Source organism: Eucyclogobius newberryi, unplaced genomic scaffold, assembly GCF_026437365.1.
Source record: "Eucyclogobius newberryi isolate DKJ021-1_F unplaced genomic scaffold, fEucNew1.0.hap1 SCAF_13, whole genome shotgun sequence".
Taxonomy (NCBI): Eukaryota; Metazoa; Chordata; class Actinopteri; order Gobiiformes; family Gobiidae; genus Eucyclogobius; species Eucyclogobius newberryi.
Window position 1 is genome coordinate 11,718,831 of NW_027315757.1, and position 288,358 is coordinate 12,007,188.

At 40.6% G+C, this 288,358-nt stretch overlaps 8 protein-coding genes, 1 long non-coding RNA gene and 1 pseudogene across 14 annotated transcripts; 7 read left to right on the forward strand and 3 right to left on the reverse strand.

The window, feature by feature from the left end:
* Window positions 1-5,035: 5,035 nt before the first annotated feature.
* emp2 (epithelial membrane protein 2) lies at window positions 5,036-7,722 on the forward strand. The gene is made up of 4 exons (XM_072442607.1): window positions 5,036-5,132; window positions 5,218-5,326; window positions 6,336-6,476; window positions 6,574-7,722. The coding sequence occupies exons 1-4, from the start codon at window positions 5,055-5,057 to the stop codon at window positions 6,741-6,743; spliced, it is 498 nt and encodes a 165-aa protein (XP_072298708.1). The 5' UTR covers window positions 5,036-5,054; the 3' UTR covers window positions 6,744-7,722.
* A 1,885-nt stretch (window positions 7,723-9,607) lies between these two features.
* nubp1 (nucleotide binding protein 1 (MinD homolog, E. coli)) lies at window positions 9,608-17,213 on the forward strand. Its single transcript, XM_072442111.1, has 10 exons — window positions 9,608-9,695; window positions 10,686-10,790; window positions 10,869-11,002; window positions 11,085-11,153; window positions 11,760-11,792; window positions 11,875-11,965; window positions 12,038-12,192; window positions 15,175-15,285; window positions 16,834-17,020; window positions 17,116-17,213. The coding sequence occupies exons 1-10, from the start codon at window positions 9,665-9,667 to the stop codon at window positions 17,163-17,165; spliced, it is 966 nt and encodes a 321-aa protein (XP_072298212.1). The 5' UTR covers window positions 9,608-9,664; the 3' UTR covers window positions 17,166-17,213.
* A 7,432-nt stretch (window positions 17,214-24,645) lies between these two features.
* Window positions 24,646-34,444, forward strand: ciita (class II, major histocompatibility complex, transactivator). Its single transcript, XM_072442288.1, has 16 exons — window positions 24,646-24,658; window positions 24,923-25,093; window positions 26,177-26,224; window positions 26,304-26,396; window positions 26,816-26,869; window positions 27,324-27,541; window positions 28,670-29,847; window positions 31,030-31,539; window positions 31,606-31,785; window positions 31,860-31,925; window positions 32,692-32,772; window positions 32,856-32,939; window positions 33,016-33,099; window positions 33,398-33,481; window positions 34,141-34,224; window positions 34,309-34,444. Exons 1-16 carry the CDS (start codon window positions 24,646-24,648, stop codon window positions 34,385-34,387), a joined length of 3,027 nt encoding a protein of 1,008 aa, XP_072298389.1. The 3' UTR covers window positions 34,388-34,444.
* A 431-nt stretch (window positions 34,445-34,875) lies between these two features.
* On the reverse strand, window positions 34,876-37,136 carry dexi (Dexi homolog (mouse)). The gene is made up of 3 exons (XM_072442608.1): window positions 36,976-37,136; window positions 36,268-36,749; window positions 34,876-36,180 (listed from the first exon to the last, which is right to left on the reverse strand). The coding sequence occupies exon 2, from the start codon at window positions 36,647-36,649 to the stop codon at window positions 36,380-36,382; it is 270 nt and encodes an 89-aa protein (XP_072298709.1). The 5' UTR covers window positions 36,650-36,749; window positions 36,976-37,136; the 3' UTR covers window positions 34,876-36,180; window positions 36,268-36,379.
* Window positions 37,137-37,270: 134 nt separating this feature from the next.
* Window positions 37,271-54,339, forward strand: clec16a (C-type lectin domain containing 16A). 2 transcript variants are annotated; one of them, XM_072442609.1, is made up of 23 exons: window positions 37,271-37,516; window positions 38,847-38,975; window positions 39,489-39,622; window positions 39,710-39,858; window positions 39,974-40,079; window positions 41,821-41,944; window positions 42,253-42,427; window positions 42,520-42,570; window positions 42,656-42,772; window positions 45,739-46,027; window positions 47,333-47,438; window positions 47,506-47,606; window positions 48,307-48,426; window positions 48,512-48,621; window positions 48,758-48,802; window positions 48,906-48,956; window positions 49,024-49,152; window positions 49,219-49,339; window positions 49,533-49,684; window positions 49,794-49,998; window positions 50,061-50,231; window positions 50,797-50,934; window positions 51,819-54,339. In XM_072442609.1, exons 1-23 carry the CDS (start codon window positions 37,446-37,448, stop codon window positions 52,217-52,219), a joined length of 3,195 nt encoding a protein of 1,064 aa, XP_072298710.1. In that variant the 5' UTR covers window positions 37,271-37,445; the 3' UTR covers window positions 52,220-54,339. The 2 variants fall into 2 exon arrangements, with proteins under 2 accessions (XP_072298710.1, XP_072298711.1); XM_072442610.1 differs by having other exon boundaries at window positions 45,739-45,964.
* Window positions 54,340-55,927: 1,588 nt separating this feature from the next.
* Window positions 55,928-57,650, reverse strand: socs1a (suppressor of cytokine signaling 1a). The gene is made up of 2 exons (XM_072442611.1): window positions 57,559-57,650; window positions 55,928-57,201 (listed from the first exon to the last, which is right to left on the reverse strand). Exon 2 carries the CDS (start codon window positions 57,154-57,156, stop codon window positions 56,446-56,448), a length of 711 nt encoding a protein of 236 aa, XP_072298712.1. The 5' UTR covers window positions 57,157-57,201; window positions 57,559-57,650; the 3' UTR covers window positions 55,928-56,445.
* A 37,456-nt stretch (window positions 57,651-95,106) lies between these two features.
* On the forward strand, window positions 95,107-96,824 carry LOC140357597 (rac GTPase-activating protein 1 pseudogene; annotated as a pseudogene).
* Window positions 96,825-99,882: 3,058 nt separating this feature from the next.
* LOC140357598 (uncharacterized) lies at window positions 99,883-101,857 on the reverse strand. The gene is made up of 2 exons (XR_011926646.1): window positions 101,756-101,857; window positions 99,883-99,960 (listed from the first exon to the last, which is right to left on the reverse strand). It is a non-coding gene; the product is annotated as an uncharacterized lncRNA (long non-coding RNA).
* Window positions 101,858-108,938: 7,081 nt separating this feature from the next.
* On the forward strand, window positions 108,939-234,980 carry prkcbb (protein kinase C, beta b). 2 transcript variants are annotated; one of them, XM_072442613.1, is made up of 17 exons: window positions 108,939-109,161; window positions 112,206-112,237; window positions 154,857-154,939; window positions 172,224-172,335; window positions 173,212-173,340; window positions 183,784-183,940; window positions 186,249-186,383; window positions 188,591-188,687; window positions 193,033-193,176; window positions 200,603-200,776; window positions 202,046-202,137; window positions 204,197-204,259; window positions 205,081-205,219; window positions 205,290-205,370; window positions 206,559-206,666; window positions 213,967-214,107; window positions 234,496-234,980. In XM_072442613.1, the coding sequence occupies exons 1-17, from the start codon at window positions 108,983-108,985 to the stop codon at window positions 234,649-234,651; spliced, it is 2,022 nt and encodes a 673-aa protein (XP_072298714.1). In that variant the 5' UTR covers window positions 108,939-108,982; the 3' UTR covers window positions 234,652-234,980. The 2 variants fall into 2 exon arrangements, with proteins under 2 accessions (XP_072298714.1, XP_072298713.1); XM_072442612.1 differs by lacking the exon at window positions 234,496-234,980 and adding an exon at window positions 219,631-224,344 and having other exon boundaries at window positions 108,940-109,161.
* Window positions 234,981-251,860: 16,880 nt separating this feature from the next.
* On the forward strand, window positions 251,861-286,374 carry cacng3b (calcium channel, voltage-dependent, gamma subunit 3b). 4 transcript variants are annotated; one of them, XR_011926685.1, is made up of 5 exons: window positions 251,861-252,520; window positions 274,507-274,590; window positions 277,533-277,673; window positions 280,374-283,811; window positions 283,914-286,374. XR_011926685.1 is itself a non-coding variant. In XM_072442614.1 (4 exons), the coding sequence occupies exons 1-4, from the start codon at window positions 252,304-252,306 to the stop codon at window positions 280,880-280,882; spliced, it is 951 nt and encodes a 316-aa protein (XP_072298715.1). In that variant the 5' UTR covers window positions 251,861-252,303; the 3' UTR covers window positions 280,883-286,374. The 4 variants fall into 4 exon arrangements, 1 of the variants encoding a protein (XP_072298715.1); XR_011926683.1 differs by having other exon boundaries at window positions 280,374-283,807; XR_011926684.1 differs by having other exon boundaries at window positions 280,374-283,797.
* The last annotated feature ends 1,984 nt before the right edge of the window (window positions 286,375-288,358 follow it).

Consider the following 288,358-nt stretch of genomic DNA (forward strand, 5'->3'; position numbering starts at 1 on the left):
GGGTTTAAGTTTGAACCACTGCAAGAAGCTTAAAATGAACTTTTTCCACATTTCTAAGACTTTAAAATCGGGTGCAGGGCCTTTAACATCACGTGTGAATCTGCTGCATTGATTCCAATCATGACTCGTGTTGAACATAACTTTGGGAAGATCAATTATTTCTGTAGGAATGATCTTGAATTACGATGCAGACACTTTTTCCGTCACCAGTTTATTTTTAAAGCAGCTTGTATTACAACAATTACACAACATGGTTTTGTGGTTAAGAAAAAATCCCTATGTGTAGGATTTTCCCACTGACCACAACATCTGCTAAAGTTCTAGCACTAGTACCACCATAGTAGATCTCAACTCTGCTCACACATGGGAACAGAAGACAGTGTGTATATGACAAAAAAAATACATAGTAAATATGTGCATTTTTTAAGATGACAAGACTTGTATTTTTTAGATTCTACAAACCCCAGTCCACTCCATACTGTAAATATGTGTCAGAAATGAGGATTAAACAGTATATTTGTGCAAACTCATAGACCCTTTAAACATTGGTAAATAAAAGTATTGAACATTTCAGAAGTGAAGGTAAAAGGGAAGAGGAACATAATGTAGAAACCGAGATTAACCACAGAATATATAAAAATATACAAAGTCAAGATGGTTTTGCCAATGAAAAGAGCTCAGACACATGTGAGTGATGTCAGAGCCTGTTTAATGACATTTACTATTGTATTTTACTTGATTTAAAGAAGACAAGTAACATTCTTGATGAAAGAATTCTGATTTTTATGTTTTATTGGACAAATACTTACAGAAATGTTGATAATATGAACAGTTTTTCATTTCATCTACAGATACGTCACAAACTTTACCACAAAGTATTGTTCTGTGTCTTGACTGTTCAAAACTGCAGAACTGATAAGACTGATATATTTTGTGTGAAGCTCAAATACAATTTTGAGGCAAGAATTTTCTTTTTTTTATCTACCCTGGAATTTCAAAATTGTTGCTTATTCTTTGTTAAACAAGACTTAAAATCATAGTATTTAGATCTGATGTCAGTTCATTGTTAAAAATGGTTTATGGACTACTTCATTTTGCCTCCATTGCAGAATTCTGAACCTTCTGATAACATTTTAAAGGGTCTGATGTGCGGGTTTTGTTCAAATATCAATGTTTGCACAGAAATATCACAGAGAATGTTTTTTCTACGCTCCCTTAGTCTCTTTGTTTGTCGTCACACGCTGCGATAAAATGAAAAAACACCAGGCAAACACATCTTGCTGGGAAAATGCTGTATATTTCGTATTGGATCATCTAACTTAGCTTAACAGTAAATCTTGTTGTAAATTGCCCACTGTCTGTCTGTGTATATGACTCCAGTCTTTTGTTTGTGTGTCTTCCTCGCTCCTCGAGCTGCCCTCTCGCTTTACCCTGGCTCTGGCCCTGCTCCCTGCTCCTCCTCGGGGTTTGGCAGACGCAATGAGAACCAGCTGTGTGTCTATTTATTTACATGTCTCCCAGATTATGTGCTGCTGAACACGGCTGCAGATTCAGCCAAATTAAAGGTGCACTGTGTATCTTTTCGGCTGTTGGGGTTATTGTAATAGAGCTGCTGCTACTTTGAGTGTAATGTTCCATAGTTTGGCATTTAAATGATCTATAGCCTTTATTTAAAGCTTACTCTTTATTCTGGGTAAATGTTCATGTGTAATTGCGGTCTGAAAAAAGCTGTTATGAAATCAAATAGTTCTAAAGACGTGCATGCGCCTGAAAATATTAAGGATTTAGCTGGTTTTCATTGTCGCTAGTTAATATTTATTATGAATGTGATATAATACAAAAGGTAGTAAAGACTTGTTTTTGTTAAGAAAATTTTTTCATCACACCTTTTCCGAAGGATTTTTTATACTTAGACTTGAATCACATTTTTTGTCTATTGCAATATTGGCATTATTTTAAGGGAAACATAGTTTTTTAGTATTTAAAATGAAACTGTATACCTAATTATGTTTACATTTTCATTGTAAACTGCAATATTTATCAAAAAGTTTGTAAAAAGTTTGTAATAATCTGTGTGATGACTTCCTGTTCAAAACTGCAGAACTGATAAGCCTTTTCATAGTGACCTTTCACCATAACAAGCAGCGGTTTGTTATTTATGTTTTTATTGTTGAAAAATGTTTTTTTTTGGTGAGATTTATGAAAACCTACATGTATGACCCAGAGTTTTATGAATAATTGCAAATTAGTACAGTGGGTGGGGACAGGGGGTAGGTGAAAATGGGAATTTTCTGAGCAATCAAGCCTCAGTTACAGGACAATACCGGATTACTAAAACATACATGAATCAATCAAAAACAAAACATTTGAGTAAGTTAATGACGAGGGAAGTTAAAGCTCAGCTCCTAAAAGTTAAGCTTACATAATGTCCCTTTAAAGATACATAATTCACATCAAGATATTGTTTACTTTCCCGTTTAACTTTAACATGCTACAGCAACAGTTAAAACAATCGCACCATTCTTGTTCTGGCCCCATTCATATCCAAACCATACCTCGTAAAACTTCCGTCTACCTTTCCTTCCACTGTAGATGTGATTACTGTTTATATCCTCCCAGATTCAAAGTATAGCTACAGCTGTCTTTGATGCCCCTAGCCCCCCAAACCCACATGTTCTCGCACACTAACTGTAGTCTGCTTCCTGTCTGCACACTTGCAAGTTTTTACTGGGACTGCATGTTGGCCTCTCTCTTTCGCTCCCTCTTTCCCTCGCTCATTCTTTGTTTATGCGTTTCAGTCCACAGCGCGCTCGTTTGCCGCTCTGAAATGCTCTGCCGAAGCCATATTTGTACTGAACTTAATCCAAAGCAATAAATTGTGCGCGTGTTATTCCCGTTGGCGTTTTTCTCACAGAGATTGTACATTCATGTTGTGGCATCTACTGTGTTTTGGTGTGGGCCACTTGTAAATCATGGTGTAGCTTCATTTAATACTGGCTGGGGCATAAGTCAGGGGCGTTCCAGACTTTTTTTGGGGGGGGGTGCCATGCAAGATGTCGTTTGGGGCCCCTCTACAAAGAAGTGCTTTCTAATTTCCAATGGCACACAAACATTTCGCAATTAAACGTGATTGCACTATGATGCTAATGTCTTATTTATGGCTGTCACGATACACATTTTTGAAGTATGACATATTTCTACTGAAACTATGACAATTAACGCTAATTTAAAAGCCTATTTTAGCAGAAACCCATTTGAAACATTTTATATTGAAAAAGCCTTGCACAAAAACACTTATAGATGATTAGTATCCATAAAGAGTCATCGATTTCTGATTATTCTACCTCTGCAAATGTTACAAAGTTTAAAAGAAAGTACCCCACAAGTAAAATGTACAGATGGTAATTATTGAGCCCCTAAAATATTGTGTATATTTACTGAGCAATGAGTGGTAATTAACTTGACTATTTAGCTTTAAAAGACCTTAGCACATTTCTCATAAATAAAACATTGGGCCCCCTAGTGGTCTGTGTCTATATCTACTAAGAGAAAACCCCACAGACTTATATACTGGGATATCAGGCCAATATTTGGACAATTTAGCATATCGCTGTCAGCTTAATCCCCCGCAGAGGCAGATATTTTACAGCTTTCTAAAGTATACACAACTATGGATGAGTTTCTAGTCATTTAAAGTCAGATAATTCGGGAAATATAATAAATATCGGTCCAAAAATATCGGTTTCTCTGGATTCCTAACAATCAGTGTCAGCATCGGCCATGACCCACCCAAGGGAGGCTGCATAATGCCAACAATGTCATCTATGATACATTTGATTTAGGAAATAAACAAAAAAACATCAGAACATGTGTTTATTGAAGTCATGCAGCGCTAAAGTTAAACAAACCTCCTACACACAGTCATTATGCGTATAGACATAACATACAATACTGTCATTTGCAGGGACAAATACTTCTGTAACTGTGATTTGCCGATTGGTGACAGATGTCGCTGCCTCTGAACTCCAGTGAAGTAAACACTGTTCCAGTGTAAACGATGCAGGAGAAGGCCTGATGAGAGCGCTGTTTACTTTTTATTGTCCCTTTTCAATAGATGACAGATAGTGTTCAGGATATTGCTAAAATAATCTCGGCAGCAATATCAGTAGTTTATTATGATATTCAACACATTCAAAAAGAGCTGTGCAGTTCATCGTGATTATAATTGTGATTTCAGTGAGTGTCACAAAATCTTACAAGTACGTGTCTTTACAAGTTAAAGTGTTGTTAAAAATGTAAATAAAGGGCTTTTGCTTTTAAGACTTTGACCTGTCTGGCTAAATATTAAGTGCATGCAACAAGACAAAATCTGATTTTAATTGGCAATGCAGATTAATATCATCAGACGTGTTCAGACTATTGTATTGTCACAATATTCAAATTTCGAGACTGAGGAATAGACTAGATTCTCAAAACCAATTTTGATATCACACTAATAATTAAAAGTGTTCTTTCTTTGTTCAAGGTTTTACACAATAGACCGACATTCTGAACTAAAAATACAAAACACTTTCTTTATTAAACATTGCGGTTTTATTCTAGTTTTCACTACATTAAAAAATCATTCTACAACTGTTCATGAAGGTCACATTTCATCCTTTTTTTAGAATCAATACTAGCTTTAGTCTCAATTAGAATTGTTTTTGCTTTTTTATAATACTGTTCCGAATCTGGAAAATAAATACATGAAAGCATTATATCCTTATTTCTTACACAAACGTGCCCAACACATACAATCTTTAAGGTTTTTATGAATTGAATAATCTAAAATCTAACTTTATATCTGAAATTAAAAGTTTGTTACATGCATTATATTTAAAATACTACAATTAACCGATTACTTCATTAGTGAACAGCTATTCCAACAATGTATTACAAACTACTCATCCCTTTGGTTGTTGCAGATAAAACTCTTAATATTCTGTGTATTTTGTGTCTCCACAGGTTAATCTCTGACCTCAGAACACCCCCAGAGTCTAAAGTATCGTGCCGCCATGCTGATCGTCTTATTCCTCATCGTCCTCTTCCACATGGCTGCGGCTGCTCTGCTCTTCGCCGCCACCATCTATAACGTAAGTCAGAACCAAAGCAGCTTCTACTTCAGCGTTATTATTATCATGAATGAGTTCCATTCTGAGTTACCTGGATGTTTTGTAGGCGTGGTGGGTGGTGACTCCTGCTGGACGTGACGTGATCTACACTGACCTGTGGTATTCCTGCAACAGCACGTGCATCCCAGTGGAGAACAGCCATGCCACCAGTGCAGGTGAGACACTGCAGCAACTAGACTGTTAGACCATCTGAAAAAGAGAGGAAACGTGATCAATATTCAAAATTAAAATGTGATCGTTGAATCAGACGTGTCACCGTATTGGCAATGTTGTGATTTCACAGTGGTTGTAATCACAAACCCATTCAAAATCAGGTTACTATCAGATTTTTGGACTTTTAAGAATATTGAAATGATTTGTTTCTTTCTGATCATGATCCTTCTGATTACTCACATCTGATTTTGCAGTTTTCCTGGCATTGAACGCATCTTGAAGGTCCAGAAATAATCCGGTGTGCATTTAAACATAGCCGCTGTGACCTAAAGTTTTCATATATTTTCTTGCAAGCATTGTTTTATGGCAACGGTAACAATAAAGCAGCGATAATAAAGGTTTATTGTATCCAATGATGAACAAATATTACAATGATAAAAGCCCAAAAGGCGTAAAAGAGTTTTTAAAGGAGACATATGCCAAATGACAGTTGCTCATCATTAGTTTATCCAAAGTTGTGTTTTGATTCAGTTTTGCTTGCGTAATCCTGTATTGTACTACAACTGAGGCTCGAGTGCTCAGACAATTCCTGTTTTCACCTACCCCCTATCCCCGCCCACATCCTGTACTTAGTTGTGATTGTTTGAGAACTTCAGACTCCGAATGACACATGTAGAGTTCTAAAATATCACCTTGCCACTTTTTAAAAATAAAAACACATAAATGACACTCTGCTGCTCGTGAAATGTCACTTTGAACAGTTCGGCAGTTTTGAACAGGAAGTTAATTAACCTGTTTCTTTTACTCACACATTTTAGATATTACCATAGTTTTACCATAAACCAAATGTAAAATTATAATCTACTTATGTTATAGTTCAATAATTTTAGTACCAGGGAAAAGTATGATATGTCTCCTTTAATTCTACATCCCCAGCTGTAGCAGTCAAATATCATAAAAACGTGCATATTTTTGGGAATAATGATGTAGTTTCCTCCTTCTCCCTTTCAGCTTACCTGCAGACGGTCCAAGCCACCATGATTTTAGCCACCATCCTGTGCTGCGTCAGCTTCTTCGTCTTCATTCTCCAGCTCTTCCGGCTCAAACAGGGCGAGAGATTCGTTTTCACCGCCATCATCCAGCTCCTGGCCTGTAAGCGGCGCCGACACTAACATTTCACCTACATGCACCACCCACCGCTCACACGTCACCAATCCTAAACGCTTTGTTCTCTTACTCTCCCCTCTAGCTTTGTGCGTCATGATCGCAGCGTCGGTCTACACAGCCGAGAAGGACAGTTTCCACGTTCAGAGTCTGCAGAGCGGTTCCTTTGGCGCGTCGTTCATCCTGGCCTGGGTGGCCTTCCCCATGACCTTCATCAGCGGGCTCATGTATCTAGTGCTGAGGAAACGCAAATAGAACAGAGGGACAGACACATATAGAAATACTCACAAATCCTTGATGTTAGCTTTTGAATTGTCGGTCGTGATTTTGCTGGTGCATCGTTGTCGCCGACTGTGCCAAAGACAAACAAACTAAGCCGTGTATGACTGACTGAATATTGGGGTATGAAGTTGTGAAGTTATGTTTGGCTAGAAATAATGTCTTGTAATTGGATTGTATACGTTTTGACTCTAGTAAATGTTGTTTCTTTTGACCACACTATATTCAGTCGCAATGGGACGCAATCGATTACAAACTCGCAGTCATTACCGATATTTTCTTGCTACACTACATCCATAAATATCCAACACTTTTAGCGTTTAATATGGCTGCGTTCACACTCGCCTTGGTTTGTGTCCAGTTTTGTGACTTTTGTCTGCCTCTGCAAATATGAACGCGCCCGAATACAACAGCTATGGTTTTTAGCAGAACTGTTCCAACTCCAGCAGAAAATGTATTTCTTATGAGCCTCTTTCATATGCACTGTAATACTTCCAAACATACAAGAATAACAATATTATAATAACTAAAAGTGTCCCAAATTGAATGAATTATTTCTTAACATGGCTGGTCGCTTCGCTTTTTACTCTCATACTTTTTTATTTTTTGTTACTTATTCCAGGCAAACTGCACTGATCCTAAAATCCATATAACATTGATTGTGTTTTTTATCTAGTCTATACAATAACAAACTTAACATTTATTATTACAAACGTGGATTCTCATTACCTCTCGCTATATTCTCAAAATAGCAAAACATTTGAAGAATTTTGACCATTTTAAACCAAATTTTGTGAAGTCATTTTGTAAATATTTGCTGTGTATGTATAGTTTAGGTGAATGTAGTTCTCCTTAGCCATAGACGTGTAGTGTTGATATAGTGTAGGCTTTATTTGTAGAGTTTCTTTTTTTATTTACTTTTTTGGGTTGTTTGTGTTGCTTTTTTTTTTTTTTTTTTGTGAATGACACCAAAGACACATTGTGACTTTTGGAATAACAACATCGAAACATGTGATTTCAAGTTAACTTGGAAGGAACATTGTTTTATAATACCAAATCTATTTATTTGACCACTGTATTTTCATATCATGTGACTCATGGTGCAAGAAAACAAGTATTTTGGAACGTCTCACTTGAATTAGTTTGATAACATCACCAAGGCAATATTTCCAAACTAAATACCTTGTTGTAGCAGAAATGTAGTGGGTTATTGCATTGTTGATGATTGTTTTGTGTAAAAAATAAATAAAGTGAATTTGAAAACATTTGCATATTATTTTAGCCAAACACACAAACACTGATTCTAAAATCCATGAAATGAAATGAAACCTACAATAACTAAATACCTTACCATTCATATAAATGTGGATTCTAATTTCGCAATATTTTCTCCATAGCAAAACATTTGGACAAGTCACTTTAAAATAATTTAGTAAATATTTGCAGTAGGCTGTACTGCATGTGGCCAATGGTTTCGGTGAATAGTTCTTCTTGGTGATACATGTATTATTGTGACAGCATTCCACATAATCTAATTTATTTGGTATTTTGTAATAAATTAAGCACATAAATAACATCGTTGTTGGAGAAGAACTGACCGCAGTAATGTAAAAGTGTGTATATTGCTGTGAGAAGACAAATTACATATGAAGTTACACACTCTCATGGTACATGTCCAGTCATATTTAAATATTTGCACTTTCTATTTGAACAGTATTGCAGGACACCTCTATTGACTGATTAGACATTATTGCCAATGAGTCAAAATATTTAATTCTTTCATTTTTTATGTTGAATTGCCTCTGGGCTACAGTCAAAATAAAAGTAAAAATATCAAATTATGATAGCGAAATGAAAACGGGTGTTCGTCTAGTCCAGGGGTGGGCAAACTACGGCCCACGGGCCGGATCCAGCCCGCAGGGCCTTTCAATCCGGCCCGCCAAAAATTCCCCTTTTTTGCCCTCAGGCATCTGTCTGCACGTGTATCCTTAATACCTATGACGTGAAATCAATTAAATAATAGATTAAATAGCCTATATTTGACAGAGAAGTTATATTTTATTTGATATTTCATTTTTGGGATTTTTTTTTTCCACACCAATGATCGGCCCGCCACTACTTGCCTGGATTCGAATGCGGCCCTCAGAGGAAAATAATTGCCCACCCCTGGTCTAGTCAGACATTTGCAACCAATGGGGGGAAAGAAAAGTGAACTCAACACTGACCTCTGGTGGTCAAAAAAGTATGTGCATTAAATATAACAAATTATATCAAATGCATTCTTTTGTAGACTGTGTTCTTTTTAAGGACTATGTTTATTAAGTACTAAAATAATAATAACTACTGCTAATATTACTACTACTACAACTACTACTACATGTAACATGTTTTCCCACTTTATGATGTTTTTTCAGTTCCAGGTACATTTGATGCCCGTTCACAAAGAGTAGGAACTAGGGACTGGGACCACACATTGGGAACTTTAGTAGCTCCTGCTCATGTTAATTTACAAATGTATCTTTATTGGGGATGTTTCATTCATTTTCTGATACTGTTTTGATGCAAAAGAGAAGTAATTTGAAGATAAAATAAAATGTTTCTCAAGTAGTAACTGAAATTCTGTATAAGTGAATAATTGTGTTTTTATTGTTAACTTCATTGTTTGTTTATTGTATTTTGTGCATCACTGTTGTTAATGCAGGTTAACAGAACGTTAATGTTATAGTCAGACTGAATAGGGACTACTTTACATTAATGTTGCCTTTAATTACTTCACTTTAGTGTTTTAGTGATATTTATCAGATCCATGGGTTATTATAATACTGTAGATCCATGGTTTGGTGGACAGATGCGGAACCTTCGAGGGGGAAGACATTATTGACGGACTAACAGCGAATATGGCAGACGTACCAGATAACGCACCTGAACGTGAGTTTAGCATTTTAATAACTTATTTGTATTGTATATTGAAGGCTCGTTGTGTCCTGTTGGTGCATTAGTTGTTGTTTCAGTTCGTGCTGATTGACCAGCTGAGATTAAATCATCTTAAGCGTTTAATTGATTCATTCTGCATCTCTTGTTTTGTTGATTTGGTGGTGACAGTTATTTTGCAAACCGCTGTATAATGGAATGTAATTATTATTAAAGCATTGTCTTATGATTCCGCTTACCTGTTTTGTTCAATTTCTAGTACAAAAAATATGCTGTGTCATGCTGAGCAAACAAAAATATCTTAACTAAAACATTTCTTCAGTGAAAACTCTTTATCAACTTTTACTTTTATTTATTGTAGCCTTTTAAAATGTCACCACAATGTTAGAATGCTAAATGAAGTGGAACAAAACACTCAATGATAACTGACACCTGATCTAAAAGCAAATTATGTTACAGCTAATTGTATTTGGGTTTCATAAAAAGTATAATTTGTGCTAAAGTATCTAATAAATATCTGTAGATTAATTGAAAAACTATTGTGGACTAAAATCTTCAGTGATTTTTGTCCATTAAGATCTAAAAATCAGAAGATGTGAAAATCAAAATGTGAAGTGTCAATAGTAAACACCTTCTAAAGCAAGAAATAAAGTAAACTATAAACCGAAATATCTCTAAACCAGGCTCTGATATGACACACATTTTTTCCTTTGCCAATCTAGACATATTTCATAGTTTGTGGTAATCTGAGTTTAATCCCAGTTCCTCCACATTATGTTTCACTTCACTTTTGCCTCCATTTTAGAATTTAGAATGTATTTGTTTACAAACTATCAACATATCTGATTAAGCTATATCCTACAATTAGTTTACTTGCACCATTTTCCACTCAATAATACTCACAACAATTGTAGTTCTGCATATCTGTGCTTGAAAATATTGTATATTTCATTGTGAATAGTAATATTAATTTTCCTCTATGTTCAGACTGCCCAGGCACTCAGAGTGAACAGGCGGGGAAAACATCATCATGTGCAGGTTGTCCCAACCAGCAGCTCTGTGCGTCTGGAGCCACAAAAGCCCCCGATCCAGGTAGGACCGTCATCATTCATCATCCATTATATTCATTCAGTTTTAAAATGTTCATCTTGTTGTTCTTGTTGTTTGCAGCCATAGCGGAGATCGGGGAAAAGCTGTCCACGGTGAAGCACAAGATCTTGGTGCTGTCGGGTAAAGGGGGAGTGGGGAAGAGCACCTTCAGCGCACACTTGGCCCATGCTCTGGCCAGCGATGCCACAAAGGAGGTGGGCTCTCACTTTTAACTATAAAGTGCTGATACAAACTTTAATACGCATGGATGTTGTTTATATCAATGTTATTTTTCAGGTTGCCTTATTGGATATAGACATATGTGGTCCATCACTTCCTCGGATCATGGGTTTAGAGGGAGAACAGGTAATGTGTACCTCATTTTTAATTTTTCAAAAATATATAATAATAAATGACAAGGATTCTTGGTATCATTAATATAATTGAATTTACTTTGATAAGAATGGCCTTCTACTCGCATTGTTTTACTTTTAACACATTTAGAATGTATTTTACTTATTGATAATTTGATTAATGTTAGTAGCTGTAGTATTTAGTATTGTAATTATGGATCTAACGATATCCAAATCTCATGGTACAATATTTCTTGCGATTTTCTGGGGAGGCTGAATTATTTATATGCTACTATTGCCTCTTAAAATGCCATATTTAGAAGAGTTACCATCTAAAAGTGCTTAATAGTAGTTATGGTCTATGTTGTTCCCTCATTTTTTAGCTGTTGGCAAAAAAAAACATGCATTTGAAACATGCAAGAAATTAGCTTGTAATTATTGTGGAACTTTTGACAATACAATATCATGATCTTTTGGTTATTGTTACATCCCTTATAGTATTACAGGCTGTTGTTCATTAATTCAAATAAAGTAAATATCCACAACCCAAGCTTGAGTAAAACTGGTTTGAGTTGACTTTTTTTCACTATACAACTGTGTTTTTGTCTTTTGTACCCAGGTTCACCAAAGCGGTTCAGGCTGGTCACCTGTTGTAAGTCAATCCTTTCCAGACACGTATTTAACAGTTAATTTTGATTTAAGCCTATTATTAACACTGTTGTTGTTTTTTTCAGTACGTAGAAGACAACCTTGCAGTTATGTCCATTGGCTTCCTCCTGGCCAGCCCTGACGATGCTGTGATCTGGAGAGGCCCCAAGAAGAACGGTAGATTGTCTAACTATATCATGTCACTCGAACCATAACTTAGCGTAGCTCTGACTCTTTGTCTTCACACAGGGATGATCAAGCAGTTTCTGAGGGACGTGGATTGGGGCGAGCTGGATTACCTCATTGTGGACACACCCCCTGGCACTTCTGACGAGCACCTGTCAATCGTGCAGTACCTGAGCGCCTCGAGTGTAGATGGAGCAGTAGTCATTACCACACCACAGGTAACACATGCAAATGCAAACAGAAAGGACTCTTAAATAGAATGACCTTTTAGTTGTAGGATTTTTATCTACCACAATGTGAGAGAGAGGGTTGTGCTAGTGTTCAATCAATGAAATGTGAGTAAAGATGAATCACTTGCGGAAACACCCTTAGATGAGTCGCCAGGGAGAGTCACCTGTTGTCACAGGACGATGACACAGGGCCCAGAGGAGAAATGATGTCATTAAGACCTCCTCCAGGGGTCCACAAGCGAGGCCCCTGCAGCCACAGCCGGCCACCGCTCACTGGGGACCCTGAAAACTAAAAACAACTCACAATGCAACTAGTCAACAGATATTAAACTATTGTTTCACAGATTACAAAAAATAATTTTAAAAAATTGCTCCGTCACAAAAAAAGAGGACCACAGAATCTGAACCAGGACTGGACCACAGAATCTGAACCAGGACTGGACCACAGAATCTGAACCAGGACTGGACCACATCTGAACCAGGACTGGACCGCAGAATCTGAACCAGGACTGGACCACAGAATCTGAACCAGGACTGGACCAGGACTGGACCACATCTGAACCAGGACTGGACCACATCTGAACCAGGACTGGACCGCAGAATCTGAACCAGGACTGGACCAGGACTGGACCACATCTGAACCAGGACTGGACCGCAGAATCTGAACCAGGACTGGACCAGGACTGGACCACATCTGAACCAGGACTGGACCACATCTGAACCAGGACTGGACCGCAGAATCTGAACCAGGACTGGACCAGGACTGGACCACATCTGAACCAGGACTGGACTACATCTGAACCAGGACTGGACCGCAGAATCTGAACCAGGACTGGACCACAGAATCTGAACCAGGACTGGACCAGGACTGGACCACATCTGAACCAGGACTGGACCACATCTGAACCAGGACTGGACCGCAGAATCTGAACCAGGACTGGACCAGGACTGGACCACATCTGAACCAGGACTGGACCGCAGAATCTGAACCAGGACTGGACCGCAGAATCTGAACCAGGACTGGACCACAGAATCTGAACCAGGACTGGACCACATCTGAACCAGGACTGGACCACATCTGAACCAGGACTGGACCGCAGAATCTGAACCAGGACTGGACCACAGAATCTGAACCAGGACTGGACCACATCTGAACCAGGACTGGACCGCAGAATCTGAACCAGAACTGGACCACATCTGAACCAGGACTGGACCACATCTGAACCAGGACTGGACCACTGAATCTGAACCAAGACTGGACCACTGAATCTGAACCAAGACTGGACCACTGAATCTGAACCAAGACTGGACCACTGAATCTGAACCAGGACTGGACCACTGAATCTGAACCAGGACTGGACCACAGAATCTGAACCAAGACTGGACCACAGAATCTGAACCAGGACTGGACCACAGAATCTGAACCAGGACTGGACCACAGAATCTGAACCAGGACCAGACCACATCTGAACCAGGACTGGACCACAGAATCTGAACCAGGACCAGACCACATCTGAACCAGGACTGGACCACTCTGGTCTGTCCTGTGTTTTTCAGTATGTAGATGTCCCTTACATACTGTGGTGCGTTAAGATGCTTTATGTGTGGTAAGGTGGTGGTGGTTGTTGAGGAGAGTTAGATCAAGTTGTTGGTGATTGAAAGAGTCAAAGTTGATAAATACTAATAAAACTTCACTGAGCTCCTCCAACTGTTCCATAGACGAGGGCCGTAGTAGTGGAAAGACGCCTCGTCATTCCGACAGGGGCCGCGAGGGTTTGTAAAGCAGTTCTGAAAGATTAGAACCATAAAAGAATCTTAAAATACGGTTGTTACTTTACAAAAATGTCAAACTCCAGTCTGGTACCAATGAAACGACTTGATACAGATCCAGATTGATACTGCATGATAACAAACACAATAGTACATACAACACAACAGTACTTTCTTTAATACTATCTTATATACTGCTAGTACTTATCGTCTATACTAGTTCTGATATAGCGCAAGACCATTCTAATCTTTTCAGGAAAAATCCTATTTTGTCCTTGTTTATCAGAATCAGAAAAAGGTTTATTGCCTTTGTCATTGAACAAAGAAACTTGTTTCTGTGTTAAGGTGCAACATAAAAAGATGAATAATAATAAGAATAATTGCAAAGTCTATAAAATCATATGAGGCATGCATAAATTAAGAATTTACTAATACATTAACATTAAAATAAACATGACTTCTTTAAATGTGACTTCTTTCAGGATTGGTACTGAGGATTTAGCAATAATACTAGTAATAATCCATCTGTACTAGTCGATACTAAAAACTAGTACAACCCTAATGAATGATTTTGAGACTAAAACATGGAGTCTAATTCTGTCAATTTCTTTCTTTGCTTAATTATTAGTAAAAGGCAGAAGACTGAAATTATCTTTATCAGTGTTTGAGTTTATCAGAGCAAATCATCTCAAGAATAAATAGTTCAAATTGTAAAACATTGTATGAATGATTTAGCCATATTTATCACTATTTCTCTTTCTAATGTGTTAAAGTTAAACATGTATGTATATATATTCTTTTAGATTAGGATATACTTCAAACTTTTCCTGCAACAACACACAATTGGAGAGAAGCGAACGCTATAATGACCTTTTGCATAACAATAGCACCCTTCAGCGGTAAATATTCAGTTAGTAAAATTTCCCTAAAATCACACTTACATTTGAACCCATTTTACTCAAACAAAATCAGAGACATACCAGCTGCCCTGCCCACCACAATGTTTTTAATTATGATTTCCTCATTCTTAAATGGCAAGAGATTTCACATTTCCCAATGTCGCTACTTCCTTTTTCTTCAAACGTTTATGTAAAGACGGCTAAAGCCACATAGAATAAACAAAACCTTCCTACACTTGAACATTTGCGTTTAGCTTTTAATTCAAGCTCTTTTATACATGATGCTCTTTCTTTTTTGTAGGAGGTGTCACTTCAGGACGTGCGAAAAGAGATCAAGTTCTGTCAGAAGGTCAAGCTGCCCATTATCGGAGTGGTGGAGAATATGAGCGGCTTCGTCTGCCCCAAATGCAAGGTTAACCATGCAAACCACGCCAACACAGTCACTTCTGTTCAGTCACGAGCGTTCGGAAGTATGTAGCGAAATGGAAATACTAGCAGACAGGAAGGAGCTGATCGAAGCATTCAAACTTAACAAAGAGGCTTGGGTAGAAAAAGCTTCAGTTGTAGTCATCTGGACTCAGTTTGAAAAAATAGACGTTTCGACTCTCATCCAAGAGTCATTGTCAATAACAGAATTTAGGTCGAGAACTCCGATATTAATACTGTTCTGTGGTAAGACCCGCCCATTGGGAGGAGCCTTCCTGAAGTAGAAGGAGTTGTTTGTTTCAACAGAAACTTCCCCCTTGTATCTACCGAGCTAGCCTATTCAGAATTTTAATGGCCTATTAGAATCCTCTTTGTCTTTGTGAGACCCTGGCACAACCACCCTGAGTACCTGATTAGCATCTAAATGTCCTGGTCCTCTACCTTTCCAGGGGTTCAGAATCCCATTATAAATAACAGGAAGATTAAACCTTAGCCCTCCATTTCTGTTTAAAGAAGGTCTTTCTTTTTTAACAAAAATAGCTTCCTTGACTCCTCTTTCAAACCATCTTTTCTCCCTGCTTAAAACCTTCACCTCACCGTCTTCAAACCTTCACCTCACCGTCTTCAAACGACTGTTATTTATAATGGGTTACTGAACCCCTGGAAAGGTAGAGGACCAGGACCAGGACATTTAGATGCTAATCAGGTACTCAGGGTGGTTGAGCCAGGGTCTCACAAAGACAAAGAGGATTCTAATAGCCCATTAAGATTGTGAATAGGCTAGCTCGGTAGATACAAGGGGGAAGTTTCTGTTGAAACAAACAACTCTTTCTACTTCAGGAAGGCTCCGCCCAATGGGCGGGTCTTACCACAGAACAGTATTAATATCGGAGTTCTCGATCTAAATTCTTTTATTGACAATGACTCTTGGATGAGAGTCGAAACGTCTATTTTTTCAAACTGAGTCCAGATGACTACAACTGAAGCTTTTTCTACTATGGAACACGCCTGGACGAATGAGGGATTACACCGACAAAGAGGCTTGTGGTTTATTTTATTATTGGAGTTTCTTTTATTTTTGTTTTATAGTCCTCTTGAGTAATAACTCTAGGGTTATGTTGTATGCATTTTGGGGTAATTTCTCTTGCACATAAGTGGAAATAAAAACAATTACGCAAGGAAAAGAAGACGTAAAGAAGAGGCTACAGAAGAACACAGATGGGCAACATTAAAAAAACAAATAAACATTCAACATGGTGGTATAATCCTTTTTTTTTTTGGAGGAAGCATGGCCCAAACCTTCAGAAATAAGGAAATGTACTGCACTAGAACTCACTTAGCCTTTCATATTGGTTTACCCCACAGCTAGTAGTTCCAAAAGCGGCCCCAGACTGACTTTCACTGTAAACAAAACTATAGAGAGCTGAGAAAGTCTGACGTCTAAACAGGCTGGAAACAGAAACGTTTGAAGTGTTCTCAGTCCATCCCGGTTCTCTTCTTTATTCTCTGTATTTTGTTAAACTTGTGCTCTCAGAACACCTCCCAGATCTTCCCGCCCACGAGCGGAGGAGCCGAGAAACTGTGCGCCGACCTGAGCTTGCCTCTGCTGGGCAAAGTGCCGCTGGACCCCCGGATCGCCCGCTGCTGTGACGAGGGGCGCTCCTTCCTCAGCGATATCCCAGAATCCCCGGCTGCCCAAGCGTACCAGCGGATTGTGCAAAGTGAGTGATAAAGAAGTGGCTAGTGGAAGTTGTCCAATGAAACCGTTCTGTTTTAGTGTTTACTTGTGTTTTCATGTTTGTGTTGTTGTTTGCAGGTATTCAAGATTATTGCGCCAACAGGGAGACTGAGCACAGTACCACATGACCGCAGTAATCCTCCACAAAAGACCATCGAATACATGCACTGGACGCAGACCAAATGTATATAATACTATGAAATGAAGAGAGTGTAAGAGTTGGACGAAGTTTGGTTGATCAAAAGTTTATCATATAATTTTACATGTGTGCAACAATGTCTCAATTTGAATAAAGAAATATCCATTGTATCATAGTTTGTAACACCATGATGGACCATTAAATGTATATTCTTACTATTGTCTTTTTTTCCACACTTTAAAACCATGTAACCTGCCTTTCATACATGAATCTTGTGCAGACTTACAATCTCACAGATAAGAAAGAATAGTTCCATTTTACAACGGCACGTGGAACCAATACGACAGAGAACTTTCTAGGGTCAACCAAGTTTTAGCAGCCACAATGTGAAGGTTTGAAGGTTACAGCAGAGAGCAGAAAGGGTTAGCTGAGCCAAGTGTAAATGGCAAAAAGTCAAAGCTCCAAATTCATCATAAAATATATACAGGGGAAAGGGTCTGTGTACAACCAATTATCATTTAGAACAAGAGAATGTTATTTCTCAGAAATAATTGGAAATGGTAATAACTGGTATTCTGTTTGCAACATCAAGCAGACTGACAAACCCTCCAAACTAAAGGTCCAGAACATTAAGAACACCATCAATCCCACGGTGAAAATACCATTTCATCAGCTAAACACATGGAGCTCTACTAGACTTTTAAAGTCCGTACTGAGTAGTTAATTCCTCTTAATATAATAGTCAGCATGTCACTTACATCTGGAATATTCCCAACGGCTTTAGCCACGACTACAGTGAATTATATAGTATGTTTTTTCTTTTGTTGTAAAGCACTTTGAATTGCATTTTTGTACAAATTGTGCTCTACAAATAAAATGTGATTGATTGATGTTGCACTGTCTCGTGGAAAATCAAATGCATGTTTTTTTTAAAATGCTGTGACTTGCAAAAGTATTCGTACTTCTGGAACTTTTCCACATTTTGTCACGTCACAACCACAAACTGAAATAAAAATGTATTTTGGTGAAAGAGAGGCACAAAGCGGCTCATAACTGGAGTCGATGGGAGATGAAAACCTTCTTAAAGTCTTGAGAATCTCTTGATTCATGTGAAGAACTCAATTCAGAGTGAGACACAAGAAAATGATGTATAATTTCCATGATTTTATTCATTTTTTGAAGTGAAAAGTGCTGTCTGAGTGCAACCTATTGTTGTCAGAAGTTGACTGATGATTGCTGAAAGATTGAATTTTGATCCTAATGATTAAACAGAGTCCTCCTGTGTTTACTCTAATCTCAGTATAGATGCAGCTGTTCTGTGAAGGCCACAGAAGTTTGTTAAGAGAATGATGAGATGCAAACAACATCATGAAGTCCCAGGAACACACCAGACAGGTCAGGAATAAAGCTGTGGAGAAGTTTAAAGCAGGGCCAGGTAATGAAAAGATTTCCCAAGCTTTGAACATCTCACGGAGCACATGGAACAACTACAAACTAAGACATTGTCGTCCACCAAAACTAACAGGCCGAACAGGGAGAGCACTGATCAGAGATGAGCCAAGAGGCTCATGGGAACTCTGGAGGAGCTGCAGAGATCCACAGCTCAGGTGGACAGAGAATCTGTCCACAGCACAACTATTAGTCCTGCACTACACACATCTGGCCTTTATGGCCGAGCGGGAAGAAGAAGCCTTAGTTCAGGTACGTCCAAACTGCGGCCCGGGGGCCAAATGCGGCCCTCAGACCAATATTTGTTGGCCCACCAGCTTCCTGCTAAGTTGTTCCAAACAACAAAAAGTAGCACATTTTGCTGTAAAATCGGACAAATTCAAGCATTGTGATGTTATGCAAACCTAATATTAATCTTCCAGGTCTTATTAAAGGCGCAAAGGACGGTTTTTCGGCGATTTGAGAACGCAGGCGGAAGTGCGCATGCGCACTCCCCCGTGCGGACTGATACAACACACACGTGCGTTTGTTTATTAGCGCAACGGAGCGCATCGCATCTCTCGTCTCCCGTAGATTTCACTGCAGCTGAGCGGTAGGTGCGTTTTATGATTGATACGTGGCAGGACTAATGATTTATCCACGCCACGAGGAAATATGCTGAAAAAAATCGTACATTCCACCTTTAAAGGTGGAGGCATCGGAACAATGTCAAAAGCCAAATTCGAATGATTCACTTCCTTCAAATTCGACATTGCTGCGTTGTTTGTGGCCCTCTGCTCCGTGTAAGACTCAAAATGTGGCCCTCGGTAAAACAAGTTTGGACACCCCTGCCTTAGTTGAAAAACAGCCATAAGAAGTCAAGTTTGCAGTTTCCCAGAAGCCCTGTGGGGGACACAGCAAACATGTGGAAGAAGATGCTCTGGTCTGATCATAAAAGCATAAAAGCATAAAAGCACTGCACTGTGTGGTGGAAAACTAACATGGCACATGACTCTGGACACATCATCTCCACAGTCACATGGAGGTGCAGCTTCAGGCTGTGGAGCTGCTTTTCTTCAGCTGGAACAGAGAAGCTGCTCAGAGCTGAAGATGGAGCCAAATACAGGGCGATCTGGGAAGAACCTGGAGGTGTGTGTAAGACTTGAGACTGGGACAGAGCTTCACCTTCAGAAGGACAACAACCTAAACATAACGCCAGAGCTACAATGGAATGGTTTAAACGGAAACATGTTCATGTGTTAGAATGGCCCCGTCACAGTCCAGACCTAAATCCAATCAAGAACCTGTGGCAAGATCTGAAAACTGCTGTTCACAAACTCAAATCTGACTGAGCTTGAGCTGTGAATGGGCAAGATGTCATCCACTTTTTGAAACGGCTTTTTTCCTGTCGCCAGAAGGAAGTTCCAAAGGTATCCATTTATTGTATCCATGGCAGGAGTTTTGAGGCCCAGATGTACAGTTCTAAAATCTTGAGGAATGATGGTGTCTACAATGCTTTGTTCATTCTGTGTAATATTCTTATGCAGTGGGACACTCCCAGAGCACATGATAATGGTGTGCGTCCTGGTAACCACAGTTTCTACAACATAAAAGAACAAGAAAAAAGGCAACAACAGAAGACATCCAAGGCTCATGTCGTCCAACTTAAATATTTTTTGTAACAGTTTTTGGCAGGTGCATCTGGTTTTGAAATGTGAAGATCCATGGAAACAATAGATCACCAACAACAGACCAAAGGGAGATGATTTACTACATGAAAAGCACAATAATCCTTCACATTACTTGTACCAACATGTCTGTATTTGTTACCGTTTGGTGAATTTGGCTGAAAGGAGTGCTATGCTTTCAGTTTCATCATGACGGAATGAAATTTGACTCCTGTATTTATCGTTTGGCGTGCTCTTCTTTGTCTGTTTCCACACAGCGCTATTGTTAGATTAGGCATTTATAAAAAGCTTTGTACGGTGCAACTTTGTTTATTACGTTATTATTACAAGACTGGCTTCTGAAGTGAGCTAACATATTATTTGCATCTAATCCTTCAAAAGATCTTCCAGTCTGGACTAGTGACTTTTATTGTGCTCAGTAACAAATGGACCCAAACTACACAAGTTAAGATAACGAAACAGGAATTACATTTTTTTCCCCTCAATTGCGCCACGAATTGACAATGAGAACCAATATATTATTTTGAAAACGACTCTAGAAAGAACTATTGTCTTGAATCAGCAGCTTTCATTCTAATTACAGCTTAACAGAAGTATCTCTGCTTATGTTAAGATGTGTTTTAACCGTTGTAAAGCACTTTGAGTTACTTTTGTTTGAACTGTACTGTACAAACACACTTTGATTGATTGATCGTGACCTGGCTGGAGATGAACTATTACATTATTATTAGAAGTGCAGATGATTGGTGCATATCTCATGATTACATGCCGAGCTGGTAAACCAGTCGAGCCGGTACTTCCCACTGCTGCACTAAAACTCCCTGGTTAATGTTGTGAAGCGTGACATTATAAACAAGACACACCAGCATTTTTATTTGAGTGAATACAAAATGTAAATAAAAAAGCGATGTATTGAAACAGGGATTGAACAAGTGATCAAACTCCCATATCCAAATGTGATTAATCTACTGACTAAACTGTTTATGCATAGAGTGTTATTTATATTTAAAGGTGTACTATGTAACTTCCTGAGCTTATATCGCCATAGAGACAATGCAGTGACAGGCCAGATCTCACGGAAAGAATGTAACTGAATAAATGTAAGATATACTTTAGTTTCTTCGTTTATGTATCAGGGAAAATGCACATTAAGACATTGATCGACACATAAGAGGAAATATTCTAAATTCCACTTGCAAAAATGTGACCACTAATATAACTGCCAGCAATGGTTTTATACATAATTACAATTACTTTGAGCTAGTTCACCAAAGTCTTCATCCACTATATTTGGTGCTTCTGCAAATGTCAAGGTTTAGAGTGTGACTTTCAGTGATAAAATGAGTGATGAGCCTGATCTGGTTCTTATTTCCTTCACAATAGCTCCATGAACGTCACATTTGGCTTGGCACGGCTGGAAAGTGAAAGTAAAAGCGCAGGTACTTTAGGGCGCGTTGGCGAGCGCCACAAACGGAGCGGCGGCTCTAAATGTTCTGGACGTTCCCCGCGCCCGGTTCACGCGGAGGGACGAGCTAAAGGATGAGGGGATAAAGGTCTTATGGACTTGGACTCAGCAGCATCTCTCAACGCGCACCACAGCAGGTAATTGTACGTGCGCCTTTCTTCATCCACTACCACCAAGGACATGGCTTCATTTGCATTATAATAATCATTGTGTATCAACGAGTCACTTACTTTTCAATTGCTATGATCTAGACAAATGGAAAGTAAATAGTTACTTTTAGTTTACTCTCTACTTTTACAGCAGTACTTGTAACTGAGTCTGTTGATGTCTTTATAAAACATTTTGAGCAGTTAAAACCAGGGCTTTCTTTTTTTTTGATACAACATTTTGCTTAGTTTAGCAGCCATTGCCACTTTAAATCTATTTCTATATTTTTTTGTATTTCTGTTCTGTTTCTGTTTTTCTGAATTGAATTATGCAAACGTTTAATATCCATAAATGACTTCTTGTTATACTTATTTCACCATAAATGGACAAAAGCAAAGTGGTACATTTTTGTAATTCTTATTTTTTCAATATTTCTTTACGTATTAATTTATTTATACAGAAAAATGCAGGAGGTGGATCCAGGTCTGGTCACCTGTCCACTCCTGTCCTGTCTGCCAGGTGAGCCTCTGCATTTACACAACAATACTTTTCTATGCTGTAAACTAAATAAATAAATCCCACAATTATCTCATGCAATGTTTGGTCATTTGTAGATGATTTGCTACAATACATGGAAAATCTGGATAGTATAGTAGGTAAGTAAGCCAAAGAATCGATCATTTTAGATGCAAATGTTCAGTTCAGTGTGGCTCAGCTCAGATGTGTTTTATTGTTAATATTTTCCAGATCCAGATTTAGATCCAGATGGTCTTTTTGGCTTACTTGAGACTGAAGTCGAGAGCCGCTGTAAGCACCATTTTGTATTCATGGTAGATTAGCTAAACAGATGACTTGTCCCATTATAATAATTGGGTTAGGGTCTGTATTGTCTAATTTAGATTGAATAACTTGTTAGGCCTATATATCTTATTTTGTTATTATCAATGGAGAAAGAAGACAATCTTTAACTCATCTCAATGTTTAAACTGTGATCCTGAGACACACATTACCACATAAATAAATCTGCTTAGTCAAAATGAACATAGTGGCTCAGTCGGATCACAGGTGCTAAAACAACAATGGTTCATAGCAGATATTTTAATGAAAGCTAAACTGAATAACTAGTGACAGTTTCCTTCCTCTTTTAGGGCCCTCGGGTGAAGGTTCCTCTCCTGCTGAGTGCACACACGAGGGATCCCCCGAGAGCACCAGCACACAACCTCACAGAAGAAAAAGACCCAACAGTAACTGTCCATCTGCTCATTTATAAAGCAGAATGAGCATCGAACTACCGCAGTCAATTAGAAGTGGTGGAAAGTAACTAAAGTTAAAGTACATTTCAAATTATCTGTACTTTCCACTCGACTATATTCTTAAACTGGACTGAAAAGTAGAAAGTATGTTTCATATGGTTTGGGGGAGTTATTTTTATTCATTATTTTTAACATGATCAATCTGTGTGAAGGTTTTGAGTTCAAGCCCCAAAATACATGCAAAACATTCATAAGGGGTACTTAAGTAGATTTTGTATGTGTTACTTTTATTTTAATCATTTTTGCTCATCTATCTGCACTTTTACTTAAATAACAAGAACAGAGTACTCCCTCATGTCTATTAGAGCGTTTTCCCACTAACCCAAAGGTCTGCGGTTCACTCCCCAGTTCCCACTCTTGCGTACAAATGAATGATATTGTTATTATAATGAATAATTCACACAGCTTTCTTGATCATTTCTCTCCTACTCTAGAGCATGATGACGGTGAACACACAACATCACAACCCAAAAGGAAACGAACACTAATAGGTAAGTAAGACACGGTGAAAGTGTACGTTAAACTGCACTTCAGAAGAATCCAGGTGGTGGTCTTGACATTTTTTGGTGAGCAGCAGTTGAAATGGCCAGAATAGAACAACTTCTGTGAATGAAACAGGAACTTTTATTTAAAGGGAAATGCAACTGTTATAAATAAAAAAGAGAATTAGGAAGTTGAACCAGGAATGTCAGAGAGATCATTTAGCGCTGTTACCATAGTATTTAGAAATTCAAATGAAATATTGTGTCTTTTGAATGAGCAAAAGTCCTCAAATTGTCACCCATAAACAGGACGCTGAAAATCGTTAATTCATGTGTTTCAGCGTCCTGTCATAGCCAGGCATTTTGAGGATTTTCCCATTCCAAAGAGATTAAATGGTTTATTATTATATATTGTTTTAAATTGTTAATTGCAATTATAACTGTGCTAATTCCTCATCATTCTGAAACCCATAAATATGTGATGCACTGCTCACTTTGAAAAGAAATCACTAAAAAAAACAGAAAATCCACACATATATTGCAACTTGCTCTTAATGTGTCTTGCTCTTTTAAAGCAGAACTTAGCAACTTAGCGACAGAGCTCCCCCTGCAGCTCCCTTGTCAAAATACATTGCCAAAGAACAGACCCAATTCATCATACACGATCACATAGAAGTATAAGCACATACAAAAACATTGAACGTTGCCAAATATTAGAAAAGAAGAGTTAGGGTTTCTCAGGAGAGTTGTCTTCGGGTTGCACGGCTGGTTTTCTGCCCGGAAACAGCAGTGGGCAACGACGAACACTTCAAACGCCCCAAAAATACATATTTAACCATCACAGGGACTTAAAAAGACATTCAATAAGATGGAAATGTTACTTAATTATCCTTTAAGTAAGTTTATTGACATTATAACATATAAGTAAATGTTTTTGCCAGTTTATATGGGCAGCCCCTGTAAATACCTTGATATTAACCATAAAACACATCAAAACATCAACATTTTGAACACTTTTAGAGACAATAGGGCATTTTATTTGTATTTTTCTGGTCCAAGGGCTTTATTATTTGTCAGGACTTTTATAGAGTGAAATGGGGAGAGGCATTCAGCAAACGCCCGAGGACCTCTATAACGTTATGTTGATGTCTCTCTTGACAACTTGTCACAATATGTTCTCGCTACAGCAGCTTTGATTTAAAATACAAGCGGTTGTTTAGCAGCACGTGACCCAGCAGAGGCCCGTTGTGCGCCGTCTCCTCAAATCTCTCTGGTCCACGTTCCCCGTCCCAGTGCCATCAGCCACAAGAGCCTCAGAGCGCTGCTGCAGACGATCAAGCTCCCGCTCGTCCTCAGGCTGCCTCACACGGCCACTGCCCCGGCGTTCATACTGGGTAAGAGAGGAACAGGTTTGGCCACATTCACCAGCAACGTCCCGGTCACTTTATTCAATGACATCACTTTTTATTTTATTTCTCTGCTTGAGCCGTCAACAACGACAATGACAATTATTACAAAATGCGTTTCTCGACCGCTGTTGTTCATTGTATCATATATTACAAGCGTTCCTATTTGAAATTAAACAGTATGGTAAGCAGGGGTGATCAAAGTGAGGACCGCGGACCAAACCAAGCCTTCAATATTTAAAAGAATTGTGATGTTAGATGTACGTGTTTGCACATTATCTACTAAAATTGCATTATTGTGAAAACTATCATTCGCTCCAGTGATAAAAGGTTTTCAAGCCTTGTATTAGTGAAAATGTATCATTAGGTATTTATATACAAAGCTAGAATATATACGTTACTGTCCATAAAGTTTTCAGTTCAGTCGAGCAGTATAAGTAGTTCAAGGTTTCTTTCCAGGCAAAGCAATAACATCCACATGGAGAAAATGAAAAGTACATATTTCACCTTTAACTCAAAGTGCACATGACATAAAACATAGTAAACATGATTATATAATTTATTAGATTTTACATAGCTATTTTTTACAATTTTTTTCAGTTTGACAAATTTGTTTTTTAATGTTAGAGTACTTCATGGCTGAACATGAGAAACAGATGTGACATAAGTAGAGGCAATTCTACAACTGTTACCTAGCAACCATTATGTTAACAAGGGCCAAAATCTATATAAATTACACAATAGTTTGATTTGACAAAAACACCTGATAACAACTTTATTTTTTTCAAATTAATGTTTAAACTGTCAGTTGTATTGACATTTTCCCTGCATTTTGGGCAGAATTTGGCTTTTATTTTTCATTTTCTTCCACAAACTCCAACTTGACTGATGTAAAACTATGATAAATATTCACCACAGGGACTTCCCAACCAAGCAAAGTCATCATTCAAAAAATATAAGCAGCTGTCACCTGTTTGCTGTGGATGACTCACAGTATTTGTCCGTGGCTCCTCTGTCGTCTCCATCATCCACGCTGTTATTCACAACGACATGTTATTTCTTGTTTGATAGTTCCTGTTTCCCCTGAGTCCAGATGCAGCGCGCCTCCTCTGTCACCAGGTGGGTCCTGCTTTATAAACTCTCTTCACCTGCTGCGCTGTAACGTACAACTGACGCTTCATGTCATTGTACTTTGCAGTAAATGCGGCACCGGCACCGGTCCTGCCGAGTTCTTCCCCATCGGGATCATTGTCGGACATGTCTCCAGTCTGTACGTCTCCTCGGGCCCACGGTAAGGACAGTAGAACCCATTTGATTGATTCTTTTCAGTGGTGGAAGACATAGTAAGTTTAGAAGTACAGATACAGGAGCAAACCAAGTAAAAGTACTTAAAAATGAGTAACAAGTAAAACACAATTAAAGTGTCAAATTGGCTATTCCTGTTTATAATTAATGAATCATTTCTTGGTTATTTTTATCCATATAGCATATTTTTGTTTTCTCAAAGCTTAATTTAGGCTAGATGTCTCCGGAAATGTGCTGAAAAATAAACTGCTCTGCCATTTCAGCAGGTCTAAAACTATTGACAAAATTAAAGTCCAAATACAGTACTTTTAATTATGTACTTTGTTACTTTCATGGAAGTTACATATATATATTTTTTTCACACACGTAATCACATTTAAAATGACCAAATGTGCTTTTATTCAGAGAAGTGTCCAGTCAGTGAGTCGCATGCCGTCCCGCTCACACCGGCGATGCCACGTAAGTCACTGAGCCCGTTCTTGACTTTCTCCTTGTGTTCATACTGTATTAGAGCCGTCAAAAGTATCAAAAATCAGATACTAATTCCTATTAAAAGTTGTATTGAAACTAGATACTCATTTGAGCAAGCATCGATAAAAAACCTTGCTTTATTAGAACTAAATATAGTGATGTATTGAATGAGTATCGAGCCTATTCTTTGGTATCGAAACTAGTTTGTTATAAAGAATATATAAGATGTATTAAAAAATGTGGAATTCTCACGCAGAGATAAGTAAATTTGTCATCGTCAAGATTACAGAACCTTTGTATTTATTCCACCTCCATTAAAAAGGCAAAGTCCATCCCCTTTTAAATATTCTGAGCCACATATGTTTGGCAATTGTATATATTTATGGAACCAGTCTATTGCAAATGTACAGTGTCTCAGCACCAGCATGTGCTCCTATTCCAGAGACGGTAACGACCTACATCCGGGAAAGCAAAGCCCACGTGAGACGAGCCTGTGATGATTTGGGAGACGGTCTGACCCTCAGCGCAAACTACGTGGACTCAAAAGTGATCCAGCGCGACGCCGTCCAGTCGGGAAAGAACAGCAACAAAAGCCTTGACAGGGAGCTCAATGTCATGGGAGAGACGGACAGGAGGAAGTGCATGGTCCAACTAAACCAGGTAACAGATGCTGACAGAGACAACAGAGTAACAGTACACTTTTCTTTAAAGGGCACATGGCATGACATTGACTTTTAGAAGCTTTAAACTGCGGTGTAGGTGTTTTCCCGCTGTGTTTAGAGGGATTCATGCACGTGTGAGTTGTCTTTATTCTCGTGTAGTCAAAAATCACTGTTTTTTCTTTCCCTTTACACGTGCTCCCTGATCTGTACTTACTCACGTTCTCAGATGGTTTATTTTGTACTTTCGTTAAACAGTAATAAGTGTAAGTTTAAGCAGCGGCACGTTTCCACTTCTCGCTGCTGTGAGCATTTTGTTTTGGATCAATTTTGTGGTTTAAAACGTCCAAGATATAAAATAAAGATCAACAGGGTCATACATTACAGACTTTAAAGGAGAGCTATTGTGCTATTTTTGTATGTACTTATTATTGAACTATAACATAAGTACAACATAATTTTATGTTTTGTCCATTGTAAACTGTAATATTGATCTAAATCGGCTTGGAAATAGAAACAGGACCATTGACTTCCTGTTGAAAACTGCAAAATTGATAAGCACCGCCTCTTCACAACAAGTTATTGACATGTTTTTATTTTTGAAAAGTATCTACGTGACATTTTTGAGCAACACCCTGAGTCTTAATTTTTCAAACAATCCAAACTAAGTACAGGGATGTGGGCGGGGATAGGGGGTAGGTGAAAACAGGATTCTTTTGAGCACTCAGTTGCAGGAACAATACAGGATCAAACATGTAGGAATCAATCAAAACACAACTCTGAGTAAACTAATGATGAACAAGAGTAAAAGATAATAATTAAAATTGATTTGGCGTGATATGACCCCTTTAAGTTTTAGATGAGCTAAACAACGTGGCTTAATTCATGAGGTTTTCTTCATTGTCTCTGTTTAGTTTCTTTCCTTTTGATTCGAAACATGGAGCAATGCCAAAAATAACAACTGCTAAGATTAAGATTGACAGGCTGGGTCAGAAACTACATATAATACATAAATAAGCACATTTGAATAACAAATGTGGTTATACATATGAAGCCAGATCATTATACATTACATTGATACATTTGAAACAGTAAATACTTTGCTGCTGTTTGTTTTTTCTTCCCTCAGATATTCGAGCGTCGCTGTGGATGCCGTTCCAAGAGCTACAACCTGCTCGTGGGCAAGGCCGGGATGGGAAAAACCGCCTGCGTCAAGAAACTCTGCCACGATTGGTCGGCGGATTGCCTCCCTCAGTTCGACTTCGTGTTCCTACTGGACGCCCCATTGCTCGCCGCAACCGAACCCAAATACGGCCTCGAAACGCTACTGCTCCAACTCTCCTCGTCGGCGCCGCCTTGCTCCAACCCGGACGCCGTTTTCGCCCAAATCCTCGCCGCCCCGAAACGCACTCTCATCATATTCGACGGTTTCGAAGACTTGAGAGAGTTCGAACTGCTCGTGCAACATTTAGAAAAGGATGTGGCCAAAGATAGAAGTGCTAAGACTTTCACGATTCGACAACTGTATTCTGCTATTCTGCAACGGGTCGTGCTTCGTGGCTGCTCCCTCCTCCTCGCGTCCAGACCGAGAGGCAGTGCGAGCCAGCTGCTACGGAAAGTGGACAATATTTTGGAAACTTCTGGATTCTCACCCTCGGATGTAGAGATGTACATCAAGCAATACTTTCCCGATCCGGAAGTCCAACAATCAGCCGTCAAGCGCTTGCAAAACTGTAGCTATCTCGGTCTTTTGTGCTGGAATCCTGGGATATGTCGGCTTGTGTGCACGCTGTTGGGACGGCGACCGATTGCGGAGGATTTACCAAGAACTTTGACAGCGATTTGCCATCAGGTGCTGAAAATGAACGGTCTGAAAGATGAGCAAACGTCGATATCGAAGGGATCGGGAGAGGGCGGCGATGTACGCAACGCAACTCGAACGAGGGGAAACGCTCCGAGAAGAAAGGGTAAAAAGCAGAGCGGTCGAGAGGAGGATGGACCGGTGTCTGAGCTGAGTTGCCTGGCCTGGAAACAAGTCCAAATGAATTCCTCAATAATCACAAAGGAATTTTCCATATCGTGCAAAACCAGGGCAGCTGGACTCGAGATTGGGCTCCTGAACGCTACTCGAGCGGGAAAGAGATGGAGTTTATTGGACACTGAGAAAGAGAAAGGCAATTCAGACGACGGGGAGCTAACGATAAAAGATGGAACCAGAGAGACTGAAGTTTGTGGGCGTGAGATTTTGTGTTGGGCCAATCCTTTTCTTCAGAGCTTCCTTGCTGCTGTTCATTTGTCACTGTCGAGGTAAGAATGTAGTTTGCATGTCATTTCACTTGTGGGTTTCTCTTTGTTACTTAACGTGAGAGCGTTAGATTTCCTTCTCACTGCAGTTGTGTTTTGTTTTCAGGGCTCAACTGACTTAAGCTATGTTGCATTTCTTGTTAATGAGCTGCATCACAGCCACAAATATTTCCAGAAGTATCATTGAAACTACTTCTCAGACACCATCGTTCTGTGATATCATTGTCTCTTTTGCTGAAACAGCACATACATTACAGCTGCAATTTACTCTACTATTACTATTTCCCAAAGTTAGAAAACAACTGTAAAATCTCAAATAGAGATGTCCTTTTTTATTTTATTTTTAATAAGATGTTTTACATTTGACAAACGTTCACGAATATTGACACCATAATCTAATCATAGCATTAACATTTCCAGTTGTTATGAGTTAGGGTTAGGGTTAGGTTGTAATGTTCTCAGTAAACTCATTTCTAAATGTACAATATTTTTAAAATACTTCTGACATAAAAACATCCTTGACAGAACTCCTAGCTCCCACAGGTACATACTGTCATTGTGTCCTTGGGCAGGACACTTCAGCTGCCTCGTCCAGTGTCTGCATACACCGATGTGTGAAAGTGGTTCCACGATGGAAAGCACTTAAAGTGTCTTAAAGGCAGAAAAGCGCTGTATAATTGACCTTTACAATGAGTCATAGAGGGTACTACAGCAGACCGGGGCCTTATGACTGTTTATTTATCATAATTGTAATGCTGTACTCTTTGTTTGTATTGTTTATTGTCTTAGGCACATGTGTCCTGCAAATAAATTTGACCAATGTCCGTACGTACACATGAGAAATATTGTTCCGTTCATCATCTATTGAACAATCAGTCGATTTAGTAATTATCATGACAGGCCTGGATATGGCCAGGTTTTTGTTTTTTAATCAAACCCTAGTGAAAAGTTACTGTGCCTCTGATTGGGCAAACAGATTGACTTGAAATGACTTATATTTTACTTCTAAAATTGTCTGGATGATACTTTTTTTGTTCTTACGATTATAACCTGACTAATCACCATTATCAATGAACAGAATCATCTTGACATCCTTTGCTTAATATACTAACCTTAAATGCCAACACTGTGATCAAGAGAAGGAAGTGGTTTCGTGACACGTCTTCTTGCTTACTGTCCCAGCAGCTCTGCATGTGTGAAGACCCTCTCGTTCCAGACCTGCTCCAAGGGGCAACGACGACACCAGAGAGAGGCCTTTGAACTGACCCAGCGCTTTGCCGTGGGACTACTTTTTCATAACCAAGACGATCTTCTCCGGCTCCAGCCTCACAACAACAGCAAGACAGTGGTTACCAAACAGAAGTCACTCCTTGCCCACCTCAAACACCTCCAGTTTGATCACCTCCGGCCTTCCCAAATCCTGGACGTGTGTCACTTTGTTTACGAGGGATCTTTCACACATGCTGCTGAAGACAACAGCTCTTCCCGTTTGGCCGGACATGTCGCCAAGAATCTTCCACAGAAGCTGACGTTCAACGGAGTACCGCTCAGTCCAGCAGATGTACATGTCATCAGAAACGTCTTGCAACACGGCGGCCGTAGAGAGAGGAGATTCTCTTTGGACGTCCGAGATTGTGGGATTCAAGTGTCCGGGCTGAGATCTTTGGTGGGACTCGACTCCGTAGGAACGTACAGGTACTGGGTTTTGACGTTCAGAACTGTGTCGCTGTAGAACTTTGACTTAACTGTTTACTCATCTAGAGCTTGCATTGGTGACGTCGTTATATTGTGGGAGGAACTTGGAAAACAAAAAGAAGATGGTGTCCTGGGCGACGTTGTGTCCAAGTTCAAGATCGACCCATTCAAAGCCACACAAGTTAGTCATATTGAACATCTGGCTAAGCTGGTGGACATCCACACAAACAGGAGACTTCCAGAATGGTAATATAACTCAGGCAGATGTAAATACTTGAGGAAACATGCTATATATTTATTGTTCTGTATTTCTCCTACAGCCAGTTGAATTCCATCTTTGCTGAAGGAGTTCTTGCAGTTAAAGACCTGCACAGGCTGGAGCTGGAGTAAGCGCTTTAATCTCAGTCCAACATTTAACAGACAATTGTTCTACTGTCGACATTTAAATTCAGATGATGCTGAGATCATATGAACCTTTTCAAAAGAACAAATCCTAAACATTTAGCTTCAGTTTGGTTCAGTTTGTTAGTTTGTTTGTCTTTCAAAATACAGTAAAATGGCAGATTTGGGTTGAAATGCCTGGTTAAAAAAGGCAACAACGTAACTTTAAATTTAAATTGAACTACATAACAATTTTGAATCACAATGGTCACAAAGAATCATTTATATTACTGTTATTAGTTAATACTTTTTACAAAATTTTTTTATAAAATGGGGAAAAAAGACTAAAAAGACAATCACAGAAGAAGCGTATGTCTGTCCCATTTGTCACAATCTCAATTCAATTTGTCCATTTTCAAGTGTATTGATTTTTTTTCTTTTCTAATTTGGTCATTCAAAGTCTTCTTAACTAAATGCTGTGACCAGGTTTAGACCACAACAAGTATTTTGATGCACACATAAAATAAATTACACATGTTCAAAAAGGAGTAGGAAGACTTAATAATATTTTATGTATAAAACCATAGATAACTTATGTTCTGAAATGTTCTTGTATTAGTTTATTGGTTAATATTTAAGTGTCCAATAAGATAGTAATTCTCCTGGAACCATACATTTAAAACATAAAGCCCAAAAATATAATCACAACAACAGTAAAATCACAGTCAGATCTTTTGTCCTGCTGCTTCCAACTTTTGGACCTTGTTTCAGGCTCGGGCCGAACAAGGGCCCACTTGCTCTTCCCATGCTGTGGAAGTTGTTGCCAGGTCTACACAACTTACAACACTTGGAGTAAATATAATCCCTCATCCTGAAAAATGTCTATAAGAAGTGTGTAGACGTGCCATTTTTCTCAATTCCTCTTCCCTTTTTAGCCTGGAGAACAACAAAATTGACGATGACGGAGCTCAGCATTTGGCAAAGGCTTTGGTCTCGCTGTCCTCCTTAGAAACTATTAAGTGAGTCTGATATTTACACTTTTATTATGACAGATCATGTTTTCATCGTGTTTAACATTTTTAATTTTGTTCACAGTCTGTCACAGAACACTATTGGCGACACCGGAGCAAAGTCACTATCGGCCGCTTTAAGAAATCTTCCTAAACTTGTTCGGTTAAGGTACAAAAACATTGTACTATAGTAGAATTTGTGGTTTATTTTCAACATATATTTATGTAACTATGGGGCTAAATGAGCACAGATGGAAAGTCGGATTATATTAAATACACGTTCAAGATAATATTGCACTCCAGTCATTTAATACTGTGATGATTGTAAGAGATGCATTTGGCGCAGATCGTCAGTCAAGTTTCCATTAGTTAGCCCCAAGGCAAAGGAGTACATGAATATTGCCATGGTATCTTGAAAGGCACAAAATAAATCCAATTATTATTCATTTCTGCATCTGTCTTTTAAGCCTCCACAGCAATGCCATTTATGATGAAGGTGCCAACTGTTTCGCAGCAGTTCTTCCTCATATGTCCGCCCTCACGGAATTGGAGTAAGAATAGTTTTGCATACTTTTCACACATGGAAGATGGTGGAGGGTCTTGTCAACTGCTTGTTTCCATGGAGATGTAGAAGGTTCCACAGTATAGCTTTAAACGTAACCTAGAGAGACGAGCCTGCTTACAGTAAGAATGTATGTTTTTCTATTTTAGTTTTTATTGTTTTTATATAATACAAAATTAAGACAAAATTAAAACAAACAGAACTAGACACAAAAGGGAAAAAGAAAAATGGCAGTCCAGTGAGAGTCAGTCTGGCACAATCCTCTTCTTATCCGTCCAGTTTGTCCCAATATCTGTCAAATTCATATCCTTTTTTGCTGCAGATTGAACTACTTTCTCCAGGTATCCATCTATTATTTCTATTGTTGGAGTTTTTCATCAGTGATACATTGCTTTAAAGTCAAATGAATGTCAGATTGAAGAGATTTTGCATCGGCTTATGAAAGAATGCATGTAGAACACTTTCAGCTGAATAAATGCAACATGGATACATTTGATACGTTTAATGCCAGTGAACTGTGGAACACTTCAGGAAGGAAATGAGCAGCAGGCAGCCCATCAAAAAAAGTATATTTTCCATTTGAAGCACTTTATTGTGTCATATGGACGTCAAAACAACTGTAATAACATTTTGTAACATGTTGAACAGCATAACTTACAACTGGCTGACAGATGTGGGAGCACAGAGTTTGGGGAGCAGCCTGAAGCACTGTCAGCATATGAAGACTTTGAGGTGAAAAAGGAGTCTGGATATGTTGCCATAGTTACTGTATTCTGTTATAATGAAATACTCATGTTATGCATTGTGTCCCTGTAGGATGTGGGGTAAGCAAATTCCTTATGGTGCGTTTGAAAGACTAAAGCAGCAGGACCATCGCATTATGGATACTTTTTAGTGTGGAGCTGTGAATGTGCATTTTCACTTAAAAATGTATTTTTTTTTTTGTAATTTTTTTTTAAAGGACCATTAAAGAAAAACGTATTACAAAGCTCAAGATATGTTTATTCTACTACAATATTTTGTCTGTGAAAATATAGTCATCTAAGCTGGAATAAGATAATAAAATGTTCACTCCTTAGGCTGGTCCAAATTAATTGTATGTTTGCTGTAATCTGACCAACATTTTTCAAGTGGGTAGGTAATTTATTTTCTTTCTTTTTTTTACTTTAAAGGCATACAAAAATCCAAATGAATTGTATGTTTGCTGTAACATAATTATGTATTGTGTGACTGGTCGTCTTTAACCTGACTTTGTAGTATCCATTACACGAATGCCCTCTTGTGGACATTAAGTGAAATAACAGTGCTCTGATGCAATTATTCTTTATTCATTTAGTTTCAAAATGTCTGAGTCCAACTAAAACACTCATGTCAAGCTGGCAATAAAATGACCTTAGTTTATTGAATACATTTTGGGAACAAATGGTGGTATAATCCAAAACGCTACAATGACTGTATTTTGGAACAGAAACAGATGAACTGCTGAGTGAAGCTTGTTCTAATCAGCGTGATGTGAGCAGCTTTTGGTAGATGTCTGTTCTAGGGATAATAGTGAAGTTGATTTAATACTGCCATTGTCCTAGTTTCATAGGCTAGGATATTTTTTGTGTAATGTCAGATATGGACCCTGTCTACATTTCCCAATACTTTATGCCGGTTTAAATTATGGCTTATTTTCTCAAACTCACTGCACAATGAGCAATGGCACAGAGCGGAGGATGAGAGCTCCGCTGAGGAGATGCTTACTACAGTTCTGTGTTAAGGCTGGTTTATACGTCAGTGTCAAGCAGCGTTCAGCTGATACTGGTGTAGCTGGCGTCCTGACGCAGACCTGAAGCAAAGCATTCCAGCTTCTGTGTTGCACATTAGTGTTCTGATGCATTTCATTTTCATTTATGATAAAGCTATTTTCAATCTGCAGATCTTTAAGTCATTGCAAATTAACCACTCATAACGCTTTAGCTGTCTGAAGCGTTGCAGAGCGTCCGTCTTGATTTTTGAGTATAAACCAGCCTTAACCAACTCAATAAAATAATGCATGACCAGAGAAACTTGCAGGGTATTCACAAACCTCTGCAGTGGACTGCTTTTTCTGTCCAGTCAAGTGCATATTAAGATGAAAACATGAAACATAATTTTAGGAAACCCTACAGCTGCAAATGAATAAAATGGACAGTTGTAAGCAACAGGCATTTTACAATATCACAGTCATGCTGTTAACACAGGTGAATCAAAGAAAAATTTGGCACAACAAAGTGTTAGATTACCGGTGCTTGTATAGGCCAAAGAGCTCTGCAGATGCCGGTATGTTTCGTGTTCCCTGTTTCTCATGAATTTTGTGACGAAATGTTTTCCCATCTCAAATATTCCTTGTAAGAAGCAAAGCCTTTAAAATTTGCATTCAAGATATAAATAAAATAATTTCTTCCTAAAACTAAAGCACTCTGTTATTTTTAATCAACACTGGTGTCTAAACAATTGGCCACAATGTCAACCATGTTTAGACAGTCTTTATGTGCTGCTGAGCAGGAACACAAGGCCTGAGAATTTGACAGATCATTTCTTGTAGAAGACGCTACAAGATAGAAGAAACATGCTTATTCATGATTGCATGTTCTTCCTCAAGGACAGCTACTACAAGTGGCTGCAGCTCTTCCACTCTGGTTACCTTTTGTGAGCTGGGACAACCTTTAAAAAAAGACAAAATATATCAATGAAGGTGCCCTTCATTTTACAACGGCATGTCATCTTTGTGATAGTAACGTTACCACTCACCCCTTCACCCTGGCTGAGATGCGTATGGTCGTCCCCATTGACCCAGCAGCGTTTTTGTCCCATGTTCTATCAGAGTCAGTTACATGGGGCTTTGTAGTTTGTTGCTTCCACGTTATTCAAGGTAGCCCTCAAACACATCCAGCTCAGTGTCCGTGTCATAAGGCATAGAGGCCGGGTCAGAAATGACTCCAAGGTCCACCAGCGCCTGGTCCATGTCCTCGGGCAAAAACACTATCCCTACATTCAGGACAATGTACTCCATCAAGAAGGCATAATACAGGATCAGCACGTTCACAAAGAACAGGCCCAGATAAAACATATATGGGAACTCGTCCAAGTGCGATTCCACCGAATCTAGCTGTGCATAAATTGAGTGTGTCATAGAAATGTAGACGTCTGGGTCCAGTGTTTACATGGGCCGAAGTGGAGGCTATAGCCGAGCCTGAGGTGACCCTACTGAGTCCATGTCGGCCTGGGGTGACCTGCAACAGGCAAATATCACCATCAGTGCATTTAACCACACAAGTCAAGTCTGCAGGGCTAATATGAACTATAACAAACCATCAAAATATCATCTTAGACAACAGGGCATATTTGTCAGGCTAGGAAAATTCACAGCATGCCAGTTAGCTTCAATGCTAAAAACAGTAGCCTGTGTGAGCAGAAACGCAACAGTTAAAAGTTAAATATTTACTCGCAATCTCGTACCCAAAATTAAAACGCATCACGACCACAATACTCCATCAAGCACAGCACCACTAATCAGTTTATTAACATGACACAGAAACCGTCCGTGTCAAAACATCGCTGACAAAAACACGAAATCTGACACTTCGCCGTCTGCAGTGTCTTTCTGTTTACGGATTGGACCAGCCATGAGTCAATCAAAACGATACGTGCGTCGCGTGTCAATAACGTCACAACTGTTACAGGAAGTGTTTTTGTAGTTCTGCGGCGCGTCGTTTGTGGGCCTTTACAAAGGGGGAAAACACCAAATCCCATTCGCCCAAGCACACGAGCAGTTTCGCAGTGACCCAGGCGCTGCTATCGCCGCCTCTCACCTTCTGTTTGCTAAATGCTATGTGTGGACAAGAATAAGTGTGTGGAATGGATTAAAAACGAAATCTAGATTAGTAAAATAGCCCGCCTGGAGCAGCGTATCCTTCCTGACGGCCACCATGTTCGGTCGGTCGCGGAGCTGGGTTGGACAGGGAAGGGCAAAGAACGTTCACTCCTTGGATCAGTTAAAGTGAGTAGCTACGGGAGAAGCTAACGACTGCAACCGAGTATGATTTACTAAACTACGAACCAACGTCGTGCAAAATAAGTGCAACGTTGAGGTTCGAGCAGCTTTGTGGTAGTTGTGTTTGACTCTTGTATTAACTGTGTGATTATTCTTGTTCGCTAACGTGAAATGTCCTCCCACCGACACACACCTCCTCCTCTCCAGCTGATGTGGTTATTAAGTGTGCATAAAACAACCAGAAAGAAACTATTAATTCATCGGTGTAGTTATCAATTAAAGGTAATCAAAGGAAGTTGTAGTTGTTATGGTGTTGCGTAATGCTGACCTTACACTGCATAATTAAAACGCACGATTATATTAGAGGATTTAAGAAAAATCTCACCTATTTTTCCTTAGTTTGACCATTTTTAAGAAGTTTATAATGTTACTTCCTGGTTGGACATGGGCAGTAGATATGACTAACCATAGATATTTAATGAATGACTTGAACTGTTTTAGACTTGGTCTCTGGTCTGGACTATGTTTAAATCTGGTTTGTTTTGGTCCCTGGTGATGTCAGCTGCTTATTTCCATGGAGATTAATAAGTTAAATGCCATGTTGTGGAACACTCCAGGTAAAGCCATAACATAACCATTAGAAAAGTTACATAGTGCACCTTTTAAAATGCAGAATAATATTGATGTGTTGATGGGCAAAAAATCCAGAGATGCATAAGCCAAAACCAGATTTTAAAAAGAAAACGAAGAACTGTGGAATAACCCAAACCCAAAACTTAAAATTGTAAAGTTGCCGTAGCTAAATCTGGTGCAGATCATCTTTTCTCTTGAGGACTAAAGACTAAACTAAACTGCTATTACTATTAGTAAATTAAGTGTCTGAATACTTTAGCTTTGTACTGAAAAAGTTTAAACACGCTAAGTTGAGAATTTAGCATCTTAAAACTTCCACTGGCTTAATATTAGGCTAACTAACTACTATGAGGGGACATTTTGAGGATTTTCCACTTTCAAAATGTTGTTTTTAAATTGTTAAATACTATGGCAACAGTCCTGTTTTGATGTTTAATGTTCAAATCATTCTGAAACCCATGGATAGAGCAAGTTATATAAATGTAGTCAATAGGGAAAACTGGCTCTCGTCCCCCATTTTGGAGTGTAACTTATCACTTTATTGAATGTCAAAGCTGCCAATTCCAAGATTCTAGAATGCAAAACATGTTTAAAATGAAACCTACCACCATTTTAGCTTGTTTTCAAATGATTTAAAATGGGAGCCAAGACTTTGAAATGTCCATGTCCATGTGCTAATGACGTATTTTCTTCTGATTTGTAGATATTTGTATCATGTCCTGACCAAAAACACCACAGTGACGGACCACAACAGAAACCTCCTGGTGGAGACGATCCGCTCGATCACTGAGAATCTCATCTGGGGAGACCAGAATGACAGCTCTGTGTTTGAGTAAGTAGTCCCAGCCTGTGTGTGGCACCACTCCACACTGCCCAAGGACACAAGAAATGACCATTAAACCAGTCCTCAACGTCTGAGATACAGCGTGGTCTTGTGAATGTTAGTTACATATTTAAAGGAGGATTTCATGTTTATTTTGCTGAAGGTTGATTAAATGGGTGTTCAATATCTTTGTCATCTTAAGGAATTATATCAAAAATATTGTTTAAAGACATTCAAATTAGCATTATTAGCATAACGCCTATAATAGGAATAACACAAGAAGGTTCTAAAAGAATAAAGTACAGAATCCCCCAGTGTAATCTAGTGATATAAAGGGATATTTTTCTGCAGTTATGTGCTAAATTGTACAGTTTGTTCACACTCTGTGCAATACTCCAGATAAATTACAACTATTTGTTTGCTTCAGTACCATCGGATTATCCTAATAGTCCAGAAAACAATCCCTAAAACATTTTCTTGTATTGTGTAGTCTGACCAGCCTTGTTTCCCGTCCGTTCACAGCTTCTTCCTGGAGAAGAACATGTTGGCGTTCTTCCTCAACATCCTTCGACAAAAGTCTGGCCGTTACGTGTGCGTGCAGCTCCTTCAGACTCTCAACATTCTGTTTGAGAACATCAGCCATGAGACGTCCTTATGTGAGTGTGAACAAAGACACTGTTTTATATGTAAAATAATAACAGTGTTTTGTCAGATTTAAGTAATCTATCCTCGGTTTTCCTTAGATTACCTCTTGTCAAACAATCACGTGAACTCCATTATCGTCCACAAGTTTGACTTTTCTGATGAGGAGATTATGGCCTACTATATTTCCTTTCTCAAGACATTGTCACTCAAACTAAACAACCATACTGTACACTTCTTCTACAATGAGGTAAGGCTGCAGAGAAATGGGAAAACAAAAGTACTCTAACTCTTTAGGTTTGAGAGTATTGTAGAATAGTTTGTAGTTTGTATTCACTTTTCGCACCTTCGTGTCCTCCACACAGCACACAAATGACTTTGCCCTGTACACTGAGGCCATTAAGTTTTTCAACCACCCTGAAAGTATGGTGCGCATCGCGGTCCGGACCATCACGCTCAATGTTTACAAAGGTGAGTGATCCAACACATGCACCAGGGGGCAACGTGAGCCTGAGAGCTGCAGCTTTCTGTACATTTCTCCTTTTTCTGCTGCTGCCTCTTCGGAGCTGGCTGTGACCTCCAGTCTGTTCAACTGCTGACACTCTTTACTGTTTCATCTTGTTGGTCCTTTATGTGGACTGCATATGTAGATTTGCTGACCATACTCGCTGTTGCACTACTTTACTTCTAATATCTTTTAATGTTGAAAGCCATGGCCATAAGCACAACTGGTGGTGAATAATACGTTATTATTCTATTATTTAAGGAGAAAGGTTCATTTAGCTACAGAGAATTCCACTGAATATACTCTGTTTTATGGCTTGAACGTTTCTTTACGGTTGTGTAGGAGTTCTCCCTTGATGATAAATGAAAATGCGTAGCTGGTGCATTTGGCTTTCTTGTACAGCTGCATGTCCTGTGTGTTACATCGACTCACAGTCTCTCTCAGGGACTGCTCTGTGCATGCAGCATTCGCCCTGCACTGTTGACTGGCATCTTGAACTGTGGCTCCAAACAGTTTTCTCCCTCTGACAGAATCAGTCATTCTGTTGTTCTACAAACCCATGTCATGACACTGGGATGAAATGTCATCCACATTTACGATTGCCAAACAACTGAAATAAAGACATGTTATTGTTTTTTATGCTAGCTACATATGTGTTTATTTTTGTTGTACGTCCCGTCCCCATTTATTACCGAATTTACTTTTCCTTCAGTTTTCCTGATGTATTTTGGAATTGGGGTTGTAAAGATGAACCTGTAAACTTGATGAATTGCTTTTCTTAAGAATTTTAATGCATAAAATGTGAGCATTAGAACATGCAACCTAAAATCTGTGATATCTTTAATTTCCTGTCTGCACATTTATTCAGTGGGGCTTTCTAATGGCTCCTTCAGATATTTACTGCAAATAATGACTTATAGCGGGGGATGTTCTATTCTTGTTTGTGGTCCAGTGTGTCATTGTTTGTAGATTGCGATGCCTGTGTGATCTCTAAAGTTCACATGCCCACTCAGTTCACATTAACCCTGTGTCTGTTTCCCTCACTCCTCTCCCTGTCTCCTCTGCGCCCCCACCCGCCTAAACGCAGTCTCATGTAAGTTGGTCGATCCATTCATTCAGTCTTCTTCTGGGGCCTGGGAATACCAAGCACGACCGGCCTTTTTCTCCTCCAACAGTTCTTTTTTTTTTATATAAACGTACAGAAAATGTCACGCATCTAAAGATTTGCATGCTCCAGCACCGCTCTTATCTCCCGTCTTTGTTTCCCGTACACAATGGTTTCTATTTGTTCTAAGCTTGTTCCCGCATGTACATTTTAAGCACTCATATTGTCAGCCAAATACACTGATTGGATTTTACTTTGAATTCTACTTTCCTCTTATGACAGACGATTCTTTCAAAACATGTTGTGTGCTAATCGCAGTGTAATACACTTTTATGAGTTCTCAGTCCTAAATGTTTTTTCTCTTGGCTGTCCATTCATTCACTGTTTTCTGTTTGTTCTATTGAGCTATTACGTCATGTTTTGATTAAAGAATTGCTTTTGTATCACTTAATATTTTTGCATGTGAAAACGTTTTGTCTCTCTTTACAATATGTTAGTGTCATTTAATACATTTGTTGAAGTCTGCGTAAAAAGGATCAGGACTCGTTTAGGTCGTATTGTACATAAGCTTTATTAGTTGACTTTTCTGTTTCCCTTTGCAGTGGACAACCAGCACATGCTGCACTACATACGAGATAAGACCGCGGTCCCTTACTTCAGCAACCTGGTCTGGTTCATCGGGAGCCATGTGATCGAACTGGACAAATGTGTGCAGACCGACGAAGAGTGAGTCTTTTTCCCTTTTCACCACTAGAGAGCAACGTTTTCGCTCCCATCTATATACTAACTATTTCAATAATAACTAGTTTAAGTATTGATTAATAACCTGATTTTTGCTTCTTTTGACAACTCTAGCAAGGACCACGCCACAACGTAATGTAGATTTCAAGTATTTTAGACAGATAAGCTGGAGATATGAAGTGCAGGATACTGAGAGCAAAACGCCAAAGCAGAACGTAGCAGTCGGAACGCTGGCGGCGAGGAGTGAAAGGAATGCATTTGAATTCCCAAAACGTTCAGTTTTCTGTCCGCAGGCATAAAAACAGGGGAAAGCTGAGCGACCTGGTGGCGGAGCACTTGGACCACCTGCACTACCTGAACGACATCCTCATCATCAACTGCGAGTTCCTCAACGACGTGCTCACGGACCACCTGCTCAACCGCCTCTTCCTCCCGCTCTACGTCTACTCGCTGATCAACCCGGAAATCGTAAGGCTCCGTCCCGGCGCATGTTTCGTAACGTCAGTGTTTGCTACGCGATTACGGCTGATTTTTCTTCATTTTGTTTTATCTTCTTGTAGTCTGAAGAGCGAAAGATCAACCCTCAAGTCTCTCTCTACCTGCTGTCCCAAGTGAGCACAATTCTTCTCCATGAACTTCTTAAATTCTGACCCATATTGGCTAAAACGTAATGTAATCTGTTACTTGTGGCCTCAGGTCTTCTTGATCATCCACTACCAGCCTCTAGTCAACTCCTTAGCTGATGTTATTCTTAATGGGGACTTGTCTGTTTTCACCCAACGAACAGACCTCCAAAGTGCACATGCGTTTATGGTAAGAAACTCAAAACCCTCTGTTAAAGGAGACGTGGTGTGCTTTTTTCAGCCGCTTGGTATTGAACTGTGACATAAGATTATCATTTTACATTTTGTTCATTCTAAACCGTCATATTCACCTAAAATAACTTTTTTATGACAGTTGATGAGTTTATATGACTACGTATTTCACTAAAACGTCGAGGGTAATTCCCCAACTGTTGTCTAGCAACCATACTGTAAACGAGGACCCAATACACTACACCATATTTCAGATTAGACAAAGAATAATACCATACAACACCTTATTTTGATGAAAAGTTAAATATATCAGTTAAATGTAAATTGTCTGTATTTTCAATGGCATGTCGCATATTGGTGACATCACAGATGGATTTCTGTCATTTTAATTTGTCATTTTAAGTTATCATTTTTTTTATTTACAAACTTTAATTTAACAGAAGTAATAATATGATAAATCTGTATTTACCACAGGTTCTATCCCCCCAAACAAAGTCATAATTATAAAAGCAAGAGAACCTTCCTATAGACTTTAAGAATGGAGGCAGGTTCATTGACTTCCTGTTCAGAACTACAGAACTACTACTACTACCACTACCACTACTACGACTACTAAACCCCGCCTCTTCGTCGTGTCATTTCACTGTAACAAGCAGCAGATTGTCTTTTACGTCTATATATTTTTGTAAATTGTCTACGCAACATTTTAGAGCTTTACATGTGTCCCATGTCATTTTTCAAATAATCGCAAGTACAAAGGCAGGGATAGGGGATAGGCGAAAACAGTAGGAATCACTCTAAACATGATGAAGAACAAGGTATTATGTAATTAAAGTTGATTTAACAGAATATGTCCCCTTTTAAATGGCACTCTTTTATTGTCTCATGGAGTATAATATAGATTTGAATATAGATTAAGAATAATGTATGTTTGTATGTTTCCCACACACACAATCACACATAAAACAAAATGCAGTGACTCTCGATTCTCAATGTGCCATGGCCCCTTGTGATTTCCCCAAACCTGCCCCTTCTGCCTCCCCACTCTACTTATTTGAGATTTCAGTTGTCTTCCTTTGATTCCTCCAGTCTGTGCACTGCTTTGATGGTTGCCACCTCGTTTGTGTGCTGACCACGCAGACCCACGTGGTGATGTTTCTCAGAACCTTCCTGTGTGAGCTGTGTGTCTGCTCGTGCGAGACTTGTGGCTTTTGTAAGAAGAGGCCCACCTTTTCACTGAACATGACAAGGGGGCAGAGTGCACTCACAATATTGTTCAACCACAACATGAGGACATGAAGTAGGAACAGCTTTCCACCATCACGCCATTTTTACATCAACCGTGGACATGATTTGTGATCAAGCTTTAACTTATTATCCAGGGGTTTCAGAATGATGAGAAATTGGTCATGTTACAACTGAAAGCAAAATATATTTTTTAAATGGGAAAACATCCTTAAAATGTTACATATACAGGAAGCTGATATCCATGAATAGGATATATTTACTCTTCCTATATGATATAAGACTAGAGAAATCTTATGTCATATATTCGTAAAACTTGTCTATTTTTTCTGACCATGCTGTATTACTCAAATGTGTCCCCCTCAGTGTTTGTGTGATTTGTATGTGACTTATGAGGGGTACGGTCCTGTTTCACTTCAGGTGGTTGATGGCACTTCCTGTGTGTGTTTGATGTGGCAGGAAATGAGGTCACATGACAGTACCCTGACAGAGCAGGTTCACTTAACCCAGATCTTTTCCTGGAAGCACTCTTTCTCTTTCTCCTTTGTGCTGCACGTTTGGGCAGCAGTGCACCGTTCAGGCACTGTACCTCCTGTAAATTTGCATATGGGAAACCCACCTCTCTTTCAGCAGCCTGCTCGGCCCTTTCAGGTGCTCATGCTTGTTGGCACGCAGATGTGCTCTGTTGACCTCCATTGATTTCTCAGCATTGGCTCAGAGTGTGCGCGGTTTACCAGAATAGCGCACACTTGTACTACTCTGCGGTTTATGTCGTCTTACTTCTCCTCAGGCGTTACACTTCATGTGCACCTGTGTGTCAATACACGTGTTACCTCAGCCTTTCTGTAGCAACCAAGCACTCGTGGCTTAAGGCTACACTTTCAGTTACTGGCTGTGAACTGTAGAATGTTGTTGTGGTTGTCTGCTGCCGTCAGGACTGATGAATGTTGTATATCCTGTATAAAAGGAACTCATAATTCATGCTTTTGTGTCTTCACATTTAGATGTTTGTAACAGTTTGTTTTCCTGTCTAAACAAGAACTCTCGTCTGCAGCTGGTCCAGAACTCTGCAGCGAGGATCTTGACTCGCACAAATAGAAGGGCCCACATTTTCACCCATTCTCAAAGCGCTGGTCTCGATGCAGTTTAAAATTCTAGTTCTGACTTGCATGGTCAGGTCCCTCCGTACATCAGAGATCTGTTCATACCGTACACTCGCCCTCGCTCACTGAGGTCTTTTGATCAGAAACTGCTGTTGGTTCCTCGCACTCGTTTTGGGACCAGAGGAGACAGATCCTTCCAGGCTGTTGCCCCCAGACTCTGGAATGATCTTCCGCTCTCCCTACGGTCACTGGACTCTGTTGTTGCTTTTAAGGGTCACCTCAACACCTTTTTATTTAGTCAAGCCTTTTAAATGCGTTTGCTTTAGGGACTGATTTGACTGTATATTGTTGTATATGTATTGCTCACTGTAAGTTTTCTGTGTTTTTATTGTTTTATTCTATGTTTTTGTGAAGCACTTTGTGACTTCTGTCTGTGAAAGGTGCTATATAAATAAAATTTACTTACTTAAAAATGAGATGTGAGAGCAGTGCTGGTCCAGTCAAACACACTGTAAAGTCGTCTGTCATGCAGTGCTTTATGATGAATTGTTAGTGGAACAGTAACTCTTCATGTAATAAATGACTCGTAACCCAGATTGTTGTTTTTCTCTTCCAGGCCAGTGCCGGTGCAATGCGTCGTTTCTCCAAGCCCCCCGAGTCACTGGAGCGGTCCCTGGAAATGTCTCGCCACCGCGGCCGCAAAAAGACCCAGAAGAGGCCCAACTACAAGAACCTGGGCGAAGACGAGGAGGAGGAGCGGGCGGGGCTAGGAGGCGGTGAGGCGGACGAGGGCTGGGACGACGGCAGAGGGGAGAGAGAGGGGGTCCGGGAGAAGGCCAAAGGTACAGAGGGAGTGGCAGGTGGGAGCTCTAAGGGCAGCAGAGCCAGTGGGGAGACAGCCGAAGGTGAGTGTGTGTTTCACAGGCCAGTGTACGTACGGCCTCTGTGTGTTCTTCTCATTGATCCAACCTCACCATCCATAAAACACCCTCGTGTCGTAAGCTCTACGTAACCACTCTTAAGGCAAGACACTGTCGTAAGCTCTACGTAACCACTCTTAAGGCAAGACACTCATTCATTTTTAATCCCTCAATTTAATTAACCAAGACATTTAAACTAGGCTTTATAATCTTTAGAATGTCCCAAGTATGTGCAATTTTAGTCATTTTTACACCTTGACTACAATACTTTGCTTACAGATGAGAATGTAAACTTAAATATCTGTAAATGTAAGCTTTTTCCTATTCACCTGCAGTGTCTTGCCTTAATTATACTTTTGTAAATGAATTGACATATGCCAGCCTCAGTTGGACTAAATGTTGCTAAAAGTCACATCTGCAGTAACCAAAAGTCACCAAGCGCCTTCAGAGTGCCCTTGTTTTGCCCAGTTTCCATGACATCCATACGTTTGGTCTTTGGAGGCCTGGGGGTGTCGACACCATCTCACTGTGGCCCTCACCTCTGCGTCTGCCTCTCACTCTGGCTCTGTGTGTGTGTTTTACAATCACTGGTATGAAAGCATTCCTTCTGTGGTCATTATGTCTCAGAATAAAAGCATTTGAATCGACTCTAGAGGTGGGCCATGTGTCAAAAACAGATAATCTCATGAAGATTGTGTTTGGCCCTGGAGTCTTAATGACACGTTTTACACATGTAAAACATGTGTAAAACGTGTCATTAACAGCATTTCTGTTGAATTGACGAGACTAAAACAGGACTAAACCATGGACTAAAACAAGGACAAAATCCAGGTTAAACCAGGTATTCACCAAGGACAAAAACTGGATTAAGACGAGACTAAACCAGGAACCTAAACCAGGAACCTAAACCTGGAACTAAACCAGGAACTAAAGCAGGATTAATAACGACTAATCAATACTAAAACAGGACTAAAACAGGATTAAAAAGGACTAATGCAATACTAAAACAGGACTAAACCAGAACTAAAGCAAGACTAAACCAGGGACTAAAATAGGGCTGATATCTTAACACATAATATCACCTGAATAAGATTATCGGGATCCTGCAAAAAAGTATCTCAGGATGAGTTTTTGTTCATGTCGCCCGCCTCTTTCCAGAGCGTGTCCTGAAGGAATCTTTTCATAGCACATCCTCATTGGTGACACTCATTGGTGTGTGGGCTTCCAGCAGGGGGTGGATGGGTTCTCCAGTTCTGTCCTAAAACTAAAACGTAGCTTTGACGCGCGCAGAGATTGAGATGGTGGTCATGGATAAATCGAAAGCGGCGGATCTCACTGAACAGAACACTACCGACGAGGAGAAGACTGCAGCAGCGACGTGCATGTACACACACAGGTAAGACACGGTGGAACTGCGTAAAGAAACGACTGGAAGGTTTGACGGCTCCTTTGTGTCTGTGAAGGCCATTTTTAGACATGGTTTACACTGCCCTGGACTGCACCAGCGACGACTATCAGGCCCTGTTTGTCCTCTGCCTGCTCTACGCCATCTCCCACAGCAAAGGTCAGCCTCAAACTCACTGACCACCTGCTTTTTGATGCTTTACGTCTGTTTATTATTATTATTTTGATACGAGGGAAAGTACTGATTTTCGATACCGATTTTGATACTGCAATAATAATTTAAATGCTTTCAGGTCATGATCTGATAGTACTTTCTTATACTACTTACTCGGATATTTAAAAATTTGGGTAATTAAGGGCACTTTTAACACAATAATATAAATTATATTAAATACTATAAAAATAACACAAAATCAAGGCTTGACTTAATAAAAATCTTCAATAAAATCTGTCTTTTTTGATACAGAAAGGCTACCGTATTTTCCGGACTAGAAGTCGCACCTTTTTTCATAGTTTTGCGACTTATACTTATATTTATACTTATATACTTATACTTAGCGACTTATATGTGATATTATTTGTTATTTTCACACTTGTAACTGCATTTTAATACTCCAATGTGACTTATATGTTTTTTTCTTCTCTATTATGCTTTTTTTTTTCCTTTTAATAGTCCGGAAAATACGGTAATTATCCTGCTACAGTGTTTGTTTTTGAGTATCAATTCAGTATTCAACACAAGTTTTAATCCGATTAGCGTCCGCTTTTCGATACTTCTGACAAAACTAACTCAAATGCAGCCAAACAAAGCCGACCGCACGAGGAACGGCCCTTTTGTAACCCGCCTGTTGTTTGTGAAGGCATAAACCGAGGCGTTCTGGAGCGGCTGCAGCTGCCCTTCCCCGAGCAGCAGAGGAGCTCCTACAGTGTGGTGCTGGTGGAGCGGCTCATCCGGATCATGAGCCAGTGTTCACAGCCAGGTCCACCTCCACCGCCACATGTGCATTTTCCAACACTCATAGGTTTGAACGATCTAACCGAGCGCGTGCTGTGTCCTGTTTGCAGACGGCAGAGTGCGCCTTGCTACTCTGGAACTTAGCTGCCTTTTATTAAAGCAGTCCGTGCTCTCTGGCAACGACTGCATAATAAAAGACGTTCATCTCGCGTGCCTTGAGGTATCACTCACAATACTTTTCATCTGTCTCTATTTTAACATGCACTAGTTCTGTCCGTGGTGTTTTTGACAAATAACAAGTCTAAACTCACTCATTTACGTCCGTGTGAAGTGAATTAAACCGTTATCATTTGCAGGGCGCTCGTGAAGAAAGTCTCCACCTGCTGCGCACGTTTTACAAGGTGAGATTCTGTTTTTGCTGAAGTCTTTTTTTGAAATCTCTAGTTTGTGAAAGATAAATCTATATCCTTTATATAACGTATTGAATGATTTGTCCCATCTCAGGGGGAAGAGATATTTCTGGACATGTTTGAGGACGAGTACAGGAGCATGACGGTTAGTTGGCCTCAGTGTTCTATTCGCCTATATTTCTGTGACTAATAAAGTTGAACGCGTGCTGCAGAGTAAACCCCTCAACGTGGAGTATCTGATGATGGATGCCTCGATCCTGCTGCCCCCGACGGGCACACCTCTGACGGGCATCGACTTTGTGAAGAGACTGCCCTGCGGGGACGTGGAGAAGACCAGACGAGTACGTCCCGCCACATTAACACGCAGACGTGGCGCGTGAAGGCTAAACCGTGTCCTCTCTGCACAGGCCATCCGCGTCTTCTTCATGCTGCGCTCGCTGTCACGCTATCTCCAAGGAGAACCAGAGACGCAGTTACCTCTGACCAGACCCGAGGATCTTATCAAGACCGATGATGTCTTAGATCTCAGTAAGACAGACGCTGACTCAACAAATTCTAACGCACACTCATAACGTAACACGACGCATATCCTCCTGATTTACTTGGAAAGGGCGCTTTAGCACCTCCAGGAATTATTTGAGATGGCGTTTCATTGGAAAAATATTCGATTTCACAATAAAGATGTTTGAAAGGGAAACCTCTGTGCGACTGCGTGTTCCAGATAACAGTGACCTCATCGCCTGCATGGTGGTCAGTAAAGATGGGCTCCAGGCGCAGAGGTTCCTGGCTGTGGACGTCTATCAGATGAGTCTTGTAGAACCAGACACCAAACGCCTTGGATGGGGCGTGGTCAAATTTGCTGGGCTTCTGCAAGTAAGAGGAAAAATATAGTACTTGTATTTGTTTGTCACAAAGCTGCCTCAAATATCTGTACAGCAATTATTTAAGAATACACATGTTTCTTTGTTATTTGAATGACCAGGACATGCAAGTATCGGGCGTCGAGGACGACAGCAGAGCCTTAAACATAGTGATCCACAAGCCCAGCTCGAACCCACATGCCAAGCCCTTGCCCATTCTGCAGGCCAACTTCATATTTGCTGACCACATCCGCTGCATCATAGCCAAACAGAGACTGGCCAAAGGTCGTATCCAGGCTCGACGCATGAAGATGCAGAGGATCGCAGGTGAGTGTTCCACGAGCGGCTGTTCTGTCAGTGTGGCAGAGTCTGACTCACACCGTGTGCAGCTCTTCTAGACCTCCCAGTGCAGCCCAGTGCTACTGAAGTGTTGGGCTTTGGGCAGAACGTGAACGCATCACCAGGAGGTTTACCTTTTCGCTTCTACGAGCAGTCCAGACGAGCCTCCAACGACCCCACCGCAAACAGACCTGTGTTTGCCTCTGTGGATAAAGTACCAGGTACTACACAGATCAACAGTTTATTAAGTTCAATCGTTTCAGGGCTGTGGGATAACGTTCTCCTGGACCTAATTCTGATCCAATTTTTTCTAAATGTCAATAAGCAGCTTTAGTCTTTTAGTCAAGAGGTCTGTCAGTAAAAGAGTTCCCACTTCAGAGGAACAAGTTTGACTATTTGTGTTTAATAGCCCTGATTTAAAAGTATTTCTGGTTTATGTTTATATGTCATTTCCATAGGAAACAATTCAATCCAAAATCTATCTACTTCTAAAGTCTATCAATTTGAGGGGGGGATGATGCAGCCTTTAATAGTTCAGCCATAGTCCTTTCATGACATACGACTACGTATTAAACAAATGTGATACAAGTACACACAGGAAGGAAAACAGCCTCTTGACGTTTTGACACGTTATTTTGTGTCAAAATGTTTTGACCTTTTAAATAAGTGGTGAGGAAATGCGTTCAGGATATGAGCTTTGAAAGGTGTTAACTAGATGGTGCAGCTGTTTCTCTGCTGAAACTACAGACGTCAGTGGTGATGCTGAGTGGTTGTTGTCATTCTCAGGGTTTGCCGTGGCCCACTGTGTGTCCCAGCACAGTCCTTCCCCTCTTTCCTCCCCCTCTCCAACCTCCAGCGGCAGTGGAAGCACAGGCCGCTGTGATTCTATTACCGCCAGTACTGTGTCCACACAGAGCCCTGCAGGTAACACACACACTATAGTAGGTTCACTATGTAACTTTTCTGGTGGAGGCAAAGCAAGATCTGTGGAGAGGCGAGTCGGCTCATTGTCAGAATGCACGTTTTTCTTGAAGGTATTATTGAGCAATAACGTTTGCAGTAATTGAATTAAGACCACTTTATTGTCTCCACTGTCTCTGCATTTGACCCATCCATAGGCTTAGACAGGCCTACTTCAGCTGTAAACTGTGGGTTAACTTTAATTTAACTGTGGAACATTCCGGGAAAGACGATAGGCTCTGCACACTGGAGCGTGTCTCAAAGCTAATGCTGGAGTGTCTCAAAGCTAATGCTAACTTTTATTAAAATGTTTAAAAAAATTTTTAAAGAAACAATCCTTTTTAAGTAAAGACCACACAATTGTTATTCTATGTACAGTGCATTATGTCGATTTGTGGTATTAGTTCAAAATGAACATAAGCATCGATACAAAAATCCCAAACAACTCGTGGCCCACTGCCTGATCTTTAAGTATTTATTGATTTTTAGATTTGAACCTAAATTTAAAGCCCATAGAGATCGAATAAGACAGAAAGTAGTGATGATAACAGTAAGTGAGCCATGTACTGCTGTACCCAGAGCTGATCTCCATAGAAACGGTGTGATCTCTCCACCAGAAAGTGTTGACGCCAGCTAAACCAGTTCTAGTTCACATGACTGATCCTATCCTCAGCAGAATCACTCTTGTTCACAGAGTTCTTTCACAGTGTGCGACAGTCTGTACACAAAACCAACAGGGCAACAGAATTCCCATTCTTTTGCTCTCTTTGCCGCTGCTGTTCTTATGCTGTTGGGGTGAACAGATCGGATGGAATGACCCTGTTGCACGTGTGTGTGTGTATTTGCAGATGAAAGTGTGTCGTCGGTGCACACACCGCCTGCATGTTCCGGAGCAGAAGAGGGCGCCCCTACCTCCGCTCACGGCCCCATACTGGCCCCCAGCCTGACCCCGACCGCCCAGCCCACCATCTCCCTCCTCACAGACAGCCTCACCGTGGAGTCGCTCACTCTACTGCCCCCTGCTGACTCCCCGCACCTCCACCCCTGCACCAGCCACCCACCCAAACAAGGACAGGCCACCATCACAGAAGAGGAAGAGGAGGCGGTGAAGGAGCCGGAGGAGGATGATGCTACAGTTAGAGAAGACCTCACAACCACGGAGTTAACCACGCCCACTGATGAAGACTCGACCGAGCACACACAGACGGTCCAATGTGAATCGGAGGAAGACTCGCCTGAACTGGACTAACATTAACACACAAACTATGCTCTAGTGGTCTGTTTTACTCGCGAGAGGGAGAAGACCTGCTCCGGCGTGTCTCTCTCCAGCACATGTGTCGACAGGCGAAACCAGCAACGTTTCTACTCATTCTGTTTTCCAGAGTCAGTGGGAAGACCGTGCCTCTTCTCAAAGGGTTTAAACGGACTTGTTCTGTCGGTGTGAGCTTAGTCGCTGCTGCAGAGATCCTACATTATACCACACCTAAACCAGTTCATGTCCCACCAGCCTGCTTTTCACTCAGTGCATTTCAAGCTAAAGGTTGTGTATCCTCGTAGTTATCATATCAACGGACACATATTATGCATAATTTACATTTTAATTTCGAGTTTATCATTGTTCCCTCAGCCAAAAACTTACCTGGAGTTATGTTTAGCTTCATTCACATTTGTTTTGCGGTTGTTACTAAGTCAAGTAGAGCTCCAATCACAGGTAGAGCTCCGAGATCTTCAGTGTAGTCCATAAATCATTCCCTTTTCAGCCATCAAATCGCATTCTTTACACCTGCTTGCTTGCATTAGCGTGTCACAGGAAAGCTAGGAGATGGAGTTCTTACTCAATTCTTGACTGACAGAAAGCCATGCATGGTTTTCAGTAATCATTTATTTTAGGTTCTGCAACATGACATGCCAAAGCAGCGGTGCTCAAGAGCATATCACAGTAACATTCAAATAAAGCATAATATGTGTCCTTTAACAAACTAAAAACTGGTGTAGACTGAGGCTGAGTAGAGCTGTATAACTTCAAGTGCAATACTGTAATAATAAGCTACAGTTTTAAAGAAAATATACATAAAATCCCCTTTGTTACAGTCCGAGAACGTCGATGCAAACTGAAGTCGACTCTGTATGAACAACGACGACGCGGGTTCACCGTGTTCCCGTTCGCACTGCGACTAACGAACCCGCGGCATGCGGTCAAAAGCCCGTGAATGTACCGTCGGCGCCCTCTTCAGGCGTCCCATGCACCGGTAACATCAGCCGTGTTCCCGGTAACATCTTATACCGATTGTACAGAACGCATCGAATCGAGAACTTCAGAGCGTCTGCGTGCGAGCCGTGACTCAGCAGGTCATTTGGAGAATAAAGCTTTACTTCTGCAAAAGCGTCAGAGCTGACAGGTGAATGTAATACAAGTTAACTCTCTCAATGCTGGCGTCTCTCTACGAGCTTGAATGGGATTTTTAAAGTCTGTTCAACACAAACAAAGCACAGAATGTCAGAGCCACTTCTCACGACCATTGCCCTTTGACCCTTTCCTTTCTGTGCCATTATATTGTACAGTGTTCATGATCACTGGGTTATTTCTTACACTGTACAGTCATCTACTTTATAAATAAGAACTTTCAGAGCAATACTCTTCTTTATGGAGTTTTCCTCTTCGTATTTCCATTTGGTCACTGTAAATAGCAGCAGAATGGCAGTGGAGGCGGGCGATATTTTGTCTGCAAGATCGATTTTGGCGAAAGGCGACATTAGAATGATCAAAATAATGTTTGTAATCAGAACTAGAAAGCTTTAATTCTAATAAAACTAAAAAATAACGTGATATTTCTTCAAGGTGCACTTTCTGTCATCGGCTTGTCTCCATGGAGATGTTATTGCTTTGCCTGCATGTTCCACAATATGGCATTAAACTTGCTTGAAATGCGTTTAATCAATTCCCGGAAAAGAAAAGTTTGTCAGTCTCGCTTCTACACAGATCTGACCTGTAATGTGAGCTAGTGCCCCTGCTTGTCTCCATGGAGATCGATATGTTTAATGCCAAACTGAGGAACGTTCAAAGCAAACCCTCCATCGGAAAATGTGTCTTTTTTTGCACCTTTTTTAACTTTAGTTTTCAATTTTACATTCACTTTTTGCCCAATACCAAGGCATTTACAGGAATTTAGCACAAAAATGGATTGTAAATATATAATCATCGGAATAACTTAACAAAAAGAACAAAAGTGCATTTTGATCAATATCGCCCACCTCTAGTTTATGATTGTAGTGTGTGTGTTCGTATGCTTTGTAAATGCTTTTGACTGTAAAATTATTGAAGAAAAATGAATTCTACTCTGCAATAAATTATTCTACTACAACAACCTATGCCACTTGCTTATGTATAGTTTTCATTGATATTCATCTTCAAGAGGAAAAAATGCTCAAAAATCAATTAAATTCAAATATTCCATAATTCATTCATATTTCCTCATTTGTGATAGACCTGATCTCCTAAAATACTATTGTACACATAATAAATCATTAGCAATACCTCCTAAATACAGTTATTCAATTCACAAGTAAGTTACCATTAACCAAACCTCGTAAAAAAATACCATTATAAATTCATTATATTGGCATTTTAAATCATAAATTCATCAAATTATCACATAAAAAGCAACCAAATTCATCGTTAACGTGAAGTACTGACGTATAGTTTTGATGCATTTTGAGCAGAGTGGTTTGAGTTTCTGTAAGGGCCCGACTTGTTGACACTCAGCGGGGCCCCCAGAGATCTTGTGGTCTGTACGTGTTGCTGTTTTGCGGTTCGCCTGTTCAGAGAAGTCTCGGCACATGTGCGCTGACTTGTGCGTTCCGGGTACTGCAACCAAACATGACATAGTATCAAGAAATGTCAGTGAAGCGGTGATTTGAAAAAAAATGAATAAAAAAAAAACAGGTACAAAACTGCGCCTCGCTTCTGCTAAAAGTGTGGAATTAGAAATGAGAACACACAATACGTCATTTCTACGTCGAGACCGCGTAAAGAGAAGTATTGACATCATCTGACATTATATGAGGATGTAGCGCCTGAAGTTATTCATAAACCACCCACTGTTTCTTAAAATATCAATATGAATCAACTCCGGTTTGACAAGTGGAAGGGGGCAGTCTAATCGAAACAGATCCTACAAGTTCTTTTATCGTTTTAAAGTGAATTTCTATGTGAATGATGTCAATGAGTTTCTCTGAGCATGTGGTATTATGTCGGTTCTGAGGCCACTCTGGTTCAGATGTGATCGTAGTTCCTTTTTTAAACCAGTAAAAGGATTCCTTTAACATTCTTTCCAAATGACCCAACATTTACACAAAGAAACTTGAATGAGTCACGGCCTGGCCCTATAGTACCTGGTACACGTGTTCACTGTGGCCTCACCCAACAATATTTATGTATTTATTTATTTGTCTATGGGAGTTTTTATTTATTTATAGGAGATCTTCTACTGAAAGTGTTTTTCAGATTTCCTATAAGTGATCTGTTCTTCTGTATCTACCTCTGTATCTACCTGCGTTGCACCAATGAAATTTCCCCATGTGGGACAATAAAGGAATATCTTATCTTGACACTGGACAATGCAATTAATATGAATGAATTATCTTTCTTAATCAAAAAGAAAAGAAAAAACAACTTCCTCAATTAAGTTCTTGGCGTGTGGTGGTTGTTTTACAGGCTTCTCTTCACGCCCCGCACTTGTCACCTCTGCCCCTGTTTCTGGTAAAAGGTCATTAATTACCCCAGTAACTCCGCCCACCAGTGTCTGCCGAGGCTCCACAGATGACTCATTGTGGTGACACTGTACCTGACACTGTCTGCGTCGCAATGATGAACACACGACAAGGTTTTAAGCAAATATCTTTCATTTTAATAATATTAGTATCGGTAAATAAAAATATAAAAAAATAGATAATCATGTCACTGTGTTGCAAGTTTGTTACAGTACAAAACACACTGTCTCCTCAGCCATCTTGACCATTGAAAACACAAAGAAAGCATGAAATGAGTTCGGACTGATGGTGTTCGAGCCGGTGCGAGGAGTCATTCGTAATAAATGTTCACATATTTAGAGTTTTAAAGACAGAATGTGCGATACGTTTGGAAGGACAGTTTTAACCGTACTCTCCACCAGGCTTGTGTTTGGTTACAAATCCCATGTGGAGCCCCGTGGGTGAGCTGAGGTCCCCGCGAGGCCCTTAGACCTCCAACCGTCCGTGCTTTCTCTCTGTCCCTGTAGTTTTGTATTAATGCAGCAGCAGCTTGTGTCACATGACTATTGTTCTTCCAAAGGCGAGGAGTAAATAGAGTAAAAGTCACTGAACTGTTGGGTCTAGTCCTGTAATGTTCATGAAATATTTCACAGCGTTGGAGCCGGCGCACAGGGGCCCAGAGCGCAGCCGGAGCCCACGCACACACAGGATCTGAGCGCGGGACGGTCAGAGCTTGTAAGGGAACTCCTGGAGGAAGTCTTTGGCCACTGTGGTGATGGGCAGTTCTGAAATGTGACTTATGCCTCCGCTCAGCTCCAACACTCGCTTCCTGCAGATCTCCTGCAGCGTTGGCTCCCATTTCCTATACGGGACGCTGAGGCTCTTTTTGGGAGAGCTGATGTAATGTTCCAAAAGAGCAAAGAGAGATGGGAAAGAGCGCTCGTTTCCAGCCAGTGAAAACTTGTGCTTCTTGTACTCGATGCGCACGCTGACCGGGCCGCTCCTGGAGTGATAGGACAGGGTGAAGAACACGTCCTTCTGGCGGCTGTCCCTGATCAGGAAACTGCCCAGAGGAGAGTTCTTGAGCAGACGGTGAGCCTCCTCCACGCCCAGCGGGCCCCAGTAGAACCCACTGCGCTCTAGCTTGGAGGCGGTGTCCGTGATGATGTCACAGTCCTCTTTGCAGGAGAAGACTGGGAAGTGGGTGAGGTAAACACAGGGCACAGATCTGTGCACGGGAGCTGGAGGGGCGACCCGCTGCAGGTCCTCCCAGCTGATGGGGCTCGCTGACAGGGACGCAGAGGAGCACAGGGACGAGGACGAGGACACAGAGGAGGCAGAGGACGATGCAGAGGACGATGCAGAGGACGATGCGGAGGACGATGAGCTCGAGTGTGTGCAGTCATGAAGACCTTCCAGGGTGCTGTTGGCTACCATCCTCCATCCAGCCCCTCTCCCATCTCTGCCCGCAGCACTGACATCCTGCAAACACAGTTCAGGTCAGTTAGGAAAGTCACAAACACTGACAAACTAGCACCAGAGCAGTCTGAACTATGTAACACAGGTCTCTGTCATTACTCTTCATGTTCTCCTTTGTCTTTGGGCTTGAACAAATACAAAATGGACCATTTTACTCATTGTTTCTTTAACAATGACGTGAGTGCTTGGATCAAATAACTTGTGGATTTTGTTTCAAACCTGCGCATGTAAAGAACATTCTGTGCCTCTAGAACGCCTCACGTGTGTCTCCTGACTGCGTTTACACTGAACCAGATCCATCATGATATTCCTCTAACAGTATATCTATATTTATCATAAACTACGCGTGAATAAACTTACCGTAGTGACTGTGCAGAGACCCCCAAAAGCCGTGCGCTATTCCAAGAGTGACGCGCATGCGCTGGTTCAATGAGTGAAAAGATCACTACGTTTTGTTTGATCTTATTTCTTTTTCTCTTCGCGTTGTGTCTTATCGTGTGACACTTGTGCTCGCGTGTCTGCTGCGCTCTGTCTTTATATCCCCTGTCCCAGGACCCTGTCAGAGCCTGTCAGAGCCTGTCAGAGCCCTGCCCCGCGCTCAGGTCCCGCCTCAGCTCAGCTCTGTTTCACATCAGCCTGAGCGATTCTTGTAAATGAAAGTGAAACTCAGGCTCGTGTAGCATTCGTTTCAATCCAAGCCCCGTGTTTAAAGGAACAGCCTGACCGCGAAACCACGTGATGTACACACAGCACGAGCCACTACACCACTCATGGTCTCACTTATGGTCCCACTTATGGTCTCACTTATGGTCTCATTCATGGTCTCACTTATGGTCCCACTTATGGTCCCACTTATGGTCTCACTTATGGTCTCATTCATGGTCCCACTTATGGTCTCACTTATGGTCTCATTCATGGTCTCACTTATGGTCTCACTTATGGTCTCACTCATGGTCTCACTTATGGTCTCACTCATGGTCTCACTTATGGTCTCACTTATGGTGTCACTTATGGTCCCACTCATGGTCTCACTTATGGTCCCACTTATGGTCTCACTTATGGTCCCACTCATGGTCTCACTTATGGTCTCACTCATGGTCTCACTTATGGGCCCACTTATGGTCTCACTTATGCTCCCACTTATGGTCTCACTTATGGTCTCACTTATGGTCTCACTTGTGGTCTCACTCATGGTCTCACTTATGGTCTCACTCATGGTCTCACTCATGGTCTCACTCATGGTCTCACTTATGGTCTCACTTATGCTCCCACTTATGGTCTCACTTATGGTCTCACTTATGGTCTCACTTATGCTCCCACTTATGGTCCCACTTATGGTGTCACTTATGGTCTCACTTATGGTCCCACTCATGGTCTCACTTATGGTCTCATTCATGGTCTCACTTATGGTCCCACTTATGGTGTCACTTATGGTCTCATTCATGGTCTCACTTATGGTCCCACTTATGGTGTCACTTATGGTCTCACTTATGGTCCCACTCATGGTCTCACTTATGGTCCCACTTATGGTCTCACTTATGGTCTCATTCATGGTCTCACTTATGGTCTCACTTATGGTCCCACTCATGGTCTCACTTATGGTCCCACTTATGGTCTCACTTATGGTCTCATTCATGGTCTCACTTATGGTCTCACTTATGGTCTCACTCATGGTCTCACTTATGGTCTCACTCATGGTCTCACTTATGGTCCCACTTATGGTGTCACTTATGGTCCCACTCATGGTCTCACTTATGGTCCCACTTATGGTCTCACTTATGGTCTCATTCATGGTCTCACTTATGGTCTCACTTATGGTCTCACTCATGGTCTCACTTATGGTCTCACTCATGGTCTCACTTATGGTCCCACTTATGGTGTCACTTATGGTCCCACTCATGGTCTCACTTATGGTCTCACTCATGGTCTCACTTATGGTCCCACTTATGGTGTCACTTATGGTCCCACTCATGGTCTCACTTATGGTCCCACTTATGGTCTCACTTATGGTCCCACTCATGGTCTCACTTATGGTCTCACTCATGGTCTCACTTATGGGCCCACTTATGGTCTCACTTATGCTCCCACTTATGGTCTCACTTATGGTCTCACTTATGGTCTCACTTGTGGTCTCACTCATGGTCTCACTTGTGGTCTCACTTATGGTCTCACTCATGGTCTCACTCATGGTCTCACTCATGGTCTCACTTATGGTCTCACTTATGCTCCCACTTATGGTCTCACTTATGGTCTCACTTATGGTCTCACTTATGCTCCCACTTATGGTCCCACTTATGGTCCCACTTATGGTCTCACTTATGGTCCCACTTATGGTCTCACTTATGGTCTCATTCATGCCCACGGGTTTGACTGACCAGAACGAGACAATGATCTAAAGCGTGACTTCCCCATTACTGTAAAGATTGTCCTGAAGCAGGGAAACTGTGGCTGAGTTTCTTGATGTTAAGTTGCTGTAAATGAAGTGTCCAATGGTGTTTTTGGCCCATTGCAAATACAAAAAGGCTCCAACACTGCAACGTGTTCCAGGCCAGAGGTCCTAAAGGTGTTGTTTTTTGTGTGGGTTTTTGCAAAAAACACCCCAGCTTTGCAAAATGGATTGCAAAACTGTCATGTAACATATATATATATATGTATATATATATATATATAATTTGTCATCTTCAACAGATATTATCAAGACCAAAAATGTCGAGTCTATTTTATCAAGGATGCAATGATATTTTCATTGCAGTAAAATATTGAAAATATGAAAACATTGCTATTGAAAGTAAATACATTAAATTGAATTGATGACTTTTTTAAAAATGGCGCTGTAACATGTTTCAGTTTTTTCCTTCCCCCATAACATCTTTTATTTCTCTTTCACCTCATGCTGATGCTTTTGTTTATTGCTGCAGTTTAATATAGTTACAGGTTGAGCCACTAAGTCTGCACTTGCCCATAACCGTTTAAAACCGGTCAGATCACAACGTCCTTGTGTAGTCGGCTCATTTCTAATCATCCACATTATGAGGCGGTCAAGACGTTTGCAAAGCAGCCGGCCACATGAACAGAAAGTTAAGGAAGGCGTGTGTATTTTTAAATGTGCCAATAGAAATGTGCAGTGCGTGCGGCTCAGACTGCTGCTCGTGACCTTTAGGTTTCATTTTGTCCTTCAGGCTATCACAAGACAAACATGATTTTCAAATCAAACGTTGGAAATGTCTTTATGTCGCCGCATGAAAGAGAAAACACTGTTCAAAACTTTTGCATTTTTTTGAGACAAGACAAGATGACAAGAGGAGAAACTTGCAAGAGCACATTTTGTAAAGAAAAGTTTGTGTTTCAACTACTTTTTGGGGAATTTTAAGCACCTACTGTTTTGTTTTTTTACACAATTAACACAACCTAGATTAGATTGTTCTATCACAAGGTTATTTATTGTCTCATATAATTGTTCCTTTGCATCAGTATCTGCAGCTGAACCAAAAGTAGAGGTTAAAGTAACAACAACGTCTTAATGGTAGCAACAGTAGTAGTAGTAGTAGTAGTAGTAGAAGTAGTAGTAGTAGAAGTAGTAGTAGTAGAAGTAGTAGTAGTAGAAGTAGTAGTAGTAGAAGTAGTCACATTTTACTTTTACTTGAGCAATATTATGCTTTTTCTACCTCTAATTTCCTTGTTGATAGTCATAAAAAGCTGGGCCTACCGCAGATAAAAGTACCTGGAGATAAGTTCTGTTTTCCCATTGGACACACACACATTACTTTGCTTATTTGCGAGGTCTGCGTGCAACCTTCTCCTCCATCACCCTGCAAAACGCACCATGCAAATCATTTGAACAATCTTGCACGTCGACACGATCTGCGTCGTTGCTTGTGTTGTCATGTTTTTCATTTGTTCAGTTTTGTTTGCATGGGCTTCTCCATGAGTTTCATTTCTTTGTAACTGGGCTGAGGCGTAAGCGGCCCGTGTCTCTCTGTGGGCCTGTAACCTGTGCAGACAGAAACACGTTCATAATGGAGAGCATATGACCCAAATGTGGCCCGCATAGGACAAGGGGACGCTTTGTTTGGGGAAATCTTGACTTTTCCTCTGTGTGGGATTAAATGGCTGTCGCTGCAAAAAGTGAATACAAAACAATGATGATTACACTGCAGTTGTGTTAACATACTGGAAATGTAATGGAAAGTCGCTTTAGATAGAAGCATGTGTGCAGGATTGTGTTTTTACCAATACAACAGAGACTAGATATAGTGTGTGTTAGTGGTTAAACTAAAGATATCAGTATATTAAAGGTGCACTATGTAATATTTCTAGTTTGGGGTTCACCACTTGCTCCTTGTCTCCACAGAGTTGTTATTGCTTTGCCTGAAATGCTCCACTGTAAAAGGTTCAACTTTACATTTTGCGTTTATTTACTTAAGTTGAATTTATGCAGCAGCAATTTTCTTGAAAAATTTGATTATTTCTTTGCTTCTCTGACAAAGGAATTTCCTTCAGGATTAAGAATATTCATTCAATTAGGTCTTATTTACTGAATACAAAAACATATATTCCTAAAAATATGCATTCTCACTGTGAGCGGGGGGAAAGTGCACTTATTTACACCTATTTAGTTTTTTTTCTCACAATTGTCACAAATGTTGCACAGGTTGAAGCCTGAATTGCTGGAACAACAACAACAGCAATGTTTTCATTTGAAATGAGGAAAGTTCATCAAAATGAGTATTCTGAAAGCATATTTTTGATGTGATCGGAGATTTTATCATGTAAAGAACAAAATATATAGTAATTTCTCATCCATAAAGTTTAAATCAAACGATAGAACAAAAATAACATGTGATTAATGTGCTTAAAATAATGATCAATCCACTTCCCTGTCTGGGAAAGAGGAACACCCATTATATGTTTTTCTAACTGCTATTGCACAATATAGTCTCCTAGTGATTACATATTTCGAAATGAAGCAACTGTTTCAAAGAAATCACAAATCAACATTTTGCAGTTACACATAAGTATAGTTTATATCATTCCTATGTACTATTCAACATGTTACATAATTACAATTGTTTGTCTTCATGATATTAAAGCCGTTTATCCGTTCGCTTTTACTTCTTTCACACGATTGTAAACGTAGACTATTAATACTAAGCCAAATATATCCTGTAGTTTAAGATCATTGTGTCATAAATATGGAATAATAAATATTTAAAACAATGTTATGGTTATGGTTTTTCACATTAAAAAAAAACCAAAACAGTCAGAAAATGATCTTATGTTAATCCCATTTCACATAAACCACACTAAAGCCTTGATTGGCCCTTGTAAAGCTCGATTTGGCAATGAAAATGTTGGAACAGTGAACCCTTTCATTTCTTCCTTATTATTATCTCGCTAAACCAACTAATGCAACGACAAACAATGAATGAATGAGCTTCTTAACTTCCCAGTAATAACAACACAATCATCATTTTAACAATCGCAATACAAACAAAACATTAGGCATGATTTGGCACGTATGGCACTGTTTTAACCTATCACCGACTCCACCAGATCCAGTCATTCCAGTCTTTGTCATAAAGTCTGAATAAGAAAGTGGAAGTACAGTTCAAATTAAATGAGTCCAACTGAAGTGCTGTCTCGTTTCCAAGAAGTCCACTCGATCCGCTGAGCCACTACCTCACACGGCCTTTGGACTGAGGGAGTCAACTCAAAAGTAAAAGTGATGAGCTGAATATGATCACATTTTTAGGACGTGGAACCTGAACCACGTGGAACCTGAACCACGTGGAACCTGAACCACTGTTTTACCTGTCGAATGGTTACAGCCATGTTGGATGGACTGACTCGAATAAACTCTGGTATATATAATCTGAGAGACTTGGATCTGTCTGTAACTGAGTGCATCGTCTGTGTTCTGGAGAATCTAAAACCAGATTTTCAAGAAACAACAATATATTTCCCTCTTAACTGTTGGCAGGCCTCAAATTCATCAAAAACAGGACAACAGGGACACATCTTGTACAAAACTGAGACAAATACCCGTATTTTCCGGACTATAAATAGCACCTTTTTTCATAGTTTTGGCCGGGGTGTGACTTATACTTATATTTAGGCCCGAGCGCCACAAGCTGGCGAGAGGCCTATTAGTCTCGTAAGGCCGTGCGAAGCACGGCTGCGAAAGTGCGCACGTAGTGCGCACGAAATCGAGCGCGAAGCGCTCGCCCACTTCCAAACACTCACTAACGCACTCCTCCACTCATGCACGCCCCGTGCATGCTAATTAGTTGTAGGAAAATGGAACATTACCGTTGTAAACGGGCGAAGCCCGTGCAAAAGTTTGCACTAAACGAGCACTTTACATTGGGATGACGACCGCTTCGCGGTCGTCATCCCCATATAAAGCACTCATTTGCGCTAAGTAGCTCACGAATACGTTCCCCATCTCTTGCATGTTCCGTGCATATAAGCATGTAATGCAAAAATTGAACATTATTACTGTATAGAGGGCCAAAAACACAAAGTGGGCGGAGCCCACTCAAAATTATCGAAAGTACCCGTCAGTGACCAGGGACCCACACCATGAGGTAGGAAAGCGTGAGCGCTTTCCGAAAATGTATAGTTTATGATATTTGAAAAATGGGAAACATTGTTTTCGCATCGGAATATTATTAGGCCCGAGCCCCAGCAGGGCGGAGGGCCTATTGCTCCCGCAACGCTGCCGAAGGCAGCGTTGCAACTGTCTTACCAAACATGCGGGCTGCGCCCGCATGTTTGGTGCCCCGTCGCCCCTGGCAAGTACAGTGAACTAGCCCATGCCGAAGGCATGGATCATGCATACTTACTCCTGCTATGACAGAAATAGTCGACAATGAGTGAATGGGCTACGCCCATTCACTCATTGTTGACAACAGCATCGTCCCGTACGCGAAAATCCATGTCGCAGGCATGGGCCATGCTTGTATCTGCTCAAATCAATGGAAGTCTATGGGGAGTGGGCGGGGCATCCCGACGGAATAGGGAGTGACGAGCGCGTAAGCACTCGTAATGATGATTCCACCCCATGGCGGCATGGGGTGGAAACGATGTATAATTTGTTGTTATAGTGGAAACGGCTATATTGTTTTTGCTAAAAATATTATTAGGCCCGAGCCCCAGCAGGGCGGAGGGCCTATTGCTCCCGCAACGCTGCCGAAGGCAGCGTTGCAACTGTCTGACCAAACATGCGGGCGCAGCCCGCATGTTTGGTGCCCCGTCGCCCCTGGCAAGTACAGTGAACTAGCCCATGCCGAAGGCATGGATCATGCATACTTACTCCTGCTATGACAGAAATAGTCAACAATTTGTGAATGGGCGTAGCCCATTCACAAATTGTTGACAACAGCAGCGCGAAGCGCTGCATTCCCCCAAAAACCCTCCTGGCATCGTCCCGTACGCGAGAATCCATGCCGCAGGCATGGGCCATGCTTGTTTCTGCTCAAATCAATGGAAGTCTATGGGGAGTGGCGGGGCATCCCGACGAAATAGGGAGTGACGAGCGCGTAAGCGCTCGTAATGATGATTCCACCCCATGGCGGCATGGGGAAGGCTTAGAGCTTTCAAACGATGTATAATTTGTTGTTATAGTGGAAACGGCTATATTGTTTTTGCTAAAAATATTATTAGGCCCGAGCCCCAGCAGGGGGAGGGCCTATTGCTCCCGCAACGCTGCCGAAGGCAGCGTTGCAACTGTCTGACCAAACATGCGGGCGCAGCCCGCATGTTTGGTACCCCGTCGCCCCTGGCAAGTACAGTGAACTAGCCCATGCCGAAGGCATGGATCATGCATACTTACTCCTGCTATGACAGAAATAGTCAACAATTTGTGAATGGGCGTAGCCCATTCACAAATTGTTGACAACAGCAGCGCGAAGCGCTGCATTCCCCCAAAAACCCTCCTGGCATCGTCCCGTACGCGAGAATCCATGCCGCAGGCATGGGCCATGCTTGTTTCTGCTCAAATCAATGGAAGTCTATGGGGAGTGGGCGGGGCATCCCGACGAAATAGGGAGTGACGAGCGCGTAAGCGCTCGTAATGATGATTCCACCCCATGGCGGCATGGGGAAGGCTTAGAGCTTTCAAACGATGTATAATTTGTTGTTATAGAAAAAACGGCTATATTGTTTTTGCTAAAAATATTATTATTATTATTATTATTTTTCTTGTTCTTCTTCAGCGCTTTGATCTCTAATTTGACCCCCTGAACATGCTCAAAAACTCACCAAACTTTGCCCAAAATTCAGAATCGGTGAAAAATTTTATTTTTTCTGGGCCATTTTTTTTTCCGTTAAAAAATGGCGCGACAGCGCCACCGACAAAAGTCAAAATACATTGCGCCTATGGGAGACGCCCCGAGGTCAACTTTGTCGTAAAGCTACGAAATTCGGGACACGCATTCCTCTCGTGAGGACAAAAAAAAAATATTATTGTGGCCACGCCCCCAGACTTACCCTATGGCCGCCATCTTCCTTTGAAAATGAAAACAAGCTGAGTTAGCCATTTTGTTTACGTCAAACTTTGACGAACTCCTCCTAGGGCGTTTTGCCCACCGACTTCAAAATCGGCGTACGTCCTCTGGACAAGTGGGGCATCTAAAGTTATTCAATTTTTTGAGATACCTTTTACGGTCTGTGTGCGGCGCAGCCGCAAAGTTGGACAACTTATTTTGGAATATTGCAGGTCTAAAAATTGCTCCCATTTGATCAAAACCAGTCCGATTAGGACCAAATTTGAATCAGTTGTTAAACTTTCTAGTTTGGACCAGTTTAGGCTGACAAAATTGAAATGGCAGTGATAGCGCCCCCTACAGAGTGACCTTTAAATTAACATTGAAGGTCAAAAATTAGTTTTACCAAAATTGTCTAAACTTTACCCAAAATTCTATTTTGCCGTCCCGATCACAAAAGCCAATCACAAAAATGCCTAAATTTTTACGCCGTAGTCGTAGCGATGACAGAAACCTCCCATGTTATCCCTATGGGAAAACCACAAAATCTCTCAAATTACCACATTTTTATGTTTTACACTTTAACGAAGTCCTCCTAGTGCGTTTTGCCCACCAACCTCAAAATCGGTGTACGTCCTCTAGACAAGTGGTGTATCTAAAGTTATCCAAATTTTAAGGATAACTTTTACGGTCTTTGTGCGACGGAGCCGCAAACGTTTCCCAGAATTCTGACTATTTGGCCTTCAGAGTGGCCTATAAACAATAGAGTTTTTCCAAATGACATGATATTTTGAACAAAATTCTAATTTGCCATCCTGATCATAAAAGTATGAGAGCCAAAGTCATATTTTGTACGGCGTAACCGTAGCGTTGACAGAAACATCCCATGTTATCCTTATGGGAAAATCGTAGAATCGCTCAAATCACCACATTTTTACGCTTCACACTTTAATGAACTCCTCCTAGGGCGATTGTCCGATCAAGTTCATATTTGGAGAATATCATCTACACAAGCGGGGCATCAAAACTTACCCATATTTTGATTCTAAGTGCTACGGTCTCTGTGTGGCGGACCCGCAAATATATGTCAGAAATGGGAAAACAGCGAAATCTCTAAAATCACCACATTTTTACGCTTCACACTTTCACCAACTCCTCCTAGGCCGATTGCCCGATCAAGCTCATATTTGGGGAAATCATCTACACAAATGGGGCATCAAAAGTTATCCATATTTTGATTTTAAGTGGTACGGTCTCTGTGCCGTGGAGCTGCAAATATACTGTCAAAAATGGGAAAAACGCCAAATCCTTGAAATGTTCACATTTATGCTTCACACTTTAATGAACTCCTCTGTGGGCAATAGCTCGATCAAGCTCATATTTGGGAAAAATCATCTACACAAGCGGGGCATCAAAAGGTATCCATATTTTTATTCCAAGTGTCACGGTCTCTGTGCGCTGGAGCTGCACATTTGACCGACATTTGTGTTCATTTGCACTGGTTGTCCACATGTCCAATGTGTCGCTGTCTTAGTTCTTAGACAATTGCGTTAGCGCCATCTCTGTAAAATGCAGAGAGCAGAGTCGGAAGGCCGGCGGCCCGCGAGGGCCGTTGGATGCCGCTTGCGGCTTTAATTATTATTATTTTTCTTGTTCTTCTTCAGCGCTTTGATCTCTAATTTGACCCCCTGAACATGCTCAAAAACTCACCAAACTTTGCCCAAAATTCAGAATCGGCGAAAAATTTTATTTTTTCTGGGCCATTTTTTTTTCCGTTAAAAAATGGCGCGACAGCGCCACCGACAAAAGTCAAAATACATTGCGCCTATGGGAGACGCCCCGAGGTCAACTTTGGCGTAAAGCTACGAAATTCGGGACACGCATTCCTCTCGTGAGGATAAACAAAAAAAATCATTGTGGCCACGCCCCCAAACTTACCCTATGGCCGCCATCTTCCTTTGAAAATGAAAACAAGCTGAGTTAGCCATTTTGTTTACGTCAAACTTTGACGAACTCCTCCTAGGGCGTTTTGCCCACCGACTTCAAAATCGGCGGACGTCCTCTGGACAAGTGGGGCATCTAAAGTTATTCAATTTTTTGAGATACCTTTTACGGTCTGTGTGCGGCGCAGCCGCAAAGTTGGACAACTTATTTTGGAATATTGCAGGTCTAAAAATTGCTCCCATTTGATCAAAACCAGTCCGATTAGGACCAAATTTGAATCAGTTGTTAAACTTTCTAGTTTGGACCAGTTTAGGCTGACAAAATTGAAATGGCAGTGATAGCGCCCCCTACAGAGTGACCTTTAAATTAACATTGAAGGTCAAAAATTAGTTTTACCAAAATTGTCTAAACTTTACCCAAAATTCTATTTTGCCGTCCCGATCACAAAAGCCAATCACAAAAATGCCTAAATTTTTACGCCGTAGTCGTAGCGATGACAGAAACCTCCCATGTTATCCCTATGGGAAAACCACAAAATCTCTCAAATTACCACATTTTTATGTTTTACACTTTAACAAAGTCCTCCAAGTGCGTTTTGCCCACCAACCTCAAAATCGGTGTACGTCCTCTAGACAAGTGGTGTATCTAAAGTTATCCAAATTTTAAGGATAACTTTTACGGTCTTTGTGCGACGGAGCCGCAAACGTTTCCCAGAATTCTGACTATTTGGCCTTCAGAGTGGCCTATAAACAATAGAGTTTTTCCAAATGACATGATATTTTGAACAAAATTCTAATTTGCCATCCTGATCATAAAAGTATGAGAGCCAAAGTCATATTTTGTACGGCGTAACCGTAGCGATGACAGAAACATCCCATGTTATCCTTATGGGAAAATCGTAGAATCGCTCAAATCACCACATTTTTACGCTTCACACTTTAATGAACTCCTCCTAGGGCGATTGTCCGATCAAGTTCATATTTGGAGAATATCATCTACACAAGCGGGGCATCAAAACTTACCCATATTTTGATTCTAAGTGCTACGGTCTCTGTGTGGCGGACCCGCAAATATATGTCAGAAATGGGAAAACAGCGAAATCTCTAAAATCACCACATTTTTACGCTTCACACTTTAACGAACTCCTCCTAGGGCGATTGCCCGATCAAGCTCATATTTGGGGAAAATCATCTAAACAAACGGGGCATCAAAAGTTATCCATATTTTGATTTTAAGTGGTACGGTCTCTGTGCCGTGGAGCTGCAAATATACTGTCACAAATGGGAAAAACGCCAAATCCTTGAAATGTTCACATTTACGCTTCACACTTTAACAAACTCCTCCGTGGGCAATAGCTCGATCAAGCTTTACTTTGGGAAAAATCATCTACACAAGCGGCATCAAAAGTTATCCATATTTTTATTCCAAGTGCTACGGTCTCTGTGCGGCGGCGCAGCAAATTTGACTGACACTTGTGTTCATTTGCACTGGATTGGCCATGTCCAATGTGTCGCCGTCTGTCAAGTTCTTTTTTTATTCAAGACACAATAAGGGCGCCATCTTTATCAAGTCAAAAGCGCAGAGTCGGAAGGCCGGCGGCCCGCGAGGGCCGTTGGATGCCGCTTGCGGCTTTAATTTTTCTTGTTCTTCTGCTTTTTGATCTCTAATTTGACCCCCTGAACATGCTCAAAAACTCACCAAACTTTGCCCAAACTTCAGAATCGGCGAAAAATTTGATTTTTTCTGGGCCATTTTTTTTTTCGTTAAAAAATGGCGCGACAGCGCCACCGACAAAAGTCAAAATACATTGCGCCTATGGGAGACGCCCCGAGGTCAACTTTGGCGTAAAGCTACGAAATTCGGGACACGCATTCCTCTCGTGAGGATAAACAAAAAAAAACATTGTGGCCACGCCCCCAAACTTACCCTATGGCCGCCATCTTCCTTTGAAAATGAAAACAAGCTGAGTTAGCCATTTTGTTTACGTCAAACTTTGACGAACTCCTCCTAGGGCGTTTTGCCCACCGACTTCAAAATCGGCGTACGTCCTCTGGACAAGTGGGGCATCTAAAGTTATTCAATTTTTTGAGATACCTTTTACGGTCTGTGTGCGGCGCAGCCGCAAAGTTGGACAACTTATTTTGGAATATTGCAGGTCTAAAAATTGCTCCCATTTGATCAAAACCAGTCCGATTAGGACCAAATTTGAATCAGTTGTTAAACTTTCTAGTTTGGACCAGTTTAGGCTGACAAAATTGAAATGGCAGTGATAGCGCCCCCTACAGAGTGACCTTTAAATTAACATTGAAGGTCAAAAATTAGTTTTACCAAAATTGTCTAAACTTTACCCAAAATTCTATTTTGCCGTCCCGATCACAAAAGCCAATCACAAAAATGCCTAAATTTTTACGCCGTAGTCGTAGCGATGACAGAAACCTCCCATGTTATCCCTATGGGAAAACCACAAAATCTCTCAAATTACCACATTTTTATGTTTTACACTTTAACGAAGTCCTCCTAGTGCGTTTTGCCCACCAACCTCAAAATCGGTGTACGTCCTCTAGACAAGTGGTGTATCTAAAGTTATCCAAATTTTAAGGATAACTTTTACGGTCTTTGTGCGACGGAGCCGCAAACGTTTCCCAGAATTCTGACTATTTGGCCTTCAGAGTGGCCTATAAACAATAGAGTTTTTCCAAATGACATGATATTTTGAACAAAATTCTAATTTGCCATCCTGATCATAAAAGTATGAGAGCCAAAGTCATATTTTGTACGGCGTAACCGTAGCGTTGACAGAAACATCCCATGTTATCCTTATGGGAAAATCGTAGAATCGCTCAAATCACCACATTTTTACGCTTCACACTTTAATGAACTCCTCCTAGGGCGATTGTCCGATCAAGTTCATATTTGGAGAATATCATCTACACAAGCGGGGCATCAAAACTTACCCATATTTTGATTCTAAGTGCTACGGTCTCTGTGTGGCGGACCCGCAAATATATGTCAGAAATGGGAAAACAGCGAAATCTCTAAAATCACCACATTTTTACGCTTCACACTTTAACGAACTCCTCCTAGGGCGATTGCCCGATCAAGCTCATATTTGGGGAAAATCATCTACACAAACGGGGCATCAAAAGTTATCCATATTTTGATTTTAAGTGGTACGGTCTCTGTGCCGTGGAGCTGCAAATATACTGTCACAAATGGGAAAAACGCCAAATCCTTGAAATGTTCACATTTACGCTTCACACTTTAACAAACTCCTCCGTGGGCAATAGCTCGATCAAGCTTTACTTTGGGAAAAATCATCTACACAAGCGCGGCATCAAAAGTTATCCATATTTTTATTCCAAGTGCTAAGGTCTCTGTGCGGCGGCGCAGCAAATTTGACTGACACTTGTGTTGATTTGCACTGGATTGGCCATGTCCAATGTGTCGCCGTCTGTCAAGTTCTTTTTTTATTCAAGACACAATAAGGGCGCCATCTTTATCAAGTCAAAAGCGCAGAGTCGGAAGGCCGGCGGCCCGCGAGGGCCGTTGGATGCCGCTTGCGGCTTTAATTTTTCTTGTTCTTCTGCTTTTTGATCTCTAATTTGACCCCCTGAACATGCTCAAAAACTCACCAAACTTTGCCCAAAATTCAGAATCGGCGAAAAATTTGATTTTTTCTGGGCCATTTTTTTTTTCGTTAAAAAATGGCGCGACAGCGCCACCGACAAAAGTCAAAATACATTGCGCCTATGGGAGACGCCCCGAGGTCAACTTTGGCGTAAAGCTACGAAATTCGGGACACGCATTCCTCTCGTGAGGACGAACAAAAAAAATCATTGTGGCCACGCCCCCAGACTTACCCTATGGCCGCCATCTTCCTTTGAAAATGAAAATACGCTGTGTTAGCCATTTTGTTCACGTCAAACTTTGACGAACTCCTCCTAGGGCGTTTTGCCCACCGACTTCAAAATCGGCGTACGTCCTCTGGACAAGTGGGGCATCTAAAGTTATTCAATTTTTTGAGATACCTTTTACGGTCTGTGTGCGGCGCAGCCGCAAAGTTGGACAACTTATTTTGGAATATTGCAGATCTAAAAATTGCTCCCATTTGATCAAAACCAGTCCGATTAGGACCAAATTTGAATCAGTTGTTAAACTTTCTAGTTTGGACCAGTTTAGGCTGACAAAATTGAAATGGCCGCGATAGCGCCCCCTACAGAGTGACCTTTAAATTAACATTGAAGGTCAAAAATTAGTTTTACCAAAATTGTCTAAACTTTACCCAAAATTCTATTTTGCCGTCCCGATCACAAAAGCCAATCACAAAAATGCCTAAATTTTTACGGCGTAGTCGTAGCGATGACAGAAACCTCCCATGTTATCCCTATGGGAAAACCGCAAAATCTCTCAAATTACCACATTTTTATGTTTTACACTTCAACGAACTCCTCCTAGTGCGTTTTGCCCACCAACCTCAAAATCGGTGTACGTCCTCTAGACAAGTGGTGCATCTAAAGTTATCCAAATTTTAAGGATAACTTTTACGGTCTCTGTGCGACGGAGCCGCAAACGTTTCCCAGAATTCTGACTATTTGGCCTTCAGAGTGGCCTATAAACAATAGAGTTTTTCCAAATGACATGACATTTTGCACTAAATTCTAATTTGCCATCCTGATCATACAAGTATGAGAGCCAAAGTCATATTTTGTACGGCGTAACCGTAGCGTTGACAGAAACATCCCATGTTATCCTTATGGGAAAATCGTAGAATCGCTCAAATCACCACATTTTTACACTTCACACTTTAACAAACTCCTCCTAGGGCGATTGTCCGATCAAGCTCATATTTGGGGAAAATCATCTACACAAGCGGGCCATCAAAACTTATCCATATTTTGATTCTAAGTGCTACGGTCTCTGTGTGGCGGACCCGCAAATATATGTCAGAAATGGGAAAACAGCGAAATCTCCAAAATGACCACATTTTCACGCTTCACACTTTCACCAACTCCTCCTAGGCCGATTGCCCGATCAAGCTCATATTTGGGGAAATCATCTACACAAATGGGGCATCAAAAGTTATCCATATTTTGATTTTAAGTGCTACGGTCTCTGTGCCGTGGAGCTGCAAATATACTGTCACAAATGGGAAAAACGCCAAATCCTTGAAATGTTCACATTTATGCTTCACACTTTAATGAACTCCTCTGTGGGCAATAGCTCGATCAAGCTCATATTTGGGAAAAATAATCTACACAAGCGGAGCATCAAAAGTTATCCATATTTTTATTCCAAGTGTCACGGTCTCTGTGCGCTGGAGCTGCACATTTGACCGACATTTGTGTTCATTTGCACTGGTTAAGCACAGCATTGTACATGTCCAATGTGTCGCTGTCTTAGTTCTTAGACAATTGCGTTAGCGCCATCTCTGTAAAATGCAGAGAGCAGAGTCGGAAGGCCGGCGGCCCGCGAGGGCCGTTGGATGCCGCTTGCGGCTTTAATTATTTTTATTTTTCTTGTTCTTCTGCTTTTTGAGCTCTAATTTGACCCCCTGAACATGCTCAAAAACTCACCAAACTTTGCCCAAAATTCAGAATCGGCGAAAAATTTGATTTTTTCTGGGCCATTTTTTTTTTCGTTAAAAAATGGCGCGACAGCGCCACCGACAAAAGTCAAAATACATTGCGCCTATGGGAGACGCCCCGAGGTCAACTTTGTCGTAAAGCTACGAAATTCGGGACACGCATTCCTCTCGTGAGGACAAAAAAAAAATATTATTGTGGCCACGCCCCCAGACTTACCCTATGGCCGCCATCTTCCTTTGAAAATGAAAACAAGCTGAGTTAGCCATTTTGTTTACGTCAAACTTTGACGAACTCCTCCTAGGGCGTTTTGCCCACCGACTTCAAAATCGGCGTACGTCCTCTGGACAAGTGGGACATCTAAAGTTATCCAATTTTTTGAGATACCTTTTACGGTCTGTGTGCGGCGCAGCCGCAAAGTTGGACAACTTATTTTGGAATATTGCAGATCTAAAAATTGTTCCCATTTGATCAAAACCAGTCCGATTAGGACCAAATTTGAATCAGTTGTTAAACTTTCTAGTTTGGACCAGTTTAGGCTGACAAAATTGAAATGGGCGCGATAGCGCCCCCTACAGAGTGACCTTTAAATTAACATTGAAGGTCAAAAATTAGTTTTACCAAAATTGTCTAAACTTTACCCAAAATTCTACTTTGCCGTCCCAATCACAAAAGCCAATCACAAAAATGCCTAATTTTTTACGGCGTAGTCGTAGCGATGACAGAAACCTCCCATGTTATCCCTATGGGAAAACCACAAAATCTCTCAAATTACCACATTTTTATGTTTTACACTTTAACGAAGTCCTCCTAGTGCGTTTTGCCCACCAACCTCAAAATTGGTGTACGTCCTCTAAACAAGTGGGGCATCTAAAGTTATCCAAATTTTAAGGATAACTTTTACGGTCTCTGTGCGACGGAGCCGCAAACGTTTCCCAGAATTCTGACTATTTGGCCTTCAGAGTGGTCTATAAACAATAGAGTTTTTCCAAATGACATGATATTTTGAACAAAATTCTAATTTGCCATCCTGATCATAAAAGTATGAGAGCCAAAGTCATATTTTGTACGGCGTAACCGTAGCGTTGACAGAAACATCCCATGTTATCCTTATGGGAAAATCGTAGAATCGCTCAAATCACCACATTTTTACACTTCACACTTTAATGAACTCCTCCTAGGGCGATTGTCCGATCAAGTTCATATTTGGAGAATATCATCTACACAAGCGGGGCATCAAAACTTATCCATATTTTGATTCTAAGTGCTACGGTCTCTGTGTGGCGGACCCGCAAATATATGTCAGAAATGGGAAAACAGCGAAATCTCTAAAATGACCACATTTTTACGCTTCACACTTTAACGAACTCCTCCTAGGGCGATTGCCCGATCAAGCTCATATTTGGGGAAAATCATCTACACAAGCGGGGCATCAAAAGTTAGTCATATTTTGATTTTAAGTGGTACGGTCTCTGTGCCGTGGAGCTGCAAATATACTGTCACAAATGGGAAAAACGCCAAATCCTTGAAATGTTCACATTTACGCTTCACACTTTAACAAACTCCTCCGTGGGCAATAGCTCGATCAAGCTTTACTTTGGGAAATATCATCTACACAAGCGCGGCATCAAAAGTTATCCATATTTTTATTCCAAGTGCTAAGGTCTCTGTGCGGCGGCGCAGCAAATTTGACTGACACTTGTGTTGATTTGCACTGGATTGGCCATGTCCAATGTGTCCCCGTCTGTCAAGTTCTTTTTTAATTCAACACACAATAAGGGCGCCATCTTTATCAAGTCGAAAGCGCAGAGTCGGAAGGCCGGCGGCCCGCGAGGGCCGTTGGATGCCGCTTGCGGCTTTAATTTTTCTTGTTCTTCTGCTTTTTGAGCTCTAATTTGACCCCCTGAACATGCTCAAAAACTCACCAAACTTTGCCCAAAATTCAGAATCGGCGAGAAATTTGATTTTTTCTGGGCCATTTTTTTTTTCGTTAAAAAATGGCGCGACAGCGCCACCGACAAAAGTCAAAATACATTGCGCCTATGGGAGACGCCCCGAGGTCAACTTTGTCGTAAAGCTACGAAATTCGGGACACGCATTCCTCTCGTGAGGACAAAAAAAAAATATTATTGTGGCCACGCCCCCAGACTTACCCTATGGCCGCCATCTTCCTTTGAAAATGAAAACAAGCTGAGTTAGCCATTTTGTTTACGTCAAACTTTGACGAACTCCTCCTAGGGCGTTTTGCCCACCGACTTCAAAATCGGCGGACGTCCTCTGGACAAGTGGGGCATCTAAAGTTATTCAATTTTTTGAGATACCTTTTACGGTCTGTGTGCGGCGCAGCCGCAAAGTTGGACAACTTATTTTGGAATATTGCAGATCTAAAAATTGTTCCCATTTGATCAAAACCAGTCCGATTAGGACCAAATTTGAATCAGTTGTTAAACTTTCTAGTTTGGACCAGTTTAGGCTGACAAAATTGAAATGGGCGCGATAGCGCCCCCTACAGAGTGACCTTTAAATTAACATTGAAGGTCAAAAATTAGTTTTACCAAAATTGTCTAAACTTTACCCAAAATTCTACTTTGCCGTCCCAATCACAAAAGCCAATCACAAAAATGCCTAATTTTTTACGGCGTAGTCGTAGCGATGACAGAAACCTCCCATGTTATCCCTATGGGAAAACCACAAAATCTCTCAAATTACCACATTTTTATGTTTTACACTTTAACGAAGTCCTCCTAGTGCGTTTTGCCCAACAACCTCAAAATTGGTGTACGTCCTCTAAACAAGTGGGGCATCTAAAGTTATCCAAATTTTAAGGATAACTTTTACGGTCTCTGTGCGACGGAGCCGCAAACGTTTCCCAGAATTCTGACTATTTGGCCTTCAGAGTGGTCTATAAACAATAGAGTTTTTCCAAATGACATGATATTTTGAACAAAATTCTAATTTGCCATCCTGATCATAAAAGTATGAGAGCCAAAGTCATATTTTGTACGGCGTAACCGTAGCGTTGACAGAAACATCCCATGTTATCCTTATGGGAAAATCGTAGAATCGCTCAAATCACCACATTTTTACGCTTCACACTTTAATGAACTCCTCCTAGGGCGATTGTCCGATCAAGTTCATATTTGGAGAATATCATCTACACAAGCGGGGCATCAAAACTTATCCATATTTTGATTCTAAGTGCTACGGTCTCTGTGTGGCGGACCCGCAAATATATGTCAGAAATGGGAAAACAGCGAAATCTCTAAAATGACCACATTTTTACGCTTCACACTTTAACGAACTCCTCCTAGGGCGATTGCCCGATCAAGCTCATATTTGGGGAAAATCATCTACACAAGCGGGGCATCAAAAGTTAGTCATATTTTGATTTTAAGTGGTACGGTCTCTGTGCCGTGGAGCTGCAAATATACTGTCACAAATGGGAAAAACGCCAAATCCTTGAAATGTTCACATTTACGCTTCACACTTTAACAAACTCCTCCGTGGGCAATAGCTCGATCAAGCTTTACTTTGGGAAATATCATCTACACAAGCGCGGCATCAAAAGTTATCCATATTTTTATTCCAAGTGCTAAGGTCTCTGTGCGGCGGCGCAGCAAATTTGACTGACACTTGTGTTGATTTGCACTGGATTGGCCATGTCCAATGTGTCGCCGTCTGTCAAGTTCTTTTTTAATTCAACACACAATAAGGGCGCCATCTTTATCAAGTCGAAAGCGCAGAGTCGGAAGGCCGGCGGCCCGCGAGGGCCGTTGGATGCCGCTTGCGGCTTTAATTTTTCTTGTTCTTCTTCAGCGCTTTGATCTCTAATTTGACCCCCTGAACATGCTTAAAAACTCACCAAACTTTGCCCAAAATTCAGAATCGGCGAAAAATTTTGTTTTTTCTGGGCCATTTTTTTTTTTCTAAAAAAATGGCGCGACAGCGCCACCGACAAAAGTCAAAATACATTGCGCCTATGGGAGACGCCCCGAGGGCAACTTTGGCGTAAAGCTACGAAATTCGGGACACGCATTCCTCTCGTGAGGACAAACAAAAAAAATCATTGTGGCCACGCCCCCAGACTTACCCTATGGCCGCCATCTTCCTTTGAAAATGAAAACACGCTGTGTTAGCCATTTTGTTCACGTCAAACTTTGACGAACTCCTCCTAGGGCGTTTTGCCCACCGACTTCAAAATCGGCGTACGTCCTCTGGACAAGTGGGGCATCTAAAGTTATTCAATTTTTTGAGATACCTTTTACGGTCTGTGTGCGGCGCAGCCGCAAAGTTGGACAACTTATTTTGGAATATTGCAGATCTAAAAATTGCTCCCATTTGATCAAAACCAGTCCGATTAGGACCAAATTTGAATCAGTTGTTAAACTTTCTAGTTTGGACCAGTTTAGGCTGACAAAATTGAAATGGGCGCGATAGCGCCCCCTACAGAGTGACCTTTAAATTAACATTGAAGGTCAAAAATTAGTTTTACCAAAATTGTCTAAACTTTACCCAAAATTCTATTTTGCCGTCCCGATCACAAAAGCCAATCACAAAAATGCCTAATTTTTTACGGCGTAGTCGTAGCGATGACAGAAACCTCCCATGTTATCCCTATGGGAAAACCGCAAAATCTCTCAAATTACCACATTTTTATGTTTTACACTTTAACGAAGTCCTCCTAGTGCGTTTTGCCCACCAACCTCAAAATCGGTGTACGTCCTCTAGACAAGTGGTGCATCTAAAGTTATCCAAATTTTAAGGATAACTTTTACGGTCTCTGTGCGACGGAGCCGCAAACGTTTCCCAGAATTCTGACTATTTGGCCTTCAGAGTGGCCTATAAACAATAGAGTTTTTCCAAATGACATGACATTTTGCACTAAATTCTAATTTGCCATCCTGATCATACAAGTATGAGAGCCAAAGTCATATTTTGTACGGCGTAACCGTAGCGATGACAGAAACATCCCATGTTATCCTTATGGGAAAATCGAAACATCGCTCAAATCACCACATTTTTACGCTTCACACTTTAACAAACTCCTCCTAGGGCGATTGCCCGATCAAGCTCATATTTGGGGAAATCATCTACACAAATGGGGCATCAAAAGTTATCCATATTTTGATTTTAAGTGCTACGGTCTCTGTGCCGTGGAGCTGCAAATATACTGTCACAAATGGGAAAAACGCCAAATCCTTGAAATGTTCACATTTATGCTTCACACTTTAATGAACTCCTCTGTGGGCAATAGCTCGATCAAGCTCATATTTGGGGAAAATAATCTACACAAGCGGAGCATCAAAAGTTATCCATATTTTTATTCCAAGTGTCACGGTCTCTGTGCGCTGGAGCTGCACATTTGACCGACATTTGTGTTCATTTGCACTGGTTAAGCACAGCATTGTACATGTCCAATGTGTCGCTGTCTTAGTTCTTAGATAATTGCGTTAGCGCCATCTCTGTAAAATGCAGAGAGCAGAGTCGGAAGGCCGGCGGCCCGCGAGGGCCGTTGGATGCCGCTTGCGGCTTTAATTCTTTCTTCTTCTTCTCGGGACCAACCCCCCCATTTTTCACCCAGTGAACATTGACGAAAAGTCACAAAAATTTGCACACCTCTAAAAATCGTGCCTCTCTACATTCTGGCTATTTCCCTTTTCTAAAATAAAAAAAATTGGCGCGTCAGCGCCCCCAAATGTACCAAAAATGCATTGAGGGATGGGAAATGACCCAAAAAAAATCTGATCGTAGAATCATGAAATTTGGCGCAGAGGTAGATGGTGACAAGAGAAGTAAAAAATATTATTACGGCAACGCCGTCTGCCCAACCAAATGTCGGCCATATTGCTTCAAAAATGGCTAAACATGACTTCGGAGTTTTTCCAAACGTCGTACTTTTACAAACTCCTCCCAGGGCGTTGGCCCTAAAAAGCTGAAATTTGGTGAAAATGCTACTGAGGAGTGGGACATCAAAAGTTATCCAAATTACATTGATACCTCTCACGGTCTCTGTGCGGCGAAGCCTCAAACTGTAGCTAGAATTTCAGAAATCTCCCATATGTAAAATTTCTGCCGTTTGCGCAGATAAAGTCCGAATTGCGTCAAATTAGAATCAGTTGTTAAACTCTTTGCCCTAAACCTACTTGAAGTGAAATAAATTTATTTGGCGCCACAGCGCCCCCTACAGATTTTATATGGAGGTTGAATGTTTAGTTTTGCGAAATTATCTGAAATTTGACACACAACTCAATTTTGGCATCCCCATCAAAAAAGTCAGTGAGACCCATGTCATAATTGTTATGGCGTTGCCGTAGCGATGACCAAAACCTCCCATGTTATTCCAATGGGGAAATCGCCAGAACATGTTTACACTTTAGACTTTCACAAACTCCTCCCAGGGCGTTAGCCCTATTAACCTGAAATTTGGTGAGACTCATCTTCAGTGGTGGACCATCAAAAGTTATCCACATTTTTATTCAAAGAGTCACGGTGTCTGTGCGGCAAAGCCGCACATTTTGCCAAGAATTCAAAATAAAATTGCCTTTTGATGGTAAAACAAAGGGGAGAAGATGTGACAGCATCACAGATTCAGCAGTAGGCGTAATAAAAGGACAATTGGGGCGCGTTAGCGCCCCCTCCTCTTGCGGCGTGGCGGCGGCGTAGCGAGGGCCGATCATTGCCGCTTGCGGCTATATTTATACTTATACTTGTACTCCAGAGCGACTTATATGTGATATTATTTGTTATTTTCACACTTCCGCAAGCACATTTCATACTCAAGTGCAACTTATATATGTTTTTTTCTTCTCTATTATACATTTTTTGGCTGGTGCGACTTATACTCCGGTGCAACTTATAGTCCAGAAAATACGGTAAATAGTTTTGGACACATCTGCTGTGATATGGGACACAGGACTCGACACTGGCACTGTTAGTGCACTGCTGTTAGCGCACTGCTGTTAGCGCACTGCTGTTAGCGCACTGCTGTTAGCGCACTGCTGTTAGCGCACTGCTGTTAGCGCACTAGCGGCACATGAATCACTTTCTGTGAGCTTGACAAACAGTGTTCACAAAGGTTGAAAAGCAGGTAAAACCACTTATAATTATGAAAGGTAGTTACTTAAAAACATTATATACAAGTCGCATCGTTTCATAAGCGTACGTATTAAATAACTGCACAAAGTGGTTAAGTAAGATGCTACATTAGCGCAGTCTACTTAGTGTTTAGCTAGCCTCAACTGCATCAATGTTTGGAGTTTTCATATTGTTGTCAGGACCTGAAAATATCTTCTTTCATATATTCAGACTGTCCTCTACCACGGGATATGTAATTGTGTGTTTTAAGCATTTTAAATTACAACTTTATATTTGTCCTCACTGTGAAGCATCTGTTTGCATCATGACATTTATTCATTTCAAAATGCTTCAGCAGGTTCTGAAACTGCACCTTATATACACACATAACTAAAGACAAATTAAATACCAAAGTGTTTTAAAAGGCACAATAAATAGTCACTGAGTTTAATGCAAACCACTTATTTTGAAGTTCTATAATCCTATAATTGTATTAAAACCAACAGTGATTACAGGCCACCCACCATTTCCAATGTATTTATGTTTGAAAATAAATAAATCACTTTTACTAATAAACAAATTCACTTATTATATTATTATAACCCATTGTCAATGTGTCAATGTGTCCAATACCAAGTGATGAATGACAATATTGTGATCAGGACACTTCCTCCAATGTGACTTTGGTTGTTGTCCAAGTTAAATAGTTCGGTTTAAATTCATCTCTGACTTCCAACTGTTCCCATAAAGTTATCCAGAGCAGTTACTTCCGTGACAGGTTAAGGAAATAGGACCTACTCAGAGTTATACAAGCAATGTGACCACAAACTACTGATTTGTAGTATTTTGATGGAAGGGAATCAACATTATGAGACGTTCTTTTCCTAAAATATCATCTTTTATTATTATACTTCTGTTCCTAATCTGTCTAATCTGTGTTGCAACACTGAAATTTCCCTATTGTGGGACAAATAAAGGTTATTTCATCTTATCTTATCTTATTATTGTTCTGTTTTATTGTTCTAGAAGTAACAGTAACAAAGATCATTTACATATCGGTGCCTAAAAAAGAAAATAAGTTTTATTTCAACGTTAGTTAATTGATTAATGTGATTGTGTTAATGGATGTATGTAATATTATTGTTAAATATGTAATTTGTTGTACTATTTGCAGTGCCCTCTGTACCAGGCAACACACAACAGCTGAAACTAGCCTCTTGTCTAACTCTGGCATATTACGCAGTTTTGTTGGTTAAAATGCACTGTCAGTGAAAAAAATTTAAAATTTAAAAATGCATAAATAATCACCATAAATAGTTAAATTACAGCAACACAACCCAGGCCAAAAATGAAAGCAAAATAAGTATTCAGTGTATAACTAACTACCACGGCCAAAAGAAGTTCAGTGACGGTTTATGGACTGGGAAGTATTTGTTTTAGAGTCGAAACCATTCTTATAGAACCATATAAGAACCACCTGCAGATGAATGGCAGCGGTCTGAGTAAAGCTTCTCATAATTGAATGAATAAGGTTGACACATCCTCCCTGTAAATATGTGATGCGGTTATTTGTACAGGACAGGATGGAGCAGCTGCAGACACAAGTGGACGCTTCGTGAAACTCAGCTTTACTGTAAAAAGGAGTCATTCAGTGAGTCAAGTTCAAACTGAACTCTAAAGACCTCTCCACATGGACCAAACACCCTTATGTCTGAGGGAACGGCTGATCCCATGAGTTACTGGGAGTTACTGTTTCCTGCTCATTCTTCTGTTTCTAGGAAGAGGATACAGAACGTTTTACCAATTAGTTTCATTTATGTCACATGTTTACCTTTTTTAATTAGTATTATTTATGTTAATAGGGGATGAGTCGCATTAGTATATTAGTAATTGCTTTTGTGTTTTTTTTTTGCCTGTTTCTTTCTGAGCAGCAAAAAACAAACACGTGAAGATAATGTTGAACTGTTCTGTTTGTTTATGTTTTTTTTGTAATTCATTTATTAAGGCTATACAGTTATAATATTGTTTCTATTTTTTAAAACTTGAAAATACTTGATAATACCAAATCCTCAGACTGTTTCCTAAGTAGTTCCCTGTTTCTCCTCATCATTCTGTACAAAAAAATAGCACAATAACATCTCCACGCCCTTGTAACTATCTATTACTTTCTGTGGCTCAAAAAGCAGCAGATCAGCACAGCAGGTGTAATTCAAGCCCTGCAGACGCTCCTGGCTCTCCAGCTGCGGCTCTGCGGCTCTGCGGCTCTGCGGCTCTGCGGCTCTGCGGCTCCGGCTGTGGCTGCGGCTCTGTCGTTGTGCTTTTCTGAGAATGTGAAAGTGAAACTGCAAAGAGCAGCGCTGCACGCTTCTGATTGGCTGATTTACTGCACGTGACCGTAGAGCGCCTCTGATAGGTCGGACGACTTAATGAACTGAAATCATGGATCTATTATAATATCGACTGAAATGCAGTTAATTTAAATATATTTTAAACTTAAATATTATGTATAAAAACGTTATCACAGAATAGCAGTTTTTAGGTTTATAATTTCACTTCCTGCTTTGCTTCCAGCAATTACCCAGCAAACACTGGGCAAAAACTCATCTAATGTCACAATATGAACACAAATGTATGAGAAAAATATGTTTTTGTTGAATTGATGTTTAGAAGGTCAACGAGTGTTTTTTTGTGTGTAAATGATGCATAAACTTTGAGTGGAATGAGTGTCCCTAGTGGGATTTTTCAACGTTTTCTCCACAAATACCTTCTTACCTACCTACTATTGAACTGATTTATATGTACAACAGGTATAAACACCAAATAAAGTCAAAATTAGAAAATCGTTAAAATTTTTAAAGTCAGTTTTAAAAAGTATATGAAAGAAAAGAAAATGCAGAAATTGAGACGTTTTCAGTTATAGATACTTTTAGTCTCTGTATCAGTTTCAACCTTTGAACATTTTTGAAGTTCAAAGTAAAAAGGCCAACATCAAGTGGAAGTTTAGCTTCCTCAATTCTGTGTCCAAAACATTTGATAAAAATTCTGATGTAAGTTTGTATAATATCAGTTTTTTTAATTCCTGTTTCTAGTTTAGTTTAGTTTAGTTTTGTCTTTAGTTGAAGGGACAATGTACAGAGACATTAAGATATTCTGCACCAGATTATACCTGGATAGAATATGTCGTACAATGTAATTACACCCAATCAACAATAAGAACAATGAACAAAGTCCTAACATTCTCACATTACATCATATGCATTTGTACAGACTCATAGAATATACATTGCATATCATTTTCTGCTTTTCACTTACATAATTATATATCACGACATACACAGCTTCCTATCAGTCCTGTAAATAAAAAAAATAATGTTGTGCTGAGCATTGTGAAACAGAAAACCAGAAGAAGCTGCACTGGACTTATTATAAAGGGAAGCAAACGTTTCATTGTCTGTGTCAACAGCTGAAACCAAAGAGAACACAAATATAACATGTCATATACCAATGAAAGAGCAACATCACAGCAGCTATAAGAGTTCAAACACAGTGACAACCTGCCCTATGATGGGGTCAGGGGTCACACTTTTATCAATTATTTTAAAAACTAAAAACGAATGTGATTATTTATGATGATTGTATTTTATAACTTTAACTGAAATGACTTATGTCTAAAGTTCTGACCTCTGTTTTGGTCAGAGCCACAAATGTAATTTCTTACCAAATGCTGTAAACCAGGGGTCCTAACCAGGGTTCCTAACCACCGGGCCGGGGCCCCGAGCTGTTCTCTGTAGGATTAATTATAATATTAATACAACTATTTTTACATTGCTATTACCTACAGTGTCTACCTACTTACTACCTAAACATATATGAAGGCCTATATGTAAATACAGGTCTTACAATGTTTTCTAGTTCCTTTGAAAGAAAATGAAATCGTTACACATCCAGATATACACAAGGGCTTACTGAACATAATAAAGTTTGCATAATATAATCAGCTTTACGGGGTTTTATTATATTTTCCTAGTAGCTCCAATTTCAGTTTTCTTTTGAATATGACCAAGAGGAAACTTGATGTTTCTGCCCAGCTCATTCCAAACCCGTGGGCCTTCACATGCTGCACTGAAACTAGTGAGAGGGTGTAGAAATATGTATGAGCTCATTTAGTCTGAAATAAACATACATTTAACTGGCCTCATGAAACACACTGCACTCAGTGAGTTTCAGAAGCTAAAGTTTTAAAAGAAATGTAGCTTTCCAAGATAACTTTAATAGATGTGATACCAGATTACAATAGTTTATATACAGTTCAAATAAAGATCTAAACAAACCTACGGCTCTAACTGCCCCATTTTGAGGAGCTCGCAAAGGGACTAAACATATGACTTTTGTGTTGGTCACTGATGCTGAACTGTCATTCCCCTCGTGGTATTGTAGTGCAAACTTTACTCTCCTCTTTCCCCACAGTCACTTCTCCATCTGCTGTGTGTCAACCATAGAACATTCCAGTGCGACGACAAGCCCCGATCTCCCCAGTACACTTCATATGTATGTTTGTCTATGTTTGTTTTTTAAATAGCTTTAATATTGTGCTGCTTTTTCTGTCATTTCATTGTTAAATGTTCCAATTTAACTCCATTCCAGATTTGTTTGACCCTTGCCACAAAGTATGCATTACTTTTCTTTTAACCCACAAAAGTACATATGTGGATCCAAATGATCACCAGCTGTGCTACATTAAAGTGCATATGGCAGATTAGACCAGTGTTTTCAGCCCTTTCTGAGTCACAGAACTCTTTTGTACAGGCCAATTGTAGCAAATATTGACCAGGCCATTGTCTGGTTCTTTATATTTTCTCTCTTTTGAATCCGAAGTTTGCCCAGGACTTAAATCCATTATTTCGAGGCATCCATTAGGCTGCCCCAAATCAATTGTATGTTTGCTTTAACCCAACATTTTTCAAGTGGGTCAATCGGTAAATTCTTATTTTTTTTACTTTGAAGGCAAAAAAAAGAGGGGTCGGGCTTCAACAGTCCAGGGGTCAGGCTTCAACAGTCCAGGGGTCGGGCTTCAACAGTCCAGGGGTCGGGCTTCAACAGTCCAGGGGTCAGGCTTCAACAGTCCAGGGGTCAGGCTTCAACAGTCCAGGGGTCGGGCTTCAACAGTCCAGGGGTCGGGCTTCAACAGTCCAGGGGTCAGGCTTCAACAGTCCAGGGGTCAGGCTTCAACAGTCCAGGGGTCAGGCTTCAACAGTCCAGGGGTCAGGCTTCAACAGTCCAGGGGTCGGGCTTCAACAGTCCAGGGGTCGGGCTTCAACAGTCCAGGGGTCGGGCTTCAACAGTCCAGGGGTCGGGCTTCAACAGTCCAGGGGTCGGGCTTCAACAGTCCAGGGGTCGGGCTTCAACAGTCCAGGGGTCGGGCTTCAACAGTCCAGGGGTCGGGCTTCAACAGTCCAGGGGTCGGGCTTCAACAGTCCAGGGGTCGGGCTTCAACAGTCCAGGGGTCGGGCTTCAACAGTCCAGGGGTCGGGCTTCAACAGTCCAGGGGTCGGGCTTCAACAGTCCAGGGGTCGGGCTTCAACAGTCAATGACGGAAAACGTCTCGATCAACCCGATCGGGAAACTAAATCTCCCGATTTTAAGATATTTCAATTGACCTTTTTTACGCCGTTATCCATTATTTTGGTAGTGAAGGCGAGCGGGGGGAACATGCCGAACATGCGGGGGACACGGGCACCACCATGTTTGTTGTGATGACGCTGCTGGGCGTGTTTCTGTCCCAGAATGCAAAGCGCAGGTCAAATTTAACATGAAGCCACACCATGACGCAGAACGGCATGAGCGGTGGCCATCACAGTCGCGCTGACAGAGGGAAACTTGCAGGTAAAAGCAACATGGGGCCATCTTTCATGGTCTGTCTCATGCAGAAGGATATGGAGGAGCGTAAATGTAAGCGCACGTGTCCCGGCGAGGCATCATTCTGACAAAATGCTGATATTTGTGTCTCAGTCAGCTAGTTTTATACCGGGTTGGTCGGGTTACGGGCACAAATCAAGGGGTTGGACAACACACTTCATATAATCAGTTCATATAATTGTGTTCATCATTTTGCTTGAAATCTTTTAGTTTCAGGGGCAGGTAAAAACAAATCCGTGTTTCACTTTCAATTTATAATTTGACTTATTGGTTCATCTCAAACTGTAAAACTATGATAAATACTGTGTTTTTAGATTGTAGAATATGAATATATCGTACTGCCAGACGAGGAAAGAGCCAGATTTTCCATTGATAACATTGTTCTTGAAATATCACAAATGTAATCATCATTTCCATCAGTTACTAGACCCTCAAACTCACTATATTTCAACACACACACACAACAATATTAAGTACAGATTTGGCTTTTGAAATGCAGTGATGTCCCACCAAACCAAGTATTCTTATTATCATTATGACACAAAAACCTGTCATGTAGCTGAAACTTCCTGGCAGACTGTGGGGAGAGTGGTGTTTGATACCATTTTGGGGCTTCTCTTTCCACTAAACAGAGTCATTACAGCCCCTCCACACACACACGCCCCCCTTCATACACACTCCCACTCGCCGCAGCTCTGTGGTCGGCCCCTATATCTGTCACTCACTTTCATGAAGTCACATGACCTTCTGACTGTTCCTCATGTGAGCACAGTGCCCCACTTATCAGTCCAACACACTAACTAACTAATCAGTTCATCTTTGAAGAGTAGAATACACTTGGCTTTGCTTCTAAGAACAGATGTAATGGACTTTTTAGTATATTTTGTGCTTTTTGTTTTACTGTTGTGGTTTCAGGCGGGCGAGAGCAGACTAATCTTGGTTATTTTTGTTATTTTTTGCCGGTGGAGGGTGCACCACCTGCTTGTCTCCGTGGAGATGTTTGACAGTAGAGCCTTCAAGTTGAGAATAATGTTCAGGTCGAATATGGGGTTAAAGTTGACACAGTCAGGCCAAGTTCAGATCTGTGGTGACACAGTAAGAATGCATCTTAATCAAGGCCAAATTTAGCCATAAAACACCTGTAAATATATTATTAAAATCAGTAGAAATAACTCACAAAAAGAAACAGAATACTTGTAATTCCCTCCACTGTCTTCTGTCCGGATGTGGCTCCCTCAGCTGCCCTCACTCATGTTAAGGGTCTGAACATGAGCCTGTCATGGGTGAGAGTCAGAGACAGTGTGGTTTGCAGTTTGGTTTTGTCTTTGCATGAAATATGAACGACATGTTAACCTTGAGCTTATTCTCACAGGTACAACCAACATGTACTTGACATATTCACAACAAGATACAACACGACTTTCACTCTGCCTAAACAAGAACTAATGCACTGGAAGAGACTTGGAAGAGCCATTTCTCACTGGAATGTGCTGCCACAACAGAAAATGCCATAACGCCATAATTGAACATACATGTTGTTGTTTTGTTTGCAGATCTTGTGATGTGTTTTGATTGTTAATGTACTTTAAACGCTTTACTTTGAGATTGGACCATAAGAAGAGTATTTCTGCTGCTGTAGAGTCTAATAAAAAGTAATATAATAAGTACAAGATAGTGCCATAATGTGGAACATTCTAGACAAAACAATCAAAATACAATCAACATAACATTATTTCTCCCCGAGGTGCAATTTAAGCACAATGAGCATCGACATAATTCTAATCAGAGTCAAAACCCAGAGCAGGAGGGGAGTAACAACCCTCAGGACAAAATAGTTTCTACTTTATGTCCTTCAGCCCGGTCGTAGGCACGGTCTTTCCCCTTTTGAGTGAGTTTTGAGCCCAGTCCGTCTGATCTGGGAAGGAGCAAAACTGTAAATGTACCGAGAGGCACCTCATGAGAGCGTAGGCTTAGGTTTCTGTAGCATTTGATTTAATGACAATGCTCGGTGCAGATGTAGAGCTGTTGACACTATTGCTCACAATGGGAAGCCTGTAATAGTTTGCATTTTTAGATCTGATTAGGGCTAATATCTTGGTAAAGTCTACTTTGCATAGGACAAAAAAAGTGTTTTGTTCTAAAACCATGTTTGTAAAATTCGGCTTTCATCCGGCCCTGTGCCAGTGTCCTAGAGGAGCCAGGGAACTCTCTCTTACTCTTCAATAACATCTCCATAAAGACAAGATCAGACGTGCACCCTCCACCAGGAAAGGTACACAGTGCACCTTTAAAGTCTTCCAAATGATCTCATGTAAATAGCAGCTGGCAGGCTTCAGACACTTTGGCATGACATTTAGCCCATTAATCAAGGAAACATTTCTTAATTTGTTGTTAGGTTTTAAGATTCTACACCTTGTCTTATAACAATATATGTTTCCCCAATTATTATCACTTCAAATGCTAAGTGGCATTCATGGCTGTCAAGGAAATTCTCCTGAACTGTTGAATAAAATGTAATGTCAAATAAATTCCCAACTGTTCTTGGGGAAATGTCCAGTTTCAGTGTGAGTTTAATGAAATGTTGATCTGAAAGTGAAGTGTTTTGATTGTTTCGATAAAGACACTGGCTGCGAGGAACAATGGCGTCTGTTGCATCTGTTTAGGCCCGACTTTAGCTCCCTGAGCCAAACAAACAGGGAAATGCAACCAGTCACTAATTAACAAGAAATTCTGAGGAAGAGGATATTGCTTTTACAGTAAGTGCGTATCAAAAGGCCTCATTTCTCTGTAGGGAAGAGAGATTTTGTATTGTTTAAGTTACAATAAAGGCGTGTGGAGACAGGACGAGCACCAAATCTTTATTTTGAAGGGTCAAAGGTTGGATTGATAGGATAAGATAAGCTTTATCTTTCCCACAATGGGGAAATTTCACTAAGTAATAAAAATAAAATAAATAATAAAAAATAGATAACTTATCAAAACACTCTTGTAGAAAAACTCTTATAAAAAACCTCTTATACTCTTAATAAAAATAATAATAATACTCTCATTGCTCCCGAAATGCAAAAAAATGTGAACAAGTGGAACAATATGATTTCAAAGTGAGATACGATCATATCAGAGTTGACAGTGTTTTGTATGAGGGTTTTACTGTATCAATGTAATTACATTTAACACATTAAATTAGCAATAAAAACACCTATAATTGAATTATGCCTGCTAGATGTGTCTAATGCCATACTGTGTGCTAAAGCAGTAACATCTCTGGAGACAAGCAGGTGGAGGATCTCCCACAAGAAAAGTTACGCACCTTTAAATATTTAAGTTTTAAGGAAATAATACTGGAAAATACCACCTAAATAAGTCATTTAGTGGTTGACAACAAGAATAAAATGTCTTGTTTTACTTCAGATAAGAAAAAGACAAGCATTTTCAAACTTGAAATTAAACAAAGTAAACGCTCAAAATCAAGATCAATATTAATTCACTTTTTAACCTATAATCTTGATCCTCTTGAAAGATTGTATTTCTGTCCAGTGTCATAGCACATAGCAGTCATAGCACTTTTACAATGACGTTTGATTTGATCTAAGGTCAAGTATTTCTTAAATTCTGTGACAAATTTCCAATGTTGATTGTTCGCACAAAAAAGTCAGAGTGAGTTGATAGCAATAAGTCCATCTGTGATGTTTCAACATAATGTCCAGGATTTTACAGTGACAAAGCATTTCCTCAAAACACAGAAGCTCAAAGGTTGAGTTTTGCATCATCTGTGATACAATGATTTTGTCTGTTTGAAAGGTTCGTTCACCAAAGTGTGACAGTGTTTGAAGTGTGGAGTAAAACTAAGGTTTCTTAGTTAGTTGGAGTGAACTCTTTTACCATAACACAAGCATATTTAAAAAAAACAACTCCTTTTGACGTTCCCACTGCTTTTTGTGGTGCTACTGTTTTGTCCTGGTTTTGTCCTGGTTTAGAGCTGGTTTAATCCTGGTTTAGACCTGGTTTGGTCCTGGTTTAGTCCTGGTTTAGTCCTGGTTTAGAGCTGGTTTAATCCTGGTTTAGAGCTGGTTTAGTCCTGGTTTAGTCCTGGTTTAGTCCTGGTTTAGAGCTGGTTTAATCCTGGTTTAGTCCTGGTTTAGTCCTGGTTTAGTCCTGGTTTAGTCCTGGTTTAGACCTGGTTTAGTCCTGGTTTAGTCCTGGTTTAGAGCTGGTTTAATCCTGGTTTAGAGCTGGTTTAGTCCTGGTTTAGTCCTGGTTTAGTCCTGGTTTAGAGCTGGTTTAATCCTGGTTTAGTCCTGGTTTAGTCCTGGTTTAGTCCTGGTTTAGTCCTGGTTTAGAGCTGGTTTAGACCTGGTTTAGTCCTGGTTTAGACCTGGTTTAGTCCTGGTTTAGACCTGGTTTGGTCCTGGTTTAGTCCTGGTTTAGACCTGGTTTAGTCCTGGTTTAGACCTGGTTTAGTCCTGGTTTAGTCCTGGTTTAGTCCTGGTTTAGTCCTGGTTTAGTCCTTGATTTTCTCTGATCATTTATCAAGTTCACTGAACATCAGATCAGGTATTTGCCAAATAAGATCAGAGGACATGTTTTTTTTAGAAGCTTTCAGGAACTTTGCTCCTGACCTATGGACCAAAACCGTTAAAAGACTACCCTCAGTGCCAGTGCTCTTGTTTTAAATGATTGAAGGATGGGTCAAAAGCAGAGGACTATTCGTATAAGGACAAACCTCAGTAAAGCCTCAGTAAAGTTGTACAATACATGTCAGTAACCTACAGTGCACTGTCACCTTAGATACACAGACCTACTGCATCTTTTACATCCTCACACGTTATTTTCCCATTCATTCATTCATTTGCTGCCTTAATTCTGCCTGTGCAGTTCTTCTCCCCTCTAGTGTTGTTTAGAAAAAATACGTTTTAAAGTTTGCTACTCCTACTTCTTCTACTACTACTACTGCTACCCACTAGAGGGAGCTCTTTCCTCATTCATTCGCACTACTGCGGTCTAATGTTGAAAATGTAGCAACTCAGGCTAATTAAAGGAACCTAAGTGTTTGAATATATATATATATATATATATATATATATATATATATATATATATATATATATATAAAAAATATTTAATAAATACTGAACTCTAAAAATATATATATATATATATATATATATATATATATATATATATATATATATATATATATTGATTGATTGATTGATTGATTGATTGATTGTATGTCTTTTCTTTGCTATGAGGAAGGACTTAAGGAAGGACAAAACTATATTACAATATATTATACAAGTCCCTGGCTCTATGAATGTATACATTTGAGATATAGAAGTAAACTTACAATTGTGGTCGCTGTGAAAAATCTGACCTTGCATAAAAGATTATTCATGTTTAACGTCATTGCACTGCTCACTTTCTGCACTACATCTGTGAATTTAGCTGTGCATTTTGTGTACATACTAAGTCTATTTTTAACTTATTAGTAAACTTTATTTGTTTCTTTAATGCATGCCTTATTTGATTTGACGTATCTTGCTTTTATTATTGCTCATTACTGTATGTTGCACCGAATCACCAAAGCAAGTTCCCAGCCTGTGAATTTTGTTCACTGACAATAGCAATAAACCTTTTCTGATTCTGATTCTGCTTATTCAAAAGTGCACTTTGTAATAAAGAGATTTTCCATTTGCCTGTAATGTTTCATAGTACAACATAAATATTGTTAAATATACGTATTTATGTATTTATTTATTTATTTATTTGTCTATGGGAGTTTTTGTTTATAGAAGATCTTTTACTGAGAGTGTTTTTCAGACTTCCTATAAGTGATCTGTTCTTCTGTATCTACCTCTGTATCTACCTGCGTTGGATCAATGAAATGTCCCCATGTGGGACAATAAAGGAATATCTTATCTTGTCTTATCTTATAAAACTTATCCTGGCCTGGTGGCGTCGCCTTTTTGTCTCCATGGAAACAGACAATGCCATACTCTTGAACATTCCGTGCAAGTAATAACATCTAATCAGACAAGCGGAATCTACAGAAAAAGGACAGAAAAACAAATGAACTCAAGCGCTTTTCCCACACAACACTCCACTCTTTATCGCCTTGTTTTTCTGTGCCCTCGATGGGAAAAGTCCTTGCAGCATCAACAGTTTGTCCCATGTATTTCTTTGGCCTACAGTAGCAGAATAGTTTGTTGTGTTGATCTGTGTGCAGGACTCTCCTCTGGATCAGGTAAAACATTGTCTGGCACCGGTCCATGCTCTTCAGAGGAGGGCTGCTGTTTACACTGTCCCGTGAGACCAGTTGTGGGAGGCACACAAAACAGACCACACAAGTCTGGAAGGAAAGCTTCATAGTACTTTCATGTATTGCAGTAGTGATAATATACGGTATTTTTAAGGGGTGAAAGTGGCATGTTGGGTTGAAAGTTCTTCCACAAATCCTACTGTCAATGTTTAACACAAAAACGTACTGTTGTTGTGTCTTTGAGCAAGGACCTTACCGTCATAGGCCTTCCAGCGGTGACTGGACACGCAGCCTGGTACTGTTCTAAACGTTCCATCCCATTTATTTGAATGAGGCAGCTAAACAAAAGTGTGAATGTTGACGTTTGTAGACAGCGTTGACTGGGGGTATCCAAACTATGGCTCGGGGGCCAAATGAGGCCCTCAGACCTATTTTGTTGCAAAAAGTTGTACTTTTTACTATAAAATTAGAAACATTCTGCTATAATAACTTCAATAACACATATTTTGATGAGATACAGACCAAGTATTATTGTTCAGAGCTTTATTAACGGTGTGGAGGCTCATCAAAACTACATCAAATGCAACATTTCCAATGATTCACTTTTTCGTCATCTCGTCTGTGGCCCTGTGGCTCATATATGCTTCAAAATGCGGCCCTCAGTGAAAAAGGTTTGGACACCCCTGGTGTAGACAATTGGCTGTTGTTTAAATGTTCGTTGTATTTTTGGTGTGATTAGGAATTTTGTCAGATTTAATCAGTGGTGGAAAGTAACAAAGTGCAAAAGTAAAAGTACTGAAGTATCTGTCAATTTTGCTGTGGATACAGAGAGCGGGTAACTGTCATTTTGTAAATATTTCACCGGACTGAAAAGTAAAGTACTTTTCTTTACTGTTTGAAACCGCCTGAGTTGGTTTAGGAGGGGAGGGGAGGACGGAATAAAAATACAATTTTATTCTCACGTTATCAAATCACATTTCTACCATCCAGAAGTCAGAGTTGAATTTAAAATAAAATTGTATTCTAAATAATTTTCTTGAATTCTTAGAATATAGGCCCTACTACCACCTCTCTACATTATCTACATAATTATAGTTATCAATGCAAGAATTATTTATTTTATCTTTATTATTTTCCCCTCCATCCCTTGTTGGGAAATGGGAGGTTTTGTCTATAGGAGTTTTTGTTTATAAGAGATCTTCTACTGAGAGTGTTTTTCAAACTTCCTATAAGTGATCTGTTCTTTTCCTCTGTATCTACCTCTGTATCTACCTGCGTTGCAACAATGAAATTTCCCCATGTGGGACAATAAAGGAATATCTCTATCTATAAGAAATGAAAATAAACAATATTCTGAAGTAATGATTATTCTTTATTTGAGAACTTTTCATTGAACAGGTTTATTTCAACAAAAACTGGTCATACTAGACAGAGCAACATGCTCTTTGTTTTGATTAGCTTTTATTCACTTTTATTTTTAATTTGCCCACCCTTTTGATTTTGATTCAGAACTCAACCCCTGGAGCTGACAGCTTAGCCCCCGGGGCTCATCCTAGCCGGAGGCAAAAGCAGCAAAAAACCACCATAAAACACACCCCACACGACCCACACAACCCGCGGGTCAAGAAATACAGATCAACACCGAAAAATAAGTCACAGAGAGGCCGAGAACAATGAACAGGGCGCTAGTCTAGCTCCCAATTTAACACGCGGCTAACAGGAACAAACAACACAAAGATTCAGACAAAACACACCCAAAACACCACCTCAAACACGAACGAATAGGAATGCACACAGTTACACACATCAGACAACACAAGAAACACAAAAGAAACCAATAAAACTGAATGATTGAGGGAGAATGGACGCTTGAGCGCTGGGGCTCCGGCCAGCTCCGGCCAGCAAGTGATCTCGGTGTCGGAGTTGCTGGTGCAGAATAAATGTTTTTATTTTTTTTATTGAAGTTTTGGCCATAATAATAATAATAATCTTGAAAAACAGGAAATATTTTTTTTTTTTTTTTTTTTAGGATTTCAGCTTTTGACGTTGGCGGGCTCGCAAAACAACTTTATGTATTATTATTTATGTTTATTTATTAAAAAACTCTTGCCTTTGGAGTAATTTTTAGCACGTTAATGGTTAAACAAAAATATCTATTAAACTGTTCAACAAATCTGCATAATTGTGTAATGGTTCTCAAAATCTGTCTGAAATACTTTTTACTCTGGAAGTACATTTTTAAGGGGATTGTACAAAAGGCCCCATGGCTCCTTTGTTTCCATGTGCTTGTAGTTAGTGGGGCGTCCAGTAGGGGGCTCTCCAGCCTTTGCATTATAGTGTGCTTTATGATGTCACCTGCATTCCTTTCCTTTCCCCTGTTCAAGGGCTCTTCCGCCTTTGCGTGGTAGTGTCCTTTATGACATCACATACGCTTTATGACATCACATACGCTTTATGACATCACGTGTGCTTTGAAGATGAAGGTATAAAAGGAGCGGTATGAGTCTGCAATGATTACGAATCAGATCAGTCTGTGTGTACCTGTGAGAACCAAAGAAAGCTCCTGAACGTCGTTGTGTCTCCTCATCATTTCCGAGGAACTGTAATTCTACTTCCCAGGTTCTCCAACAGTTGCTTACTGAAGGTCTGTCACCATGGACGCTGCTCTGGGAAACCTCCAGAGCTTCTACGACAATATCCTCACTCATTTGGATGGTCTGAACGAGAGCGTTGAGCCTAATTTCATTCAGATGGTCCTAAACTTTGATGATTGCCGTCGTAAGTGGCTGAGGGCTGAGCAGGAGCTTGGCGCGTGTCAAGAGAGTCTCGCCAAAATGGAGACCGAGAAAGGGGCCCTGGAGGTCAAATTGAAACACGCCCGGAACCAAGTGGGTGTAGAGATCCGGCGCAGACAAAAGGCTGAAGCTGACTGTGAGAAGCTGGATTGCCAAGTCCAGGTGATCCAAGAACTGCTCATCAGTGAAGACTCCTCCAGTATCCAGCGCTCCTCTTTGGCCTTCCTCAACACCGACAATCAGGCTTGATCCAATGTCAATACAAGCCGCAGAATCCATACAATCGATGAATCGACCTCCATCTTGTCAGACATTAGCTATGATAAAACGGACAATTCTCTGGATTTGGACGCATCTACAGTGAGGCTCAGAAAGAGAAAGAAACGTCGCTCTTCCAGAAATCACTTTGATGGGCCTCTAAATATCTCCAGGCAATCTCGATCACCCGGAAAAACCTCAGGAGCTGGAAATAAGACGTTGGTGACTAAGACCACAGTGTCAGTTCCAGCCAATGGTGGACCTGTCGAGGCCATTTCCACCATCGAGACGTTGCCCTACTGGACCCACAGCCACAGAAGGAATGCTGCGATGGAGTGGGATTCTGAATCTGCCAAATCTGAGGATGTGTTTAAGCAGCTGAGCCTCCATGAGGACGAGCTGTAAACTCACCCCAGCACTCCCAAGAACGACGGAGGTGTGCGCCTCCACGAGTGTCTCCAAAACCGTGTTCAAACCGGAGTCTTGTGTGCCGTGTGGAAAGAAAATCAAGTTTGGGAAGAGAGTGGTCTCTCACCCCGAGTGTCGCGAGCTCTGCTCTCTGCCCTGTATCCCCACTCTCCCGGCCACGTCCGTCAAGATTTCAAAGATTTGCCCCATGATCCCCCATCTCTTGTTGTTCACTGCGAAGTGAAGGAGCTGAAGGAGAAGTTCCTCAGGAGCAAAACTGTCCCTGTCCTGAGCAAAGTGGACGACATCCACGCCATCGTAGGCCTGCTCAAGGACTTCCTTCAAAACCTGAAGGAGCCTCTGCTCACCTTCCGCCTCAACCAGCCCTTCATGAACGCAGCAGAGGTTTCTGATGATGACAACAGCATTGCTCTGATGTACCAAACTATTGGAGACCTGCCGCAGCCGAACAGAGACGCCTTTCTGGTACTCTACCTTCAGAGGGTGGCAGACAGTGAAGAAACCCATATGGACATCAGTAACCTCGCTCAAGTTTTCGGGCCGACGATTGTGGGCCACGCAGTTCAAAACCTTGAGCCCATGACCATCCTCCAGGACACCAAGAGACAGCCTAAGGTTGTGGAGCGTCTGTTGTCGTTTGTTGTTATGGCGGAAAACGGACAGCCGAACCTCGACCACCTGATCATTGAGAACGTGAACTGCTATGCCACTCCTGAGAGAGTGAGTATGTTGGAGCCACTGACCACTCCAGAACATCATCTCTGTAAAACTCCATCCTCGACACATGAAATCCTTCACGCCAAGAGTCGGCTGTAGGTTTTCCTCATCAAGGGAAATTCTTGACTTCTCCACGTCTGAAATAAACCAAGTCTGTCAATCTTAAGCTGCTAAACTCATTTAACCTGTTTAAACAAATTATCAACCAAATTGTGTTTTACAAGTGTGTGTCATGTTTATATTTTTTTCTTTTGAACATTATCTATTTTGACCCTCGTGGCTTGATATCGGCACCTCGATGCCTAGACTCGAGCTGTGCGGCGCCCTCGCCGGTGGGGCGTCCAGTAGGGGGCGCACCAGCCTTTGCATTATAGTGTGCTTTATGATTTCACCTGCATTCCTTTCCGCTGTTCAAGGGCGCTTCCCATGACATCACATAGGCTTTATGACATCACGTGTGCTTTGAAGATGAAAAGCAGTCTGTGTGTACCTGTGAGAACCAAATAAAGCTCCTGAACGCGTCGTCGTGTCTCCTCATCATTTCCGTCTATCCGAGCATCCATCCTGGCCTTAAGTAGTGCTCTGGCCGGCACTCTGCGCAGTGACATCTGCACACCTGAACAGCACCGTACAGTCCACACAGTCCGGAGTTATCTCTCCAACAGGCACACTTTTACTTAGGTTATATCGATGTTCTCTTGTTATCTTCTTTCCTGCTTTTCTATCTATACTTTTACTTAAGTAACAAAGAGTGTTTATTTTTACCATTATTATTAGTATTATTTTGTCTTATGCTAGCTGTTTTTATTTTATTTTATCTTTATTTTTCCCCTCCATTCCTTATTAAGAAATGAGAGGTTCTGTCTATAGGAGTTTTTGTTTATAAGAGTTTTGTTTATCTACCTGCGTTGCAACAATGACATTTCCCCATGTGTGAACAATAAAGAAATATCATATCTTATCTTAAAATTTAATAGTTTTTGTAGTCATCAAAACAGCGTTGGCTTTTGCAGGTGTTCTGGAATAGTCCATAAAAACAGTGAGCTGCGAGACAAGAGTTAATTTGGCACAAAATCTTCCAAAGCGCAGCGAAAAGATAAGAGTTAATTTGATAAGAACATGCAGAGTTTAGCGTCTTTACCGTTTTACAGCTTATGTTCACCTTCCGCTCTATCTTGCAATATCGGCAATACTAAATGTAACGACTCAGATTGCGTTCACACCTCTGTACTGCATGCAAGTTCTCAAATCATTCACTTCTGCTTTCACTATCCATTTGTATAGGAAAGTGTGCTAATCTTGAGCCAATGTCGTTTGCTTTGAGGATAAATCGTAATGGGAGTCGTCAGATCATAGGGGACATTTAAAGCTCCCAGTTGCATTATGGCTCATGCGCGTGGGCTTGACACTTGTTTACCTGAGGCTTGGGGGCATACACATGGATCAGAGGAGGGTGTCTGTGAATTGAATGGGTGGAAAAAATAGTCCACCCATTCAGGAGTCAAGTGTGGTTGTGGAGAAAATATAACACAATCTGGCAACGCGTAGAAGAGGAAAGGAGAAAATGTACTTGTGAGCTGCGGAGAAACACTTATATCTGCAAAGTTGAGGCGTGGTCAGCTTTTCATTTTACATATTGTTAAAAATGTGAAATATTCAAGACCTAACAAATACAGCTTAAACAATCCAAAACCATTTCTGAGTGTACACGCAGCATAGAGATGTTATTGCCTTGTCGTGAATATTTTCTTCAAAGCATTATTTGAATGCTCAAAAATACAGAGAAAAGGATGTATACTTATTGTGAGCGCAGCTGCCTTTCCACAGACCTGACCAGTAACTTGGCCTGGTGGCGCTCCCTACGTGTAGCAATAGAAATATATACTGTATGTTTAGTGTCACATGTCATTCTGTGAAACATTATCCAAGTAATGGAACAAGAGGTTTCAAATGTAATCATCCGGACACTGTTTGAATCCGAAGGTCTTTTTGAGCAGCAGCGTTTATACTCTCCTGTGCTCTTATTGGTCCTGCTCAGAGGGAGGAGTTAGAACTGAAACTTACCCTTGTTTGCAAGTCTTCCAGTTTCACTCTGAAGTCTTTAAGGACTTTTGAGTTCCTTCATCAGCATTTGACTGGTTTGTGTCTTATTGCAGACTGAAGGAAGATTGCATCTCAGACCACTATTTCTATTTAAAGAAGGGGTTTTGAAACTGTCAGACATGCAAACAAGGGCAAGGCAAGTTTCACTTATAACTTCTCCGTTTAAGCAGGGCTAATTTGTGCTCAGGAGAGTATACATTCTAGTTCAATCCATCATTGGAAAAATATTGACTTTCGATTGAAGGTCAAAAGTGTCTAGTGTGCAGGCGACTACATTTGGACAAGAGCTGGACATAATATGTTTCTTAGGACAAAATGATGGCGAAAAGCTGGTGCAGGTGGACAATCTACCAGAAAAGCTACATCGTGCAGCTTTAATTTCACTTGGTCTATTTATCCTGACTGGCTCCATGGATTAGTGGCTTTAGTGGCTAGATTGATTATCAATAGTGGATTTTTGGAAGCCGTATTGATCATACTCCAAATCTTCAAATGTGATATTGATGTTTCTGTACCATAATCACATATTGCCTATAATTTAAGGTTCATTCATGTCTAAACAATTTATTAACTTTTTTTTGCATTTCTATGGCATGTAATTTGTGTTGTTTGTGTTGATCACAGCAGTCAAACTCATGCAATAATGAAAAATAGAGAATAGATGATATAGTAAAGCTATAAATATGTATGAGGCCTCTGGTGCAAAATAGACATTTCCATATTGCACAACAGATTGCAGTGTTGAATTGTGTAAATGCTTGAGGATTCTTGCATTTTCTATTATTGGTATCAAATCTTTGATGCGAATGGTGAGGGATGACTTTGTAAGCTGTTGTATGATGTTGAAATTGTCTATCAATCTGTGAAAGTGAAGAAAGTGACATCACAGGCCAACAGAGAATAAAGTTCAAACATGCAAAAGCCATTCATATTCTCTTCCTCTGCTGTACATTTGTTTCCACCATCTGGCCTATCTCCACCGCAGCAGCAGAACCATTAGCCATCTCAGCCTCTCCAGCTCCTCTTCTTCACTCCAAACCAAATATTTTCCCTATCAAATCCATCATTCTATCTCTTTCTGAAATCACTAAAAGATGGTCTCTCCCTTTTCTCTCTCTTCCTTTTTAACTGTATAGCATAAAACACATACTTTGAAGACGTACAACTACAGAAGACGTACAACTACAGAAGACGTACAACTACAGAAGACAAACAACTACAGAAGACAAACAACTACAGAAGACGTACAACTACAGAAGACGTACAACTACAGAAGACAAACAACTACAGAAGACGTACAACTACAGAAGACGTACAACCGCAGAAGACGTACAACCGCAGAAGACGTACAACCGCAGAAGACGTACAACTACAGAAGACGTACAACTACAGAAGACGTGCAACTGCAGAAGACGTACAACTACAGAAGACGAACAACTACAGAAGACGTACAACTACAGAAGACGTACAACTACAGAAGACGTACAACTACAGAAGATGTACAACTACACAAGATGTACAACTACAGAAGACGTACAACTACAGAAGACGTACAACTACAGAAGATGTACAACTACAGAAGACGTACAGCTACAGAAGACGTACAACTACAGAAGACGAACAACTACAGAAGACGTACAACTACAGAAGACGTACAACTACAGAAGACAAACAACTACAGAAGACGTACAACTACAGAAGACGTACAACTACAGAAGACGAACAACTACAGAAGACGTACAACTACAGAAGACGTACAACTACAGAAGACGTACAACTACAGAAGACGTACAACTACAGAAGACAAACAACTACAGAAGACGTACAACTACAGAAGACGTGCAACTGCAGAAGACGTACAACTACAGAAGACGAACAACTGCAGAAGACGTACAACCGCAGAAGACGTACAACCACAGAAGACGTACAACTACAGAAGACGTACAACTACAGAAGACGTACAACTACAGAAGACGTACAACTACAGAAGACGTACAACTGCAGAAGACGTACAACTGCAGAAGACGTACAACCGCAGAAGACGTACAACCGCAGAAGACGAACAACCGCAGAAGACGAACAACCACAGAAGACGTACAACTACAGAAGACGTACAACTACAGAAGACGAACAACTACAGAAGACGTACAACTACATAAGACGCACAACTACAGAAGACGAACAACTACAGAAGACGTACAACTACAGAAGACGTACAACTACAGAAGACGAACAACTACAGAAGACGTACAACTACAGAAGACGAACAACTACAGAAGACGAACAACTACAGAAGACGACAACTACAGAAGACGTGCAACTACAGAAGACGTACAACTACAGAAGACGTACAACTACAGAAGACAAACAACTACAGAAGACGTACAACTACAGAAGACGAACAACTACAGAAGACGACAACTACAGAAGACGTGCAACTACAGAAGACGTACAACTGCAGAAGACGTACAACTACAGAAGACGTACAACTACAGAAGACATAACATACAACTACAGAAGACGAACAACTACAGAAGACGACAACTACAGAAGACGTGCAACTACAGAAGACGTACAACTACAGAAGACGTACAACTACAGAAGACAAACAACTACAGAAGACGTACAACTACAGAAGACGAACAACTACAGAAGACGACAACTACAGAAGACGTGCAACTACAGAAGACGTACAACTGCAGAAGACGTACAACTACAGAAGACGTACAACTACAGAAGACATAACATACAACTACAGAAGACGAACAACTACAGAAGACGTACAACTACAGAAGACGTACAACTACAGAAGACGTACAACTACAGAAGACAAACAACTACAGAAGACGTACAACTACAGAAGACGTGCAACTGCAGAAGACGTACAACCGCAGAAGACGTACAACCGCAGAAGACGTACAACTACAGAAGGCGTACAACTACAGAAGACGTACAACCGCAGAAGACGTACAACCGCAGAAGACGTACAACTACAGAAGGCGTACAACCACAGAAGACGTACAACCACAGAAGGCGTACAACGACAGAAGACGTACAACCACAGAAGACGTACAACCACAGAAGACGAACAACTACAGAAGACGTACAACTACAGAAGACGACCAACTACAGAAGACGTACAACTACAGAAGACGAACAACTACAGAAGACGAACAACTACAGAAGACGTACAACTACATAAGACGCACAACTACAGAAGACGAACAACTACAGAAGACGTACAACTACAGAAGACGTACAGCTACAGAAGACGTACAACTACAGAAGACGTACAACTACAGAAGAAGTACAACTACAGAAGACGTACAACTACAGAAGACGTACAACTACAGAAGACGTACAACTACAGAAGACGGACAACTACAGAAGACGTACAACTACAGAAGACGTACAACTACAGAAGACGAACAACTACAGAAGACGTACAACTACAGAAGACGAACAACTACAGAAGACCTTTTCAGTTGGCTGCCAAACGCCATTAAAAGCAACAACAACAACTGGGAATAAACATACAATAACGTAAAACATCCCTAATTTCAGATGGAGGGCAATAATGTATGAAACTCTGTAAGATATTCAATGCATCAAAAATGGTGAATATTAAACCTTATTGTTATTTGTAAGGAATTGGGTCCACGTAATCAACATATTAATATTCTGACAAGTAATCATAAAATCAAATTCACTTTAGTTCATTTATGACAGAGAAGACATTGAAATGTGTCCCAGTTTTCATTTCATGGTGATAGGCCGAGTAACTACAGAGACATTAAGCAAAAACCAGGTCAAACCATCTGCAAAGAATAATTCTAAAAAACAATTTTAAACTGGCATTCTACAGCGCTGTGCCATGTAAACCCATACTATCCATGGTATCAGAGTGATGAAAGATTAGCACTGTTGCCATAGCAAATAATACATTCAGTAGTGAAAAGTGCTCAAAATGGCACTAGTAAAGAGGAACCAGAAGGATTTTGAATCTATTTGAGTGGAAAAATCCTTATCTTGACCCCATTTTTTGGACATCTCATTTGTTCTGGGTCCACACTTGCCCTATATGTGGTGAACCTGTGGGAATCGTTACATCAGATCCTGCGCATTGATGAAATTGAAAAAGTGTGAAGGATGACTCATCCCAAGCCGATAAATCCATTCAAGTTTTGACATGCTCTGACGTCATGAGATCTCCAGGCGCCTGTTCTCATGCAAAATTAATATGACATCTAAGATTAAAGGAGGCTTCTTGTGCGTTTGTCTGCCCTTGAAAGAGATTGAATGTTCTGGTGTGTAAGTAGAGGATGAGTCTGAAATGTTTTATGAATGTCTGATCCAAAAGCAGGGAAACTTGTTTGGTAAATTGTGAGTGATACAGAATTGTGACATGCTCCTGTTTCCATCTATTTGTATTCTGTAAATTGTTACATCAACCAACCCAGTGTCTACAGGTGGACATGAACATCTTTTACAACGCAGTGCAATGCATCCTTCCGTTTGGTCAATGCTTATTGTACACTGTCCCTGTGTAAAGAATCACTATAGCGTACGTTTAGTGCACAGAGGAAACTCGAGTAAATGTCTGTGCTATATTATTGAAGACACAGAGGAGCTCTTCTAGGCTGCAGCTTTTGGTCACCTCAGTAACTGCATTTGCATTTCCAGTGTTTAGTCGGGGCCAGCCAATTTGGCCCCGGAAGGGCTTAGAATGTGTCTGAATGTGTTCGAATGTGTTCATGGACTAGGCAAGACACTTTCCTCTTCTGTTGTGTGTCTGAGGGAAATTGAAACTGAGTGAATTGTGAGTGCTGAGCGGCCTTGTAAAGAGGATTCATGAAGAGTATATGAATGAAAATACAACTCCAAGTATGTTTTTGAAGAAAGAATAATGTTATAAAAAAATGGCAATGTATCTGTAAAAAAAAACGCAATATAACCGGTGTTGAGTTAAGTTGTTTGAGTAATTATTTTCTCAGTGGATGTCATTTGATTTATTGTGGTTTGGTCCAAAACAAAAGGCGCTCAGCATTCAAGCACAAAACAAAATTAGAGATACATTTATGTTTTTTGACAAGGTGTAGGCAGAAGCCAAAGCTTATTGTGCCGACCCTTCTCTCAAACTCTCAACATTGGTGGACATTTTTATAGTTCACAAGCGACAGTTCATCAACAAAAACAACATTACATCACACTGGACAGTCTGCTCACAAGTATCCTCCACAAGCAGTTTTATAACAACAAAACTGCATTTTTATTCTGCTTAATATTTTTCTATGATTATTTTATTAAAGATCCCTTTAAACTGAAATAAAAAAGTGGCATTTTTTAATTCATCGCAACAATTGTTCCATAATTTAACTCCTTTACTAGACAAACAAAGTTCCCTCAGCGTGGTTCTCACATAAGGTCTGTCAAACAAACACACGCCCCTTACATTATATTTACTTTCCCTCTGGGTAAACTTTATCCTCAATGATTTAGGGATTTGATTACATTTAACTAAATACATACATTTAGCAGTATACAGGTCTACCAAATCATAAAACTTTAAATTTGGTGTGGCAATACTCCAGGAAGCTCCTCTGCGTTTTAAAAGTCCACACACCATCACCAGAATCATTGTGATGGTTTTACTCAAAAGCACAAAGAAGCTTTTCCGCTTCTTCATTCTCAGTAGAGTTTAATATAGGAATCTTCACTCCAGAGCCTGAACACTGGAGGGGGTGAAGAAGAAAGAAAGAAAGAAAATTAGGCTCTAAATGTTCTTTCTTTTCTTCACCCCCTCCAGTGTTCATGCTCTGGCGTGAAGGATCCTATCTCATATATATCTTGCCCTGCACCTCCTCCGCATCGCTCATTAATCCCTGCTGCGGTCCAAGCGCCAAACTTATTATATTATATCATTCATTATACTCGTGTTGCATTATTAAAACTGCTTCCCTCCTCAGTGCACCAGCAGATATTGCGTCCTCTGCTGGTGATTTGCTTTCACAATGTCATAATGTAGGTGCTTTTACTTGTTTTCCATATGAATTCAAATATTTAAACGGAGACACAACACCAGAAAAGTTACATATTGCACCTTTAAATACACTTGAGCAGGATGTGTCACTAATGAAGCCTGCGTAAATTCAGCCTGGAAGACCTAACTCCACCCATCTACATCAAGGCCACCATGGAAGGACCCCTCTCCCCAGCGCCATCATCGCACTCAAGCGGGCGCCTGCCTGTCCGTCTGTGAGAGTCAGATCCCTCCTTCACCATGGACTCTCCCAGGTTTCTGCGCTTATCCCAAAGAGGTTATGCAGTTTTTCCTGGCCAAAAAGTAGGGTGAAAGGTCAGGGGGCGTCCGTACCATGGCCCTCGCACCTGCTCCTCATCCCCAATCAACGCTCTCGGTGACTCCTCCCCGCTCCAATCAGCACCCAGGCGGTCACATTTAAGCCCTCAGGCAGATGGTTCGGCCGCTCAAACCGTACTGCGACCCACCGCCTCCCCAGCTCCTCCTCTACATTCGCCTCATCCTCTACCTTCTCTCCACATCTACCACCACCAGTCTCCAGGCTCCGGGGGGAGACATCTAATACAAATAGATCATGGAGTGCCCATGATTGCAACGTCTTCCGCCGGGGTCTGAGCGTCAAATAACTCGCGAATAAAGCTTGCTAAACAGTCCATTCTCATGGTCTCTTTGTCTCTCCAGGGTGAAATGCTATAGATGCCTCCGAATATCAGAATCAGTGAACTCTGCCTACAATAAATCTGTCATGGAGATCAGTGCTCCGCTGGTGCACTACTGTTATGTGTCCCGCAGCCAAATAAATCAATCTTATCTAGGTCATTTACTGCAGCACACTGACACATTGTGAACGCATGTGTGTGTGTGTGTGTGTGTGTGTGTGTGTGTGTGTCTGAGTGTGTGTGTGTGTGTCTGAGTGTGTGTGTGTGTGTGTGTGTGTCCATGTCGCTCGATGTGTGGCCATGATACACAGTGACCCTAAAACAGGTGGGGAATCGATGTGTGCATATTAAGGTTTAGGCTTCGCCTGATTAAAATGGCTGTATTTGTTATTTGGTAAATGGTTACTGATGAAGTGGCTGAAACTGAAATGTAATCATTTTCTCAGTAACACCACAGTCCACATGAATGAAGGATGAGAGAATAAATAAATGAATGGAAGCGGTAAAGAAAGAAGACAGGTAAATAAATACAAAAATAAACACTTCCCTTGGTCTTCACAGCTTTGAGGTAGTGCAATAATTTAAGGAATTTATATAAGAGGACAAAATGGTTTCAAATACTATACATTTTGGTTTCTGGTTTGAGAATTTAGAGCAATGAATATGGTCTTTTGACAGCATTAGGATCATATTTTTTTGTTGTGTTGTGTTTGGCAGCCAAATAAAGAGGTGCATTTACCGCCACCCACTGTAGTTGTACGTCTTCAAAGTATGTATTTTACGCTATACTGTAAAAAAAAAGAAGAGAGAAAGGGACAGAAAGGGAGCGAGAGAGAGAGAAAGAGAGAGAATGAGAAAGACAATGAGAGAGAGAAAATGTGTGTGTGAATATGTGTTTTACAAGTGTAAGAACAGTCCCAAAATATATCTTCTTCTTCTTCTTTGGTGTTTTATGGCGGTTAGTTGGTCTCCAAGTGTTACATTACTTCCACCCTCTGTAGTTAGACTTTAGACTTTTCTCCCAAAATATATGGGAGACAGATTTAATTAAAAACACTTGCCCTTTATGACACCGCCAAATTCTAAAACACAAAACACAGCCTATTCCAGATGGCAGCTTTAATTCCAAGTACCTGTGTCAAACAGAGAAGTCTACGAAACGTCTGAGGGAGGACAAAGCACTGGATAAAAGTCTGGCAACGAGGTTAAAGTAAGAAGAAGAAGAAGAAGAAGAGCTAGTCTCCGGTCTGGAGAGACGGCGGAGGAGAGTGGATCGGTGGTCGAAGACGTTCTGGACGGCGTGGAGGAGCAGCCTTTTCTGGCTGCACGTGCCCGGAAACGTAAAAAGTCCCTTAGCTCGTCCGAGGGTTCTGGGAATGAGCAGCAGGATGAGGCTGAAGCTATTGATGTCCGGAGTGAGAGCAGAGACTGTAAGGTGATCATAAAGCTTGCACAGGATAGTGCATCCTTTAAGGAGTGGAATTCAGTGGCATTGTCAAAGAGCCTAACTGTAGCTGTGGGAGTGATCAAGAGTGCGAGTGTCCTTAGAGATGGCTCGCTGCTGGTCGTGTGCAAGGACGCGGCTCAGCAACGGAAGGCGATTGGAACTAAACGTCTGGGTGGAAAGGACATTCTTGTGTCTGATGCTGAAAGAAACACGGTCAGAGGAGTTATCGTAGGTGTCCCTACGGCGACGTCTGTGGATGAAGTTAAGGAGAATTTGACTGGAGCTACGGTGGTGGACGCTAGGCGGTTGAAGGTGACCCGGTTTGGGGTAAGATGTGACAGCTTGTCGGTAATGGTAACACTTGAAGGGAGGTGCCTGCCTAGTACGGTGTTCATTGGGTACATGTGCTATAGCGTCAGGCCATATGTTCCGCCGCCCCTGCGTTGCTTTAAGTGCCAGCGCTTTGGGCATATTGCAGCGGTCTGTAGAGGGAGGCAAAGATGTGGTAAATGTGCAGGAGATCACGAGTATGGGAAGTGTGACGTGGGAGCAAGACTGAAGTGCTGTAACTGTGGGGAAGAACATAGCTCTGCCTATGGGGGATGCAGGTTTAGCAAAAGAGCTGCTGAGGTGCATAAAATAAAGGTCTCTCAAGGTATATCCTATGCAGATGCAGTCAAGAAAGTTTCAAGTAACGAGTTTAGAGTAAATACAGAGAGAGGAGCCAGCGCTGCTCCCAGCCAGGGCGAAATGAGAAAGGCCAGCGTGGCTCCCAAGAAGTGTGAAGGTTTCAAGAGTGGAGGTCCCAAGTGTGCAGGTTCCAGAATTAATGAGAATACCCTGGTTGTGGATAGAGAGGATTTTGTACTCTTTATGGTGGATGTTGTAAACTGTGCTGCTCAGACTCAAAGCAGAACTGAAAGGATCAGGATCATTGCTAAAGCTGCAGGGAGATTCCTTGGAACAAAGGAGCTTGATTGGGCAGATATAGAAAACAGGCTAAAGGCGCTAAATGGGAGTCGGAGTGATGGGGGTCTGCTTTTGGGGAGTCAGAGTGATCAGAGTGACGAGATGGGGGTGGGGGTGGTCTCCTGTCCTCGCCCAGTCTCGTAGACGCACGGCTACCAAGCAGCGACATCAGTGGACATATTAAAGCCTATAGAATGAAGCCTAAAGAATAAAGCTACGGTCTACGACAGAGTCTGAGGACTACGACAAAGTCTGAGGAATAAAGTCTGGCGGTAATGCAACACTTGGATGCCAACCGCCATAAAACAACAACAACAATTGGATGCCAACCGCCATAAAACAACAACAACAACAACAACTGGAAGTCAAGGCACTGGAAGAAGAACTTTTAGGACTACGACAAAGTCTAAGGAATAAAGTCTGGCGGTAATGCAACACTTGGATGTCAACCGCCATAAAACAACAACAACAACAACAACAATAAAGTCTGGCGGTAATGCAACACTCGGATGCCAACCGCCATAAAACAACAACAACAACAACAACAACAACAAAGAATAAAGTCTGGTGGTTAATGTAACACTTGGATAGCAACTGCCATAAAACACCAAAGAAGAAGAAGATAAATAATAATAATAATAATAATAATAAGATCAGGCTCATTATTAGTGTATTAATATATTTGATTTATTCTTTTTTTCCGTGTCTCTGAACACCGTGTGCGAGCAGCGGTCTGACCCCTCCTCCTCCCCGCCTCTCGCGCCTCTCCGTAGCCCGCCTATAGTCGCTCTCTCTCGGCGTGTTCAGACTCCAGAGCGCGCACAGGAGGAGGAAGCGGCGGGTGAAAAGCAGGCGGGTTTGACAGCACCAGTCACGGCCAAGCGAACCCACGCCACGCCGCGCCACAACCGTCAAAACCAACTCCGCGCCGCCGCCAACTGTTTTCCCACCGACCACCTGCTACCGCAACTCTGAGCGCGGAGGAACCGGGGGAGCGAGCTCAAAGTTCCGCCCGGAGAAGCAGAGCGCGCGCGAGGGGAGAGCGGAGAGCGGAGAGCGGAGCAGAGCGCAGGCAGTAGTTCGGTCCACGCAGTCCCGCTCCGACCATGGCAGACTCCGCGGCGGCGAACAGCGACGGCGAGGACGGACCGCAGCAGCCAATGAGGGGCTTCGCGCGCCAAGGAGCCCTGCGTCAGAAGAACGTGCACGAGGTGAAGGACCACAAGTTCATCGCGCGGTTCTTCAAGCAGCCCACGTTCTGTAGCCACTGCACGGACTTCATCTGGTGAGGCTGAGGAGAGGGGGGTGAAGCCGGGGCAGAGCTGCTTCTGACGGGGCTGCGCGCTGCACCACCGAGCACTTCTTCTGTCTTTTTATAATAATAATACACGTGTCATAATAGTCAGGAAAAAAGAATATATGTGCATGTTTAGAAAATGAGCCAGAGCCAGTGCTGTGGCTCCAGGATCAAGCTAAATGCTATATCTTTTCAATATTTTTATATATTTTTTATCTTACATTATGGTAATTTTGATTTTATGTAGGTCAGGGCTGCATCATATGTTTAAAAAATAGGATTCTGTTAAAAGTGCACGTTGCAAACAACTCCAGGAGTAAACATTTTAGAATCATACAGTATGCACTTGTTTGTAGAGGTCTTGACTACAGGTACAAGAAGATTTTCAGCCAAAAGACCGGATATTTTATTATTTGTCAGATTGCGATTTATGAGCATAGCCTAATGTAGCCTAAAAGAGCACTATGTAACTTCTGTGGAGATGTTACTGCTTGGAATGCTCGGAAATAGGCTTATAATATTAAAATGGCCCTGCATTTATTCAATACACACGATTGCTAAGATTTACCAAGAAAAACATGCATTATATTTTGGAATAGTTTGTACCCTGGCCTAGTGTCAATGTCATCTACTTTTATTATGGTAATGCTTTTGCCAAACTGTTGAACAATCACATCTACATGGACCATTACCAGCATGTGTTGGAACCTCCACCAGAAAATGAGACATAGTTCACCTTTTAAGCGGTCCTCCTATAATTCAGTTCAATTCGTGTCATGTCCAAAATCAGAACCGCAGTGTATATAGAGCTAGAGATAGAGAAGCAGACTAAACAATTCACTGGAATTCAGCAAATGGATAACAGTCCCAGCATCCCCTGTTCTTAGACCCTCTGCGAGGATAAACTACAATTTAATTGTAATTGCAATTTAATTTGTTATTTTAGGATTTAAATGGCCCACAGCAGAAAGCAGAAAGCATGGTGAGAGTTAGCTGGAGCTTTTGGCGTGTCTGGACGGTTACGTCGTACATGTTTTTTGCGCCAGATTGTAATCATTTAGAGAGCTAGTCTTTAGTCGACTACAAGCCTAAATTGCATGAACTACGGTATGTCAAATGTGCATAAAGATATCCCTACACTTTATACCCCTAAAACTAAATGGTGAGCCAGAAAGCCTGGAGTGAGAGGTAAATGGCGGTCAACACTTGGAGAGCGCAATTTGTGGCCCTTTGTTTCTCCCCTGCATCCACCTCCACCTGCTGCGTTCTCTCAACAGCGATACAGCCTGCCTCCCTGGTTATATTTAATGAGTTGCCGGCATCAGGGGTTGGCCTAATTTGATCTTTTTATTATTATCTGGCTTGCACTATTCCCAAAATGGCTTTTATTCAAGTCTTGCATCAGGCTTTTCAATTTGTGAATTGCTAAACGGTTTGACCCGAAAGTGTGCGGCCTGTATATAACATCATGTAATCCTGACGGGCCACGCTATAAATGCCCCCAAATAATAATGAACAATGTGCACTCTGTGTAATGGCCTGACCTGTTTTAGACGGTCAGTCCATTGTCATATTTCATACTCAACGGAATTGCCGTTTTTATTTAATTAGCCGTGTTTTTGATGAAAAGTTATCCACAGAGAACCACTTACCAGATTTTTGTATCAGATGCCCTACCTGTCACGACCTGTCAGCCACGTGCGCATGAATGATGATGTGTCTCACCAAAAAATACAGCACACGGCACGATTTGTATTGTTTTGTTTAAAGGTGCACTATGTAACATTTTTAGAGAATGCATGGAGACGAGCAGGTGACACTCAGCGCCGAGCTCGCAGTGAGAATGTATGTTTTTCAAGGTCTTTTTGAGCTATAAGAACACCTGTAATTGAATAAATGCAAGATAGACAAGAACATTCAAGGTAAAGCAATGTCATCGCCATGGAGACAAGAACAAAAGTTACATAGTGCACCTTTAAGAAATGTCTATATAAGATTATAAGTAGTGCGGTGTTTTTAAATTGCAAATTCTTACAGCCAGTATAAAAATAGCTTTGTTTTGGTGCACTATTGACTTATTGCATAGACAAAAGCATCTCATTTCAAAACTACATTTACATTAAACAAAAGATTAGTGATACTTATTGTGCACTGACTTCCCCACAAAATGTGCCTGGAGTAGTGCAGTGTTTTTAAATTGATCCCAGGAAGATTCTTTGGCCATAAATAAAAAAAATCAATAATTAAGAAACAATTAAATAAACCTCAATCAACAGTAAATGCAATCAGGAATTGAACTGGCTATCCTGCAGTTCATGGGCGAATCCTTAAAGGTGCTGTACCTGATTTTTACCGTCACATCGTGATTTGTTTGAAGCATTCCAAACCTTCCAAACCTTATACATTTGTAGCATCCAAATTGTTCACTGTTTATAGGCACTTTTACGACGCTAAAGCGAGGTTTTTCGTCTCGGTAATGCCAACAAACATTAGCATGCTAACAGCGCACTTCCTGTTTAGCTGAGAATAAAATGCTCCATAATTAGATGCAGACAGCACACAAAAGTCTCATTTTGACCCAATTACAATATATCTGTACAGGGCCGGGGGGAAAACAGATTTGACTTTATTGCATGAAAAAAAGTCAAGTACAGCCCCTTTAAACAACTGCGCCACTGCCAAACCCTGAGCATGAATTGAGAAGCTGCAACTCATGCTTTTTGGTGCTTTTTGTGTGGTCCTGTAATTTATTGACCTAAATCTATTGTTTCTTAACCAAATCACACTCGATTCTCGCACCTCAGCAGGCGAGCTTGTCTCTGTGTGATTTTCTTTCTTCTAATGTGTTGCTTTTTGACAGAAAACCTTGGCACGGCTGGACTCATGTGTCACGTCGCGTTTGACATGAGATATTCACGCTAAACCCCAGAGGCAAAGGGACCATTTTGTGAATCCCATGCATTTTTTTGGCTGTCGAACACATGTCCTCACCTGTGCATGTTTAACCTGTTTTCTTTATGTTTTCTCCGCAGGGGCTTCGGCAAGCAGGGATTCCAGTGTCAAGGTAGGCGGATAAAAGACACTCATTTACATCGGTACAGTATGTAATGTTCTGCAGATCACCGCCGCTCAATGTCTTTCAGCTTTATCTTCATGGCTTACGTCCCAGAATTACGCAACCACTCTTTTTTGTCCCATTGTCCTGTTCCCACATTATAAATTAGCAATTGTTTATCCACGCGTTGTTGGTAGTTAAAAGCGTGCAGGCTTATAGCGAGCAGGCGTTTGATTGACATGGCGTGAATTTGACAAAAGCACAACTCAAAATAGGTTTACTGTTACTTAATGATACGTTGACACAAGTTTGGCTGACTAATTCCTGAACTAAACCTTGACTAAACCAGGACTAGAATAGGATCAAACCTAAGTCTACATCAAGACTAAACCAGGATCAAACTGAGCTTAACTCAAGGAATTTTAAACAAATATTGTCCAAGTTACACAATCGAAGCCATATTTAAACAATTTTCACTAAATATTGTCAATCTATTTTTTAAAACTTATTTGCACATTTTTACAGCCAGTATAAAAATAGCTTTGTTTTGGTGCACTATTGACTTATTGAATAGACAAAAGCATCTCATTTCAAAACTACATTTACATGAAACAAAAGATTAGTGCTACTTATTGTGCACCAACTTCCCCACCAAATGTGCCTGGATGGATGTCCCGAGATCTGCCATCGATGCTTCCCTAAACAGTAATCAAGATTGCAAGAAGCTGCACTTGGATGAAAGATTTGTTGTTCTGTCAGTTTTACCAACAAGTGCAAAATAGAATGAAAAACTTGAATTGATTTTTCTTGTTTGAAGAGTGGGCCCCGCTTACAAAGTCAATATTGATGTTATTTTTTACACATAGACAGCGTTTGAAATTCTGCCACATCCAGTGACGATGATAAAAAGAAATCTTTATTGAAAAATTTCAAAGCATTTTACGTTGAATTTGAAAAAGAAGATGGACATTTGTAACTATTGATTGAAAACGTGGGCAAATAATTGTAACCTCCCCTTTTTTCTGTCATTCCTTGGAGACAAAATTATATAGTCATTCATGTAGATTTTATATTGCTACATAAACTATTGTTCTCTTGTTAAAATCTTGTTGGCTATTAAATGTTACTTGATTGTTTAGCTTATGAATCCATTTTTTTTTTTAATCAGCCACGTTGTTTACAAACCATAAAAGCTGCCTTTTACACCTGCAATATAATCTTTATTATCTGGGCAGTTATCGCTGGGTAGTTGCTGATAAAAATAGACATATAAAAGGGTTCAAATGGTTTATTTTACGTTTGAAAAAAGACTGTATTTTTCCTCCTTGTATTAACAGCCAGCTGAGTGCGTCCAAGGATTTTTGTCTCCTAGCAACAGTGAAACATTGAGCATTCGGCCGGAGCCGTCTATATGCTGCTGCAGGCTGGAAGTGTTCAGGCCAGCGCTGGTTTAGCTGTAATTAGCCCAATGGTGCTAAAAACAACTGTCCATCTCGCACAGGCTGGTTAGAAGATGCACAGTTTGGCTCATCTTGATTTATACTTGATATGATAGAAATACACAGAATATACAAAAAATAATTATAGTAACGTATTAAGCATTAATTCAAAGTTGGAAAATATGTGTGTAGTTGAGGAGAGTTGCAGAGGTACTTTTCGATGTGCTGTGATTGGCTGATGGCAAAAGTAAGTTGGACTGAATGAGGCTGATTATTTGTTTTGTTTGTTTAAATATTTTGTTCCATTAGATTTAGAATGTTAAGAGACATGTGCAGAATGTACTTTCTTTTTAGCTTTTAATCAGGTTATAATATTGTTTCCTCATCAACAACTACAATCACTGTTCATAAGGTTGTGTCTGAGTCTCATAAAACACAAAAAAATCCCAGATTTTTGTTGTCAAACATAGAAATCCTGAGGTCTCTTTTGTCAGAATAGGCGATATTAACTAAAATGAATATCTATATTTGTTGCATTAGCTTGACAACAATATTTAGACATTATTTTAACGATGCAGCAGGAATGTACTAAAATGTGTCTGTAAATGTCTTTATTGAGGTTCCAGTATCGCGCCTGACTTAAATGGACCATCAAATTAAACATAAAAATGCAGTACAGTATCACTTTCTATCCGTGTTTGGCCGATTACACTCAACATTTCTGTCTCCTTTTTGAGCTCATGTTTAGTAGTTTGAATTGATTTAATAGATTTTCTGATTTTGCATACAGTATTTCAAACAGCAATTGCGATATTATACATTTTTCGATGTATCTCCCGTCTCTACTCCTCAACATCGCTGGACTCGTTTCAACTGCGTGCTTGTATTAGTGTGTCAGCGGCAAGCTTGCTTTTGTTTATTTCCCCATGGTCATTCCCTCTGCTGCCAGTTGATGGAGTGCTAACACCAAATCTCCTGAGGGAACGGCAGACTGTTAGAAAGTCATGTGCCGTCTTCAATACAAGTTCTAAAACATGGGATTTCAAACTAAAGCTTCCCAAGAGTCTGTTTAAACACCAATAACAGTGCAAATAATGCGTAAAATGTGTCCTCAGAGGCTTAGCTAGCAGTGCCTTCCATTTCTTCGTAATAGTGCCTGTCTTAAGTTGTTTTCTTGTCCTTGTCCTGAGTTGCTCTTAGACCTGTTTGCCCATCTGGAGCAGAGTATCATTTCCCGCAGTTCAGAGCGGCCTGCAAGGTCACACACGCTTTCTCACACACAGGTGTCCATTTGCCTTCCACCATCATTTTGTTAACTAAATATAGGCCATAAACGCACACATATTCTCCTCTTTTGCACCATAGTCATTCTTGGTCATATTGTAGTAGCATTAATCCTAGACATGTTTCTTTGTCTAGAACTGTACATGACTAAAACGCAATTGGCCAATCAAAATCCTCCATGAACTGTCAAAACACTGACACTTTGAACATATCACATGTACTTGAAATGTCACATGTTTGTTTTCACACCCAGTTTAGAAGCAGAAGTTGGCATTGCTCTGTCACTCAACCATGTTCAACATGTTTCAGCATTCGTTTCCTTGATTCATTTTAATTTGTTTCACATTTAGCTTCAATATCTTATTCAATAACTGCAAAAAGAAACGGTTTCAAGCAGCTAATATTTAAAAATTTCAATAACATGTAATTATTGTAGCAAGATATTTAGCCCATACTAGCAGAATGTGTGTTTTCGTCTCATTCCTTCCTTCATTGTTTCGATATCTTCGAGGAGTATCCTGCTTCCGAAGAGTGCACACGCTTTTTTGCTCGCTCCGCTTGCTATCGCTGCTTTCCTTATTTATTTTGCTTTTTAATCAGTTTTTGTCTTCCAAACATTTTTGCTTTAGACTTTTTCAAGTAAACCAAGGATTTTAAGAACATTTTTCCAGTTTTAACGACATATCTGACGCCAGCGACATGTCCGGGAGAAGAAGGGAGAAAGACTGTGAACGCTGTCGGAAATATCAAAAAGAAATTAATGAGCTGAAAACACGGATATTTGTTTTGGAATCTGAAAAAGTTCTTCACGATACCATTCCTGTGTCAACCGATGGTAAGAAGAGCATACTTTTTACAAGAAAAACTGCTACTTTCAACCTAAACCGCAGTGACTCTGTGTCGTTTCCAAAACTGTCTAAAAACCAGAAAGACCAGGCTGTTTCTTGGAACAAACTTGGAGCAAAGCCTAAACGATACAAAGATAACGTGAAGTCACCTAAAATACAGCTCACCAACAGATTTTTACCACTTTCAGAGATGGAATTAAATGAAAAAAGGAAAGATGACGTGGCCAAAATACAGCGAGGAGGATCTGTGCCAGGAGCCAAGGTCACGCAGATTGTTTTAGTTGGGGACGGCGTGATAAGTCACATGACGCATGAAAAGATAAACACACATTCTTTTCCAAGCGCCACTGTTTCTGAGATAACGTCACTCCTTCCAAATATTATGGCTAAGCATGGAGGAGCTAAACAGCTGATTGTGCACGTGGGTGCAGTGGACATGCGGCGGGAACAGACTGAAGTTTTGAAAAAAGACTTCTTGAAGTTATTTGACGTGCTTGATAAAATGGAAATCAAAACATTCATAAGTGGACCTCTTCCAAACATCGACAGGAGGATAAACAAGTTTAGCCGGCTTCTTCAGCTGAACACATGGCTGTCCAAAGAGTGTACCCCTAGAGGACTACACTATATTGAGAACTTCTATCTATTCTGGAAACGAGAGGACCTGTTTAAGAGAAATGGCCCCCACCTATGCAGAGATGGAGTGAGGGTGCTGACAGAGAACCTGCTCCACGCTCTGAGGCATTGGACTGGGCCTGGACAGGGTCCTGAGCAGATAGTTAGAGAAGAGAGGAATGAGAGAAGAATTCCTGCTCCATCAGCCAGAGACCGAGCCAATGTTTCAACATCAAAAGCGCCACAACCTCAGCCTCCACCAAAGGATTCATCAGCAGCTGCTCCACCACCACCAGCAAAGGATTCAGCTCCAGCTGCTCCACATTCACCTCCACCGCCTCCAGCAAAGGAACAATATTCAAAGGCCTTGGACCCATCTGTGACAAGCCCAACAACATCCCTGTCATCGCTCCTGCCTTCACACCAGCCCTGGGTTCCCCCTGCAACATCTACTCCCACTAAAGATTCATCATTCTCCTTCTCATCTCCACTCTCACCCATGGGCCTTCCCAGCCATTTTGAAAGTCTGATCAAATCAGGCATTAAGATGGCTCCACTCACGCCCAATATAGCAAGGGCTATGTCAATACGTATCAACTCTTCCCTGCACAAGCCGACTACACCAACAAAAGCCCCACCACCCATCCCCCCTCGCCTCTCACCTGGTCCCAAACTCTCCTTGGCTACAAAAGCCCCACCACCCATACAACCTCGCCTTTCACCTGGTATCTCCCATAGCTAGGATGCACTGGGTCTCAGCGTTGCCGGAACTTATTGTCACATTAAAAATCAAACCAACCCGGGGCCCTATGTAAAAAGAGCCCCCCCTAGTGCTATTTCTGTAGTCACATCATCACACAGATGGAAAAACAAAATGCGAGCCAGGCCCAATCTGAGAAATGTGATTCATATTCCCTGTGAAAAGATAAAGCCCAGTCCCACTGAAACTAGTCTGAAACTTGCTGTGCTAAATGTCAGATCCTTATGTAACAAATCTCTCTTAATTAATAATTTTATTTCTTCTTATAATCTTGATTTTATGTTTTTAACTGAAACATGGCTTGACAAAAACACAGGAAATGGAGTTCTGAATCTGCTCCACCCAACTTTAAGTTTGAATCTGAAACACGAGAAAACAAAAAAGGGGGTGGAGTCTGTGCTGTCTTTAGAGATGAAATAATTACCCGCAGGTTGTCTTTTGGGGTGTTTTCATCATTTGAGTATGTATCCTTTAAAATGGAGCTAAAACGGTCTCCATCCATTCTCTTCATTGTTTTATACAAGCCTCCCCAGCACTGCCAACGTTTTATTGATGATTTTACTGAGATGCTTTCAGTCATATGCACAGACTTTGATGGTTTGGTCATTACAGGTGATTTCAATGTGCATGTTGATAATATTTGTGACAGAAACGCTAAAGAGCTTGATGCTGTCCTTAAACCTTCAGTCTTACTCAGCATGTGAGAGGCCCCACCCACAGCAAAGGACACATTCTAGATCTCATAATTACAAAGGGGGTAAATATTTCAAATGTTAATGTGATCGATGTTGCTCTGTCTGATCATTTCTGTGTCTTCTTTGACCTGTCTGTTTCTCCCAAACCTCCGGTTGGTCCTGCAGTTGTTCAGAGGAGACACATAAGTAATGGCACAGGTGCACTGTTTATGGAAATGATAAACTTTGAAAATGTCTCATGTTCTAATGTAAATGATTTGTTGAACTCTGTTACATCTAGTGTTTTGAATGTTCTGGACACCATCGCCCCTATAAAGGCTAAAATGGTTAAAAATAAGCAGAAGGCGCCGTGGAGAAATGATGATTCGGTCAGGGCACAGAAAAGGGAGTGCCGCAGGGCCGAACGGAAATGGCGCAAGTCAAAGCTCCAGCTTCAAAAAGAGATTTACAAAGAAAAGCTGAACATGTACAACCTAATCTTATGTAGAACTAGGGAAAGATATTTTTCTGAAATAATTGGAAGCTGCAGTAACAACTCGCATGTCCTGTTTGCCACAGTAAACAGATTAACAAACCCTCCAGCTCAGCTGCCTTTAGAACTCATTTCCACATCCAAGTGTAATGAGTTTGCATTATTCTTTAATGACAAAGTTCAGGGCATTAAAAATGCTATAAATCCCACAAGGCAAAAAAATACCCTAAAACCACCAAGACACTTAGAGCTAACTCACTTTGCACCAGTAACTGACAAAACTGTCCATGAGATCATCACCAGTCTGAGTTCATCTACATGCTGCCTTGATGTGTTACCCACCAGATTTCTAAAGTCTGTGCTGAACAGTTTGTTAGCACCATTCACTCACATAGTTAACATGTCGCTTCAATCTGGAACATTCCCAATGTCTTTGAAAACTGCGGTCATAAAGCCTCTCCTAAAGAAGAGCAGTCTTGATGCCGCAGTACTGAGTCATTACCGGCCCATCTCTAATCTGCCATTTTGGGGCAAAGTCCTTGAAAAGGTTGTTTACCAACAGCTCACAGATTTCCTCTCAATAAACAACTCATTTGATGTTTTTCAGTCAGGTTTTAGACCTCATCACAGCACTGAGACTGCTCTTGTCAAGGTGACAAATGACATCCGCCTGAACACTGACACGGGAAAAGCCTCAGTCTTAATTCTGTTAGATCTGAGTGCTGCTTTTGACACTGTCGATCATGGGATCCTCTTACAGAGACTAGAGGACTGGGGGGGCATCACTGGCACTGCCCTAAACTGGTTAAGGTCCTATCTGGAAGACAGGAAGTACTTTGTTGAAATTGGTAGCTGTGTCTCAGACCACATGACCCTGACCTGTGGAGTGCCCCAAGGGTCAGTCCTGGGTCCCCTTCTGTTCAACCTCTACATGCTGCCGTTAGGTCAGTTGATACGCAGTGAAAATGTGTCCTATCACAATTATGCAGACGACACTCAGATCTATGTTTCACTATCGGCAGGTGACTATGGACCAGTGGATTCACTCTGTCACTGCATCCAACAGATCAGTTTGTGGATGCAAAACAACTTTCTCCAGCTGAACTCAGACAAGACTGAAATAATCGTTTTTGGCCCACAGAAACAAAGAGAAAGTGTTAGCGGTCACCTCCAGAGTCTCGCTCTAAAACCTACAAACCAAATTAGAAATCTGGGGGTAATAATGGACTCAGACTTGAACTTTAATAGCCACGTCAAATCAATAACATCAGCAGCTTTTTACCATCTAAAAAACATTGCCAAAATCAAAAATATAGTGTCAAAACCAGATTTAGAGAGACTTATCCATGCGTTTGTGTCCAGTAGATTAGACTACTGTAACGGCCTGCTCACTGGTCTCTCCAAACAAGCTGTAAAACAGCTGCAGTACATCCAGAACGCTGCTGCTCGGGTCCTGACTAGAACTAGGAAGTATGATCACATTAGTCCTGTTCTCAGGTCTCTGCACTGGCTCCTGTGGCTCAGAGAATAGACTTTAAAGCAGCTCTGCTTGTGTACAAGTCTCTCCATGGCCTAGCACCAAAGTACATCTTGGATATGTTGGTGCCATATGAACCATCTCGGACTCTGAGGACCTCAGGGACCGGCCTCCTGCTGTGAGTCAGGACAAAACATGGGGAATCTGCGTTTCAGTTTTATGCAGCTAAAATCTGGAACAGTCTTCCTGAAGATGTGAGACAGGCTTCTACTCTGACAATGTTCAAATCTAAGCTAAAAACAGTTTTGTTTAGCTGCGCATATGACTGAAACAATTTTTTCTTTGCACTCTTCTCTTTTGTTTGTGATTTTATTAGTTTAGACAATCAGTTGGATTGATAATTTTTAATTTAGTTAATTTTATTGTATTTCTGTTTCTGTAATTTCTTTGTGATTTGAATGCATTTTTCCTGCTGTGAAGCACTTTGAATTGCCTTGTGTATGAAATGTGCTCTACAAATAAACTTGCCTTGCCTTGCCTTCGTAATGGCACTGGTGGGGATCGCAATTTATTATCAATTTATTATACTTTTTCACCAGCTTAGTGAACGTTTGTGATGAAAAATTTAAAAGTAAAATAAATACAGGAAGTAGAAGTAAAGATGGGCTCTTAAAATACATCCTTTTATCTTTGTCAAACACACAAAAATCCATCCAAAATACAGTTTACGAGCAATGAACACATTTTTCTGACAGTTTTAAAGGTGTTATAATATATTTTTATTTGTGATAATAAAGTATTGTCTAAATTATATAAGCTTTAGATAAGCTTTGGCACTTGTTTACCAGGTTGCCAGTTAACTGTTAATAATAAACTAATAAACTATCAACTTTACCCAACTAGGGGTTCTTCATCTGCATTGAGTGAAATATGCTGAGTACTAACCACCATGTGTACTGTACCTCCCATTATCATAAACATGTATATCAAACCTGCTCAGGCGTGTTTTTGATGTGGGAACAGTATTATATGGCCATATCTGCTTGTATACATGTCAGATCTGGTCTGACCTCCTGAAGCTGAGGCCTGGTTAGTGCTTGGATGGGAGAGTGCTGTGCCCGTAGTAAGAAGTAGACTTCTGTAAGTCTGCCACAGGGCAGCTGTGGCTAGTAGGTGAGGTGAGGTGTGAATGGCTAATGTACTGCAAAGCACTTTGGCTGTCATGAAAGATTGTATATAAATCCAATGATAAAATGATAAAAAACACACTTTTTTGTGTGCGTGTGAAAATGGGAGTGTATAATATTATATCTTAAGTGCATATTTTACTAAAACACTGGGACACGAACAGCAGATGTGACGTAGGTAATTCCAAAACTGTTGCCTGGTAATATTGTATGCCAGGACCAAAATGCATATAAGTTACACAATAGTTAGTTATGAGTGACTCATATGAAACACCTTGATTTCATTTAATGATTGTTGTTTTTAAACTATCAATAAATGATGTCTGTTGTGTGTAAATCGTCTCAGCGTTTTAATAAAATGTCACTTGACATGAAAAAGGCAGAGGGATTCTGTTACAAAACTCAGTGCTACTTCCTGTGTTTTTTTTTCTTTTCAGTTTTTCTTCTTAAACTGCAACTTAACTTAACTGATGTAAATCTTCGATAGATATTTACCACAGGGACTATCCCACTAAACTGAGAAATAATTACATGAGAACTTGTCACTTTTCTCAGTATTCTGTTCTTGTATTTGCGTGTAATTGTTGTTACTGTAAACAACTTACCCCGGCAACTGCAGCTGGCTTTATGTAATAGGACACTTTTCAGTAGGATTCTGTGCTTTTGGTCGGGACTGTGTTATGTGTATATGTGGTTATGATGAGTGCTTATAACTGGCCGACTCCTGTTTCCTTAATGGCTGCTTGTGCCGCTCTAGTGCTCGCACGTGATTGGCTGCGTGCGCCCATCCTGACGAGTGTACTGCGCTGTCGAGGGTGCTCCTGGCAGATTCAGTGCACCGTAGTGGATAAAAGGGCTGGTGGCGGGGGCTGTCCGACGCTGAAGTATGGTAAAGGTGTCAAGTGTAGCCAAGTCAAAAAGGAAAGGGGACAGAGGACAGAAGCGGCGCTGAGTGGGAGATTATTACATGTTTGGGGATTAAACATCATTGTTTTTAGATGTGTTTTTTTTGCAATATTGGGTTCAGATGGAGGGCAGGGGCCAGTGTTACTTTTCTTTATTTTTTTAACACCTACAAAATATTCAACCTGAAAGACTGAACCGGATTACGTCGTTATGGACAGGGTTGACAACACGCTAATATTGTGTATTGAGTCTTTTTAAATATATTATCAACCAAATCAAGGTTGAAATATAGTGATGGAAGGCTTCTGGATAGAGAATATTTATTATTATGTAAAATTAAATATGTATTTCATTATTTTTGACATTTTGATTTAATAATGTCACGTCTTTATTATAAAAAGGTATTTTTGTATGTGTTTTAGAGTCTTTATACTCCAGATAACGAATATCAAAATATGACTACAATCATTTTTTATAGTCGACTAGGCACAATTGGTGGATTCATTGTTACAGCCCTACCTGACTTTGAACTTTGAAGCTTGAATAATATATGTTTTTGATGCTTTATGAAAAAATTGACAGAAAATATATTAACTTTGTTTTGTTTCATGACAGTCTATAGGGCGTGGATCGGAGTGCGTCTGAAATGTTTAAGTACACTTAAAATGTGACTTGCATTTATTCATCTACAGTTGTTTTCATTGCCTTGCCATTCTACTGTGAGAGGAGCCACTCTCCACAGATCTGACTTGTAACTTGGCCTGGTGGCATCACCTGTCGGTCTCCATAAGAAGTTAAGGTTTAATGCCAAACTGTGGAACATTCCAGGCAAAGTATTAACATCATCATGGAGACTAGCAGGCGCCTCCACCAGAGAAGTTACATTGTGCACTTTTAGAACAAATTCTTCCATATAGGATTCTGATTTTAGCCTCAGGATTATGAGCTATATCTTAATTAAACTTTTCCTGCTCATTTCGTGGAGGAAGAAAAAGGTCAGTCAATACATGAGCACTCCTAGAATGTACAAAGATGTTAATATTTCCTTATTAGAAATACCTCACACCTCAGGTTTTCTAACAAAATCGAAAAGAGTGAAAAAGGCATGTTAGATGAATAATACGCCAGGATGTTGGCTATATGCTGAAATACATTGAGGCAGAAATAAAGTGTGCTATTGAAGCCCCCACACTGTGGAGAGTCCTAAATATAATGCACTTGTATGTGAGAGCTTTTATTTGGCAAATTCATACTGTCAGGAGGAGTTCCTCCTGGTGTGATGAAACAATTATTCAGGCTGTTTCTATATCAAGCACAGAAGTGTTCTTCTCATGAGACATTTACGTTCTAAAATTACTGAAAACAATTATACTTTAAACTATTTCAGCTTTAGAGTGTCAGTAATGCACAAAGAGTAAGAGAAGTATCATGTTTTGTTTTGCTTTTGTGTATGGTCTATGTCAAATTCATTGTCATATCCAGCTAATAATATACAATAGCATTTTTGTAATGTCATGCCTAAAAATTATATGATAGTTATAATAGATGATAGTTTACTCATTTGTTATTGGCCAGAAAAAAACATTTATTTTAATTTAGGGCTGCGCAATTGTCAGTTAAATTATGACTCGATTCAATTACAGAAATGTAATCAAAATACAGTTATTTTGTTCAGAATTATTGTTCAGAATAAAGTTTGTGTTCGTTCTGCCCCTGAAATCCCTGGGCACTGCCACTTTTAGCTACAGTAGAAGTAATTATTTGAAATAATTGTGATTTCAATCGCGAGCTAAATAATCATGATTTCTGCCCCCTGCCCAATCAGTCAGGACTAAATAAAAAAAATAAATCAATACATTTCGATAAATATAATGGATAGCAATTATTTTGGTAGCTTTTCTGCAACGTCTGGTCTCATTGGAAAGCCCTGTGGCAGAAGTGAGATTTCATTGAGTTCGTATGCACCTGCCATTCTGTGATTTTCAAAGCAAAGTGAACGGCGCTCAGTCAGACGAGTGCGGTGCAGAGGTGCTCGAGCTGAGAGCTGGTGGAGGATGGTGCTGATAATGGACCGAGGAGAGGAGCCAGAAAAGTGATCTGATGGTGTAGGATCAGACATTGTGTTCCAAAACGGTCTCATTAATATGTGGCATTTCTGTTCCTTTTAAAACTCTGCCACAGATTCAACCAGACAAATGAGTTCCCATGTGATTTCTGAACCCTAACGTCTAACTCGTTTTATAATGGCCTTTAGCAATTCATGGTCAGTTGCCCACAATACCATTTGTATTTGCAAGTTTAAACATCCTGTAGCATCATAACCTCACTTGCAAACATTTTGGTGAGAGAAAGACCTCACAAAAAGGTCCACAGCCTGAATAAAGGAGCGATGGAACGCTCAAACTTCTGCTAAATGTCCCAGTTTGAATAATTTGAAAGTTTCAATGTGGAAAAGGTTTGGACAGCCCTTGTGTAGTTATTTCAAAGTGGTACCAACACATTTGTTACTATACAGCTCTGCAAATGTTTGTATTGTTTATTATATTTTACTTTATTTTCAATTTACAGCAAAAATAAAAAAAGGAGCACAAGTAGACATCAACTACATCAAAATCCACATGCATTTACAATAAAAATCCCAGAATGTCATTTTTCCCATTGGTCTAATTCTGTTAATATGTCAGTGTGACTTTGTGGTTCTCCATTGTGAATTACAATCATTTACACCTCTTCAAATATTCTTTTTAATATCTGTTCATCTCAAAGAGTCGTTTCATTTTAAAGAACTGCTTTTGTTTCGTGTAAATTAACCTAATGATTCCATCTAAGAACTAAGTACGTGCTGGACTGGTGTATATCTTGTACAGTTTGTCCAGTCAGTGCATCATCTATATAAAGCAAGGTAAAATAGTAAGGAGGAAAAATAAAGTCATGGTTCTTTTCATAGATGACATCCGTTGAAAAATCCGTCTTGAAAAATCCGATCGGGCGTCGGAACGTCCCGTCTCCAGCGACTGTATTTGTGCTTCTTCCAGCCTCTCCCTGCCGCTCCTGGACTCACATGAAACAATGAGCACATCCAGGTTCAATGAGTTGTTGGCCGTTTGCTAATGCCAAAGTGTCCTGGCAGTGCCCGCTGAGCTCAGGTGCCTGTGCGTTGGCGAGGATGCAAACCTGACGCCCACTCGCACACAAAACGCAGCGCTTTCGTGTGAGAGGAGGAATTCAAATCATTATCCTGGATTCAAGTCGGCTTAAACTTTGAAAAAAGAAGTTTATCGTATGCTTTTTTCTTTTTCTGAGCAGGTCTAAATGTAGGAAGCGGTTGAAAAATGTTAAGCTTTTCTGCTTGGACGATGTTGGCAAAGGCTCATTGTATCGTTTTATTGAATGCGATTTAAGATACATTTTAGTCATTCCTTGATCACATCGGATCACATTTGAATATACATTTGAACATTTTTTGCAGGCAAAGTGAGGGTAAGGTCTTGCCCATGGACACACCAGCGTGGAATGCTGGTTTAGCTTTTATGCAAATACAATGTAAATTGTAAACAAATTGTGAAATCCTGTTATTTGGTTATTGCACAAAAATCCCAGCACCGTGAACCTAAGACACCAAAAAGGAAATCGAGTTAAAACTATGAAAAACAAACTCACAATCAAAACAAACAACAAATACTTTAAGGGCAAGTCTTTTTATTTGTCATCATAGGTGACAACATGACATAAATTAGATGGTTGGTTAGGTTAATCCATTGTTTTAGGTAGATATGAGCACAATGCCTGATGCCTAAACATGCACAATCTACACAGAGATGCCCTGCCTGGGAATCAAACCTAGAACCTTCTTGCTGTGAGGCGTAACCTGCGTACACTACTCGAAGCCCAAATCTAGATCTCTCTTGCTGTGCCCCATTTCTGAGTGCCCTATATGACTATTTCTCCTCCTTGTTTGGTTCACACTCTCACCTTCTTTCTGCTCCAGTCTTTCCCCAGGATGTCTGCCTGTCTCTGGTGACTTTCAGTTGGAGGCTGTGGGCTTTGATGCTTTTATAAATAGCTTAAGTGTTCCGTTGAGAGTACCTACAAATGGGATGGATGGATAGGTGGGCCGGGGGAGAAGGGGAGAAGGGAAGGGGGCTTGTGTAGGTGTGATGGGAGAACAATGGAAAAACAGGGGGTTACAAAGCAATGCTTGGTGCTTAAGAGGTGCTTAAGTGTGTAATCTAGTGTATTATGCTGTTTTCTAGGAAACTGGCAGCTCGATTCCTTCACGCTTGAATGTTACAAGTCCTCGGAGCGTTCCAGATTAATTCATTTCTATGTAAACAATGTAACTAATGCAAAAAAACCAACACAAAGGATAAATAACAAAATATGGTCAGATTTAACCTGGAATAACTATAGTTAGAACAGAATTCCAGGGCTTTTTTCAAGTCAAAGGTGGGAAAAATCCCAGTTGCCAGATGCATGGAACGCGTCATTGGAGTGTAAGAGAACAAGAAATAACTGTACTGTAGTATTTGTGAATCAGTGTAAGTTGAAAGGTAGTCCTTTATAAGTGCATGTTATAACGTTTCTGATGGGGCTGTACCTCCTGCTTGTCTTTGCCATCATAATGTTTCACAGAATGCCATTTCTTGCTTTAGACTTAAACCTGCAGTATTCAATTACTGGTGTTTTTTATTGCAAAAAGTATCCTTGAAAACCTTTTAGACCTTCTCAGCTCCTCTCTCTAGCTTGGCCTAGTGGCGTCACCTGCTTGTCTCAAATTGAAGTATTGAGTATCAAATGTGAGAGTTATGATTATTGTGAGGCGAAAGTTCACAATATTCACAATTACTCATAGTTATTGACACCATGAGCAAACAAGTGACATCACCATTCCTCGATTTTAGCACGTAAGCAGCTTCATGAATTACTCTCTGAATGAAGTAAACGTGATATAAACCGCTAGATAAAAAACGATATGTTCGGTTTACATTTCTGACAATAGAATCGATTCAGTTTTATCTAAAACTGTCCAGATTATGATGAACCAGTCATAATAATAATTAAAAAAGGTTAATAAATGGACATATTACAAGTGTCTCAGATTGATTGACCAGACCTAAATTTAGTACTATGCCAGTATCTAAACTAACGTACCGGTATATTCCTATTATTACCATCAGAGCAGACGGTCAAACCGCAGCTCTGCTTTGGGCTGAGCTGCTTCTTCATTCTCATGTCTACTGTAATAAGACACACGTTTGAGTCAAATGACCTCACAGCTGTGAATTTGGTCACAATTCCAGGATTTGTCCATTTAATATATTCATAGGAGCTTCTCAAATTGGAAAATATAATAGAAATGGGTATATCCAAAAAGTCTACTATATATTCATTTTCTATTACAAAATGAAGTACTAAACAGCAAGGTTAAAAAGAGATGGCAAGATAGTTTTGTATATGTATTTGAAAAAATTGTAAAAACAAAAAGTGCTTACCTTACAGCAAATATTATTGGTATTTCCAAATGTGTTATTTCCACATTAGCCTCATATACAACTGTGCTGCGTACTCCAACCGTGAGTCTGGATGAACTTATTGATGGAGCCAAAAATATGATAGTACATTGATTTGTCCTTACTTTCCCTTGATGCTTTGCAGACACAACAAACGTACAGCATGCTTAAAGATGAATGAATTACTGTATGTGGTAAAATAAAATCTACATATGTTGAAAAAACTCCTACTCCCACTGAAACAAAAGCAGAAGTTGGATGTAAAAGTGAATATTTTAGTTTAATAAATGCATTGTGAATGAGTGTTCCGTAAATCAAATACATTTGAAGAGGTTTCAACTGGGTAGTTTTACGAGTGTGTTTGCAACATGCAAGTCTCCACACACTTCCCCTTTTCTTATGCAACGGAGAGGAGTGAAAAAAGGTTACTATAAGTGCAAAAACTAACTAACTCTGAATAATAATATACAGTCCATTGGGCGTCAAATATAAAAATGCAACTTGTTTGTAGAGTGTATATGTTCAAAAATGTTGTTAATTTTCAACTTCTCTCATACCTTTAATCGGTTTTCAAAAGTGGTATTACAAGGTATCACAGTCTAATCGCTCTTTGAATGGATGCAATTACCAATTAGGCTGCAATTTAATTTGAAGTAACAGAATTTATTTGATCTTATTGCATTAAAAAGTCTGTAATTATTATTTGTACAAACATGTTCGGAAATGTATGCGATTCTTACACACTACCTGTCACTTTTACGCACACACACTCTCTCCATCATCAATACAAGATTGTGAGAAATAATGCAACATTGGAAATCTTTTAATATTGCAGAAGCTTATTGAAATGATGCCAGTGTGCTGTAATCAAAGCTGAAGAGGCCCTAGCAATTATTTGAGCTTGTACCCCTTTTTTTTCTGTGGCGAGTATTATTTCATAGGCCTGTTTCAGTCTTTTGGTCAGTTCAAACCTAAAATTGCCCAATCCATAACACTCCCTTCATTATTATTAGAGCTATGGTTAGTTTTACTTTCTCTTCTTTGTCGTTGCACTTCCTCATTGTGTTCAAAAGGTCACAGTCCACGTCGTTCCCTGCCCCTCTGAAGACCGTGCTTTCAGTTACAGATTGACAGATTGTCTCCTCCAGGGCTTGCTTGTCCTTGCCGCAGATATTTGTGGCAATGGTACAGCCGTTGCCAGGGCGACACCTTGGAGACATATGAGGATGTGGGTCAAGCTTGTTTGACAACACAGCTTAGACAGTCACAGTTGATAATGGTCACCGTGTAATCAGGGTGAGGTCCCTGTCATAACAATATGTCAGCCAGACTTTGACCACCGACTGAAGAGGAGGAAGTAAGGAAAGCTGCATGATACGATTCCTTTGTGGTGTTTGCATGTTCTTCCCGTGTCTCTATGGGCTTCCTCCAGGTTCCTCCCATCAGCTCAAATCGTGCACACTAGACCAATGCTCCTACTGGATCTGATCATGAAGCTGGCTCAAGGTCTGGAGAGTCTTCTTGCTCCTGACAGGTTGCCCCAGCAGCATTGAAAGGTCAAATGCATAATGTTTAACACTAGAACGACCAGAATTTTAGAATTACCAGAACGTCCAAGGCCGCCAATTTGATGGTTGCGCTCTGCAGATGACGTCATCAATAGAATGACTTCTTCTTTCAGGAGGCTATAAAAGTAATTACAATAAACGTGAAATATAAGGATAGGTCTAAATAATCATAGAAAACTCAATACAATGAAGAAAATGTACAAACGGCACCACTATTCACAATTCACACAAAGGCACATATTGACTGCTCCGGTGCATTGCCCGCACACAATTTTTTGACAACGCACACATGCATTTTTCGAGCATTTTTTGAAGCAATTCTGGCAAACCTGGCACTGCCTCCTTCTTTCGACTTCTGTTGATGGTTCGAAATGGACCGGAACAGGGGCCGTGGGCTGCTCCTTTGAGTTCATTGGCCAGCTCAAAGATGAAGTCTGGGTGTTTTTTTTACCCAGAACCCAAGAGTTGACTGCTACCATGTCCAGCACGTTGTAAAAGACTGCGACTGGCCATCTTCTCGTTGCTGCTTTCACTGAGTACTTCCTCTGCATCTGGTCCAGCACGTCCACCCTGACCTTGGTGCGGTTGTAACGCACAGGCTCTGGCTTTGCTTTTGAGCCGCTGAGGGGGCCAGCAGATGAGTGCACCGTGCTCATAATGCACATTTTTCTTTTTTTGTCCTGGTAGAGAATATAAACACGATTGACATCACCATTGAAGAGCAATGGTGATGTCAATGGTGTCTGTAGCTGAGGATGGAATTATTGACAAAGCTTTCCCAAAAGTCATTGGCCAGGGCAAATTTATTTGTCTGTAGGCATGTGTTTCGTGTCTCCTTCTGATCAAACCGCAAGAAACGCATTATTGTTTTGGAGCAATTTCTTGACATTGTCTCCTTGACATGGGTGAGTCCTCATTCATCTGACCAAAAGCTGGCCAGCTCCTGCGTTCTCCCCCCCCTTTTCTCCGCGCACGTAAACAAGTGCAATAGACGCCACTAGCTCATTCATACCCAGGTGCCAAGCAGTTATCCCCCTGTGCTCTATGGGCCTCTGCCACAGTGCAGTCCTGGATGTTTTCCAGCATTTCTAAATCAAATATACACATGAAGGCTGTCAGGGCATCCTGGACATGGCTCCTTGAGTATGTTGTGGGCCCCTCGCCTCTGTAAGCACATTCTGACTCTGACCTCTCCCTCTCTCCTCTCCTTGTACAAGAGTCCACACAGTGCCGTCCTTTTCTATCTTCTCTGCCCAAGTTGACCATTATAAGTGGATAGAGAAGGAGGATGTGGTTGCTACTGCTCTCGCTCAGCAGTTGTTTGTGATAGCCACTGTTACAGAGAATATACACATATTAGTTTATTGATCTGGACCCATCTTTCTAAAATAAGGTTACCAAATAATATTATAACACAGATTTTTCTCATAAATACCTTGAATATTGTCGCTGTTCCTAAGTATAAGCCGCTCACCCGGCGATGATACCTGGGCAGTTGAAGCAACAGGCACATATTAGTTTATTGATCTTGACAGTCTAAAATGTCATAACTACAATACATACTGCTATACAATACATTTTGTCATAAATACCTTGAATATTGACAATATGGCTACTGCAATTCTGCGGGCTTCTTTTTACGGGGGGGTTGTTCTTCATCCTCCGACTCACTGATTCAGCTCAGCTGCCCAAAACCCACGAGTCCTCGTCTGACACGCAGTCACCTCCCAAATCATCCTCATCAATGTTTTGAAGCATTTCCAGTACCTCTTGTATGGGTAATGGCTTCCTCAAATCCATTTTACCTTTAGCTTTGCTGTGAGTGACACTAAAGGTTACTAGGCAACGCTCGCTGTCATACGCCGGAAAAAATTACAATGTAATTAATAGAGTCGGCAGGTGCAGACCTCAGGGCTCTGGTGCAGACCTGAGGGCTCTGGCAGGTGCAGACCTCAGGGCTCTGGTGCAGACCTGAGGGCTCTGGCAGGTGCAGACCTCAGGGCTCTGGTGCAGACGCAGACCTCAGGGCTCTGGTGCATACCTCAGGGCTCTTGCAGGTGCATACCTCAGGGCTCAAGGCTCTGGCAGGTGCAGACCTCAGGGCTCTGGTGCATACCTCAGGGCTCTTGCAGGTGCATACCTCAGGGCTCAAGGCTCTGGCAGGTGCAGACCTCAGGGCTCTGGTGCATACCTCAGGGCTCTTGCAGGTGCATACCTCAGGGCTCAAGGCTCTGGCAGGTGCAGACCTCAGGGCTCTGGTGCATACCTCAGGGCTCTTGCAGGTGCATACCTCAGGGCTCAAGGCTCTGGCAGGTGCAGACCTCAGGGCTCAAGGCTCTGGCAGGTGCAGACCTCAGGGCTCAAGGCTCTGGCAGGTGCAGACCTCAGGGCTCAAGGTTCTGGCAGGTGCAGAGCAGATAAGAAGTGGGGAAACACTAATACCAGACATTTAAAGACAATCATCAAAACCTTAAAATGAATTATAAAATGGACTGGAAGACAACGATGAGTAGCTAAGAAATGGGTTATGTGCTGGTGCTCTTTGGTCTCTAGCAACAATCAGGGAGATGAATTTCACACCCCCTGAAGGTGCCGAGTAGACTGATCCAGATCTACCGACAGTGTTACCGTATTCAAGTCTTAATTTGATAAAGGCCTTAACTTTACTTGATCTGCTTTGATTTGTCAATACGAGATAAAAAGATGCCAGGATCCACCATATCGAATGCGAGTACAATGACTGAGGGGTTTCCACAATCAACAGTCAAAAACAAATTATTAAAAACTCTTAATAAAACAGTCTCTGTACTATGGCGAGCTTTAACCCAGATTGTAACTTTTCAGCCACAGCATTTTGGCCAATGATTTAGTTTACTGTCAGAGAGAAGGAGAGAGAAGTGCTGTGTCGCTCTCAGCACCAGCGTTAAGCACAACAGCTCTGGGGTAAAGGGGGAAAGAGCAAAAAGTCTTGATGATGTTACAGGTCTAAATAAGCCTATGTAAAATGTGATTCACAGTGTGTAGGCGTCCAGGCCCACCTGGATTTTTCAACAGAAGCTCTTCTGCTACTGTTTGGATGGGCACTTTGAAGTGCACTGCGTTTTTCTGACGAGTTTGTCCCAAAGTGATGATATAATTCTCCCGGTTTCATAACAGATTGTAGTGAACATATTAGAGCTTTTAATGAGCAATATCGCAGGTGGAGTCTTGTGTAAATGTGCAAAGATAAACGGTCTTGTGGAATGGTTTGGGGTGTGTGCGTTCATATTTATCTGCCTTTCATATAGTGGCTCTGCTCTGTGTGTGTCATCAGACCAGTAAACTGTGTCACTGCACTACTCCTGAGATGCTTTAACTCTGTCGCAAAGGATGGTTACCATAGCAACACGGACACTAGACTAAAAGTTTAGCCACCCCAGACTTCTGGCTTCTGACTTTCCTTTTTGCGCTGAAGCGTTGAATGCAAAAAGAATAGGTTTATGACAACATGCAGTAAAATGCAGTTTTGTTTCAGGTGGAGATTAAAAACTAACCAAAGGACTGTTTTCAAATATGTCAGTAATGGCCTACTTGCACCAAAGTTGTTGGAGATTTTTTTGAGGAAATGTGATCTGTGAATTGTGATCCTCCCAAATTAAAATTAAACTAACAAAAACAAAAACTAAATCAAGATGTAAGGTTCAAAACATATATTTTTCCTGGTATACGGTTAAAGGTGAAGTTTTTTCGCCACTTGTTTGTCTCTAAAGTTGTTAAAAGTATTGAATATCACATATATTGATAGTAAACTAGTATGGAAACTAGATACTCATTTGTGCAAGTATTGCTATGGAAAGAGATCACATAAACAGGACAAATGTAACAGTTTTAGAACAAGTTTTATCAGACTTAGAATAATACCACATGTTTAAAATTACAACTAGATAATGTGCAACGGTCAAAAGCAACAGCCCACCTAAGACGGTGAAAGCGATCGTAAAGAGGTATAACTTGTTGAAATCTGTGAAAGTGTTAAGGAGGTGAAACGCGTCAAACATCCTGATGTGGAAAAATAAATGGTAACACAAGAACATATAGTGTCTGCTTTATGACGCAGACAATTATTGTCCATGTGATACAATTCTGGTATCACATATCAAAAAGTTTGAAATGTTGGTATAGTGACAACACTAGGGAGGTGTTATTGCTTTGCCTGAAATATTTCATAGTATGGCTTTAAACGTTTATCTCCTTGGAGACGAGCAAGTGAAGCCACCAGGCCAAGTTACAGGCCAGAAGACTCATTTATACATATGTGCAATATGTGTTTGGTTGGCACTGGAACACCCAAAATATTTGTACTTTTTAAAAAAAGGCCTTAATATTTACAAGTACGCCAGCTGGAATTACCTTATACTCACTCATATACCTTTTTCGCTCATGCTTGCACTCTTCTCAGGGTCGGAGTCTCATTTAAGGCAGTTTTCTCTTTTCTCTCTTTGCACTGCACTGTTGAACACAAATCCAAACCCTCAAGCTGAGAACCACTGATCTAGTCAATTGTAATTGATTAGACCATAGATTATGGTTGAACTTCAACCCACAATTATAATGACAAAAAACAATTAGGTTTCTACAGTTTGAGGATTTTCATTTAAGATATTCATTTAAAATGGTAATTCTGACTCTTCCATAAAGACCCCTGCCCGCTATCTGAAGATATGACATACAATTTGAAATTCCTATTCCATGATGCTACCATCCCACAATACCTTTGTACATTCCTATTTCTTTTTTAAGCTTAACACATGTTGTGGCAGCACTAACCCTGGTTAGTTTTTGTTTTCCATTTATTAGCATACCATGTTTCTATGATATCACTTGATTTGTTAGTGAGTGTTTTTTGTTGTAACAATTATTTTCAAGAGGTCTCATTGAGGTCTCATTGATTGCATTGCACTTTTTCTGTCCCTTGTCCTCTTCACAGCACTTTAGCCTCAATAAAACACTGCATCGATAAATACCACCAAAACCACTTTGTGCTAATGTTTCAGCCAACACTTCTTTTTTCCTCTCTGACTGGGCCTAAATAGCGGGTTGTCTTTGTGGAGGAGGAAGGAGGGGGCGTGCTGGGAGACGAGCAGATCCATAGCTCAGAAGAATAGGTGCATGTGGAGGGTAAAGGTCAAGCTCCAGGGCGGGAGAGCTGGTCTCAATGTGAGGTGGCAGAACATCTAGACTTACTGTATTCTGAGAACTGTTAGCTAGGTTTTTAAAACACATGTTTAAGTGATTATTATTATAATTTTATTCAATTTAAAACTTGAATCCATCCACCCATCAATCTTCTTCCGCTTATCTGGAATTTAAAATGTAAAACAACAAAATCAATCAGGGAAAGACCAGAGAGAACAAAATCATAAGAAAATAGAAGAAAATAAAGTCCAGAATAAGAGCCTCTTTAGTCTAATGTCAGTCTTTGTTATCGTGACTGTACAGTTAATCTGGCCCTTGAAAGTTGTGAAAAGTGCAGTGATTTTTTTTTTTAGGATACTCCGAATGCATTAGGTAAGAGAGCAATACATTTGGACCACAGCAAACAATCTAAAATAGACTTCTGATGGTAAACATCGCGAGTGAGCGAACGATCGTGAGAGCGAGCGATTGAGAGATCGAGAGAGGCTGTGAAAGACGAGTAACTGTCTGAAATCGTCACACTTGGTTGTTTCCTCATGGTTCTTCATCCAACATGCATGATGAACCTTTGCTTCAATAGTTCTCATATCATCCAACAAATTGTTAATAAGGCCCTTTAATTTCATATTTGTCAGCCTTGATGGTAAACACTCAAACGAAAAATAAAATCTGTGCCAGCTAACTTATTGTAATACAAAGTAACAGACTGCTTTATTTTCTTGTGGTAGATTCATAAATCCATCAGTCCCACTTTGAAATAAGACGACTAAAATGAGAGGGCTTTTATGACCGGAAATATTTTCTACAATCACTTTCTCTGACAGATCTCTGAGCTGCTGCACAAGAGAGCTTTGTGAAAGTGCAATTTGCAGTGCTGCTTTGGTTTTGTTGTGCTCATCGGCAAGAAAGGGTCAAACTTTCCCTGCCAAGTGAAATCCTCTGTTTCCTCATCAACGGACACAGAAGCAGCAGGAAAAAAATGGAGGGATTTAGAAAAACAAAGGAATTATGTTTGAACGGGGAGGAGGAAGAGGAGTGATAAGGGTGTGCTGACTCACAATGACCCCTCTATGTGCTTTACCAGCGGCATTCTGGGTATTTATACTTTGGCGTGGGTAGCGCAGCCCCCTTATATAAGCCATTACACACACGATTGGGGTGCCCTAGGTGAATGGCATCTTTAGTCCTGATTATTGACTTCTCCCTCTCTGCCTTCATGCCTTTCTCTGATCCGTTTTGCTTTGGAGTCTTGCAGTTGTAGCGGTGGTTTCTGGCGTCTTGGCGGAGACTGTAGGAAGAGTTGGAAGGCACAGCTCTTGTCTGGCTTTCATAGATCTGGCCTTAAGTGTTTTGAGTGCCAGGAATGCTTACAGACAGACTCGGAATCACTGCCATTGTCTAGTGTATTTGACCAAAACGTGCGTCAATATTCAGAAGAGATGTCCACATTGATCGATTCTTTATTTAAAAAAGATGACGACAACACACTAGCATTTAACCCGCAGCTGCCATTCTTGGATATTTATACACATTTGGGCCGCTGGACTTCTTTAATTTGTGTTTGTCTGTGTGTTTTTATTTGGTACAATATACAGTATATCCTAGTCCTAGTCTGCATTTGCCGACTATCTATGTTAAAGGGCTAGGTATTGCCAAGACCCTCGCGATACGATACGTATCTCGATACAGGGGTCACAATACGTATCCCGATACTTGTATATTCCGATACAATTCCCTCATTACGATACGTATCCCGATACATTTTTGAAAAAAGGGTCTTAAAAATGTACCAAATGGGTAATGTTTTTTCTCTGAATAATGTATGCAATTTCATGTTTATCCACAAAGCACTTATTTATAAATCCATTATGATCTAATAACTTCATACATCCAACCAACTGATCCAAATAGAAACATATGGAACACATTCTAGTAAAGTATTGCATGTTTCATGACAAACAATTGGCCTGGTCTGAACTTGCTGCAGCAGCATCTTCTGCACAGATCAGCTTCTGATCAGGTCCACAGCTCCTTCTCACCTCGGCCCAGAGGAGCGCAGCACAAACAGCAGATCAAAAGTACTATTCCACCTCGTTTAAAGCCTATTGGCCACATTTTTAACTACAAAAATATCAATACTGTGACTCGGTATCATCACCAAAACAAACCCAACCCGCATGGGGTTTCGGCCAATCACAGAAGCAGTACATGTGCTTTTGTCGCTAATAATTTTTAAATATGGGAAAGAATATTTTACACTAAATCTATCTAATATTGTGTTGGTCTTATTTAAGTCATTCATTAAGTTTTCTTAAGAAAAAAGAGGATACAATAAACAAAATTTAAAAAAATCGCACATTAAATCACAATATTGGGGGGGAAAAAATCGCAATTAGATTATTTCTGCAAATCGTTCAGCCCTAATGTCTAATGCAGGAGAAGTTTAGTTGTCATCAGTACATGACAAATAGACTTGAACAGTCAACATGTTGTGGTATTGGCCACAGAGCTGAAAGTGTTCTTGGTACAGTAGTGCAGCCCGTCCTGGGTCCTCCCTGGGGCCCCTTCACCACCACACTCTTCTCCAGGGAGGTGCCCAGGAAGCAGATGCCCGAGCTGCCTCAGCTGGCTCCTCTCTACTCCGAGCTCCTCCCGTGTGACTGAGCTCCTCACTCTATCTCTAAGGGAGCGCCCAGCCACCCGATGGAGGAAACTCATTGCGACCGCTTGTATCCGCTCCTTCTTTACCACAACAGTCCGATACACACCGATCCACCTGTCAATCTCCCGTTAATCTCGGGGTCTTGTTCTCGAGTGAGGGCAGGTCAGATCTAATGTAGAGGAAACCTCGCTTGCAGTCAGAATGCATGTATTTCAAGGTCTTTTTGGTCAATACACCTGTGATTGAAGTCCGTGCAATCCCTCAGTCGTCAAGGTTCCATAGCAAAAGAAGATTGAATTCTGTCAATTGGACAAAAGTTTTAAGAGTGAATACATTTCTCCGCTCATCAAAATAACTTCTTCAGTTCCTCTAAATAAGCTGAAGTAGAGGAACTGAAGACGATTTTTGATGAGTGGCAAAACGTCTTTACTCCAGTCCTATAATAGAATCACTTACAGATGTTTAATACCTGTGATACTGTGAAATATTACCGCCAATGTAAATAACATCTCCATGGAGACGAGCAGGTGAGTGATCCCTCAGCAGAAAAGTATCATAGTGCCCCTTAAAGTAAATGATCCTCCCATGATACCATGAAAATAAATAGATTAAACATTTGATAGACTTGGCTGCATAATGGATATTTATTAGACTGTGAACAACATCAATATTAAAATGGACTGTGATATGTCTGTTGAATTTAACTCTATACTCATACATCTCCCATCTACTTTTCCCCACCCACTCTAACTGATTTGTCATGCTCTGATTGACTGACAAATTCAACCAATCACAGTGAAGCGTGAACTTTAAGAAGAAGCTAGTTTTAAGGCAACGTAGAGAATGAGTTCTAAATTGTGATATTATATTTTTGTTTGTACCTCAGATGTAAAACTCCAACAATGGCAATGATTGATGGATATCTGTGGAATGTATTTTTGGCTGCAGCAAAAAAGCAATAACTGATGAATTATAGGGACAAAGACGATTGTAGGGACAAAGACGATAACTTACCAAATGGAAAAATGTACTTTGCTTTGAACTTAAACATGGACAAATGTATTGTATTTCCTTTGTTTTAGTCTTTTCACTCACTGGTTTGGTTGTTCTTTTCATTATAATATATATATATTTATAAAAATGTGTGTGAAACTAAGCCACAATAACCGAAACACGAACATTTGACGTCGTTGCACCCGTAATACGCATTATAAACAAACATGTCTGACTGTTGTCGCTGCCCTGAACTGCTGCAAACACAAGGTTATGTTGGTGTTTGACTTTGTTTGTTTGGTTTGGTGCATGTGGGCCACTGCAGTTTGTTGTGTTCCGATTTCCCTGACACCAGCATATGGTCTGTGCAGGAGGTTAATCAAAATCTGGGCTGTCAGACCTCCCTCAGACTCCATGAGGGCCCACGCAAGATGGCATCAAAGCTATAGGGCCGACTGCAAGAGCTTTCAACATAAATCCGCAATTGTAGGAAGCGGTCCACATAAATTGAGCTGAGAAATATCAGTTATATCGTGAATGTTGTTTTGAAAATTAAAAAACAAAACAAAAAAGACACAGTTGTCACAGTTGTCTCTGACTGTCTCAATTTATATATTTAAAGACAAGTTTTACCACATTTCTTTTTGACATCAGGTTTATTTTTTGTCAATATTGCGCACCCTGTGATATAAATTGAAGTGTATTGATTTAGTTTTTCTTTAAGGCCGTGGCTGGAGAGCCGCGATTTCAGGGACCGCGGCATTTCCCTTATAGCCCGTTATAGCCTCATGGCTAACCCTAACCCTAACCCTAACCTTAACCCTAACCCGGCGCGGTCTAAAACGGCGCTAAAACGCGGTCAAATAGCGGCGCAGTTTCAGGAGCCGCGGCGCGCGGCCGGCACAAAAATAACATGGCTTTTTCGGCAGCGCTCCGCGGCTCTGCAGACACTCCCAATCTTTAAATACCGGCGTGTAGAAGTATTTTAGTGGTTAAGGCCAACAAATTGTGGTTTAATACATATAAAATAATGTAATCCTTTCCTAATCAAATTGCGAGTAAATTAACATCGCATTTGTTAACAGTAAAAATATTTTTTTATTGTTTGCTAGAATATAGAAAATATAGAATAGGCAAGGCAAGTTTATTTATAGAGCACATTTCATACACAAGGCAATTCAAAGTGCTTCACACAGCAGGAAAAATGCATTCAAATCACAAAGAAATTACAGAAACAAATACAATAAAATTAACTAAATTAAAAATTATCAATCCAACTGATTGTCTAAACTAATAAAATCACAAACAAAAGAGAAGAGTGCAAAGAAAAAATCCTTTCAGTCATATGCGCAGCTAAACAAAACTGTTTTTAGCTTAGATTTGAACATTGTCAGAGTAGAAGCCTGTCTCACATCTTCAGGAAGAATGTTCCAGATTTTAGCTGCATAATACAAACATGTTTTAATAATATCTTAATATCAGAAGTTTGAAGTTTGGTCTTTTTGCATTTTAATTTCATATATACATTATACATTCAATATTTTAATGTCTTAAAAACAACATTCACAATATTATAAAAAAATTGATTTAGTGAAAAAACGACTTAAATGTATAAGCTAAAGGCAGTGGTTCTCAAACTGTGGTGCATGTACCACTGGTAGTGCACAAGCTCCTCTACAGGTCTTGTGTGTGTTTAGTTTTAGTTAAGTCCAGTGTCAAACTCGTTTTGGAATTTCGACGCTCAGGCTGGGCATGATAAAATAATACAAAATTAAACTATTACAAATATAAGAAACATAGTTTTATACAGCTTAGTAATAGTTGTATGTGGACACTTGCACAAATCTGCAGCAGGTGAGAGACTGAGTCCATATTCATGCAGCAGGAACAGGAACATGGACTTTTGATGTGATTTCTGATATGGAATGTTGATATCACAGACATGTTGCGGTTGCTGCTCAAACTCAATATGAACTCTCTATTTTTGTAGTTTAAGCTTATCTTAGTGATAATTTATTCATGTAGTGAATCAAATGAGTGGATTGTGTTTGTGTGGACACAGTCAGAGCTCACAGTTCATGTTCATACTTTATTACACTCTGACCTGTGTTTTCTCCAAGTAAAAGCAAGTCTGCACTTCTCAGCCCAGCAGCATGGCTTCATTAAGCAGCAGGGGACTATAAATTAGTTTTTTTTTTGCCTATCGGATTCAAACAATTAAAGGGCTGCATCTTTGACATCCCTGGTTTAGTCAGTTGCATTCTGATTTTAGTTTGCATTTGGTTAGTCTTGGTGTAGAATTACCTAAGGCCAGGCCTGTCAGGATCAAAATCTTTGACAATGATAAGGATATTATTGATGTAACAGCTTTTTATAATACTAATGCAATAATTGTAGGCAACGATCTCTTGTTTGTATCTAAAGAAGGATCAATGCGGCAATGACAGAACTTTAGAAATGTAATAAACGGATGTATCAACTGTACATCCAGCAGCAGCAGCAGCAGCAACAACACTGTATACCAGGGTGTCTGATAATGTAGTGGACAAAATCATGTTGTATTGATTTACATAAAGACTGTTGCGCCGCAGTATTGACAGCTGTTACGCAATGAGGTCAGATGACTGGTCTGCAGTGATGGCACAATACCTTCGTTTCAGAATACTGAATACAAGGGCAGCACAATATCATAAAAATATCAATATCGCAACATTTATCGCAATATTGACAAAGAGCAATATTGCAACAAACTACCATATTTTACTATAAGTCGCACCAGCCAAAAAATATATCTGAAAATATATCTATAAGTCGCACTGGAGTATAATTCGCATTTTTGGGGGACATTTCTTTGATAAAAGACCAAGGACAGACCTTCAATTATTATTTTAAATTTCATTTCAAGATGAGAGAACATGGTGAATAGGTGTACGTATGCTAACGCTAACACCTTCAGCTACATGAGGCACAGACAACAAACTGTCATAAGTGTCTGGTATGTTAACGTAACATATGAACAGTTATTCAGATAACTATAGCATAAAGAACATGCTAACAAGTTTACCAAAGCATCAGTTTTACCCCAAATCACTAAATCCATTGAATTCTTCTTCCTCTGTGTCACTTCTAAACAACTCCCCAAACTCTGGATGTAGAGGAAGTACCGATTCGGGCAGCTGCCTCATGTGAATACTGCCGTTGTGTCCTTGGGCAAGATACTTAACCCAACTCGCCCCCAGTGTCTGCGAACATGTAAGGCGCTTTGAGTGCCTTGACGGTAGAAAAGCGCTATATAACTGTGACCATTTATATTAAATTTAAATGTTTGTTTAAATATAACTGAAATTATTGTATAAAAACACAATCAATGTATGTAAACTGTTGGACATCTGTCTGAACACCACTTACTTTCAATTCCGGGGACAATTTTACAGACAGATTCATGGCTGTGCCATGGGCTCGCCCGTCTCTCCCATAGTGGCCAACCTGTACATGGAGCACTTTGAGAAGAAGGCACTGTCCTCATTCTCAGGCATAGCCCCAAAACTGTGGCTCCGCTATGTCGATGATACTTTTGTAACAATCAAGAAACAAGAGCTGGAAACCTTCTCTGATCACATCAATGCTGTGGACCCACATATCAGGTTCACAAGAGAAGACGCTAAGGAGAATCGCTTGGCCTTTCTTGATTGTTCCACGATCAGATGAGAGGACGGGAAACTCCAAATAGAAGTATATAGGAAACCTACACACACGGACCAGTATCTGCTCTTTGGTTCCAACCACCCACTACAGCACAAGCTGGGGGTGATCAGAACCTTACAACACAGAGCTCAAGGTGTGCCCACCAGCTCAGAGGGCAAGAAGAAAGAGGAAAAACATGTCCAAAATGCCCTCTCAGCCTGTGGTTACCCCGCTTGGGCTCTCAACAGAGTGAAGAGAACCAAGAAGCAGGACAAAAGGAAAACTGAACAGAGAAGGAAGGGTGTTTCTATCCCTTATGTGTCTGGCCTGTCGGAAAAACTGCAGAGAATTTTTAGACAACACGAAGTCCCTGTTTATTTTAAACCAGGAAACACTTTAAGACAAAAACTGGTTCACCCAAAGGACAAGTTGCCGACTCAAAAACAGAGCAATGTAGTTTATTCGATCCAATGCAGTGAAGAAAGCTGTAAAGAACGTTACATAGGTGAGACAAAACAGCCTCTACACAAGAGGCTTTATCAGCACAAAAGAAATACAAGTTCAGGACCTCAGAGCGCCGTGCATCTCCATCTTGAAGCCTCTAATCACTCGTTTGAAGACGGTGAGGTGAAGGTTTTAAGCAGGGAGAAAAGATGGTTTGAAAGAGGAGTCAAGGAAGCTATTTTTGTTAAAAAAGAAAGACCTTCTTTAAACAGAAATGGAGGGCTAAGGTTTAATCTTCCTGTTATTTATAATGGGTTACTGAACCCCTGGAAAGGTAGAGGACCAGGACATTTAGATGCTAATCAGGTACTCAGGGTGGTTGAGCCAGGGTCTCACAAAGACAAAGAGGTTTCTAATAGCCCATTAAGATTCTGAATAGGCTAGCTCGGTAGATACAAGGGGGGAGTTTCTGTTGAAACAAACAACTCTTTTTACTTCAGGAAGGCTCCTCCCAATGGGCGGGTCTTACCACAGAACAGTATTAATATCGGAGTTCTCGATCTAAATTCTGTTATTGACAATGACTCTTGGATGAGAGTCGAAACGTCTATTTTGACTGAGTCCAGATGGCTACAACTGAAGCTTTTTCTACTACCTGCTGTAAAGTGAATACCTGCTGTAAAGTGAAGCTATATATATATATATATACTTAAAGTATACTTAAAGCATACAAAAGCATACAGCCTGGAAGACTGCCCTGCAGTCTCACCTGTGCAATACCATCACCACCCTGCTTTTATGATGGACCTGCTTCTGGTTTTAAACTCTGCCCTCCTCCACTACATTCAGCAGTTCAGCTCGTGCACCCCTCCTCCACCCCAGCACCACCTTTTCAGAGTTTAATTTTTCTTTCAGGTTTTATTTTTACCAGCACCAGTGTCTAGGCTCTGCACCTCCTGCACATTGCTCATTGTTCCCTGCAGGGGTCTAAGTGCCAAAGCATAGTATATTTATTTTTATATATCGTTTTTAATTATCATTCATCATCTTCTATCACATATTAATTTGAGTCTCTCCAGGTTGAAATATATTTTGTGACATATTCCATTACATGAGAACTGTATTTTGTATAGTTAGTATCGATAGAATCATTTCACATTGAGCTACATAGGATTAAAACAACAATGTTTGTTCCTGAATTTATTTATTTATTTATGCATTTTATTCATTTATTTCTAATTGGGGAAGAAGAAAATGGCACATGCACTGCAAGGCCTGAGTTTTCTTTTAAGCTTGAATTTCATGATCAAATATTGTAGTTAATTGTAGTAGTTAAAGGAAAGTTGCTTTATTTTGAACACAATTAACTGTAATTAAATATTGTCACTAGTATTCTGAATATGTATTTTTTCACAGTTAAACAAATTCCAATGTGGTAACTTTGCGTGTCACAATACAGCTTGCGGCACATTGTGGTCTATAATAATGCATGTAAATTGAGGTTGTCCTTGAATTATAGCAACAAATACAACATCAGGCATAGGTTTTTCAATTCAATTTATTTTTGTGACATCCAAAATCACAACAGTAGTTGCCTCGAGGGGCGACAGTAATTGTTTAGAGGGACTCTTGGCCTTGCCCTTAGATCCTCCTTCTCTGCAAGGAAAAACTACAAAACCTCCTTGGGGAAAAAGTAGAAACCTGGAGGTGTTCCACAGTGAAGGAGAGATCCCTTCGTCCCTTAGACGGACACGCTGACGCGAGATAAGTGACAGTATGTGTGTTCTTTAATGGCCAATATTAGGCAAAAAAGCATCTTGAAAAGCGCCTGGCGTCAGCTCACTCCTGATTCTCATGTTAAGATTCACTTTTGTTTTGCGCATATACGGCACAGATGCACAGCATGTGTTTATGCTTTTACTATACGTTTATGTGTGGAGTAGGCGGATTATGGCAGATTGGATAGTATTTTCTTTTTGGCTGAACTTTACGCTGACTCTGTTTGGCTGCATCTTCTCACTGGATTTTAGCCACGCCACATTTACTTGAGGTTTATGCATTTACCTAGCTCGAGGAGGAGGATGATTACATCCAAGTGTTGATCACATCTTCAACACCGACAACAGACTGTGACGTGGATTTACGCACAGTGTGTTTTCAGGTGGATATAAGGGCAACTCTGCACAGTTCTTCTTTATCTGTAAGATGATACACAATACTTTGTTTGGGTCAATGTAAGCTTTTGTTAAAACATTGTGTTCGTACAGAAGGCTCAGTCTGTCACTTAATCCCTTTATTGGTCATATTGTGGTACTGCAATATTACGGTTACCGCAGCAGCCCTATTCGTAAACAAACAAATGAGCAACGTCAGGCTGGATAATAATGAGGTCTAGTAAAGATTATTTTTCAGCACTTTGACTACAATTTTTGATTTGACCACGATTCCAGCAGTTAGAATCTTAAAATACTTCATTCAGAGATAACTAAAGACAGCTGCTGTTTCCAAGAGTTCACACTTCACTCTGATTGGTTAAATCCACCTGTCACTCGCAACCAATAGAAGGTGTGGGCATGGAAAAGTGTCTGTGTTTGAGCATAGAACTGCCTACTGAATCACAATCTGACAATATCACGTAATCGCATATTGTCACTGGAATCAGTTTTATTTTTTATTGCCACAGCACCCAACCCCACGTGTGAGTTATAAATAGTCACGTGAATTGGACGTAGAATGAATTGGAGAGTAGGTTTATTTTTCATGGATGATATATGGTGGTGGGGGCGATAAGGAGGAAACGGAGAGGCTGAGGTGGCTGTTCTAACCCTAACCCTGCTGAAATGGGAGGGAAGTACGGTCGCCTAACAGAGATATGGAGGATGAATTGGGGAGAGAGTGCGTTCATATGGTTGGCCTGGACAGGTGAGGGGCAAAGCCTTTGATTGGCTGACAGGTGAAAGAAGGAAGGAAGTAGTGGAAGTGGAAGCGGAAGCATGTTCTCCCTCTGCTTCACGTGTGAACACATTGGTGTGTTGTGCCTGGGAAAAGATTGTGTGAAATGTTTGGCTTTGGGGAGCTACAAGTCTAAGCATGCAGGGAGAAGCTTTTCTGCCCTAGATACACACTTGTGACTGATCTCACGTGCAACCTTGGCTCTGTCGGACTGGTTCAATAGGAAACTGTATGGCAGGAACTGTTCTAGTCTATGTAAAGTGCATTACTATTTGCAAGGATGATCGTACCTTTAAGTAGAGTAGACATATTATGCAAAATCCACTTTTAAGAGCGTTTAACCAGATTATGCTTGGTTTGCCTTCTCCTTTACCCACTAATCGTTATTCTTCCGCTAGATGCCGTTGCCCAAAAATCCTGTTTTATCCTATCCCCCATAACCACCCACTGCTATGGCTGGGCAATATAACAAACATTAATCATGATTCTTTTCTCATATTGGTCAATACCGTTTTGCGATTACTCTTTATTTAGTCGTATTGAATACAAATTGCTTTCAGCATTAATTTCCTGAGCATAAATAGGACAGGTGTTTGAAAAAATAAGTAAAATGTCTTCCTCCAAAGTCATAATTTTGCTACAAACCAGAGTGAAATTAAAAAGAGCCTAGCATGTAATTGACAATTCATTTTTTTAAAACCGTGAGCTTCAGTAATCTGTTGCGTTTTGTTGTGATGATGGTTGGGCTGAAATAAGCTCTGCAGTTTTCAACAAGTCGTTTAAGCTCAATGTTGTGGTTTGAAATGTCCAAAATATAAAATAATGATCCACAGTTGTTATTAATTATAAGGTTTCCTTCTTTGGGGAGGTTTTCTCATTTTGAAGACTCTTGGTGTCTTGGCATTAGGCAACTAAAAGTAATTCAAGTAACAATTCAAATATGAATTACAAAAAATATTAATGGCATATTATTATAATTTGATTCTCATAGGTTTACTATGTGAAATGGTGATGTTGGGTCTAATTGTGCCCTTTAAACCTTATGTTTTATAAATTCTTGGCTTTTCCAGGAACAAAAGCATTCTCTGGTGCTGTCCATTGTGTAATGTTATGCTGAACAAGTGTCACAGACAGGGAATCCAGGGACGCCCCATGGCTCCTACCTGCAGTATTTAGAGCCTTTGTAACCTTATCGGCCTTTGGAGTTTCTTTCAGCTCACATAACGTGAAGAAAGAAAAACACATTGCTTTGAAAAACAAAACTAAAAAAGATATTGAGATTAAGATGATTTTTGTATGGAATATGACATAGAGAATATGTGATTTGTGTTCATTTGCATGGATATATAATGTATATGATGAATAATAGAGGAGTGTAGGCTGCATGCCAGTGCGCAGCAGTCACTGGATCAGCTCCTGGTGAGAGGGCACCAGGAGGTCACAGGAACGGGTGTGACCTTCACACCGAACTACACATGTACAATTCTCTCGTTCTACACACATGTTGGTAGGGCTGTGCATTTAATCCCATTTTAATAAATTCTTTCTAATCGAGAAGTCTACAGTCAATCCTCTCTGTGAAAAAGTGTTGTTTTGAGCAGAATTCAGATTTTGGATGAAGAAATTATTAAAAATCTGTATTGTTTATGTTCTGATGTTTATGGAAATATGTAGATATGTTTGTCACATCGTCCAGTCCTACATGCTGGCAAGTCATTTTCTCTTGAAGAAGTTGAAGGGAAAAAAAACAGTTAAGTGAGTAACCCTGTATTCACAAAACACATAAAACAAGTACAGAATATCAAAATAAGATGTCAATAAAACCATCAATAAAACATAAGTTAAATACAATGTCACATGCAATATGGAATAAAATCATGCAAAGCATGAGCACTGTCTAAGCACTAATCTTTAACAAGTGCCCTGAATTCATAAATGGTACAAGATTATCCAATAATTAAAAAAGAAAATCTGGCAAAATGCCAGCTAGAGCCTTATACACAAACAAAAGACAGTGCTGTTTTCTTCTTGCATGCAATGATTGCCATTCTACTTTAGAATATAATTCACAGTGGTGAGTTCTGTCTCCTCCTGTAATGAACCTTAAAGATGAACTGAATTCAGAGGTTTCCAGACACTTGCAGTAGAATGTATGTATATAATATCACAATAATCCAGAAGTGAAAGAAATGTAGCCTCGATTAACCGTTTTCTACAATCTGGCTTTAAGATTATTTATCAGCTCTTGTACGTGTTTGTTGAAGGAGAGTTTATCATGGATCCAGATCATATTACCATCGAGCATAAGAATACATATATTTATTGAGTCACTAGAGTGTTTTTTTTTTTTGTTGAGAAAAGCACACATTTTGTTTTACTTGAATTAATTAACCATTTTAAATAGACACCGTTTCATTGAATGGTGTGAAAATCCACTTGAATATTTTGAATCACATGTGCAGCAGAAGGCGCCCTAGCATATTGAAACGCATCATTTGCAGACAAGTGGATGCTACTATAATTTAAATTGAGTTTATGTAAATTGTCATAAAAGTGGTCCAAGGACGGACCCTTGAGGAACGCCTTTGTTGAAATAAGACATTTCAGACTGAACGCCATCAGCAGAAACGGCTTGAGCTCAAACCACTTTTCTGAATTAGTGTCAAACCCAATAGCATCCAGACGATCCGAAAGAATACAATGATCCACTGAATCAAAAGGTTTTTCCTAAACAAGTCAAATCTGTTTTGGTTTAGGTGTATAGTAAAAGCATCTATTTAGGCAAAATGAGTCCATTGTCTGCGGTCTGCATCTAATTATAAAGTGGTTATAAAGTGGTACAAAGTGCGCTGTTGGCATGTTGTTCATTATTAGCTTTTATCGTGATAGCAAAACTCTGCTCTGGCCTCTGAAAGTTGTGAAAGTGCTTTTACACTCATTGTGGTGAATAATTAAGATACTGGAAATGAGTTAACAAAGTGAACATTACATATGCATTTCTGCAAAGGATTTAAAATGAACTAGCTCAACACTAGGCAGTAAAAATTAGGTACCGCTCCTTTAAGTTAATATTGTGTAATTACAAATGTTCTTACCTCAAATGGTTACTTGTAACTAGGGAGTCCACAAACTGCTTGTCTTGTTTTGCCTGGAATGTCACAGTATGGTATTAAAATGATCCATCTTGCATGCATTTAAACAGTGGCTGCTGCAAAGTTAAATTTGCTGAAAGATATGCATTCTTACAATGAGCAGGCTTGTCTCTCCACATATTTGACCTGTAACTTGTCCTGTTGGCACTTCCTGCTTGTCTCCATGGAGATTAGTACGTCCAATGCAATTCTTTGTAACATTCCAGGCAAAGCAATACCATCTCTGTGGAAAGTGACTTGACTTGGTCATCTTTTCGAGCTTTATGAGAGTCTTGGGGGTTCTCATATCCTCACACTGCACCACTTTGAATATTATAATTGCCAGGTATTTTTATTCGCCTGTGCTATGAATCACTGTTTTGCGGATGTGTAAATCGAGATAATTATCCGTCTAAACAAGTGGAAAATTGGGGTCAGACATCATTACAGGCATCGCTTTTTCACCGTTTTGTTGTTTGTTTTGGGTCATTTCCCCCGTCGCACCTTTCACTCTATTTTGGTTTTGGTTTAGAATCTGGCAAACTCGGTAACACTGGAAAAGAGCAGTTTTGCCTTTGAGCCATATGTACAAACACGCGCGCATTTCTCCGCTTTCGATCTTGCCTGTTATCCTCCGTGCGTTCATTTTGAGATGTGACTGGAAAGGAGTGGGCTGTGGGCCGTGTGCGTGGATCTCGCTGCTGCGGGGGCGGTGCGACCAAAGAGAGGATATGGCGTGGGAGCAGAGTACCATTGAGGTGCATATCGCTCATTTATGTGCGTGTGTTTGTGCGAGTAATTGTAGCCACACCATAGGAATGGAGGATGATATTCAGCAGATTTGGATGGGGTTTACTCGTGTTGAAATATGAAAAGGGAAAGGTATGGAAACATTTTGCAGCATAAACGTATAACAATGTAAACACAACAAAACAAATGAAAAATCTCAGTTTTGCATGAACAACCATATTAACAATATTTTAAAATGGATGATTTGATAATGGCAACATCTCAAACAAATGAGATGAGTTAGTGTTTCGATGGCACTTTTGGGAATGTGACTCAACTAAGGATTAATGTTATGATTATTGGGAGAAGAAACATCTCGATTATTCATGATTTGTTCAAATAAACTTAATTGAGCACATTTAAAACAGTCAAAGCATATGAAATTGTTGAACAAAAAGCAGTATTTGCAATAGAATAAAGCATTCTAGTAAGCAAAATATTGATATGTCAATGGCTTAAAGTCCAAAAAGTACAGAACCGGTACTCACATGTAGTTTTATTTTAGAGTATATATTGGAATCAAATGAAATCATTGTTGCCTATGATTATCACAATTATTATTTTATAGTTCTTACAATTATACTGTGACCTGAATCGTGACAATTATAGCTTAACCAAATCATCTTGATCATACTCATCATTTTGTTGCAATTTATTAGATTTATGGCAACTGTATGTTTACTTTCAAGTTAATACACTGAACCAAATGAAGACATAAAACATTCTAAACATACATAACAGACCATCACAGTTGATCACAAATATTGTTCACAAGTTGACAGACGTGTGTTAGTAAACAGTTCCCTGTGCCAAGATGATCCATCCCACCTCACAAATCACGATTGCTGATCAGACGGGATGAATATTGCACAGGTGTGCCTTAGGCTGGCCATAATGAACATGACATTTTATCTCCCAGCACAATACCACAGATGTTGCAAGTTTTTAGGGATCGTGCAATTGGCATGGTGACTCCAGAATGTCCCCCCAGAGCTGTTGCCCCTGCATTAAATCTTAATTTCTCTACATAAGCATCTCCAAAGGCATTTCAGAGAATTTGGCAGTTCAATCACCCGGCAACTGCAGCCACGTGTGACCACACCAGTCCAGGATCTCCACATCCTGCATGTTCATCTCCAAGATCGTCTGCGATCATCCACCCAGACAACTGCTGCAACTGCTGGTTTGCATAACCAAGAATTTCTGCACAAACTGTTAGGAACGTCTCAGGAAAAACCCTCATCGGGGTCTCAACCTGACAGCAGTTCATCGTCGTAGCGGACTTGAGTGGGCAAATGCTCACATTTTCACTGTTCAGGGCAGATGGCAAACAGAGTGTGTGGCGCCGTGTGGGTGAGCGGTTTGCTGACATCAACGTTGTGGATCGAGTGACCCATGGTGACTGTGGGTTTATGGTATGGGCAGGCGTATGCTAAGGACAACAGAGGTGCATTTTATTGATGGCATTTTGAATTGTTTTGCCATTCATCCACAACCAACAGCTCATGTTGCAGCTAGGGATGCATACCTAAACCAGAGGTTTAGGTTCAGGTCCGGACCTAATGAGTCCGGCTGAACTCATGCCATTTTTGCATAATGTTATAACAGCATAACACAAGCTACTTCGCTAAATTAAGTTGAAGACACATGAACAAGGCTTAACTGCAGAGTGAAATAAACTCAATTTATCTGGTTTATTCACTGTTTTTAAAAGAAGTTACAACTTCAAATCACAAGTTACTAACTAGCTAACACGTGATATTCATGTGTTTTACTAGAGGAACAACTCCCGAACAAGAGCAAGTTGAGTATTGGTATTGGAGCAGCTGTTTCAGCTGATACTATGTTTGTCAAGTGTGTTACTGGTTTGACTGGGCTGTTCCCCACATTTGAAGTTTAATGCTTTAGATACATTTCCACTCTTTAATTTTGCAGATCCATTGGCATCAAAGTCAGATAAAAACCTTCAAAAACTAGCATAACAGTCAACTAGAACCACTATAAATCAATCAACTTAGCAGTATCAAAAATAGAATATGAAAATATTTTACACTACACACAATACATCATATTAACAGCATTAAAAACAAGACCATATTTAACAACTGTAGAATACAAATACTATTACAAAATATAAGCTCCAATTAATGAATCCAGCAATTAAACAATATTACTTTGACTTAGTATTTACTTAAATGTATAAATATATATATTGCACATTAACCCACCTAAATAAATGCTACATCACACCACAACATAATAGTTATTTTATTCATATTGTAGCGACCCTAGTCTCTAGTGCGCGTGCGTGCGGTCTCTGGGGCGGAGCTAAGAGCGGGCTCAGGAGACGAGGTGGTTTTTGATGTTCCTGTTCCATCACCATGGTTACGGCCAACAGTAACCAACTCTGTTCAAGAAATAAAGTGACAACTTCGGTCTCTCGTGTCTTTAAACTCATTGCGCCGGCTTCAACTTCTGCCGCGGGGAAGACACGTGCGTCGCTGATGGCTCCGGGCCATTGACAGCGATGTCGGTGTTTATGTCTTTTCTAGCGCAAATTTCGCGATCTATGGAAGGTTTAAGATGGTTTAGATTCTAGAACGTAAAGGATATAGAATGTGAGTGGTAGATTTGTAATGAGTCCAGAACCGAATCACCGGGTTTCGTTTTTTTTGGACCTGAACCGAAACGTTTTTACAAGTCCGGATCCGGTCCGTCGTAGCGGTACGCATCCCTAATTGCAGCATTATCATAGTCATGGCCCTCATACTCACCGGACATGTCACCCATTGAGCATGTTTGGGACGCTCCGGTTCGACGGCGTCTTCCAGTTCCTGCCAATATCCAGCCACTTCACACAGTCACTGAAGAAGAGCGGACCAACATTCCACAGAACACGATCTGCACTGCGTGAGTCAAATGATAGTCACACCAGATTTTATTTTTTGGGTGGGAGGGATTATCTCACTTGCACACATTTAGACTGATTTGTGAACAATATTTGAGAGGAATGTGTCTGTTGAGTTTGTTTGAGTTTAATTATGCATTTTATGCCATTAACAATACAAATAATACAAATGTCCTTTAAAGGTTTATGATGAAAGATTATCTAAACTCCAAAATTTGAACCACATGTTTCTATTGTCACGTGATTGGCTGTTGGACCATGATGTCACTCAAGTTTATCACTATGCGCATGTGTACGCTGCGACCGGCAGTGTTTGAGTTAGCTCACTCCTTTATGCTTGTGCATGTTTGAAGTGTCATCATTGCAAACCAATTCACCCAAGGGTACGAATAAAGACACCTGACATAACAGCTCTTCTTGAAATCAACTAAAACAAATGTAGATTACATTTCATTATATTTCATGTTGCTTACACCAAGACAAAACAAACAGATCACCACCTGACAATTATTAAGTCCTTAATAGTTCAGTCAGTTTATCATTTTTTGGTGAATACCAGTTGTTTGTATATATATTGTATCCTTAATTCTTTCACTTACAGTATATATGCATATGTAAATGCTATAAGAGCTGCGTTCACTTGTGTTGTGGTGAGCTTGTGGTGTATTTTTAGCCTCTGCCGGGTTTGTCTTGCCTGTCGGTGCAGAAGACATTGATGTTGGTTCAGATATGAGGCTTTCACATGTTTGTGCACCACCTGGAACCAGCATGCAAACACACACGTCTTTCAGATTGTTACACAATGCTGTCCATCACAAAGAAGGAGGATATATTACACTGAACTATTGAACACAGAAAATATTGTGATAGACAATATTGTTGAAGGCCATTTTTAGGATGCCTTTTTAAAAATGATAACTAGAACAGAGCAGATAAATATGAACCGTTTGACTGAATCAGAAGTGGAAGACAAAGTATTAAAATTGATAATTTATGGAGATATGCGTGTCTAAAAGGGCCGATTTGAAATGAAAATGCATAAACTTGTTGTGTAATAATCTTCCAAACATGTGAGTGTGAAAAACATTTTTGCAAATTTGTGGATATTTTTCAGTTCATTTCCTTTTTGTGCAATACTTGAACCACTATTGTGACATTTGAAGACACATTTTAGCATATTCTGATCGATTGCCAATATATTATCTGAACACTGTCATTGGGATAATTCTAAAATATCCACATTTTCTTACTTTTTTGTGACCCAGAATGTTAAGCCTTACCTTAAGCTTTCATACATTGATCAGGTCAATATCTCAATTCTCATGGAGGCTTTTGTGCTGTCGTTGCATTAGGATTTCTACAAATGCATTCCCTCATATTTATTGATAGTAAACTGGCTAATATGATTAGTTTAGTCATTATGGAGCTCACTGTGGTCAAATGAGGTGAGATTTCCATCACAGACATTTAAAGTGACACAGGCCTACCATGAGTCAGGGACAACAAGTGCGTGGGTGTTCACAAAGAAGTGTCTCATCGCTCTGTGCATTTAGCAGCCACATGCTCAAAGCAGTTTAACCAGTGTCACATGCAAAGAAATAAACACTTTTTGGTGCAAGCTAATTGTCACTACATTCAGAACCACCATGCGAGTTATTGTGCTTCCATTACCCAGCAAAGCAAAGAGGGTCAGGGTTCAAATGTGTAGCTGCCCTTCATTTGCAGCTCTACAGTAGGTGATACGTGGATGTTTTAGAGCTTTAGAGATGTTTAGTATTCCTAGTTTAAACCTGACTCCAGGGCAAGTTTCAGACCTGTTTTGGACTTGCATCAGTCCTGATTTAGTTGTTGTCGTGTTACGGTTCAAACTAGTTTAGTCCCTGCCATATCTGTCCTTAAAACCCCTTATACTTTGACAGGTTGTTCTGATACTCTTGCTGGTATCGGCAAACGCTTTAATACTGCAACATTTCCAAATATCGGTATCGACGAGTAGTCTCCGATCACATATCCAATACCACACTGTATTGTCCCGCACAAGGACCCGTAGAGCAGCTGCTGTTGAGGCTAATGCTATCGCTAACGTCTAGAGCGATACAGTATGCCATAAAATAATCAGAATTTGCTTGGAGCCAGGGCACAATTTCTATTTTTTTACTTTTCTTTTTTCTTTTTTTTACTTTTGCCTTTTAAGAGAGAAATGATATCGACTTCTTCACTTCACTGTGATTGGTTGAATCCACTTGTCACTCACTCAGAGCATGACAGAGGCTGACCAGGAGGAGGATGTTTGAGCAGAAAGTTGCATTAAATAGAAAGATGGTCACAAGGATGAGCTCACGATTCGATTGTTATCATCACATCGCCTTTAAAGAGGTTACAAGAAAATCATCTGCTTCTTTGCAATTGGTTAAACCCTCTTCTTTATATGAGATTAAAGTGGGACTATTGCATGATCTGAATGAGGATGATGCCTTTTGCAGTCCTTATAAGAGACCTAAATCTGCACATTTTGATATTGTACAAAACAAAATAAAAATAAAATGACACAAAGAGCGAAAAATCAAAAGAAAGAGTAGTCCAAAGAATGTCAGTTTGGCACGTCCGCTTTTGTACCTTTCCCAGTATAACCAGTACATTTGAATTTTGGACTGAATTTGTAAAAGGACAGTCTCCATTTTATAAATATCCCATGTTATTTCAGTCCAGTCCTTGGCCGTCATCTCCGTCTGTCAAACGTCTCCTTGTTATTGCCTTTCTTTTGCTGCAGCCAAAAGTACATTCCACAAGTATCCATCAGTTCCAATCCATTATTATTATTTTTTATGTGGTAGCTTACTTTGACTGATGTTGTGTATCTGTGACAAAATTGGGTTGCCTTAGTTCTTCAGTCACTGTGACACTATATATATTATTTGCCTGGAATCAGGATCAACACCAACGTTCAGTATCGGTTACAATTTAGTTTTTGACTTTTTTTTTAAAATGTATTTTCTTGTATTATATTGTTTCACGCCCATGGAACAGCAGATACAGGCTACAAACACTGAGCTAAATACTGTATGTGCTTGATTTCCAAAGCAGTTGTCACTTAATATAACCCTGTTCTTCTTTTTCTCTTGTTCACAGTGTGTTGTTTTGTCGTGCACAAGCGCTGCCATGAGTTCGTTACCTTCTCCTGTCCAGGCGCAGACAAGGGGCCGGCCTCAGATGTAAGTCACCACAATTACAACCGCACGTTCAAACGCCATAAACTCAGGATGTTCATTTCAGTACTTTTACCTAGTTTTATTATAATTATTTAGTATTTAGTTGATGGGTCCTGAGAGGATTCAAAGCCTTACTTCTGTCTTTTTTCTGACGATATCTTTTCAATCAAAGCAAGATCATTATTTTTGCAGTGTGGTAACCAAAACCGAGCGCGCTGTTGTCGCTTTAGCAGTCGCGCCCATGTGTTCTGTGTTAAAAAAATAGAGAGACTGCTACTTATATTCAATTTTTAAGTTTAAGTTGAATTCACCTCTACCGTTATTTGAAAGTTTACTTAACCCCTTTCATTAACATTTTCAAGCCATTCTTTATACATAGACCATTTGTTGCATGATATTTTGAACTTTAAATACTGTAAAAAATAATAATAATATTTTTAATCCTAAAATTTATTTCATTCTGAATCTTGCCCTCAATGTCCCTCAAACATGTTCAATGTGTTTAAAAATTCCAAATGAAAAATTCCCAAATTAAAATTCTCAATTAAAATGTTTTACTCCATAATTCAATGAAATACAAAATAGAAAACATTCAAACACGCTTTTTCAGGTTACAAATTATGTGAGAAAGTGAGAAATTGATCAACATTTAAAATTCTTTATCTAATTCCAACTGATTTTTTTTTTTTTTTGTACTATAAATGCACTACACAGTATTCAGATACGCATATCTTCAAAACCACTTTCACAGTATTCTCTAAATTTCAATATATTGCCCTACTCTATTTCTTAGATGAAAACATTGCTAAGAATAACCACATTAATGAAGCATGTAGCGCCACCCGGACCAAGTTTGTAATAAAAACACCTGCAAGTTAGAAAAAAGGTTTAATGCCATTCTTTGGAACATTCCAGGCACAGCAATCCCATCTTCAGAGACAATAAAAGACAAAGAAGCTCCACTGTTCACATTTAATTTCAAAGATTTCGATTTGAACATTCTAAATATTGCATTCCTTCAGCAGCCCTAAGTGAGTCTAAATGATCTGTTTGCACTCTCAAACCGACCATATCAGTGTCTTTATCTCCTTTGTGTTTCGACGCTCATTATGCTAAATTATTCTCTTTTGGCGGCGATATCATTAATTATCCATCTTGTCGTGAGTGCCAGTGTAAAGTGGCCCAGACGTGTCCTTGCCTCCTCCTGAACTGCCATTTAAGTGTGACAAGAACACTTAGAGAGGGGGGAAGTGTGCGCGGCTGTTTGTCCCTCTGTGCTTCCGGTGTCACACTTGGCTCTCAGACTGCACCGCAAATAACTTCTTCCTCTTATAATAGACCCAATTCACCGCACTTTCAGCAACACGGGCCGCTGCAACACGGGCCGCTGCAACACGGGCCGCTGCAACACGGGCCGCTGCAACACGGGCCGCTGCAACACGGGCCGGTGCAACACGGGCCGCTGCAACACGGGCCGCTGCAACACGGGCCGCTGCAACACGGGCCGCTTATTCAACTCATGTTGTGTCGTACAGTAAAACCTGTCAGGAAGTACAGGTGCTTGTTTGAAGAGATCTCCACTTTTAGTTAAAAACCGGGTCCATTCTAAAAGTCCTCTCAGCAAGTTTATCAGCAGTGAATGAAATGCAAGTATCTGTTACAGTAATAAAGTTGTTATCTGGCCTAAAAACAGACTGCAAACATGTGTTGAGGTGTTAAGGAGAGAACAGAAATGTCATGAAAATGACACAGTAAGTGTGTCATTTTGTTGGATGTCTTCAAATAAGTTCACGTTAACTTCATCTGCGTCAAATTTAGGAAAAAATCTCATTCACAAAGCTTTTGCCATCCATACAACAAGTTGATTGTTGAAAATGCATTATTAGTAGCAGCCCCAAGTATTTACAATTCTGTGCAACAGATGATCTATTGGAGTTTACATGGGCTGAATTTACACCTCCAAAATGCAACCACAACCACAGCAGCCAGCACAAAGAGTCAGAGACTCACTGACTGTAATATGACCATGTTCATTTGATCTGAAGTTACGGAATATATTGTTTTTAGTCATGTGGATAAATAGTATGAAGCTCTAAAACTATCTTCATTTGCTCTTGACTTTGCTGCTGATTATGTAATGACTTGGGTGACTCCTTGAACCTTCCCTGACACCATCTCCAGTTCTAAATGTGGCACTTCCTGCCTACTTACCTTTTGTTCCTGTGCACCAGCTCTATTGAAATGCCACTCGTCCCCGGGGCCCCTGCTCTTAATTACGGGGCCCTGTCACCCCCACCATGTCATCTCTGTAATGAGCCCAGGGTCTCCTGACCTGGGCTGCTGCGCCCTGAGGACGTCAGACCGCTCTGTTCCAAATGCAGCACATTTAAATATAGGAGGCTGTGACTTTCTCTGATCATCTCAGAGGGAGGAGGGATCTAGGATTTCCCTTCAGTTCTCACGGTGTCTGAGTTCCCACTGGAGCCCTGCACACGATCTACACCAGGGCATCTGCACTCAGCACCTGCCATTTTACCAGCCACTTTATCACATAACATCCTTCATATGTTCACTCAGACGCTCAGCGGGAGTGGGCTTCAGCCAGTGTAGAAGAGGCCCCTAAACACAGAGGGCCTCTTCTTCAAAAAGAATAATATAATAACAGGTGGAGTAGGAAAAAAAATAACTGTTCATAATTACATATGATCTGTGATACTGACCCCTTGTGGCTGGAGGTAGTACCACAGTATCACTATGTCTCAGAGCCACGCCCGTAGTTGATTCTTGAAAAAAGCACTACTCATCATTACTGCCACATGAGCGCCTGTCATTGATCATGCTGGTCTTACATAAATGAATCCTGAGCAGTTGGATAAGTGTGTATATTTCCCCTCGCGTAGTGCTACTATCAGCTGTGCAGGTTTAAAAGAAGAAGTCAATTATAGATGTGGGTTAATAGAATGAGGTCCCTGTGGGAGAGGTGGAGGGATGAGCTCCTCTAATGAAACCTCCGTTTTAGACCCACGCTCCCCTGCAGCAGTGTGAGCTGTCATACAGATACTATGTGCACTGACATACTGACAAAACAAATACTCTGTGCTTTTATGCTTATGTTTTATGTGTTATGGGAATGTTGAGCATATAAATCAAACTTGCAATTCTACTTTGGATAATTGTAAATTATTCATGTAATATAATGTCCTCTGAAAAAAATATGTTCATCAGTTTTTTGTACAGCTTTATCACCACGAGAATGCATCGTTTTGTCAGATCTCAGAAGCTTAAGCAGGGCTGGGCCTGGTTAGAACTGGGATGGGAGACGGTGCTTATAAACACATTCTTATGTAAAACCTAACCCTGTACAATATAATATGTTATGCTTTCAAATGTTGAGGATTCTGAAATTTTTCAAATGTTTAAACATACTTCTCACTATAATGATGATGATATATTTAATGTTTTTGTAAATTTAAAGATGAATCCTTCCATGTAAAGCCATGAGTTGATCAGCTTAATCGCCTACAGTACTTGTAAATGGGGCGTCAAGATTGGAACAGAATCTCAATTCTATGCCATAATTAAAGTGGTTGTGCAGCTCAGTCCACTCTGGTGTATGATTCACTCACCTTTACCTTCTCCACAAGAGCAGTGCTTCTGCTCAGCCCATAGGTGCACATAGGGCTGTGCCAGTGCTTAATCTGTAAATCCATAGTTACAGGAACACACAACACCCACGTGCATACTATTTGTTATATATTATATAATAATATATTATCATGTCACTTTTTCTTTGATTTAGATCCCAAATGCATAGCAGCTAATGTTGGAGAATACAAAAGTCTACTTTACCATTGTACATGCATTCAAACAGAGTTGTGCTCGAGCCTTCAGGTGTTAGATCCTGTTACACGTTTTCAGGCTTTTTTAGTTTTTTAATTTGAGTGGATATGTTTGAAATTGTCCACAACGAGGCTCAGCCTGTCACATGTCAATGTGCTGGGTGTACTAGTTCTGCACAAGGGTTTCTATTTTCTGAGGTCCTGAGAGCTGTGTCACTGAGGCGCAGCAGCCAGAGGGACGTCCAGGAGTGTAGTTGAGGTGAGATCTGACCAGCAGCATCAGCAATAACCCTGCTCCCTCAATGTGTCATCAGAAGAATCTAAAAATATAAACACGTACTAGGCCGATACCGATACAGCAGGAATTCCATTCACAAAGTAACATAATCACAAAGTTTATTCAAAGCCCAATCATGCAAAAACAAAAGCTCAAGCGACTCTGGTAACCGCGCTTTGCATTTTAATGCGGCTCCGTGCACATGACTGGCGTAATCTAACTGTTTAATGATTTTAATGAGCAATTTCATTTTCCCGCCTCTGTGCTGTGGAGACGCTGAGAATATATAACAGAAGACAGTGGTGAGCCAGGAGAAAGCAACTCCTGCCTTTTAAGAAACTTTCACCGCGTTGGCGCCATATTGAGTGGAGCTCCACTAGTTCCTCATCCCGTTTGGTGTATGTCCTCCCTTCTCTCTCACCCCCCTTCACGCTGAGCTCTCTAATAAAGCCCAGGGGTCTAAAAATAAATAAATGAATCAAAATACTCAACTATCGACCTCTGCCCTCTACCCAGACACTAACCTTATCACACTTTACTATGCAGCTATTGTCAATGAATAATTATCCCTATTTTTTATTGATTTGATTGATTTTTGGGACCAGATAAAGTGGAGCTCCACTCAGCACCCAATGGTGGCATCCCTCCACTCCACTGCAGCTGGACCCTGTTGAAAACTTCTCTTCAATCAGACTCTGCTCAAGTCTCAGGCAGATGGAGTTTGGGTTTTTTGTTGCCAATTTTCAGTGCCTTGGCTTTAAATGTCCGTGCCAGTGATAAACACACAGCACAGACTTAACAGCAGGTGTGCACCAACAGCACTCATGTCTTAACACAGGCCTACACAGAAGAGCGAAGGTCCACACCTACACAGACGAGCTGAAGGTCCACACCTACACAGACGAGCTGAAGGTCCACACCTACACAGACGAGCTGAAGGTCCACACCTACACAGACGAGCTGAAGGTCCACACCTACACAGACGAGCTGAAGGTCCATACCTACACAGACGAGCTGAAGGTCCACACCTACACAGACGAGCTGAAGGTCCACACCTACACAGACGAGCTGAAGGTCCACACCTACACAGACGAGCTGAAGGTCCACACCTACACAGACGAGCTGAAGGTCCACACCTACACAGACGAGCTGAAGGTCCACACCTACACAGACGAGCTGAAGGTCCACACCTACACAGACGAGCTGAAGGTCCACACCTACACAGAAGAGCGAAGGTCCACACCTACACAGAAGAGCTGAAGGTCCACACCTACACAGACGAGCTGAAGGTCCACACCTACACAGACGAGCTGAAGGTCCACACCTACACAGACGAGCTGAAGGTCCACACCTACACAGACGAGCTGAAGGTCCACACCTACACAGACGAGCTGAAGGTCCACACCTACACAGAAGAGCTGAAGGTCCACACCTACACAGAAGAGCTGAAGGTCCACACCTACACAGAAGAGCTGAAGGTCCACACCTACACAGAAGAGCTGAAGGTCCACACCTACACAGAAGAGCTGAAGGTCCACACCTACACAGACGAGCTGAAGGTCCACACCTACACAGACGAGCTGAAGGTCCACACCTACACAGACGAGCTGAAGGTCCACACCTACACAGACGAGCTGAAGGTCCACACCTACACAGACGAGCTGAAGGTCCACACCTACACAGAAGAGCTGAAGGTCCACACCTACACAGAAGAGCTGAAGGTCCACACCTACACAGACGAGCTGAAGGTCCACACCTACACAGAAGAGCTGAAGGTCCACACCTACACAGACGAGCTGAAGGTCCACACCTACACAGACGAGCTGAAGGTCCACACCTACACAGACGAGCTGAAGGTCCATACCTACACAGACGAGCTGAAGGTCCACACCTACACAGACGAGCTGAAGGTCCACACCTACACAGACGAGCTGAAGGTCCACACCTACACAGACGAGCTGAAGGTCCACACCTACACAGACGAGCTGAAGGTCCACACCTACACAGACGAGCTGAAGGTCCACACCTACACAGACGAGCTGAAGGTCCACACCTACACAGACGAGCTGAAGGTCCACACCTACACAGACGAGCTGAAGGTCCACACCTACACAGAAGAGCTGAAGGTCCACACCTACACAGACGAGCTGAAGGTCCACACCTACACAGACGAGCTGAAGGTCCACACCTACACAGACGAGCTGAAGGTCCACACCTACACAGACGAGCTGAAGGTCCACACCTACACAGACGAGCTGAAGGTCCACACCTACACAGAAGAGCTGAAGGTCCACACCTACACAGAAGAGCTGAAGGTCCACACCTACACAGAAGAGCTGAAGGTCCACACCTACACAGAAGAGCTGAAGGTCCACACCTACACAGAAGAGCTGAAGGTCCACACCTACACAGACGAGCTGAAGGTCCACACCTACACAGACGAGCTGAAGGTCCACACCTACACAGACGAGCTGAAGGTCCACACCTACACAGAAGAGCTGAAGGTCCACACCTACACAGAAGAGCTGAAGGTCCACACCTACACAGACGAGCTGAAGGTCCACACCTACACAGAAGAGCTGAAGGTCCACACCTACACAGACGAGCTGAAGGTCCACACCTACACAGACGAGCTGAAGGTCCACACCTACACAGACGAGCTGAAGGTCCACACCTACACAGAAGAGCTGAAGGTCCACACCTACACAGAAGAGCTGAAGGTCCACACCTACACAGACGAGCTGAAGGTCCACACCTACACAGAAGAGCTGAAGGTCCACACCTACACAGACGAGCTGAAGGTCCACACCTACACAGACGAGCTGAAGGTCCACACCTACACAGACGAGCTGAAGGTCCACACCTACACAGAAGAGCTGAAGGTCCACACCTACACAGACGAGCTGAAGGTCCACACCTACACAGACGAGCTGAAGGTCCACACCTACACAGACGAGCTGAAGGTCCACACCTACACAGACGAGCTGAAGGTCCACACCTACACAGACGAGCTGAAGGTCCACACCTACACAGAAGAGCTGAAGGTCCACACCTACACAGACGAGCTGAAGGTCCACACCTACACAGACGAGCTGAAGGTCCACACCTACACAGACGAGCTGAAGGTCCACACCTACACAGAAGAGCTGAAGGTCCACACCTACACAGAAGAGCTGAAGGTCCACACCTACACAGACGAGCTGAAGGTCCACACCTACACAGAAGAGCTGAAGGTCCACACCTACACAGACGAGCTGAAGGTCCACACCTACACAGACGAGCTGAAGGTCCACACCTACACAGACGAGCTGAAGGTCCACACCTACACAGACGAGCTGAAGGTCCACACCTACACAGACGAGCTGAAGGTCCACACCTACACAGACGAGCTGAAGGTCCACACCTACACAGACGAGCTGAAGGTCCACACCTACACAGAAGAGCTGAAGGTCCACACCTACACAGAAGAGCTGAAGGTCCACACCTACACAGACGAGCTGAAGGTCCACACCTACACAGAAGAGCTGAAGGTCCACACCTACACAGACGAGCTGAAGGTCCACACCTACACAGACGAGCTGAAGGTCCACACCTACACAGACGAGCTGAAGGTCCACACCTACACAGACGAGCTGAAGGTCCACACCTACACAGAAGAGCTGAAGGTCCACACCTACACAGACGAGCTGAAGGTCCACACCTACACAGACGAGCTGAAGGTCCACACCTACACAGACGAGCTGAAGGTCCACACCTACACAGACGAGCTGAAGGTCCACACCTACACAGAAGAGCTGAAGGTCCACACCTACACAGAAGAGCTGAAGGTCCACACCTACACAGAAGAGCTGAAGGTCCACACCTACACAGACGAGCTGAAGGTCCACACCTACACAGAAGAGCTGAAGGTCCACACCTACACAGACGAGCTGAAGGTCCACACCTACACAGAAGAGCTGAAGGTCCACACCTACACAGACGAGCTGAAGGTCCACACCTACACAGACGAGCTGAAGGTCCACACCTACACAGACGAGCTGAAGGTCCACACCTACACAGACGAGCTGAAGGTCCACACCTACACAGAAGAGCTGAAGGTCCACACCTACACAGAAGAGCTGAAGGTCCACACCTACACAGACGAGCTGAAGGTCCACACCTACACAGAAGAGCTGAAGGTCCACACCTACACAGACGAGCTGAAGGTCCACACCTACACAGACGAGCTGAAGGTCCACACCTACACAGACGAGCTGAAGGTCCACACCTACACAGAAGAGCTGAAGGTCCACACCTACACAGACGAGCTGAAGGTCCACACCTACACAGACGAGCTGAAGGTCCACACCTACACAGACGAGCTGAAGGTCCACACCTACACAGACGAGCTGAAGGTCCACACCTACACAGAAGAGCTGAAGGTCCACACCTACACAGAAGAGCTGAAGGTCCACACCTACACAGACGAGCTGAAGGTCCACACCTACACAGAAGAGCTGAAGGTCCACACCTACACAGACGAGCTGAAGGTCCACACCTACACAGACGAGCTGAAGGTCCACACCTACACAGACGAGCTGAAGGTCCACACCTACACAGACGAGCTGAAGGTCCACACCTACACAGAAGAGCTGAAGGTCCACACCTACACAGAAGAGCTGAAGGTCCACACCTACACAGAAGAGCTGAAGGTCCACACCTACACAGACGAGCTGAAGGTCCACACCTACACAGACGAGCTGAAGGTCCACACCTACACAGAAGAGCTGAAGGTCCACACCTACACAGAAGAGCTGAAGGTCCACACCTACACAGAAGAGCTGAAGGTCCACACCTACACAGACGAGCTGAAGGTCCACACCTACACAGAAGAGCTGAAGGTCCACACCTACACAGAAGAGCTGAAGGTCCACACCTACACAGAAGAGCTGAAGGTCCACACCTACACAGAAGAGCTGAAGGTCCACACCTACACAGAAGAGCTGAAGGTCCACACCTACACAGAAGAGCTGAAGGTCCACACCTACACAGACGAGCTGAAGGTCCACACCTACACAGAAGAGCTGAAGGTCCACAGTCACCAGTGTGAGGTCTACAGTGTCTGAAGTGTGACTACTGCGCTTCATAAGAGATCCAGTCAGTTTGCAGTGTCTCGTCAAAGTTGAAGCCAAGCGTATATGAGCCAAACTTTGCATCTTCGTCCTCTTCGGTAAATCCAGTGTGGAGCGTGTTTATCCAAAGTCAATCAGGTTTGTGTAAAGTTGCAGCCAAAAATGAATATACGACACAATCTTCTTCGCCCTAATCCTTCCCCTCCAGGTAAACTTGCAGTAAAAGTGATCAGAAACATGTGCTGTGCAGCGTGAGCTAAAGTGCTGTATATGGGGAAAACAAAAGCGTCTCATGAGAGAATCAGCTGTCGCGTCCATTTGTTTTGAGTTATAATTATACATTTTATACAGCGATTATTCAGACACCCAAAGTGATTCAAAGATTAAAAGCTTGCATTTTAATTTCTGACAATGCACACGCTTGTGTCTGTCACTCATTCACTCATGGCTGTTGTTCTTTGTTGGCATTATTCAAGTAAAACCTCCACTTCTATTCACTACATGCATGTGGACCCATGTGCTACACTGCACAGACGGCACACCAAGTTACTACAAGGAAAATTCTCTCCTTAACCATAGGATTTGATTATTGATTGGGACATGATTTAGAAGATTAGATTAGCCTTTATTGTCTCCCTATGGAGGAATGCATGTTGGACAAGCAATGGACAAAGACCACAACAAATGACAACAGACAATTCAATCACTACACATTCAAAATAGCCATGACTACAACATAACTGATCTGGAACCAATCATTCCTTTCTTCTCTCAACACTGCAATGGAAAGTTGGTGAATAATGTGTGTATTTCAACTGGTACACAACGAAAACAGCCATTCTTGAAACATTGCCAGTGGGTGCATTAAGACCCGGAAAAGGCATAAACACTGTGCAATAATGTATTTTTTTATTGATCACAGAAGCAGCAACGGCAATATTACCACTTGTGTCTTGGAGAGAATGGCCTTATTATTGAGTTACAGTGACTGGAAAGAAGCATTTGAATGAAAGTTACTGTGTGAGAAATGACACGAGCCTCTAAAATCTCCATCTCGTGTCCATTATGTGCTCTGTTCTGTTCTGTTCTCTAGTCATGTCAGAATGGGAGGTTTTTTTGATATACTTTTGACGACCGTAAATATACGTCAATCGAAGTAAATGGATTTTAACCAAATTAGCTTAAAATGCTCTTTTATTGCTGAGCTGTTTATGTATCTATCGCTTTCTAAATACTCTTTATATTCTTTACAGACAGAATTCCAGCTAAACATGTCCATAATTGTCATGTTGAGACGGTTTGATTCTCCCCCTTAAAGAGATTTGTCCATTTCAAACTTGAGTGGCATTCGACGGTGCTCCTTGGCCCCTGTCAGACCTTCAATTTCACACCAGACGGAGCCTTTGAATGAGGTGGTCTGCTTTACTTACAGCGGAGTGAATCATCTGCTTAGGGTTTGTCCTGAATGTCAAAATGAATCTGTGAGCTTATCCCTGTAGATGGTTGGATACTTGTGTGAACTATTGATATTTTTATACACAATTGCTGTTAATGCGGGTATTGATGTTGACTTGAATTCACTTCTATTGACTTACCCCAGTAAAGCAGGGTTTGTGTTCCCTCTGGCACATTCACTGTTCACTGCAATAGAAACAAGTCAAATATCGGATATAGATCATGTAAAATATCCATATCTGTTAAAATCCATGTATTTTTAATCAGATTTTGAATGTTCAATAGTGGCATTCTAAATTTCATCTGCTGAATTTGGCAGTTTATATTTTCTGTGTTTTTCACCTTTTTAAATATTCAACGTATACATATTCTAGTTCTCAACTCCAATAGTTTATGTTCAGAGTGTAAAATATGCTCAGGAAATGATTCAAAATATGATTCTCTCAGTGGGGAACGATTGAGTTGTTATGCAAATTTTACACTCAAAATTTCAACAGTTGAATCTTAGGCCTTGATAATCTATGCAATGATTATCTTAAAATGCGAATCACAAAGAAAATGTACACTGCAAAATTCAGTGAAACGTGAGGCATGTTTTTCAGGGTTAAAAAATAAAATAAAACCTTGCCTTATTTTGTTACAATAGTTCCATTCATTTTGACTGGGATCCAGAATACATACGTCTCCAAAACTTTACAGAGATGTGAGTCTAGTCACAGGTTTTATCTCCGAGTGGTGAACGTGATTGACAGGTGGATTAGCCAATCAGGGACACGCATGGTCCGTCCGTATCACAAAGAACAAAACTACAAAAGAAAGGGAAAAAAGTCTAGAAAACTGGAAAACATTGTGGATTTCTGCAGAATTAATGAGGGAAGTACAAAACTCTGAGGTGAGAGATCATTAGTTTCACATGTGTCACAGAAATAAACTAATCTGAGGCACAACAGAAGGAGCGCTGACTAGAATCACTCTTCGCAACATGTCCTGCATTTGAGACTCGAGTTCACAGAAAAGTCCTATCCCCTATCCCCTATCCCCGCCCACATCCCTGTACTTGGTTGTTATTTGAAAAATTGCAATTCCGAGTGATAATGTCACGTAGCCACTTTTCAAAGTAAGGCAAGGCAAGTTTATTTATAGAGCACATTTCATACACAGGGCAATTCAAAGTGCTTCACACAGCAGGAAAAATGCATTGAAATCACAAAGAAATTACAGAAATACAATAAAATTAACTAAATGAAAAATAAAAATAAACACCTAGCCAAATCCAAATTTATTGGACCACATTGGTAGGTATTTCAGACACTCCAAGTAAATGAGCATGTAAATGACAATCCGCTGATTTTTTTTTATTTTTTTATTTTTATTTTTTTTTTATTTATTTATTTATTTATTTTTTTAAATGTCACTATTAAGAGACAGGGGCTTATCAGTTTTGCAGTTTTGAACAGGAAGTCACTGGACCAGTTTCTCTTACTAAGCCGTTTTAGATCAATATTGCATTTTCTTTTTCAAACTGAACATCTCGGCTCAGACTGATATCCATCTGTATAAAAAACACAGATATCATCCAGACTTTCCAGCTTGCTTGCTTCTTTTCTAAAACTGTTGGAATACTTAAAATACTATAACTGACTGTTCCCATCGCCAAAGCTGCCTATGGTTTGTCCTATCAGGCTTAACAGTTTGATACTGCTAAGACCAGAGAAAGCCCCAAACTGTGAGTGTCTCCGCACAGTCAGACATGTCCATCTTGGCGTGCTTACACTTCAGTTTACCCAACATTCGCACAGCATATGCCACAAGAAGCTGAGCCATCTGCCTTCAGCCAGAGGAGGCCATGAGTCATGCACACAACAAAGACTAGTGAATATGCCAAAAAATACTATGTGTGAAGGCAGTTCCTTAAGTAATTTTGATAACCGAATCACTATCTCATTTGATTTAGTCGTTTTTCAATGTATAGTTTAGTATGGTATGTGTTTGTGGTGCACTGATGAGGAAATTTAAGGCCGATACCGATAGTGATGTTATTTGAAATGCTTTGGCCATTTACTAATGTAAGGCTAATATTTTCTATACTTTGTTTGGTCATTTTGATCAGTTGCATTTTATTTTACTTTCTTTTTTTTAACAAACAAATCTATTTTAAAATATTGAGTTGGAACACATTATACCCTTTATTTTGGGGAAAAAGGAAACGCATGTTATTTCTGATTGAGAACATGCTTGTGACTTGACTTAAAATGGGCAAAAGGTCAAATTTGACCTACAGTAAGATACAGTGAGTCGTGTCTAATGCTCAAGTCATGATCAGCACATTGTTACATTTCCAGTTTATAATACAATGTTTGAGAGTGAATTTTTGCTTTTGTTTACATTAGCTCAGTGTAGATGTAGACAGCGCAGTAGAGCGTACATAAAAGTAAAATAACACAAGTATTAGCACTAATGAAGCTGTCTGGTGTTTATCTTTCCTCCAAACATAGGGCTCAACCGTGTCTGATTTTCTAACTTGGACTCTGAAATGTTCCCTGGTTGGAAGGCTTTTCCAGTGTGGATTTACAAGTCACACCTCAGAAAACACGAGCCCCAAGGACGACTGGAACATAAGACCAAAGTTTCTCTGAGTGAATAACAAGCTCGAGGGTCCATGTGGTCAAATCCAAGTTCAATTACATGTATTTTTGTAAAGAACAAAATCACAAAGTTCATCAAAGTTGTCTCAAGTAGCTGAGACTAGCGCTATGTGCTAGCTGTGTTTTTGCATTTGTAAAAGTTACTAAATGAAAGGGAAACGGGGAGAAATCGTGTGGACATCCGGCTTAAACCTATTATATTTCACCTGATCAGAAACAACCCCTGCTCAGTGAACGTTGTACTCAGTTGTAATATACATTATTTATTTAACAAGGTAAAAACCTCTTTTTAAAGTAAAACATCAAACATTTCATAACACTGCAGTGAATAATTAGGAGGCTGGGAATATGATAGAAAAAGTGAGAAATGATGGATCACGACTAGTTCTGTTTTTCTCCAAGGTTTTCTCCAGATGTAATCAATGTAATCCCTTATTCAGGAGTCTCTCATGGTAGGATTTTTTTTTCAAAAGCAGTTATCTGACTCCGGTTTTAGAAATCAAGATGTTTTTTACTTCTCATCCTATAATCATTTTCAATCTGAGGAAGTCCACGCTGTGGTCAGAACATCTTGGTGACTATAACCACCTTTTGAAATCTTCACAGAACAGTACAAATTGGTTACAGTCCCTTTTCATGTTAAATTTTTTTTGAATTGGTTACAGCTTAGATTTGTACTAAATCTGAACTAGGACTAGTTTGTTTTGGCATAAAAATGATACAGCATTAAAAAACATGCAGTTTACCTAATACATCGCATTATTTTCTCGTATTGTGGCTTCCTTCCGTGGTATAGACCCATGAATAAAACCTCTCTGTAATGAAAACCATGGTCTTTGTGCTCCTATACACATGACTTATAGAACGTTATTTATACACTGTGCTTGAGAGTGATTGGCAGATAAATTGGCGTGTATTTTTGTTTAGACTCCACTAATCAAGCAGCAGAGACTTTCCGACAGGACGAGTGCTGTTTTGTTTTCCCTCCTTTTCTAGTGTCCTATTATATTTGATGTGTTCTTTGAAATCTCCGTGTGCATGTGTTTTTAAGTCGGTGCGTGGTTGTTGACAGTGAGGCCCGAGGAGCGCAGCGTTCTCTTGTTTTGTACCCCTCAAAAGCAGGATGGAAGCGTGTCCTTGGGAAAGCACAGTGTTTAGAACGCACTTATTTGGCGCACGGATTTGTACAGAACACCTTCAGGGATGATTGGCAAGTTTGAGTCTTAAGTAACAGTGTGCTAAGAAATGATTTTTACTTGGATTACAGAGAGTTTGCTGATCTATTTACAGCCTCATTTTGACTGGAGTAAAGCAGGACGGTCCGAAAGGGTCACCAATATCTTAAGTGAACCCTATTGGTACATTTAATCCAAAACAGACCCTGAGATATACCTTTATTTTCTGGACTATAAGTCGCACCGTAGTATAAAATGCATAATAGAGAAGTAAAAAACATATAAGTCACACTGGAGTATGAAATGTGATTGCAAGTGTGAAAATAACAAATATTATCACATATAAGTCGTTCCTGAGTATAAGTATAGATATATAAGTGTAAGTCGCACCCTGGCCAAAACTATGAAAAAAGGTGCGATTTATAGTTTGGAAAATATTGTACTAGTTTCCAAAGTCTGGCTCGCTTTTGGCTTTTGAGCGAGAGCAAAACTCCAGTGGAAACAAGATGGCAAAAAGAAGAAATAAAAGTATCCAGTTATGGGAGACTAAATTAATCTTTTTGGATTAAGGCTGAATTAAACAGAATATTTCATCAAATGCGGACTATTTCCTGTGATAGTAACTTTATATGTTGAGCTGTTCGCAGACTTGGCAAAACAAAGCTAGCACACGTTAGCATCAGTGGTTTCCTGTTTATCGACGCACGGCACTCGCATCAGGACTGAAACTATCTTGAGGTGCATAAACCATAACATTATCCCAATGCTTTGCTTAAAAAGATAAAATGTGGTGTAGAGGCGCAGAGATGGGAAATGTTTGCAGAAACGGCTTACGAGAAACTGGAAGTAGTTTCTATTTTAAGCTAGCTTTAGCCACGTCTTGCAGCGCCGCAAACTTTTGAATCTTTTTGTGAATTGTTGATCAGCCTCATGAAAAAGAATAATTCGGGTACAATTTGGGTTTCATTTAAACACAGAAAACATTTGTTATGTTTGAGTGACGTCAGTTGCTCATGTAGCAGACCCCTGAACATGGAGACCCAGGCCGCCATTACAGGAACTGTTCCAAATTGCTCTAAAGGGAACTCGTCTGGGGATCAGGAATTATTTACACCATTCTCTTGTATGTCTTTATCTTTTTAGTGATTTTAATGCAATCTTTTTCCCTGTTGTGTGAAACAGACGAAACGTTAAAGTTTAGTTTTACGATAATTGTGGGGGAAAAACGTCACAATTTAACGATTATTCACGATTATTGAGGCTATGAATAAACAACAGAAGAATCTTTCATTTTTGTTCATTCCAGTGGTCTAACATGTTACGTCTCCACACATTTGTACCCGTTCTCGTATAGTTGTTTTGGCGAGATTCTAATCATTTTTGAGAGCTTTTGCCAGCGCCACGCCACCTTTTAGTCAACCAAGGCCAATTGACAGGTCAGATCTGTGAATAGGTGATGTCTTTGCCCATTTTAGAGTGTCAATATTGCATTCGCTTCTGTGTATCGTTCATATTTATTTGATGTGCCTTCAGTATGTTTTGGGGAGCTCTCAGCAACAGTTTAATATAAATGACCTAAAAGTGTGAAGTGTGGGCTAGTTTCCGTGCTCCGCCTGAGCCACGGGTGCAGGTGTCGCTCACATGCGCCCACGACCCAAACACAAATAGTCAAACGCACTTCTGCTGCATTTAGGACCAATCAGGTTGTCTTTTCATTCCGACACATGATGAACTTGTGAACGAAAGCCTATCCTCACTTCACCTCCGCCTTTGCCGATTTTCCAATGAGAATTATAGTTGTTATGAAAGACCAAAACAAAAAAGATGTCTCTGTTTATGTAATTAGTATGTCGGGCAAATGTGAAAAGCAGCATGGAAGATAGTAATTATATTTTTGCACAAGTTTAGTAAGGCTATAATTATGCAAATTTAAGATGTTTTTTTTATTTTTATTTTATTTGTTTAGCTTTCATACCAGCAGTTTATCAATATGGCTGTATTCATTTTTGCCTCTTTTTTTTTCTTTCTTTTTTAAGCATCAGAGTTTTGCAAACCGCTCCAATATTAAAAATACAATTGAAGAATTAATAGATATTCTCAATCGAATAAAAAATGTGAATGGATGTTGTTGAATCACAAAATCACAAAAGCTGCAACGTTTTACAGGGAGCATAACTTTATCTGCAAATAAACTACTTATATATAAAACATGCTATTTAGAAGCTGAATTGCAAATCTAATCTCTTAAGGAAAAAAAATGCAATTCAATATTTTTCCAATTACAGGACTTTACAAAATTGTTGATTTGAAGAGTTTGAATGACACAGAAAAAAATAATAAATATCCAACAGTTCCCCGTGAAACGACACAAGGAAATTGTCAACAAAAAATTGAAACCACTGGCAATGTATTCTGGAATAATACAACAACAATGTGTAGATTATTTGAACATTTTATATGTTTGAATGCTTTTAACCTTCTTAGCTTATTTGTAAACTGACCCTCATCAAAATGTACCTTTCCCCTTTTATTCAGTGTACAAACATTTTAATAATAATCTTCTACCTCTGTATCTACCTGCGTTGCACCAATGAAATTTCCCCATGTGGGACAATAAAGGAATATCTTATCTTATCTTATCTTATCTTAAATTCACACAACTCATCAGATATTGATTGCATATGACATGATTTTATGCAAGTTTGACGCTCTTAACATTTGCATATAACGTAAAATGCTTCATAATAATGTGGTTATGTCACATGTTGTGTCTTGTTTTCTCCAGGACCCACGGGCCAAGCACAAGTTCAAGATCCACACCTACTCCAGTCCCACCTTCTGTGACCACTGCGGCTCGCTGCTGTACGGCCTCCTCCACCAGGGCATGAGATGTGACCGTACGTATGCAAACATTTACAAGTCCGTCTGAAAAACTTTAAACTCGATGCTGATTTCAGTGCAGCAACGAGAAACGAGCTGTCCTTTTTAATGCACAAAAGAGCTCTGTTTCTTCTGCCGCTTTACGTTCTATGTACATTTCAATCTTTCAAAAAGGTTTAACCACGTATGAGACTCAAAAGTGCACTGAGATCACAAATATTTATACAGAACAGGGCTGCAACTAAGGTTTATGCTAGTAATCGATTAGTCTAGTGCCTGTTCTTTCGATTAACTAATATGCTGTTGAATGAAACCTGTCTATAGACCTGTTAACGACGATTAACTATTATTTCTCTCATAGAGCAGTTGTGATTGATCAGCGATTGCAGCCCTAATATGGAAAACAAGTGTCATTTTATCAGTGAAAAGGCAGATGATACTTTTCTTATTTCCTCCCAAATCTCCAGATGAATCACAATTCAAGATAACTTCTCCCCTCTGCTGCTATAAAGGATTGAAAATCACCAAAAATAATGAGTCGACTTACATCACAAGGACACCCATCGATTAATCGACTAAACCCTGTGATGTAACACTTAATAATACGAGTTTAATTGTGGCTACAGTGCTTCTGAAAAAGCTCCAGATCATTGTTTGCATCGGAACTGCTCAAATTATACTAGTATTTATAATGTAATATTATATGAGGATTGTTTTTTTGACAACCCTGAATTGTGTTTTTCAAGGTTTTAATGCCTGAAATTGAGTAGATGCGAGATAGAAGTTAAATGCCATAGTGTAGTGCAAGAACAGAATGTCTCAAATGTTATTCAGGAGCATGTTTGTTCTGTTCTGATGCAGTTTGCGGCTTACACAATCCTGCTCTTGTTTAGACTGTATGATGAACATTCACAAGCGCTGTGTGGCCAACGTGCCCAGCCTGTGTGGGACCGACCACACAGAGAGGAGAGGACGCATCCAGATCACCGCCGACATCAAGACCAACGTGCTTACTGTCACCAGTAAGTGCAGCTCCTGACAGACACTGGTGTAGAGCAGTGTCGCCCCCTGCTGGTGCACACGCTCATCTCACACAGGAATATAACTTGTTTCAAATAGTTAGACAATTGAACAAAACATTTCCATTAATTGTGTCAAAAGGACCATTTTGAGATTATTAGAATGAGCGACCTGTGTGCATCAATATGTTTGCATGACATTGCAGAAAAGGAGTAAAAGACAGATACAATTCTGCATTGTTTAGGACTGTGGACAATCCAGTAAAGAACTATTTGGTTTGACAAGTAACAGACTTTTAGAATTTTCAGCTACGGTATATGGTTAAAGAGGTCTGACAATGCCAATGATATGACTCTTGCTCAGACATATTTAAACATGCATTGAGTTTGATCAGAAGTATTATAACTCATATTTTATCATTGGACATTGACAAGTTGAAGTCTGATACATATTTATTTATTAAATATGTACTTGATTTAGCAGTGTATATGTTTTAGGAGTTTAAATAAATGTAATCATTTATTTATCGCATTTATATATTTTATAACTCGACAGCTAATATGTCAACATTTGTTTTAACTAAAATTGCATTTTAGTTGCTGAAAATATACTGGAGAAAAAAGTATAAGCAGTCATTTGGTTGCAATTTCTTTTTTTACTCTAGATGGCGCCAAAGGCCTATACAGAAAACTAATTTACAGAGACTACTTTTTACAACAGAACACATGACTCAGGGTTAGATTAGATAGGGACATTAGATTAGGTTAGGCTTTTATTATGTCTTCACAGAGATTTTCATGTTTGACCAACAATGGGCACAAAGACACCAAAACAGACAATAGACATTCTAATCATTACACATTTACAATAGCAACACAAAGTACATACAACATAAACACAGCAGTGGCAGTTACCATGCAAACTTCCAATATCCAATATATCCAATACAGTATGATTCTCCTGTCCACATTCATCCATAGTTCCAGTCTGAGGCACAAATTGCAAAAATACATTCAGGTTGTTGTATAGTGTAATGTTCTCTTTGCATTTGTCGATCCTAATTATGTATTTATCTTTTATCTTTGTTCGTGGTAGCATGGCTTGTCCCTGTAAAAGGAAAGACAGCAGCTCAATACGTCATAAGGCGCTGGTACAGCTGGCAGCCCGGTGTAAACGCTCTCTCTTCTTTCTCACACTTATTGTGCTTTATCTCCTATATTTTGTAAATATAGTTAGTATATTTTTTCTACTTTACTGTACGATAGGGACACGCGCTGGAATAGTTTTTTTAATTCAACTGTTTTTGACTTTTTTCGGCTGGATTTGAGCGTTTTTCGTTGTGTTGTTGTGACGTGAGCTAGCTCCGAGCGAGCCCACCAGCCCCCCCCCCCCCCGCGCCCTCCGGCCGCGCTAAAGTACGGCGTGTCGTCGGTACACGTTTATATACACGTTTATATGAAAGAGGAACTTCACGAACGATCGGGACACGCACTGGAATCGCTTTAAATTAACTTGTTTTGACTGGATTGAGTGTTTTCGTCGTGTCGTTGCGATGTGTCTTGGCTCTGAGTCCCCCGGCTCCGGCCCCGCCCCCCGGCCGGCGCCGTACCGCGTTTACACAAAGGAGGAACTCATGAAACTGCGGAGAACAGTCGTCTTACCCGGAGATCGTCACGTTATCCCGTCGGACATCCTAAGGAAAACGCAACGAAGCAGACGGGCTGGACGTAAACTCGGAGAGAAGAGAGGAGGAAACAGGAAGTCGGTTCCCGCCGTAGTCATGGGTAACGTGAGGTCCCTTAAAAATAAAATGACGGAAATAGCGAGCCTCATGCGATCCCAGAGGATTTATAGGGACAGCAGCGTCTTGATTTTCACAGAGACCTGGTTAACAGCAGAAATGCCAGACTCTATTGTAGGTTTGGACAATTTTCATCTGCTGCGGGCGGACAGAACGAGAGAATGCGGGAAGAAAAGAGGTGGAGGTCTGGCGGTGTATGTGAACACGAGCTGGTCCAAACCCGAACACTGCACAGTGAAGGAGCAGCTATGTAACAAGGATATTGAACTATTGGCTATTGGCATGAGGCCATATTATCTGCCCCGGGAGTTCTCACATGTGATTTTGATCGCAGTCTATGTGGCCCCGTCTGCCAATGCTGAAAATGCTTGTGAAGCACTGCTCTTCTGCACTTGTAGGCTGCAAACACAGCATCCACAGGCTCTCTTCCTCATCTCTGGTGACTTTAACCACGCTTCTCCCTCTTCTGTTCTACCAACATACACCCAGTATGTTACCTGCCCCACCAGAGAGAATAGAACATTGGACTTGTTTTTTGCCAACACCAAGGAGGCTTATTCCTCTTCCCCCCTCGCTCCCCTGGGCAGCTCGGACCACAACCTTGTACATCTGAGGCCTGTGTATGATCCCATCGTGCGCAGGCCGCCTGTGGTGTCCCGTGAGGTGAGGATGTGGTCTGCTGAGAGCGAGGAGGCTCTGAGGGACTGCTTCAGCACCACTGTCTGGATTGAGCTTTATGACCCACATGGGGAGGACATCAACACCATCACAGAGTGCATCACAGACTACATCAACTTCTGTTTTGAGAACATTGTTCCCTCCCGGACGGTGCAGTGTTTTCCAAACAACAAGCCATGGATTAACCGTGAACTGAAGGCTCTGCTGAAGGAGAAGAAGAGAGCCTTCAGGTCAGGGAACAAGGAGGAGCTGAGGACTGTGCAGAAGGAGCTGAGGAGGAAGATCAGGCAGGCTGAGGCCGGCTACAAGAGGAGGATGGAGGAGCAGCTGCAGCAAAAGAACATTCAGGGAGTGTGGAGGAGCCTGAAAACCATCTCGGGCTTCAAAATCCCCCCTGCCCAGACAGAGGGAGATCTACAGTGGGTGAATGATTTAAATGCTCACTTCTTGAGGTTTGATCGGTCACCCGCCCCTCCCCCTGCACAGCTGCATGCTCCCTCTTCCACAGCTGGACAATGCCCTGCATCTGTTCCTCTTCGCTTATCTGCCCCGGACCATCAGCTCCCCACTTCGCCTGGACTCACCCATCCCCCCAGCACACGGTCTCCCTGCCAACCACTGACTGTCACAGCAGCACAGATGAGGAGTGAGCTGAAGAGGATTAAAGTGAGGAAGGCAGCAGGACCTGACGGCATCAGCCCCAGGCTCCTTAAGTCCTGCGCAGATGAACTGTGTGGAGTTATGGAGCATGTCTTCAACATGAGCCTGAAGCTGAGGGTGGTACCACAGGTCTGGAAGACCTCCTGTCTGGTACCTGTGCCTAAGACACTGCGCCCCAAAGACCTCAACAGCTTCAGGCCAGTGGTTCTCACGTCCCACCTGATGAAGACACTGGAGCGGCTGGTCCAGGACCACCTCCGCTCCACAGTGAGTTCAGCCATGGACCCGCTGCAGTTTGCATATCGGTCTGGCATCGGAGTGGAGGACGCCGTCATCTCCCTGCTGCACCGCTCTCTCTCTCTCACCTGGAAAAGCCTGGCAGCTCTGTGAGGATCCTGTTCTTCGATCTCTCCAGCGCCTTCAACACCATCCAGCCGCTGCTCCTGAGGGACCAGCTGGAGACGGCTGGTGTGGAGTATGACCTGGCAGAGTGGATACTGGACTACCTCACGGACCGACCCCAGTTTGTGAGAGCCCGGAACTGTGTGTCTGACACTCGGACCTGCAGTGTGGGGGCGCCCCAGGGCACTGTCTTCGCGCCCTTTCTCTTCACCCTATACACTGCAGACTTCAGACATGACACGGACAGCTGTGTCCTGCAGAAGTTCTCTGACGACTCTGCCATCATCGGACTCATCACGGACGAAGATGACGAGGAGTACAGAGGACTGGCGCAGGACTTTGTGGACTGGTGTCAGCGGAACCACCTCCTCATCAACGCGGGGAAGACCAAGGAGATGGTGGTGGATTTCCGCAGACGCCACCCCACTGCCCCCTCACCAGTGAACATCCAGGGACGGGACATTGAGAGAGTGGACTCATACAAGTACCTGGGTGTTCATCTGAACCACAAACTGGACTGGACTCATAACACAGACGCACTGTACAGGAAGAGCCAGAGTCGGCTCTACCTCCTGAGGAGACTCGGGTCTTTTGGAGTGACAGGGCCACTCCTGAAGACCTTCTACGACTCTGTGGTGGCATCAGCTCGTGTAGGTGTGGTGTGCTGGAGCAGCAGCATCACAGAGAGGGAGAGGAAGAGGCTGGACAGAGTCATCAAGAAGTCCAGCTCCGTCCTGGGCTGTGCTCTGGACTCGGTGCAGGAGGTGGGGGACAGGAGGGTCCTGGCTAGATTCACATCTATGCTGGACCATGAGTGTCGCCCCCTGCAGGACACTCTGTCCGCTCTAGAGAGCAGCTTCAGTGAGAGGCTGATCCACCCTCGCTGTGTGAAGGAAAGGTTCCGTAGGTCTTTCCTTCCTGCTGCTGTCAGACTCTACCACAAACACTGTTAGTACTGAACACTCGCAATACTGACCTAACCTAATACTGATGTGCAATTCTGTCATATGCGCAATTGCTGTTGGAATTCATGTGCAATTCATGTGCAATTACTGTGAAATTCATGTGCAAGCTATGTGCTGTCGTGACACATATTCATGTGCAATTACTGTCGGGATCACATGCAATGGTATTTATGTATTTATTTATTTATTTGTCTATGGGAGTTTTTATTTATTTATAGGAGATCTTCTACTGAAAGTGTTTTTCAGACTTCCTATAAGTGATCTGTTCTTCTGTATCTACCTCTGTATCCATGTGGGACAATAAAGGGATATCTTATATTATCTTATCTTATCAATCTCTCCTTCTACATTTTTCCATGAATACACTACTATATTTTATCAATTCTGTCCACGTCCAGAAGCACTATGGCGTTCAGCAACCCAATCCAATTATTCAAAATTTCCATAAATGCTAATGTCTTTCTTTACGTCTTCCTCTTATCTCCTCCGATTGACTTGTTCACTCTCTGCCCTCACATTTCGGTTCCCACGCTTGTGCACTTCTCATTAGCTGGGACCGTAGTCGAATTAAGTGGAATTAAATAGACTTATCACGACGCTACACAAGCAAACGCCACACTAATTTGATCACAAGTAGCGTGCAAGTCTTCTCACTCTACATGATACCTTTACCTGCGTCTTATAAAATATGTGCTGAAAATGGCAGCATAATAAAAAAAGAAGAAAAAGATGCAGTACCTGTTCAGTTCCACAGGGGTCAGTGTGTAGCCAGCGTTAGCGTGGACAAACTGCTGCACAGAGAACATAACTGACATGTCGCTGGTGAAAATAGCTGCTAATGTTAGTTTATTGCTAATATACTGGTCAATAATAAGTCCGCACCTTTACATTAACTGGAGATCAGAGGTTAGTGGAAAACAGCACCCAGGGGTCCACGCTGAGAGTCAGCAGTTTGGTCCAAGGACTAGGACTTAAAGGTGACTCCTCTGCTGGTTTAACTGTACACTTCGATTGGTCCTTTTATTGTTAATATGTACAAGTGGTAGTTCTTTACTGTGAATTTATGTTATAAATTGTGTTGTCAAACTCTATTTCGGTACTAAGGAATATACCAAATTAGCGATAATGTTAGCGATAATGCTCTTTTTCTAGGTCAAGGACAATAAACTGTCAACATTTTAAACATAAAATTACTGTCTTATATTAGTTCTGATGAAGCTTCCAAAACAAATACACAGTTGATGCAGATTTGAGATGAAAATTAAACACACAAGTCAAATTACTGTTTACATACTTTGCTTTATACAGCATTTTCTTCTAGCATACTTTTTACTTAATGACACTATAAAGCATTACTGGAATATCCATTGCCAAAAATTAAACCAAGGTATTCATTACTCAATTTAATTGACCAAAACTTCTAATATTCTCCTAATCTTTTGGAAATAAAACAAGTACATTTAAAAATGCATATTACACCAAGAATTGACTCTGGGTTTTAACATTTTTGGTTTAGTAAAATTATCCTCTTCTCTATTTTAATGCAGCCAACATGAAAAATACTTAACCATCTGTCATTTAAACATTAGAGCTGCAACAATGAATCGACTCATCTTGACTAGTGAATGATAATAATTGTAGTCATATTTAGATCATCGTAATCATTATCTGGGCTATTCAGACACTAAAAAACATGCGAAAAGACTAAGAGAATAAACTAATACACTTTATTCCTTAATATTCTCCATCTACAACACTTGGTTTACAATATTTCCACCTTATTTGGTTTAAACATTCTACTTAACATGACTATTCGGTTGAAATAGCTACTCACTTGGCATTTTAACTCTACCACGGTTCGTTTCCCAGCTGCCCGTAGTCGTGTACTGTAGTTATTTAGTATTTGTCTTGCATGCACGACACAGGCTGGGTTCCACATGAGACGAGATGCTGCGCCTACACCCACGCTGAAGCTGCACATGCACTATTCTGCTGCTCCTGGTCTCCCCCTCGCCCTCCCTGCAGACTTAAATATACTCGTTATCTTTCATTCTCCGGCTCACGCGCGCACAATTAGCACATACTGTGTGCCAGCAAAGGGGAACTTTACACTTGCGCTACACAAAAAAAAAAGGCCTAGGCAGAGAAACACCTTTTGCATACTTGTCTTGGTTGCTGTCCTCGGAGACTATTTGGCATGCTACCCTCTCTATAGCTGCCTCTCAAGCTGCATTTGATGGTCACTTTAACAGGAGTCATGTAATATTTATTGACCCACTCCACTGATGGTGTAGAGCAGGGCCGTGGCTCCGTGTTGTGGTTAAACTTCTCGGTGCTTAGTGTAGCATGGGCAGTTCAACAAATACATTGTGTTATAACAGGTAAAAAGAATGTATTATTTAGCATCTATGTTACACTGTGTTGTAGTGGCATTTAGTCACCTAGTAGTCTTGATCCCGTCGTTATAGATGAGCAAAAGCTAATCTGGAATCTTGGAATTGGCATGCAACATTTTCATTTTAAGGGTTATTCCTTTATTCATAACTGTCTCACTAATACAACATTATGTGTATTATTTCTGGTACATATTTTAGATTTAGAGACGTACTTAATACCCTCAGAGTTTAACTGAGACGAGGGCTAAAGGTTCTCTACGTTCACCACCTCCACTGCGCCGCAAGCCAAACTCAGACAGAACTGTGCAATCAGGTTTGTTTATCTCAGTGACGCATGGGAGATCATTGGTCATCTATCATTTAAAAAAAAAACTTTCTCTGCGCCAATTATTGATTTCTGCCCTTGTACACAAAAATAAACAGAACTGCGAGCTTATAAACTCTGCAGACTTCCATACATACATACCACACAAACCAAAATATCTCCATGGAAATGACATAGTTACATTCCTTTAAAATGCAGATTATGTAGTTCGATGCCCACAACGGGTCAATAAATCATGCCGCATTATCTGGTTGTGAATTTTGCTTTTGAATAATAATAAAAATACCATGAAATTGAGACAAAACTAACACCTAGTAATTTCATTTCAAACCAACAAGACCCTACTTTTGCTGTGTCAGTCACTTTGAATCCACCGTTGCCCTTCAGATGCGACCTGTGTCCAAACATCTGCAGCACACGTCCACGGTGACAGTCACCACCTCGCCCGCGCTCCTCTTTACCATTACATTTTGTTACACTGCTTTAGCATTTCTCCGACCGTCCCCGCCTCCGTCTGGTAATTGAATGTGACCTCACAACTTGACCAGGCACCGTAATTGCACACATACGCACACCATTTACACACACACTCCCCCCAATGCAATCACTCCGGATTTGACGCCACCGGAATACAATTACAGAGCGCCACAAAAGGGGGATTAGTGTTGGAACTGGCAACCTTCATCTGTCTACACGGTCATTACGGACAACTGTGAGGGTCAGTTGTGTAGGTCGACTGTCAATAATAATTAAAGGGGCCGTATTGTGTAAAACTGACTTTCATGAGCTTTTAACCATGTTATAACGGTGTGGCCTCATCATTAACTTACTCAGAGTTGTATTTTGATTGATTCATGCGTGTTTGAGTCTGTGTTGTTCTGCATTGAGACTTGATGCTCAGGCAAATATCACTGACCCACTATTATTTCAATAATTCCAAAAATTCAGACACTGGGCCATACAAATAGTTTGACTGAAAATCTGATGCCTGCTCCTATGAAATGCTACGCTGCATTTTTGAACAAGAAGTCACGGACCTGTTTCTATTATTAAGCTGTTTTACATCAATGTTGTGATTTACAATGGACACAATATAATGATCTATGTATGTTATTGTTTAGAATTAAATGCCCCCAAAAAAGCTTTATATGTCTGCACTAACTGGATGATTATGATTCATTCTGTTGTGTTTTTAAAGAAGCATTTGGTGCCAGTTTTGTGCCAAGGTCAAGCAACAACACAATGAATTTGTGGTGTGGTTTTAGATGAGTTTTTTGAGAAAACGCCACATCTTTTCCAAATGAAGTGCTTTGTGCAGAATGGATACAAAAACAAAATATAGCTAATGATGAAATAGCTGCAGTGCAGTTGATTTTTGCTTGGCTCATTGGTAGCTCGCCTAAGACATTTAAAGGCAGTGGAAGCACATTTCTGATCGATCACCAGAATATCTTCTTCAGGATAATCGCAAAAAATAGAGATATAAGTGATATACCGTACATTTTTGTCAATATTGTCCACATTTATCATATTTACAGTGCCTCTTCTACCCTCCAGTCATTTTATGCTCCCCCACAGACCCCTCTTAAATGTCAGTCCTCTACTTGTTATAGGGCTGTCACTAACAATTATTTTAGTGGTCGACAAACCAGTGTTTTATTTGTTTATTTTTTCGATTAGTTGACTAGTCAAGCGATTATTTCTATTTTACATTCAGACTTTGTAAATGCATTATAAACTAAAAAACGAAGTTGAAATATGGTAAATGAAAGCCTGTACAATAATAATGTTGCTGTCTTGATGTATTTTGTATGTGTTTTAGTACGATTAATCCAGCTAATCATCGAAATATGATTACAATATTTTTTTTGTAATCGACTATTCACAATTACCATACTTTTCGGGCTATACAGCACTCCTGAATAAAATTTGCGTGCATGAAATGTATGAAGAAATTAGAAATTGTACATAATACGGGGCGTAACATGAGATATTACACATATACTGCACAGTAGTGATGCGTCTTTTGAACCGGGTTCTCGCGTTGCGCCTGCGCAGTGATGCACATGTTGTCTCTTGAGTTGGGCAGGTCTGGCCAAGAAAGTTTAATTTCAATGTGTCATGTTCTAAACTACAGACCGCCGTAGATCGCATGTCCGTTCTGTCTTTGCGTTTCACTGCGTCTAGATTCACTTCATTAGACCAATTTCTTTGTCAATATGAGTCTGATTATAATAAAACACACAGCGTTTTGAAGCTTAAATTACAGTGACCACTGTCCACTGACATCTTCTACAGTGTGTCAAACGCTTGCGCTTCCCGCTAGAGTGCCCCCTTGTGGCCGTTAGTCAGTAACACTATAATTTAACAGCACCCTTGTATGTGCCGCAGGGTTCAAAGCGCGGGGAAAAAGTAGCGGCTTAAAGTCCGAAAAATATGGTAGTCAATTTATCGTTTACTATAAACTATTTTGCTGAGTGAAAATAAATCGTCAAATATAATGTCTTGAACATAACAAATATGGACGTTTCGCACAGCCCTATCCCTTTCACATTTCCCCCCCAAAATCCTATTTATTGTCCCTCTTTTCTAACAAACAAAATGTATTTTCATGTCCATTGGACCTTGAATTGCCATATAAAGTGTATTTTATTCTCACCTCAGACGGCATATTCAAGTTTATTTTCAGTATTACACTATAACAAAAGAAAGCTGATGCAATCTTGTGCTGGTTTAAATGATTTATTATAGATTAAAGGTGCAATACCTGATTTTTACCTTCTTCAAATTATTTCCCACGATGAATTCATAAGCAACAACATTTCAGAGTTTTGCGCTCATACATGAATTGCATTTCACACCGACATCTGTATTTGCCATATTAGATTAAATCTCTCTTTTTTTTTTAAATATATATCGCACGGTCAGAATACAAGCTACAGTAAAATAAAGCCTATTTTTCGACTTAATTTTCATCACTGGACTCTTCATAATTTCACCATTTAACTCATCTACAACTACAAATCATCTACTCTCTGTTTGTGTCTTACATCTACTCTCTGTTTGTGTCTTATAATAACCCTGTCACTGATAATACAAATCATATCATGTCTCATCTTGTTGCTGTTTTGATGTTTTGCTGTGTTTGAATCTCTGAGTGCATCACCCAGTTCACCCAATGTTTGAAACTAGGATTTAAACGTTTCCTTTTCTCTCAGTCATAGAGGGCAGGAACCTGGTCCCGATGGATCCCAACGGCCTGTCAGACCCGTACGTCAAGCTCAAACTGATCCCAGACCCGCGCAACGAGACCAAGCAGAAGACCAAGACTGTCAAGTGCTGCCTCAACCCCACCTGGAACGAGACCTTTAAATTGTAAGGCCTTTCCCACTCCGCCTTTAGTGGATTTGTGTTCCGTTAATAATTAAACACCTCTTCTCCTCTCATTCCTATCGCTTTTCTCTCACCCTTCGTCTCTTTCTTTCCCTCCCTTTTTCTCCCCCTCCTTCATCCTCTCCCAGTTTATCTGCTTCTTTCATCTCACATTTCTCTCCCCCTCTCTCTTTCTCTCACACACATACTCACGCTTTCTCTCACTGTCTTTTCTCTCTTTCCCCTTCATCCTCTCCAAGTTTATCTGCGTTTCTTTCATCTTGGTTTCCTCTCTCTCTCTCTCGCCCCCTCTCCCTCTCCCCCTCTCTCTCCCCCTCTCCCTCTCTCTCTCCCCCTCTCTTCCTCTCTCCACATTATGCCTGGATTTCCAAGCGTGTGTAACCGCTGGCACTCTGATAAAAACATCTGCCTCCTCCGTATATTCTCAGAACCTCGCTTTTGGGCTTGTTTCCTGCTCCTGGCTCCGTTTACGCGCTTAATAAGCCACATCAGTGTTATCATAAGAGGAAAGATGGAGATTTGAGGTGGAATACAGTGTTTGCATAAGAAGGACAGATGAGATATTACAGTTGTCTTTGTCCACCTACTTGGAAATGATGTGATTCAAGATGATAAATACAAATGAAAGTTACGCAGATTTACCATTTTCTACTAACAAGGCTTTATGGGTGTTGAAGTTAACCTCCCGATTAAAAAAACAAAAAAAACAAAATGCAAACTTCCATATATCTTTTTATATTATTACTTATTATTTTATTGTATTCATAACTGGTGGAAATGAGTTTTGGGTTTGAATTTCTAGGTCGTGTTGTGTGGTAGTTCTGAAAACATTTGAAGATATGACGCACTCCGGGGTTTTCTTCCTACTCAATTTCTCTAAAACATTTTGTTTCCATGACAACCAGTTAATTTTAAATGCACAGTTTGAACTCGAGGCTTATGACGACAAAAAAAAAAAGACTATTCACAGACTGAATTATATTTAATTTGATGAAATCCAATCATGTAACCAACAAAGTCTTTTCTCCTTTTGCGATGAGTAATGCAGTTCACTGCACAGGATTTCCCACACACTTTCACTTCTGTTCCAGCTTATATAAAAAAATCTGGATTTGATCATTTTATTAATAAATAAAATGTGCACGGTGGCAAAGGCGGTTAGCGCTCTTGCCTCCCAAGAAGAAGATCATGGGTTCAACTAACATCACATGATCTCTCTGGGTGGAGTCTGTATGTCCTCCTCGTGTTACCGTGGGTTCTCTCCGGGTTCTCTGGCTCCTCCCACCGTCCAAAGACAGTGGGAGGAGCCGTTAGGCAGAATTGGTGACTCTAAATTGGCCCTAGTGAATGAATGTGAGAGTGAATGGTGTCTGTAATGTCTATGTCTCTGTGTTGGCCACTGTCCAGGGTGTACCCCGCCTAAGGGCCAAAGTCACTGGGATAGGCTCCAGTCACCCGCGACCCCGAAAGGGAACAAGCGGTAGAAAATGAATGAATTAATAAATAAAAACATACACTGATTAGATGTTATTGATCGTTCTGTATCAAAAATGTATATCAATATTTTTCAATTATGGTGTTGCTTATTTTGAACTGCATTTAGCAGTGTCGTGTAGCCATACTGGTCAGAGGACTTGTTTCCTTAAGGTTTAGATCAGTATTGCAATCTAATGTTCAAAATATTAAATGATTTTCCACTAACTTTTGCAAATTCCCTGTGTTTCACCCTAAAACTGTAGTCCAAATTAACCAGGTAGACTGCAAACATGAGCGATAAGATACTTTTTTTGGTTAGGTTAAGGGGTTTTTGCAGCGTTGCCTCGCCCCTTTCAAACGGGCCCCGAAAAACTATTCAATGTACCGTATTTTCCGCACTATAGGGTGCACCGGATTATAAGGCGCACTATTGTTTCTGGAGAAACTTAAAGGCTTTTAAGTGCGTCTGAAAATGCGGTAGAGAAAAAAGGGATTTGGGACCACTGAGATTATAAATAATTAGTCTCCTTTAACAAAATTTTGCCTAAATAAATATTTTTAGGCAAATACCATCAATAAACTTAGATAGTTAATAACACTAACGACACTATTCTCAAGGTTACTATTTATCCAGCTCGTTACAATCTGAATAAAACGGCGTGAATTGGTGAGACAGGAATTGATCAATTAAGAAGAGGAAACACTGTTATAACAATGTTAAAAACTCAGTACATTTGTATATTATATTATGTCATTGCACTGCTACAGATGACTTTACTTACACGGGTTACTCTTGTTTGCGTGTCTCCTTTAGCCACCTGAAAGAGCACGACAAGGACCGGCGTCTGTCTGTGGAGGTGTGGGACTGGGACCTGACCAGCCGCAACGACTTCATGGGCTCGCTGTCTTTCGGCATCTCGGAGCTCCACAAGCAAGGAGTGGACGGATGGTGAGGAAAACCTGCCCCGCACACACGGCAACCCAGCTTCAGGAGAGCCTCATACAATGTGAAATAAGAAGGGAAAAAGCCAAGCAGGAGGGTGGAGGTGACCTTGTTCATTACTGCACTGAAAAACATTTGAGATTTGATGCCAAAGCAAATGTACGTCATGTTTTTTTTATCTTGGCTTCTTTATCTGGGCTCTCCTCTTCTTCTCGCTCTAATCAGAGAGCACGCGGCCCTATCTTCCCCTCTTGCTGTCTTTTTGCTGACGCTGCCCTGTCAAGCTTTTAATGAGATGCCAGTGTCTGGGGTGGAAAAGGGCCATTATGAACTCAAACTTTACCCAAAAGACAATTCCAGACTCAAGGAAGGAGACATTCCGTGCTGTATGCAGGCGTTAAAAGTTTAAGGCTTTGGGACGCCTTACCGTTGATCTTGAATGGTTAGAAAATTAAATTATGGAGTGCATGGATTTTAACAGAGTAACTGTATTTGGCTGCAGCATAGACTGTATATTTAAGTGGACCGCTCCTTCGAGTCTGGCTCCCATTCACTTCCTATTGTAACATTTGTGTCTCTTTCGTACAAAAAAAACATGTATATACTGCACCTGTCTATAAGTCGCAGGTGTGCACTGTGGAACATGATATTTACACAAAAAGATGGTTGTGATGGTCTTGCAGGTCTCGTTTCATTGCGACCGCTGTATCACATGTGTGTCTTTGCATTTAGCCATGTCTAAATTCAGTTCATTAGATTAATTTCTCTGTGAATATGAGTCGGATTGTTATAAAACACGCATCATTTTGAAGCTTAACATACAGTCGGGCGTCTTGTCCTTGATTTCTCTGTGTGAGCTTTGTGTTTGTTTTAAAATGCTCTCCTGTTCTTCTTTAGCTATTGTCTTTGTAAATCAATTTATGAACTGTAATAAATGGCCAATCAGGTGCCTTGTTTCCCCGAGGTCTGCTCCAGCTTGCGTTAGCAACAGGTTTGACAGCTAGCACGGCTCATAAGCGCTTGTGCCTTGGAAACCTGTGATGCGAATGGGAAGGGGCGTGTACCTTCTACAACCTCTATTCTGATTGGCTCTGTGGCTGCTAAAACTGCTAGAAAAAACAGTATGGCGACACATTGAGTCCCAGTTCAGTCTACAAAATGTAGACTGAACTGGGACTCAATCCGTAACTAGACTGGGACTAAACCAGGACTACTTCAGGACTAATCTGGGCTAAAATAGGACATGGCATTTGACTTGTGTCCAATGTCCCATATGTGCACACAACTGGAGACTTGAAATATGTTGGAAAAGCAAAATGCAACTTGCAATTTGATACATTTTGTGTTGCAATATAACTAAATTAAATTGTAATTGCTATTATTAGACTCATTATTTTATATTATAAGACTGCAAACATTTAAGTCCTATGCAAACAGCAAATGAGTTTTCTGTATGTTCTGTATAAAACTTACTAACCCTATAGTTTAGACTTCTGAAATACATTTTTTATTAGTTTTCATATTCTTTTCTCTTCTGGTCCTGGACATGTTTAAAATATTCACTTTGATCAAAGTCATTTCAAGTGATCAAATATAGAAGAAAAAATAATCCAACTATTAAAACATAAATCACAAATCAAATGGTAATCGCAATGTCAGAAAAGTCACAATGACTATTATTTGGCCAAAATCATTTAGCCCCATTTTGCATAATGTCCTGTTACAATATTGTATTACAGATCACAGTCTAATGCACAGGAGGGTTTACTCTTTGTGTCATGGACCTGGATAAATGTGTGTTGCATCTGGTTTAAAATCTATCTAACATTTAGGACAATGTATTATCATTTAAAGTGAATGTACTACCTCAGATACTTTCTATGACATTGCCTTGGTTGAGAATAAAAAGCTTTTACTTTAAACTTTGCTAGCATGGCATTTTGTGCTGATGGCCCCTGGTATGTAGTTTATATGAAACCAAATTGTACAATATTGATTATGCAAAAGGGAAGCGCCTGTGCTGGAGAATCCGACCTGCCTCTGCCAAACTGGACTCTATCACCGCAGAGAGGAGTACATTAGTTGATAATGGTTATTCTTTATGACTGGAAATTGTTGCTGTAACTGCTGCCTTTATCGGGCTAATGGCCTGAGTTTAACTGTATGAGCTCGCCGAGGATTGATTAAACACTGAATATTGTCCATCTCTCCAGGTTCAAGCTGCTGTCCCAAGAAGAGGGCGAGTATTTCAACGTCCCCGTGGCTCCGGAGGGGGAGGAGGCCAGCGAGGAGTACAGGCTGAAATTTGAGGTAGAGAGCCACTAATACGGGTTTTTATGGACAATGCTCATTTTAGGATCAAAATGGCCGATAAGCTCTAGTGATGTTTTGAAAGCAGATTTGGACCATTTTCCTGCGGTCTATTGGCCTTAAAAGAGTATAATAAAGGAAAAAAGAATAGCAGTCATGTCCTCATGGCCTGATACATGCTCATTCGTAACACTTAATTGTAACCAATCCCAGTGAAATGTGAACTTTAAGAAGCCACCGATGCTTTAATTATCGTGTAGAGGAATCACAATAGCATTTGTAATCTTCACACGCCTATTTTTCCAACCCAAACCAAAAATATGGGCTTTTCCTGCAGCTTTAACGCTGATACCTGATCATCTAATAGGTGGAAAATATGGTTGTGTGTTTGGGTGTTCGTGGAGTGTGAAAGCGTATGTAAATGTGCGAAGTGTGAGGGCCACTCGGGGAGAGCTGTTAGCAGTTGGCAGGAGCTCTCTGGCACTGCACTGGTCCACACGTGTCTCTGCTGTGTGTGTGCGGCCGACCACTAGGACACTCATTAACACACTTGGCACAGGGTTAGGGGAACCAGAGCTCTCCAACGGACTCCCGGTTTCCGTAACGTTTTTTTTTTTTCCTTCTTCTTTCCGCCAAGAGGTGATTTAGCCATATTCTGCTAGAGTGGCATTTGTGGAAAGACATATTTTACTGGTTTGGTGCTAATCAGAAGCCATCCATCAAGTCCAAAACAAGTTTCCGAAGAGTAATTATAAAGCGAAATGAGCACTTGAAAGACAATGTGGCAATCTTAAAAGGCACAAAAGTGGAATGGAGTGATGACTATTTTATCATTGTTTGGAAAATGATCCTCCTCATGTCCAAACAAGTACTTGAAGCGTTTACCTTCTCGTTAAGGGGTAAATGCTATTGACCGGCTTTACATTTGTTCACATTTTAAACAATTATCCAATTCAACTTTATTTGGAAAGCACGTTTTATAAACGAGACCGTTCCAAAGACATAATCGCAATATAAAACAAGCATTTAGCTCTAAGAGTCAGCTTGAAAAAGAGGGGGGGAAATAAATAAAAATTAGGCAAAACAATAAAAACAAATAAAAGCAATATATTTGAAAAATAAAATAAATAAATAAAAAGAGTACAAAGATATAATGGAGTTTTGAAAAATGAATAAAGATCTAAAATGAAATGAATAAAAGACAACAACAACTATAAGAGGCAATTAAAAAATACTAAAACATGTTTTTCTATACACTTTTACTATGTATACTAAGTATTACTAAGAATGACTGATTATTACACACAAATCTCGCTCATAAAAACTCCAAACATGTCTTACCATGCTATTTAGTTTTGTAATCAATCAGGTGGGTAAATAAAATAATAAATTGCTTGCCCTTATGACATATCTTGCTTTATTTGAGGGCATGATTGTTTCCCTGGTCTGTTTGTTCAGTCTCCCGTCACCTCCACTGGTCCCTGTGTGTTTGACTGTGTCTGTCTCCACCTTCTCAAGGTCAAACTCCTCAGACGTGCACAGAGTCGCTTTCTCTCTGAGGGTCGCCTTTCACACACTTTAGGGGGGCTGGAGATCAGAGCGACTAACACGCTACAAAATCTATACCAGTTTGTGTGAATGTGCTGTTATACTTTGATACTAACTAATTCCCGAAGTAGTTTGCCGCTTGACACTACTTCTATAAATGTGATCTAATGAAAAGACTCCTGTCATCCACGTTAACATTATATCTGCACTACGATCCATGACCCCAATTCGGCTGTGGATTGCATTATAACTATTTTACAAATGAAAGAATGGTAGCTATGAATTAAACTCTGTGTAAGTTAGCTTTACACACATTTAGTGTTTATGTTTCTTAGATTAACAGCAAGATTGTCCCCAACATATTGAGTGAAATCCTTCATTATGCACCTTTTTAAAATAGGTCCGCAAAAACTATATTACGCGTGGTTTGAGTTTGAAGAGGTTTATTTATCTATTTTGTCTTTCTTTTGGGATTGGCATTTTTGTTATTTTATTTTTATGGCTAAAAACACTTATAATGGACAACTATCCGATCTTTGGGACTGGGTAAATGCACTACTTTTTGAAGCTACAGAAATATTAACTATAACCAAACTTCTGCATTTAGACAGTTTCAACCGCCATAACAGCCACATGTCACTTGCACCCAATAGGACTTGAATATGCAATACATTGCTCACAATTTGATGATATGGTGATAGTTTATATATTGCACATGCAATTTTCTGTTTAGAAGGAACAAATACATGTTTACAACAGTATTTTAGTGTTAAACCGCTACATGCACATTCCACTTATAAAATACACTAATAATCAAAAAGTAACTACAACATCTGTATTACATAATGTGTTCACTTTCTCTAAACATATAGTCAAATCTTAGTGTTGCCACAAATTAATTTTGTACAGTGTACCAAATATTACAATTTTGTGTGTGTTATCATGGCCAAATTGAATTATCGCGCACACAATATTTATGAAGAAAATAGAACTTGTCCATATACTGGCCGCACCTGTCATAAACCGCAGGTGCCCACGTTGTAACATGAAATATTTACACATAAATAAACGCTGTAGTGATGCGCCTTTTGAACCGGGGGTCTCGTGGCAAAACCCGAGGTTCGCTGCGCTTCAAAGTGAATATGAGTTGTATAACACAGCATGTGTGACAGAAAACACGTCTGAGCTTTCCCTACTGCCCCCTCTGTCCTTGATCACTCTGTGTGAGCTGATGTATCTGTGTCTTTGTCTTCACATCTGGTTCATCTGCTCCTGAGCTTGTGCTGAGTGAGTGTTACATTGCAGCATGAGATATACAGAAAAAGATGGTCAATGGTAGTGATGCAGGGGTCAGATCTGGCCAAATTGCAGACCGCTGTATATCGCATGTCCGCGCATCTAGATTCACTTCCTCATTAGACTCATTTCTTTGTGAATATGAGTCTGATTGTAATAAAACACAGCATTTTGAAGCTTAAAATACAGTGGCCACTGTCCACAGACGTCTTCTACTACAGTGTGTCAGATGCTTACGCTTCCTTCTAGATTGCCCCTGGTGGCCGTTAGCCAGAAACAAATCTATAAATTAACTGCACCATTGTATGCACCGCAGGGTTCAAAGCGTGGGGAAAAGTAGCAGCTTAAAGTTCGAAAGGTACGATGTGTAGATATTCCAATATTCTGGCGCAGCTCTAGTTTCCAGCTAATTAGTATAACTCTCAAACATCATTGCCGCTTGCCTGTTCATAGTTAACCTACTGTAACTGCATTGGCACGTACAGTAAGCAGGACGCTTAATACTTTGAACCTCCACGCCCCGCTGAAAATGCGTTCATGTGCGAGCAGATGGGGAAGGATGGGGCGCTTCAGCCATCGACGAGCCCTGGAACACGCACAAACACAGCTAAAGGGACGCCTCTCTCTGTCAGAATGTAAAGGACTGGAGCAATTACAGGCAGCCACAGTGCATTAGCTGGATCAGCAGGAAAAGATTTACACGAAAATATACGGCCCTATTTAACCGTCCCTTTCTTTTGTGCTAACGACCGCGCGCGCTCTTCTAAGGTCATGGTAAAAGTGAAACGAGGAGCAGTGTTTTTTATGACGAAGGTAGGAAGGAGAGAGCAAGCAGAGGGAGAGATGATTAAATTGAGTTACAATAGAGGATGGTAGATGGGAAAGTGCGAGTGACTGACATGAAGTAATGACAAGTGCGACCTCCTCCAGATTTATTATATTTAGCAGGAAACATTGGAAAGTGTGGAACCTTTTAAAGTTTGAGATGAAGAATTCAACGAAGGACAAGGACAAGTGGAGAGATGGACTTCGAGAATGAAAAGAGTGGCGCAGGAGGCTGTTTTGTTTAGGTAAAGTGTCAAGAGAGTGATTTTCAATCAGTGCAATGTCTTTCCCCTTTAATCATTTGGTTTAAAGGGGACATATTATGCAAAATCAATATCAACAGCCGTGTTTCCTCATCATTAGTTTAGTCAAAGTTGTATTTGGATTGGTTCGTGCATGTCTTAATCCTGCATTGTTCTGCAATTGAGGCTCGAGCATTCAGAAAATTCCTGTTTTCACCTATCCCCGCCCACATCCCTGTGCTTAGTCGTGATTATTATTATTGAGTTCTAAAATGTCACTCACTTTTCAAAAATAGAAACGTATAAATGTAATGAAATGTAACTATGAAGAGGCGATCCATTTTGCTTCTTACAGAGAACAAAATGTACAATAATGATTTACTTATGTTATAGTTCTTTCATCTTGTTATATTATGTTGTTTGTTTTATTGCAGAGAGCTAAGATCGGTCCAGGAAAGAACATAGACGGCAAGGCGGTCAACGCTGCGTCCCGGTTCGACTCCAACGGCAACCAAGACCGAGTGAAGCTGTCCGATTTCAACTTCCTGATGGTGCTGGGGAAGGGCAGCTTTGGCAAGGTAAGACTGTAATAAAAGAGGCAGATATGGGAACAGTGGGGCAGATTGTGTCAGGGAATATGCGCTAAATGTGGCACCATTCTATTACCAAACTAGGAGGGGCCTTTCCGTATCCAGTTTGCGTGTTATAATGATGCATTTATCTTGTATAGGACTGTTGCATTGTTTTTTATGGTTTAAGGCGAAGCACAACAGGCAAAATGCATCATTTTTCATTCAATGTTTTGTTTTTTGGACAGTTATGACTTCTCGTCATCAAAGTTTTCACCTAGAAACAACAAAATGATCCAATCCGCACCAAAATGAGATGGTGTTATTTGATTTAATCCACTTCCACAGCCACGGTTCTATACGGGACATTGTAACTTAAAAGGCTGTTTTTCTTGAAATGCAATTAAAAGATCAGTCCTTAAAGTAACACCTACAGACATGAAACTTTCCACTCTTGTGCTTAACAATATTAAGATGGATCGTACAGAAGGATTTGTCGATCTCTTATCCCGTGACTGATCTCGTTTAACTCGAAATCTAAATAAGATGTCCAAATCCCCCTCAGTATATATTTTTAAATCTACAATGTCAACAAAATGCAGCGAGAAATTTAAATCTGTCTCTCTCTGCGCCAAATATGTGCATACAACTTTGAAAATATTACATATTTTTTTCTTTTAATGGGATTTTTTTATTCACCTGCACATAGAGGCAGGATTACCTAACCGCTTACATCACTACAAAAACAAATGAAGGCAGCTTTCTCAATTTGCCCCCAAAAAATTGTCCTTTGTCAAATGTGTGGCTTCCTCGCGCCCGACACGACACCGAGCTGAAAACACATTATCAATTATTGCTAACTGTTATTAGTGTTTCCCGCTTCATTAACACTAGCTCGGCTACGACACCAATTTGAGCACGATCCTCTCACCTAGAAGCAGGAGTCAGAGAAGGGCACGGACTGTCGGACAAAGACAGATGAACCGATCAGGGGGGAAAAAAAGGGACGACAAGCCGAGCAAGTGATGAAAAGACAGGGAGACAGAGATGTGACAGCGCAGCCCCAAGGTTGACATGAATGAATTTAGAGAGGTAAAAACGTCACTCTGAATGAACAGGGGTAGAAGTCGGGAGGGAGGGAGTGAGGGAGTGTTGAGTGACATGAATGAACGAAAATGGAGGTACGAGATGAAGGGAGAGGAGAGGAGGGAGAGCGCGGAAAATTGGGTAAATGCCGGCTTCAGAGCAGTGGGGATGGAACAAGAGAAAGTGACAGAAAGCGACAGGGAGGCTGCATTATGTATGTATGTGTGTATGTAGCGAGACCTGGGTTGCCGGCTGCCTGTTTCCATGGTAACAGGCATTTAAAGCTACACAGGTTTCGTCAATGCGATGTGCTACGCTCGGAGATTCCTTAAACGCACGCAGATAAGCACAAGAGCTCCTCCGGCAACACGACGACTGTTACCAGATCTGATAAATATGGCAGAGGGCGTGTTTGGGGTTTGGAGATATACAGCCGCCGCAGATGCTCTCATCGTGTAAAATGCACTGTCCCGGGTGTCGGCGTGGAGAACTGGTGGGGTTCGAGTGGGAGGATGTAGCGATTCTGTCTTCATGTAGTGTATTTGCATTCTAATGGCAATCCACCGTGACCCTTTTCCTGTTCGGTGTGCTCGGAAACGAGGTTAGGAGACAATCAAATACAAATAAAGGCGTTTTAATTTGCTGTATAGTCCCTTCCATGCTGCCTGGTACTAACGTAAACACTCTATCCCATGTCTTTTAATGTGGCAGCAATAGAAAACTGTAATGTCGTTTTGGATTTGTGTCACTTGGAAAAAAAATAATGCAATTCTTGTCAAACTGCTACGACCTGTTTTGTTTTTGGTGCAGAATAACATTTGATTTTAAAAGTGTTTAATAAGTGGTTGTTACCATGTACGCTCATTTCGGCGCTAATCGCTAACCATAACAAGCTACACAAAACTGTTCTACATGTGGTAATATTAACTCTTCTATTGACAATGCAGTAGTGCTAACTGGTGGTGCTAACGGTACCGGCAGCGTTCAATATATACACACACTGGTAGGGTCTATAGAACCATATTTTGCACGTTTATGTTGAATTTGGCAAGTTCTACATTTTCTGTGTTTGGGGATCTGTTTGAGCACGATTATGGTCCAGGGATGATACAGTTTTGCAGTTATTTATGACTGTTCAAGTTTGGCTGCTTCCAATTTAAAGTTGAAACAGTTTTTTCCATAAAAAAAATGCAATCTACATTTTAAGATGTTTGCAACAATCAGAAAGTATTCCTCACTTTTTCACGTATTCTCACGTATCCTAATGATTCACCGCAGTCAGTTTATAAGCAAACTTTCAGAAGCCCGAGTGAGCTGTCGTGGTAAAGTTAACATCTAGCGTGCTAACAGTGCACTTCCTGCTTTGCGGAGAATAGATAAAATTAGAATAAGAAATTAGATGCAGAACAAACTCTAATTTTGATCTTTATAGCTACTTTTACCAAATATCTGCAAGGGCAAAACTAATTTTGCTCAACTACATGGGAAAAAAATCTAGCACAGCCTCTTTAATGTGGAATTAAGTTCCCTCATGGTCTGTAACAAAACAGTTTTTAAATTCATAGTTGAGTTCATCCAGGCTATGTCTATGGCTAATGTTCTGTGTGATAGCTGAAAGATATGACAAAATACAGACATTTTCTTTAAAATTACAGTTATTTACCACTTTTGAAAGATGGTAATTTGTATTTGATTTTTTTGTTTTGTTTGAAAAATGTAACTTTTTTGCATTTTTAGCTGTAACTAATATAACAGTATAACCCGGAGTCAGCCATAACACATAGAAGGACTTTTGTGGCCTTGCAACCGCGTGGAATTTCCCAGTTTTTCCTCTGCCCAAAAAACCGTGTCCTCTGCGTTTCTACCCCTAAGCCTTGTGTGTGTGCCGTCGTTACGCTAACCTTGTCCTTGTCACCATCAAAAGAGTCCAGATGGCGTCCTTCGACAACTTTCTAACTTGTGTATCATTTTTCTTTAACAATAACAACTTTAAAAGACGTCATATGTTTGATCATTCTAATGATTCTGGAAGTCTGTGTAAACTGGTGTGTTTTTGTCCATCTGTGCAGAGTCCCCATGGAAAGCCTAAACCCGCTAACCTCTGTGATTATCATACCTGAATATTTATAATGCACAACCTCCTAACAGTGGAAGTTTTAGGTCTCACAGGGCAAAAAGTAGATCTAAGGTCACTTTTAATGCACAGCCTAACACCTTATTTACATAATTTATCAACTTAAAAAAATTATATTTAAAGGTGCACTAATTAACTCCAGCTCAGAGAAAGAGACAAAGTTGCAGCTTTGGTCCCCAATTGAACAGAATCCGCTCCAACTTGTGAATGCGACCTGAAATCATAACAGCAGTTTGTTTGTTTAACCAACTACAACATTAATGCACTACAGAGATGAAAATACATACACTACTTCATCATCTAACAATAAAATACTACGTTGTTCCAGGAGTGTTCTGTGTTGGATTGAGAATGATGCTTGGATGAGATTCCAAACGTCTTGTTTGGTCCAGACAACTACAACTGAATGTTTTTCTACAAAAATATACTACAGTTACACAGAATTGCATGGCATTAAGTTCTGGCTGTCTTTTTACCTTAGAAAATTTAATTAATCACTCATCAGCCAAGCAAGGCGCACAATGACAAATTTACTAGTCTATTTATGCAAATGAAGCCGTGTGGAAGAGAAGGCTTCTACATAAAATACAATTGCATGAAAGATTCTTTGTCGAGGTCCTAAACTCAATTAGCCCCTTGAGAACTACAAATATGACTTGCTCGCCGTTTGATGAAAAGCACCACTATTTTTCTCTCCCATTCTCCTCGGGCGACTGCTTTTAAGATAAAAACTGAAAGCATGTTATAAATTGAAGCACTAGTCAGTTGTTTAGTCACGATAACTCGGCTGCTATTTATAAGCGTAGTTAAATGTCGCTTAAGAAAGCAATTTTACAGCACATTCCTAGAATACAAATTCATCAATGTTTGCTATTACATGTTCTAGTAATTACAGCTCTACACAGTAGTAAAGTTGATTGCTCAATAAATAATAATGACTTTGCACTGCCCTGTGCTTGTGCTTGTGCTACTGCTATGGTCAACCACGATTGGGTCATTGGGTTACCTGTTTTTAATCGAGCCTTTTGCAACCAAAATGACACATACACACAGATTATCCTTTGTTTTTGAGTAATTGAGAAAATAACATGTAAAATTGTTTTGAAGAGGAAGGTTTTTACTTTGTCATCTATTCAGTTTAGCATTTGTTTCTATTATTTTCAATTTAATTCAAGCAAGCTCTGCTCAGTCAGGAATAAAGTTTTTTCATATTAAAAAGTTTGCATGCACCCACCACTCACAAACTGCTCTGTGCTGCTGAGTGACAGCGTTGCCATGGACACTCACACAGAGGGGAGAAGGGCCGAGCATCCTTTTCTCTCCTCCGGAGGACTGGAGCTGCAAACTGAGACGTGAGCAGAGAAACCTCACTGTCTGTGACAGCTTCTCCTGTTTTTAGAATTATTACTTAGTTTGGTATAAGGTAAATATGTATCATATTTTTAGACATTTAAAAAATAAAAGTTTAAAATTACAGGAAAATAGTGCTGAAAACTCTGAAACTGAATCCCTCTGTGATGTCATCAATATGCGACGTGCCATTGAAAATACAGAGACGATTTACACTTACGCTATTCATTATTTTTAATAATCGAGTAATCTATCGATTAATTTATTTTACCGAGTAATTGGTTAACATTCCATAAACCATTTTAAAAAACATATTCATATAGTTATAGTTCACAGTATTAAACAAATAATGAGGAGTTTCTGCTTAAAATAACACATTTTATTCTCAATTTCACCTATGTCCCCAAAAGAGCATTTCACTTCACCAGTCCAAATTGTTCCGTTAGAATATAAATAAAGGAATAATTAACTTGTAATCAGACTGTTGGTAAATGGTTACAGTAGCTATGATTTAATTAATGTTTTATGTCACATCACTTAAAATGAGAAACTTTTAGTGAGGCCAGTGATGTCTGGTGTTTTGAGCTGTAACTCTGCTGTCATGTTGCAGATTTAGCTCTGTGTGCTGGTCACTTTAGCCTCTGTGTCTTCACCTCGTCATCGCAGACCTCTGTGCTCTTTCACACAACAAAACTACCTTTAACAGTGTAAAATACGCCTTGTTTACAGTATGGTTGCTCGGTAACAGTTGTGGAATTACCACTACCGATGTCTATTTGCTACCCATTTCGAACCAGTAAGTACAATTAGAAACTTTACAATGGTCAAACTGAGGACAAATAGGTAAAATGTTTGTTAAAATCTGAAATATAAATGTGTTCACTACGTTTTAGTGAAATGTGTAGTTTAACCTGTCACATAGACTTTTCTGGCAGCTCTTGTAACGTAAAAGCACGTCAAAAATACACTGGATTATTCCCTGGACTCTTCCCGAAAATATTCACAAAGTCGAGCAGCATAGACCATAACAGGCTGGTCCTTTCTTTGAAATTAGTTGGGAGCCTTGTACAAGATGTTAAGTGCATCCATGTAAACTGTGCATGGATAGCTATGACACACTGCTGCTCTCTCTACCTGACGAATCCTCCTGCTAAAGCTGCACTGAGACCTTTGGCTGAGGCACAAAGGCGACTGAGAAGCGCAGTGAGAATTTGAATTTCCTTTGGGATCAATAAAGTAAACGTATCTATATATAGAGTATTTAGATTAACTTACGCTTGACAAGGTTATATTGTGCTGTTATGTATAGGCCCATTAAGCTAATGTCAGATATCATATAGAAAGGATACTAACATTTGAACTTGTGTATAGTATGGGTCCCATTTCGTTTGCTGTTTGATGCGGTCAGGTTAATGCTGGAGAGAGGCCAAAAACAAGAAAAATGAGAATCGGAGAGCGACTAGAATACATTGACTACATCAGAGAGGAGAGTGAAATCCTTCGGCCTCAGTCTGCGAGACGGAACACAGCTGGAGACTAACCTTGGATAAAAGACACAATGCCGAATCCATATTTTTAGATGTGATTCAGCAGATTTGACTGAATGGCTTGACTGCTGCCAATCTCTTCCTCCATCACCCCTGCTGTCCTCCTGCTACCCCTGCCCTTGGCTTACACACTCAGGGTTTTTTCCCGCTTATTATAATCCCGTCCTCGTCACCCATCCACCTTACCTTATCTGCACTTGGCCACTTACCGCCTCCCCAAAAATATGAAGTCAAATAATCCTTTTCACATAGGCATGGTCATTTGTTTTATTATGATTTTAACCGGCTGATACCGTGTAGGTATTTTTAACAATACTGAGCGGAGAAACATCACAATTTAACTGACCAAAACAACAGTAAAAGCCTTAATTTTTGACCTTTCCTGTAGCATACCATAAGCTTTTTGAAATAACATTTTCTGAAATATAAAGTCAAGTTAATATGACACAGCTAGATAAAAATACACTTCTTTAGGGTTACTTTTCTGGCTTAAAGTTTTTAACAACATTGATTAATTTTGCTCCTAAATTGTCAATATTTATTGTGTTTTAGTTCTTATGATTATATTTTGACCTGAATAATCAGAAATAACGATTAACCAAAGAATCTTGGCATCCCTAATATTTCTGAAATGATAGTTGCTGATGTCAGTGTAGATTTGAAATCTATGGAAAGGCCTAAAGTAAAGTTGGAATAAAGTTCACAAATTACTGTAACTTATGTAAAAATAAAAGGAAGGAAACTAAAAAGTAGCTAAATCTGGGATATACTTATTATGTTATGTTATTTCCCAGTAGGGCTGCACTATTTGGGGAAAAATATCTAATTGTGATTTTTCTGATAAGAATTGCGATTGTGATTAGGTTTATGATGATAGATGTATTTGCGATTTATGTTTTTATAATAGGATTCTGCTCAAAATTCACATTTAAAGGTAAATTGACAAAAAAAAACTGAAATAGGCCTATGCGCTTACAAACTATTACAATAATCATGTATTTTAGCATGTTTGTACAGATCTAAACTATAGTTAGCAGTTTTTATGCAGAATTAGACGGGATATTTTGTTGTTTGTGGAGGAAATATTTAGCTTATTGCGATTGCTAATGTGATTAATCTTGCTGTCCCAGTTCCCAGATGTTTTTTTGTATTTTTATGATTGTGTAAACATACAGCCACCTTTTTCACTGCGTTGCACTTTGCCCAATAGAAACTCACCAACTTTGAAAAACAAATTGCGCTCTCTATTGGGAGAAATCGTCTGTACCAGCCGATATCAATATTGTCCCTGATATTCATGTGTTTTGCTGTTTTGCAGGTGATGCTGGCTGAGCGTAAGGGCACAGAGGATCTTTATGCAGTCAAGATCCTGAAGAAGGACGTAGTGATTCAGGACGATGATGTGGAGTGCACCATGGTGGAGAAGAGGGTGCTGGCTCTGTCCGGGAAGCCTCCTTTCCTCACACAGCTGCACTCCACCTTCCAGACCATGGTACGCACGGCCTGTGACTGACAGCCTTTGAGTATATGACTAATATGACTGAATATTATAACATCACGTTTATGGTCGTGGTGGAGGTAATATTAAAAAAAATCTGTTTGAGAGATTAGCAACAATAAGGAGTAACGACTTCTCCTAAATACATTTTGTGTGCCCAACTTTTCTAAAATGAATATACAACCTATAGCTGAGAAACTTCAGCTGTGAAGCATGAGTGCTAACCACTCTGCTGTCATGTTATTGAATCTATTGACCAGGAAATGTCACAGGTATTTGTAAATGAAGGAGGGGGGAGCATGTGACAGCACACTGCCCTTTATTAAGTAACCCGTCACAGAAAATTTGTGTGAAAAAGCGTGAACTAGTCCAAAAGGGCCTGGTGTTGGTTAGTCCTGACGTCAGTACACTATAAATAGCCCAGTATTTGGTGGCACTGGGGTGTTGTGGAGCTGAGGGCAGCTCTGCTGGTGAACACGGCTCCTACAGCCTCAGCTGGAGCACAGCGAGCTTTGATTCATGCTCGTCTTCTGACGTATAATCCATATTACGCTCAAGATGAGTCAACAGCAGTAAATATAGCTCCGTGGACCCATATTTACCACAACATTTACATCCACTGCACTTTATTTCAGAACATAGTATCATAGAGATCAGCATAATTTAGAAGCATTAACTCAAACTCAACTTGTTAATCCAAAGCAGCAATGTTATAGAATCATAAGAAGTTGTATATGTGGGATTTTCTAAGCCATACGAGGGAACTCACACACACAACAGTTTGCGCTGTGGAGGCCCGAATCTACATTTTCTTCTCATACTCAGAACACAGTGTGCGGCGCGTGACTGTTCTTGAGACTTATCAGGCAGTGCAGGCAGCTCCGCACATACTCTGCAGACAGCTTACAGCGTCAGCTCACAACGCAAACACCAAAGCCCTCCACTCTTCTCACATACTGTACCTTATTGGCAATTTCTGTAGATAATGGAGAGGAATTGCCTGTTTAAATTGGTGTTAAGGCTGATTGTGCGCTCAGTCACGTCTCCACTGCTGCTGCTCCTTCTGTTTTTTTCCCCTCTTTTCCTCTTCATTTTGTCCACTCCTCCTCTCCCTCCTCTAATATGGCCTCATTCCCACCATCCGTCTTCATCTACCTGGAGCGGGTCATTTGTTCTTCTGCTACACTGACCTCTCACTCACTTACGGTAGGCCTATCGCGCGTCGGCGTCCTGTCTGACCCCCGCGCTGCTCTGTGTCCCCAGGATCGGCTGTATTTTGTCATGGAGTACATCAACGGAGGAGATCTCATGTATCAGATTCAGCAGGTCGGCAAGTTCAAAGAGCCGCACGCAGTGTGAGTACAAGCAGCGGCCCAGTGGTCAGAGAATACACACTAGTAACAGTAACAGAGCGGGTGCGGTAAATCCAAATCTCATCTCACTTTACACTGTGGAAAAGATGAACTAAATCATATACATGCACAGAAATGACAAAGCACATGTCTTTTCCATCCCACTAATATTATATTATATAGCATAAAAGCTACTTACTGACCTCTTTGTTCTGTACATGCTAAAACTATTTAAATTGTTTTGGCAGTTCATAAAATAGAACCAACTCAAGTCATTTTAAGCCCAATTTGTGCTTGGGACACATTTAAAAGTTGTCTGGTAAAACTATAACATCACACACTCTTTTCTTTCATCTGCCTGATATCCGTTTGGAGTTTGCTTAACCACAGTTGACTGATCAAACTAACATCCTAAACTTCCCTTCCTACGTTCTCTTCTCAAAGGCCTTGGATGAGCGGTAGAGCCATTTGCCCTCAAAGCTGAACACTACGTAGTATTGCTGTGCCCTTGGGCAAGGCACTTCACTCGCTTTGCCTGACTTTGAGTGACTGGTGGTTGTCAGGTCAGTTGTGGCGACAGAAGAAGTCATTTCAGAGCTAGTGTCTAATTTTAAATATTAGTAGCAGTACATAGATGCGGGAGATGTATAGAAAACTGAGAATATTGAAGAATTGTAATAGAGATATGCAAAATTAGATTAGCAAGTTCATTGTCTACCGTATTTTCCGCAATATAGGGCACACTGGATTATAAGGCGCACTGTCAATTTTGTATTATTGTTCACATATAAGGCGCACCGGACTATAAGGCGCATTAAGCGAAACAAAATCGCTTCGAGGTCAGTAAACACAACCAGAATGAATCCATAAGGCGCACTGGATTATAAGGCTCACTGTCGTTTTTTGAGAAAATTAAAGGCTTTTCAGTTCGCCTTATAGTGCGGAAAATACGGTAGTAAAAGGACTAAAAAAGCCATGTAAATAGCTGCATACCAATATTCACAGTCGCACTCATTTCAGCTAACATTTTAGCACATTTCTCCTTTATTGCCCTAATATCATAATATATTTTTCTTTGTGATAATTCCCCCCAAAATATTTGCTTTTGACACTCTGAACAACCCCCATCAGTAACAATGCAATCTCATATTTAGTGTCAAAACTGATCTTAATGTGGGCCAACTTTCTTGTGCAGCATTGGGAAAGACTTTGGCTTCCCGGGCTGTACAACATGTCTCGTGTCCCCAAACCTCGGCTGGCGCGCACACAGCAGCTGTTCTGTGTTTCTTGTTATTGCGAATAAGCCGTCAGCACTGGCCGCGGTGAGGGATGTGATAGGTGCTGCTGGGGCATAGCTCGGGGCAGAAATCTGTTGTTCCCCTCAGTGAACCGTGCTACTGTAAAGTACTTGGAAGTAATGCGTTTGTTCTGAGAGTTTCCTGCGCGCGGCGGAATCCCTCCCGAAAGAGTATAATTAGGGTGGCTGGTGAGATCACTGGTGTCAAGGCGATCGGGCGGGCTGACGCGTTTGACAAGCGGGCTGTCGAGGAGGCGCCTGTCTGCTTTTGTGGGAATAGAGCTTTGTAGCCCGTGGCAGGTGCTTTAGACAGCTGAAGGCCAAGTCCAACCAACGAGGAACTCTTTTATCTTGGAACATCAGCTTGTTCTGCTCTGTTTAATTATTTTTTTTCAACACTAGAGAATACTGTGCGGAGAATAGCAATGTCTTTGTACTGTTTTTTCTTTTTTGGCTTTCTGCTGTATCACAAAAGCTCCCTGCTGCTTCTTTTTGATCGCAGATGAAAAAAACGCGCTCTGCAAATTGCTCACCTTACTCAAAATTGCCGCTCGTAACACATTGTTTGTTTACAGGCACATAATTACGCCGGAGCGGTCAGCGTGTCCAGGCCGACTCACGCTGTTGATCTTATCAGCCGCTCTCTGGCCTGGTGGAGACAGCACTGACCTTTCCTCAGTCACAGACCCACAAATAGGCCTCTTGTCCTTTACCTACACCACATTCTAATGAACGTGCTTCCTCCTCTTCTGTGTGGACGTATAGGTTCTACGCCGCCGAGATTGCCATTGGTCTGTTCTTCCTGCATTCAAAGGGCATCATCTACAGGTGGGTTTGCACCAGGGGCTTTGAGGAAGTTACCCTGAACTTGAAGCGTTAATTAAAGGAGAAATGTTGGGTTTTAATATGATTCTTTTAAAGGTGCACTATGCAACATTTCTGGTGGAGAGTTCGCCTTATGCTGGTGATGTTATTGCATTCCCTGGAATGTCCCACAGTATGGCATTAAATGTATCTATCTCGATGGGAACAAGGCCAAGTTACAGGTCAGAGCGGTGACTCCGCTGACAGTAAGCACAGATGTTTTAACATATATTCTAGCCATTAAAACACCTGTAATTGAACAAATACAAGATATATAAGTTTAAAACCATACGGTGGGACATTCCAAGCAAAGGTATAACATCTCCATAGAAACAAGCCCCCCATAATAGGTACATGGATACATATTATGGAGTGTAGTCTGGCATAGGGGTGAATCTGTTGATTCAATAGGAAATGTTAGTTTATTTATCTGAGACAGGGACAGTGCACAATATGTAATAACTTCATCATGAGAGATGCATTGTAAGATGGTTTGCGATGAATTATTTGTATTTTGCACAACTCATTCAAGTCAAATCACAATTGACTCCTAATGGAGGTTGTTGACACCTCCAGAAAAGGTTTGTTCTGTAGATGTTAAACAGCAGGTGGCGCTAGCATAGCAGCAGTAGCATGTAGCGTGCAGCTACTGTAGTATTGTTTGATCACTTTACATCTGGACCACTTCATTATTATGTCTTTGTGTCTGTGATTGGTAAAGTATATCCTAAAATTAAAATATTTTGTGATGTACACTTTATTGATACTTGTTCATCCTCTTGTAGAGACTTGAAACTGGACAATGTGATGCTGGATTGCGAGGGCCACATTAAAATAGCAGATTTTGGGATGTGTAAAGAAAACATGGCTGATGGAATCACCACCAAAACCTTCTGTGGGACACCGGACTACATCGCCCCAGAGGTGAGTCCACCAGAGATTAGACTTAATTTCAGACAGAGATGGATCATTCTTATGCTTTTGCTGTGTTCAGATCATCGCCTATCAACCCTATGGTAAATCTGTGGACTGGTGGGCCTTCGGAGTGTTGCTCTATGAGATGCTGGCTGGGCAGGTTGGTGTTAATAAACTGCTAACAAAGACAAAGTATTATACAGATATTTTTTTGTTGAATAATTCGTTCAATCTTGCTCAATAATTCACAAGCTTTGATATATTAACAGTGACTGACAGGTTTGAGAGGTCCAGGATGAGAAAGAAACTTTTAAGTGTAAATGATTGTGATATAGACCCTCCCAGGGCTGATGTGTTTTTTAGAAGAGCTGCAAACGCTGCCTGATACTTATGTACACACTCTATCCCATTCCTTTTAATGAAGCAGCAAATAAAAAATATATCATTTTGACATTTGTAGAAAGCACATACAAATACTTGTTTATATTACATTACATTTGCCAACGCTTAATAAAAGTCAATTTTTGGTGCATTAGTGCTAACTTGTGGAACGTACAGGCTAATGAAATGTAGCTGTTTTGTTTTCAGACACTAGGGTCTATATGTAACCTTACACCTAGTTCTGTGGCTGTTCTGTAGCACTCAATATTGTTGTCATGTAATGCTAATTGGCTAAACTGCCACTTAACCAACTGAAAGTTTTATTTGTAAATATATTGTAGGTGTCGCTTTGTAAATGCAGTGTCGTTATTCTCCATCGAATTGTAGTTAAAAAGTAGACTACCATTATAAATAGTTGTCATCCAAAAATTACTGAAGAAAAGTTCTAAAGTGTTGAGTACCTGGACATTGGGCTGCAAGGTATATCGCAATTGATAGGTCGCAATTTGAAAGGTTGCAATTAGCAATCGTAAAGGCTGTAAATTATATGGCAACATAATTTATTTTTAGACAAATTATTTCCTCTACAAAGTTCCGAAATGCATGTGATTCTTGTATTTGTTTAGCAGATACAATATCAGTCAAATGTTAACACGGCTGGACTTTAAAATGTGAAACCGACTATCAAACCATAAATCGCAAATCGAATCTACTTAGACGTCAGAACAGATTTATGTTTATGTTGATTTATGTTGGTGCAGGTCTGTTCATCAACTTACTCCTTACTAGTACTGTTACTTCAAAATAATATTATTCAAGTCAAGTGCATGTTAAAAGCAAGGGATGAATACATTGTTCTTGAAACTTAAGTCAATATTTTACTGGATAAATGTATTCTTTGCTACCAAACATCTTAAAACAAAGTATCTATTCATGCCCAACCTTATTTTATTTCTTATGTGTTCAGCCTCCTTTTGACGGCGAGGATGAGGACGAGTTGTTCCAGTCCATCATGGAGCATCATGTGTCCTATCCCAAATCTATGTCCAAGGAGGCTGTGGCCATCTGCAAAGGGGTGAGTCTATGTTCTGAATACACTCTTTTTCTCTCCTTCTATCCCTCTCTCATATGCATCCATTCACCAGTAAGTATTAAATAGTTCAGATTGAGCTGAGGAGGCAGGAATCCCTAGCATAATTAAATCCATTGTGAAGGAACATCTATTTGGAGTGAAACAACATTGTTCATCCTCACTATTGGCCCCTTTCCCATCTCTGCTCATCTGCACATATCCACATAGCATTTTCCATTACACGATATAGTACTTTTATCAGTCTCACTTTGCAACACTGAAATGGGCCAAGTCTGTCCGGGCGGTGAGCACAACATTTACTTAACCAAAGCTCATTTTGTTGGTAATTACATACATAGTGTGTTTTACAGTGGTAAAGTATAAAGTAAGTGGTCCACCATGCAAATGAGACTCCATGTACTCATTTGTGCTCACAGGGTATCATTATGTTTACTATGCGAGGCTAAGAGAACATCAGAAAGAACATCAGTAGGTTTATAAAGTTTATAATCTGTCGCATGTGCAGATCATCATCATAGACTGCATTGCAAGGGGTCCAAACATTTATAAATATTGTGATTATTTTTATGTTTTTTATATTTGCATAACTAAGTTGAAGCAGCACTATAGTTTTGCACGCGTCGGCCAATCAGAAAGCTGGCAGCTCTTGTACATGCTCCTACGTCCAAAGGTCACTTCACGTTTAAGGCAGGTGAGGTGAAGTGCAGTGATTGGTTGATCCACACAGACTATTCTATGGAAAACGTATTAAATACAGCTTAGAACTGCTGTGGTTTGGCACAGAAATGTTTTCACATGAGCCTAATGTGTGATAGTAAATTTAATTCAATTAAATGTTTTTTTTGTAACGTCCAAAATCACAACAATAGTTGCCTAGAAAACAGATTGGCAGACTTTGCAATGTCCCAGCCTCCCGTGTCCTCAGACAAATGTCCCAAGCTCCCCTGTCCTTAGAACCTCCTTCTCGACCAGGAAAAACGATCAAACCTCTTTGGGAAAAAGTAGAAACCTGGAGGAGTTCCACAGTGAAAGAGAGATCAGAGTCCATCGGATGGGGATTTTCTACTTATGAATATATAAATAGAGAATAAAACTGTTTAATTTCAGTGTAAACAACATGAAAACATTACAGTTTTAAGTAAATCCATGACTGGAAAAAAGCAACATTTGTACAATTCTGTTAGTCTCTATGTTTTTTTAAAACATTCTTATAACATTTAAGAGCTTTGTTTTATTCTTTATTTCTAGCAAAGGAACAATGTTGGTCTTACTATTTGTGTGCTGCAATTTAAATGTATGAAAAGTGCTATACAAATAAAGTTTGAGTGATGATGGTGCACGGTGGCAATGGCGGTTAGCGCTCTTGCCTCCCAAGAAGGAGATCATGGGTTCGATTCCCGGACCAGACTAACATCACATGATCTCTCTGGGTGGAGTCTGCATGTTCTCCCCGTGTTACCGTGGGTTCTCTCCGGGTTCTACGGCTCCTCCCACCGTCCAAACACATGCATGTATGTGAGAGTGACTGGCTGTCTGTAATGTCTATGTCTCTGTGTTGACCTGATAGTATGAGCCCTGAGTTGAGTTGATGAGTTGGCCACTGGGTGTACCCCGCCTAAGGCCCAAAGTCACTGGGATAGGCTCCAGTCACCCGCGACCCCGAAAGGGAACAAGCGGTAGAAGATGGATGGATTGATTGATTGATTGATTGAACATGACTAAAACAAGTGTATAGCAGAACTAAACTGGGGACCAAAACAGAACAAATGTAAACATACCCGTAAAGTACAGGGTTTGTCAAATACAATGAATCCAAACCACCAGAACCTGCTCCACTAAACCTCATGTTTACTAAAACAAATATTTTCACAAAATATATCCCTCAATATGGTCATCACTACATACCGTAATTATTGAATTGAAAGGCATCCATGAACAAATTGAGGACATCTAGTGTATGTTCATGCCGTTAGCGAGTCGCACAGTTCTGTACAGTTATGTATTAGTGATGATTACTGGCTTGTAGTTCTACAACAGTGAATCTTCAGTGGAGCGTGAACATCCACCCCCACATCTCTTTCTGCTCCCTGCTGGCACTGGCTTGGTTAACCTAACTGTGTGACATATAGAGTACATAAAGCCCTCTTCTCCAGCGTCCACAAAGACGGCACGCTATAATCATGCTAGAAATACATGGAAATCAAATGTAATTACCGTATTACCACATTATGCTCTCATCAGCTTTTGGGCAAATCTCACCCCAAGTGGGTAAAATCTTCAGCAGGAGGAGTATGCAGTAGCTATGAACTCTCTAGTCTGTGTTTGGCTGAACACACTAAAATAGAATTATCTAGTCATTTTTAAATATGATTTTTATGGTATAGCACTTTTTTCAAGTAGGGCTTTTAAGTAGGGATTATTCTGTGATTTCAGCTCATCAGTTTTGTGCTAAAACATGTCTGACTGGTTCTGGTGTCCTAAAAAAAGTGAAGGGACTGTAAAATTAACAGTAAAAATACAAAATATCCCCTTTTTTTAAAAAAAAATCCGTCAAAAATCTTTCATACACACTTAAACTAATATAAAGTAGTTTTACAATGATTTTGGTCTATAGCAGTAATATAGGACTACATGGTAATATTAAATAAACTACTTTTGTTGTTTGTATTTTTATTGAAATTTCTAGTGTATTAAAAGAAAGTATCATTATCTGTACCTTTCCTTCGTACCTTTATGTGTTATGTGCATTATATTGAATAGTGGTTATTCAGTAGGTCTTCCAGCAAACTAAGACATGACTTCACATTTCTGCCAGTTCAACGTGACTGGAGTTGCATTAAGTTGTACACGGCTCATAAAAATACACGCTTGTGCTGTGTGCGAGGGGCGTGCGTGTGCTTGCGCATGTGTGTAAGAGAAAATGGAATGATCAGACATTTCCACCTCTCCAACTGCCATCCATATTTCATAGGCACCAATAGAGCGTACACACTTCCACATACGGGGGAAGGAAGCGCGTCTCTGCTGAGCTCCTTCAGCGCGAGCGGGCGTGTCAACGGTCCTCTTCACATGACGTTACAGTGAAAACTCATTTGTTCTCACACATACAAGAGCAGCAGGCCAGGACGCTGTATTTAAAGCGGTTATAAGATGAAATATGAACAGTAGGTGACCATTTGACAGTACGGGGGGGGGCAAAATTTACAAAAATGCATTTAACGATACTCACATGTCAAGTCAACAGACATTTTTGAAAAGCATGTCTTTAAATGTATTAGTTCAGTTTTAAGTCACGGACAAATGTGAATTTACTGTCAAATTATACCCTTAAAAGTGAAGAAATGTTGAAAGATCACAATTTTTTTTTTTTCAACTTTCTCAGCATTTTTTGCGATAAACAAAATGCAAAATATTCAAAGTATGCATATTTCATAACAACGTTCACAATATTATCCCTTTTTCCAATAGATTAGACACATTCATTTTCAGTGGTTAGAATTAGTCAAACTCTGAGCAAGTACAGGAAAAGGTATAAGAAAATGATCTCATAAATGGACCAAAATTAGATATTTCCGGAAAGTTTTATGAATGGTTTTGATCTTTTTCCGAACTGATATAGGCACACTTGGTAATATTAAAGAAAATGCTATTTTTTTGTGTTGAACATTCTATTCTTGTCTAATTGTATTGTTGTTTGATTGCGTTCAGTGCCATTCACATTGAAGGATGCTACTTGAAACACTTCTGGTGCCATTGGGTTGATTGCATTGATCGTACAGTTGATGACTTTTTTTAATCTCTCTGGTTGATAACAACAAACATACACAAGAACCATAGGAACACTGAACAGCTGAAAGGGTAAACAAAGGAAAACAAAAGTGTTCATGCTGATGTGTTCCGAGCACGTGCCGTTTTTACCTTCAAAAGTCACCAGAAGACTCGCTGGAGTCTGTTTTCTCTTCCTGAACTCCTCCCTGATGTGGTGGAACTTTTGCCTTTGTTGATTCACCTCGTATGGAATATCTGGAGCAAAGAATCCTTCACACGATTGTTTAGAAACCTCATTATCAGGCCTTTTGGTTCATCAGCTTCTGGTCTTGGTTTGCCCAGGCGATGTGCTCTTTCGATTGTGATGGGAGGGACTTACACTCCTGAGCCTTCAAGGAGCTCAGGAATAATCTCCTCCAAAACACTTTCTGTATCCTTTCCTTCTTATCCTTCGTCTACGCTCACAAGCCTCAGGTTAGGACAACGTGATCTGGACTCCAAATCCAGGAGCTTATTTTTCATATTGTTCTCCAACTCCAGCGTCGTCACCCTGGCCCGTAGATCATCCGCATTATCTGAAAAACGCTGTTCGACTTCGTCCATGCGTGCTCCGGTTACTCCCACTGCCTTCAGCTCAGGGGTTACTGCAGCAGGGCCCATGGCAGCTATCATTTCGGCTCTGAGAGACTCCATATCACGCTGCATTTCACGTCTTATTTCAGACATCTTGAGCAATAACTGATGATTCGCTGTGATAGTTATATTGTCTCCCCCTTTCGATGCAGAGAAGCTGCGAAAGTCTCCATCTAGGCCGGCGGGAGCCCGTTTCTCCGGTGGGGAAGAACTGCGATTCTGCGCCTCAGGCTTGCTAGCCATGTTAGCCTTGTTAGCTTTGTTAGCTTGCGAGGCGGGCTGTTTTCCAATGGGGCCGTGGGCCGTTAGCTTTGTTTGTTTTTGGTCCCAAAGTGTTGAGAACCTGTGCCTTCCTTGCCTGCGCATCCCTCGCTCTTCTTCTTTGGGATTAGGTGGGTCGAACAATGATTTTAAAGGCACGTTTTGCAGCAGAGTTGTGGGTTGTATTTTTATTTTATTCCCATTATTATTATTTTTTTTGTGTAATTGTATAGTCCCATCGCACTTTGATCTGATTTTTTTTCCTCTGTGACTATAAAAGATTAAATGCCTTGCCCGAGGACACAATAACAGCTGATGGGGAAACACTAAACCCACTCGACCCCCTCGCGTAGAACATGAACAAAACCTCATTTCAATCTCAACAAAATACACCTCTAACCTTTCATAAATGCCCTGGCAGTAATCCATAGAAAATATCAATTACCGTACAAAGTGAAACTCTATAACACAAGCGTTATAATGTATTTGTGTGTGCACGAGGCCGCGACGCAGTGGACGCTCGACTGACCCGGTGCAAAATGTTATTTTAGCTGTAGCGTAATGACATGTGACTCCAGGTCCCGAGGGAGGCACACCCACCTACACACAACACTGACGTCACCCGTCATGACGCCACACATCATAAACGCTCTCTAATTGCGCCCCTGGACAAAACTGGGGGGAAAAAACTGAAACAGGATTGTAGGCTGCTTGGTGGCTTTGGCTCTGCCCCCAGGGAGACGCATATGATGATAGATAGTGGCATAAATGTGTGCTTAAAGAACGAGGTGAATGTGATAAAAATCCCGATAAGTGGAGTCAAGCAAGGAAACGGTAAGCAGAAGAGACAGGCAGAAATAGGATGAAACGCTAATGAATCCAGGGGGGAATTTGAGCCTTATTTGCAGTGTACTATTGAGAATGGATCACATAAAAAACTGTTATAATTGTTTATAGCTGCGCCAACAGTTGTGTGTATGTAAATTATATGCTACTAATCTGTGCTATTGTCTGGTTTGACACATAATCAAAATATAAACCTCTCTCAAAAATGGCATATCTTCACAAGGTCTGATCACAATTTGATTTATCTCAAAAACAGATACATGTCATCTACTTTATCCACCCTGTAAAGTACACTTGAGATGCTGTCTGTTGACCCGCTGCAGGGTGTCCTCAAAGGAAACAGTTAGCTATAGTTATGTGGGATGCTTAATAATAATCATAATATTGCATAAAAAGTATAACTATATATATTTACTTTTATATATGACCAATAAACATAAAAGTAATTGTATCGGTAAACAACCTAAAATACCATATTATTACACATATATACATCAAACATAGGAACCAAAGAATATGTGGAAAGCAGTGACTGACATGAGGTTGTCATGGTAATCCTCAGAGTCTGCGTTCAGGTTACACTGCCCCTTTAAGAGAGTGCGCTATCAGTGCGCTGCATTCAGCACTGAGCAACTCCAACAACACAGTTATACACAGTTATACACAGTTATACACCGTTATACACAGTTATACACAGTTATACACCGTTATACACCGTTATACACAGTTATACACAGTTATACACAGTTATACACAAGAACATCTAAAATTATAACATATTTCCACACATCTAATACTACAATCCAAATAAAGACTATAGATGATAACAGTACACGGAACACCAACAGCAGAAAAACCATCCCACACGAGTATCAGCTGCCTAACTAATCTACATTTTACACTTTGCTAACTAAACTAGGCACTAGAGCACTATTCTACCATCACATGCTGGACCTTTTCAACACATCCACTCCTTCTATTGGTCAGTATCACAGATGCAGTGTGAGTGAGTGACAGGGGGGTGAAATCAATCACAGTGAGGTGTGAGGAAAAAGATTGTTTTAATTACCTAAGCTTAATGAGTTGAGGTTGTGACAGAAAAACATGTTGTAAAAATGTTCACAACTTGAACCAGTGCATGCTGTCATTGTGTCCTTTGGCAAGATGCCGTTTGGGGGCGGGGCTGGTGAATTGGTAGCCTCGCTTTGTCAGTCTACACCAAATAAACGCTACAGGAAAATTAGCTGTATCGGGTATTATTGACTCCACCGCCAGTTATTTAGTCTCTGCAGTGATAGATGTTGCTGTTGGACATTGCCAAACACTGATATTTGCTTTGGTTCCAGAACACACACGTCACTCTGGCTGTTGACCTTTTGTCGACTAATCCTTTTATTTAGATTATAAGGATTCATATAGGACTTCAAAAAGGAGTAAGAGTAAGTTAGCTGAAGATTTTTTTTTTTGCGGTGTTTATATATAAAAAGGCAAATTAAACTCATGATTCTTTATACGTAAAGAATCATTTCACTTTTTAACTTATTTATTTAAGATTGTAAATTTTTCCAGTGTGCCTTTAGTCAAATGGATTAGTTTATTTCTGTGACACTTTTGTAACGTTGACATCGTCTGTATCTGTATCAAAATCATGAGAATTTTAATTCTAGACTTTCCAGGCCAGATTCCCATTACCAGTGGAGTAGATGAATAATGCTATGTAAATGCTTTTTTAAACTGGTTGTTTGTGTTTTTTTGTGTTTGTTTGTGTGTCCAGCTGATGACAAAGCACCCCGCGAAGCGCCTGGGCTGCAGTCCAGAGGGCGAGCGCGACATCCGAGAGCACAGCTTCTTCCGCTACATGGACTGGGAGAAACTAGAGAACAAGGAAGTGCAGCCGCCGTTCAAACCCAAAGCTGTAAGTCACACGGCACCGAGCACCACGCACAGAACGGCTCCTGCTCGCCTGGATCTGACGGTCATGTGGAGCACTTACTGTCCCGTCTTAGGCCTTTGTTTTACAGTATCCAACTGGAGCCATTTAATTGAATTTACTGCATTTGTTCTATTGGGAAGGCAAACTTATTTTATAGCGCAGATCTTAAGGGCTGTTTGAAATGCTTTACCAAAACTAGAAAGAATGTGGGTTAAAGGGCTTTTTTTTTCATTTATAGCTTTATCACAGAAAAGTAGTACCCTAGGAATTTACAATAAACAATTAGAATTTAGTGCAAAACAAATCAAATATTGTTCTTGTCAGTTACATAGATTTATATTCAAAATGGCAATAAGGCTGGCCAGAATTCACTTTGCACACAAACCAAATTAGTATTGTATAGTTGTAACCATGATACTATTTCTATGCAAAGGCAAAAATACTAATACATTCTGAATATATATTTTTACTGATTGATCATTTTGCATTTTTGATTTTGCAGCCATGAGCCACAATATTAGTAGTCTTAACTGTCAGACAATCCACATTTTGACCCACTTCAGCACCGCCAATAAGGACATGTCTTACCTCATTTTAAGGCCCTAGATTTAGGTTGCAAATAAACAGCATTAATTAATTGTGTATTAATGAATGAAAAGAAAATCAAACAACCACATGACATGCTTATTTATTCACCACAGAAGTGATTGTTCATACTGAGCATGAGCAATCAGGCAATCAATCAAAATCATCATTTCAGGAGCCCTTTTACATCAGTATAAGCTCCAAAGAATCCATGTAATCTGCAAGTGTACAGTATTTTAGTAACGCTAGGAATAGACTAAAATCTCAATACCATTTCTGATGCCACAAAGATTAAAAAATGCTCTTTCATTTCAACACAGAATAACAGTACGTTCTTTATGTTATCATGTTGTCTATTAATAGTTCTGATAAAGCTCAAAATCTGTCTAAAACTGTTCAGGAAAGGTCCAATATACTGATACTAGTTTTAGTATCGATTACTATCTTATTTCCTATACTTTTGACCACCCTGCTATGACGTAACTACAGTAGATTCTAGTTCTTACCCCGAGTATGGGTCAGTAATTGTTCCACTTGACCGTGTCCATAACTCTGTCTCACTTATTGAACTCTGCTGCTGTCCTGTCTCCTTCATACAGTATATTTACATGGAATGACATAGTTCTGTCTCCTCCTTTTCTCTGTTACCATCGCAGGTAAGTCATAGCGGCAACATAAACCAAGGTTATTTGTTGAATAGTTGCCGTGGCTCTACAGTACAGTGCTATTACATCATAGACCGTTTCTCTCCTGGGGTTAGAGCGAGTTCAGTGTAACCTCTGGAGAGTTCACGTGCAGCGTCAGCAACCGCAGCCCTTCTTTTGTTTTCCCTTTTGTTTTTTTACATTTTATAAAAAGTAGTTTGATCAAAATGATGTCATCTCGTACTATAATATGCAGACTTGCACCTTTCGAGCCCCGGGCCACCGCGCCGCTAAAGAGTTTTTCCGAGTTTAGATTTTCCGCATCTGTCTCGGTGTGTGTGTGTAAATGTAGATTAAAACTCCTCGCGGACAAATTCTACACATTTATTTTTATATATATTCGAGCGCTACAAAGATCTTCTCTCTCCTGTTCTTTTAGAATTTCCTTCTTTTTTTTTTAAATCCGTGGACAGGTCTTTGAGTGTTGTGTACAAGCAGGTAGAAGGTTTTTTTTAGGACTGGCATAAAAGTTTTAGCGATGGAAGTCCACCACCATCTGTCAAGGACGCTCTGGGTGAAGATTGCCATGTTTAGTTTCACATAATGTTGTAATATTTCAGATTATGGTTAAGAGTGGGTATGTAGTTTTGTATTTTATAATGAGGGTTCCATTCCACACACCAAAAATATTGTAATTTGTGGGAAAAAACCATCAGAAATCCCATGTTTTTGTTTCTATGATAGGGACAGATTTGCATATCTACAAATAAAACGCATATCCAGTAATTGAAGGGGCTTACAGACCACTCATGACTTCATTTCTATTGTCTGTTACACAATGTACACATCTTATTTCTATCTAACATCCTTCAGAGATGTTCCTGTCACTCTCCTGTTCACGCTCACACTTCCATCTCTCTAACTGTCCTCGCATGGACCTGTCCTCAGTCACATACTTTTTATTTGTTCAAATTGAAATGTCATGTTTTTGTATGTGTTTTTGCATGAACAACACCTTGCCTCAAATCAAACCCGTCTCCTGGTTGTGCACTACTGAATTACACATTTTTATATGACTTCAATGCAACCATGCTAACAAATAATAGTGTTGATACAGTAATATTGCATTGTTCAACGTAATCCAGAAACACAAAGGGTATTCGATATAAAGCCGATTAGTACAGTAACAAATAGGAGATGGTAGGGATTTAACGCTGCAGTGACTTCATAATATTGTGTATCGTAATATCCAAAGTCTCATAATTCTCTTGATTTATACAATATACCGAAATGAACTTTGACCTAAAGGTGGGAACTACAGAGACCATGAGCCATTGCTTCACTCCAGTGCAGCCAATATAATGAAATGATTTACTGCTGACGTCAACATTTTTATAGTTAGTTACCATTTTATAATAATTACACCTTAATTAGCCTTAATAAAGCATGAAAAAAGACTAACTTCATAATGAACTAATTGTTTATTGGGAATAATGCAGGTTTAGAAACTTCTTAAGTAGTTACTAAGCCTAAGTTATTAATTAAGTCTTCATGTTTATTAAGGCTGATTAAGGTGTAGTTTATTATAAAATTATACATATTGCTCTTTAAACTCCTCAGGGCAAACTTGAAAATGTAACCAAACTGTCCCAATACATCACAATAAATGTAAATTTAAAGCTGGAGCACCTAACATTATTCTTGTCAAGGAGTAAGTTTAGTTTTCCTCGTTTATATATTATATTGTAAGACCTCATTTTATCAGTTTCAAACCCATAAAAAAGTCTGGTTGAGGAGTTGTTGGATCAGAACGCGGCAAAGCTGTTAAAAATCATCAAAAAATGTGCCTTAAAAATCATGCATGTGAATACTAAACTAGTAACCGTGTGCTTACTCCTTTTACGGTTTGAAAAGCAGTTACCAGCTTTTAAACCGTTATAATGCTAAAATGCGAATAATGTTACATCCCTAAAATAGCCGAAAATATACAGTAAATTGACTTTCCTCCCGAATCCCCACACGGGACGCTCCATTCACTTACATCCCCAGACAGATAGAACGAGCCCAAGCAATTATCCGTAAATAAAATCTGACCCCAGCGCTTTTCTTACTTCCCAGATTTCCCCAAACTCAAACGGTATACGGCTTCATTTCATTTGGCTTTGGGAGTGGTACCGACTTAATGAGTTTATGCGTCTCCTATGGGTGCTGTTGTCAAAGGACGCTGGATCCTTGTTGTGTTAATTAAAGCCCTTTGCCGTGATGGAGATGGGGAAAGTAATCGCCCCGTCCTGAAAGACATGCTGTTGACAACATTGAGTTTTTAATTTACAAACTAGTTTTTCTGTACTTGGACCAAGGCGTGTCTCGGGGGTCGACTCATTTAATTGTCATCCCAGTGGTTTAACAAAAAGTTAAAGAAAAGCTGTTGAAATATAGTCCTCATAACCACGTTTCAACTGGCCCTTGCCCTTCAGGCTTTTTTACAAATATTGTCTTAATAAATAAATGTTTTAACGTACCGGAATTATACTTTTTAATCATAATGTCAATTTCAGGGTACAAAAAATTCATATTTTATCTGCTTTTGGCCCCTGAGTAAACGCACCACGGTCAAACTGAACCACTACTTTGAAAACTGGACCGCTCAGGACCTCCCTTTGGATCACTGACATGGGCCAGTCCAGTTCACTTAAAGGTGGAATGGACGATTTTTTTTCAGCATTTATTTTGTCATATTTCCTCGTGGCGTGGATAAATCATTAGTCCTGCCACGTATCAATCATAAAACGCACCTACCGCTCACCTGCAGCCGCGTCAGGCTCGTCCCCACGTTTCCGCGTGCCTAAGCGCATGGATCTATCATAATATAGTTCCCTCAGTGTACGGGGCAAAATGAAGACAGAGAAAGACAGTTCGAGCTGACGCAGAAGTGGACAGAAATCTACGGGAGACGAGAGATGCGATGCGCTCCGTTGCGCTAATAAACAAACGCATGTGTGTGTTGTATCAGTCCGCACGGGGGAGTACACATGCGCACTTCTGCCTGCGTTCTCAAATCGCCGAAAAATCGTCCATTGCGCCTTTAAGAGACACTTTCTGACCATCTCGATTCACTCCAAAGTGAACCAATCGAGTTGTAGCCATAATCCCGTTATCCCGTTATCCATTTACTAAATTCTTGTGAGCATTGTTTAATCCGCTTCTGATACTGCTCAATGTCACTCTTCAGGGCAACTGCTGTTAGTTCAATTGAAATAACGTTAAGTGAAGTGATTTTACAAAATAACATTTGAAAAGGAAGTGATTTTACAAAATACAAAATCTTATCACAGGAAATATGCAGTATTATAAGATCTATTGCACTTAAACCTCATCCAGACCTTTTTAGAAGAAACGGTGGGGCACATATTGTCAGCAAATGATGGAATAAATCATTTATTTTGAACTGATTTAGTAATTGTTTCATCCCTAAAGAAAAACCCCAAAGAATTTCAAACTGAAGTAATTTCAAGATTCGAACCGTTTTAAAATAACTCAAGTTCAAAGTTTAAAAGTTCAAGTTCTTCTTAAAGTTTGACACAAAACCATTATATATATATCCATTTTCGCAAACTTCAAAGTCTACGTTATTGTTGCAAAAACTCCCCGTCCTCAGTTTGTGCCATGTTGCTCGCAGTTTCCTTGAGTTATTGTCCTGATTCAGTAGATCACATCTCAGCAGGCTTTCATAGCTGCTGCATATAATTAACCTACAATTAACCCGTAATTGTCCCGTAATGAACGGCTTTCAGCGGGTTCGTTTATGCTTGCTTAGGCAACACATCTTGCAACATAAAAAGTTCTTCAGACACAGTATTTAAAACAAAGTGCACTTCCATTAGACTGGTTATCATTTGAGATGCATGTTTTAAAATGTGTTGCTTTGGATATTGGAAGAAGAGATGGCAAGCGTTATGGTGGGCTCAACGATCAAAAATCATTGATAAATCCAATTGTCTTAGGGATTTATGCTTAAATTAAGAGTGCTCTCAGTTGCAGGCGGCACAAGTCGACAACTCTGAGTCAAAATGTCTGAAATGAAATGTGGAATGATAAAATGAAGCTCACCAAAACTCTTGACCTTCCGATATTCGAAACAATGTTCAAATGTTGTCATCTCACCACCTGGTTCAACCCACCATTCCCTTTTTTGTTCTCCTCTCTCCCCCTCCCTCTCCTCACCCGCTCCATCCATCCCCCCCATTCCCGCCTCACTCCAAACCCTCTCCAACAGTGTGGACGCGAGGCGGAAAACTTTGACCGTTTTTTTACCCGCCACCCGCCCGTGCTGACTCCGCCCGACGAGGAGGTCATTCAGAACCTGGACCAGGACGAGTTTCAGGGCTTCTCCTTTATCAACCCAGAGTTCCCCGGAGCCACTCCCCCCACAGGTCCCGAGCAGCCCTGAGAACGGCGACCGTGGACACTCACGCACTCTCATTCACGCTCACCAGAATAGAAATGTTCCATGATATCAAAAGGCATGTTTTCTCACTCTTTAGAGGCTTGAAGTCTGAAACGTACGGCAGGTCTACGACTGCAAGGTTTCAAAATGAATTACAAATCATATTCAAACGTACACAGCAGGTTTTATACAGTTTAAGGTGCACTGCGTAACTTCTCTGTTAGAAGAGTCTGTACCTGCTCGTCTCCATGAAAATGTTATTGCCTTGTCTAAACTGCTGTTCCAAATTACGGCATTAAACTTATCTATCGCCATGGAGACAAGGACATCCCAGGGACAGGAGCTTGGACCCGTCTTCTGGCCTGTCCATATTGAACATCCTGAAGGTGCCACTGGTGGAGAAGTGACGCCGCTCACAATAATAATCCTGTTTTTTCTTGATAATGATAAAAACACCTGTTATTGAAGATAATTGAGAGGTTTTATACTTTGGAACGTTCCAGGCAATGCAATAACATCTCCATGGAGACGGGCTGGTGGCAGACCCTCCACCAAGAAAGTTGCCTAGTTCACCTTTAACATTCCTCTCTTCATAATTCTTTTGAGTTACCATGGATATGACATGAATGAATATATAGGTATAATACTATCCAGAAACACGAGGCTGTAGACGACAGTGGACTGTGCCATACCGGCCTGAGCTGTACTTGTTAGTGCGGGATGGGTCGTAGAATTGTGAGTTTAAAATGTGCTGCATAATGTGGTTCTGTTTGATCCCTTTGACAGCCAGAAGGTGGCGCTGAAAGCTCTGAACTTTCCCCTCACACATGCGCAGGGGACGTTCAGCGCTTTCAGCACCGCCTTCTCCTGCTCATCCGGGATTCATAGAACTGTAGTTATGGAACTGTTGTTTGAATGTACGCCAGTTATTGTTTAGAAATATGAATGGTTTTACTGCTCTCCAATTCATTTTTATGGGATACACTCTCTACACAAATTGTTTTATAATATAGTGAAAATATGAATGGAATTTTGAACAGATTTACAGCCAAAAGGACTTCAAAATTATGTGTATTAGTGAAACTGCCAAAAAGAATCCATGTTTATTGCTTTACAGCTGTATAATACCACACAAGAATAAAAACATTGCATCTCAGTACATTCAAAAACACAAGAGACGGCTGCATACCTCTTAGTATAAAAAAAGCTTTAGTATTCCATTGACACTTTAATATTATGTATCGATTATGTACTAATGAGACCTTGAATTACCCTGAATGAACCTTCCCTGCCTACCCCAGTGTTAGCGCTGTAATGTTGTCGTACAATGAAAGCCATTAGAATTAGACTGTACATACATTTATGCATCTTATAATATGCTTGACCTACCTGTGCATGAGTTCCTATATTGAACTGGAATTTCTCCTTATCATATTTTGGCATTCTGTGCTTCTTTCTAAACGTGGTGTGCATTGACAGTAAGTTCTGCGGTTGCTCGATGCAGCCTGGTAGTCTCGTTTGTGCCACCCTCCATATTGAATTTGACTGTGCATTCGGGTCAATAATGCTAAAACGCTATGGGGAAATGTGCTCTTTTGTAGGCTGTTAAGTAGACACAAAGTTAAATATCCTATACTTCTGTTTGTATTTAAGCAATTCAAAAGAGTAGGGTTTATAGAAGGCGCGATCCCCAGACGTTTGTTTACATCGACGGAACAGATCGGCCGCGTCTCGGCGAATACTGTGAGAATTGTGTTAGCGCGCCCGACTTTCCAGCCCTTCTGTGTTTTGTTTGGATGATGAATATCTCATATACCCCTGCCCACGTCCGTATCAAAATTTAATGTCGCAATCCACTTTACTTCCAAACAAGTGGCCCCACAAGCAGAGAGGGAGAAGTGGAGGTTAGAGATAGTACGATGGGATAAAAAAGACACATTTAGCTAAGTATGGGTAAGTACGTTGGTGTTTATGCGTATGTTTGTGTGTCGTTTTTAGCAATGTGTGTTTTGGCATGCAATACACTGAACTATTATCGAATTGGACCTAAAAACGTTGTGTTACAAGGCTAAAGCAAGGCCAAATTCACTGTGATTGGTGGGTGTTCAGGCAGTATTCAGTATTTTGAATGAGTTTTTTGGTTGATTTGGAACTATCACATGATTTATGGGGATTTGAAATGAATTATTTACAGCACATTTCAAGACTTAACTGATTATTATTTAAAAAAGCACAGCATTATGATAGAGGTCAATTTAAGTTAACTTTATTAGAGGTGGCCAGTAGAAGATGGAGGAGGAGTCATGTTGGATTCAGAAGAGCCAATCCAGGTACAAGCTGCACAAAAGATACAGAAAAGACTCTTCCTGCAATTCAACTTTATTCACATGATTAGCTTGATTATGTTTGCTAAATGCATTCCCTATCAGAGACCAGTAAATGTGTAGACACTGCGTTCATGCTCACTCCATCGATCACTTAGCCTGACCAGCCAGTCCCACGTTCAATGCAGAATGGTCTGGAATCGGACCATAAGGGAGCGTTAAATAAACTCCAAGCAAGGGACGGTCCAACCTCTCTCAAATACAGAAGTAGTCTCTCAAACATCCTTGTAACATTTGCTTGTTAGTTGCAGAAATCGGTGCCGTTTCTCAGTGTATTTTTCCTATAGCCGTTAGCATTAGCTCGCTCAAAAACAAAGCCTCAAGTAATGAGTAATCCAGAGGGTTTGGGCTGGTACCAATCCTTTCACCACGTTTAGGGCAAAGCCTCATAAAGTTATTATTCAGTGTGTAAAACCTTTTGATGTTTTTATTTTAGATGATTGGCTAATTAGCGTGTAAAACTGGCATCTGAGCTACAGGCTAACAAACTTTTAATTGAGATTTAGATTGCAGTGGATTAGCTTTCTGGATTTGTGAGCATCTAGTGAGAATCCACTAAACATCCTCTTTTACTCGTACCTAAACTTCAACACGAGGATCGGCTTCATTTGTGTGCGAAAGAACATTTGACGTAACTCCGGTTAGCATCAGCTAGCCAAGTGATCGAGTTTGAGAAATGTGTCTCTGAAAGTCCACATTCCCTATAATCAAGTCTGTATCCCTTATTATTTCTGCTATACAGAATTTATTAAGTACTCCAGGAGAATGTAAAAAAAAAAAAAAAACTATTCACAAAGCACTGTGAGCGTATGAAGTTTACGGAAATCATTGATGGAGCGAGGTTTCTTATGTGGTCAGTTAATTTGCATGTTTCCCCGCCACAATTACCACAACTCATTTAACATGAAAGGGTTACGTGTATTTTTAATAACACGATTGGTCATATAATGTTTAATTGACTGGAATGTGACTGTAAAACATGTCGGCGAGGTTTTGATGTGAAGAGCGGAGTGGAGTGGCCTCGTCTCATTGATAAAAGCAGAATATGTACTGAAACGCTCTGACGATTTCCATCTCCTTTTAGTGCTCGTGTCCGGTTTCTCATTTACACACAGCGGACCAAAAGCTCTCAGAGCACCCGCTTTTGAGCGGATGAGTGGGTGCAGCGCTCCTGAAACTGTTTTGAAATTTAGTTTTGGAAATCTCTCATGCAGCTAAGATCGGTTTAAGAGCAGGTCTATTTGCGGTTTGTACTGTAACTTTTGTGTTTTTTACTTAACCCTTTTCCATGAATGACGATGTCGCTTATTATTGTGAGAGATATTTATAACATGTTGCAAAAGAAACAAGACCTGCATGAGTTAAAAAGGCTTGAATTCAATTTTTATTTTTTGAATCGTGATTGGTTTAGATTTGTTTGGTTTGCGCTAGCCAAATTGACTAAAAAACCTAGTCCTTTTAAATTACAAGAAATACAAAATTAAAAAAAGCCTTGTTAATTTTAAACTGCAGCAGCCCAAATGTATTCTTCTTTCCCCAATGTACGATCTTTTCACAACTTTCATACGCCAGAGCAGAGTTTTGCCATCACGGAAAAGCTAACAACAACTAGCATGCTAACAGCGCACCAGCGTCAAATAAAAAAGCTTTATAATTAGATCATTTGAGTTTAAAGAGTTGTTTTTACAGCACTATACTCCAGCAAAATGTATTTAACTTATAAAAAAAAAGTCTGGTACAGCCCCTTTAATTTTAACTTTGCTTATATCAAGTTAAATATTGAATTGAAATGGTTTTAGTTCATGTCGCTCTTTTGATTGGCAGTGCACATAGTAAACTTACATATCTGTGTCAAATGTTCATGTGGTCAGTATTTCAATGGACTAATGGAGTGGCGTCCCACTGAAGCAAAACAAATGGACTTTGCATGAGAAATCCGTAATCTTTTTATATACATTTACAATATTAGAGCGATTTGTCTTGGGCGTCTTCGATGCGTAATGTGATCATAGCTCCTGTGTGTGTTCTATGATACAAAATGAATTGCATATACATATTATTTACAATGCTTTTTACATTGCTTTTCATGTGCCAAATGTTTGTTTTGAGGGAATAAAAGGTATACTTAATAAATAATAAAGGATTTGAAAGATGTGAAAGACTTGGATTTGGTCTGTTGATAAATTCTGGAATATGTTTAATATTTCCCCCCCCCTTTTTTTTTTTTACACTTGTTTTTTGGGCTGTCACGTTGAAATCTGTTAAAAGTGACATACTGTGCAAAATGCTTGTATTCAACTTTTATCCTTGTCACAGCAGTGTTTCTTAATCATTAATGTTCCTGCAGGTTTGAGTCATCCTGTCCTGCAACTCGGGCAGAAAATGACTGTTTTCACCCACCCCCTAACCCCACCCACACCCCTGTACTTAGTTGTGATTATTTAAAACCATTAAAGTAAAGGAAGTTGTTTTTTTAAGCCACGTTTCCCAGCCACGTACACATCTTTTACCGATGTCCTTATTTTCTTAAGTTTATTTTCCTCTGTCGTTACAACCGGGAACGCTTCATCCCTCGCTCGGCCTCTGCCGCATCTCCTCAAATATCGCCCGATAACGGGACCAACTCTTTATTTTTGCTTGAATTGATTTGTCACCCTGTGTATTGATTATTTCACAAACTTCTTCCACTGACACTTTTCGGCTCTTTCGTCTGCCATTTCTCTCCACTTTGGGTCAGATTTGTGACGTTTATTGCCTATTGATGACGTTCGGGTCGGCTGAACGGGACATGAGCGTTCAGACTCACGTTACATTCTAAAAGTACGGAAACAGATTGGATTTATTTCCTCATTTTCCTTATTTGATTATTTTATCAATTACCCAGAGTTAAAACCCTTTAATAACTGGCTGCTGTATCACTATAATAAACTGCCCAGTGCATGTTATTCTAGAGGTGTGTTCGTAGCTGCATGGGGTCAGTGAGGAGGGGAGTTAAGAAGGGTCTTGATCAGGCCTGGGGGGGGGGGGGGGCTGAAGAGGATGTAAAGCCCAGTTCTGTGAAGCGAGGTGGGCGGCCACGACAGGCTGTGCATATTTCATGGCTGCCACTTATCATAAGAGCCTGGTCCTGATGGGGGAGTGTAGGACTGATGACTTCAAGGAAATCACATGCTCCACACACCGGCCCCTGCCTCACACACCGGCCCCTGCCTCACACACCGGCCCCTGCCTCACACACCGGCCCCTGCCTCACACACTATATCACGTGTAACGAGCGGCGTATAAACGATATTGACGATTTGAAAGCTCGTTTGTCATTTGTGTCAAAGTGAACACGTGATCTCTTGTGTAAAGATAGAGGTCAGTTCACTTGTGTTTGGAGCGTTACAGACCGAGCCAGATGGGGTTTCAGAATGTTCTGTTGTATTATGCTGCGATAAGGGGTTTCGTTTTGTAACCTAATCATTTTCTTTCTTTTCTTTTTTGCTACGCACAATTCTACACATTTTTGTTCTTTTGGTTGAGTTATTGGCTAGAATTGTCTGGTTTCTTTGCTGGTTTTAAAGTTGAGATGCAAAAAACGACTCGACTTTGAGGACACACACAAAAACATATTGGAGGACTTTTGAATTGCCACCTAATGATGTCATGGTGTTTTAAGCTCTGTAAAGAGAGACTGGCAGTATAATCCAGATTAATAGAACATGTGGAAGTGAAACACACTATTCCAGGTATGTTTTGATGAGGATTGTGCAGAATCTGGAACCTTTAAGATGAGACGCTGCAGGTAAACTGGAACCTTAGAAATAGATCTCAAGTTGAATCTTAATGAGCGTTAACTTAAATGTAAGAAATCGGTTATTACAAGGTTTTCATAAATAAGTAAGTGCACATATTTGATACATGAATGAAGCCAGGTTTAAATGTATTTTTCTTTCTTTTTTTCATATAAGGTACAAAATGGACTAGGGAGACGTTGTAGCAAAAGATTCAGTTGTATCATCTGGACTCGAGTGCAGATGATACAACTGAATCTTTTTCTCCAGTGGAACGCTCCTGGATGAATGAGGCATTCCACCCACACTAAGAAGACTTCGTTTGTACTTGAGTCAACTAGATCTTTAAAATTGGCATAAAAAATTGAACTCTGCTTTATTTTTTGGAGTTAAAATTAAAATGTTTGTTCGGCGTTAAAACGTTAATAAACCGGCCTTAGAATTGCATATTAACACATCTTTCAGTATAAATACAAGATTGTAAAGTTTGACTACTTTAGAGGCTTTAAAATGAAAATACAATGTTGCATTTAAATCTGTGAATGCAATCTGATTAAATTAAATCTTAAATTAATAAGTATAATTAATACAATTAAAATATGAAATTAATAAAATGTATGTTAGATGCAGATTTGGACAATGTCTTGTTGATCAAACTGACCCAAAACTGAACAAATATTAATGTTATGCAGTTATATGTGTGTAAACCTGTGTATTCCTCACATATATGAGCACAACAGGTGCTATAGTCTTTACTACAGTAAAGTCCTGTGTTTTTATCTGCTTCCACCGCCGCAGCCACATCAAAATGCTTTATGCATCTTCTCTGTCGTTCCACACTCCTGTGAAATTGTTCCATTTAACTTGTTTTATGTTGTCCCCAAGGAACGCTTCAAAGTTGAGAGAAATCTCCTTTTTGTCAAATGTGCTGATATTATCTGTGTTGTTCTTGTAAACTATGAAGCTGATCATATCTGAGACTCGCAAAGATAAAGAATCTCCATGAAAATGGTGCATGTTGTTCTGTCGATCACATGTCAGAACGATCATGTTGTGCCAACACTGTAACGTCTGGGACCATCACTCATACAAACGTGCAGGAATATCACAGTATTATCAAGGACGTATAGTTGTTTTTATTGGTGCTTTTTAGAGACGACATACTCAGTACTCATAAAAACTATTAAAAAACAATTATTTAGCAATTGTTATTTGTCAGTTATAGCTTAGCATAGTTTTATAGCATTTTTTCATCTACATCTCACCTCTGCATGTAGTTCTCACACAGGGCTGGGCATTGTTAAGAAAAATCTCATTCTTGTTAAATACTTTTTGCGTTGATAAGAATATTTTTACTGTCAAAAATGTGCTAAAATATTCCTGTAAATGTCCTGCATCGCACCAAACACGAATGAACCCTTAAGTGTCTAAATATCACTTTATGTTTGGAAGATCACAATCATCGTTTTGGTCTCTTTGGCAAATCTTCAATCATTTCAATGATACGATTTACTCTATTTTAATTTTGTAGAACAACAACTGAAATATGATCCATTTTTCGATCCATTTCCATCGTTTAGTCGTGACGATCTGAATGCTCCGGTTTGTTGGCATTCAAATCCAAACGTGCCTCTGCAGGAGAGTGAGCAGAAGAGTGAGCAGGAGAGTGAGCAGGAGAGTGAGCAGGAGAGTGAGCAGGAGAGTGAGCAGGAGAGTGAGCAGGAGAGTGAGCAGAAGAGTGAGCAGGAGAGTGAGCAGGAGAGTGAGCAGGAGAGTGAGCAGAAGAGTGAGCAGGAGAGTGAGCAGGAGAGTGAGCAGAAGAGTGAGCAGGAGAGTGAGCAGGAGAGTGAGCAGGAGAGTGAGCAGGAGAGTGAGCAGGAGAGTGAGCAGAAGAGTGAGCAGGAGAGTGAGCAGGAGAGTGAGCAGAAGAGTGAGCAGGAGAGTGAGCAGGAGAGTGAGCAGAAGAGTGAGCAGGAGAGTGAGCAGGCAGGAGAGTGTGCAGGCTGGAGAGTGTGCAGGCAGGAGAGTGTGCAGGCAGGAGAGTGAGCGAGGCCCTGCATGCGCTGTATAAAGTCAGTCTTGGAGTGGCTGTAATAGCCGGCGTGCACAGTGAGCTGCAGCGCCAGGGCTGGAGTGTGTGTCATAATTAATTCCAAATGTTGCGGCCCCCAAATTAAAGCTAGTGGCTCCGGCACAAAGCAGCCTGCGCTTATCAGCCCAAAACAGGTCAGTGCTCGATAGCGCCTTTCATTCACCCTCGTGGGCTCCCCCCCCACCCCCCCCCCCCTTCTCTCTCTCGCTCGCCCCTCTCGCTCGCTCGCCCCTCTCTCTCTCCTCTGACAGGGACTCGTCTCTGCTAATCCTCCTGTTACTGAACGGGAGGCAGCTGAGGCTGAGGCTGAACTAAAGAGTCGGTCTCATGTTTCTCTTGTAAAACGAAAGTAAAGGTTCTGTACTTAACATGACAGGCTGGACTACACATCACTAAAACGCAATAAAATTGATTATATTGAAGGTTTTACTTAATGATTTTGCTTATTTTTCCCCGAGTTTATCCATTTTTGTGAAGTTTATAATTACCGTATTTTCCGCACTATAAGGCGCACTTGGATTATGAGGCGCACTGTTGATAAATGGTCTATTTTTGACCATTTTTCATATATAAGGCACCGGACTATAAGACGCATTAAGCGAATCAAAACGTGTACCAGACAAAATCACTTCGATGTCAGTAAACACAACCAGAATTAATCCATAAATAAGGGGCACTGTTGTTTGTTGAGAAATGAAAGGCTTTTAAGTGCACCGTAAAACACTGTGAACGAGGGCCAAAACACGTCTAATTTACGGTTATGATTTTACAGAATGATTTGACTTGATAACGTGTTTATTTTGTGAAATGCCTGTAGTTATGTGTCTGGACATTTTCAATAGCACGTGGCTTGTTGATGACATAAGGATTCTCTCCTCTACTTTCAGTCATTTTCTATGTTATTTTGTGTATTTTTCTTCACAAACTGCTATAATGGAAAATGATTATGTTTACTTCAGGTCCAACCCACCACACAAAGCAATAACGACTAAAACACATGAGAACCTGTCATAGTAAAACATTCAAGTATCTACACTATACTTAAGTACTCTGTACTTTCTACTTGACTACATTTTTGAGCTGGACTGAAAAGTGTTTTTTCTTAGGGTTTTAAACCAGCTGAATTGGCTGAGAGGTTTATTTTTCAGCACATTTATAGTGACGTCTTACAACACCAAGTACCAAGTCCTGGCTTTGAGCAATCAAGACCATTCTTTATCAAGATCACAATATGATGCTCAAATAGCTCTTACTCGTCACTCTTAAAAGTCATATTTTTAGGGTGCACTTTAAAGGACACATTAAGCTAAATTCACTTTATCCATGTTAAACATTCTGTTCCCTCATTAAAAACATACGTTGCATTCAGCTTCATGCTCGTTTGTTTGATGAATCCTGTTTAACTGGGAGTGTTTTTGACGCTTTCTCATCAGGATTCATCAAACTACTATAAATGAAACTACATCCAACTCCAGGCATGTTTTTGATGAGGGAACAATGTGATAACATGGTTGAAATTTCAAATGAAAAGTAAATTTGGCCTATTATATGTACTTTAAAGGACACTAACAATACAAATGATGCATAATATTTGTCCTTTAGTACTTTTTCACCGCTGGGACACTAATGGCAGGGATGATGTGTGTTTGTGCTGTGCCTATCGCTGCATCTCCACCCAGGGCCTGTGATATGTATCTGGCCCTGTCCTCTTCTGCTGTGCAGTGCTCTGTGCGTACCCCTGTCTCTGCCTGGCAGCATTAGCAGCAGTTGAAGCGTGTGCAGATGAACACATTATGAGCTGGCCTACATGGCTGGCAGCTGTGTGCATGTGCAGGGCTCGCTCAGCACACGCACTACACGCGTGTGCAAGTGTCTTCAATCGCCACTACGACCACAACATGAGTCAGCGCTGCAGCGCTCGGAGGACGGGCTTTAAACACACCTGCTGCCCAAAGGTGATGTGTAAGAACAGGATGTACACAATGTAATGTTATTGTTATTTTATATACCGTATTTATAATATGCCAGGATCAAGCCGGTTAGTGAAAGGTGCACCAGGTGGAGGGTCCATCACCTGCTTTTCTCCTTAAAATGATAAAAATGTGCAGCAGACTATGGTGATCCTACTGAGCTAAACTTACACACATCCTCTCACTTCACTGCTCAGTCCTAGCCCTATGACAGCCTTCTGAGCATGCGCATGACTTCACTGCTCAGTCCTAGCCCTATGACAGCCTTCTGAGCATGCGCATGACTTCACTGCTCAGTCCTAGCCCTATGACAGCCTTCTGAGCATGCGCATGACTTCACTGCTCAGTCCTAGCCCCATGACAGCCTTCTGAGCATGCGCATAACTTCACTGCTCAGTCCTAGCCCTATGACAGCCTTCTGAGCATGCGCATGACTTCACTGCTCAGTCCTAGCCCTATGACAGCCTTCTGAGCATGCGCATAACTTCACTGCTCAGTCCTAGCCCTATGACAGCCTTCTGAGCATGCGCATAACTTCACTGCTCAGTCCTAGCCCTATGACAGCCTTCTGAGCATGCGCATAACTTCACTGCGCAGTCCTAGCCCTATGACAGCCTTCTGAGCATGCGCATAACTTCACTGCGCAGTCCTAGCCCTATGACAGCCTTCTGAGCATGCGCATAACTTCACTGCTCAGTCCTAGCCCCATGACAGCCTTCTGAGCATGCGCATAACTTCACTGCTCAGTCCTTCTGAGCAGGCGCATAAGGCATAATCCACAAACATCCCAGACTCCCAGGTGCAGGATCCTTCTGCGCGGTGTGAGGCATGTGCAGACCTCTAAAAGAAGCTGCTGTTCGCTCTGGTTGTAAAAAGTGGTGGTCGAGAGCGGATCTTGGCACGACATGTGCTCAGTCCGTTAAGAATGTGTTTGAATCAGTAGCTTGGAAGCGATGTGCAGCCCGCTCAGTGTCCAGCAGGAGAACTAGAGGACACTGTGACATCAGGAGGAGGAAACAGGCTTTTTGGATATATTTTGGAACAATTTAATGATAGTTTTGACATACAGTGATCTTAGATTTTACTGGCCAATCTCCTTGTGATGACCGCGTGTCATTGCTCCAGGTACTGCGTGTCCATGGCAACAAGCTGATGGCACACTCGGCCTCAATGTTCCACCTGGAATATTACACAGTGCTTCTTTAAGGGAAGCTATTGACTCTACATGTAAATTGAAAAAATGGGGAACTAGGGAAAAAATATATGAAACGTAGTTCTGAATGTTATGGGCGCTTGATTTGTATTGTTGTTTTGACAATATATGTTACATTATATTGTCTAATATCAAATATTAAAAATCACAAAGAGACAAAAATGTCTCCCAAACACAAGAACAAAGTGATATTTTTGCTCTTTTGTGGTTCATTTTATATTTCATTCATGTTTCGTGCAATACTTGAACCTCAACCCAGACATTCACAGGGACATTTAGCACATCCCTGTTTATTGAGAAAGTATCGACTAAATATTGTTATCAAAATAGTGCGATATAAATATTTGTCAATATCATCACCGTCATTATTTTCTATACTAGAATAACCACAGATGGGTTGGTGTTTGTAGCTCTGCATGCAGAAAATGCTCGCTTCTATTCTGAATTCCATCTGAATTGTGGGGAAAGTGTGCGTGTGCGGTGTGGCTCAGCTCCAGAGGTATCCAGGACGACCACCGCTCCTGTCAGGCCTGTGGACAGTTGGCAGCTGAAGGTAGGACCACATCCATCGCCTGGACTCCCCTGAACTCTGTTGGCTTAAACCCTTTGCATTCTGCTGCTGCCATTTGAATCCTCTCTTCTGGTCTCTCGCTGCACTCGCACTGGTCAGTCTTTGCTTTCTTCTCATTCCTCTGCTCAGTTTGGCCCGTGCAGTATTCATGCTCGTGGATTGGTGGGGTTTTGTGGCAGCGCCCTGTGTCGTGAATATATGTGGCGACCTGCTCTCATTCCCTACTCTGAGTGTGTTTTCACCAAGTTAGCTCATGTCAATACACGCTTTATACTTGAGTCACTCCAATGTGGACCTTTTCAGTTTATTCTAAATGTACGCTTCTTTATTGTTACTACTAGTTTTATTAACACTAAATTATGACATAGATAGATAGAACCATCATTGTTTTTATTTTTCTGAATTACAAAATGAGCTTTAGACAGTTGAATAAATAACATTCATGACAAACTACTACAGTGTTTCATTCTGCTGATTATTTATTGTATCTCATATTTTTTGAAGCGATACTCTATGTTTAGACTTTAGGGTTTTTGTGTCAGGGGCTTTAATTACTTCTACATTCTCTTTTGCAATACATCGCACTTCACATTGTATTATCATGACTAGGCCTGTCACAATAGTTATTATATAGACTTATTGTTCCATGTTCAGTATGACGGATGGAGCAATAGTTTTGGGGGCTTCATTTATATCGTGTGTGCCTTTTCCATGCAATATTAGAGAACTTCTTCCTATTCATTTGTATTACATGAACATTAAAAATCTAATTAATGACACTAATTAGCTAAGTGTTTAGTGTTTAATTCTGTTATTTCACATTGCAGCTCATTTACCAGGATTCTCTTACTATAGTGTTATTGTGTTGATTGCATAAAGTGGCTTCAATACCATTATTTATTTGTATTTGCAAAATCTGCTATTGTGACAGGCCGAGATGAAAATCAAATATTACATTTTTGTTGTTGTACAATAGAATAGTAAAAAACTAGTACATGTTCATTTGGGGGCTCGCTTTTACTGTTGCTGCTGTTACTATTGTCATACTTCAAATGATTCAAACTAAAAAGCAGTTGCCTTTTTTCGCGGTGAAACGTATTTACCGTAATTTATTTTTTGTTGAATGCACGATAATATCACAGCGCTGTACTCGACTGCAACGAATAATGCATTTTACGGGTTAATATATTGTTTATATACTCCGTTTTGAGACTTTTTACTTTGCGCACAATACATTTTACAGCCCAACACTAAATCTATGTCTTAAAACTAGCTTCTAACGATCCATCTTTTTCATAAACATACCCAGGACATTAATATCTGCCTGGAACCGGCTCACTCGGTCACGACAGCCTCTCTCCCTCCCGTCTCCGCCGCACATCCTAAAGGCTACACATGGCATACAACTCCAGAATACCACTGGCCTTTTAGTATCTGATCTTCCACTCCAGCCCCGCACGCTGCATACACCTCGTACATGACAATAAGAGTGTGTTCTTTATGTCCGGATGCATCGAAAAGGCAACCGCTGCACTTTCAGCTCCCCCGCGCCCCTCCCCCACACGCGCACACAGGCCTTATCTTCGACACATGCCCCGATCCCTCCCAACTGTACGAGCGCGCTTTCTCTGCAAGCGACGTGTCCGTGAGAATCCTTACACGGGCAAATGAACACACGATTTGTCTCTTCATGTTGAGGGAACAGCAAAAAGTAATGGGGGGGAAAGTGCTATGTAGTAAGTGTAAAAGTGTTGGACTGGAATGGGGGGTGGAGATGTGTGTTTCATTGTTATTTTAATTGGTTTTGATGGTCTTTTTTGTGCAAAGATAAATCAAAATTGATGCTTCTAATAAATTCAGCACCACTTCACGGGCCAAATTAGACTCCGCAGAGGACCGCGTTTAGCCCGCGGGCCTGACTTTGCCCATCCCGTGTCAGAGGTTGAGCTGAGATCACGCTAAACTAAAATGGTTCATCTGCTGATCCCTCTTAAGGTGCGACACAGGTGATAAAGGGATAAACTCTGAAACTTTAGTTCAGTTCACCTACAACTTTATGTCATTATTTGATGTTTTCATAAGGTATTTCCAAAATGTCACATATTTGGGACATCCAAATCTGAAAAGAGCCAGGTTTAAATGTCTTGCAAAAATGAAGCAAGACATTTAAACCTGGCTCTATCCATTAGATGCAAAAAAAATACTTGATGAGATTAGAGCTATCCTATTTATCCTATTTATTATTTGATCTGACCAAAACCTTTGCTGCCTCATTTTTGGGAAATAAAACTTAAATACACCAGGCTTTGAAATAGATGTCAACAAATCCATCAAAATCTTTATGTGCAAGTTGGAAAATGTAAAAATGTAAAAAAGAATATTGCCTGAAGCGTTTCACTGTAAATGTTCTAGAAGCAGATGTTCAGTTTGTTGCTGTACTGTGGAACATTGCCGGCAAAACAACATCTCCATGGCGACAAGGAGGAGCCTTTAGACAAGTTAATACAGTTAGTTCACCTTTAACAATGAAAACATTTGGAGCAAAATATGCGTTCTCCACTCTCCAGAAGATGCTGCCCTCCATAGCAATCATTAATGCTACAATGCTAATATCTAAAAACGTATGCCTCTCCCTTGTCGCTCTCCCTTCTCCCCTTCCCCATTTTTTCCCCCAAACCTCCTTTTCAGAAAACCCGTAAGGACACCTGCAACTTCGACAAGGAGTTCACCAAGATGCCCGTGGACCTGACGCCTACGGACAAGCTGGTCATCATGAACCTGGACCAAGACGAGTTTCTCGGTTTCTCCTTTGTCAACGCCGAATACGTGGGCCCCAACATTTAACACACAATCCAACCTATGGACTACATATGTAAGGTTGTAGAGAAATTAGGAACTACCTGAGCACAATTTGTCGGTGTAGCATTTTAGCCCATGCATGGAATCAGAAATGACAGCTACACGACAGAGATGTGCCAAAGTGTGTTAGAAATGCAACGGCCATTCAAAGAACGGACTGAACATAAAGTATTGAAGTCTAAATAGTCCAAAAATGATGCTGGGTTCTAATACACTTTGTTTATCTTGTGCCATTTTGAGCTTGTTAATCTAAAACATGATAATTGTGCGTGTTGTTGTAGCTACTAAGGGATAAACACACATTATTTTATCCATTCTAACTGATTTAAAGCTGCACTAAGAACATTTTCTGTCTCCATTGAGCTACTCTTACTTTGGAGAGAGTTTATGGCCATACATAGTGCACCTTTAATACATAAACGTTTGCGATCATTGAACTGCGTAGATCCTAATATTAAGTTAAGTACTTTATTGTCATTAAGTTGTACAACTAAATGACACAGATAGGCAGTCCTGAGCCGCCGTGACCTAACGCGGCGCCACTGCGGTCCAACCTGACCCACGTGTTTGGAAAGAAGAACGAAGCACCTGGAAGAACTCTGCACAGACACGGGGAGAACATGCAAACTCCACTCACTGTTTCCCGTCTCAGGATCTTCTAGAGGCGAGAGCGTTAAGCACTCTCAGCCACCATCCGTGCGACTGCTGCGCAACTCGGTGTAACTTAACGTAACTTCAAGCAGAACTAAGAAACTGTGGCGATAGAGCTCCCCCTGCAGGGCGCTTGTGAAAATGCATTGTCGGAAAATTAAACGCAAAAGTCGACGTCTGCAAATGCTGTAAGGCTTTCTGCCCAGAGACAGCCGGGGTCGACGACGGACGCTCCCTGAAAATACATATTTAACCATCACAGGGACTCACAGGTTCAATAAGGTGAAAATGTTACTTAGTTCTGCTTTAAAGGAGGTACATCATGTTTTTGTAGGTTCTTAGTTTAGATCTGTAACATATTTAGATACTCATTTTACATTGTGTTCATTGTAAATATGATCAGAAATGGCTTGTTGATAGAAACCATTGACTTCCATTGACTTCCTGCTCAAAACTGCAGAACTGATAAGTCCCGCCTCCTCGTTGTGACGTTTCATTGTAACAAGCAGCGGATCGTCATTCACATGTTTTTTTTTATTTTTGGAAGTGGCTACGTGACATTTTAGAAAACCTACATGAAAAACTATATACAGAGATATGGGCAGGGATAGATGGTAGGTGAAAACAGGAATTTTGAACACTGGAGCTTCAGTTGCAGGACAATACAGGATTATCAAACATGTATGAATCAATCACATTACAACTTTGAGTAAAGTAATGATGACTGAACATTGTAGAACAAGGTTAAAAGATTATTAATGTTGCTTTAGTATAATATGTCCTTAAAAAAACTTAAATATTGCTCAAAAATTGGATGGATTTTGCAGACAAAACTACACATTTTAAAGGCACATTTCTTATTTTATGGACTTTTCTATCAAAAAAGTACAAATAGTTATGTTTTGTTCAGACCACCTGCATCATCAGTTCTCTCCATCGCTCCTAATGGTCCCATACTATTTCTCACCAAATAATTAAATTGATTATTTTTATTCATTCATTTATTTTCCTGTCTCCCTCCCTGGTTATCATGACGAGCCCAGTCCAAACGCTGACACCGTGACTGAGCATCTCACGGTGGGCTAACTTCACACAATACCCGTAATGAGCCAACTTTCGCCGCCTGTCCACTCCTCTCCCCGTGTCTCTCTTCTCCCCTTCCTTCCTCACTCTGTCCTCCTTCCTTCATCTTATTTTTTGTGTTTTTCCCGGCTCTGACAAGGCCCTGATCTGCCGCTGTGTTACAAGGACTGGCATCGCATTTGACAACCCCAAGTAAGCAATTTCCCAAACAGCAATAATGACTACAACTATGCGACCGCTTTCAATAATTTCTTTTTGGGTTCAGCGCACCGGCGAAATGTCGGTAGCTTTTGTATGCATTGCCGGATTGGGTGTAGAGAAATGGGCGTGTACGTGTGTGTGCAAGTTTTTTTGAAGGCAATTATTTCAAATTCAGCTCAAATTCAGCAAATCTGCCATCCAGCTTGAAAGGGCGTGACAGAAACCCGGACGATAGCTGGAATATTAGCATACAGTGGAATTAGCAGGTTAGGCGTATCATGGCGGACAGTGAAGCTAAAGCGTTCGCTCCTGGAGGCACATAAGACATGTACTGTAGGTTCATTAGACAAGTTAGCCTTTATAGATGGTGCAAATAGGCAGAATAGATGTGTACATATTTATACAGTTGTAATCTTTTGGCTATTAGAAGCTGAACAACAGTTGACAATCACACGCAATTTATATTTCTTTAGGACCACAGTGTAATGATTTAAAATGTTAATATAGCTGCATGTGCTCTATAAAGCGCAATTTAAAAGAGTGCAAAATGTCTTAACCCATTTTGCTCTTTGCGTTAGTTCTGTCGTATTGGCTCTTTTGTTGATTGCTTATCATTATTTTTAGGTCTGTTGAGAGCAGATTTCTTCAAGTTTTGTGCTTTTTTATTTTACTTTTATTTTGGGGAAAACATACATTGAAAATTTCTACGGCTATTGACCTTATTTTGCTTTGCCCACTTTTGCTTCTTTTTGTCATGGATCAGCACTTCAGTTTTAATCGCACTTTCGGCAGAAAAACTCACCACTTAAACATGCAAAAAATTAGGTAGATTTGTGTAAAATGTCCAATATTCATGTGCACTAACAAGCCAACAATGCATTGATTCTCTGGGCAGCCTGAAAACAACAGTTTAGTCTGTGTAGAACTTATTTTCTCTCTAGATCCGCAGCCCTATGTGAAGTCGCGTAACTTATTTGTTGTCATGGTCATGTTGAAGACGTCGCCACATGCTGTTGTTGTTAGATAGTCATGAAAAACAGTGCATCAATTTGAAAATGAAAAGGGTGGATACTTCAAGAAGACAGAGTATTGGGCTTTGATCCTTATCTACAGCGTTGAGTCACTGGCAACACTTACAGTATCAGTAGAGACAACTTGCCAAAATAAACTTTAGCAGACATTTACATCTGCTCTTCCTCGTCCACAAGCCCTCTGCACTGGACAAGCCCTCTGCACTGGACAAGCCCTCTGCACTGGACAAGCCCTCTGCACTGGACATGCCCTCTGCACTGGACATGCCCTCTGCACTGGACAAGCCCTCTGCACTGGACATGCCCTCTGCACTGGACATGCCCTCTGCACTGGACAAGCCCTCTGCACTGGACATGCCCTCTGCACTAGACATGCCCTCTGCACTGGACAAGCCCTCTGCACTGGACAAGCCCTCTGCACTGGACATGCCCTCTGCACTAGACATGCCCTCTGCACTGGACAAGCCCTCTGCACTGGACATGCCCTCTGCACTGGACATGCCCTCTGCACTGGACAAGCCCTCTGCACTGGACATGCCCTCTGCACTAGACATGCCCTCTGCACTGGACAAGCCCTCCGCACTGGACAAGTCCTCCGCACTGGACAAGTCCTCCGCACTGGACATGCCCTCTGCACTGGACAAACCCTCTGCACTGGACAAGCCCTCTGCACTGGACAAGCCCTCTGCACTGGACATGCCCTCTGCACTGGACAAGCCCTCTGCACTGGACATGCCCTCTGCACTGGACATGCCCTCTGCACTGGACAAGCCCTCTGCACTGGACATGCCCTCTGCACTAGACATGCCCTCTGCACTAGACATGCCCTCTGCACTGGACAAGCCCTCCGCACTGGACAAGTCCTCCGCACTGGACAAGTCCTCCGCACTGGACATGCCCTCTGCACTGGACAAACCCTCTGCACTGGACAAGCCCTCTGCACTGGACAAACCCTCTGCACTGGACAAACCCTCTGCACTGGACATGCCCTCTGCACTGGACAAGCCCTCTGCACTGGACAAGCCCTCTGCACTGGACAAGCCCTCTGCACTGGACAAACCCTCTGCACTGGACATGCCCTCTGCACTGGACAAACCCTCTGCACTGGACAAGCCCTCTGCACTGGACAAGCCCTCTGCACTGGACAAGCCCTCTGCACTGGACAAACCCTCTGCACTGGACATGCCCTCTGCACTGGACAAACCCTCTGCACTGGACAAGCCCTCTGCACTGGACATGCCCTCTGCACTGGACATGCCCTCTGCACTGGACAAACCCTCTGCACTGGACAAACCCTCTGCACTGGACATGCCCTCTGCACTGGACAAACCCTCTGCACTGGACAAGCCCTCTGCACTGGACAAGCCCTCTGCACTGGACATGCCCTCTGCACTGGACAAACCCTCTGCACTGGACAAACCCTCTAAGATTTCAAGAGCACGGACTTTGTGCTAAGGTTTAGTAGCATTGCCACGCAATAATATGTAAACTAGCATTAGCCAGCTGCTAACTGAAACAAACAGCTCCGCCTCAGCCTGGAGTGATTCCTATAAGTCCACTGGTCCCTCCTGACCACTGAAATACATTTCTGGACAAACGAGGTCTTTGGGGATGTTACAGAAGAGAAATCCTTTGTTTAGAAAGTGTTGGCTGGCACGGCCCACGGTGAGCATACGGCTTTTGTCCTCAATATGGCAGTAGCAACGAGTGTGTGACGTCACTTCAGTCCCATGAATAAAAGTGAATCACAAGAACCAGCTTTGGTAGTTTAGGGACCACGTATTAATGGCTAACTAAGGCGTACTTTTGATTATAGCCCTGTAATAGTTGCATCTTTGGCTTTAAGATCTCTGACCATTTCTTCATCTTCTTCTTCTTTGGTGTATAATGGCATCCATAGTGTTACGTTACACGCACTGGAGTTGTGATTCTTGGAGTTACTTCCGTTGTTGTCGTTGCTTTCAATGGCGGCAGCAGCCGTGCATCGACTGGACTGAGCGTGGACAGGAGACCAGCGACGCTCCTGCCTCCATTTCTTTACTCTCCAAACGGGCTCAGATCATTTCCATCTTAATCTCCTGAAGTGCTTCTTTGAAGTTGTTCTTAAAACTTGAAAGTCTTTGAGGATTTCACAAAGCGTTGAGGAGTTGCTGTGTTGTCAGTCACTTGTTCATTAGCAGTTAGCTTGTCAATAAGCTAGCTCATCACCATCTTCTTCAATGCCCGTCTTCACCTGCTTCCTTTTTTCTGTCCTCTTTTGGTCTGCCCCGGCTCATCTCTCTGTCTACACCTTTGCATAATAATGATCTAGTGTAGAGGGTTATTTTACATTGGTTGAGTAGGAGCTGTGCAGCTGGTCTATACCGTCTCAAGAGGACCAGTAAAGGCACGCTTACTCCTTTATTTCACTTATTCATTCCTTATTATTGTTTTCTGTATTTAGTCACCAACAATTTTTCTTTATAACATTCTTAATTAGAAAGGCTTTTTATATTTTTCCAACCAAGTGAGTGCCTGATATTGAACACTTTAAGGAAGTAAAAGCTAAATAATCACCAATAGCAATTACCACTTAGTTAGCTATCAATATGTGGGCCCTAAAATATTACCCAAAGTTGAACAATTTGATCTTCTTCTGGCAAGTTTTCCATGTGCACTGTTCTATAGACCATCATAACTGCTATTATATAGGACTGAATTATTTCACGGTTATTTAATAATGTTATAATGTATATTTACTGACATGCATGTGATGGGATTTATGTCATATCTCAATGTATAAATACATTTGTATTGTATATTGTGTCATCAGATAATCATAGATTTTGGTTATTGTGGGCATTTGTGTAGTTCTACACATTTGTACATATATAAATATTTATAGATTTAGGTTGAGTCTTCCATGTCAATTACTAATAAGTTAATGCATTTTGCCTATTTGTTGAAGTGTGATGATAAAACATGCATTGAATAGCCACTTGCTACATTAACAGCTGAACCACTGCTTTCACAATGCCATGCTAAATACAATAGAATACATTTTTGTAAGTACAGATTGCTCGAGAAGAAACTGTGTCATAGGAATGTGAATTGTGGCTTTTTTCTATGTCGAATAATAAATGATCTTGAAAGACCACATGCGGCCTTGTTCCTTATAGTGTCCTCCTTTTTAATATTGTCTCATCTGAAATTTTCATGATCTGGTCACAACTAAGCGGTTTTATAATTTATGCGCTGAAAGCCCTGCATCAAATAGTCATGGGACTTCATTGGCCCATGGTAAGTACACAGGACTCAGACTAGGTGCACATTTATGGTCCTCTTCAGCAGCAGGCGTGGCAGGGGGCCATGCTGACAGCTAAGAACTGAGTGCTTTCTCCTGGCTCCTATACTAATATGTCACTATGGTTTTATTATTATTACAGGCCATCAACGAGGAATCACTCTTTGAAGGGGTATTATGTTTTTCAATTACCTTTTCTTAACCAATTATGATCATTTTTATGACAGTATTGTATATCCAGAATTTTTAAAAACATCTCATTAGGAAAAAGGCATGTAAATTAATTCTTGTACTTGTTTAATTCACATATAGGTAGTTTTGTTGAGATTTCAAATGGAAGTTGTTGTTTTTTTGGTTCCCTTAATATTCATATTTTTGCATACATAAATAAAAGACTGGATTTAGATGACTCCTGATTGATGGTAGAAGGGAATTAAGAAGCTTAACTTCCACGCAACCACCACTTTCCATTTGTGGCTATGCTAGCAAATGTTTATTTTGACTATATATACTTTTCATAATCTGCCTTAATTAGGTTGGGATTAGGTTTAGGTTTAGGAACAAGTTATAAGTGTTAGAGCTTTGGGACGGTTTTGTTTACCGAGTTCTGTTTGAACAAAACAATAACGTGGCTAAAAACAGTGGTTGGAGATAGTCAAGCTACTCATTTTCAGTTCACAGAGAGTGGCTATACTGGATATTTTTCACATAATAAAATAAAAATGGTCTTGCCCTAGTACAGATACTTTGTAAAAGCATCTCTGTTAGCATGCTAGTTGTTGTTGGGGTCAGCCCTATGTTCCCCGAGACCTGGGTTAGGGTTATATGCTTATATTTAATGCTGTAAAACTATACATTTATGCACAACTATTGGGGATGTGGAAACTGAACCTATGCTAGTATTAGAGGAGGTACCTATGTTATGCTACCTATGTTCCCCCGTTCATAGAAAAGGGGGAACATAGGTACTGGGGAATATAGGTACTGAGGAATATAGGTACTGCGGAATATAGGTACTGGGGAATATAGGTACTGGGGAATATAGGTACTGAGGAATATAGGTACTGGGGAATATAGGTACTGAGGAATATAGGTACTGGGGAATATAGGTACTGAGGAATATAGGTACTGCGGAATATAGGTACTGGGGAATATAGGTACTGCGGAATATAGGTACTGCGGAATATAGGTACTGCGGAATATAGGTACTGGGGAATATAGGTACTGGGGAATATAGGTACTGGGGAATATAGGTACTGCGGAATATAGGTACTGAGGAATATAGGTACTGGGGAATATAGGTACTGAGGAATATAGGTACTGGGGAATATAGGTACTGAGGAATATAGGTACTGCGGAATATAGGTACTGCGGAATATAGGTACTGCGGAATATAGGTACTGGGGAATATAGGTACTGGGGAATATAGGTACTGGGGAATATAGGTACTGGGGAATATAGGTACTGCGGAATATAGGTACTGGGGAATATAGGTACTGCGGAATATAGGTACTGGGGAATATAGGTACTGGGGAATATAGGTACTGAGGAATATAGGTACTGCGGAATATAGGTACTGGGGAATATAGGTACTGGGGAATATAGGTACTGAGGAATATAGGTACTGGGGAATATAGGTACTGAGGAATATAGGTACTGGGGAATATAGGTACTGGGGAATATAGGTACTGAGGAATATAGGTACTGCGGAATATAGGTACTGGGGAATATAGGTACTGCGGAATATAGGTACTGCGGAATATAGGTACTGGGGAATATAGGTACTGGGGAATGTAGGTACTGCGGAATGTAGGTACTGCGGAATATAGGTACTGGGGAATATAGGTACTGGGGAATATAGGTACTGCGGAATATAGGTACTGCGGAATATAGGTACTGGGGAATATAGGTACTGAGGAATATAGGTATTGAGGAATATAGGTACTGGGGAATATAGGTACTGGGGAATATAGGTACTGGGGAATATAGGTACTGCGGAATATAGGTACTGCGGAATATAGGTACTGGGGAATATAGGTATTGAGGAATATAGGTATTGAGGAATATAGGTACTGAGGAATATAGGTACTGGGGAATATAGGTACTGTGGAATACAGGTACTGCGGAATACAGGTACTGCGGAATACAGGTACTGAGGAATATAGGTACTGGGGAATATAGGTACTGGGGAATATAGGTACTGGGGAATATAGGTACTGAGGAATATAGGTACTGGGGAATATAGGTACTGAGGAATATAGGTACTGCGGAATATAGGTACTGGGGAATATAGGTACTGGGGAATATAGGTACTGGGGAATATAGGTACTGGGGAATATAGGTACTGAGGAATATAGGTACTGGGGAATATAGGTACTGAGGAATATAGGTACTGAGGAATATAGGTACTGCGGAATATAGGTACTGGGGAATATAGGTACTGCGGAATATAGGTACTGGGGAATATAGGTACTGGGGAATATAGGTACTGGGGAATATAGGTACTGAGGAATATAGGTACTGGGGAATATAGGTACTGAGGAATATAGGTACTGGGGAATATAGGTACTGAGGAATATAGGTACTGCGGAATATAGGTACTGGGGAATATAGGTACTGCGGAATATAGGTACTGCGGAATATAGGTACTGGGGAATATAGGTACTGGGGAATATAGGTACTGGGGAATATAGGTACTGCGGAATATAGGTACTGGGGAATATAGGTACTGGGGAATATAGGTACTGCGGAATATAGGTACTGGGGAATATAGGTACTGCGGAATATAGGTACTGGGGAATATAGGTACTGGGGAATATAGGTACTGAGGAATATAGGTACTGGGGAATATAGGTACTGAGGAATATAGGTACTGGGGAATATAGGTACTGGGGAATATAGGTACTGAGGAATATAGGTACTGCGGAATATAGGTACTGGGGAATATAGGTACTGCGGAATATAGGTACTGGGGAATATAGGTACTGGGGAATGTAGGTACTGGGGAATATAGGTACTGTGGAATATAGGTACTGTGGAATACAGGTACTGAGGAATATAGGTACTGGGGAATATAGGTACTGTGGAATACAGGTACTGCGGAATACAGGTACTGCGGAATATAGGTACTGAGGAATACAGGTACTGGGGAATACAGGTACTGGGGAATATAGGTACTGAGGAATATAGGTACTGGGGAATATAGGTACTGGGGAATATAGGTACTGGGGAATATAGGTACTGGGGAATATAGGTACTGGGGAATATAGGTACTGGGGAATATAGGTACTGAGGAATATAGGTACTGCGGAATATAGGTACTGCGGAATATAGGTACTGGGGAATATAGGTACTGCGGAATATAGGTACTGGGGAATATAGGTACTGGGGAATATAGGTACTGGGGAATATAGGTACTGCGGAATATAGGTATTGAGGAATATAGGTACTGAGGAATATAGGTACTGCGGAATATAGGTACTGGGGAATATAGGTACTGCGGAATATAGGTACTGGGGAATATAGGTATTGAGGAATATAGGTACTGAGGAATATAGGTACTGAGGAATATAGGTACTGGGGAATATAGGTACTGCGGAATACAGGTACTGCGGAATATAGGTACTGAGGAATATAGGTACTGCGGAATATAGGTACTGGGGAATATAGGTACTGAGGAATATAGGTACATACCCGTCGTTAGCTTTGGCTTCACATTTTTTAAGACACTAAAAATCATGTTTAGCGAGGAAATGACGACTTAAAACAGGCTTGAATGAAACAAAATACAGCACCAGGTATGTTTTTGGTCAAGAAAAACTTCATAACTCCTTCTCTTTAAGATTTAAAGGAATGTTGAGCATATACTGTTATGATGTAAGAGAGATATGGAACTGTGCCATGCTAGCATACACACTTGGCCCATTTGCATACAACAATATAGCACACTGACCCACATTCAGGCCCTGGGAGGATATGACTAAAGAGGAATGAAAACATTACTTTTGTAAGGTGCCAGTGCATTTATTGCTCTTGCCTTAAAGCAAAGAGCTTGTGGGTTCTATTCTGCCTGTTCAATAACATACATATGAGGTAAGTTAGCTCTAAATGTACCATAGTGAATGAATGAGTGACTGACGCCTGTTGTTTTTCCTTAAATGTCATTAAATTTAACAAGAGCGTATTGTGTAGAAGATTACCTCAGGCTATGTTTGGGCCGGTGAAGTCATAAATCACAGTTTTGACATATTAGCATCACGCCAGTATCATGCCACATGTCCATATGTGCTGTGCTCGTACCCCGGAGTCATCCCCATCTGCTAAAGTCACCAAATACAAACACTCCCATCGCCAAGTTCCCAGTGCAACTCACACTGCAGACTGCAATCTTCTGCTTCTGAAAAGAACGACTGAACCAGGGATGCCTTCAGCGATGATACTTCAGATGTAGCTCAGCTTTTTGGGTTCATTGATAGTTTTAGTTGTAGGATTTGGCAGATTTCATCCTGCTTTCTGGTAATTGGCTCTGTAATTGACTATGTAAACGTCAACAACTTTAACATGACATAAAATGATTTGCGTGTTAGGTATGAATGACTCAACAAACAACTTCTGTATTTGAAAATGTTATTAAGGACACAGGTAGATTATGTAGATTAAATATACATAGAGTGATTGCAGAATTGTACCATTATGTACCAGGTATGTATCTATTCATTAAAAAAACAGTATAATAAAAGAAAAAACAATGGTCAATTCTTTATAAACATTAAAGGAGCAATGTTATCTTTTGGGTTTTTTTGTAGGTATTTTGTCTTATCTAAAATGACTTAAAAATAGAAACAGGTCCATTGACTTCCTGTTTAAAAGTGTAGAATTTAAAGGCCCCACTTCTTTTAATGTTTTTACTGTTGAAAATTGGCATTATTTTGTTAACCTTCCATGTAAGAATCACAAGTAGTACAGAGCAGTGGGTGGAGATGGGGGGCAGGTGAAAACAGACATTTTCTGAACACTCAAACCTCAAATGCAGGATAATGTTTTACCCACTTTAACATAATGCACCCTTTAAAAACATGATCAAATATGACTTTTAGATGAATACAACAGTAAGATTTCTTATGAATTTATCTTTTATTTTGATATTTTTTACCAATAGCCACTTTACATACCAGCTTTGTGTTTGTTATTGGCAGTCCATCCTGGTTTTGCCACAGTCGCACAAGGTGATCTCAATTAATTTGGTTCATGTGGCTTATTACCGGGATACCAATGACTTCGGTGAGTGCGTTTTAATGTATATTTTTAATGACATTTTGATTTATGGGGGTGTGGTTACGTTGCATAACAGGACTTGTATTTATATTGCATTTTCTCTCCTCTCACTCTCCATTTCTTCCATCTTTTCCTTTCATCTCACGCTTTCTCCCTCTCCTTCCTTCATTTCCCTTCCTCCGCTCTTCTCATCCCTCTTTCCTCTCTCCTTCATCTTTACTCCCCTTTCTGTCTCCCCCTCTCTCCTCCTCCTTCCAGCCTGTGATGTGCTCTGTCCATAGGCGTGAGGAGGTTCTGGCTCAGTGAACAGAGAGCCTGCAGCCCTCCTCCTCTCATCCTCTCCCACTCCCACCCACTGCAGAGGATTATTAGGAGACTGGGCAAAAACACTATGGTGAATGTGAACTACATCTCCCATGATGCTTCTCTCCATGGGGCAATCATGACCCCTTTATGAATCAACAAAACCCACATCCATTTTGGGATGAGTACATCAAATTGTCTCATTTAAATGAAAAAGTCTTGCTTCTCCATGGTTTACAGTCATGGCCTATTCTCGGGATGTATTTTGATCTCTTGCACCACACTCTAGTTTCTTGTAGAGGTCCTTATTGGAGATTTTATTTTTGTTGTTCAGAACAAAACCGTGTTCAGTCCTGTTCATATTGCAAACAACCCACCAACATTCAGACGTATTACAGCAAGACTTGTTTGACAATACAGTTACACATCTTTATCCTTGTCTTAATACTGCTGGATTGACTTCCTGACAGGTCAAAATCTGGTGCATGTGCCTTTTTTGTGTGGAATTATCTTTGCTAACAAGTCTTCTGAGGTATGTAAATTCCTCAACTAAGTCGAGTGATTCACCATTTACTCTGACTGGTGAGTCAGGGATCGGTGTTCATTTAATTTGATGTATTTATACAGGGATAACTCAATGGGTACCCTGTTAAAACACAACATGAAATAAACAACAACTAAAACATTCAACAAAATTAACCAATAAAAACACATTTAAACATACAATATGAGATAAAATTATATAAAACAAGTGTATCGCACAGCAGGTAGTCCATGACCAGTGCTTTAAAAATCATTAAAAGGTTTAAAATTATGTAATTTAAAAAGTCTCTGTGTTTTGTTCCACAGGAGCAAAGTTGTTGAAAGACTTTTTTCCTGTCTCTGTGTTGACACGATGGGATTGTAAGATAAAAATGTTCTGAGGACTCAAACGGTGAAAACCTGAACTAATGTGCAAAAAACTTGATAAATAATCAGGCAAAATGCAAATTAGAGCCTTATACTCAAACAAAAGACAGTGCTGTTCTCATCTTGCATCCAATGATAACATTCTACTTTAGAATATAAATCACAGTGGTGACTTCTGAGTCCTTCTGTAATGAACCTTAAAGATGAACCTTAGAGCTGATTGATAAACTGAGTTCAGTGGTTTTAACACTGTTGCTGTAGAATGTATATACATATATATATATAATATATAATATGACCATAATCTAGAACTGAGAGGGATGTAGCCTGGATTAACTGTTTTCTACAAAACCCTTTTAAGTTGTATGGAAGAATGTCTCTTGTGTTTGTTAAAGGAGAGTTTATCAATCCAGATCCCCAAGTATTTATAATAGAGTACTTGTTCAATCATATTACCAACAAGCATAGAACAGCATACATTTTGTTTTATTTGAATTCATTGATAATTTTAAATTAACACAGTTTTGTTGGATGGAATGAAAATCCTCTTGAATATTTTGAATCACTTGTGCACAAGAAGGAGCCTTAGAATACAGAGATGCATCATCTGCAGACAAGTGGATGCTACTGTGTTTTAGATTATGTCCAATTGAGTTTTTATAAATTGTAAATAACAGTGGTCCAAGGACAGAGCCTTGAGGAACATCTTTATTAAGGTAAGACAGAATGAAAGCCATCAACAGAAACAGCTTGTGCTCTATGTGTGAGGTAATCTATAAACCATTTTTTAGAATCAAACCCAATATCATCCAGACGATCCAAGAGAATCCAGTGATCCAAAGGCTTTTGATAGATCAACAAAAACAGCAGCACATTCTTCATGATTATACAATGCAACAGCAATATCATTTATAACTTTAGTAGCAGCTGTGATAGTGCTATGGCCTGGTCTAAAATGGGCTGGTGTTGATGCACAACCTGCATCTTGGAGGCACTGAGGCCTTTGTATTGCACGTCACATCAAAACCATGCACTGTTTGATGCTCTAAACAAGTGACAAACAACTCATTTTGTGGTTTTCTATGACAATTACAATTAAATAGTGAATTGAACTAATGGTCAAGCTTCTCTGTCTAACAACATTATTCAGTCTGTTGGTTTTCTCTTGCAAGTGGTTGTAGTTTGCAAAGATGACAATAATCATTAGCAAAGCTCAGATCTTAAATGTGGGTAAATAGTGTCCACTGGATGGCTATTGGTTTGTCTGCAGTTGTTCAATGCATGATCCAATCAAGAGCTAGTCTGAACAGAATGGGAGCGATAAGGCAGCCTTCTCTTACACCTGACTGTGGGGGAAACCAATTGGAGAGATTTCCGTTTATGATGACGCTGCACTCAAACTTTTTATAAAACAGCTCAGTAAGTTTGACAAGCTTTGGAGGAACACCATATGAGTGCAAGATCTTCTAAATGGCGTCTCGGTGCAAGCTGTCAAAGGCTTTTTGGAAGTTGATCGACAGAGACGTTCCACTCGATACACTGCTCCATGATATTTCTCACGGGGAATATTTGGTGTATGCGCTTTTGTCCCTGTCTAAATCCAGCCTGTTCTCGTCTAAAGAGTGGACAAGTACAAGTCTGCCAAGGAGGATCTTGCAGAAAACCTTTGATGGAATTGACGGAAGAGTTATATCATGCCAGTTGTTATAACGTTGAAGACATTTTTGGTTTTTTTGATGATAAGGTATTTGCCATCGAGTATACAGTATTTCCTCTTCCAGATGTTTCTGAACAAGTCAATCAGGACCTCGGTTTCTGTATTTATATCATCCTTTAACATCTCATCATGGTGTCAGTGCCTAAGTGGACAGCACAATACAAATTTGTTACGTTATGCCATTACCAAGCCTGAAAATGTTTTATGTGGTGACAAAGGCATCTGACATAAAATTAAACAGTTTATATAAGATACTAATGAGTCCGTCATGATCTATGCGACAATGTAATATCGAGATTTTCTATTCATGGCTTTCAGCTTCCTGACACAAACATTTTGAGGACTTTTTCCCATTCAAAATATATAATAATTAGTTTTACATGTGTTTATCACAATGGCAAATGTCCTAATTTCTTATAATTCTAAAATTCGAGCATTGATTATATTGTATTTTCATAAGAATATCTAAAAGGTAAATTCACAAATGACAAACCTGGAAATCTTCATTTTAACTATATTCATTTTAGGTGCCCCCATAATAGTGGTTGGCACTCACACTTTACAGCAAGAAAGTGCTAAGTTAGTTCGGATCAAGCCAAGCTCAAGATCAGGAAATGGGTCCCTGAGCGCTGCAGAAAGTATATGCTTCAACTTTAAACGTTAACCATAAAATGCTGTGATGTCACCTGAAATTTAGCCTGGATTCACTCTAAGAAAAATCAAATTAACTTTAAAACCTCTCAGTAAATAACGACAAACACATTTAAAGTGTGTTTGGAGTTTACATCTCAGCTTGTTGCTCCTCTGTGTCAGGGCCTCTCCTCCTCCTCAGCTCTTCCTCACTCAGCTCCTGTCGGTGAGCAGAGGTGAAACGCTCCACTTTTCTTCCTCAAGTCATTTCTATGTTAATGAGTCTCCTTGTGCGATAAGGCAATAACATCCACACTCACACACCAACACTCCACCTGTCACTGCTCACACTGCGCTGATGTGTGCATGCATTTATTTATCCGCCTTTCTCCGTCTCTGATCGCCTTAACGTCTTGTTTTATTTGTACTTTAGTCCAACAGGCACCATTAGATAAACAGGCTTTGACTCAGTGGGTCACCTATAACTACTTGTTCTAACGATAGGTTGACTTAAAGATGTGACTCTTATAAGCACTGCAGATGATAATATTTCATTTCCTACTCAGAAGTCTGGGTACCAGAAAAGGACAGTTCACTCTGAAATTGAACTGTCTGCGTTTTGTTGAATTTTCTAGTTCAATATCTGAATGGACCAAGAGTCTTTGCTGTCAGGTGAAAGTGACACTAGTTGTTATGGTGAAATCACTATGGTGACCATTTGTTTGTTTTTTGGTCGTCGCCCCAACACACAAAATACAAATCTACTCTCTAAAACGGGGTAATTGGAAATTGCAGCATCACCAGCCGAAGTCACGTGAGCACAAACGTCTCAGCTCGCGCACGCGGATACGTGCACTCTCAGTCTACTGCGTTCAGTGAACCATGAGCTCATAGAGCCTTGTGTGGGGGCCTCAGTGGAGTGGAATCATTAAAACGGTCCGTGGCTCTTTAAGTGGCGTCTCTGCTTCTCTCCGGGCGCGATTCTTCATGCATGGCTCTCCCCTCTCCTCCCTCTATCCGCCACTATCTGCCTCACTGTGTCTTCTCACTAATCAGTGCGGCGCAGGCCAGGACTGCTGCTGCCGCGGAGCTGGAAAAAAACCGCTGGGTTGAGATCAGCACCATGGACAGCGCCGCAGCTCAGGCTCTGGACGCAGGACGTACGTCACAGTGAAGAAGGGTATTTCATCAAAGATATTTGTGGCCACGAGATAAAACCACCCCTTGGGGAGGATATATCATTATTAATTTATCATTGGGTACTGGGTATTATTTACCATCCCCATGGAAACGCACGAGTGCAATTCGCGTCACATGTGGACGCCACTGGATCCTGAATAGCTGTGTGATCTTCTCTTTTTATACTGACGGCGCTGCGGCTGAAGGCGGGACTCAGGGCCAGTGCGCCACCCCATTGGCCACTTCAAGGCTCCATCACATTCCTGTCTAATCCGCGTGAAGCGCCTCTGCCCCAGTCGGAGCTGGAAGAGACGCGCGCTTACTTTTAGTTTGTGTTGGTTGGATCGAGCGAAGGAGGAGGAAGACCTAGAGGAGGAGGAAGAGGCGGCTGTCATTTTTTCATTTGTACAAACGGCACGTTTGAGGAGCGCAGTGCCAGGCGCAGTTTGCTGACGGTCCTTTAGCTCCAGCTGCTCTCGGATACCGTTATTTTGATTGGAAAACTGGGATTTTTAGATATAAATAATAGTTTGGACTCAATTCTGTGACTGTTTTGAATGATTATAATAGCGTCTTGCTTTTTTATCTGAAAACAGCCGTAGGAAGACTTGTTTTCTTTTATGGAGGAGAAGATGTCACAGATGCAGGTCAGGCAACAGCTGTGTGTGTGGACACACGACGGACCTCTGCTGCCCGCCTGCCCGCTCCGCTCCTGCCGTGGATTGTCTGTCCTTCACTGACAAACAGAAGAACATTTGTGTCTTTTCGAGGAGAGGTCGTCGGCAGCAGTCGGCGGTGAGTCAGAGGCGACCCGCCTTATCCTCTGGACTGCGCTGTGACTCGGGCTTGACAAAATAACCCTTCATTCTATGTTCAATACGTGTTCACGCTGAGCCGCACAAGTGAAGAAGAGGATCACGGCGAGGAAGAACATGAGTCTGGTGTGACGGGCAGTTCTCTCGCGTCAGACAAACGGAATTAGCGGAGGGAAACCGGAGCATGGCACCGCTCTGAGAGCCACGGACTGCTCAGTTTACGCGGGGACAACCGGTGCTCGTGCATCGTCCTGGATATGTGCGTGTGCGCGAGCGCGGCGTGGTAAAAAGCGCCTTTTAATGCACGAGAAAGTGACGTGCTGCCCCCCGCCTTCCCGCCCTTTGCCACGAGCCTCTGCCCAGCGCTGAGAAGAAGCCAGGCAACTGTTTTATGTATGCGCCACGCGCACATGCCAATTACACCTGGTTGTGTTGTGTAAGACATCGTGGAGCGTCCGTCGCCCAAGCCTCGGTGCGACTCGTCCAGATCTCGCGGGGAAATTTGAGGGTGAATCTTAACGAGAGGAGGGACTCAGATTAAGCCCAACAGGAGCCGCCTTTATGAAGATGCTGATGTGTGACCGCGGCGTCCAGATGCTCGTGACGACGGTGGGCGCGTTCGCCGCCTTCAGCCTCATGACCATCGCCGTCGGCACCGACTACTGGCTGTACTCGCGAGGCGTCTGCCGCGTCAAGAGCAGCGGCGACAACGACACCAGCCGCAAGAACGAGGAGGTGATGACGCACTCCGGCCTCTGGCGAACCTGCTGTCTGGAAGGTACGTGCTCCGTCTGAATGACTGACTGACTGACGGCTCCGAGCCCCGTCTCACCCCTGCGCTCGGGCCCGTGCCGGCTCTGCCGTGGCCCTGCCGTGTGGCCCCGCGCCTAATTACACCGCATATGACGGGAAGAGGAGCACGCTGTCCCTCACTGAGCTGTGCCACTTCTGTACGACACTGATGACAAAGCAATTCAGGAGAATTAGAGAGTGTCATATTGACTTAACACTGAGAATAAACTCAGAATCCAGTGTAAAGTCATGTGCAGCCTGTTTGTGGCTGAAATGTGTGCAGAGGTGGGAAGTTACTTCATTACTCATGTAGGAGCAGTGTTCTGAGAAATGACTGAAGTGACACTAGAAAAGTATTTGGGGAGACGAGTTACTCAAATAAGAGTCTGAATATCTCATTTATAATTTAAATTTAAAGTTAATTGGAAGGACACAAAGTTCAAATGTAATAATTTCAACATAAGCTTTTGTCATTTTTAGATTTTTGTGGTGATATAAGATATAATCATAAGAACCGAAAAATAATAATTATGACACTTTTAGTAGCAAAATTGAGACTTTTTCAATTCAATCTATGTCCAAAAATACATCTAATTGTAAAGTACTTTTTTATCCGGCTGTTTTTGTGTCATTAACTTTATTTGGTCATTCAGAAAGTTTCGTAAAGCTGGAGGAACGTGTGTGAGACATGAACGAAAATGAAAGATTTCACTGTTGTTTGGTCTCATTAATCTTGAATAATAATAATAATAATAATTAAATCATTGTGTTATATTTTCTCACAATAATCGTAGCACTAAAATTTGAGCCCTCTTACACTCAAGTAGGAGATATACAGTAAGTTTAAGCACTTGTATTGTCCATATGTGTGTAGTACCTCACCTAAGGCCCATAGTTAATCGTGTGGATAATTTTCAACTCATTTACTAATCAAATAATCGTTATTTGGACAACACAGACTTCAAAACATGCTATATGCTATCAAAATAGGTTTAATTGATCGGACAAACCAAGAATTACACCAAAATGACAAGAAATATATACATTTAGTTTATTTTTGTGTTTCTTTTATCTAGAACCTATTTTGTCTATATACGTACTCGATCAAGTTGTCCTCAAGCGGTGTCACTTTAGCTTTGTCTGGGTCAAATTCAGTTAAAAAAGAAATAAATCTAATCAATTAATCGAAGAAATAATTGTTAGTGTAATCTAATAGCAAAATAAAAGTAAGCTGCAGCCCTAAAATGGAAAACGCACTGAATAATTACACCTAAGCTGAAAAATGGGAAATGTCTGTAAAATCAATCACAAAAGTGCAGTTATATCACCATATATCCTTATTTTAAAGTTTACAACATACATATTTTTTGAAGTTTTAATTTGCTCTTTTTGTAGTGTTTTTCTTCTTTAATATAAATGATGTACCAGTTTTTCAAATGTTTTTTTTTTTTCAAAACTACATTCACGATATTATCTCCATTTCCACACATCGCCCACCTCTACGTACACATATACCTTTTTCTATGATTTATTAAGCATAATAAAACTTTTGGTAAAGGTAGAACAAATCACACAACATAAAAGAATGTGATTTTTAAAAAAAAAATTTGAGCTTCTCTTTCATTTAGCGTAATACCTTTTGCACTATGTAACTTTTCTGGTGCTCGGCTTGTTTCCATGGAGATGTTTTTCTCTAGTATGTTGAATGTTGTCCAAAGACATATGTTTTTGTTGCTGAAACAACATTTTAGTTGGCGATACCTGCTGGTCTCCTTGGCGATAGATAAGATAAATGCCATACGGTGGAACATTCTCGACAAAGCAATGACACCCAGCAGAGGGCCCATCATCCAAGCCTTGAAATGGATAGTGAAATGTAACATGAAAGAGTGACTTTTGAAGACATTTAAGGCTTTGAATGGTGAAAGACAAAAGCAGAGCGGTCCGTGCTGCTCTGTGGTAGCATTAACTATAGCTATGAGGCTGGCAGTATCCCATGATGCCTCAGTGCTGCTGTGTCTTGGCTCTGTTGTCCCTCGCTGCATAGCTCCAGGTAATGATAAAACAGACTGGAGTAGAAACCAGGTGCAGCTAGTGTTATTCGCAGTCAGCTGAACAAGAGACAAATTTAAAACATCTGTTGGAGTGCGGAGTGCAAAGTGCAAAGCGTCGTTATTCTTTGGTGTTCCTGAACGTTAAATAAGCCACGTTTTGCTTTGTTTTTACTGTAATCAAGGAGTTTATGCTCATGCAGTGCAGGTTAGCAAGATTGTTTTTGAAATCAATCTATCGTTTCTTTATTTATCATCTTTATTTGTCATCTTTATTTATCATCTTTATTTATCACCCCATGAATCATCTTATTCATGGGGTTCAATTTCCTGTTATACTGTATGCAACATTCTGAGGACTCTTTACCATTCAAAATATATAATATTTAGTTTTAAATGTTTACTAGACAATAGCAATGGTACCCTTTTTTCATCAAGTTATGCGGCTAGTATTTTAGAGTTACTATAGTATTTGGCGATAGGATCCTGTGGCACTTACTTTATTTGACTAAGAGATACACATTTTTCCATGTGGTAATCTGGCTAAATTGTAGAAATGTCATCAATATGGATTTTTTAAAGATTTTCACATTTATAGCAACACCACAAATAGTGTTAAGTTATAGTAAAGTTCACACATTAACTTTATATTTTTGTTAAAATTCTTCTATTTCCATTTTTACTCATACTTGGTGTTAAATAGCTTCCAAATGTTCAATAATGCCAAATGTTCAATGACAGCCGGCCTCTGCACGTTAGATCTGCTGAGACACTAGAGCAATTTAAGTCTTCGTTAAAAACCTTCCTTTTCTCTCTGGCCTTTTAACATGAACTGAGCTGAGTCATTATTTTAACTTCATGTGTATTTGAATTGTTTGTATATATGTATCATAGCACTTTGCTGTACAGCACTTTGGGCTTTTAAAGTTGTAAGTGTGCTCTATAAATAAACCTTGATATTGATATTTATTGGTATTGAATATCGGACCGATACCAATATCTGGGTGCAACCCTCTGATATCCCCAATACTGATTGTAGATATATGGCTCATATCTACTGAACTGTAATGTGATGCTTATGATTACCATATCATTCATTACACCACACATATTATAACTTTTTATGGCCAAAAAATACACAAACATGCGTCTTTACTGTGAGCTGGCTTACATGTCCACAAAATTGACTCTCACTTGGCCTCCTCCTGCTTGTTTCCATGGAAATGTTTCTTTTCCTATAATATTCCACAGTATGGCATTAAACATATCCATCTTCATGAAGAAAGTATGGCATTAATTGTGCACATTTCGCAGTTATTCAATTACAAGCATTTTCATTGCCAAAAAAGAAACAAAAAGTAAAAATGCATTCTTACCGGGCTTGCTTCGTCACAGATCTGACCTGTAACTTGGCCGTCACCTGTACATAGATACGTTTAATGCCCTACTGTGGAACATTCTACATAGTGCACCTTTAGGACCTGGAGTTGTCATCCTTTATAACACATTTTCTGAGCTTCACTAAACTGTAGACACTGTAAGTTAGCATTCACCTCATGTACAAGAAAAATTTGAAGAATTAGTCACATTCAAAGTCTGCGAAGAGGTCAACCTGGAGCGAGGCCAAGGAAGAAGAATAAATATTTAATACATCATTTAAATTGAGTAATGTGGGCTTTATATTAAGTAGCAAGCCGCCGGTAAAACATATATTTGAGAATGTAATACTTTTGGCTGACCGTTCTGCTCTATGTCAGAGTGAACATGCTGACACTGGACATGATAGTTTGACCTTTATGCCATGTCAGTTCACATAGAAATCAGAGGCCTATGGTGCACAGCAGGGTGGCAGCAAACAGTCTTCATGAACACGTATAGAAAACCCAGAAAAACATTACAACTGTGTGGGTTATAACGATGGTTCGAAGTGCTATTGTGTGTTAAACTGTTAAACACATTATTGTAGAGGGGTTAGGTCACTGCAGCTGGATAAGACAAGAACACACTGTTGATCTTGATTAACGTTTGTGGATTTTAAGTTTGTGAATATTTCTTGTATAATATGACTTCTGCACCAACGTGGAAGTGTGACATGGCATTCAACAATCTTAAAACAATTCATAAATGACAGAATATACTGCAGATTATCAAAAAATCACTTTATTTCCTGTATTTTCAGCATGTTTATTATAATTTTTTGCCAATAAGTTGTTGAGAGCTCATGTGTCATTGACTTTTACACCAAATACCACAAAAGAAAACATCTGGCTTTCTGAGTAACCCCAGATTTAAATCACATTTCAGATCTAAATTGGGGCTAAACCAGGTCTTAAGTTCACCATTACACCTTTATTTTTTAATTTCCATGCCCCGTCCTGGCCCCACGTAAAACACAAATGAAACAACCATAAATTACACGTTCTATAAAAATAATAATAATAATACGTTTTGGCATCATATTCAAGAACCACAGAAAATTACACAAAGAGGATTTATTGAGGAAAGTGATGTAATGGCCCCAGTAGTTTTAACAAAGAAATGACCTAAGGAAGAGCAAAAATGTGAATACAATGTACCGTAAATGAAGAAAACATAGAAGAAAGAGCTCTCCACTGGCTGAATGTGATCAGCACCATGCATCAATCATAGGCTGTAATGTTAAACTATTTACTGGAAGAACTTCTCAGAGGTTTCAGTCTGCTGCTGAATAAAGACACGACTTGACGGTGCTACAGTACGTGGGCCGCAGTTAAACAAAGCAGATAGAAGCGGCATGCGGGAAGGAGCCGCAGCAGAGGCTAGTTTGTTTGGACCGCGGCCGACTGTCACTCCTCGCTGCACCGTCAACCGCTCGCCCTTCTCCAATCCTTCACCTGCATCAAACACACAAACAAACCCACAGCGGCCCAGGAAATGTCCGCCATGGCCCACCAATGTAAAACAGATTACTCAACGTGAGTTTTATGTATGTATGTATGTATGTATTTATTTATTTATGTCATTAATTCATATTATAATCACAACGGACATACATTAGTATAATATAGTGTGTAAAAAAGTGCTTTATGTAACTTTTCCAATCCAATCCACTATTTATACAACACATTTCATAAAACAAAACCGTTTCCTAAGTAACAGATACAGAAACAGAAAATACACAAATAAATTATAGCTCTATTTAAACAAAAACAAATTAAACCTAGTTAAATCAAATTAAAATAACTGTATCAAAAATGTAAACGTAAAGCCATTAAAAGGAAGGAAAAAACAGCAACAACTCAAGACGGTCTATGGTAGAGGGTTCTGCTTGTTTCCATAGAGATGTTACTGCTGGAAATGCGCCACAGTATTGCATTAAATGTGTCCATCTCAATAAACATAGACAAGCGGGTACAAGTTACAAGTCAGATCTGTGGATAGGCAAAACAAACGCCTGTAATTGAATAAAAGCAAGATATGGAAGTTTCGTGCCATCGTACAGGCTTTGCAGGTTTTAGACTCTCACCTAAAAAGTTACATAGTACACCTTTAAATCGTCATGATGTTTCCATTTGGTATTTATAGACGTCTTCTGCTCAAAACAAGTTTGTATTTAGCAGCAAGCTCAAATGATATAGCTAAAACTTTTACATTTGGGCAGTTTTTGACCTCTACATTCACATGACTTTGACGGCTTTGTATGAAAAAAAAGTTGTCATTTGTCATTCCTGATCAAAAGCCCCACATTGCCACAAGCGCGTCCCTGTGCACATGTGCGTGTGCGGTGCAGCCAGACATGACCATTGGATTCCGGGGCACAGGAGGCGATTACAGGCCCAGATGGCGCAGGTACACGGCTTTATCCAACACAGCCTCTTTCATTTACATACAAACTCATGCTTGTAATTGAAGGAATAAACAGACACATTTCATCATATTCCCAGTGGACCAATAAGCACATCTGTGGAAACAGTGTGCCAACTATCACAAAGTCACACCAATGTCACAGCAGTTGGCAAAAGTCCGAACTCTAGTTTGTTGTATGCCTAAAATTATAATATTTGGAATTTTATATTGCTTCAAAGGACACATATTATACAAAATTGACTTTTTTGAGATTTAAACTTTGTTCTAATATTGTTCCATCATAAAAAATATACTTGGTGTAGCATTTAGCTTATCACGCTAGTCTGATGAATCCTGGTTAGAAATTCCTCTCCTACCAAACGTCAAAAACACTCTGAATCTCGATCTGTAGTGTGGCTCTGAGAATCTTCTTCTGTAGTTTAAGTCCTTAAATCATGGCCAGACTCGTTCTATGCATTCCTCCCTTCTAATCACAATCAGTACAACTGCGTTCCGAGACCAGGATGTACAAAGTTAAGTGTGACATGCGCCAAAAGGTTTGTATTAAAACACAAGTAGTCCCGGGTTAAACAGCAGGGATACAGACGTAATTTAGTTTGTTCTAAAATATGAGATGCCAAACTAAAAGTACTCAAAAACATGTTTAAAGGCGAATAACAATACAAATAATGCATCATGTTTCTAGTTGGAGTTTCCATGTTCCTCTCTGTGTCTGCGTGGGTCTCATGGTTTCCAAACTAAAACATACAAAAGCACTTCATCTTTCTGTTCACCACTAAACCCAGCTGTCAAGATCTGTAATTTGATTATGTCATAGTTGCATATAGAGGGCAGGATTTTTTACGTATAACCACTGTGCGATTTTCTGGGGGGATGGTAGGGATTTCCCCCCGTCTGTTTTGTCTGTCCCGCTCTCTGCTTTATTCTTAGGGGGATAAAACACTGTAACCAAGAACAGACAGTGTTAATGTAACTGTTCATGAGCAGCAGCCACAACATTGTGTAAGATCTGTCATGTTTGCGCAGCACAGCCTTTTGCTCCGGAGCACCAGAGAATGAACCCGCTAGTGATCCGCAATTGTGGTGTTCTCTGACCCACTGCAGCCCTCACTGCCCCTCATCCTTTAATTTGGACCATGGTTTTAATTCAGTTTGGAAAAGTAGGCTACCTGAAAGCTCTGGTGGTGGCAACATGTAGAAGTTACAATAATGCCAGACGTGGAGGAAGGCAGACAGAGGTAAATCAGCTCACAGACAAATTGTAGGGGACAGTTTGGATTACACTGACATATTACTGTACTGTACAGTATGTTAAGCTACAAAATGATTTGTAGTGTTGTGTGTTTTATTGCAATCCGTAGACATGTTAAGTGTGGAAATGCTGCATTTGACAACTGTATGAATAAAGAATTGCTAAAAATTAAGAAAAATTCAAGAAATGCACATAAAAAAACAAAAATGCATATTCATGTTCATAATGGTTTACAAGCCTTTGTCATAGGCCTTGACAAAAAAAAGAAGAAAAAACTACATTCCCCCTCTATTTTTGGACGAATCGCACGCTATATAACAATATGAGAGATTCAACCACATTTATTTGTTGCCAAGGGGCTGTAAATGATGAAGTGATGACATGATAAAATGAAAAATAAGTAAAATCCGTTTTGCCCCAGATATATTGTAAAGCATCATCTGTTCGGGGCAAAATGAGTCCACAGCGCTTTTTCTGCCTCTAATTTTGAAAATGAAGTGTGCCATTAGCATGCTAGTTATTTTTAGCTTCACCGTGACTGTAAAATCTCATGCTTAATTCACGTCTGTAAAAATCAGCTACAGTGCCTGCAAACTTATGGCACAAAGTCCTTTCGACTGAAAAGAATCACGCGTTTGTGTTTAAGTCTTGTCAATGTTCCTCATTTGTCCAGAAGTGGTCCATGGTAGAAAAGGTTTCAAACCATTTCCTTCAGATTGAAAATTACTTTTGGATGGAAGTCAAAATGTCTTGATTTTTTTTTTTTTTTTTACTTTGTGCCAGTTTTTGTTGATTACAATATTAACCATAAAGCAGGTCAAAATTCTACATTTTGACATTTAAAAGACAAATTCTAATTCTGACCTGCAGCTCATATTTAAACTCTAGGGAATTTAGAATTTAGAATGTATTTATTATGAATTATATTTGAATCTGCCTGTCTCCTGAATCTAAATCAACAACACCATATATTAGAAGTCATTCAACAGTAGATTACATCCACCATGATCCGACCTAAAACGCCCTGTTCTATGTGCTGCCCCGTCTGTTATACATAATCAACATTTGTATCGATATCTTTGGCGGGGGAACAGCCTCGACATGGTGAAGATAAGGCCACATAATAGGCAGGCGCATACATAAAGAGCTGCATGAATGAATGAACCCACCCAGGCTGCATGTGTCTGAATGGTACTGCATGGAGGCGGCAGAGAGGAGAGTGATGGATGAGGTGTGCTTGGCCTGTGTTCCAGGTGAATCTCTGGGGAGCATTTGACCACATGGGAAAGGGGGGGTCTAAATGATAGGAGCGTAATATAGAGAGAGACAGGTCGGCAGTGGCGCTGTGAGTGAGGAGAGTTCGCACACAAGCGGGGCCACGTGGGGTAAGGAATAAATGACAGCCAGGTCGCAGCGTTGGGAGATGGGCATTAATTAAAGATGTGGGGTTTTTCAATGAGTTTTGTGCACTAAGGGAGCACAGGGAGGGAAAAGTGCAGCGAGATGAGGTGAAGTTGAGGAGAAGAGGAGCGTAATGTCAGGGGGGTGTGGAATACTGGAGGGGGTATTAGCAGAAGGATCTTCACAGCACAACATTTTTATTTTATTCAGTGACAACAGCATCAAGTTAGCATCAATGACAAGTTAGCATCAATGACAAGTTAGCATCAATGACAAGTCAGCATCAGATTGCATAATAATATTTAGGTTTATGAGTTCAGATGTTTTCACATAAACCGTACGTAAATTAAAAATTACAGGCAGGTTTTAAGTTTCAGACCTTATAGGCCCCATAAAGGCAAATGGGGTTGAAGACCCATGAGCCACGTTTCAACTGGCCCTGGCCCCCCAGACTTTGGAGTGTCTCCTTCTGTTAATGGCGGGCTGTGTTTGCATGCAGGGGTCCTGGCTCAGAGATGGATATGTGAGGAACGACATAACAAATGTTTTCTTAATAAATACAATCTAAATCATACCTGATCCAGGAATTCACTAAGTAATTCCACGTTTGTGGCGCTTTTAGACAAAGCTAGAGTAAACAGGAAACGTCTAGGTTATCGTTGGCTTACTTCTCTGCACCTCCACGCCGCATGTGTTATGCACTGGAAATATATAATAATACACACAAGTGTGTTGATATACAAGAAACAGCTAATGCTAGTGCTAACTTTGTTTTACTAAGTCTGTCGGCTCAACAATGAAATTTTTTCAACCTTTGTTTTACTAGGAAATTCTTGGTGAAATTTAGTATCACTTTAATCACTGGAAATACTGTGGTTTATCACAAGATCAAGTCAGCGTTTGCTGAGAAATTATAATTTTGTCTTTTGCTTCTCTGCTTTTTGCTATCTTGTTTTCCCCTGAGACTGCGTTCTCTCTTATCTAATCATCTCGCTCAAGCGCTTTCCAGGAGCCCAAAGCGAGCGACAGTGGAGACACTTTCGGACCCGATTCACTCCCAAGTGAACCAGTTGAAATGTGGCAATTGAGATCAAACTCTCTCTTACAAATCAGTCACACCCGAGGGACAAATAAACTGTATATATTGCTGCCTGGTGGTCGAGTGGTTAAGGCGGCAGCACATATGCCACGTGCAGCCGGCCGCAGTGTCATGAGTTCAAACACCAACAACTTAATGCATGTTCTCCCTTTTCACTCATCCCTGTTTCATACTCAACTGTCCTGCCTAATAAAGCCTACATCCTTTAGTAATAATACCAATATACAGTATGTAAATATAATATAAAACAAATATGGAGCACAGCCACAAATTAATAGTAAATTAAATATGACCAAAATAACTTTAAACTATATACAACTAAAATACAAAAATATAATGTACAAATATAAGATGGAATGAACAAAAGTAAAATAACTAAAAACAGCTTTATAAAAAATACTTCAATATGTAAAGTATCTTGTTTTGTGATTGATCTTTTATTATTGTTGTCTGGTGAGAACAACATTGTCAGTAGAAAGAATAACTACTTCAAGATGACGTACAAGATAAATACACAGAAGAACATAGCGATACAAAAATAGATCAACCAACAGGAAACAAAAAGAAGAAGAACAAAACAACAGAATTCTAAATAAATGAATGAGGAGAAACCGTGAAATAATAAATACAAAATCTTAAGGTAGGATAAGTGTGATGGATCTTTTATGATGACGGCTAACACACATTACAATTAAGTTCAACATGTTATATATTGTAAGATGCTAATGTAGCGCAGAGTGGATTTTGAACCATCTCCTGCTTTTAGTGAATAAATGAGAGCACATCCCCAAAGCGTTCCAAAAATCTATAGCGCGAGGCTTTTAAAAGTGCTACTAATGAGTATTTTGAAGTGATAAAAGGAGGGACATGAGAAGGACAGACGCCGGGAATGAGCTTTGGAATGAAAAACACATTTAGCACCAATCATTTACGGAGCTATGTGGCTAAAGGCATCTAAGGAAGGAAGGAAGGAAGGAAGGAAGGAAAGAAGGAAGGAAGGAAGGAAAGAAGGAAGGACGGAAGGAAGGTAGGTAGGAAGGACAGAGTGAGCGAGAGCAGGAGGAGAAGAAAAGGGGGGAGAGAAAACAGGTGCGCACCCAAGCAGAACCTGTCTGCTTGGGTCTCATCAGTTGTCACCATGGAAACCGCCTCAGCATCCTCTGCCTCATCTGGAGAGGTGAGGGGCGAGCAGGGAGGAGAGGACAGCCACCTACATTGAACAGCAACGACAGCAGGAAGTGTACGTAGTAGTAGTAGTAGTAGTAGTAGTAGTAGTAGTAGTAGTAGTAGTAGTAGTAGTAGTAGTAGTAGTAGTAGTAGTAGTAGTAGTAGTAGTAGTAGTAGTAGTAGTAGTAGTAGTAGTAGTAGTAGTTGACTTAAGTAAGTGATGTTACTCACAAAGTGTAAAAAATATGATCACTTTCCTTTGGATAGTGACATTACTAATATAAACTGAGTAGCATTACTGCAGTGCTCTCATAGAATATCCACTAGGACTGAACCAGGAACTAAATAAGGACTAAACCAGGACTAACCGAGGAACTAAACCAGGACTAAACCAGGACTGACCGAGGAACTGAACCAAGACTAAACCAGGAACCAAACAAGGACTAAACTAGGACTGAACGAGGAACTAAACCAAGACAAAACTAGGAACCAAACAAGGACTAAACCAGGTCTAAACCAGGAACTAAACTTGGACTAAACCAGGACTAAATGAGAAACTAAACCAAAACTAAACCAGGAACCAAACAAGGACTAAACTAGGACTAAATAAGAACTATACAAGAAACTAAACCAGAAACTAAACTGGGACTAAACCAGGACTAAACTAGGAACCAGCTTATCAAGTTTTTCCACAGCTCTTGTTTTTTGTCTTTCTTTAATACTGTTTTGCTAATGCATCTCTATTTTACATGTCTGTCCAGTAACGTAAAGTTTTTTACCTTTCCTTCCTGAGCTACAGGCTGAATGACTTCCGAATCTTTATTCAGCAACTTTCCACAAACCAGTTAAAACATAGTTGCATTTTTGTCACTGTAATAATGAGCAGACTTTTTATAGAGCTTTTTGAACACCAACTCTACGGTGAGTGTTATTTTAGTCATGGAGACCCAAACTCGCCCTGTGGAATCAAACTAGGATTAGCATATCCATATCCTGCCAGGCATGTTCCTCGTGTGGTTGAGGTTATTTCAGGCTAAAATCAGCCCCTGGATGAGACGATATGAAAAAACAATATTCGCGTTGTGCTGTTTTGATTTGGTTGGGCTGTTTACTGTGAGTTTGCGTAGGAGGCACAAGCAGCAAGGACACACAGCTGGCGTCACCCAATCCGTGTCCCCTCTGTCGGTGAGCCATCATTTTGACCTTGTTTAGGGCAGTATTTTGGGAAATATGTTTTGTTCGCAGGTCTTACTCTGTTTATATCGGTGAATCCAGCGTGAAATTATTATATCAATCTGCAATTCTTTCCCTGGCTTTTTATCTTTACATGTATTCACCTTTAAATTATGATATAACATACTTTTTTTTGTTTTGCAATTGACTCAGCGTAACTCAAGATCTAAATATATCATACTTTATATAACAATATCTCAAATTAAAATATGAGCTTCAATAAATCCACAAATTCAGCTCTGACCGTATTAAAAACTCTGCCTTTGAGAAGCATTTCATTTATTTTACAGTCGTAGGTAAAACATTAATATAGTCTTGCATGTTATATGGAGCTACATTAATACACCCAGACTCGGCTTGTTCCCTGTATCCCAGCATGCATTGCGGTAGCGGCTGTGTTGCTGTGGCTGCCCTGAGGCCCTCCTGACCTTTATGAAGCAGATATGTCCTGATATGTGCATGCTCCATTTTGTGTCTATGGCTCTAAGTGGTGAGCATACACTGCTGAGGGCTTTAGTCAGTGCCCTGCATGAAATATTATAGACTTCTAATTGTGGACATTCTTACTTTACTTTTTACCACTTAAGAGTGACGTATATGGGAGCAAATATTACCACATTTGCTTTAAGTCTCACAAAGAATACTTGATTTATGCCTGAATCCCGCTGTTGGAAACTACGAGGAGTGAACCATGCTTTTTGAATGATCTTGGACATAGAAGTCTTGTTTTCTCTGTAGTGTAAGCAGAAATGATCTATGTGTCTGAATGTATAAAGTGTCTTGTGGAGGCATTTGAGCACTGACATAATCAGAACAAATCTGGTGAAGCTCTCTGTATGGACTTTGAAAACATGGAGGATCTTTACCAGTGAGGAGCGAGTGAGCGAGCATTACATGAAACGTGTGCGGATGGAACCAAACACGACGGTTGCTCAGCAGTTAGCGCTCTTGCCTCACAGCAAGAAGGTCCTGGGATCCACCCGGGCGGTGTGGGGCCTTTCTGTGTGGGGCCTTTCTGTGTGGAGTTTGCATGTTCTCCCTGTGTCTGCATAGGTTTCCTCTACCACTAAAAACATGTAAAATAGTGTGTCGTGTATGAATCAGAGTGTGTTTGAGAGAGTGAATGTGGAAAATTTGATTGACATTAGCCCATGGCTATAATCCAGTGTGTTTCATGTATGTTCATTTACATTAGCACTGTCCTGATCAAATAAATACACAAACTCCAGATATCTTTTGATGAGGAAACTACATAATGGTAAGAAAGTGTGGAGTTACCAAATTAGACACATAAGTCTTAAATTGGGCCTTTCTTTAGCCCAGTTTCGATTGGTTCACTTTGGTACAGTCCAAAAGTGTCTCAACTGTCTTAAGAGAACCTTACCAGTCTTTTCAGGCAATCTAAAGGAGGCTGTCAGAGGTCTTACTTCCAAAGCATACTGACCGCTTTTGAGCAGGAGGATTGTAAAGAGAGAAGAGAGTACTCAGGTGTAAAGAAAACGGCAAAAAGCAGATCAGATCTATTTAGATTTATCAACATATCAAGACCAAAGAGATTATTTTTCCAGTGCAAATAGCATCTAACATTATCCAAACCCAATACGTTAGATACAAATACATTAAAAGTGAAACATGGTACTGACGTTTCTGATGGATGTTTATTGTTTGCTTGCAAAGTTGTACATTAAACATTAAACTCAAATCAATAACTACCTGAAAAGTAGAAAAAGCTTCAGTTGTAGTCATCTGGACTCAGTTTGAAAAAATAGACGTTTCGACTCATCCAAGAGTCATTGTCAATAACAGAATTTAGGTCGAGAACTCCGATATTAATACTGTTCTGTGGTAAGACCCGCCCATTGGGAGGAGCCTTCCTGAAGTAGAAAGAGTTGTTGGTTTCAACAGAAACTCCCCCTTGTATCTACCGAGCTAGCCTATTCAGAATCTTAATGGGCTATTAGAATCCTCTTTGTCTTTGTGAGACCCTGGCTCAACCACCCTGAGTACCTGATTAGCATCTGAATGTCCTCTAACTTTCCAGGGGTTCAGAATCCCATTATAAATAACAGGAAGATGAAACCTAAGCCCTCCATTTCTGTTTAAAGAAGGTCTTTCTTTTTTAACAAAAATAGCTTCCTTGACTCCTCTTTCAAACCATCTTTTCTCCCTGCTTAAAACCTTCACCTCACCGTCTTCAAACGAGTGATTAGAGGCTTCAAGATGGAGATGCACGGCGCTCTGAGGTCCTGAACTAGTATTTCTTCTGTGCTGATAGAGCCTCTTGTGTAGAGGCTGTTTCGTCTCACCTATGTAACGTTCTTTACAACTTTCTTCACTGCATTGGATCGAATAAACTACATTGCTCTGTTTTTGAGTCGGCAACTTGTCCTTAGGGTGAACCAGTTTTTGTCTTAAAGTGTTTCCTGGTTTAAAATAAACAGGGACTTCGTGTTGTCTAAAAATTCTCTGCAGTTTTTCCGACAGGCCAGACACATAAGGGATAGAAACACCCTTCCTTCTCTGTTCAGTTTCCCTTTTGTCCTGCTTCTTGGTTCTCTTCACTCTGTTGAGAGCCCAAGCGGGGTAACCACAGGCTGAGAGGGCATTTCGGACATGTTTTTCCTCTTTCTTCTTGCCCTCTGAGCTGGTGGGCACACCTTGAGCTCTGTGTTGTAAGGTTCTGATCACACCCAGCTTGTGCTGTAGTGGGTGGTTGGAACCAAAGAGCAGATACTGGTCCGTGTGTGTAGGTTTCCTATATACTTCTATTTGGAGTTTCCCGTCCTCTCCTCTGATCGTGGAACAATCAAGAAAGGCCAAGCGATTCTCCTTAGCTTCTTCTCTTGTGAACCTGATATGTGGGTCCACAGCATTGATGTGATCAGAGAAGGTTTCCAGCTCTTGTTTCTTGATTGTTACAAAAGTATCATCGACATAGCGGAGCCACAGTTTTGGGGCTATGCCTGAGAATGAGGACAGTGCCTTCTTCTCAAAGTGCTCCATGTACAGGTTGGCCACTATGGGAGAGATGGGCGAGCCCATGGCACAGCCATGAATCTGTCTGTAAAATTGTCCCCGGAATTGAAAGTAAGTGGTGTTCAGACAGATGTCCAACAGTTTACATATGTGTTCAGGTGTCAGTTTGGTCCTTTCCTGTAGGGTAAGGACCAAACTGACAGGACCAAACTGACACCTGAACACATATGTAAACTGTTGGACATCTGTCTGAACACCACTTACTTTCAATTCCGGGGACAATTTTACAGACAGATTCATGGCTGTGCCATGGGCTCGCCCGTCTCTCCCATAGTGGCCAACCTGTACATGGAGCACTTTGAGAAGAAGGCACTGTCCTCATTCTCAGGCATAGCCCCAAAACTGTGGCTCCGCTATGTCGATGATACTTTTGTAACAATCAAGAAACAAGAGCTGGAAACCTTCTCTGATCACATCAATGCTGTGGACCCACATATTAGGTTTACAAGAGAAGACGCTAAGGAGAATCGCTTGGCCTTTCTTGATTGTTCCACGATCAGAGGAGAGGACGGGAAACTCCAAATAGAAGTATATAGGAAACCTACACACACGGACCAGTATTTGCTCTTTGGTTCCAACCACCCACTACAGCATAAGCTGGGTGTGATCAGAACCTTACAACACAGAGCTCAAGGTGTGCCCACCAGCTCAGAGGGCAAGAAGAAAGAGGAAAAACATGTCCGAAATGCCCTCTCAGCCTGTGGTTACCCCGCTTGGGCTCTCAACAGAGTGAAGAGAACCAAGAAGCAGGACAAAAGGGAAACTGAACAGAGAAGGAAGGGTGTCTGGCCTGTCGGAAAAACTGCAGAGAATTTTTAGACAACACGAAGTCCCTGTTTATTTTAAACCAGGAAACACTTTAAGACAAAAACTGGTTCACCCAAAGGACAAGTTGCCGACTCAAAAACAGAGCAATGTAGTTTATTCGATCCAATGCAGTGAAGAAAGTTGTAAAGAACGGTACATAGGTGAGACGAAACAGCCTCTACACAAGAGGCTTTATCAGCACAGAAGAAATACTAGTTCAGGTCCACAGAGCGCCGTGCATCTCCATCTTGAAGCCTCTAATCACTCGTTTGAAGACGGTGAGGTGAAGGTTTTAAGCAGGGAGAAAAGATGGTTTGAAAGAGGAGTCAAGGAAGCTTTTTTTGTTAAAAAAGAAAGACCTTCTTTAAACAGAAATGGAGGGCTTAGGTTTCATCTTCCTGTTATTTATAATGGGTTACTGAACCCCTGGAAAGGTAAAGGACATTCAGATGCTAATCAGGTACTCAGGGTGGTTGAGCCAGGGTCTCACAAAGACAAAGAGGTTTCTAATAGCCCATTAAGATTCTGAATAGGCTAGCTCGGTAGATACAAGGGGGGAGTTTCTGTTGAAACAAACAACTCTTTCTACTTCAGGAAGGCTCCTCCCAATGGGCGGGTCTTACCACAGAACAGTATTAATATCGGAGTTCTCGACCTAAATTCTGTTATTGACAATGACTCTTGGATGAGAGTCGAAACGTCTATTTTTTCAAACTGAGTCCAGATGACTACAACTGAAGCTTTTTCTACTATGGAACACGCCTGGACGAATGAGGGATTACACCGACACAACTACCTGAAAAGTTAAACCGTGCCCCTTTAATGTAAATGGAGCACAATAGTATACTGCATGTGCACATTCACCTTCGTTTAGCTTGTTATCGTGAAGCCAATTAATGACATGGACTCCGGCTACAGTAAACCACTACATAAATCTTCAGTATATTTACATACCCCTCTGACAATACCAGCGCACTCTTAATAGTTTAAAATCTCCCCGGTGCTTTGTCCCGCTCCCCTCATCAGGATAAACAGTCTGACCCCGGGGTCCCGCACACCGCGCCTTACATAATCACTCCTTATGTGCATGTATCTCCATATATCCTTATTGCGATCATTATTTCCCGCAAAGCGACAGCATGATGTCATCGTCCGACCGCAGCCATTCATCACTCCCCGTTAAGAAGCCGATCCGATTGTTGATTCGTCATCTATATGCGTGTTCGAGCCAGGCCCACCCTCTAAGTCTAGCGTGGGTGCTGGTGCGGGGGAGGGCGGGGGCGAGAGAGAGGCTGTTTTGCAATACATCAGGATGGTTCAATACAAATGCGTGGGTTTAAAAGGCGGCAGGTGTAATGAATTTCCCGGGCCGACAGACAGGGGGCGGCGCGCTGATGGATGGGGCTTTACACCTTGATGCGTCCAACAGGAGCAGCTAAGGCTACGCTAACGGTGACTCCACTGCAGAGTTTTAGCGGGCAATCAAGGCACTTTGTTTGGAGGAAGAAGTATTGTTTTCCATTATGCGAGCACAAAGCCATTAAGAGTTTGGTGTTGCGGCATTGTCCTCCGCTGACTTGATCATTTGTACTCTGGGAAGTGTTTATTTATTATGTGTTTATGAGCAATAATTGTGCATTCGTTTAGGAGCACGTTCAAAACATTATTTTCTTGGTCAAATTTGTTTTTTACCATATGTCATTATCGAACAAACCTAAGATTCAATGGATTGACATTTCAACATTAAATGACTCAACTCAAGACATCCACTGTAGAATGAAAATGACTGCGGTTTTAATTTCTTTTTCTGATTTTCAGTTTTTTGATTTAACATAAAAGAACAAAGAACTGAACCATGAAACAGAGAGAGAGCAGACAAAACATTTTACGTCGTCTTACTCATGTAGTCTGGCATAGTCCCATCATTTAATTCCATTTGGTCCATAGTCTATTCAATTTGTCATTTTCAAATTAAGTTTCAAATGTTTCAAATGTTTGGCCTTGCTCCAGTTTTGTCGTCTTCATTTCAAGTGGAAAAGCATTTAAAATCTGTTTTAGCAGCATTTGTCCTGGTAGTTTAATTATATTTTTGGACAAATCTGTTGGCTAAAAGATGGAAATAGAGTCCTGTATAAGGGATCTTCAGTCGTTTCCATCAGTGAAGTTTTACGCACTAAATAGTCCTAAATTCAAATGGAATGTCAATGATTGCTTGGCTTTATATCGAGCTTATGACTGAGAATAATGACACATTTGGTTTACTTTACTGGTTACAGTACACTTTCCGCCGTGTTTCCCAAGTAAATGCAAGTAATAAACCACATTAGCTCGAAATGGAGTGGGAAGAAGAATAAATGTATAAACTCCTGCCTCATGTACATCACTTTACATTGTGTGGTCGCAGTGATTCATCAAAATTATCTTAATGTTATTCAGCTCTTTTGACCGGAAAATAGCTCTCCAGTTTGGTTCTTTTCTGCACATATTTTTATATAAACTAATTGTGTAAACCGTGATGACCAACATGTTAAATAGAGTGCAACACATTTTCAATTAAAATATAGATAAATCCTCATTTGGGCACACATGGACTCGCATTTATAATAGCACTGAGATGTTGCTTTGCATTAAATGTTCCATGGCTTTAATTATCTCTATGGCTACAAGCAGGAGACTAGCACCAGGCCAAGGTATGAGTCAGATCTGTGGAGAGGTAAAGATGTTCAAGCTTCAACATTATCGCAGAAAAAGCCATATTTTTAACGAATCACCATGTCGTACAGTATAATGGTGAAACGAACTACCCACAAATAGCAGGTCAATATCTTTTGTTAAATAGATGAGCACTCAAGAGATTAAAGTGGGAGGAAGCAACCAAATGTTTCATGGTATCCTGAAAAATGTTTCCATTAAATCATACAGCTCACAAGTCACGCTCAACATGACTGTTTTTCCTTTTGATTATATCAGACTGACAATATTTATTTAACTGGTTAAGGTGGTGCTGGAATATTCATGCCTTTTATCGATACATCTGAAAAAGCGCAATATTTTGTCATTTCCAGCTATTTCCCTTACTAATAACACAGTGAATAGACTCATTTAATTATTTTGCTCTCATAATGTTATTGCGTAGGTGGAGGAAATCGTAGCTTTAGTCGTTTTCCCTTTGCAAACATAATTGGCCACGTATTAAGTTAAACGTCTATTAAAATGTAGAAATAATGAAAAAGCCTTCAAATGCTGGGTTTAGTTGCTGCTGCAGAGGCTTGATGAATCAATTTGTGAATGATTTGGGGGGAGTGTGTGGACACTGGAGAGGCAGCAGCGTCAGTATGCAAATGAGCGATTAGCTGGAGAGTCCTGTTTGTTCATCAGTCTTTTCCTTTTTACCATCTTTCACCAACACTTCCTCTGCTCTCATCTCCTCATCCTCTCCCCTCTCCAGCCTCTCCATGTATCCTCAGTCGGGACTTCTATCGGCGGTGCTTGTCTTTCAGGAGATCATATTGTTTTATCTGAAATGCAGCATTAAACGTCATTTTTCGATCATACGTGTTCACAAAAACGACATGCTTTTTCTATCGAATTAGTAGCGCTTGTGCATCGATTAATCGCCCAAAAGGGGACGTGGAAAAAGCTGTGAAGTATCTCTATGTTCTGATCACATGACCTAAACTGCACAACAAGCACACAGGGTTTTATGCCAAAAACAACTACAGAAAGACGTGTTAAAAAGGAATAAACTCACAATGTACTCCCATGTAAACGTGAAAAATACCTACTGGTTACTGTTTAATAGTCATAGTTTTAGTCATTATGATTCATGTTTATTTATTTATTTCGTTCAAGACAGTGATATACATATACACAATATATATTAGCCTTAACGTGAGAGATGCGTTGTACCAGGCTTTAGCTCAAGTGCTAATTTCCACATGCAATTTAAATAGCATTTGGTATCAATATTTAATTAAGAAATTATAGTAATAATAATAATAAAATGCTGTTTGAACTGAATTTCATCGTTTAAAACCACAATTCGCATATTGTCTTAGCTCTGGCCAATCAGAGCAGGCGATGCTGTTATGTGAGTTTGTAGTTGTGGAAAAAAACAGATACAGCTGTGAGGCAACCAGGGACTTAAGTTGCTTGTGCTAATTATTTGTAAAAATGAATTCAAATGGGAAATAATAACCACTCTCCTGAAACACAGCATAAGCCCTGAAATTGACTGATCACACCTCTATCATTTTCCTCTCTCTTTCTCTTCCTTGCTTAATTCCTGATTGAAATAAACCACATTGCCCAAAATGCATCACTTCAAGTCCATGCCGCTTCCAAACACCACAAAGGCCCATTCTTTCTCTTTCTCACGCCGATACGAGCTCTCTACAGATGGCTGCTATGACCGCGCGTGATTGATAGACCGCTTGTATCGCTTTAATGAGCCCGGCATTGTGTTCATCAACATCCTGCCTTTTTCTGTTCTCGGTAAGCACATGTGACGATAGTGATACGAAAGTGCGCACCTGCATGTGTGATAAGGCCTTTCATTAGTGTTTCCTTGGCATGGCCCGGAGGCTACAGCACTGTCTCATATCATCTGTCATGCCCCCCCCCCCCTCTCTCCACTCGTCTTGTATTGTCTGCTCTTGATGTGAATTCATATCTAAGCAACAGGGACGTGTCATTGTTCAATCTGGTGGAGATGGGATTTGGTGCAGTGGGGCCGTGGACGGAAAGTTAGCGAGAGTGAGTGGCGGATCAAGAGTAATTTTGGTGCAGGGTAAAAGGGACACGGATACTGCAGGGGGAGTGTTATCTATGTAAATGTTATGTTGTTATGTTATGGTAAATGATCAGCGTGAAGATGTAGATGTTTTGTACAGTTTGTCTGGGGCGGAATGAGATGCACGAACAGCATAAACCGTCGACCTTCGGGTTGGTGGGCAAATCCTCTGCCACAGCGGAATGCGGGGAAATGTGTCATGCCCATGGAGTGTCATGATAGCAGCAATGCCATGTTTTGTATGTTTTATAGGTTAAAATAGCTTGAGAAATTGGTCATTTACATCATTTTAGATATAGGTGTTTGCAATAGTTAATAGCTGTTTTATTATTTTATATAAAAAGGTATGATGTGCTTATTGTTGGTAGTTCTTGGTATTTTTGTGATTCACTTTTTATCAGGCAGAAAAAAAGAAAAAAGTATCATGCCAGATCAAATTTTGGCAAGTCTTTAGACATTTCAAATTGCAGCTGCAAAACAAACAGACTTTGGAAACAGCTGCAAGGCAAATTACAGAGATAATCAATTACGGCTGCATTATTTAGAGAAAAAAAACGAAACAATTTTTCAGTTTTTTTTAAATTAAAAAGTAGATTCAAATTTTAAATAACTCCAGAAATTTTAACATTTGAGAGAAGACTATACTAACACAAGAATCCCATTGCAGCCTTTACAGTCTGATTCCGCCAACGTAAAGTGTGATTTCTGTTTGATTGTGGTATATTGTGCAGCACTTTCTTGATTAACAGTTATTGTGTATTCTAACTTGCATGAAACAAAGTCACAAGGTTTTACTTTTCCCAAAGAACAGGATCAAGTATACACCCATCAACTAGAGGGTTGCTCTTTCAAACCTCACATTAGTGCAGAGCTTTGTTGTGTTCCCAGACCTTTATAAAGCCACAATAAAAGTGATAAAACTCTGTCAATCCTTCACTGTTGCTCCTACAATTAAAGGTACATTAATTACCTTTTCTGGAGGAGTGTCTGCCAGTTGTTATTGCTTTGTCTTGAATGTTCCACAGTATGACAAGATAAATGTTTAATGCCTGACTGAGGAACATTCCAGACAAAGCAATAACATTTCCACGGCGTAAAGTTGATACAGTGCAAGGTGAAATAAAAATTATATTAATAGACTTTTGTGTTAAACACAGTGAATAAAGCCGACAATGCCGTGTATCACTGTTGCTTTTAGCTGCAGAGGAATTAGAAGAATGGCTGCAGGTTCAGTCTAAATAGGACAAATGGTGTGTAATTCTTCTAAGGATGTGTTTGTTCTGGGCAGGTACATTTCGTGGCGTGTGCAAGAAGATTGATCACTTTCCCGAGGACGCTGATTACGAAGCAGATGCCGCTGAATACCTCCTCCGTAAGTTTACACACACATTCCCTTACTTTATATCCTCCTCTCCAACTGTCTGGATCTTTAGTGTGCTCGTGGATGTAATGGAAGTGGGAAGGTTGTGTGTTTGAGTCCGTGGGTTTCTGACATGTGATGACACCAGGCAAGTAGAAATACTGTGTTCCGTATTGGTACACTGTCATTATTTATGTAATAATAATGTGTATCAAGCAGATCATCACATGGTGCAGTGGAGAGATCATTACACACAACCTGTGCCCCGGCTGAACCAAAGGGTCAGTGTGGTGGTGAGGAACTCTTCTGATGAATCCCACTCGGCTCCTGGGTTCAAAGGATGCCAATAATGCACTGCAGAACCATAAGTTCCAAACTGGCCAGCAACAGACATAGATTGTATTAGTAAGTCGTGCGCATGTGATAATTAAGTTCTTCCCTCAAGATAATATCTTGTGGCCACGAGTTAATAAAGAGTTTTCTAATGTCACCTGCAGCGCTCTGAAGTACACATATGAGGCCCTTTATGCAGTGATATTATTTTACAAATGATTTCTTTATGAATAAGCACTAATTAAAAGAATAGTAGTCATAAGTATGGTTGTCGAAAGCGTTGGTTACCAGATACTGATCAATAATAAAACTGGTATCAAAACTAAATACTCATTTGAAAAACTACACAAAAATCACCTAAACAAGACAAATTGGACCTTTACTGAATAACTTTGAAAAATTTAATCATTTTGAGCTATAGATGAACTAGTGGTAACACTTTATTTTAGGGTACAAGAAAATGTAATTCTATTGTAGTATTGTATTGTCATTGTAGTATCAAGTACAGAGTGTTTTTCTTATTCTTGTTTTAGTATTGTGACAACACTAGTGACAAGTGATAGACCAGGTTCTGTACATACACAAATCAAAGACGGCTGTAAAGGTTATGAAAACACCATATTAGTTTTGAGTACATTTTGGATATGTTTAGAATGAGGTCCACATAACAGAATGATCAGGTACAAGCTTGTGGCACAGTGCATATGTCAAGATTATAAATGCCACAAAAGATGTAATTATTACAAGTTTAACAAGATAATCATAAGAATTTAGAAGCAGAAAGACATATACATACACTACACTAGATGCAGTATACTAGATGCATTTGTAAAGTACACGTTTTACTCACAGGCTGTAATAAAGCTACAACCTTATACACTACCTGTGTGTAGTGATTAGCATGCGGCGGCGGGAGTGACAAATGGATGCAAAGGCTTGAACGAGCATCGGAGGAGATTGTAACAGATGCCACATGCATAAGGCACAAACAAATATTGGCATAATCACAAAATCACAAAGTGGAAATACAATACTCTTTATTACATCCCGCTATATCAAAAGACAGATGCAGGGAATGATCAAAGTAAAAGCAGTAAAGATGAAGACAAGGAAACTGCCACAAATGCAGAAAATGGATGTAGCCTCTGCTTGACTAAACACAATAGAGCGTCCCCAAAGGCAGCCAATCAGACGACAGGACTCTAAGCAGCTCAGCCACTCAGGAGCCAGGACCTAGTGACCGTGTTTTGAACAGCCTAGAGGTGTGGGGCAGGGGGGGCGGGGCCGGGGCTACACAATGTCATTGGACACTGCTCTTGTCCGTCAGTGTAACATCACCGTTAAATAGTCTTTGGAACATGTCGGGGAATACTTGAACACACTTTGCACGACAAGCTGTTTGTGCGCCTCAATATGGTGGAATATCCTCGGCACATATGCTGTTATGGCAAATGTTTTGAGAACGTCTGGCTTTTATATTCATCATATTCTTATCGTTATTGTGGTTGCATATGCGAAAGCCTGACTCTCCATCTGTTCAAATATTTTTGTCATTTGTCTTTGTTACACTTATAATAGTTTTGCCTCTCTGTGACAAACACCAACACATGGGCACAGTCTATTGTTTTCCTCTTTTAATTGAATGGGTGTTGTTGTCTTGAATGTAGAAGAATAGAGCCCAAGACGGATTTGTCAATACATTTTATATAATTTATTTTATCCTATAGTGGACATGTTTTATCTGATTTCTACAACAACACAAATCTCTGAAACACGCACACACACACACACACACACACACACACACGCAAACACAAACACGCACACACACACACACACGCAAACACAAACACAAACACACACACAACATCAAAGTTAAAATGATATTATCTCATTTTGCAAATTATTGCTTTATGAATAAGCACTATTTAAAACAATTGTTGTGATAAGTAGGCTTGTCAAAAGTGTCAATACCCAGATAATGATCAATAATAAAACTAGTATCAAAACTAAAAAACTAGTATTGCATTATAAGTGTGTGTATTGTACTGATCCTGAAAGGTTTTTTTTTTAAATCACATAAAAAAGGGAAATATTGGACCTTTTCTGAATAACTTTGAATATTTTTGATCTATAGCAGAACTAATTAAAAACTAGAATGATCTAGAACTAGAAACACATTCTATATTGTTAAAAATATATATATTTTAACATAACCGGCCTTAAATCTGTTTAATTTCTCTCGCTTCAGTAACAGAAACAGCCCATTTCTTTTCATTATTTCAACTGTACCACGCTCCAGATTGTCATGTTTTTTTTATTTTTAAAGTGTCTAAGTGACATTTAAAACCCACATATATCAGTAAGTAATATCAAAATTGAATTGAAGTACAGAGCAGTGGACGGAGACAGGGGGTAGGTGAAAACTGGAATTTCCTGACCCCTCGAGCCACAGTTGCAGAACAATACAGGATTACTCAGTTGATGCTGCATAATATGTACCATTTAAAGTAACTGGAAGGACAAACATAAATCTGTTATTTTCAAGTGACTGAAGTGAAGATTACTATGACGACTGTGACTTCCTGTAAACGACATGATTCCCTGTATCTGTGTCTCAGGTGCAGTGCGTGCGTCCAGTATCTTCCCCATCATGAGTGTGGGCCTGCTCTTCCTCGGGGGGCTCTGCGTGGCGGCCAGCGAGTTCTACAGAAGTCGACACAACGTCATCCTCAGTGCGGGCATCTTCTTCGTCTCTGCTGGTATGTTTTGGAACATTCCGGTAAAACAATGACTCAGCGGCGGCGGCGAACGAAGAGGAGAAGTTGGGATTGATGGTTCTGAGGGAACATGAAGTGAATGAAAGAGGAGAGAAGAGTGTGCATTTATAAAGAAAGCTTTCAGACATTATTGGTGGAGAGTTTTGTTTCCTCGTCTTCATGATTCCATCCATCGGGTTGTCAAAAGTATCAAAAATCAAATATTAATCGATTCTAAACACTGTATCAAAACTAGCAATTATCAATACTAAAAAAGCAAAAACAAGATGACATTTCAGAATGATCTTGAGCTTTATCAGAACTAAAATAAAACCACAACAACACGAAGACAACGCTATCATTTTGTGTCTAAACAAAGGCTTTTTTTATTGTCATTGAGGTATTGAAATCAGCGTATTGAGCCTTTTCCATGATTACCGAAAGCCAATTAGAGACAACTTGCCTCTCTCCTCTAGGGCTCTTTTCTCTTATTACGGAGAGATTGAGGAGACAAGGAAACACAATTGGGACGCAGCCACAGTTACACTAAACCTTCCGTGGTGTGTGGAACTAGGGCTGGAGCACTCTTGAGAATTGTCCGTTCCAAGTTAATTCACAAACATCTTGCGCTCGGCCTCGTTTAATACAGCGGAAACTCTCCAAAATATTTGAACAGGGCGGCGCGTCAGCTCTTTAGCTCCCACAGAATAGCCTGCCTGAGGAGTTAGACGAGAGTGTGCAAATCGGACGCAGCCTCGGACTAATCAACCCGCTGCGACGTCCCGCGAGGATTCCCGCTGCACTACGAGCGCGCGAAAGGCCCCTACACTCATGTCCTGACTTTTGACACTCACAAAGACCAGTAATTGCTGCTCACTGGGATGTGTAGGGCCCTATTGGGTTCTGTAGTAAATTCTTGACACCAAATTGGTAATTATTTCCCTCAATAATGGCGGGTGATTGTGGTTAATTGCAGTGGGCTAATTGACTGTATTGTGAGCACTGTATTTGAGAGTAATGATATCGAGTAGAAGTATAGCAGCTGTGTGCGGGCGGGGCTGTCAAACTCATTTAGTGTGGGCTGTCTTTGAAGGAGACGTGCAGTATTATGCTTTTTTTTTTCAAGTTCTTAGTAATAAACTCCTTATTTATTTATTTATTTATGTTTGTTATTGCTTTTAAATTCTCGCATTTTCATAGCTGCATTTCACACAAAATTCATGAATATTACTATTATTACTATGATTTTTTTTATAAATGCAAGTTAGTATAAGAAAATGGGTGGATATAGTCGAGTAGGTGAAAACATACATTTTCTGAACACTCATGAAGGACAATACAGGATTACTCAACATCTAAATACAATTTTGGTTAAGCTAAAGAAACGAAGAGGGAACACCATAATAACATGGCTAAAAGCTCATTGATTTTGCAAATATGTTTACTTTACAAGGAAATGCCGCTGTTGAGGAAAAAAAAGTCACTAATATGTTAACCTTTACCCGATCAAGAAGACCAAAGAATAAATGATAAAAGTGTTGTTTCGGTCTTGACTATTTGAAAGTGCATATTGATACAGACGGTTCAGTGCTGTTTGTTTATGTTAGCCTTTGAACATAAGTGTTACTAATCACTATAATAAGGTAATTTCACTTTGATAGAGTCACTTTCACACTGTGTTTACTCTAATCAAAATCTATAGTATGAAGGGCACATTGACTGCAATCATTCTTTTAGCCACTCCTTCTTTCTCAAATCCCAGCTACTTTCTGCTCTGAAGTACGGCTGCACAATGGCCATTTATTGAAGACAAATCATGGAGACCAATTCAATTTCACATTTATTTAACTGTGGCAAATGTACATTCTTCTTTTCTTTTGAGTATGCTGCTATTTTCAGTAGACTGCTGCTTACAATCACTGAGAACGTTCTAACATCCAATTCGTTTTATGGAAGGAAAATGTTTGTGGACTCAATATAACACAAGTAACTCATACATTTACAAAGTATTGTTGACCCTTTCCGTCCAGTAAATTCAATATAAAGCTATCGAGATGTTGGGATTGAATGTGAAGAGGGCAAAACGACCATGGAAATGCATGAATCCAACAACATAAAAATGTAAACAAAATAAACAACCCCATTAAAGGGGCTGTACCCAATATTTTTGTGTGTGTGATAAAGTAAAATGTGTTTTGCCATAGTTTACTGTATATTGTAAAAGCAGCTCAAAAGGAGACTGTGCTGTCTGCATCTAATTATAAAGCATTTTATTCTCTGTGAGCTGGGAAGTGCGCTCTTAGGATGCTAGTTGTTTTTAGTTAACATTACCATGAAAAACAGCAGCAAAAGATATTCTGTCCTGTGAAAGCACTTAATGTGGTGAATAATTAGAATGTTAGGAATCAAAGTGGACACTATGTTTGAACCGCCGCAAAATTGAACTTGTTCTTGTTTTTTTGTTTTTTGTTTTTTATGTTTTTAGGACAGTAAAAATGAGGTAGGCACAGCACCATTAACTGCTGGTCACTACTGGTAAACACATTTATTACTATCAATACTTTTGATTGAACTATAACTCAAATCTTGGTGGTGTAACAACACAAACTTGATCTCTATAGAGCATGTGTATGACTGACTAGATAAGTTTCCTCAAACACTGTAGTAAAATGTGTTAACAAATATGTTTGCTCCCTTTTGCAGGCCTGAGCAACATTATTGGAATCATAGTGTACATCTCGGCCAACTCAGGCGACCCCGGCCAGAGCGACAGCAAGAAGTCCTACTCGTACGGCTGGTCCTTCTACTTCGGCGCCCTTTCCTTCATCATGGCCGAGATGGTGGGGGTCCTGGCCGTCCACATGTTCATCGAGAAGCACCGCAAGCTACGCGCCAAATCCCGCACGGAGCTCATCAAGAAGTCCGCCTTTAGCCGCATCCCCTCGTACCGCTACCGCTTTCGCCGCCGCTCCAGCGTGCGTTCCTCCGAGGCTCCCAGCCGAGACGCGTCGCCACTGGGTAAGGGCGGCTACACGGGGCCCGCCGCCTCCGAGCTCCCCATGTACACCCTGAACCCGAGGGAGCCGGGCAACGCGGGCACCAAATCGGGCGGGATGGGCGGCTTGCTGAATTCAGAGAGGGAGTTTCTTCAAAGCAGCACGCTCACTAAAGACTACAGCAAAGACCCCAACCGCCGAACCACGCCTGTGTGAGAGAAATCAGCCAATCAGTAGGCGAGGATGACGACGCGCGTAACGTAAAATGGGGAACACAGGGTTTGGAGGGGTGGGGGCTAAGCTAAAAGGGGGGGTTGCGGAAAAAAAATAAACTGTGAACTTGTAGCCTTCGAACTGTGAATTCTGAGCCCTGTGCAATCGTGTAGCAGGGTCTATTGTTTTTTTTGTTTTTTTAAATGGAGGAGTTATTCAAAAAGCGCCACCACTTTACCACCGCACCTGACACTACCGTGGCACGTGCCGGGGCAACTTCTCCCGATCGAATAATGTGAACAAATGAGACGAGAGGTGAAAGTTGAGAGCGTTTTGACCTGCGCTCTTTGACCTTTTGACCTCCTTATCGGGTAGCAGCAGAAGCGGCAGCCGAGTTGTATAAAGCAGAAGCGCGAGCAGAGGGAGTCGACACCTTGGGAAATGGACTTGTTCATTTTAAGCTCAGCCCAAAAATAGAAATTGTCCATTTGTGGCACTTATGATAATTTACTACCACATTGTATATATATTCTACATATTTATTTTGTTAATCATGTTGAACTAGCTGAACTTGAAGTGAATCATGACCCTTCCTGGCAATCCTCCTTTCTTCTGATTCCAAGTCAGTTCTCAAATGTATAGAGTTGTTATAGACATCCTGACTGGAAACAAGCAGTTGAAAGGCGGGGCAAAAGTGCGACTTTGACTTTAGAATTTCTATTGAGGGTATTGTTAGATCATTGGTGCTTCCTATCACTCCTATCTCATCTTTATACATTCACCACCACAAAGCTAAACGTCGCATACCTATATCGTCACCTGCCATCTTACCCTTCCATGCCACGCCTCATCCCGCCTCCACAAACATCCTTGGTCCAACTCCAGCCCCTTGAGGGACACCCAGCTACACGTAGGGCCAGTCTTCCGTTACAGCAAGCTTTGGGTAGCTAGTACGGAGGTGGCGGAGTGAGGAGGAGACCACTGCGCTGTGATTATTCACCCCCATAGGGACAAGCCAAAACGTCACATACAGGCAGCATAGGGAAATTTGTAACCACAATCGAAATGAGAAGTCGCTGGGGAGATTTTGAAATATTGGAAGTATTTCAAGTGAGCTGATGTAATGCTGCTGCAAGGATTCACTGTGTAAATCTAAGCATTTAAGTTAAGCTTCCTCAGACAAGTCACGTGTACTGAACCAAGAAAAGTGCTTGAATTGACCAAATTAAAAAGGTGCAAAAGTAGCAATCTAAACAATATTTTACTAAAGAGACATATCAGTTTTAAATTTTGAGACTATAACCAAAAGCTGTGATGTAACTGACTCCTCGGTTCTTGATCTAGACGAGTGGTTCTCAAAATCTCAAAAGTACCATTAGGTGTGACTTATTTCTTTGTAAGGCTTTTTGATCTGGTTATTTTGTCCTGACATGGTTTATAATCATAGTTTTAAGTTTAAATTCAGTCGTTTTAAGAAATGTGGTGGTTGGGAATTCAATATTTGATGTGCGGTTGGAAAGTGTGGAAAGAGGGGAAAGTTTGAGAACCACTGATCTAGAACATCAACATTGCCCTAATTTACAAAAATGTGGAGAGAGATTACTAAATACTTCAGTGCCATATCAGATTCCTACACTTTATACATTTAAAGGGTTAATCATTTCCTATTGCTATGAAAGCATCTGTACTTTCAAATTGAACACCACTCTTCTGAATTACAATCACTCCACCTCTAACTGAGTGTAATACTAATACTACTACTACTAATAATACTAATAATAATGATAATGATAATGATAATGATAATAATAATGATAGATTTTCCTTTCCATTTTCTTATGCCATTATGTGATCATCTATACATATGTAAATGTAATCTTTTCTAAGCCATATTTTGCACACAGCCAGTTTAGTCATGATTCATCACTACCTCTCTCCAGTAAATGTTAGGCAGTTAAGCAGACATAATGGAGAAACTTATCATTGGTGATCATCAAGAGCTATATATCAGTCACATACATGCACATATGGACAAAGAGGTGACAGCTACATTGTGAAAGATGTTGTAAGTAAATTTGAAGGTTATTTCCTTAAACCACCATTGCACTGTTTTGTATAAAGATGAATCCAGCTGAAACAGGCCAATCACTATTCTTGCCCTGAAAATAAAATAAAAGATGTTTCAAACCTCACTCACTGTTGACTTTATAACGCTGCTACTTTATGGAGTGTAAAGACATCTTAAAGGTACAAACGTGCACCACCGCCCTCCCACTATCCTCTGCGTGTAATTATTAATTTTGCACGATGACTACATCAGCAGTTGTCATGGGTGTGAAAAGGGCAAACAGCGCCTTCTTTTTCTGAGCAAGGGCTTTGAATTTTTAAAGGACAAGAGCACACAAGGGCTTTCTCTGCTCAGCAGCAACACATCGTGTCGGGAGAACTGGGAAGTACATTTGCTCCCAACATCCTTACACCAGCTGAACAACATGATAACAGCGAATATGACATGCATTGTGTACAAATGTCAACCAGAGGCCAACAAATAGTGTGTACTCTTTACTTAGCTTAAAAAAATATCAAATATTGCCTTAAAGGGTTATTTTGAATATAATTCTGTAGAATTATGTATTATACTTGATTAAAAAAACGGCGCTGGAGTAGCTTAGTTCTAGATTATTTGCTGTTCTAAGTGTGTTTGGGCATAGATTAGCAGTGTTAGCCTGACTCAGCAGTAATAGCGATGTAGCGAGTGGTCAGCACATAGCAGGCCCCTTAGATGCTAAGGGTCCACTGCCTAGGGGTCAGAGTTCAGAACTGCCATCCATGAGCCATGTCAGCATCGACCAGTTCCGAGCATGCATGCCATATCCATCCGCTCCAGCGCACACGGGTGTGTGTGTGCGTGTGTGCGTGTGTGTGTGTGTGTGTGTGTGTGTGTGTGTGTGTGTGTGTGTGTGTGTGTGCGTGCGTGTGTGTGTGTGTGTGTGTGTGTGCGTGCGTGTGTGTGTGTGTGTGTGAGAGGGTTCAGACTGCGCCCTAATCTCTGCTCCTGTGGGACACGAGCCTGCTCCTGACGCCTTACAGGCCTGGCTGTGTTATTGATGTTTACTTCAGAGTGGGGGCGCTATTACACTCTCTCCATCAGCTTTGGTATCACCATAAAGCGTTGTTGTTTCAACAACAAAACAATTGTATTATTAGTAAAATATATTCTATTTTAAAGGTGCCACTGTGCAGAGATGACTGCTCTGTCACATACTATAGTTATTAATCTATTAGCGAAGGGGACGGGGCAGAAGGGGGGAGGGATCTTTAGTCTTTGTAATATGTTATTATCCTAGACTGGTTTTCTACTTACCTGTGCTTTGTGAGATTGTGTTGTTTTAATCACATCCTCTGAGAGAGGTGAGAAGGACACAGTGGAGCAGTGGACACTCTGGACGTAATGTTACGCAGAAGAGATCAATATGAGAGAGGGTGGTCAGCAAGACTCCACCAAACCCACAATCCTGTCTCAGCCGTTTCCAACATACCCACAACAGCCTCAAATACAACACACTTTTAGTGCCAAATTGCTTACCTACCTGACAAGGTTGCTTTTTTGTCTGCATTGAACAAAAATGCCATAAAAATACAAAAAGCCAAGGTGTGAAATAATAACCTCACAAAAATATGGTATGATCTTTGTTGTTAGCTTTACAGTTTTTGAAATAAAGTCAGGCAAATGTGACACAAAGTTTAAGATTATTTTTGTTATAAATCTGTATTACTTGTGGTGTAAACCAGGCTGATAGACAAACAAGTTAGTTCTGTCCACTGTTACATATACAGTGAAACTCTCCAGAGAATCTTCTCTGTTTTTGAAATTCTGTTTCTATGTTCCTTTCTGGACGTCTGTGGGTAAAATCATGTATATGTGAAAAGAGCAGACGTGCACAGACAGTCCTGACAGGCCTCAGAGGGTCTCCTGTGCATGTGAGTGGTGGCCCTGCTCCAGTGCCTGCCTCCTGCCTTCAGCTCCATCACACATGGGGCCTCGCTGTTCCCATTGCAGAGCTAGCCCTGTGCCCGGGCACATCAGCCATATAACTCTATGGACTGTTCCCATTCAGCTAGGAGAAAACACAAGGCCCAGAATTCTATTATACTGGCAAGACTGTTGGCCTTTTCCCTTCACTTTAGTTTATGATGCTATTTCAGGATCAGCAGAGGGGGCTCCAGGATGCCGCCATGTTAAGTCCCTTATGACAGCTGATGCTCCACATAGGGTCCCTGAGGGCAGAGCCAAAGTCTGTTCTCTAACAGAGATGGCTTAAGTAGGATAAATAGTCAATGAAAATTTCAATGTAACCGAATCTACTCATATACTACTTTGTACTACTGCACAAAAGGATTAGCGGGAAGCTAGCTGTTCGAGCTTAAACTTTAGTCTTAGTGGAACCTACTTAGCACCAAATGATTTATTTATGCTAATCTAAATATGAAAATCTTATCTACACCTCTGTGTAACCTTATCCCATCTGTTGAGGTACTCTGTAATTACTTTTACATTTAATTGGTGGAACCACTTCATTTGACACAGCCAATAATTTGTACTAACACTATGTATACTGTGGAAGGTACAGAGAATGAAGAGCATAGTTTAACTCATATAAAAGACATTAAACCCATAATAATTGTTTTAGTTCTTCTTCCTCAAACATGATCTTTGCCTGAATGCTTGCATTATGTTTACTACCAGCAGAGTATGACCATAAGTTTGAAAAAGAGCGATTCCAAGCAGCTTTTTAAGAAGCCCAGAGCTCGCAGTGTTGTTTACATGCAGAACATATCCAGGCTGCGTCACTGACCTGACAGTGTCTGAAAGTGAATTATAGGTACACACAACAAGCTCTGATTGGTCCAAACTAAGCCATGCCACAAACCGATTCTGATCACACTCCAATGAGCCATGATGTAATACTGGGTAAAGTACAGCTTTCACAAACAAACGGAGCAGAAACCCTGACTTTATCTACGCCAAACGGAGGACTGTTAAACTCAACAAACTCAGGAGAACCGGTGGAAAACATTTGAACTTGTACCTGACCTTTGAACTTCACAGATTATGTTGGCGCCATACAAAAATGTGATCCTTGAATTGTGTTTTTGTCGTGCGTGGTTTGAATTGATGAAGTCGTTTTGGGATGATCAGTGGGCAGCTTTCTCTTCCTGCTCTTTACCTCTCTGAGCCTGTCATCTGTGAGCCCCTCCCTCCACACCCACGAGTGCATGCACCACACACATCCTGTACACAACTGCCAGCCACTTCCACTGTATACTTTCTAATGTAAACCTCTCATGACAGCAGTCTGCCCCCTACAGCTGCTGTAAAGAAAAGCACACTTTTACTTACATGATATCAATATGATGACCTATATCTAGAGACAAAGAATATTATATACCTACGGCATATTAATGAAAAAATAAACAGCCACCTTTTCAAAGTTTCTCTTGTGTCCTCTCATTTTTACAGATATGTGCGGCTCTGAGTTGAACAAAAGTGGCTTGTATTCGATTTCTGTAGTGCTTTTCACTCAAATACGTTTTATATTGCATTATTCATTCATGTCACACCTGGTGGTATTAAGTTACTTCTGTAGCCACAGCTGCCCTGGCATAAACTGACGGAGGTGAAGCTAAAAATCTGTGCCATCGACTGGGAATCGAATACTTTTAGCTAGAGAATAGTGGAAAAAGTGCATCAAAATGTATTTTGTGACATATTCTTATCAAAGTATAGTATTCTAACTACTTAAGATAAGATAAGATAATCCTTTATTGTCCACACATGGGGAAATTTCATTGTTGCAACGCAGGTAGATACAGAGGTAGTTACAGAAGAAAAGAACAGATCACTTAAAGGAAGTTTGAAAAACACTCTCAATAGAAGATCTCTTATAATAAGATAATTTTGTTATTTTATATAATAGTGTAAAATCCTTAGGTTTGTTGCATCATATAGTCAGCATTTGTTTAGTCTATTCGAGGGGGAACTGCCTCGAATAGAGGGGGAAATTCAAATCTAGAGCGCTATCATCCTTTTTTCTTTCCTTTTGTTTCCGTGCAGTTTGAAATCTAACTTATGTGATGTATTCTTTAGTTTTTGGTTAAAGTAACTGTTATTCTTAATACCAACTATACAGGAATACAGTTATTCAAAATGAGTATTCTGCGTATGTATTTTTGGTACGTGTACAGTATTTAGTTACTTCCCAACACTGTCAGAGAGCTTATAGATGATCCAGTCAATCCTGCAGTGCCCAATCTTAATGCAGTGCCCCAATAAATGTGGTGATGGTCTGGATTTGATGTCAAGGCCCGATTTATTCAGTAAAAAGTAATCTGGGGCTCAATCTCCATGAAATATATTGTTTTTTACAGATTTTGCAGCTCTCAAGGAGGTCCTTTGGTATTTGGAGGTACTTTTGGCCCTGGCTGGTTCAGAGGTGGTTACACAAACATGTTGCTAAAGTCACTTTCACAACTTCATAAATCCTCTGTAGAATCTGGGCTACAATGTTGGCAGTCATCATCATCGCCCATGTGAAAGTACTGACTCTTAAAGGTACACTGTGTTTCAGTGCGGCATCTGCCTTGCATTTGTTCAATTACAGGTGTTTACAGGTGACATTTAGGACAATAGAGGATTCACTCAAGCATGACCCAATCAAAATACAACCAAGTAAACTAATAATGAGCAAACCCCCTTGTATCAAGGTTAACAGCTCATTAAAGCTAATTTTGCATAATATGTCCCCTTTAATATAATAATATAATACATATTTTAAGAGCAAAAGACATTGACAACAACTTAGATGTAGTTTGCATCTTGAAATTGCGCAGATTGAATGTTGACGCAACCTCGGTCCTGACTCAAATGAAGGACCCTCTTCCAGTCACACGGTGAACCTTCAATTGTCCCGCAAGATCCACTTTGTGTGTGCGTGGGAATTGAATCCTTCTTGCTGTGAGCGCGAGATGCCAATTTATCATCCTATTTCAAAGCTCGCAGCCTGTTGAGAGCTATTGTACAACCCACACGTCACAGCCCCCACATATTTGTATCCACATTTACGTCACACATTTAGCGAGTGTAAATCGTCCATAATTAGTGTCTTTATTCCTCTTTTGAACTGGGAGCACGACGAGCAGCGAGATAGATTCGAGAGGGAAGATTGAGTCTGATGAATATTTATACGCTGACGTCAAAGTGACTTCATGGTTGTGCAGATTCAAATGGGTGACGGCCGGATTATCATACCGGATTGGTCTCCACTTTTTCCTTTTGTCACTGTCACATCTACGTCTGGCGTTCAAATACAGTCACAATACGTTTGATACTCGGCCCTCCTCCCTCTCTCTACTGTAGTAATTGCTTTCTTCAGCTCCATTGGCCCAATAAGAGAAAATGGCCCTTTATGGTAATAGGCC

What these genes read in the sequence shown, in the direction of transcription:
- socs1a (XM_072442611.1), bottom strand. Translation starts at nt 57,156, where the DNA reads ATGGTAGCCAACAGCACCCTGGAAGGTCTTCATGACTGCACACACTCG.
- prkcbb (XM_072442612.1), top strand. Translation starts at nt 108,983, where the DNA reads ATGGCAGACTCCGCGGCGGCGAACAGCGACGGCGAGGACGGACCGCAG. An exon ending in AGTACAGGCTGAAATTTGAG is followed by an intron (nt 188,688 to 193,032) that starts GTAGAGAGCCAC and finishes GTTTTATTGCAG; the next exon opens with AGAGCTAAGATCGGTCCAGG. An exon ending in TCAAAGGGCATCATCTACAG is followed by an intron (nt 204,260 to 205,080) that starts GTGGGTTTGCAC and finishes ATCCTCTTGTAG; the next exon opens with AGACTTGAAACTGGACAATG.
- nubp1 (XM_072442111.1), top strand. Translation starts at nt 9,665, where the DNA reads ATGGCAGACGTACCAGATAACGCACCTGAAC. An exon ending in TAGTCATTACCACACCACAG is followed by an intron (nt 12,193 to 15,174) that starts GTAACACATGCA and finishes TCTTTTTTGTAG; the next exon opens with GAGGTGTCACTTCAGGACGT. An exon ending in TCGTCTGCCCCAAATGCAAG is followed by an intron (nt 15,286 to 16,833) that starts GTTAACCATGCA and finishes TTGTGCTCTCAG; the next exon opens with AACACCTCCCAGATCTTCCC.
- emp2 (XM_072442607.1), top strand. Translation starts at nt 5,055, where the DNA reads ATGCTGATCGTCTTATTCCTCATCGTCCTCTTCCACATGGCTGCGGCT. An exon ending in CAGCCATGCCACCAGTGCAG is followed by an intron (nt 5,327 to 6,335) that starts GTGAGACACTGC and finishes TCTCCCTTTCAG; the next exon opens with CTTACCTGCAGACGGTCCAA. An exon ending in CATCATCCAGCTCCTGGCCT is followed by an intron (nt 6,477 to 6,573) that starts GTAAGCGGCGCC and finishes TCTCCCCTCTAG; the next exon opens with CTTTGTGCGTCATGATCGCA.
- dexi (XM_072442608.1), bottom strand. Translation starts at nt 36,649, where the DNA reads ATGACACACTCAATTTATGCACAGCTAGATTCGGTGGAATCGCACTTG.
- clec16a (XM_072442609.1), top strand. Translation starts at nt 37,446, where the DNA reads ATGTTCGGTCGGTCGCGGAGCTGGGTTGGACAGGGAAGGGCAAAGAAC. An exon ending in CAGCCATGAGACGTCCTTAT is followed by an intron (nt 39,623 to 39,709) that starts GTGAGTGTGAAC and finishes GGTTTTCCTTAG; the next exon opens with ATTACCTCTTGTCAAACAAT. An exon ending in ACGAGTACAGGAGCATGACG is followed by an intron (nt 48,957 to 49,023) that starts GTTAGTTGGCCT and finishes CGCGTGCTGCAG; the next exon opens with AGTAAACCCCTCAACGTGGA.
- cacng3b (XM_072442614.1), top strand. Translation starts at nt 252,304, where the DNA reads ATGAAGATGCTGATGTGTGACCGCGGCGTCCAGATGCTCGTGACGACG. An exon ending in GCGAACCTGCTGTCTGGAAG is followed by an intron (nt 252,521 to 274,506) that starts GTACGTGCTCCG and finishes TGTTCTGGGCAG; the next exon opens with GTACATTTCGTGGCGTGTGC. An exon ending in TGCCGCTGAATACCTCCTCC is followed by an intron (nt 274,591 to 277,532) that starts GTAAGTTTACAC and finishes TCTGTGTCTCAG; the next exon opens with GTGCAGTGCGTGCGTCCAGT.
- ciita (XM_072442288.1), top strand. An exon ending in GACTCCGTAGGAACGTACAG is followed by an intron (nt 31,540 to 31,605) that starts GTACTGGGTTTT and finishes TTACTCATCTAG; the next exon opens with AGCTTGCATTGGTGACGTCG. An exon ending in CTGCACAGGCTGGAGCTGGA is followed by an intron (nt 31,926 to 32,691) that starts GTAAGCGCTTTA and finishes ACCTTGTTTCAG; the next exon opens with GCTCGGGCCGAACAAGGGCC.